The sequence below is a fragment of the Macaca fascicularis genome, chromosome 3 (genome assembly GCF_037993035.2).
Source record: "Macaca fascicularis isolate 582-1 chromosome 3, T2T-MFA8v1.1".
Taxonomy (NCBI): domain Eukaryota; kingdom Metazoa; phylum Chordata; class Mammalia; order Primates; family Cercopithecidae; genus Macaca; species Macaca fascicularis.
In genome coordinates, this window is record NC_088377.1 from 2,887,634 (window position 1) to 3,173,432 (window position 285,799).

General features: G+C 52.3%; 4 protein-coding genes, 1 long non-coding RNA gene and 2 other non-coding genes across 33 annotated transcripts in view; 2 read left to right on the forward strand and 5 right to left on the reverse strand.

Moving 5' to 3' along the window:
* Positions 1–27,134: 27,134 nt before the first annotated feature.
* Positions 27,135–52,906, reverse strand: GATD3 (glutamine amidotransferase class 1 domain containing 3). Of its 9 annotated transcripts, XR_006697003.2 has the most exons (8): positions 52,709–52,906; positions 52,393–52,445; positions 50,397–50,510; positions 49,282–49,401; positions 44,615–44,707; positions 41,140–41,296; positions 39,494–39,679; positions 27,135–28,400 (listed from the first exon to the last, which is right to left on the reverse strand). XR_006697003.2 is itself a non-coding variant. In XM_005548565.4 (7 exons), the coding sequence occupies exons 1-7, from the start codon at positions 52,847–52,849 to the stop codon at positions 39,551–39,553; spliced, it is 807 nt and encodes a 268-aa protein (XP_005548622.1). In that variant the 5' UTR covers positions 52,850–52,906; the 3' UTR covers positions 38,786–39,550. The 9 variants fall into 9 exon arrangements, 6 of the variants coding, with proteins under 6 accessions (XP_073890033.1, XP_005548622.1, XP_045245308.1 ...); XR_012431938.1 differs by lacking the exon at positions 27,135–28,400 and having other exon boundaries at positions 38,786–39,679; positions 49,551–50,510; XM_005548565.4 differs by lacking the exon at positions 27,135–28,400 and having other exon boundaries at positions 38,786–39,679.
* A 2,396-nt stretch (positions 52,907–55,302) lies between these two features.
* PWP2 (PWP2 small subunit processome component) lies at positions 55,303–80,427 on the reverse strand. 3 transcript variants are annotated; one of them, XR_012431934.1, is made up of 21 exons: positions 80,311–80,427; positions 78,647–78,759; positions 74,012–74,106; positions 73,587–73,686; positions 73,092–73,235; positions 72,502–72,637; positions 71,981–72,210; positions 69,982–70,125; positions 69,109–69,179; positions 68,414–68,550; positions 66,362–66,510; positions 66,082–66,229; positions 65,762–65,912; positions 64,511–64,691; positions 62,194–62,341; positions 60,841–60,949; positions 59,292–60,083; positions 58,841–59,059; positions 58,593–58,743; positions 58,359–58,433; positions 55,303–55,881 (listed from the first exon to the last, which is right to left on the reverse strand). XR_012431934.1 is itself a non-coding variant. In XM_005548567.5 (21 exons), the coding sequence occupies exons 1-21, from the start codon at positions 80,326–80,328 to the stop codon at positions 55,707–55,709; spliced, it is 2,760 nt and encodes a 919-aa protein (XP_005548624.2). In that variant the 5' UTR covers positions 80,329–80,427; the 3' UTR covers positions 55,303–55,706. The 3 variants fall into 3 exon arrangements, 2 of the variants coding, with proteins under 2 accessions (XP_005548624.2, XP_073890030.1); XM_005548567.5 differs by having other exon boundaries at positions 60,018–60,083; XM_074033929.1 differs by lacking the exon at positions 69,109–69,179 and having other exon boundaries at positions 60,018–60,083.
* A 740-nt stretch (positions 80,428–81,167) lies between these two features.
* On the reverse strand, positions 81,168–180,793 carry TRAPPC10 (trafficking protein particle complex subunit 10). 10 transcript variants are annotated; one of them, XR_012431933.1, is made up of 23 exons: positions 180,554–180,793; positions 160,313–160,394; positions 153,859–153,994; positions 139,710–139,906; positions 135,014–135,209; positions 131,703–131,814; positions 126,868–127,115; positions 115,209–115,355; positions 114,514–114,628; positions 113,113–113,189; positions 111,968–112,059; positions 110,071–110,211; positions 109,645–109,757; positions 104,803–105,317; positions 103,520–103,661; positions 100,828–100,986; positions 99,865–100,089; positions 98,251–98,351; positions 96,172–96,298; positions 93,969–94,139; positions 89,726–89,903; positions 84,819–85,013; positions 81,168–84,449 (listed from the first exon to the last, which is right to left on the reverse strand). XR_012431933.1 is itself a non-coding variant. In XM_074033925.1 (23 exons), exons 4-23 carry the CDS (start codon positions 139,735–139,737, stop codon positions 84,211–84,213), a joined length of 3,213 nt encoding a protein of 1,070 aa, XP_073890026.1. In that variant the 5' UTR covers positions 139,738–139,906; positions 153,859–153,994; positions 160,313–160,394; positions 180,554–180,793; the 3' UTR covers positions 81,168–84,210. The 10 variants fall into 10 exon arrangements, 8 of the variants coding, with proteins under 8 accessions (XP_073890026.1, XP_045245302.2, XP_045245303.2 ...); XR_012431932.1 differs by having other exon boundaries at positions 100,762–100,986; XM_074033925.1 differs by having other exon boundaries at positions 99,865–100,094; positions 135,014–135,096.
* Positions 180,794–199,081: 18,288 nt separating this feature from the next.
* On the forward strand, positions 199,082–199,184 carry LOC123572555 (U6 spliceosomal RNA). Its single transcript, XR_006697127.1, has one exon. It is a non-coding gene; the product is annotated as a U6 spliceosomal RNA (small nuclear RNA).
* A 9,217-nt stretch (positions 199,185–208,401) lies between these two features.
* AGPAT3 (1-acylglycerol-3-phosphate O-acyltransferase 3) overlaps positions 208,402–285,799 on the reverse strand; it is a 122,348-nt gene continuing 44,950 nt past the window's right edge. For 4 of the 8 annotated variants that reach the window (XM_045389363.3, XM_074033934.1, XM_015446802.4 and 1 more), the window contains 8 exons: positions 237,567–237,792; positions 228,446–228,615; positions 227,035–227,196; positions 225,226–225,379; positions 224,336–224,438; positions 217,646–217,721; positions 214,354–214,552; positions 208,402–213,251 (listed from right to left, as the gene is read on the reverse strand). In XM_045389363.3, the coding sequence (XP_045245298.1) occupies positions 213,163–213,251; positions 214,354–214,552; positions 217,646–217,721; positions 224,336–224,438; positions 225,226–225,379; positions 227,035–227,196; positions 228,446–228,615; positions 237,567–237,744 (1,131 nt within the window). In that variant the 5' untranslated portion in view covers positions 237,745–237,792 and the 3' untranslated portion in view covers positions 208,402–213,162. Of the gene's footprint in view, positions 213,252–214,353; positions 214,553–217,645; positions 217,722–224,335; positions 224,439–225,225; positions 225,380–227,034; positions 227,197–228,445; positions 228,616–237,566; positions 237,793–250,112; positions 250,241–257,518; positions 257,915–274,488; positions 275,456–285,799 lie in introns of those variants that run through there. The other 4 variants (XM_065541330.2, XM_065541333.2, XM_045389365.3 and 1 more) reach the window with 4 other exon arrangements.
* On the reverse strand, positions 230,134–237,560 carry LOC135969991 (uncharacterized). The gene is made up of 2 exons (XR_010585325.2): positions 235,858–237,560; positions 230,134–235,780 (listed from the first exon to the last, which is right to left on the reverse strand). It is a non-coding gene; the product is annotated as an uncharacterized lncRNA (long non-coding RNA).
* Positions 282,499–282,601, forward strand: LOC123572606 (U6 spliceosomal RNA). The gene has a single exon (XR_006697171.2). It is a non-coding gene; the product is annotated as a U6 spliceosomal RNA (small nuclear RNA).

A 285,799-nucleotide genomic window follows, 5' to 3' on the forward strand; every position in this document is an offset into this window, starting at 1 on the left:
GCAGTGGCATGATCTCGGCTCACTGCAACCTCCACCTCCTGGTTCAAGCAATTCTCCAGCCTCAGCCTCCCAAGTAGCTTGGATTACAGGGGCATGCCACCATACCAGCTAATTTTTTAATAGTTTTTGGTAGAGATGGGGGTTTCACCATATTGGCCAGGCTGGTCTCAAACTCCTGACCTCAATTGATCCACCTGCCTCAGCCTCCCGAAGTGCTGGGATTACAGGTATGAGCCACCGAGCCCAGCCTGGGTAATCTATTTCTATTTAACAAACCAGCCCAACAATGCATGGCTTTAAACACTAATAGCTGTTTCTTTAACTCATGCATGCGCAGTTTGGGCAGGGCTCAGCAGGGCCGGTTCATCTCCTCTCCATGGAGGCCTGGGTCTGGGAGCCCTGCAGGCTCAGCTTGGATTCATGGGGATGCAGGATCCACCAGGAACCTTAACCTTATCAGTGAAGACTGAGTTCACCTCTGAAAAGAGGGAGCCACATGACTGGAGTTTGACCACCAGACATTCCCGGGCAGAGCTTTGGGTCTGGAGCAAGTGACCCAGAAGCAGGGACAGTCTGGGCTGTATCAGCAGCAGCCTCACAGCCAGGCTGCCCTCTTGGCCTCCCTGGACCTGCCTACACCTAGCCCTCATTCTCCAGCCTTTTGGCTGGTTCCCAGAGCCCCAAGAGCCCTCTGAGAAAGTTGTTTAGCATTGGTTTCCATTCACTGCAACCAAGATCCTAAGTGCTTGTATGATACAGCAGATATGGTTAAAGAAAAAAAAGAAAAAAGAAAAAAGCAGAGAGAGGTGTTTGTGCAACAGGACCGTGCTGCAGAAAAGTTGCATGGAGCAGCTCTGGCACAGTGGGCAGGCAGGAGCTGCTGGGAGGGGCCTCCAGCTCTGTGGCTGAGCAGACCATGAAGAGTCTGGCTCCCCCGGGGCTGGCCAGCAGGCCGTTCTCAGCTCCTCTGCCTCCACTCAGGGGAGGGTGGGCAGGCAAATGGGCAGATGGGGAACCACGGCTCCACTGGCTCCTTGGGGCAGCCCCTGCTGGGTCCTGTCCTTACCCTCAGAGAACACACTGCCTGCACCACCCCATGAAGGGGGGTCCACAAGGTTAGAACTACAATGCACTTGGTGACATCAGGACCATGGTGAGGCATGGAGGGGGTGGACTCTGATCTGAATGCCATCGAGCTCATCCCAGGGCCCCAGCCTCAGGGAGGGGCTGGAGAACGTCTACTGGGGCATGGTGTGGACCTGGACGGTAGCTTGGGCACTGGAATCCTGGCCCTTCCCAGACCTGCTGAGCCAGCGTCAGCATCCTAACCCCAGGGACCCCAGGGACGCCTGTGTGCAGTCGCTCGGAGAAGCCCCAAGCAAACTCAACTCTATAGAAACGACTGTTGTAAGCAGACCTTGCAGATCACCCGTGGTCTCTGTCTCTAGTGTTACTCCCAAGATGGCTGCGTTGTGTGGCAGAGGGATTCTGAAGGCATGGTGAAGTTCACCAACCCACTGACCTTAAAACAGGGAGGTGCCCTGGGCCTGACCTCATCACACCAACGCTTTAGAAGCGGAGCTTCCTCTGGCGGGTACAGAAGGGATGGCCAGAGAGAGCCACTCATGGGAGGACTCCACCAGCCCCTGCAGCTTGAAGATGGAGGGGCCACCCGGGACCACCAGGCAGGGACTTGAGAGCAAGCCCTAGGAGCTGAGGGCAGTCCCTGACCAACAGCTGCAAGAAAACGGGGACCCCAGTACCACACCCACAAGGACCTGGATTCTGAACCAGCCCGGGAGGAGTCCTGAGCCCCAGGTGAGGCCCCAGCAGGGGACCCAGGCCAGCTCCTGACCTGCAAATGTGAGCTACAAGATGGTGCAGGCCTGTCTACTTGCTTATTTATATGGTAGTAAAACACGCATAACATAACATTGTCCATCTGAACTGTTTTAAAGAGTCAAATTCAGCAGCATTCATGCATTCACACTGTTGTGCAAACACCACCTCAAGCAAGCTCCAGAACTCGTTCATCTTCCCAGATGGAGACCCATCAGCACCAGTCCATTCCCTCCACCTTCAGACCCTGGAAACCACCAATCCACTTCATCTCCTGGATTTCCCTGCTCTAGACACTTTACACCAGTGCAAGCTTTTTATATATATGCAGTCACTTAGCGCCATGTTTCTGAGGCTCACCCATGCCGTAATGTGTAAGGGAGCTCCACCCTTTTTCCGGCTGCACAGTATTCCATCGCACCGGCACCGCGGCCTGTCGACCTATTCCTCGGTCCAAGGACACTTGGGTTTTTCCACCTTCTAGCTCCTGTGAATAACGCTGCCGTGAACACTCATGTCCGAGTTTTTGCTCGGACGCCTGACTTCATTTCTGGCGGTGCATCCTCAGGTGTGGAACGACACAGTGCTATGGCAACCATTTAGCTTTGCAAGGAATCACCAGACCATTTCCCACAGCAGCTGCACCACTTCACACTCCCACCAGAAATGCGTGCCGAGCGGGTGCTGCTTCAAGCTGCTAAGTTTCTGGTAAGTAGAAAACAGAAAACGAACACAGAGACTGGCCAGAGGCCTGCAAACAGGAGGCAGGGTGGCGGCAGGGGAGCGGTGTGGGGGTGGCACGAGGGCGGCAAGCTGGCGGCAGGGCTCTCCTCCCTGGCCTCTCAGCCCAGCTCCCAAACTCTAGGTAGCCTCAACCCCTCCTCCCAGCCTCAGCCCCAACTCCTGGCCTCAGTACCAGCTCCTGGCCTCAGCTCCCAGCCTCAGCCCCAGCTCCCTGCTTTAGCTCGAGTGGCCTCAGCCCTACCTCCTGACCTCAGCTCCAGTGGCCTCAGTCCCAGCTCCTGGCCTCAGCTCCAGCTCCTGGCCTCAGCTCCCAGCCTCAGCTCCAGCTCCTGGCCTCAGCTCCCAGCCTCAGCTCCAGCTCCTGGCCTCAGCTCCAGTGGCCTCAGCCTCAGCTCCCAACCTTAGCTCCTGCTCCCAGCTCCAGCTCCAGTAGCCTCAGCTCTTGCTCTCAGCCTCAGCTCCCAACCTCAGCTCCAGCTTGCAGATGGATTCAGAAAGGCCCCAGGGCCCAACAGCAATGCCCCAAAACCATGCAGCTGTAGGGGGTCTGATTGGCAGGCCCCAGGAGGACTACAGGTGGGGTGGAGGCCTAAGCCCCCCACTCAGCTAAGTGGGGTATACCCCAGGGCAGGAAGGACACCTGGACGCCCACATCCGGGCACTGAGAAGGGCAGAAGCCTGGAAAATGTGAGCGAGAGGGTGCGCAGGCACCAGACGTCTGATGAAGCCAAGGGCCTGCTGTGCCCCTGTGCTGGGGGAACAGCGCCTCCCAAATTCAGGTCCCCTGGAACCCAGGAAGGCAACTTTATTTGGAAATAAGTCTTTGCAGCTGTGATTAGTGAAGAATGAGATGAAGTCATCCCGGAGTAGAGGCCCTCGCCCTAGCAGGTGTCCTTCGAGAAGAGAAGGGGTGACAGCCTAATGACAGAGGCAGGGCTGGCACAATGCACCCACAAGCCAAGGAACCCCAAGGAGTGCCCATGACACCAGCAGCCAGGGAGGGCTTAGGACCAAGAGCGACCACAGCCCTCACAGGCTGACCTGACTTCCAGCCCCCAGCACTCCTGCAGCTTTAAGCCCCCTCGCCTGTGGGACACTCATCCCCCTCTAAAGGCCCGGCCGTGATGGGAGGGGAGTGTGAGGCTATAGCCCTGGGGAAAGCTGTCCTTGTTCTTCCAGAGACGAGGAGCCGGGGACCCCCTCGCGGGACACTCAGCTCCGCCTAGACCACCTGGGCTTGTCCATTTCCTCTTGGCAAGTCCCTCGGTGTTTACTTTCTCCTAGTCCAGGGAAACTCCACACTCAGAACCTTGGGACTCAGGTCAGGAGAATATTCCCCCTGCGGCCAACCGCGGGCACGGGGAGGAAGTGAGCCTGACCTTTCTCAGATCCAAGGGTCCCTGAGCTCATGCAGCCCGGCAGGGGAAGGGAGGAAGGTGGCTCTGCCTTGCTCCTGACCTGAGACACCAAGGCCACAGATCACCTGCCCCGGGGCAGCCTCGTGGTCCTGGGCTTCAGGGCTGCCCTTGGTTTGTACTTGGCCGGTCTTTGGTTGGGTTGGGCATATTGGTAGGAGGTGTGCAGGGGTCCCAGGCAGAAACCTACAAGAAACCTGTGGTCACCAGACCTTGGCACCTGTCATCAGGTCACATCTGATTTGCTCGGCCCCATGGCAGAGTCCAGATGAAAATGTCGGCTGAGCATGGTGGCTCATGCCTGTAATCCCAGCACTTTGGGAGAATGAGGCAGGAGTATCACTTAAGGCCAGGAGTTCGAAATCAGCCTGGCCATCATGGTGAAACCCCATCTCTACTGAAAATACAAAGATTAGCTGGGCATGGTGGTGCGTACCTGTAGTCCCAGGTACTCAGGAGGCTGAGGCACGAGAATTGCTTGAACCTGGGAGGTGGAGGTTGCAGCGAGCCGAGATTGCGCAACTGCACTCCAGCCTGGGCGATAGAGCAAGACTCTGTCTCAAAAAACAGAAAGAAAAGGAAGAGAAGAGAAGAGAAGAGGAGAAAAGAAAATGCCTCCCTCCTGGGACAGTCTCTGAAATGCAGCCTCTTCCCTAAACTACACACACGCACGCGTGCACAGACACACACATACACACGCACAGCAATGGCCGCCCTGCAGACAGCCAGGCCTCGGAAGTCTGGACGTCCGCGGGGCAGAGAGGCGGGGGCGGGCCAGTGCCCATGCACAGCCCCCACCTGTATTTCCCCTTTCCCAGAACCAGATGGGGCAGGGGAAGTGGGGTGGGGGTTTCAGTTCCTCTTGACCTCATCAAGACACTGTTGTCTAGAACCTTCTTTCTGCCCATCATGGTAATCGGAGATGCCGCTAACCAGCTCCCACCTCTGCCTGCCCGCTTCATGCCTGCCATCCTTGGCATCCTTACTTTAAAAAAAAGCTCTCCATTTTTGCAGGAAACCCGAATGAAGCCTGAGTCCCCCATGAGGGACCTGGGGTCTGACACAGAGAGACTGTTCTGGTTGGAGTCCAGCTCCTGGACTGCCTGGGTCTCCCTGTTCTGCGTTGGTTCGCATGGTGAGACGGCGCCGATCAGAACCCCGAAACACCTGACCCTGAACACCATCATCCCAAATCCTGAACTCCTGAAAGATCAAAATCTAACACTTTGGTGTCCTGACCAGTTTCTCTGCGAACGGTTCATCTGCGTGTAACTCATATCCACGTGACTAAGTGAGCACACCTGTGTCTTTGTGCCGGAGAAAATGTTAGGATTGACGACTTTATTGGGTAAAGTGGCCTATGAAGAGTTCTGCCGTGTTTTTCATTTTCTCAAATAAATCTCCCTTAAAAATGTAAATAAATAAATGCCTTTTATTTATTTATTTATTGAGATGGAGTCTCACTCTGTCACCCAGGCTGGAGTGCAGTGGCGTGATCTCAGCTTACTGCAACCTCCACCTCCCAGGTTCAAGCGATTCTCCTGCCTCAGCTTCCCTAGTAACTGGGACTACAGGCGCCCGCCACCACTCCCAGCTGATTTTTTGTATTTTTAGTAGAGACGGGGTTTCACCATGTTAGCCAGCATGGTCTCGATCTCCTGACCTCGTGATCCGCCCGCCTCGGCTGGGATTACAGGCGTGAGCCACCACACCCAGCCAAATAAATGTTTTTTACAGAATGTTTTCGAATTACTTTTTCCAGAATTACAGTTTTGGGATTTTGATGTTTCAGGACGTCAGCAGTCAGAACTGTGTCCTGGGATCGTGGCCCAGACCCACAGGGCGGGGGGCGTGCACTTTCCAGGGTTCTGAAGATGACCCAACGGGGTGCCCGACCTGCTGGTAAGGACTCAGGAGACCTTGCCTGTCCTCATCACACTCGTGGAAGGGGACTCTGGATCCCTGGTGTAGCCGGTCTGGGAACTGGGGAGGGATGGCAGTGCCCAGTGTAGGGTGCAAGCTCCAGCGCCCACATTAGCACGTCTGTTGCTGTGAGATTTTATCCTGTGGACATCTGTGCTGTGACACACACCTTCCCACTACTGTCACAGGAGTGATATCCTTCTGATTCCAACATCAGTGTGCGCACATTTTGGGAAAACCAGCAAGTACAGAAGAAGAATTTAGGCCGGGCCCAGTGGCTCCCACCTGTAATCCCAGCACTTTGGGAAGTCAAGGCAGGAGGATCGCTTGAGACCAGGAGTTTGAGGTCAGCCCGGGCAACACAGTGAGACCTCATCTCTATTTAAGAAAGAAGAAGACCACTGGTCCTCCCAGTGTTTAAAAGATTTTTCCATTAGAACAGGAGGGATCATAATGAGCGGCCTAACAAAGACATTTAAAAGCACGCCAAGGCCGGGCGCAGTGGCTCAAGCCTGTAATCCCAGCACTTCGGGAGGCCGAGGCGGGTGGATCACGAGGTCAGGAGATCGAGACTATCCTGGCTAACATGGTGAAACCCCGTCTCTACTAAAAATACAAAAAACTAGCTGGGCGTGGTGGCGGGCGCCTGTAGTCTCAGCTACTTGGGAGGCTGAGGCGGGAGAATGGTGTGAACCCGGGAGGCGGAGCTTGCAGTGAGCCGAGATCACGCCACTGCACTCCAGCCTGGGAGACACAGCGAGACTCCGTCTCAAAAAAAAAAAGCACGCCAAGAAGGGGCTCAGTCTGGAGTCCTGAGATGTGGTAAAATAGGAACCCGTGCTTGTTTTCCCGCCCTGGGCACCCCGCGTGGACAGGCTGGCCGGTGCCAGGGTGAGCAGGGCAGGCTGAGGTCTCTGGTGGGTAGGGACAGGTGGGGGGGTAGCAATTCAGTGACCTTGTCCAGGACTGGGTCCCTGGCAGAAGGTGGGGTCAGCCAGGGCTGGGGGTGGTGGCTGTGGATTCCATTGTCCGGTCTATAGGGGGTCCCCCTACCGAAGCCCTAACCCTCCCCCCTTCACCACCCCTGCAATGATCTCCTGGCCCAGGCTGCTGCCTCCAGCAGCTCCCCAGCCCCCAGGACGGTCCTTCAGGACCTTAGGGGGAGTCCCGTCTACAAGGACGGCTCACCAGTCTCCTGCCACAGCCGGTGAGGATGGGGTCCTGCATCCGAAGTGGTGTGTGCCCAGTGTGGTATCCCTGGCAGGCTGGGAGGGTGCCCCTGGCTGCCAGTTAGTGAGGCTGGGTTAGCACAAGGGCGACGTGCTTGGATTCCGGGGCTGATAGCCTGAGCCTAACCCCAGCGTCCCATCTTGTGGGGGCTCTTCCACCTGGAGGCAGCTCCTCCACCTGGCTCTGCCTCCGTCTCTGCAGCCCTGAGGCGGGGGCCACGGCTGACCCAGCTGGAGAACGCCCCGCTGGCCCAGTCAGTGCGGTGTCCTCTGCCTGATAGCTTCTCTCGTCAGGGAGGGCTCCCCCGCCCCCGGGCTCTGTGCCAGCCAGAGGTTCTGCGGGAGCTGCTCACTTCCTCCTGCCGGCGGAGGCAGCCTGGGGGCAGCTCCGACCTGGAGAAACCAAAATCAGGGCAAGTCCCCGGCTGCTTCCCTGGAAAGCCCCAACGGAGTCCCCGCTCCTTCCCGCCGCTTCTCAGGGTGCTTTAGTTCAGAAGGGGATTTCTTCCTCCTGAGAATCTGATGGCCACACGGTGTCTGTCACATGTCCACGTCGGGCCCTCCTGGCTGTCACCAACTTGTCCAACTGTCAGAGGGTGTCTGAACCAGAGCGACTCTGTCTTGAATAGGCGCTGGGTGGAATGAGGCTGGGGCCTGCTGGGCTGTGTTCCCAGAAGGTTAAGGCATCCTTAGTCACAGGACAGGAGGTCGGCATAAGATACAAGTCACAAAGACCTTACTGATAAAGCAGGTTGCAGGAAAGAAGCTGGTCAAATTCCACCAAAACCAAGATGGTGACTAGAGCGACCTCTGGTCATCCTTTCTACTCATTATACACGAATTCTGATGCATTCGCCGCTAAGAGACACTCCCACCAGCACCATGACCGTCCAAAAATGCCATGGCAACGTCCAAAAGTTACCCTACGTGGTCTAAAAAGGAGAGGAAGCCTCAGTTCCGGGAACTGACCAACCCTCTCCCAGAAAACTCGTAAATAATCCACTCTGTGTTTACCACATAATCAAGAAATGACCAAAATAAGCATAAGGATACTCCGCTGAGCAGCCCAGGCCTCCGCGCCGCCTGGGGAGTAGCCATTCTTTATGCCTTTACTTTATTAATAAACTTCTCACTTGACTTTCCAGACTCGCCCTGAACTCCTTCCTGTGCGAGGTCCAAGAACCCTCTCTTGGCATCTGGATCAGGACTCCTTTCTGGTAACACAACCATACAGAGACGTCTCCAGGGAGTGGGCGGGTCCACTGAGCAGGATGTACATGCAGAGGCCAAGTCCCACGCCACACACTCACCACCAGGGGCCGGGCCACCCACACCACCCTGGCAGCTCCCTCACACCCCCATGCTCCAGCACAGAAGGCTGCCCTGGGCCAGCTCTCTATGCTGCCTCGATTTCCGCCTTTCTAGGTCTTGCTTGGGATGAAGGTCACGGCATACCAGATGTCTGCACACACCAGAGCAGAGCGGGGCCGCCTGGAGCCACTTCCCACCAACCAGGGCTGCAGCCAGGCAGGGTGGGAATGCAGGCTGTGGGGAGACGGAGGTCAAGTCCCAGAACATGGCCGTGTCCCGGGCTCCTGGCTGGTGGGGCCTGGTTCCTGGCTGGGAGAGGCAGGACCCAGGGCTGTCTGCAGGGAACAGCTGGGTGGCCTTGGGGGCCACAGGGTCCCCCAGGCCTCAGCTGTGGTCTCTGCTCTGTCTTCCTCAGAAGAAGCCTGCTGTTGGCCACTTCGCTTTCATTCCACGAGCACAGAAGGAACACCCGCTCTCGGGCAGTCCCTGCCCCCTGGAGCTAAGGTTCTGGAGAGAGACGAGACCGGCAGGCAGGCAGTGCCCGTGTGTGCGGGGGCAGGAAGCCTCAGCGAGCATATGGCCGAGCAGATCTCGGGAAGAGCTTTCCAGGCAGAACTGTCCGTGCAAAGGCCCTGGGGCAGAAGTGCTCAGACACACCAGGGGGCTGAGGGCAGAGGTCTGGGGTCAAGCTGGGGCTGGAGGGTGGGAGGGGCCCCTGGGAGGGGGTGTCCTGGCTCCTGGCGGCTCTTCCAGGGCAGGGACCTGGGCCGCTCCACTTTCACACGCCCGGGGTTTCCCCAGGAACCTTCTCTGTGGCAAGAAGCCTGTCCTGGAAAGTCCCGGACCACAGGTCAACGAGGAAAAGTCAGCTCCGGGCTACGGCCGGGCCAGGCCTGTGCCCTGTGGTGCTCCCAAGGCTGGGACCAGCGACCCTGCGTCCTGCTCCAGCCCCTCTGTGGTGCGGGAGGTTGGGGGCTGCCCTCCCAGGAAGCACCACTGAGGCCTGAGCTCTCAGGCTGCCCACAGGGCCTCTCCCACTGAGGCAGCGGGGACAGCAGCACCACAGCCGCAGCCCCCGTTCACCCCCTACCCAAGCCCTCTGCCCTTAGGTGTGCAGCCACCCCCAAGAGTGCCAGGCCTGGGTCCTGGGTGTGGAGCCGAGGGGCCCGGGCAGGGCAGACGTGGGAAACTGGAGTCCAGGGAGGAGCAGGCCGGGAGGGTGAGAGGTGGCCTGGGCACTAGTGGCCCTCTGGGAAGTGACCTTTACTCTGAGGGTGAGAGGAGAGGCTGGGAACAGACAGGGCAGTGAGCAGGGAGGCAGAGGCGGCAGAGACGCGCAGGAGCAGAACTGGGCAGAGCACCTGACCCGCTCCATTCCCTCCAGGCACAGCCTGCCTTCCTCCTCCAGGCACAGCCTGCCTTCCTCCTCCAGGCACAGCCTGCCTTCCTCCTCCAGGCACAGCCTGCCTTCCTCCTCCAGGCACAAGACAGTTGACCAACGCCTCCTGGGGCAAAGTCCCCAGGTGAAGAGCGGCTGCTCTAAGCTTTAACCTCCAGGTTATCACAAACCCAGGGAGGGGAAGGAGGGACAAGCGGTTATAAAAGACGCTGGGGCCGTGGGATCGGACAAACCTCACTGGCAGGACACCCTCCCAGCAGTCAGTGCCACTCGAACAAGCTGGGGCACGATTCCAGAAAGGCGAGGCGGGAACTGAGTGAGGGCACCTGGGACATCCAAACGCGAGAGGGAGGCTAGATGCCGTGTGGAATTTTCCGAAGGCGTTGATGTTATTGCAGCTACGCGGGGAGCGTCCGCGGTCCCAGAAGGTCCCAGCCGGGCTGATTGATGTTTTTAGGGCCAGTGTTCAAATGTCTGCAACTTGTGTTCAAAAATGGTGCATGAAAAAATAATGCAAATGGAACATGGATCCTGAAAGAGGTTGGGTGACTTTCATGTGTCTCCTGAGGGGACGGGCTGGGCATCCACACTCTTATTCTTTATACTTTTCTACGTACGTCACAGTTTTCACAACACACACACATCGGGATGGCTATTATCAAAATACAGAAAATCACAAGTGCTGGCAAGGATGTGGAGAAACCAGACCCCTCGTGTACTGCTGGCAGGAATGTAGAACAGTGCTGCCACCGTGGGAAGCAGGAAGGCAGTCCCTAAAACGATTAAAGTAGAATTGCCAGGCCAGGGGCAGTGGCTGACACCTGTTATCCCAGCACTTTGGGGGGCTGAGGCAGGAGGATCACTTGAAGTCAGGGGTTCACAACCAGCCAGGGCAAAATGGCAAGACTCTGTCTCTACGAAAAAATGAAAAACGTAACCAGCCATGGTGATGGCCACCGGTAGTCCCAGCTACTTGGGAGGCTGAGCTGGGGGGCTTGCTTGAGCCCAGGAGACGGAGATTCCCATGAGCTATGATAATGCCGCCACATTTTAGCTGAATTCTTCAGTAGAAATAAAAACTTCGGTCACATTGGTGTATACTGTCTTATCCTGTGCCCCTTAAGAAAGGTTTGATTCCCTAATTCCTTTTTATACACTAGGGTTTTTTCAAAAGTGTTTGCAGGGTTAGATCCCCTCCCTCATCTCCACACCGTGGGTAACTGGGTACAATTCTGCCCTCATGCATCAGACACACTCCAGGTTCTCTGGAATCAGATCTGTCACTACGGACAGACCAAGCTTCCCGGATGCCAGTGGTGGTGGCAGAGCTGACAGCACTCCCCGCAGCATGACGACCGAGGAGACAGCCTGCTCCATAACGTCAAAGTGGCCTCTGGGTCCTCGTCCCAGGGCAGAAACAGACTCTTAGGTGTGAACGGAAAACAGAGGGTTATTAAAATTGTCACCTAATGCAGAAGCTCTGCTATACCCTTAGGTGGCCAAGGCTGATTTCTCACCCATCCACGACCGCAAAGGGAATCATTCTTTGTTGGGGTCAAAGAGCATGAACCCTCTTTACAATGGATAGTGTTGGCCAGGCACAGTGGCTCATGCCTATAATCCCAGCACTTTGGGAGGCCGAGGCAGGCAGATCACCTGAGGTCAGGGGTTCAAGATCAGCCTGGCCAATATAGTGAAACTCCGTCTCTACTACAAATACAAAAATTAGCCAGGCGTGGTGGCATGTGACTGTAGTCCCAGCTACTCAGGAGGCTGAGACAGGAGAATTGCTTGAACCTGGGAGGAGGAGCTTGCAGTGAGCCAAGATCGCGCCACTGAACTCCAGCCTGGGTGTCAAAGCGAGACATCGTCTCAAAAACAAAACAAAACAAACAAAACAAGATGAATTGTGTCCACGTCTGCACCACCACACATCCATCAATCAAACAGGTGGAACTGTGCAGACTTCCCCACGCTCAACGTCCTCTTTCCAATGTCGCCGTTCGCTATCTGTGGATGTCCCTAAATGGCCTGAGAAGTTTCCATTAGAAGAAATTAGAGATACTGTAGTTTTAAGTCATTGAGCAATCACTTACTTATTATTACTAATTACAAGTCACTGATTTCTTAGACAGAAATGAACATTTTACGTGCACAAAGATAGTATCATAAGGGGTGTGGCGTCTTGCCATTGGAAACTGGGCATAAGGTCATTTGTCCTACAGTTTCTCGTGTACTGAAAGGCGGTGTGGATCCTAGTTTCTCGTTTACTGAAAGGCGGTGTGGATCCTAGTTTCTCGTGTACTGAAAGGCGGTGTGGATCCTAGTTTCTCGTGTACTGAAAGGCGGTGTGGATCCTAGTTTCTCTTTTACTGAAAGGCGGTGTGGATCCTAGTTTCTCTTTTACTGAAAGGCGGTGTGGATCCTAGTTTCTCTTTTACTGAAAGGCGGTGTGAATCCTAGTTTCTCGTGTACTGAAAGGCGGTGTGGATCCTAGTTTCTCGTGTACTGAAAGGCGGTGTGGATCCTAGTTTCTCGTGCACTGAAAGGCGGTGTGGATCCTAGTTTCTCGTGTACTGAAAGGCGGTGTGGATCCTAGTTTCTCGTTTACTGAAAGGCGGTGTGGAGCAGCACAAGGAGCTTGCACATTGCAATGAGAAGACATGACTGTGAATCCCAACCCCGTCGCATTTTGAATGTTGGGCAAATTAATTAATCGTTTTATCCACTTACTAGGCAATTTATAGTTTGTATACTTCATGCCAGTCATTGTTGTAGACTCTTAGGATGCAGAGATAAATAAGACAGTTGCTCTGGGCAAAGAGTGAGATCTTGTTTCTTAAAAAAAAAAAAAAAAATTGCTACATGATGAGCACTTCCGCTTCTGGGCGCCCACCCGGTGCTCTGAGGCACAGCGCCTAGCGCTCGAGCCAGCTTCTCAGTCGGGCCTAGTGTTCGAGCCAGCTTCTCAGTCGGGCCTGGTGCCCGAGCCAGCTTCTCAGTCGGGCCTGGTGTCCGAGCCAGCTTCTCAGTCAGGCCTAGCGTTCGAGCCAGCTTCTCAGTCGGACCCCAGGATCCTTTCTAAGGAGAAAGCCCGTCCACATCGCCCTCCTAACTTGCACAGCTGCAGGCGCGGGTGTTGTGGCAGCGGGAAGGCGAGGACGGGCTTGGTGAAAGGGGACTGGAGCCCTCCTCGCTCCTGGGCTGCCAGCTTCCTTGTCCTGAAACCAGACCCGTGTCCGCCCCGTACTTCCCGAGTGTTTCCTGAGACCGAGGGATCAGAGCTTCGGCTGTGAGGGGCGGTGCTGTGGCCTGGGACACGCAGAGCCACCGCCTCCGCTTCCAGGGTGCCCTGGGGCCTCTTTCCACATCTCCCTGGGGGCAGCCGCCGCACCTACTCTGCGTCTGTGTCCTGTGCCCTCCGTCCAACCCCTCTGCCTCACAGCTCGTCCCAAGCCTGGGGGGCTCTGGGGGCCAGGGCAGGTGGGGGCCATGTGACCAGGAGAACCTGCTGGTGTCTCCGGCCACCACGGGGTGCCCCAGGACTGTGGTCAGCAGGGTGGAGCCCCTGATGCAGCTTCACTGCCTGCTGCAGCCAAAGGGAGCCTCGAAGATGGGCCTCACCCACGGCCCCTCCTCCAGAGCCCCCAGCTCCCACCTCCTAATCTCTCCACCCACCGCTCCCCTGAGCGTGAGGGCACTGGGGTCTCCTCCTAGAAGTGTGGGTCCCGCCTGGCCCCTGAGGCCCTAGGGAAGGGTTTCCATGGAGCCGCTCTTTGTCCCTGCCTGTCCTGCCCCTCGGCCCAGGGCCTGGCTCCGCTGCCCCCGCATGCCATTCCTGGGGGTGGGGGCGGCACCAGGGAGGAGTCAGACTCTGGCTGGGCTGGCAACAAGGGTCGGACCAGAGGAGCCCTGAGGTGCTGTTGAGGGTGAGCGGGTGCCAGGGGCCCGCGAGCTGCAGGGTTTGGGGCTGAGGCGTAGGATGAGGCCAACGCAGGGGTCCTGGGCATGGGCGGTCTGAGCCATCCCCTCACCGCCCAGCCTCTAGGGGCCTGCTGTGGGCCGGCGGCAGCAGGGGCTGGGGACGCGGCATCTCACACCTGCCTCCTGCTGAGTCTCTGGGGCCCAGGGACAGGCATCCTCACTCAGGACACACAGCGCTGGTCTGGCCGTGGGGTCAGGGCAGGAGGCATCCCCTTTGCAACTCCTCACACCCCCGCGGGGAGGGGAGGACCCTGGGAACCCACAGACGCCTGCCCCACAGCAGCTGAGGTCCCTCAGCCGCCGGCAGGGCTGGGCCAGTTGAGGCCTCTGGCTCTGATAGCCAGGAGGGCGCACGGGGTTTGGTGCAGCCTCTGATGGGCACAAGGCAGCTGCACCGGATGAGCGCAGTGGGCGTCCCTTCCCCATGGCCAGGACTTCAGGCCGGAATGTGGAAGTTCCCGAAACCCACACTTGAAGGGACCCCATGGATATGCTGGGGGCTGGGGCCGAGGAGAGGGCACTGCAGGCACACGGTGGGGTGGCCTCCCAACGCCCAACTCTCCTGCACACCCCAGCCCCTCCCACAGGCCTGGGTATGGAAGTGAGCCTTGGGCGGGTTCAGGCAGCAGGGCCCTTGTTTCAGTGCTGTACGCCGGCCAAGTTCAACACCCAGGGGCATAAACAAAGGTCCTGCACACGGCCTGCACTGGGGGAGCAGCTCCGGAGAACCTGCCTGGGCCAGGGCTGCCCACAGCGCGGGGACAGCATCTGTGGGCACACCTGGACTCTGGGTGACCAGCGTGGGGGCCTCTCCTCATGCTCAGGCAGGCTCAGACAAGGCTGTGGCCTGGGCAGTCATCTGCCTGTCACTGCGTCTCAATGACTTGTGCCACAATTCTGTGCTGACAACAAACAATCTCCAGTCTCCGGCCACCGCCTGCCCCACAGGCCCCTCAGGCTCCAGCCACCCGCCCGCCCCACAGGCCCCTCCACCTAAGGCCAGCAAAGGAGGCTGAGATGAGAAAGCTCCAGGCTGGCTTTCTGGCTGCCGCTTCCTCTATGCCAGTTGAACTCCTGAGGTTTCAGGGTCCCGCCTCTCTACAACCTGGGCTGCACCCTGCCTTCCCTCTGCCTTCAGATTCCTCCACCTGCTCTGGATGGGGTGGGGAGAGGGCCCCTCCCTCTGCAGCTCAACAGCCATGTGAAGCCCTCGCAGCTCCAGGAAACTGGGCACGGGAGGCTGGCCCATGGAGATGGAGGCAGGCGCCCGCCATCCTCAGTGCCAGGACCATGGGTTCCATCCTGGCTGCACACCGCGCACCCTGGGGAGCTGTAATGTGTCCAGATGCCCAGGCCACCGCCTCGCCAGTCCACCCTGGACGGTGGGGAGGGGGTCGCCCGGGCCACGGCCTCGCCGGTCCACCCTGGACGGTGGGGAGGGGGTCGCCCGGGCCACGGCCTCGCCGGTCCACCCTGGACGGTGGGGAGGGGGTCGCCCGGGCCACGGCCTCGCCGGTCCACCCTGGACGGTGGGGAGGGGGTCGCCCGGGCCACGGCCTCGCCGGTCCACCCTGGACGGTGGGGAGGGGGGGTGTCTGCATCAGCACTTCCGAAGGTTCCTGGGTGACCTCAAGGTGCAGCGAGAGAGACACTCACCACTCATGGGTGGTCCTCGGCCCAGTGCTCCCTGGAGCTGGGGAGGGGCTCCGTCTCAGCCACCCAGACCGAGGGACCCGCGTCTGCACCCACAGGACCCCAGGAGCTCCCTGTGCTTGCCAGGTGCAGCCACACTGTGTGGCGAGGACTCAGCGAGGGACGGGTGGTGGTGTAGCAGGACGAGCCACAGACAAAACCCCTCAGACAGCGGATTAAAGAGGGAAGTGGTTTATTTGGCCGGGAGCCTCGGCAGATTCGCGTCTTAAGAGCCGAGCTCCCTGAAAAAGAAATTCTTGACCTTTTTAAAGGCTTACAAATTTAAGGGGTCCACGTGAAAAGGTCGTGATAATCGAGCGAGCCTGGGAAATGTGACTGGGGGCTACATGCATCAGCTAATAGAACACAAAGTTTTACAATGCTGTTTTCCTCCAGTGTCTGGAATGTACAGGTAACACAAGTAGTTCAGGTCAGGGGTTGATGTTATTATTACTTTTTTTTAACTCCTAGGGCCAGGTGGCGGTGCCAAGATTGCCTGGCTATTTATCTTACTTTTGTTTTTTTCCAACTTTTTGCTTTTTCTCTCCTCCTGTCTTGTGAACTAGGCAAGGTGGGGGAGGAGGGCAGCAGGAGTAGTAGTGGTCTCCCTCCTTATCCCCTGCTTTGAGAATTTTCAGTAATTAGTGGGAGTTCTTTTGTTTTTACTTTTTGAGTGTTTTTGTGAGACAGAGTGATAGTGTTTTACGTATTACACTTGTGTTGAAGTTTTCTGAGGAACCATGGTAGCTACAAAACCTTTCATCATTTGAAGGAGCAAGCGTAACACACAGGGGAGCAGCAAGCAAGTTTCTATTAGTAGTAACACACTCACCGTGAGGGTTTTACATTTTCTTATAGCTGGAAACTATTTTCTAAATGGAGACCTAGGATCGAACCTGAGTTAAACCTGCACAGGCACGTGTGCCAACTTTGTCATGTCTTAAGCAGGTTAGTTTTGTTACTGGGTCTTAAAAGCTTTTTCTTAGTGAGTAACACAGTATTTTTTAATAATAGAAGTTTTTAAGAGCCAGACGCTTGCACTTGGGGCGTCTGTTTGGGGAAAGAGTTAAAGTTATCATGAGGCATTAACTCTTTTGCTTCTCAAGGCCGTCGGTCTCCTATGTGAGCCTTTTTATAAACATAACGTGAAGAAACATCCAAGCTGCCAGCAGTGTGTTCAGCCAGCTGAGCAAATAGGTTTTTTCTGTTTTTGCTGAAGGAAGAGGTTCTGGTAACTTCTGGTTTCTATGTTTAAAGAACGACTGCAAGACTTGGAATTGTTGCTGGGCTGGACAGGTCTGGGTTTCCTAGCAGTTTGTGTGCAGTGGGGACACCTTACATAGGTGTTTCTTCTAGCACGGTAATGGGGGGGTAACAATAGCAAAACAATGTACAGTATATTCATATCCAGCAAGGACAAAAGAGGTCCTTACCTGGGAAAAAGGTTGAATACAGCAACAGAACAACAGGAAAACAGCTAGTATTACAGGAAAACTATTAGTCCTAAGATTTTAAACTACATTTACTTGCTTGACGAGTCCTCAAGCTTCGGCCGTGCGTAGACTGGTCAGCTGCCGGTGTGTGACTAGAGCAGGGCTTGTTGTCTCCTCAAGCTGCAGCCATGTGTAGACGGGTCAGTCTCCGAAGTGACCAGAGCAGGGCTGTCGTCCTCAGCAGCAGCTTGCTCTCGTCTCAGGATCAGCCGGGTTGGATGATCTGCTTTTCGATTTTTTTTTTTTTTTTATAGTTACTCTTTCTTTTTCTTTTGCTCTTCCTTAGTTTTGTTCCTTGGTCACAGTTAACATACACCTTGGTGGCCACTTTTATAGGCTAGGTGGTATTCATGCTTGCTTTGCAAATAAGGTATTTACTATATACTGATTTTCAGCAGCCTCAGGGTTAAATGGGGTGTAAAACCAGAATTCTTTATAGAAGCTCTTTTAAAACTGACTCAGGCTCTTGTCAGCTCCTTGAAGCATTCCTGAAATCTTTTCTTATATTACTTGCTTTTTTCTACCAACTCTCAGCCTCTGCAGAAGTGCTTCTCAGTACCTCTGCAAACACTGAAGCTGAGTTGCATTCTCTGGGTGTTTTTTTCCCCTTTTCCTAGAGTTTAACAGGCTCTTTTCTTTATATAATTCTCCATGCACTTGGAGGGTGAAACAGGCATACTGAGAGTCAGTGTCAGTGTTTACAGTCCTACCTTCACTGAGTTCTAAGGCCCGAATTAAAGCAATGAGCTCAGCTTAACGACAGTGTCCAGGGTTACCACCGCACACTCTGCACATCTCTCTCCTTGTGGGTTCATGAAGCTGTTCCCGCCCACATATAGCTCCTGGTCTACTGATGCCCAAGGCTGGTCCCGGAGGTCAGGTCTGCTGGAGTAAACTGGAGTCCAACACCTCTACACAGTCATGTCCACAGGGCTCTAGCTGCCGGGAGCAAGGCGGCGGGTTCAGGGTGTTTCCAGTTTAGTAGATCAATGGTTGAAAAGGGCTGATAGATGAAAGTCTGTTGCCCCCATGGATGTAGGCCTGGTCATTATAATAGACAGGTCCTTGTGTCTCCCTGAGAGGCATTTGCATAGCTCGAGCAAGACCAGATCCTAGACGGCCCACTTGACTATCTTGACTTCCTTCCTTGGCCTCTCGAGGCTCTGATCCTCCCCTTCGAGGGGAGACCTGGGGTTGTGTTAGCTCCTGAATCTTGTTTCTGAGAGGGCTGTTGGCCTCGGTAAAGCGGGGTAGGCTGGGACATATGGAGAAAGAATTTTTGTTCTCTCTGGCAGCTCCTGCAAAACTGGCTTCTCTTGCTGTTTCTGGGACTCCTTTTTTAACTCTGTGTTTGCTGGCAAAGCTGCTCTTACTTTTCCTTTTGGCTTTTTTGCAATAAGCTGTTAAACAGGGCTAAATTTATGCCGGTTTTGTCTATATTATATTTAACCACAAGTCAATATAAAGGAATTGATCTAGGTACACTGGCTGTCCCCCGACCTGTCACCACCTTAAATACATGGCTAATTGTTCTCGGTCTATAGTTCCTTCGGTGGGCCATCCAACACCAAAAGAGGGCAGTTCTAATTCACACAGAGATCTTAACCTCTAAGGGGTTAACTTAACTCTATAATCTCTTGCAAAACCTTTCTTAAGGCTCTGTAACATGCATTTTAATAGAGTAAGTCTTGATGATTTGATGACTTTCCTTTTATTTTTCTTTTTGAAACTTTTTTAAACACACTTCCTAGCGGAGTGGGCTTACTTTGTGTCTGACCTATTTTTCTCTCGAGACAAAACAACATTCACACTACAAGAAGGAGAGGCTAAAAGATCACTCACTCATCTAACTTACACTAAATCAGAATCAAAACTAAAACCAAAGTGCTGTTAAAGGCACACCTGTTTGTCAAGCAATTTAAGCCAAGTCAAAATCAGAACCAAAACCAAAGTGTCAATAAAGGCACACCTGTTTATCAAGCAATTCAAGTCAAGTCAAAATCGAAACTAAAACCAAAGTATCAAGCAATTAATTCAAGTCAAGTCAAAAACAAAAACCAAAGTGCAGGTACAGGCACGCTGTGAGTGATCAGGCCACGCTTCCACTCAAATGCAGTGGGCAAGTTCCCAAGACCAGTCTTACCAAGTTTCAGATGTCCAGACTTAAAGTGCCAGTTCCTTCCCAGTGTTCAGCCCCTGTGTGGATCCTCCGCGAGGGCCTGCTGTGCAGTGCTCTGACGAGACGTTCCACCAGGGCAAATGCCTACCCGGGAGCGCTCTCAGGATCCGCGTGGCTCAAGCTGGCCAGAGGTCCCCGCAGGGATGTTCTACAGGGCAGGCATAAACTGCCTAAGGGGCTGCCTCGACCATCCATTAACCACCTCGATTCCCGGTCAGGGAACCAAGAAATGTAGCAGGACGAGATGCAGACAAAACTCCTCAGACACCGGATTAAAGAAGGAAGTGGTTTATTTGGCCGGGAGCCTCGGCAGATTCGTGTCTTAAGAGCCGAGCTCCCTGAAAAAGAAATTCTTGGCCTTTTAAAAGGCTTTCAACTTCAAGGGGTCCACGTGAAAAGGTCGTGATAAATCGAGCAAGCGTGGGAAACGTGACTGGGGGCTACATGCATCAGCTAACAGAATAGAAAGTTTTACAATGCTGTTTTCCTCCAGTGTCTGGAATGTACAGATAACACAAGTAGTTTAGGTCAGGGGTTGATGTTATGATTACTTTTTTTAACTCCTCGGGCTGGGTGGCGGTGCCAAGATTGCCTGGCTTTTTATCTTACTTTTGTTTTTTTCCAACTTTTTGCTTTTTCTCTCTGCCTGTCTTGTGAACTAGGCAAGGCTGGGGGAGGAGGGCAGCAGGAGGAGTAGTGGTCTCCTTCCTTAGCGGCAGGGCCAGCTTTAACCCAAAGGGGCCTGGCCCAAGCTGCCAGGTGTCTGGGTCCCCGATCAGGGCCTGTATCAGCTCCCATTGCTGGCGCTGCCAATCATCACACAGCAGGGGCTTAAAAGGACAGTTTGTTCCCTCATAGTTCCGGGGCCAGGAGCCTGAGGTCAAGTGTGGGGAGGCGGTGGCTCCAGGGAGCAGCCCCGCGCCTCCCTCCAGTCATAGTCCTGCCCCTTAGCCCATAGAACGCGCCCTCCACCTCTGCTGGTCTCCTGCCAGGACACGCCATTGGACTCAGGGTCCACACAGGCAACTTGGAGTGACCTTACCTTGAATCTTGAGATCCTTAACTCGATCACATCTGCAAAGGCCTTCCCGAGGTTCCAGGCAGGCGCGCCCCTTCCCGAGGTTCCAGGCGGACGTGTTCCTTCCCGAGGTTCCAGGCGGCCGCGCCCCTTCCCGAGGTTCCAGGCGGGCGCGGCCCTTCCCGAGGTTCCAGGCGGCCGCGCCCCTTCCCGAGGTTCCAGGCGGCCGCGCCCCTTCCCGAGGTTCCAGGCGGGAATGCCCCTTCCCGAGGTTCCAGGCGGGAATGCCCCTTCCCGAGGTTCCAGGCGGCCGCGCCCCTTCCCGAGGCTCCAGGCCGACGCGCCCCTTCCCGAAGTTCCAGGCGGGCGCGGCCCTTCCCGAGGTTCCAGGCGGGCGCGGCCCTTCCCGAGGTTCCAGGCGGGAATGCCCCTTCCGGAGGTTCCAGGCCGACGCGCCCCTTCCCGAGGTTCCAGACGGGCGCGGCCCTTCCCGAAGTTCCAGGCGGGCGCGGCCCTTCCCGAGGTTCCAGGCGGCCGCGCCCCTTCCCGAGGTTCCAGGCGGGAATGCCCCTTCCCGAGGTTCCAGGCGGCCGCGCCCCTTCCCGAGGTTCCAGGCGGGAATGCCCCTTCCCGAGGTTCCAGGCCGATGCGCCCCTTCCCGAGGTTCCAGGCGGGCGCGGCCCTTCCCGAGGTTCCAGGCGGCCGCGCCCCTTCCCGAGGTTCCAGGCGGGAATGCCCCTTCCGGAGGTTCCAGGCGGGCGCGGCCCTTCCCGAGGTTCCAGGCGGGCGCGCCCCTTCCCGAGGTTCCAGGCGGGCGTGGCCCTTCCCGAGGTTCCAGGCGGACGCGCCCCTTCCCGAGGTTCCCGGTGGGCGTGTCTTTCGAGAGGGCCTCAGGTGAACCCACTACTGTGTCTGAATCTGTCCCTTCCCCAAGCAGCAGCTCTGTGTCCCGGCATGGCCACTGTGGGGCAGACACACAGAAGGTCCCACATCCCTGTGCCCTGCAGACCGGATGCTGGTCTGGGACGGACCCCTAGGCATCACACAGCCGAGAGGGAGGTCAGCTTTAAGACGCTGATACCGCTAGTTCAGCTCCTGGAGCAGCATTCTCAGAGTGGGTTTCCAGGAACGTCTTCTGGGAGGATCAGCGGGGGCTGGGGTCAGTGGGGTGGGCTCCGGGAGGTTTGCCTGTGTCAGGCTTGTGCTGCTTCTGGCGGAGGTGCTTGTCCAGCCTCGTCCAGTCTGGTGTCTCCAGTGCCACGTGCCAACACGTTCAGTGCACTCTCGGGAACATGCCTGGAAGGCCCTGCCCTGCCCCAGGCTCCAGCCAGATTCTGCCAGCACCCGGGCCCCAGGCTGTGCCAGCCCCACAGGACTTGGGTGAAACTGAGTCCCAGAGGCAAGGCAGAGGGGGCCCCTGTCTGGGGGTACATGCTGGGTACCTGATCGATGCCCGGAAGCCCATGGGGAGCAGGGTCCACAGGGCCTGTGACGACTCTCCCAGGAAGCCTCTGTGGGCTCCGACACGGACCCAGCAGCCCTGCCGCCGCAGCACGTGGGGCCAGACCCCCCCAGATCCTTCTGTGGGGTGAGACTGCAGGTCAGGCCGAGGGGTGTCAACCAGGGTGGCGTGACGGCACCTCCAGAGCCAGCAGCAACGGCCAGGCTCAGATAGAACATTTAGAAAGAACTCTGGCAGGCAACCGTGGGTGGCAGGGTCACAGCTAATTCACAATTTATAGCCTCGACTGTCCCTGATCCAGTCTAGAGAAAACCTGTTAAAGAAGAATTATCCTGGTGCTTATTACAATGGCAAGGAAAACTTCATTCCGGACTCCTGCAGCGGGGGAGAGACGGGCTCTGTGTTGGGTGCAGCAGGACAAGGAGGGTTCACAGCTGAGGAGCGACGGGGTCCGTGGCTAGAAAATCGCCAGGAGGGTGCGGCGGGGCCAGGATGTTCTGTTGAGGGCACCGAGGACTGAGGTCTGATCAGCTCCTGGTGCTCAGACATCGGGGTGGGGTTCATGCTCCGCTGGACTTGGTGGGGTTGAACATGGAAGCTCCGTTGGACTCGGCGGGGTTGCACGTGGAAGCTCCGTTGGACTCGGCGGGGTTGCACGTGGATGCTCCATTGGACTCGGCAGGGTTGCACGTTGAAGCCCGAGGTTGAGGCCCCCTCGAGAAGAGGCTCCAGGAGTCTCTGCCACGCCCATACCATTTGGCCGCAAGCACAGCCGTGTGGGCCAGTGCTGGGGAGATCCACCCCTGCTCAAAGAGCGGGCAGGGGCGGAAGCCAGGAGGTGGGCCCTGCGAAGGGGTAGTGCCCACGAAAATAGAGCGAGGAGGCACACGTAGGCTGAAGCATCCAGGAGCCAGGGCCTCAGGAGGGGGCAACACAGGGAGCCAGGGTGGACAGCGGCCACCTGGACCCCAGAGAGCCACCATGAAGTGTCCCAAAGCTTTAGGCATTGAAGAAGCCTGATCAAGGAAACCCGAGAGAACCGGACATCGTCAGAAGCAGGCTGGCTGGGCTGGCAGTGGTTGAGGGTCTGGGAGTAGGGCCCCTGCCGTGTGGCCACCACAGGCTGAGCAGAGCCCCGCGGGGAAGGGCCCACCAGCTCCCCCTGGAGATCCTTTCCGCCTCTGGCTCTCCGGACCAACCCTACAACCAAAGTGCTGCCCTCCCCAGGGGCCAGGCCACCTCCCTGTCCCTCCTCCCCAGGGGCCAGGCCACCTCCCTGTCCCTCCCTCCCCAGGGGTCCAGGCCACCTCCCTGTCCCTCCCTCCCCAGGGGTCCAGGCCACTTCCCTGTCCCTGGGCCCTAGGAGTGGAGAAAACGGCTTCCTTTTTCTCCCCCAGCCCAAGATCCAGAAAAGTGGGGCTCAGCCGGGCGTGGTGGCTCACACCTGTAATCCCAGCACTTTGGGAGGCCGAGACAGGTGGATCTCTTGAGGTTAGGAGTTCAAGACCAGCCTGGCCAACATGGTGAAACCTCGTCTATACTAAAAATACAAAAATTAGCTGGGTGTGGGAGCAGGCACCTGTAATCCCAGCTACTTGGGAGGCTGAGGCAGGAGAATCGCTTGAACCCAGGAGGCGGAGGTTGCAGTGAGCCAAGATCGCATCATTGCACTCCAGTCTGGGCAGCGAGAGCAAAACTCTGTCTCAAAAAAAAAAAAAAAAGAAAAAAAGAAAAGCAGGGCTCATACCATATGCCATAGGCACCTGACACACAGGCCCCCTGCCTGCCCAGACCCGCCACATGTATCCAGGCCCCCTGAGTGTCCAGCCCGTCGCCACGTGTCCAGCCCCACCACCGTGTGTCCAGCTCCCCGCCGCGTGTCCAGCCCCCCCAGCCGCGTGTCCAGTCTGAAGAATCCCACAGAAGGGCAGCCCACACGTGGGAACCCACATGCCTTTCTCTAATGCAACATGGCTACAAAATGTTCCCAGCCCTTGAATCCATGTCATTTCTCAGAAAATACCCGAGGGAAAAGGCCTCAGAGGCCAAAATGTTCTTCTCAACATTATTTTAATCAGGAAATACTGCAAACTATCCTGAAGCCAACTAACATGGTGGGGCGGAGGGAAGTTTTCTGTAAATGCCACTGGAGAAAGCATCACGCGGCCCTCGGCAGTCCTGGGGCTAGGACAGGGCAGGCCGTGGCCTCCCGGGGAGTTTCACAGATGCTGGATCACAGGGGTGGGCCCATGAGAAGCGAGCAGCGGGCTCCTCCGCCCTCAGACTTGTATGCATGGACCGCGGCCGCCTAGGCTGGCAAGACCGCGATCATGCTTTTTCATGTCTCAGGGTTCGGTAATCTGCCTGCGTCTCTTCTCCAGCAGCAGCTGCACGTTACACCGCAGGGCACCAGCTCCGAGGAGCGCTTGGCACACACCTTCCTGCTCCCAGCCTGGAACCATTGCCCGGGCCCTTCCCTCTCAGGGCGGGGACCTCTCTAGGGCAAGGAAGGGCTTTCCAGGGCAGCCCCTCCAACCTGCATCCCCTGGGAGGGCCCCAGAGAGGGCACTGGACAGTTTCACTTCAAATCAGGTGCATCGGGGCTGAGCCCGAAGCAGGAGGGCAGCGAGGGTCCTGATGTTGTGGACTTGGCCAGGGAGGGGCCGGGTCTCTCTCAGCCACCCACAGCCATCTGTCCCAAGAGTGTGAGGATTTGGGTCTTTGGTGGGCTCTGGGGAAGGGGCTGCAAGGAAGCGGGCCCAGAACCTGGTGCTGAGGCCCAGGACACATGCAGGGACGTGGGGCAGGACAGAGAGAGGGGCAGGGCAGGGATGTGGGGCAGGGCAGGGGCAGGGACAGGGACAGGACACGGGGCAGGGCAGGGATGTGGGGCAGGGCAGGGGCAGGGGCAGGGATGCGGGACAGGGCAGGGGCAGGGGCAGGGATGGGGCAGGGATGCGGGGCAGGACAGGGGCAGGGACAGGGACAGGACACGGGGCAGGACAGGCACAGAGGCAGGGCAGGGATGCGGGGCGGGACAGGGACAGGGCAGGGATGTGGGGCAGGGCAGGGAGAGGGGCAGGACAGGTGCAGGGGCAGGACAGGGACGTGTAGCCTCCACTGCTGCCCTCTCAGGGAGCCTGGCTCCCACCCTCCACCAACTGAAGGGGAACTGGAGGCTGCAGCGTTCCTCTCTCTGTCCCCCTCTCTGGTGACTCATGTGATAAAGAACCGACCTTTCGGAGACATTCTGTGCCCTCAATAAAAACGGTCCCTGTCTGGAAACCCCCCTGAGGAGACGGACTTCCTCCCCTGCTGTCTGGGCTGCACCTGCTCTTTGGGCACCTGCCCTGTGCTGGCCCCTCCTGCAGGAACCGCCGGGTGGGCAAGGGGACCCAGGATCACAGAGGCTCCAGGGAGTCCTGTGGGCGCCTCCAGCAGCCGCTGGGGGTCTCTGTCGCCCACACCTCATCTGTGAGGATCCCTTGGCAAGGCAGCCCCTCCCGCTTCCCCAGGGTGGCAGGCCGGCTGCCCGCATGCAGAGGCTGCTGGGAGGGTCCCCTCATGTTCTCCCCTCCCTGTCCCCTGCCTGCCCAGCCAGGGGTCTGGCTCCTAGCAGCCAACAGTACAGCCCACCTGGGCCTCTGGGCTGCTAGATACACTCTGCCTGGAGCCCAGGTACTGGAAGCTCTGTGCCAGGACCATGGGGGGCGGGTTAAGGGAGGCCCTGCCCCGCCTCTTACCTGGCCCCTCACCTGCACACTGCACATCCCTCCTCCGTGTCATCTGCACAGGAGCTCTCATCTCAGTCGGCGCTGCAGAACCAGCCCAGGAAGGCAGCTGGCCTGTCGTCTGCTGAGGAGTGGAGGCGCACAGGGACCCGGAGGGGAAGGGGGTCTGGAGTGCTCCCGGGAAGGCCCTTAGGGACTGCCCTGCCGCTGGCAGCGCCTGGGCCCAGAGCGGACGGCGGCGTCTCCTGGCCCCCAGGGCTGTACCCAGGAATGCAATGGCCCCCACACTACCTCACTACCCTGGTCCGAGCTTGCTGACAGATGAAGAAACTGAGGTATGGGCCCCGGTCTCACGGCCATTGGTGCAGAGCTGAGATCCAAGACTGGGTGGGCTCTTTGTCATTACTTCTTCCTCTGAGGACAAGCCCAGGTTCTCCAGGGTGCGGAGTCCATGTGCGGCCACAGCGGGCCTTAGAGACAGACAGGCCTGGGCTGGGGGGGCGGGGGCCAGGCCTGTTCGCTGGCGGTGGTGGCACCTCGGGGCTCTTGGGGACACCAAGTGAGCTCTTTAAAGTGGCTGAAGTGGTAAACCTTGTGTTCCCTGTAGATTCTACCAATTAAAACAAAGAAATACAGGCTGGTGTGGTGGCTCACGCCTGTGATCCCAGCACTCTGGGAGGCCGAGGTCAGGAGTTAGAGACCAGCCTGGCCAACATCGTGAAATTCCATCTCTACCAAAACAAAACAAAAAAAATGAAAGAATTCACCAGGCAGGGTGGTGGGCACCTGTAGTCCCATCTACTTGGAGGCTGAGGCAGAAGAATCACATAAACCCAGGAGGTGGAGGTTCCAATGAGCTGGGATCGGCCACTGCACTCCAGCCTGGGCGACAGAGTGAGACTCGGTCTCAAAAAAAAAGGAAAAGAAAAACAGTGACCATTCACATATACCCCTGAAAACCTCCGGGCTTGGGGACAGCAAGAGCCTTCCTGGGGGGCATCCTGGACCATGTGAGGGCCCGAAAGGCCTCTGGATGTCATCCTTGCTCAGCTTCCTCGCTGTCCTTCTGCCCGAGAACAAGCTCTGTTCTGCCCCACAGCGCTGTCTACACAACACAGCTAATGGCTTTGCTGTCAGCCCACACACACACACACACACACACACACACACACACACACACACACACACGATAAGGTTATGGGCTGCACTGCGTCCCCCAAATTCACAGGGTGAAGTCCCAACTTCAGGATCTGCCTGTCTTTATAGAGGTGACGAAGGTGAAACAAGGTCACCAGGGTAGGCTCTGACCCGAGCTGCCGGTGTCCTTAAACGAGGAGGACACGGACACGCAGGAGGGATGGCCACGCAAGGACACGGGGAGGTGGCGCCGCCTGCCTGCTGAGAAGCGGCCTCGTAACCGCCACGCTGAACCTCGACCGGGGACTGGAGAGAACCTGCACCTGCTGTGGAGTGCCTGGCCGTGGTGTGTGCGACGCGGCCCCAGCAAAGTCACGCAGACGGAGCCCAGCTCCCCAAGGTTGTCTTTCAATGGGAGGGGGTGACCCAGTGTTTTCCCAAAACCCAGCACGGTCCCCGGGATGCGTTCTCCACTAGGGTGGGCTGGGCAGGATCGCAGCCCAGGCTCCCAGAGACTTCCGGTGACACATCTCACAGAGCTTCCTGTTTCGGCCCAGATCAGAAACACCACGAGACGCTCGAGGAGGAATATTTTAATACTTCTGCTATTTGGCCTCACCCAAAACCAGGAAGTGCAGGGAGTCGTGAAAATGAAGAAAATGATCAGAAGCTGAGGACCAGGCCGTGCCATCCGAAGACAATCCTGAAATCTCGCTCCAGGCCCTGCCCTGTCCCTCCCTCTCTGCCCCTAGCAGGAGCCCCCTTTTCCCTTGGGGCCAAGAACCCAGGCCACCCAGGGTGCACGAGACCCACCAGGGAGGCTGCAGCAGGGGACAGAAAAGGCTGGCATGAGGGGTGGTTTCCATGTAGGGAAACTGAGTCAGCAGCCATTCCAGATCAGAGGTCCTAAGTGGGTCAGGTGTGTGGGTGTTGCACCGTCAGCCAAGACCACGGCCCACCTCCTCAACAGCTGGGCCCACGCCGTCGGGGGGCGTTCCACGAGACTTAAAAAACCGTAACCCAACCCCGAGGAGGTGCCCTCTGAGGTGGGGTATCCCACGCTAGAGTCAGGGTGACCTGAGGACGGGCCGGGCACATGGGGCCACCCTGAGTAAAGACGGGGGGACCCAGGAGGGGCTGGGACTGGCTAGGATGGTGGCTGCTGTGTGAGAGGGCATCTGGGACCCCAGCCTGCAGCCCCTCCTTGTCTCCTTGTGAGCCATGGGGCCTCAGGAAGTGCACCCCATTCTGTGCCTCAGTTTCCCTCCTGGGCTGAACTGTGTCCCCCACAGCCATGTGTCGAGGTCCTGACCCCCGGACCTGTGAGTATGACCTTAGTTGACCCCAGTATCTGTGAGTGTGACCTTATTTGACCCCAGGACCTGTGAACGTGACCTTATTTGGAGGCAGGGTCTGCACAGAGGTAATGAGGTTAAAGCGAGGTCAGCCGGGTGGGCCCTGACCCACCCAGACACACAGAGCGAGAGCAGGCCACACGACATGGGGCCGAGGCCGCGGCAGCACTTCCACCAGCCAGGGAGCACCGAAGACCTCAGGCCACAAGGCCAGGAGCGGCCTGGGACAGACCCCTCTCACGGCCTCGGGGGGCCAGCCCTGCCCACACCTTGATCTTGGGCTTCTGGCACCAGAGCCGGGGAGGGCGACTCTCTGCTGGTTTGGGTGTCTGGTGATTTGCCACAGCAGCGCTGAGTTGCCGATACGGCTACGATGCACGTCTGCAGCGACGGCTAAATGAGGTAAAACGGGTACAGAGTCAGCACGTGGTGGGCACGCCCTCAGAAGAAGTGGTGGGAGTAACAGGGCCCTGGAAGGTTCCAGAAAGCCTAAAAGATGGGAGAAGAACGTGAGTTGAGCTCTGGGATGGACCAAAGAATTCCAGAAGGGGTTGGGGCACCAAGCCTGACCCGGGGGCTCCTCTGAGCAACCCAAAACCTCCCAGACACCCACGAGCCGCCCTGGCTCTGGGCCAGCACTGAGCCCCGACTGCTGACGAATCGAGGGCCCGCCAGCCCTGTGCACTCACTTGGAGCTGCACAAGTTTACAGCGCGGTCCTGTGTGTGACTGCACTTGGTCCTCAGGAAAATTCAGTGTGTGTGTCCCAGCCACAGCCTGAGGACCGGCAGTGTGGGCCCCCCACAAGCCAGATGCCACATGGCAGGAGCAAACTGCCAATCCTCCCCTCTGCCCACCAGGCCGAGGCGGGAACCGGGACAGCCAGAGTGCCTGGTGGCCCTGGACTACCACCACCACAGGAGCGGGAGCGCCCGGCCAGCTCCAGGCTTAGAGACGATGCCCTCCCAGCTCCTGCCAGCCACAGGCTCTGCATTTGCCACCGAAAGGCTCTGCTGCACTCAGCACCCAGCCTGTGTCTCTAAATGACTGGCTGCTGTTTGTTTTTCTTGTGGCTGCGGTGGTTTCTAAGAAGGTAACTCACACTGCAAGGCAATAAAAATAGTTACTAGTCATGCCACACCTGCAGGCTGGGACCTACCGGACCTGGTCCCAGTGGCTTACACATGTGCGTAGAAACACACATCACACATGCCTATGTGCACACGCGTGCACACACACCTGCCTGCCCACAGGTGCGCTGTGCACCTGCACACACGCATGCACGGATACACACATCATACATGCCTATGTGCACATATGTACAAACACACCTGCCTGCCCACAGGTGCGCTGCACACATGTGCACGGACACACACATCACACATGCCTATGTGCACACACGTGCATACACACCTGCCTGCCCACAGGTGCGCTGCACAGCTGCACACACATGTGCACGGACACACATCTCACATGCCTGTGCACATCTCACATGCCTGTGCGCACACACCTGCCTGCCCACAGGTGTGCTGCACAGCTGCACACACATGTGCACGGACACACATCTCACATGCCTGTGCACATCTCACATGCCTGTGCACAAACACACCTGCCTGCCCACAGGTGCGCTGCACACACGTGCACGGACACACACATCACACATGCCTATGTGCACACGTGTGCACACACACCTGCCTGCCCACAGGTGCGCTGCACAGCTGCACACACATGTGCACGGACACACATCTCACATGCCTGTGCACAAACACACCTGCCTGCCCACAGGTGCGCTGCACAGCTGCACACACACGTGCACGGACACACACATCACACATGCCTATGTGCACACCTGCGCACACACGCAGTTCAAGTCCTCGCAAGCCCCATGAGCAGGAGTCACAGTGGGCACGTGATTTGTCTGAGGTCCCACCGCAGGAGAGGCAGCTGCTGAGCTGGAATCAGATACTGGGCCTGGCTGGTCAACACTGCTTGTCTGGGCAGTGAAACTCCTTCCTCATGAGGCCCTCCAGGCAACTCGGTGGCCGTGGGAAGAAGGCCCTGCCCCGCCTTCCCCTTGCCCCTCCCGCAGCACCAGCTGCTGCACTCCTCTCGCTGGAGGCCTGCCAAGTCGTCATCAGAGATGGAATCTGCCCTGTCAGACGTCAAACCACGCCCTCAGGGCCCTGAGATCAGGTCCCCAGGAGGGGCGGGGCAGGGACTGGCTGGAGTCCTGGTAGCTCTGAGCTCCGGGAGAGCAGGGTCTGCCCGCTCTGGGATGTCTGTCCTTTCAAGGCCAGGCACCTAGTCCTGGTCGTCTGGGTCCACCCGGGATGACCCTGCTCTGTTCCTGCTTCTCCCAAGCACCCGGGACCCTGGGAAGCCCGTCACAATCACCTCCCTGGACAACCCACACTGCAGAGGGCACCGCCCCGTTCCCACCACAGCCTCAGGCAGCACTGGCACCCACAGCAGGGGCCGCCCTCACAATCTCACACCGCAGGAGCCTGGGTGTGACGCTAGCCAGGCTCCCCAGAGGCGGCTGTGCTGGCCCAGGCAGCCCCATCTCTCCAGGACCCCACTGCTCCCCGGGTCCAGCCCAGGCCCTGCATTCAGCAGCTGCTCCATGAAGTAGTAAAATGAGAATATGCACAGGGCCCACACTTAGGGGACTCCTGTCATGTGGTGTCCAGCATGGCTCGTGGGTGAGGACAGCAAAACCACCAAGAAATGACCCAAGAGGCCAACAGCAGCTCCCTGGGAAGGCCCAGCAAGAAATCCCCACAACCACCTCACATCCATTATGATGCAGCCACAAGAAAAAGTGTTGGCAAGGATGTGGGGAAACCGGAACCCTTGTGTAGCGCTGCTGGGATGGAAGATGGTGCAGCTGCGGGGAGGACAGGAAGGCAGTTCCTCAAGTCAGAACGACCGCATGACGCGGCAATTCCACTTCCAGGCAGGTACCCAGAAGAACCGAAAGTGAGTCTCGGAGACACACCTGGCACCCACGTTCACGGCAGCATTATTCATACCGGCTACAACATGGAACCAGCCCCGGTGTCCATCGCCAGAGGAAGGAACACACAAAACGTGGCCCACACACACAGTGGAATATTTTTCAGCCACAAGAAGGGAATTCTGACACATGCTACAACATGGACGGGCCCCGAGGACATGACGCTGAGTGAAATGGAGACATTTTGTTAGTGGCTTGAAACAACCACCACTGTATTTGCTCACAATCCTGTGAGTCAGCCGTTTGGTTTGGGCTGGTCTCCTGGCCTGGTCTACCCAGGCTGCCCCCGCCCCTGAAGCCACTTGGTGGTTGGTGCCGGCCAATGACCCCGTGGTGCACACCTGACCGACTTCCTAGGTTCCAGCTCCTCCCCTCTAGGGCAGCCTCTGGGCCTCAGCGTCGGGGTGACTGAGGCTGACGGAGACGGCACCGTCTCCTCCACGGCACCGTCTCCTCCACGGCTGTGCCCAAGGAAGCTGCCAGGCACCCATCTACACGGCAGCACAGTCCGAATCCAGCCAGCCCCTCCCTCAGCCCCCACCCACGCCTTTCTCACCATGGCTGGAGGCCCCAGGAAAACAACACAGACACAGGGGTGGGGGGCACTTCCAGACCCAGCAGCAGCCTGGAAGGATTTCCGCAGCCACACCGCATTCCTGCAGGGAAACGCTCGCAGCAGCCAGGGTGAGTCCTGGAACCGTCTGCCCTGCTGGGTGCCTGTTCCGGCACCAAGTCCTCCTTGTGTTTTAGAGCAGGTTAAAAGTGATATCATGCCCAATCCACACCTAGGCATTTGGTATTCCAACTGCAGCAAGTTGAAGAAACAATCTTGAAAGAAGCCAGCAGAGGGTTGGGGTGGGGTGGGGAGGAACACCTAAGCTACAGAATAAGAATACATTTGGGCTGGCACGGTGGCTCGTGCCTGTAGCACTTTGAGAGGCTGAGGCGGGCGGATCACAAGGTCAGAAGATTGAGACCATCCTGGCTAACAGGGTGAAACCCCATCTCTACTAAAAATACAAAAACTAGCCGGGCGTGGTGGCGGGCGCCTGTAGTCCCAGCTACTCGGGAGGCTGAAGCAGGAGAATGGCGTGAACCTGGGAGGCGGAGCTTGCAGTGAGCCAAGATCACACCACTGCACTCCAGCCTGGGCGACTGAGCAAGACCCTGTCTCAAAAAACAACAAAACAAAAAGATACTTGTGCTACCCATTAGCAAGCAGTTCAGTGTTATTTGAAAGTGGGCTTGAAATAGTTGGAAATGTGTATCACAAAATCTAGGGTCACCACTGAAAACGTGAAAAAGTATGTCTAAGAATAGAAAACAAAATCATAAAATGGTTAATTAAAACCACAAAAGGCAGAAAAAATAAAAAACAAAAACAAAAAATAGAAAATAGGAACAAATACGGTAGATATTAATCCAACTATATCAATAGTGACTTTGAATGTCAGTGGTATAAATGCACCAATTAAAAGATAGAGATTGTCAGAATGGATCAAAAAATAAGACCTAACTATATATTATCTACACAAAACCCACTTTAAAAATAAAAACAGTGGTTGGGCACAGTGGCTCACGCCTGTAACCCCAGCACTTCGGGAGGCAGAGGTGGGCAGATCACTTGAGGTCAGGAGTTCGAGACCAGCCTGGCCAACATGGCAAAACCCCATCTCTACCAAAAATACAAAAATTAGCAGAGTGTGGTGGCGTGTGCCTGTAGTACCAGCTACTCAGGAGGCTGAGGCAGGAGAATTGCTTGAACTCAGGAGGTGAAGGCTGCAGTGAGCCAAGATCTCATCACTGTAGAGATGGGTGGCAGAGCAAGACTCTGTCTCTAAATAAATAAATAAAAAGACACATGTAGATTAAAAGTAAATGAACAGAGGAAGAAATACCATACCACATTAATCACAAGAAAGCTGGAATAGCTATATTAATTTCAGAGCAGACTTCAGAGCAAAGAAGCTTATCAGGGATAAAGGGGGGTATGCATAATAAGGGGTGTGGAGTATCTTTCCATTTTACTTCTTTGACTTATTAAAGTTTTATAATTTTCCTCATAGATCTTGTACATACCTTGTTAGATTTCTACCTAAGTTGTGTATTTCAGAGTTGCTATGTCCTCCTGGAGAGTGTGGTCTTCCCAGGGAGCTGCTGTTGGCCTCTCGGGTCATTTCTTGGTGGTTTTGCTGTCCTCACCTGTGAGCCATGTTGGACACCATGGGACAGGAGTCCCTTAAGTGTGGGCCTCGTGCATATTCTCATTTTACTTCTTTATGGAGTCGCTGCTGAATCAGGGCCTGGGCTGGACCCGGGGAGCAGTGGGGTCCTGGAGAGATGCAGCTGCCTGGGCCGGCAAAGCCTCCTCTGGGGAGCCTGGCTAGCATCACACCTGGGCTCCTGCGATGTGAGATTGTGAGGGTGGCCCCTGCTGTGGGTGCCAGTGCTGCCTGAGGCTGTGGTGGGAACGGAGTGGTGCACTCTACAGCATGGGTCCAGGGAGGTGATTGTGATGGGCTTCCCAGGGTCACGGGTGCTTGGGAGAAGCAGGAACAGGGCAGGGTCATACCAGGTGGACCAGGACAACCAGGGCTGGGTGTCCAGCCTCGCGAGGACAGACCTCCCAGAGTGGGCAGACCCTGCTCTCCTGGCGCTCAGGGCTATAGGGACTCCAGCCAGGCCCTCCTGGGGACCTGGGGACACGGTTTGGACATCTGAGAGGGGCAGATTCCAACTCTGATGACTTGGCAGGCTCCGGACTTACTATAAAGCTACATTACTCATGACAGGTGCTGGCAAAACAGACCAATGAAAGCAGAGAGAGAGCCCAGAAACAAACCTGCATGGAGAGTGAACTGGTCTGTGACAAAGCAGCAAAAGCAATGCAATGGGGCACAGTCTCCACCAAATGGAGCCAAACAATGGGGCGTTCACATTCCAAAAATGAATCCCAACACATGCGTTCCACCCCTACAACAATTCACTCAGAATGATCACAGACCTAAATGTGAAATGCAAAACTATCAAACTCCTAGAAGATAACACAGGAGAAATTCTAGATGACCGAGGGTTTGGTGATGAGTTTTAAAAACACAAGACTGAACCCAGTGGCTCCCACCTGGAATCCCAGCATTTTGGAAGACTGAGGCAGGAGGATCAGTTGAGCTCAGGAGTTTGGGATCAGCCTGGGCAACACAGTGAGACCCCGTTTCGTTTCTTTTCTTTTCTCCCTCCCTCCCTCCCTCTCTCTCTCTCTCTCTTTCATAAGGGGAGAAAAATAACAATCCAAGAAGAAACCAGTGATAAACTTGATTTCATTAAAATTAAAAACTGCTCTGTGAAGGCACTGTCAAGAGAATAAGAAGACAAGCCCCAAACCTGGAGAAAATAACTAGAAACGAGATATCATTAAAGGATTACGATCCAAAATTTACAAAGAACTCTTACAACTCAGCAAAAAGAAAATGAACAACCAATTTAAAAATGGGCAAAAATTCTGAGCCAATACCTCACCAAAGAAGATATGCAGATAGTAAATAAGCCATGAAAAGGGGCTCAGCATCATATGTTACTAGGAAATAGCAAATTAAAACAATATATCACTACACACCTATCAGCTGGCCAAAATCCAAAACACAAACACCACCAAATGCTGGTGAGGACGTGGAGCAACAGGAACGCCCATTCATTGCTGGTGGGAATGCAAAATGGTGCAGCCACTTGGGAAGACAGTTTGGCAGCTTCTTGTAAAACTTTCACCATATGATCCAGCAATCACAAAGGAGCTGATAATGTATGTCCACACAAAAACCTCCACACAGGTGTTTATAGCAACTTTATTCATAAATGCCCCAAACTGGGACAAACCTAAGATGCTCTTGAGAGGGTAAATGGATAAACTGTGGTACAGTCAGACAATGGGATATGATTCAGCACTAAAAAGAAAGAAGCTGTCAAGCCATGAAGACACATGAGGAAATTTAAATGCCTATTACCAGGCGAAAGGAGACAATCAGAAAAGGCCACATAGTGCATGAGTCCAACCACGTGACATTGTGGAAAAGGCAAAACTGTGGGGACAGTAAAAACCATCAGTGGTTATGGGGGTGGAGGGTGGGGGAGGAATGGGCAGAGCCGAGGGTTTTCAGGGCAATGAAACCATTTTGCATTCTCTGTAAATGGCGGATCCATGTCCTATATTTGTCCGAATCTACAGAATGGCTAACACCGACAGTGAATCCTAACGGATGCCACAGACTCGGGGTGATGACGCGTTCGCGTGGGTTGGTTGCCTATAATTAATGTGTGCTCTGCCAGGGTGGGGCGGGGGTGATGGTGAGGAAGGCTGTGCATGCGCGGGGGCAGGGAGTGTGTGGGACTCTCTGTACCTTCCGCTTCATTTTGCCATGAACCTAAGACTGTGCTAGAAAATAAAGTCTATTTAAAACAAAACAGAAAAGGTGATGTTAAGGGAGCCCTAGAGGAAGACGCTGGCCAGCAGTAGGTGGAAGGGGCCTGGGGGCGGGCGGGCGCCAAGGTGGCATGTCAGGTCCGTGAGCCTTGAGCCTCACAGCACGCGCCGGCCGGCTCATGCCAAGAGCCCACCACCCTCAGGGCCCAGGCCTGGCCAGGGAAGATGGAGGGGCACCCATGAGGCCCCCATCCTCTCTCCTGACGCTCCCAGTGCAGTGGGGAGATAGATGGTAAAACTGTGCTACGTGTGTACTCACAGACCTCGAGATCTGCGAGATGAGTGGCCCAGGGGCCCCTCCTCAGCCAGGGCATGCGGGGAAGTCCTCTCTGCAGAGTGACACTGAGAGCTGAGAGACAAGGGGAGCCAGTAATACAAAGAGGGGGGCTGGTCGTCCCAGGAGGGAGGGATGGAGGGTGTCAGGACCAGACATGGGGAGGAGGCATGAACCTGGTCTAGGCACAGGAGAGGAAGGGGGTGGCTTGGACAATGTTTGGAGGCAAAACCCATAGCTGGGTAGAGGGAGGGGCAGGGAGACATAGGCGGCTGGGACCAGTTTCCTGTGGGGAGCTGGGCACACAATGGCCCCCAAGACAGAGACAGGAAGAAGCGTGTGTGGGGGGCCTGGTCTGGACATGCTGAGTGGGCGGTGCTCCACTCCAAGTGTAGTGCACAGAGAAGGGCTGGAGTTCGAGGCCTCCTTGGGCAGGGGTCTGGGACAGTGAGGAGCTCGGGGGGAGGAAAGGGAAGGAGCAACATCCAAGAGAGCCTGGAGATCAGGGTGGAAGACAACCATCCCCAGGTAGATGAGGGACTGGGAGGGACAGTCAGACCAGGTCTGGGGAGAAGACCAGGAAGGAAGAACAGGTGGGAATGGAGAAGCAGCTGGGAGTGGTGGGGGAGTTGGGGTTTGAGTGTCGAAAAACTGGGAGTGGTGGGGGAGCTGGGGACTGAGTGTGGAGGAGCTGGGAGTGGTGGGGGAGCTGGGGACTGAGTGTGGAGGAGCTGGGAGTGGTGGGGGAGCTGGGGACTGAGTGTGGAGCAGCTGGGAGTGGTGGGGGAGCTGGGGACTGAGTGTGGAGCAGCTGGGAGTGGTGGGGGAGCTGAGGGCTGAGTGTGGAGGAGCTGGGAGTGGTGGGGGAGCTGGGGACTGAGTGTGGAGCAGCTGGGAGTGGTGGGGGAGCTGGGGGCTGAGTGTGGAGGAGCTGGGAGTGGTGGGGGAGCTGGGGACTGAGTGTGGAGCAGCTGGGAGTGGTGGGGGAGCTGGGGACTGAGTGTGGAGCAGCTGGGAGTGGTGGGGGAGCTGGGGACTGAGTGTGGAGGAGCTGGGAGTGGTGGGGGAGCTGGGGACTGAGTGTGGAGGAGCTGGGAGTGGTGGGGGAGCTGGGGACTGAGTGTGGAGCAGCTGGGAGTGGTGGGGGAGCTGGGGGCTGAGTGTGGAGGAGCTGGGAGTGGTGGGGGAACTGGGAGTGGTGGAGAAACAGAGAATGAAGACAAGATTATTGGGGAATGGGACATGTCCACAGCTTGAGCTCTGGTGAACCTGGACAGGAGGTAACGAGGTACCCTGGAAAGAAACCAGAGGGACAGAGCAAAGGGACGGGGTATGTGGAGACCAGGGGGGGCTTCAGGAGAGGATAGCCCAGACTCTGATGGCGCCAACAGGAAGCAGCTTGGTGGGGGGCCGCCCCCCCGGGGTCAGCCCCAAAGACAGTTCTGCCACGCCCCCTGGTGGCAGCATCTGAAGTCACAACCATGTTCCAGGGCGCACAGGCCGTGGGAGAGGCCTCTGGGATGGCAGGAGGGCCTGGTCCCTGGAACCATGCATGTCACCAGCACCCCTCCCTCCCCATGGCCTGACCTTGAACCCCTGGTTAGCTCCTGTTCCCACTGGGCCTCTTGTCCCCTTCCTTGATCACTTTATGCATGCTTGGCACTGCCATCCTCCTTCCCAGCATGTCCACACCCCCACCACTGCTGGGGGACTCCACGGCTCACCGGGCCACGTACTGGCTGCCTCCACTCCACCTGAGCTCCAGGACGAGGGCATGCTCATGACAATGCCCTTGGTACCTGAAGGTGCCTGGCACGCAGCAGCCACGGAGTCACTGTCCAGTGAACCCAGGACCGAGCTCTCCTCCAGTGAACCTGGGACCAAGCTCTCCGGTTCTGTCACGGCCCCTCTGTGGGCTTCCCAACGTACCAAGATCTATTTCTAGGGCTCGGGTTCTGGTGCTACACTGCTCAGAGCTGAGTTCCAGTCAAGCCCTACAAGCTGCAGGGCCCTGGGTGGAGCAAAGCCTCATCTGCAAGTGGGGACACTGAGGACTCCCAGGACCGCCTGGGCTAAGGGCAGACGCAGGTGGGGACAGGCCTGGCCCAGCAGAAGCACCTGAGTGTGGGGTGCCACACTGGATCACCTCAGAGAGAGAGAGAGAGAGAGAGAGCACGTGCGCGTGAAGGCGAGTACACAGGTGTGCAGCCGGGGCCTGCACGGGGCTGGGAGGTTCTGGGGACAGTGCCGCGTTCCAAGCCCAAGGGATGGTTTTGCACGTTTTCTTGGTGGAAACCCCAAAGTGCATGCTTGTAATTGTGCACGTTTCATGCACTCACGCACACGTGAATACACGTGTGGTATATGGTGCACGTTTCACGCAGTCACGCACACGTGAATATACACGTGTGGTATATGGGTACCCCCACCACACAAAATGTGTCCACACCAGCCTATGAGAAAGGGGAGGAGCCTCACCTTACCCAGGACGTGGGAGGCTCCTCTGCTGCCCGGGCCAGGGTAATCCTGGCCCCACGGCAAGTGCTGTGGGCGTGGACACCTGTGAGGCCTTCCTGAGGCCTGGCCTCGGTGGGAGGAAGGCCACTGGTGAACCCAGCTCCCACGGAGGAAGAACCAGAAGCATCAGGCCAAGACCTGATGTGGGGTGCACCGGGGCCTTCCTGCCTTACCCATGGGTCCCCCGCGCCCTCTCAAGGTGGTGGAATGAATCTGCTGATTCCACGTGGTGGGTGGGGAGGCCAAGGGGGTGTGGTGGGTAGAGTGCAATTGAGAGTTCGAGTCTTGCGGGACCAGGGGCCCCGTTCCAGGCCCAGCAGCCAACACACAGGGAGGTGCAAACCAGACCACACAGAACAGCCGTGCCAGCAGCCAGAACGGGCGTTTCCCACACCCCCACCCCAACGCTGGGCAGTTCCTGCCACTCACCCAGCGTGGGGCCTCTCAGGCTGGCCTGGCCCTGGCTGCTCAGGCAGAGACAGATCCAAAAGGCAACAGATATGTGACACTGAGTGAAGTGTGCAGACACCTGACTCCCATCCCAAGTGCTTTCTCCCCCAAACCATCCTGCATACACAGATGAACGCAGCACAGTCAAACGCCAACACACTTTATTTCCCTTCGGATGCGTCTGCAAGCTTCTGCCACACCTGAACCCACGGCCTGGCACCAACGCTACCATCACTCCCCAGAGGTCAATCTCGGAGGCTGACGTGCTGCAATTTCCCTTTCTTCCTGAAAATTAAGAGAACTGAGACTAATTGAAGAAACCTCACTGCCATTCCTCACCCAGCAGTCTCAGCAGGCCTGAAACGTGGCTCTGGGAAGTTGCCACTTTGGGAAGGCATTTATTCTCTGTGGCTACAGGGATTGCCTGCTTTAGAAACCCCCTTACGCCGATTAACTCAAAAGTCCCTTCAGAGTAGAGAACCAACCTTTCACGGTCCATAAATGTGGTATTTCTGGTTTCCTCATCAGGAGGCTTGCAAACCTAAAAATGTTCTTCCTTCCAAAAACTAATCTGAAGTATAAAACCTCGGACGGCAGAATTTTCTGTTTCTGGAAAAGCTGGTTGCGATTTGTTTTTGGGACACAGTGAGGCAAGTCCCTGTGGCAGAGAACGAATTGGCCCCTTGGCCTCTGTATGTGAGAGCAGCCCAGCAAAGCCCAGGAAGAAACACCCACCCAGGCCCTGCAGCCACCCTCCCTACAGAGAACGCCTGCAGGGTTCAGCAAAAAAAAAAAAAAAAAAAAAAAAGGGCCTGCCAGACCCCCAGCTGGACGGAAAGCAGCTGACAGCACCTCAGCCAGAGCGTGAGGCCAAGTCCTGGCACCGAGCTGGGACCCCGTCCGTGCGCGTCACTTTCCAGTGAGTTCCAGCACCTTCTGCACCATGGCCCCGATCCCGTCGTGGATGTGGTGGAGTGCCGCCTGGCACATGAAAGCTGGGGTCGTGACCACCTTGTTTTTCTGGTCCACGTGAGCTTCGTGTGCAGAGTTATGGAAAAGCCACCGTGCAGGGACCCGAGGGACTTTCAGGTGTGCAGCCCCGGCCCCTGCCCCACCCTCACCGCACGTCCTAACTTTGTTCTCAGGTAACTTGGAACAGGAGAACTTGCTCCTGGTGCAGTCTGTGCTGGCAGGACCCCGCTTTCTGTATGATTGATGCTGCTGAACAACATAGGAAGGTACCTGTTCCCAACTGACATGCATTCTAGAGGAAGGAAGCAGCGGGGAAATTCCAGGGAACGGGGCAATGCCCTCAGGGCACCTTTCATGCCAGCATCACACAGGCCCAACACCCACACATGGCCACGAGCTGCCCCGCCATGGGGGCGCACACATGCCTGGGTCCTCACAACCACCACCGGAGGCAGTAGCAGCGCCTCCACTTTTCAGAGGAAGAACTGGCAGTGAGGGAGCCGGTCCTCATGCTGCGGGGAAACAGGCAACAGGGCAGCAGGCGCACAACCGGAGCCGGCCGGCCAGACCTGAGCCTCCCCAACGCCACGCACCAGTGGCCAGGCCTCCACACCAACCAAGACATGTGCCCCCACCTTCCTGCAAGCAGTCAGCGACGTCGGGCCAGCCTTGCCCCGTGCTCCTGCCCGGCAGGAAAGCCGCAGTGGGAGACGGGCCTGACGTCGGAAGCTGCCTGTGAGTAAAAAGCTGCCCCACTGAGAGGAACTGCACCCTCCAGAACAACAGCTGCAGGGAACCGGGTCCATGCTGTACTCATTCTAGCACCTTCCGGCACCCCGGACTGTTCTGTTCTCTCAACTGGGCCCACATGGACATTATTCCAGATCCAGGCAGCGCCTCCCAGGAGCCTTCCTCCAAATCTCCCTGGGAACAGCCCCACTGGTGCTCTCGGTCCATCGTCTCAGAATCCAGGGTACACACCTCAACAGGAGGGGCCGGGGGCTGTGAGGCTGGCTAGAATCACCTGGCTATTCAAACTGGCCTGAGAACTTCCACCCAAATAAAGCCAGGAAGCGCCTGCCTCCTGCATGCCCAGATGCTCTCCCCCATTATCTCAGGAAGCCCCTCCCTCCTGCACACCTGGCCGCTCTCCCTCCACACTTCGCACACACTCTTTCCTCACCCTCCCCTGGGCTGGAGCATCCTGAGATCCCACAGCTTCCCCTGCAGGGTGCTGCCCCCTCCCCCGAGGCAGGCCCCGAGTGTGGCTGTCTGGGGGTTGCTGAGCAGACTCAACAGTCAGGCTAGGGACCTGGACCACCTGCCAACCACGCACCAGCTGGGCCGTCACAGCCATCTGCTTAACACCCGCAGACATATGGCCACGGTGCCCACCAGGGGAGGCCCCACAGGGAGAGCAGCAGGTGCAGCTCCCAGTGAAGAGGCCGCCCAGAGGCGGGGCGTCCTTATGCACGGCTCAGGGACAAGCGCAACTGCGGGCCGGGCCTGGCTACCAGGAAGGATATGGCCACTTCCTTCACGAAGTGCTTGGCACCTAAGGCCTTGATGGCTTCCGCGGTCCCAGCGTAAGGCCACTTGCCACCTTCCTCCTGCTCATGGCCCACGGTGACCTCGACTCCTCTGAGCACCTTGGCTGCGAGGACAGGCGCGATGCAGCACAAGCTGAAAGGCGAGAAGAACACGGGTCAGACGGGTGCGGGACCCCAGGCTGCACGGCCTGCAGAACAGAAATGACCCTCGCCATGACCCCAGGCTGCCCTGCCATGGGGGCCCTGCTGTCCCTGCCCGCTGTGAGCCTGGGCTGCCCGGAGGCTGTGGCCCATGGGATGTGGTGGAGGCCGCACCAGGTGACTCAAGGCTGAGTGAGGTGTCCTCAGCCCCACTCCCCACCCAGCACTCCCTGCAGGCACTCAGGCACCAGGCCACGGAACCCCGAGGTGAGCCCCCAACAGTCACGGATGAGCCCCAAGCCCCAGGACACCCCAGACTGGCGGGAGTCCCGGGCTGCCGAAGTCCACTCACAGAGCAGGTAAAGGCGTGCGGCTGCCCCAGCCCTGAGTTGTGGGATGCTCTGTGACCCCAGGAACAGGTATCACAGCTGCACTGACCAGCCACACCAGACCCCCTTCACAGTGGAGGCACAGCGGGCCAGGAGCAGCCTCACCAGCCTCCGACCTGCAGCGCAAGTCTCAGCAAGTGCAGGCTGGTGGCGCATGCCCGACCCTGACACGCAGGCCACAACAGCTCCACCCGGGCCCTAAAGCTGAGGGTCCCGCCATGCCCACCCCTGGGTCCTACTTCTGCTTCACCAGGAACCCCTTCCTGCCCAGCCAACAGAGGCCCCTCTGTGTGCTAGGCACTGTGCTCACAGCAGCGCCTTCAGCGACCTGTGTTGTCCACACCTCACGGCCACCCAGGGGCAACAGTGGAAAGGGCACGGCCTCATCAAACAGCAGCCCCATTCCCTGGCAACCTGTGGTGTGGCCCACAGCTGTCAGGCCCCATCCTGCCCCCAACACCCCACACCTTGGCCTGTCTTCCTTCATCCCTCCTCCCGCCGTCTATAGTCCTACCCACTCCCAACAGGCCCAGGTGGAAACTGCTACCATGGGCTATAACAAAACACTGTTAACAACACATGTCACAGTCAGGCACAGTGGCTCATGCCTGTAATCCCAGCACTCTGGGCAGCTGAGGCAGGCAGATCACCTGAGGTCGGGAGTTCGAGACCAGCATAACACGGCGAAAACTCATCTCTATTAAAATTACAAAAATTAGGCCTGATGGCAGGTGCCTGCAATCCCAGCTACTTGGGAGGCTGAGGCAGGAGAATGGCTTGACCGAGGCGGGGGGGGCTGCAGTGAGCCGAGATCACTCCAGCCTGGGCAACAGAGAGACTCTCTCAAAACAAACCCACCCCTCAAAACTGCATGTCCTAAAGCTGAAGCAACTTCCGGCTGCCTATGAGACGAAGGCCCCCTGCCGCCCTCCGAGCAGACAGGAAGTCTGGGAAGCAGGGTCTCAGGGACTCCTGATGCTGTGTGCAGCCGCCTGGCCATCAAGTGCCAGCTACAGATACCACAGCATCTCCTGGCACAGCCGAGCACCCACCTCGACTACTGCATTCAAGGAAAGGGTCCCAGCACTAAGTAGCCGGGCCGCCTAACAGCCCCTGGCCCGCCACGCAGGCCTCTGGCACCAGGTTGAGGGGTGGGTGGGGCCGGCTGCAGGAGGGACCTCAAGGCAGGCTGACATGGAAACTGTGTGCCCAGCCACAGAACCACTGCCACGCCCCTCTCCGCTTAAGAAGGGAACGCTGCAGCGGGAAAGGATTTAGGTTTCCTCAGGCAAGAGAAAAAGCCTGTGGGTCACCGTGCACGGGAGCCCCATGGCCAGACCAGGGAGCAGACGGGCTTGCGCCCCACGCTGTTTCCAGGGGAGCCTCGTGGCTGGACCGGGGAGGAGACGGGCTTGCGCCCCATGCTGTTTCTAGGGGAGCCTCATGGCCGGACCGGGGAGGAGATGGGCTTGCACCCCACGCTGTTTTCAGGGGAGCCCCGTGGCTGGACCGGGGAGCAGACGGGCTTGCGCCCCGTGCTGTTTCCGGGGGAGCCTCATGGCCGGACCGGGGAGGAGACGGGCTTGCGCCCTGTGCTGTTTCTAGGGGAGCCTCATGGCCGGACCGGGGAGGAGATGGGCTTGCACCCCACGCCGTTTTCAGGGGAGCCCCGTGGCCGGACCAGGGAGGAGACGGGCTTGCGCCCTGTGCTGTTTCTAGGGGAGCCTCATGGCTGGACGGGGGAGGAGATGGGCTTGCACCCCACACTGTTTTCAGGGGAGGCATGTTCACCTGCCGGAGGGCTATCTTGTTTCACCGAGATTTTGAACCAGCCACAAAAGAAAGGGCCATGGGCTCCTCCCTCTGGGCGCTCATCCCAGGAACGTTTCTCTGACAAGGACGGGATCCCAAGGTGGGGACCGTCGGCGGTATCTTCACCTGGGCTGTGTGCGCCTGTAGCAGGGACCTCCTTCGGGAGCTCTGAGCCTGCACCTCTTCCTGTGGCTCCGCCATGTCACCCGGGACGGTGACCAGGCGGGTCCTTAAGTGATTGACTGTGGGTGGGGAGGGTTTTTTTCCCCAGCCCTGCTCAGACAGAGGATTCTGGTAGAGCCTTATCCTTGTTTGGTTAACAGAACCTGGTAGTGAGCGGCCATTGCACGTGCCTCACAGATGTTCATCAACACAATTGCGGCTCTCGCCCTGCTCCAGGGATTTCTCCAACTGGGGACAGATGCCAGCACCAGATGCAGCTGAGACCCGGACAGCGCAGCACCGGGTTCCGGGACCACCAAGGAGCCGGTGCGGGGAGGCTCGTGGAAGCATCACACCTGCCACGGTGGAACCCGGCCTTGCTGGGTCACCGTCACTCATCTGAGGGTGACTTCCCGGCTGCACACGGCGAAGAGCACACAATCCCTGCAGGGCCGTGACCCGCCACGGAAGCCAAGGCGCTGATGGAGTGGGCACCCACCTCGTGCTGTCAGCCTCAGGATCCAGGCTTTGTCTGAGCAGGGGCAAAGGGGCATGGTCGGCTGTGGTTCCCCAGGAGGGAGGCTGCTGGGAGTGGACGGCATCAGGGACGGTGCACGTGCTGTAGTGACTGACCAGAAGTCAGCGGGGTTGGGGATACTGTGGCTAAGGAGCTTGGGAGAAGGGGTCTGGTAAAGGCTAGGGGTCCTGAGAGACTGCCTACGGATGCCTCTGGGAGCTGAGAGAATTCCAAGTGTCCGCTAGGGAAGTGGAGCGTACCCTTTCCTTCCTGTTAAGTTACCAGTGACATCGCGTGAAATCCCCTCAGCTAAAACAAGAAAACCAGCTGTGAGTTTTCAGGATCAGTGGCAGCTCCTGGCTGGGTATGGAGGCCACAGGCCCATGCACCCTCCTCCCTCACTGCCCGAGGCCTGAGCGGCGGTACATACCCGATGGGCTTCCCGGCCTGGTGGAACTCCTTCAGGACACGCTCCACTTCTTTATTAACTTTGCAATCTTTTCCGTCCACGGCAAACGTGCTCCTACCGGGAGAGAAAAGGCCTCCTCAGACAGCCTCACAACCAGGGTCTACTCCTGGAGGGCTTCCTAGGCACAGCTCCAGACCCTCAGTCAGCTGCAGCAAGAGACATGGGCATGGCTGCACATACGCGCGTTTGATGTGAACACCTTTTCCTGTTTTTTAAACAGAAAGCAGCACAGAAAGCAGGAGGATCAGGAAGGGTGGAGCAGGAGGCCACCAGGCCGAGAGGGCTCACGCCCTGGAACCTTCTGGAGCAGCTGGCGGAACCCAGGCTGCGGTGCTGAGACTCAGACACCGGTATCCGGCTCCTGACTCCCATGGCGCTTGTCAGCTTTCTGTTATGATGTTGGCTGTGTTGGGCCTCGGGCAGCCTCTGACCTCCTGCCTGCCTTTCACCTGCCCCAAAGCAGGACTGTAATGTTCCCCGCCTTTCTCCTGAGAGGGTCCCCCACTCCCTGGGGGAGAATGCTGACGTCATGTTTCCCTGAGCACTGTAAGCCACTCCAGCAAACGCGGTTGTGGGAACCCCAACTTCAGTGAAGTTAATCGGTCAGTTCCAGAAGCTCAAGGCTGGTCACCGGTGTGTGTCGGAGGGCAGTCTTGGGGACGGAGCCCTCAACCCGTGGGGTTGGACGCTGCCCCGGGTCCATACTATCGGAACTGAATTAGAAGGCAGCAGCGACCCCTGCGTGGTGCCTGGGGAAGACCCTTCAAAGCCGCTCACAGGAGCCTTCTGTGTAGACGGCTGTTGTGGCGGGAGGAGGAGAAACACGGTGTGTGAGTTCTTCCTCAAAACAAAGGGGCCGCAAGAAACTCCAGAGCTTCTGGAAAAAGAAACGCAATCGGCCCCCAGGCATAACAAGCACTCTCGCTCCAGTGACCATGAAACAAACGCAGGTTTACCCAAGACACCAGCATCCACACCTAGGCCGAGGAGCAGGAGCTGTGGAGGGCACGTGGGGCGGGGAAGGTCTCTCCACCCTGCCCATGGGGCGTGTGTTTGGCAATGCCACCAAATCTACAAGTGGACACACCTTCCCACGAACGCCACCCCCGGGCTCTACGCCACCGCTCACGCACCCCAGTCCTCCGCCCCAGCATTTTCCACACGGCTTTGCTGGCAGAGTACTGGGAATCTTCTGGAGGCAGCGGGTGTTCACCGTCCCCACGGGTGACTGTCTCAGAGGGTGGGGAGCGGCCACGGCTGCAGCTCGTCAGAGCGCACTGCACTGTGAACACGCAGGGCAGGCTCTCCCAGAACGCGCTGGACAGGTCAGTGAAAATGGGAGCTTCGCCCAGGAGATGTGGGCTCAGACCCACGGGCACATCGGTCCCAGGGTCCATCAACACCTTGAAAGCCAAAAGCAAGACCCACAGACCCCCGAGAACCGCTGCGCGCCTCACGCCGCCTCACTGCGCGCATCTCACTTCTCCGCGCATCTCACTTCTCCACGCATCTCACTTCTCCGCGCATCTCACTTCTCCGCGCATCTCACTTCTCCGCGCAACTCCACCTCAGGCCGCGCATCTCACTTCTCCGCGCACCGCCACCTTACGCCGCGCACCCCCACCTCACTCCGCGCACCGTCACCTCACTCCACACACCGCCACCTCACTCCACACACCCCCACCTCACTCCGCGCACCTCACTTCACACACCCTCACCTCACTCCGCGCACCTCCACCTCACTCCGCGCACCTCCACCTCACTCCGCGCACCTCACTCCGCGCACCGCCACCTCACGCCGCGCACCCCCACCTCACGCCGCGCACCCCCACCTCACGCCGCGCACCCCCACCTCACGCCGCGCACCTCCACCTCACTCCGCGCACCTCACTCCGTGCACCGCCACCTCACTCCGCGCACCGCCACCTCACTCCGCGCACCCCCACCTCACTCCGCGCACCCCCACCTCACTCCGCGCACCTCCACCTCACTCCGCGCACCTCCACCTCACTCCGCGCACCTCACTCTGCGCACCCCCACCTCACGCCGCGCACCCCCACCTCACGCCGCGCACCGCCACCTCACGCCGCGCACCGCCACCTCACGCCGCGCACCCCCACCTCACGCCGCGCACCCCCACCTCACGCCGCGCACCTCACTCCGCGCACCGTCACCTCACTCCGCGCACCGCCACCTCACGCCGCGCACCGCCACCTCACGCCGCGCACCGCCACCTCACGCCGCGCACCTCCACCTCACTCCGCGCACCCCCACCTCACTCCGCGCACCTCACTCCGCGCACCGCCACCTCACTCCGCGCACCGCCACCTCACGCCGCGCACCGCCACCTCACGCCGCGCACCTCCACCTCACGCCGCGCACCTCCACCTCACGCCGCGCACCTCCACCTCACGCCGCGCACCGCCACCTCACGCCGCGCACCGCCACCTCACGCCGCGCACCGCCACCTCACTCCGCGCACCTCACTCCGCGCACCTCACTCCGCGCACCGCCACCTCACGCCGCGCACCCCCACCTCACTCCGCGCACCTCCACCTCACTCCGCGCACCTCACTCCGCGCACCGCCACCTCACGCCGCGCACCCCCACCTCACTCCGCGCACCCCCACCTCACTCCGCGCACCTCACTCCGCACACCCCCACCTCACTCCGCGCACCTCACTCCGCGCACCTCACTCCGCACACCTCCACCTCACGCCGCGCACCCCCACCTCACTCCGCGCACCTCACTCCTCCGCGCACCTCACTCCTCCGCGCACCCGCACCTCACTCCGCGCACCCGCACCTCACTCCGCGCACCCGCACCTCACTCCGCGCACCCGCACCTCACTCCGCGCACGCGCACCTCACTCCGCGCACCTCACTCCTCCGCGCACCTCACTCCGCGCACCGCACCTCACTCCGCGCACCTCCACCTCACTCCGCGCACCCCACTCCGCGCACCCCCACCTCAGTCCACGCATCTCAGTCCGCGCACCTCAGTCCGCGCACCGGCACCTCACTCCGCGCACCTCACTCCTCCGCGCACCTCACTCCTCCGCGCACCTCACTCCGCGCGCCTCACGCCGGTGCCTCCGGGCTGGCAAAACGTGGAGGAGCCACGCCAGGGCACACAGCCACCAGCACACCCTCCAGTTGCCCCCGGGCCCTGCCACACACGGTGTCAGCAGTCAGAGCCTCGTGGAGATGGCGGCGACGTGGGGACAACTGGACAAAACATGGAGCCTGACGTGGGACTGCGTGAGGCAGCACCAACGAGGCTTGCTGGCTTTCAGGAGAAGGGGTTGACAGGCTGGGGCGGGGCTTCCGGTGGGAGAGGGGTGAGGGCACGGCCAAGGGCGCAGAGAAAACGGCTGGCATCTGAGGAAGGAGACCTCCGAGGTTTCGGGATAGGAAGGGCGCATTCTTCAGATGGAGACTGCCTGCCCCTCGACTCTGGATGCAGGCTGCTCAGGGCGGGGCGAGCGGCCAGTCAGGCTCCAGCCTGCCCTCGAAACAGGAGCCGCCAACCGGGGCCGGCCCTGCTGGGGCTGCCACCCACACCGTGGCACAGAAGCCACCTGCACGCTCAGACGCACTGTGGCCAGTGCTCCTGCAGGTGACAGAGCTGTCCCTGGAGGGTCAGCCCGGCACCACCTCCACCTCGCAGGCAGGGCCATGGGGGTGGTGCCAAGAGAATCTCCACAAATGTGCGATGAGAGAGAGGAGACACAGAGAATGGAAAGAGGATCTGGAACTCAAGGAGGCCACCATGTGGGAGCCGGCCACGCCTCCACAGTTCACGATCCAGCTACCATGGAACCAACCCAAGCAGCCACGCGGAGGCGGCCGCCTTCTTCCTGGTCAGGACCTCCACCTAAAACACCACGAAGAAAACCAATTCCTGACGCTGCAAGGTTCCATAAGAGAACTGGGGCCGGGCACAGTGGCTCAGGCCTGGAATCCCAGCACTTTGGGAGGCCCAGGCGGGAGGGAGACTTGAGCCCAGAAGTTCCAGACCAATTTGGGCTACATGTAAGGCTACAAAAAAACAAACACAAAAACAAAACACATGGGCGTGGTGGCATGCACCTATAGTCCCAGCTATTCAGGAGGATGAGGCTGGAAGATGGCTTGAGCCCAGATCATGGCTGTAGTGAGCTACGATCGTGCCATTGCATCCCTGCCTGGGCAACAGACCAAGACCTCATCTCTACAGACAAAAAGAAAAAAAAAGAAAAAATAAAATAAAAGGAGGAAAAAGTGGGATCTCCAACGAGTAAATAGAGACTGATTTCAATGTGACGAGATCTACCAGCACAGTGATTAGATAAGAGGGAGCCCCAAACCCACTCTGACCGCTGCTGGGTCCCAGGAATGCTCAGAGACAAGACAGCAGAGAAGCAGAAAAAAAAGCACGTCTTGCTAAAATCCTAAGACCCAACCCTAAGAACGGCTCCCAAATCAGAGAGCAGTCACGTGCCCTGCCCAGACCCCTAAACCCAGAGGCTGCTCCCATCACTACCCCCTCCCATCACCACTCCATTGCCCACATCGGACAGCAGGCAGGGGCACCCCCTTCCCATCTCCACATGGAAAGTGGAAGACCTCAAAGCTCAAATACGCACAGGTTTTTAGCCGCTCCAAAGCCTCCTGGAAAGATGGCGGCATCATGGTTGGCTGCACTGAGCTTGGCCAGGTCTGTGATCTTGCCACGGGCAATCCTTGCAGACTCGGTCAAAACATTCCTGGGAAAGAGCACAGGGCAAAAAGCCTCAGCATGCTGGTGGAGGACTGCGGAGCGGGGCAGGGGCACAGCCCACAGGCGACACGCTCCACACACATGGCTCTCAGCCACACAGGGACTTACTTCCAGGTCGGCATGTTTGGTCACTACCTGGAAAGGCAACATGGTTCTAGCAACGCTAAGTCTATGCTGGACTCTTCAGATCAGCACCTCCGAACCTGCACCAAATCACGCTGAATCTCCTGCACCGTCAGTCAAGGCCCACGGGAAATGAAGTCTCTCCGAGTGTCTAAAGCAGACAGAATTCTGTGCACTCATCAGGACGGTGGGACTCAGTGGGGAAGGTAAGAAGCCAGGACTCAGGACCAGAGTGAGGCAACATGAAGGCCAGTCACCACAGGAAGCCGCTAGCCTCCAGGTGTGGGGGCCGAAGGTGCAGGTCCAGGTACAGAAGCCAGGGTCCAAGGCAGGAAAAGAAACCCCCCACTGGTGAGAAGCACAGCCCCAGGAGGCAGCGGCGGCTTCTTCCTCCAGTCTCCAGCCCCGACCTCTCACGGTCCAAAGCCAGCTGGAAGGCACCTGGGAATGGCCTGCCCAGGGCTGTCGGGCAGGACGGGCAAGGGAAGTGGATCTTGGGCCACGCAGGCCAGAACCACACACACCGCAGTAATAGACATGTTGCTGGGAACCAACAAAACAGATCTGGAGGCCAGACAGGGGAAGAAGGTGGGCAGCCAAACTGAGAAACACCACCTCTGCTCAAGACAAAGGTATGAGGAGCTTTACTCAGTGGGAAGCGATACGGTCGATATTTTCACTCCTGTGAGTACTGGAAGGAAGGCACTACTGAACCTCAGCAGCATTACTTCCAGAACAGCCTGAGCACAACTGCTCAGAGGACATTCACTTGCACCCACGACTTGGTTTAAGCTAAGCCAGCAAAAAAAGCTGCACCGTGGGAGGTGGACAAGAAGCAAGTTCCAATCCCACCCCCACCTGCTCTCGCTTTCAGACGGCTGCCCCTTGGTGTGGTCAATCACGTGCATCTGAGGGACGTCAGGAGCAAAGATCTGGACTTCGGCCCCTCCACGGCTCAGGTGCACCAGGATCCTGCACCGGGGAAAACCAGAGACAAGTCTTCAAAATCTGCCCCATCCAGATTTGTGTTAACACATTTTTAAAAACAGGATTTTAGCTAAGTGCCAGGAATAAATTCCTAATGTACATTAATATCTTACTTGCTCTGCAAAAAGTTACGGTTGGTTCCATACCAAGCCAAATGTCCCCCACAGCCCCATTCCAATTCACTGTCGGTTGGTGGGTTACGACTATGACAGACCCTCAAAAGTAGGCTATGGAGATTAGCTGGTCCCAACAGCTCCCTTTGCAAGCTGGGGTATGGGGGCCGGGTGACTCCACTGAGGGCACAGCCTGAAGGCCTGCGGGTCCCCGGCTGCTGAGTGCTCTGCCTACACCCAGGGCCTGGCTGCCCTCCTCCAGTTGATTGCTGCGAGCACCAAGAGTGAGAAGCAGCAGTGTGCTCAGAGGGCCACATGCACAGAAGGGTATGAGGGGGCTTTCAGTCGCTACTTAGTTCAATTTCTAGTCTCCCTCAACTTTCCCATCACAGATGGTGGGAGAGACACAGAGACCCCAGGACAACACTACAGGCCAGGCAGCTCCATCTCGCCAAGGGCAAGGGCAACAGAAGCTCCTCCTGGAGACAACAGCTGACATTACGTGGGCTCACGCTGGCATCCGCAATTCCCGGTGCCAACAGGAGATAGCTCGCTAAGCCCACCCACACACTAAGTCCTCACTATCCCTTATGTGGAGGAGGAAACCGTATCACTGACTTGCCAGAGGGAGAGGTCAGGACCTGGCCCTGGCACTTGGGTTCCGCTATCCATAAGAAATCCACTCAGACACCCCAGACACAAGACCCTGTCGTTCTGCCTGGGAGGGCTCAAGCTATTCTAAGGCTATCTGCTATCCCACCAAGGCCGAAATGAAACACATCCTGGCCCTTTCCCCCAGCTCACTCTGCCTAGTGCCAACTCTAACCAGCCGGGTCGGGCCTCCTACAAAGCCACCAGCCTCAGGCCCTTCTTCATGGCCTGACACCCCTTTGCCACCACCCAGCTCTCCCCTCTCCAGTTCACCCTGAACCACATGGGAACTGCAGGCACCTGGCACTTGCGGAGGCCTCCTGCCCTACCAGTTCGGCCTGCAGTCATTTCCAGTAACATAGGCAATCAGACCACCAACCACTCAGCAATAGCTGACCAGTTACATAAACGGTAACCTGTCTAGGACCCAGAAATAACAAGCAACTGTTAACGTTGAGAACTGGATGAATGGGAATTAGTTCCCATGTGTCAGAAACATCTACAAAACACGGGTGAGCATGATCTCAGTGTTTTCAAAATGTGTGTGTCCTGAAAACAGGCAAGTGAAAAGCTGAGTGATCACCTCTAGGTGACAGTATGACACTTAAAAACTGTGCTTCCTTAGTGTCTCCCTGGGTTTTGCAAGTCGTTTTTGCTTTTTTTAGCCAATAGGGTATTTAAAATACAAGCTCTCTAGGCCGGGTGCGGTGGCTCATGCCTGTAATCCCAGCACTTTGGGAAGCTGAAGCGGGAGGATCACTCGAGGTCAGGAGTTTGAGACCAGCCTGGCCAACATGGTGAAACTCCGTTATCTACTAAAAATACACAAATTAGTTGGGTGTGGTGGTGTACGCTTGTAGTCCCAGCTACTCGGAAGGCTAAGGCAGGAGAATCGCTTGAACCCAGGAGGCGGAGGCTGTAGTGAGCCAAGATCGCGCCACTGCACTCCAGACTGGGCGCTGTTTCAAAAGATAAAAAATAAAAATAAAATAAGATACATGCTTTCTCTAAACTGTTCAAAAAAGAGTAAGTTGCACTGGTAGACAAGCCTTCTTGAGGCCCCCGGGGTGAAGGTGGAGGACCAGCTGCCCCTGAGGACTTACGCCGAGGCCTCATGGATCTCGGTCCCATCGTAGACTCCGCATCCAGACAGCACCTGCGAGAGGAGCGGGAGCTGACCCGGGGGAAAGGGGCCGACCTGGGCGGCGGGAGCTGATTCCGGGGAAAGGGGCCGATCTGGGCGGCGGGAGCTGACCCGGGAAAAAGGGGCCGACTTGGGCCGCAGGAGTTGACTCCGGGTGAAGGGGCCGACCTGGGGCGGCGGGAGCAGACCTAGGAAGAGGGGCCGACCTTGGGCGGGGAACAGCGAAGGCTGATCTCTGGAGGCGGGAGCTGACCTCACCCGCTCCGTCCACTCACCAGCGCGACCTTGGCCGCGGGCTGCGGCGCGGAGAGGTGAATGGCTGCGCGCTGGGAAGGCGTCCGACCGCCGGGGGACAGGGACGCGAAGGCAGATGCCGCAGCGAGCCTCGAGCCCACCAGGGCCCTCACAGCCGCCATTGCGGTGAGGACAGCGGGGTCGGAAGGTCACGCCGGGTCAGAGCGTGCGCACCTAACCGCCCACAAACGCGTTGCTTGTGGGGACCGCGCCTGCGCAGTCTTCGGGGCGGAGACAAGACCCGCCCCCGTCTCAGCCCAATCACGAGAGTGAGCCGGTGGGCGGGGCCGCGCCTGCGCAGAGCCTCCGGGTAGAGTTCCGGGAACCCTGTTCTCCCTCCGGTGGTGGCTGAGGGCGCGGGCTCCAGGCTGAGGGATGCTGGTGACTCCCGGGGTCTCCAGCGCCGCCCCCATCGGACGCCTCCACAGGCGGCGCGCCCTTCCTGTCATCCGCGGAGCAGCCTGGCCTCGGGGCGGCGCGCCCTTCCTGCCATCCGCGAAGTAGCCTTGCCTCGGGGCGGCTCAGCCCGGCGCTTCTTACCTTACCTCCGTCTCATCCTTAACTCACCAGCACGAGCACCCAGGGTCCACATCCTCCTAAATGGCCACTCATTTTAATCTCGGCGTCAGGACCCACGCGGGGTCAGGACCACCCCTCCGCTTCCCTGTCTCCTCGCGGCTCCCGCTCCCGCGGAGCGACCCTTTCGGGTTTTACTGACCCCGGGATGTCGTACCCTGGAAACTGCCGTTCCACCCAGGGGCTTGATCTGGGTTAGTCTCGGGGCAAGTGGCCGCTTTTTTTTTTTTTTTTTTTTTTGAGGTAGAGTTTCCCTCTTGTTGCCCAGGTTGGATCTCGGCTCAACGCAACCTCTGCATCCCAGATTCAAGCGATTCTCCTGCCTCAGCCTCCCCAGTAGCTGAGATTACAGGCATGCGCCTCCACGCCAGGCTAATTTTGTATTTTTAGTAGAGACGGAGTTTCTCCAAGTTGGTCAGGCTGGTCTTGAACTCCCGACCTAGGGTGATCTGCCCGCCTTGGGCTCCCCAAGTGCTGGGATTACAGGCGTGAGCCACCACTACCGGGCAGTTTTTGTTTCTTTCCGTTCACAGCATGGATGGTCAGCGTGAAGATCCCACCTGTTCAGATCCTAGCTGGAATTCTTCCATTAAAAAAATCTATTTGTTATGCATGGGTTGGTTCACAGAGGAATGGCTGTATAAGTGCTGGCCTTTTCTCCCCAATTTACCCATTTTCAACCCAATAATGCAGGTTTTTGAAATAATGTGAATGGTCACTGCTGGAGGATGTTCACAGGGACACACTGGATTCTGCAGACACATCTGATGATCCAGCCCACAGCTGTCACTTTCCCCACTGTCGCATCGTCCATCACTAGGACTTTACTGCCAATCTCTGAAAGATAGTGCGGAACTAGAATAACAGACATGGGACATTACCAGTTACAAGCAAAGATGAGCTTGGCACATTTGACCATCCTCGTTCCTGCTCCTCTGTGCCTGGCCCTCTTCAGGCTTCTCAGCTCCTGGGGAACGGCCAGCCAGGGAGCATCAGCTGGTGGGAGTGATGGGGTTGTGGGATGGCGCAAAAAAACTCCAAGGGCCACCCAGAAAGGAAACGCGGAATGCAGACTCTCAGTCAGTGCGGCAGCCAGAACCCTGTCTCTACCAAGTGTGCAGGAGCTGCCCCTGGCCTGGAGCTCACGGACCCCACTGCAGAGCACAGCTCCAGTTGTCCCAGGGGCGACTACTCAGGTGTCCATTACCATGCACAAGTGATACAGAAAAGGGTGAGGTGAGGAGGGGGAAACCTGGAAATTGTGCTTTGGGCAGGTGATAGCTAAGGATTCTCTCCAGTCTAGGTCACACAGAGATTGTATAGCCACAGAACACCCAGTGGCACCAGGGCCTGAGCTCCTCCCTTCTACAAAGATCTCTGGTCTGCAGGCCTCCAAGCACAGCACTGTGGGCCACAAGGCACCGCCTGTCATATTCATCTCCGCTCTCTAGCCCGTGGCCTCACCACCCCCGGAAGGCCGGCAGGCAGATACCAGCTCCACTTCCCAGATAAGCCAAGGAGCCAGGTACCACCCAGGGTCTCGTGGGCCACACCTCTGGCAAGGGACAGGCTGGGCCTGGCAGACAGCACTGGCAGTCGGTGAAGCGCCCGCCACACTGGGTCGGCCTCAGGTCCTGACCCTGGAGGCTGCTGTTACTGAGCTGTGGGGATGATGACGCCCTGCCATGATGGAGGCCCAAGCCACTCTCATGATGACCGTTCCCAAGGGCACTGCAGAGGGGAGGAGCTGTCCCCTCCTCCGTGTGGCTCACGGAGAGCGGGTGCAGGTCTGAGCGAGCTCACCAAGACAGGCCAGTCCCAGCCCCAGACTCCAAAGTGACCCCGAGAGGTCAGGGAGCGGCTCTATGCCCGACCCCAAGGATACAGGTCACAGGGCAGGGCCCCCGCTGGACGGCAGGACCACCCTGCTTCCCCAGGACAGAAGCCCTGGTGGGCAGGCAGGCAGGCAGGTCTCGAGCCCCCACAAGACACCAGGATACAACATAACCCTTTTTAATCTGAAGTGTAGACTTCATCCTCACGTTAGAAAACCCCCTCTTTTTTATCCCTAAGTTGTTTATCAAACCTTTATATTAAAGATATAAATAAGTCTCACACAAAGTCCATGTGAATCCCTCTCTGAGAGGCATTTTCAATGTTCATCACTGTTCACATGGCCCCGCTCCTGGCGCCGGGTACCAGTGTGTGCTGGCCCCTGGCGTGACCCGTCGGCTCGCTGTCCCGCTGGGCTACACGTTTGCATAGGAAAAGCAAGTCACTACCACCAGCGACAGAATTTCAGCTGCTCTCTGGACCCTCCTCTTTGCTGGCCCAGGTGGCACAAGGGTCCCATCTCCCTGGCAGGTCTTAGCCAGCACAATCCAACGCTGCAACCGGCTGGCTCTAGGCCAGCATCCCTTCTTCTGAGTCTCTGCCTCCTCCTCCGAGCAGATGCAGGCTGTCGTCTTCAGATGCTTCTTCCTCCTCCTCACTTCCCAGCGGCTCTAGGGAGCGTTTCGTGCCCCGCTGCTTGGAAACTGCTAGTGCGTACTGCATGTTATAGCGGTTCCAGCTGCAGCTGTCAATCACACACAGGGACAGGTCAGCTGCAGCTGTCAATCACACACAGGGACGGGTCAGCTGCAGCTGTCAATCACACACAGGGACAAGTCAGCTGCAGCTGTCAATCACACACAGGGACGGGTCAGCTGCAGCTGTCAATCACACACAGGGACAGGTCAGCTGCAGCTGTCAATCACACACAGGGACGGGTCAGCTGCAGCTGTCAATCACACACAGGGACGGGTCAGTGCCAGCAACACCCAGGCCCTGGCCTGGCCTGCACCCAACCACCTCCTCTGCGACCCCTGAGAAAAGCAGCAGGGGCTGGACATGCCAGTCCCTCCACCCCAGCAGCCGTTTGCTTCCTCCTTTCCCTGCCCCAACAATCTGGTTCTGACCCATCCAGCCCTAGGGCAGCAAAGGCCTTCAAGGACCCAAGGACCCAACTGTAACATCCCATCCCTTTGGGCCCATCCTGGCAGCTCAGCCCTTCCACTGGGCCCAATCTAGACAGCTTCACCAGCAAGTTCCACCAAGCACTTAGGAAGAGACCGCTCTGCAGAGCTATGCGTGTTCTGGAGGGAGAGGGGAGGAGGGCATGCTCTCAATCAGTTAATTTCCTGAGTTAACAGAATAAAGGAGAAAAGTGACGCCACCATCACTTTACATAGAAAAGCACCTTGTAAAGGAGAACTGAAAGGTAAATGGATGAGAAAGGAAGGCAGGCAGCGCCCCGCCGCATCTGCAGGTCACAGGATCCTCTATGCAGGACTCTTGCCGACAGCCAATGGCAGCCCTACAGATTGGCAGTTAACACCTAGACACGAGGTCCAAGGAACAATGTGCTCACATGAACTCTAAAACCTCCCATAAGAGGGAATAAACCTAAAGGAGCTTGGCCGGGTGTGGTGGCTCACACCTATAATCCCAGCACTTTGTTTGAGAAGCAGAAGCAGGTAAATCACCTGAGGTCAGGAGTTTAAGACCAGCCTGGTCAACATGGTGAAACCCCGTCTCTACTAAAAATACAAAAATTAGGTAGGCATGGTGGCGCGCGCCTGTAATCATAGCTACGTGGGAGGCTGAGGCAGAATTGCTTGAACCTGGGAGGTGGAGGCTGCAATATGCCGAGATCATGCTACTGCACTCCAGCCTGGGCAACGGAGAGAGACTTTGTCTCAAAAAAAAAAAGAAAGAAAAAAAAAGAATGAATTTTAGGCCGGGCGCGGTGGCTCACGCCTGAAATCCTAGCACTTTGGGAGGCCGAGGCGGGCGGATCACAAGGTCAGGAGATTGAGACCACGGTGAAACCCCGTCTCTACTAAAAATACAAAAAAAATTAGCCGGGCGTGGTAGTGGGTGCCTGTAGTCCCAGCTACTCAGGAGGCTGAGGCAGGAGAATGGCGTGAACCCAGGAGGCAGAGCTTGCAGTGAGCCGAGATTGCGCCACTGCATTCCAGCCTGGGTGACAGAGTGAGACTCCGTCTCAAAAAAAAAAAAAAAGAATGAATTTTAAAAATAAATAAAGGAGCTAGACAGCCCTCCTCCTCCTCCTCTAGAGAGCTCTGTGCAAAGTCCAGGACATCTCAGCCGAGGGAAGGCCTGGCACCAAAATCGTGGATCAGGGCGCATCCCAGCCTTCTGTAGGGCACCCAGAACACGAGGGGAGGAAAGGCTCGACCTAGACTCTGGGACACATTCCAAAGACTGAGAGACACGTCAAGCACAGATGGGAGGACCACATGAACCCACAAGGCCCAAGCTCAGGCCTCAACCCCTGAACCCTGGACAGAGCAACTCGCAGACACAGCAGAGAACAGACCTTTCAGAAATACAGCTGGGAAACCTGGCAACTGACTGGCAACAGAGGGAGCTATCCCTCACATGGCTACTCTGAGGCCTGCCTAGTTCAGGCTCTGCTGGACCTTTAGGGAGGGTGAATTGCTAGGGACAAAAAAGGCACAAACCACAAAGAAATGACAGGAGAAGAGGCGGGCACCCCTGCAGAGTGAGCACGGCGGAGGGCGGGGCCCTGTCCTAGGCCCGTGGATGAATCCTTGCAGCAGCAGCACCCTTTTCCAGGGGAGCCATGGCTCAGGGCAGCCATACCTCCAGGACTCCAGGCCGCCCAGCCTCACAGTCCTGTGACCACCCCCACTGCTTGTGCAGGTGACCTGCAAATCCAGGAAAGGCTGCCCGGTCCTACGAATGTGGCAATCCCTCCAAGAGCCTGGAGGATTCCGGCCGCACCTGGAGCATACCACCTGTCTGCCTGTCTGCCTGCCACAGTGCTCGCTGCTTTCCATTCAGTGCCAGGCCATTTCCCAAGCAGGGTGGCCGGGCAGGTGCAGTTCACCCGCCAGTGAGAAGACAAGCCTCCAGCACTGGTTCCTTTTGTCCTCAAATCAGATGACATAAGGAGCACTCCACCAGCGTGAACCAGCAGGGGACCGTGCACCCCTGCCCACCCCCAGGCCCTGCACCCGCACGTACAGTTTCGACAGGTCGTCCAGGTGCCGCTGGATGCTCTTCTGGAGGAACTGAATGACAGGCAGCAGCGTCCCGGCTCTGAAAGGGAGACTCCCTAAGCATGCGGAGCTCACCCATGCTGTGGGTACAGTGGGCTCACTTCATGCTGCATTTGCATGTCAAGGTTCCCTTTTATCCAGCAGGACAAGCTGGTCCAGTGACCTGAGCCACAGAGGAACTGCAGGGGAGACCCTCTACCTGGACTTCAGCTTCTGTCCATGCAACATGAGCAGTTTGTGAGTCCAGACGAGGTAGAATTCCAGGTGGCGAGACACTTCAAAGGAGGAAGCTAAAAACTCCAGCACTTTCTCCACATACAGTTCAGGAAGGGAGGAGGTGACCACTTCAACTGCAAAAGGAGAAAAAAACATGCTTATTCTGCCAACAACTCAAACCAGGGCAAAAGAGGACGACCCCTGGTGCCTGACATCAAAGCCCTGACTCACTCTCGCCCCTGGGCACCGCCTCCAGAGCCTCCTGCACCAGTTTGCTCTCGTTGAGCCGGAGGGCCATGAGGATGGCCCTGGTGAAGTCCTCCTGGCGCAGTGCCTCGCGCACCCTCCCAGGGGTGACGCTGGTGTCCAGCTCAAATGGGTCAAAAAGCACACGGGTGTCCAGGGAGTAGATGAGGAGTCCCTCCGTGGTGGTGGCTGCCCAGCAGCGCCCTGGGAAATTACACAGTGCTTTCTTAAAAATTTAAGTTCATTCCTCCCAACTTTTTTTTAAAAGAAAGAGTATTAAGTACATTCTCCTGGGACAAAGTACAAAAGTCAACAGGAACCGGGATGTCTGCCTTTAGCCCCCACCCCCCAACTCCCCTGGGAAGGACTAAATGGATCATCCCAGAAGTTACTCTCCCAGGGACTTGATGCACATATAACAAATATGTACACGCACGCGCCCTCCTCTCCCGACACCGGGGGCCAGCTAAGTCTTCTGTCAAGCTCAGGCGTCTTCCGCTCCGCAGGCCCTGTGGTCTCTGCTGCACCTACTCAGTGCTGCATGGTGCACTCGAGATAGCCAGACAGGATCCGCCAACGAAGAAAACGCCCAGTAAAATGTCCAAGTAAAACATCAATGACCAAAGCTGGTGGCCAGCCAGATTTGGCCCTTGGGCCCCAGGGCACAGACCCCTGGCTCACGTAGGCCTCTCTACCCCTGGCTCTGACACTCAGTCTAGGCTGGAGCACGCTTGCCAATAACCTTGCTCCTGGCTCCTCTGTGTGGAGACCACGTGTACCGCCAGGCTCCACAGGCCTGTGGCACAGACCCTCCTCCCCACCGTGAGAGGATGGGGGCAGTGTGGAAGAGACGGGCTTTCCATGACGGCAGAGCCACCCCAGCCAGGCAGCACGTCCAGGGCACTCGGGGAGCTGCTAGAGCAAGGGCATGCCAGGCCTGCCATGTTTCAAAGCTCAAGGCATCTGAGGTTGGAGCCATCATAGCTGTCTATCTTCAGGGGCAGCAGCCATCTTGTGGCCTGCAGGGTTTGCAGGGCCATGTTCTTACCCAGGGGCATAGGACACACACCAGAGCCTGCAGGCAGCACCATGGTGGCCAGCCTCGCCCCGGCCAGATGCCCCAGTGCCCACCGGCACCCACAGCCCATGGCTCGGTGCTCACCAGTGGGAGAGAAGCGGAGTGAGGTCACCCTGATCTCAGGTTTGAAGTGCCGAGAACTCATGTCACCTGGGGAAAAAGAACCAAAAGCAGTCACTGAGCAGCACATCCAGGTTGCTCTCCCCACGACACAGGTCATCCTGTGGCCCCTGGCTGGCTGGGGGTGCCGTGGGAAACCCATCAAGAGGAGCAGCCTCTGCTCACTGGGCCCTGCACAAAGCAGAGCCATAAGCAGCCCTTCCCTGGCTGCAGCTGCGGCAGGTGGGCCTGTGCTGGGGCCGCAGAGGCTGTTCCAGGTGAGCTGCCAAACAGATGGCCCAGCCCCTGCTCCCGGAAAAGCTGGCCCACCCAGAAAAGGGCCCGGCCCAGCCCAGGAGTGGGTCTGCTGTGCTCAACATGGTACCCTGGGCCTGCATATGGAAGCACTCAGGGTTTGTGGCTGGTGAGTGTCCCATCAGGATGGTCCACCTGGGACTCAGGCAGTCCAAGGTCTTCTAGAGCACCTGGCTCTGTGTGTGGCACACACGGCCTCACGCCAGAATGCTCCGTGTGCTGTGTAGCAGACGGGGCACCCAGTCCCAAGAGCAAATGCATGGGTCCTGCCAGGGCAGGGAGGCCACGTGCAGCAACACGTGGGCAGCTTCTCCTGCCACAGGGGCCGACGGCACCAACACCAACCCACTGGGCCTTCGACACCCTCAATGTCCAGCAAACGTCACCATGAGGTGACCGTTATTTCTCACACACTGCAGCCCCAACCAGGGGCACGAGTGCGCAGTCACCCAGGCATGTGTGCCGGGCAGATGCGGGAGGAACCTCTGCTTACCTTTCCTGACGCCTGGCAGTGGTATCGCGACTCCATCCTCCTGCCCAGCGTCCTGATCAATTAGTGCCAGGTTGCCAAACTCTGTCATTTTTCTTCGGTTCAAAAATTCCTAGAACAGAAAAGCAGTGGACGCCTTGCTTCTGACGGCCCGGCCGCCTGGCCCTCCTCTCCCTCCCTTGCTCTTTGACCCCAACACCAGACCGGCCTCAGCCCCGTCTAGCAGGAGGACGGGGAGAGAGCCCTGCAGCGTCCCAGGGACCTTCCTGCAGAGCTAGCTGCAGACAGGGTGGGCGTGGAGGCTGTGGAGGGGGATGGACCGAGGTCTACATGCCAACATTGCTGCCACCACAAGGGCTGGGGCTCACAGCGAGGGTGGCCGTCTGCTCCCTCATGAAAATGCCAAGGACACTCTCCCCCAGAAACACTTAGGGGGGCAGTGGGCTTCTGCCCCGATGGGGCGTTGGCAGGTGAACCCAGCAGCCACACCCCTGCTTAGAGGCTTCCAGGGCTCCCTCACATCCTGAGGTCCTGCGGGAGCCAGCATGTGAATGGGACCTGGGCCGAGGGCTGTGCTGAGGGGGGAGGGCAGGCACCAGCGGGGACAGTGAGGGCAGAGCCCTCTACGCGGGATCCCAGGCAGGAAGCCAGCGGGCAGGGCCTGCCAGCACCCTCTTCATTCACTCCTTCCCTGACAGGTGTCCGTGTCTCCCGAGCCAGTGTGTGCTGGGCACTGCCCCCCACAGTCCCAGCCTCACAGCAACCGGCCCCGGCAGGGTCATCCACAACAGGGGTCCCCAACCCCTGGTTCCAGCCCATGGCCTGTTAGGAAAGGGGCTGCACAGCAGGAGGTGAGTGGTTGGCAGGTGGGTGAAGCTTCCTCTGAAGTTACAGCTGTTCCCCACCGCTCACGTTACCACCCGAGCTCCACCTCCAACAGATCAGCGGCAGCATCAGAATCTCATTGGAGCGCAAACCCTACTGTGAACCACGCATGTGAGGGATCTAGGTTGTGCCCTCCTTCTGAGATCTAATGCCTATGACCTTGATCTGAGGTGAAACAGTTTCATCCCAAAACCAATCCACCCAACCCTGTCTGTGGAAAAACTGCCTTCCACAGAACTGGTCCCAAATGCCAAAAGGGTTGGGGACCACGGCTCCACACACAGCTGAGGGAGGCACTGGGCTCCACGGCAGGGCTCTGCTGGGGCAGGTGAGGGGCCTGTGCAGAGATATAGGACAAGCGTCACGACTGTGCCCAAGGCCCCGAGGAGCCAGGAGTGCAGAAGGCAGGAGCCCGACGCATTCCACCTGCATTGGAAGCAACGTCCATCCAGCCCTGTGCTGCCAGCTCACCTCCATGGCGTCCAGAGACAGGTTGCAAGAGATCTCGAACCTCTTCATGAGAATCTGCTCGCGGACGTGGTAGATGCACACAAACTTGGACATGCCTCCCGCCAGGATGCTCTGGCCGTCTGCAGAGTAGCACAGGGTGGTGAAGGCCCTGGGTGGAGAGGAGACATGGACTTAGGGTGGCCACCACAGAAACCTCAGCACATGGCTTCTAAAAACCAACTTTAGGCCGGCATGGTGGCTCCCGCCTGTTACACTTCAGTACTTTGAGAGGCTGAGTTGGGACGACTGCTTGAGTCCAGGAGTTCGAGACAAGCCTGGGCAATATAGCGAGATCCTGTTTCTACAAAAAATAAAATTAGCTGGGTGTGGTGGCACATGCCTATAGTCCCAGCTACTCAGGAGGCTGATGTGGGAGGATCACTTGAGCCCAGGAGATGGAGGCTGCAGTGAGCCATGATCACACTCCAGAGCAAGACCCTGTCTCAAAAATCAAAAATCAAAATAAATAAAACAAAAACTAACCCTAGGAAATAGAGAAGATCCTACACCAGTGCTTCAGGAAGCAAACAGCCTCAGCAACTTGCGCCAAGGCTCGCTGCCTCAACTCACGCGAGACTTTAAAAACCCACGATGTCCAATGGCACCGTCACCTGGTTCCACTCTGAGCCAGCACCACCCTTAAATGCTTCGGTTTCCCAAGAGTCAATGTCTTTTTCACAAAAGGAACAAGTGGCTCAAGGAACGGTGTTCCCTGCTGAGGTCAGCACACAACGGCAGCCAGTCGGCCTCCGCCCTGGGCAGCCTACTCTCAATCACGTCTGCTCAGTCCTGCAGAAACCAGAAACCAGCCCTTACCGCCTCGCTCAGCAGGCACCTAGGGGTGGGCAAGGCCCCTTAGCTATGACAGTAGAGAACAAAGAACAACAGAAAAAATGAGCAAACTGTGCGTCATCAGAACTAAGAGTGCCACCAAAACGGTAGAAACACAGTTCTCAAAGCAGAACAAGTATCTGCACATCAGACATCACAGAAACCCCTAAAATCAACAAACAAAAAACCAAACAACTCAATTCAAAAACAGGCAAGAGACCTGAACAGATATTCCTCCAAACAAGACTTACAAATGGCCAAGCCACAGGTGAAAAATGCTGAATGTCATTAGAGAAACTACAATCAGAACTGCGACGAGATACGAATTCACATCCACCAGAACAGCTCTCGTTAAAAACAAAAATAAAGCAACAAGTGCTGGCGAGGAGGTGGAGAAGCCAGAAGCCAACAGCGTCCTCATGAGAACGGCAACCATGTAGCTCCTCCAAGCCGGAAACACCACCAGCACCCAGCAGTTCCACACTCAGGCCGAACCCACGAGGACTGCACACAGGCGTTCGTACCACTTCCAAGATAGGGTTGCTACTTCTTTCTGGAGGAAGACCCTCTGCTGAACAGGCTTCCCAGCCCCTGCGACACAGGTCCAGGCCCCAAGGCTACACCCACCCCGGGTGCACCCCACAGATCCTCCCCCTTCTCCTAAGCCTGACCACCACCCAGGTGAGCCTCACAGCCCAGCCAGGACCCCAAGCAGGCAATTCGGTCAGTGCTGTGCTGGCCCGACTCCTCGAGACAAGGGGACACCACGTCTTCACCATCCATGTAGCACTCTCCAGCCAGGTGAGGTGACTGAGGACCTGCATTTTTACTTTTAGGGGGGTGCTTTCGTTTGTTTTGTTTTTGAGACAGGGTCTTGCTCTAGCACCCAGGCTGCAGTGCAATGGCATGACACCATCCTCACTACAGCCTTGACCTCCCGCGTTCAAGCAATCCTCCTGCCTCAGCTTCCCGACTAGCTAGGACCACAGACATGTGCCACCACACCTGGCTAATTTTTGTATTTTTTGTAGAGATGGCGTTTTGCCATGTAGCCCAGGCTGGTCTCAAACTCCTGGGCTCAAGCAATCTACCTGCCTCCGTCTCCCAAAGTGCTGGGTCTCCGGCCTGAGCTCAGGCACCCAGCTACTCTCCCCTCTGCACACGAGAACGATGTTGTAATTCAGGATCAAGGTTTGGAAGTGGATGTAGGCTCTCAGCTGAACAAGTTTATGTTCAGCAAATCCAGACGTCCTCCTGTGCTGGAGGCTGAGCGAGCCCAGGGGTTAAGGAGGACATGGCCTCTCCCCAGAGGGCTCAGGACCACCTGCCTCCATCCACAGGGACTCAGCCGTCTCAGGAACGAAGGACAAGGACAAAAATGGAGAAGCTGCAGGAGCCTGGTGGCTGGCTGGGGTCTCAAATCAGGAGGCCCGACGCCGACACTCACTTCCCCTTGGCCGCGTGCTTGGCTGTGATCTTGTCCAGCTCCTTCCTGCCGGTCTTGAGGTCATGCCTGCCCTCAATGGAGCCCGTCTGCACCGCGTTCTCGGGGTCCCAGAAGGTGATCTGTGAGTTCAGCGTAGCCACAGCCAGCTCCGCACCATCAGGGCGAAAAGTCACAGCCAGAGCTAAACAGAGATGTAAAGTAAGGCCCAACGAAGACCCCGGTCTCCCGCAGGCAGGCCATCAACCACCCTCGGCTGGAGACCAGGCCATTCCCTGGCACCCCTAAGAGACCAGCGCCTGTTGGGTCTGGTACACAAGAATCTCCTCCCAGGAGAAGCTCCAACCCAGGTGGGTGAGGGAACAGCTCAGCACCAGTGAAGAGCACCAGGCGGTCCAGCTGGGGCTGCAGGACCCACGAAGGCTGATGGACGGGGCGCTGGGGAGGCGAGGCTGACGGGGGAGTGATGGTGGTTACTGAGTGTGGCTGGACAGACTAGAATACAGAGCCTCTGCAAAGAAGCCACATGTGACACCAAAAGCCTGGCCAGTGCCAGGCCGGGGGGTGGGGTGAGGCAGCCGGAAGCAGGGAGAGCCAGGCTCCTGGGATGGCAGACTCTGTCCACACCCGAACATGGATGGGCTGGGTCTTTGTGAGCCATGTGGTCTTTCAACGCCGCTGCTGAGGCGTTGACAGCAACAGACCATATGAACACAGGAGACCATGGGGGCCTCTAGTACAGCCTCGTCAGAAAGACAGGCAGTGGCCTGAGGCCAGTATGCAGATCCCTGGGCGGTCACATCTGGCTTCTAGGCCCACCTACGGCCCCTCATTCTTCTCCCAGTCTGCAGATCCCAGGACTGGCCCCATCCAGCGTCCGGGCCCCCCCATGGTCCCTGTGTCCTTCTCGCAGTGACACAACCCTGGCAGAGCTCCAAAGCAACTCAGAAAATCAGGAAGCAGCTGTGGCAGCAGCCCGTCACACTCGGGGAGCTGTTCTCTCCTGCCTGGCGCCCAGGGAGCGGGAGCACCACGAGGACTCGTGGAAGCCACGCTGGCCCTACCCGCCAATCTGCTGTCTCCTAGGTACTGCCAACCTCAAGGGCTGCCACACCAGCAGGTCTGGGTTAAGAACCACCCCCTGCTTCCCACCAGAAGGTTCACACCAAACCCACAACCAGGAACAAGGCAGCGGGTGTGAGAGCATGCCGCTGGTCCCCAGGCCACTGCTCCTGCTTGCTGCCTCGTGCTCACCATCAGAGGTCAGGGCCAGTGTCTCCTTGGTCCTCCAGCTGTCAAACATGTCCCACAGGCGCACCGTCTTGTCCCAGGAGGCACTGGCCAGGATGGACTTCATTGGGTTAAAACACAGACCACTGATGGGCCCTTCATGTCCGGACAAAACCTACCGTAGAGCAAGGAGGCGGAAAAGTGGAGCTGGGGGCTGAGGCGGCTCTCTGGGCAGGTCTGGGCCGGGGCATGGCCCTCGGAGTGTAACCTCAGCTCCCTGAGCTCGTCTCCCAGGAGACAGGAGGCCCCTCCCAGGCCCCAGCCCGGCCCCTCAGGGTGCTTACGTCAAGGAGCCTGCCTGTCTGCATGGACCACACGAAAATCTCAAATGAGTCCTGCGCCCCTGCAGAGACGATCTCGCCGCTCGCATCCACCGCCACGCAGGAGAACTGGGTGGGGCGTGGAGAGGTGAAGGTGCGGAAGTTTCGGTACCTGCAGAGAAGAGGCAAGGTCAGCGTCACATGCCGGGTCCCCTGCCCCAGCAGCTGCCCTGCAGCCTCGCCCTCCACCTTCACCTCTGCGCGGGGAAGCCCGCCCCGAGCCAACCCGGAGCAACGACATCACCTGTGAAGGTCAAAGGCTCGCACAGTCCCGTCCATGGACGAGGTCACCACAACGTAGCCGGTGGCAGTAAAGGTCACACCGGTCACCCCACTGGAGTGCTCCGTGAAAGTGACGAAGCAGAAGCCGCTGAGGGTGTTCCACACCTTGACCTGCGGCAGGACAGGAGGGGCAGGGGCAGACCACAGCCCTGTGTGCCACAGCTTCGGCCAGGATCCCTGTCCCCATGCCACCCCATCTAAGACGCTCGCCCCTGTACTGCCCATCCCTGAGATCCTACCCGTGAGTAATACCCCATCCCTGAGATCCCCAGCTGTGACTGACACCCCATCCCTGAGACCCCCGCACATGACTGACACCCCATCCGAGGCCCCTGCACATGACTGACACCCCATCTGAGGCCCCCGCACATGACTGACACCCCATCCGAGGCCCCTGCACATGACTGACACCCCATCTGAGGCCCCCGCACATGACTGACACCCCATCCCTGAGACCCCCACACATGACTGACACCCCATCCCTGAGACCCCCGCACATGACTGACACCCCATCTGAGGCCCCCACACATGACTGATACCCCATCCCTGAGACCCCCCCACATGACTGACACCCCATCTGAGGCCCCCACACGACTGATACCCCATCCCTGAGACCCCCGCACATGACTGACACCCCATCCCTGAGACCCCCGCACATGACTGACACCCCATCTGAGGCCCCCACACATGACTGATACCCCATCTGAGGCCCCCGCACATGACTGATACCCCATCCCTGAGACCCCCGCACATGACTGACACCCCATCTGAGGCCCCCGCACATGACTGACACCCCATCCCTGAGACCCCCCCACATGACTGACACCCCATCCCTGAGACCCCCCCACATGACTGACACCCCATCCCTGAGACCCCCCCACATGACTGACACCCCATTCCTGAGACCCCCGCACATGACTGACACCCCATCCCTGAGACCCCCGCACATGACTGATACCCCATCCCTGAGACCCCCGCACATGACTGATACCCCATCCCTGAGACCCCCACACATGACTGACACCCCATCCCTGAGACCCCCACACATGACTGACACCCCATCCCTGAGACCCCCACACATGACTGACACCCCATCCCTGAGACCCCCGCACATGACTGACACCCCATCCCTGAGACCCCCGCACATGACTGACACCCCATCCCTGAGACCCCCGCACATGACTGATACCCCATCCCTGAGACCCCCGCACATGACTGACACCCCATCCCTGAGACCCCCGCACATGACTGATACCCCATCCCTGAGACCCCCCCACATGACTGACACCCCATCCCTGAGACCCCCGCACATGACTGACACCCCATCTGAGGCCCCCGCACATGACTGATACCCCATCCCTGAGACCCCCACACATGACTGACACCCCATCTGAGGCCCCCACACATGACTGACACCCCATCCCTGAGACCCCTGCCTGCGACTCATACCCCATCTCTCAGACCCCTGCATGTGACGCCGTATCCTGAGAGCCTTGCCCCTGTGCCCCCAGCTGCCCTGGCTCACCCAGCCTCCCCCACAGGCCCAAGGCTGTGCTGAGTGGGTGGTGAGTGAGCCATCTACCCCAGTCTCTTCCTGTCACCTCCAGGAGGAGCCCATTTAAGGCCCAGATGGCCCTCGGTGGCACTGCACACACCAGAACCCTGTGGATGCTGGCCAGATGCCAGCTGCCGGTACCATGGACCCACCCTCGGCCACGTACTGGAGCCCCTTGGATGCTGGCTGGATGCTAGCTGCTGGCACCACAGACCCACTCTTGGCCATGCAGCTACCACCGTGCAGGAGACCAAGTCAGAAAGGGGAGAGAAAGACACCCAACCGTCTCCATTCACATTTTTGCATGTTTTTAAACGCCTAGTGAGCTGATGAGCCTAGGTGAACCTGTCAATTCCAACCCCACAGTCGGGGCCCAGCCACAGGGGCACAGCCCCACAGACCACTGCATCCTCAGAACCCCCAGGCACAGAGGCCAACAGGACGGGGACAGGAGCCTACCTTGCCGTCATCCCCACCGGTCACGATGTACTGTCCATCGGGCGAGTAGGCCAGGGTCACCATGCTGTTGAAGTGGCCCTGCTGCTTGAGCACGTAGGACTCACTCTGCCACTCCCACACCAGCAGCTGGCCCAGGCCTGTATTCATGGGGGAAGCTGGGGTACCCGGCTCAGGCCCATCCCAGGTCAGACTGGCTCGGCCCACCTTCCCACTTGGCACAGGCCTGAGAAAGCTGCCAGGCAGGGGGCGAAACGCACAGACCCCCAAGAATAGACTGGGACCACTGCCCGATGCTGCAGCTCTACCAGCCAGTGATAGGCCCCACCTGTGCAACTCAGTGGCTGCATGTCACAACTGAGACAGGGCTATGACGCCCACACCCTTGAGCAAGAGGGCTTAAGACAGAGAGATGTTTGATGAGGACCAAGGCAGGGAGGGCACCCCCGGGAGGCAGCTGGAGGAGAAGAGGGCACTCCCTGAAACGCAGCTGGGGGAGGGGAGGGCTCCTTTGGAAAGGTGGCTGAGGGAGGGGAGGGCACCCCATGGCAGATAGCTGGGGGAGGGGAGGGCCCCTTAGGAAAGGCGGCTGGGGAGGGCAGGGCACCCCCAGTGGGCGGCTGTTGAGCAGGCCTGTAGCTGGGCAGCAGCAGTCCCTAATGGGGAGTCCATCTCTACCACCCGGGCTGGGGACAAACCTGAACAGCCAAAAGCAATCCAGTCCCCCGAGCTATTGATGGCCACTGAGGCGATGCTCTGATCTGAGATGCTGCAGAGAATGGGCCTGTAAGTGGGAGGCCAGCCTGCCTGGGCTGAAACCCCAGTGCCCACTCAGGGCAGCCCCACACACCAGACTCTATCCCTGTGTGTCGAGCTTACCCCACCCACTCACCAGATTCCAACAATTCACTTCAGTTCAAGTATCAGAGGGCTGGGTGCAGAGGCTCATGCCTGTCATTCCAGCACGTCGGGAGGCAGAGGCAAGGACTGCTTGAACCCACGAGTTCAAGACCCGCCTGGGAAAACCCAGCAAGACCCCATCTCTACAAAAAATGTAAAAACTAACCGGGTGTGGTGGCGCACACCTGTGGTCCCACCTCCTCAGGAGGCTGAAATGGGAGGATCATTTGAGCCCGGGAGGCGGAGGTTGCAGTGAACCGAGTTCGCACCACTGCACTCCAGCCTGGGTGACAGAGCAAGACTCTATCTCAAAGAAAAGAATCAGAGAAGGCCCAGAGAGGTGGCCAGGGTTCAAAAACTTGCAACTTCACAATTTTATGAGCATAGTATTTTTGTTTTCTGTGTCTCACAGACGAAGAAAAGCAGACGCAAAAACTCCAAAGGCCATGACTGACCCGAGACCAATGCTGCTGACTGCCGGGGTGGGGTGGCAACACTGTCGCACCGACCAGCCCAGCGGCCGGGCAGGTTTCAGGCTGGCATCCTGTGGCCTGAGCTGGCACTCCAAGTGGCTCTGCAGCCCCCACCTCTAAGGGCAGGCTTGGCTGGGCCCTCAGATTCAGGGCCAGTGAGTGCATGAAAACCACACCCTACCGTGAGCAAAGGCTTACCTCAGGGAGTGGATGAGGTTAAATTCTGGCAGCTCATGAAGATGGAAGATTCCAGAAGCAAAGCCAGTGACCAAGAGGTGAGACTTCTTGTGAAATGCTGCAGCTGTCAGGTTGTTAAAATCTCCTTCTTTATTGAAGAAGTACCTGAATTGACGAGAGAGAAGAGTTGTGAGGAGGGGTGCAGAGCCAAGTTGCCACCCCAGCTCGCTCTGGGCTCCAGGACACAGGCCACAGATCCAGGCAGGAGGTCCCAGACCTGCCCTCGCCCTCTCCACCCCAGGCCCTGAAGGTGCCTGCCTCCATCCCAAGCTCGGGACCCCAAGGGAACCTCATACAGCGTCTCCACTGTTGCCAGCTGGCCTGGGGCAGAGCTGGCGGTGCATCCAGAGGCAGCAGTGCCCACGGGAGGCAGAGGAGGTGTGGGAGGTGCGGCATGGCCACTGGGCACACCCGAATCCCATCACCCCCTGCTGCTTCCTCCTCTAAGGAACCCTCGGTCCCCATCAACAGACGAAGGTGACCCTGATGGCGCCTCCGCCCTCAAAACCTCCCCGAGTCACAGTGTAGCTCAGCCCTGGTCCTTCCCTCTTCGTTCTGGCTCCCGTCCCTCCTGAACAAGTGACAGGGACCACTGGCTGCCAATGCAGGAGGCCCTGTCTTCTCATCCTTTGCGCTGACAGCCCGCAGTCCCTGCCCAGCACGCACACTGTCTTCCTGGAGCTGCCTGGAACCTCCCTTCCTCAGGGCGGTGTTGGGGGGCCCACTGTCCCTTCCTCTTCCTCCAGTCCCCGCTCAAGTCTTGACTCCAGCACAACACCCCCAAGTCCCTGCAGGCACTGACCCACCCGTGGACACTGACCCACTTGGACCTGTTCTGGCTGCCCTCCAACTCTGCTGCCCTTGGCAAAGCACCCTCCTCCCACTGGAGTCCAGCCGGCCCTCCCCGCTCCTCAGACCCAGGACTCTCATGGCCACAACTCCCACCTACCCATCGGACCCCAACACACTCCAAACGCAGCCTGCTCTGGCCGCCTGGCTCCCTCCACAGGCAGGGCCTCGTGTGGGAGCCTTCCCCGCCCAGGGACCCCAACTGCCGCCCACCTCTGCACGCAGCCACCTCATCACTGCACCTCTCCTCCCCGGCGGAGAGGAGGCCTCACAAGGGCAAGGAGTGTGTCTCAGTGCCAAGTTCAGAGCCCTGCACACAGCAGGTGCTAAGTAACTGCAGCAAGGAGGGGCCCAGGCTGGGACACCCGGGTGACAGACACACCATAGCTGCGGGCAACTCTGCCTTCATGGGATCCCAACCAGCCTCCCCCACAGCCCAGATGCAGGACACCCCGAATCAGGGCAGCATCTCTGCCAGGGCTCCGGGCATAGCTAAGGCCGTCCCACGGGAAGGCTGCGGGGCCACGCTCAGTCTCCTCTCGTCTGGGGGACTGAGTTCAGATGTGGGGCTGCACAGCCCAGCTCAGTGCCCGAAAAAGCACCAAGCACCACCCACCAGCAGGCCCCGAAGCAGGACTCAGACCACCCACTGCACCCACTTACAGCCTGGCCTCTCCCTCCAGCCTTGCCAAATGCTCTCCCAGTGTCTCCCTGCATGAGGCCAAGGGACTATCGCCCACACCGAAGTCCGCAGGAGCTGGTGGGGCCACAGACAACTCCCAACCCCCTTGGGGCCCAAGGTGCTGCTATTCCCATCACAGAGGGCCCACACACCTCCCTGCCCCCATGTACCCCACCCACTGCCCTCTGCCCTGCCCTGGGCACACAGGCAGCTCAGACAGCTGAAGCAGGGACCCTGACTAAGGGGCAGGGTCAACACCCAAGCACTCGAGGGTGCTCAAACCAGGGCCCTGAGATGTGGGCCTGCTCTCTGTACCTCCCACTCCTCAGCCCTGAGGACCCCACATCCAGATCCCTATGAGGGCAACAGATTCCCACAGGAGTGCCCCACCGCAGCCCACTGCAGCACACCACACCCTTGGAGACCTACTTGGCCAGCCGTGAGTACTTCACTTTTCCTGTCTTCTCCTCCTCGGCCGGAGTGGCTTTTCCCCGGATGGTGGTCTCTCTGTCCCCCTCCTGGTCTTCCTCCTCCTCCTCTTCCTCCTCCCGCTGCAACAGGTCTGCTTTCCAGCCCGCAGGGGGCTTCAGCCGCAGGCCCTCGGGGGGCGTGTCACACTGCCACATGCACAGCACTCCGTCCTGGCTGAGTGAGTACAGCTGCAAGCGAAAGCACAGGCTCACCCCAGCCCCAGCCACACTGGCCCAGTTGCCACAACCTGACACCTCCCTCCAGCTCAGATCCAGGGATCAGCGGCACCGAAGGCCCCTCTGAACTCTGAGAACAATTTTCAATGGGCTGCAACAGCTGCCGCTGGTCCCTAGATGCCCCCAGGCCACATGGGAATAGCCTGGAGGAATCGAAGGAAGAGGCCACCTGCAGCCTGGGGTCTCCCTGAACTAGCCGCTTTTGACCACCGTCAGGCTAGGGAACTTGGCAAAGGGACGTACGTCCAGGCTGTTGGATTCAAAGAAGCAGGCCACGATGGCATCCTTATGTCCCCCCAGTGCATAGTAGATGAGGTTGTCCCAGCGCTCAGCTCCAAACACCCAGGTGGACATGTCTTTGCTCCCAACCACAAAGCACCTGGAAAAGAGGGAGATGGCACCTCCTCAGGGCGTGGCCACCACAAAGCAGCCCGGTGCACGCTCCAGAGGGCCTCACGGAGACCGCTGCAGCCCCACGTGGTCTCAGAGTGAGCCGTGAAGCCTCCAGGCACAGGAAGACACCCCGGCACAGCCCCTGCCCTGTGTGCCTTCCTCACGCCTCCCAGACGCTGCCCGAGCCAACCGCAGCATTCCCTGTTTCCGGGACAAACAGGTGAAAGGGCGGTGCAGGGGCAGGAGGCTCGGCCACAGCACGTACTTCAGAGCCACGAAGACTCGACCAGTCACCCAGCCAGTCCCGGTGGTGCAGGCAGAGCCCAGCCCCCAAAGAGGCCAAGATGCCACTGCAGAATGAAGCTGCAGGGCCCAAGCAGGGGGACCCATCCAAAGGGCCTCTCTCAGGCCTCGCTCCCCCAACACCTCCGAGGCCGCACCTGGAGTCATCCGTCCAGTCGATGCAGGTGGTCTCATCGTAGGGCCCAAAATAGGTTTTGTCCAGAACGAAGGCGTTGAACTCCCGCTTCTTCCCAGGCGCATGATACATCTGGGCAATGTTACCCTTCGTGACAACAAACTTCCTATGGAAGGAATGCGGACACAGTTGATATTCAAGACCAGCAATGGCCCTAAGACCCCTGTGGAGTCTCAGTCTCTGCCCACCTGTGCCTTCCAGAGTCCCGCCTCCTGCAGGATGGAGGCCCAGGAGCAGCGGAAGTGGAATTCAGGGAAGAAATAGCCCTGGAGGGAGGGCAGCCTGGCTGCACCAAGTCTTCTGCTCCAGAAAAGGGGGTCACTGATGACAGAGATTGCGCCGTGTGCCCAACATCACAACCCGGGGCCCAGGGAAAAGAGCTGGGCAGTGGGCCTCACCACTGGCACACACAGCTGACCCTCTCCCACCCCCTCCTGCCCCCAGCCGCCCCCCTTACCTGCCATTGGGGGAGAAGGACACGCTGTGCACAGAGCCCTTGAAGTGGAAGTGGTGCAGCACAGACCTGCAGACCAGGCTGACCAGCAGCGCATCGCCCCCTGCAGGACGCCAGAGGTGACCACCGTGCAGCTACCCCAGGGCCACCCCAGATACACAGCACAGGAAAAACCGAAAGGTCTTTCTCATGTCCACTGTGAGGCATCAGGACTAAGAATGCCCAAGGCCATGAGGCCCTGCACTGCCACAGGTGATGCCACAGACACAGCCTGCGGCAGGGACACGGCCTCACTCATGACACCCTCATCCCTGACCCCCACCAGGCCCCGACACGGAAGCCACTGGGGACTGGATCATTTCAGACCCACACAGCCCTGAGTCCTCCTCACTGGCCCCTCAGTCCCCGCCCACATCAAGGGCGAATACCTTCATCGACGATGATAGCCAGGCGGCCATCCGGGGACAGCCCCACGCACTTGACGTTGTACCGAGTGGCCAGGGGCAGCGTGTCAGATTTGTTGCTGATAAAGACAAAAACCACGGTGTGCTGTTGATCCTCAAGTCCCACGAGGGAGACAGGCCAAGCCTGGCCCAGGACCAGCGGCCCACTCTCCCCAAGCAGCACCTCCCATCTCACTGCATCCTGCGTGCCAGAGCTCATCTGTGGATACCCCCCACTCCTCAAAAAGAAAAGACACTGTCGGCCAGGCGCATTGGCTCACGCCTAGAATCCCAGTGCTTTGGGACCAGCATGGCCAACATGGTGAAACCCTGTCTCTACTGAAAAAACAAAAAAATCAGCCGAGCGTGGTGGCTCATGCCTGTAATCCCAGCACTTTGGGAGGCCAAGGCGGGCAGATCATGAGGTCAGGAGATCAAGACCATCCTGGCCAACACGGTGAAACCCCATCTCTACTAAAAATACAAAAAATTAGCCAGGCGTGGTGGCGGGCGCCTCGAGTCCCAGCTACTCGGGAGGCTGAGGCAGGAGAATGGTGTAAACCCGGGAGGCAGAGCTTGCAGTGAGCCGAGGTTACGCCACTGCACTCCAGCCTGGGCGACAGAGAGAGACTCCATCTCCAAAAAAAAAAAAAAAAAAAAAACCCCAAAAAATTAGCTAGGTGTGGTGGCGGGTGCCTGTAATACCAGCTACTCAGGGGGCTGAGGCAGGAGAATCGCTCGAACCTGGGAGGCGGAGTTTGCAGTGAGCCGGGACTGCACCACTGCACTCCAGCCTAGGCGACAGAGCAAGACTCTGTCTCAAAAAAAAAAAAAAAAAAAAGGAAAAGAAATGACATTGTCCCTGGAGGAACTCTGGTGAAATGCATTAAAAGCCTTAAAAATGGGCTTTGGATACATCAATTCTGTTTCCAGGATGGTACGATGAGAGGATTATTCCGCCTCAGTGTGACATCAGAATACCAGAAGCAAGCTACATGCCCAACAGGAATTAACTGCCATGACAGCGCACCCATGTAACACTGTTGCTGGAAAAATGGAAAATAAGTGGGTACAGGAACTCCTCGGAGATGCTGCAGATAAAGCTTATACTGCAATCGAGCGAGGCACACACATTCTGGCTTCCCCATACATAGCCGAGCTGTGTTTACACCATACCGTAAACAGTACGGCGCACTCTACTAGTGTGTGCTGTCGTCTGTGAGTGTGCGCTGTGCTCTATTCGTGTGCGTTGTAGTCTGTTCGTGTGTACTGTCGTCTAAGTGTGTACTTTAGTCTATTGGTGTGCGCTGCAGTCTACTCATGTGTGCTGTAATCTGTCAGTGTTAGCATTCTGTCTAAAGCAACAACGTGCATCCCTTAATTTAAAAACACTTTACTGCTAAAAAATGCTAATGATCATCTGAGCCTTCAGTGAGTCTTCATCTTTTTGCTGGTAGACGGCCGGCCTCGATGTGGATGGCTGCTGACCAGGCACGGTGGTGGCTGCCGAAAATGGGGTGGCCATTGCCAATTCCTAAAACAAGACGACGATGAAGTGTGCCGTACTGATGGACTCTTCCTTTCACAAGATGTTTCTGTAGCACATGATGCTGTTTTACAGCATTTTACCCACAACAGACCTTCTTTCAAAACTGGAGTCAATCCTCACAAATGCTCCCAGCATTTTATCAACCAAGTCGATGTCATATTCTAAATCCTTTGTTGTCATTTCAACAGTCTTTACAGCATCCTCACCAGGAGTAGATTCCATCTCAAGAAACCACTTGCTGGCCGGGTGTGGTGGCTCACGGCTGTAATCTCGGCACTTTGGGAGGCCAAGGAGGGTGGATCGCCTGAGGTCAGGAGTTCTAGACCAGCCTGGCCAACAATGGTGAAACCCCATCTCTACTAAAAATACAAAAATTAGCCGGGCATGGTGGCAAGCGCCCATAATCCCAGCTGTTTTGGTGAGGGGAAGTCTGAGGCAGGAGCATCGCTTGAACCTGGGAGGTGGAGGTTACAGTGAGCCAAGGTCGCGCCATCGCACTCCAGCCTAGGGGACAAGAGTGAGACTTCCTCAAAAAGAAAAAAAATAAAGAAACCACTTGCTTTGCTCATCCATAAGAAGCAGCTCCTCATCCATTCAATATCTATTGTGACACTGTGGCAATTCAGTCCCATCTTCAGGCTCTGCTTCCGTTTCTAATCTTCTTGCTATTTTTACCGCATCTGCAGTAACTTCTTCCACCAAAGTCTCGAACCCCTCAGTCATCCATGAGGCTTGGACTCAACTTCTTTCAAACTCCTGTTAATGTCGACACTTCGCCCTCATTGAATGACATCGAGAATGGCGATTCCTTTCCAGAAGGCTTTTTATTGGCTTTTCCCACATCCGTTATAGGAATCACTATCTATGGCAGCTACAGCCTTACAAAATATATTTCTTAAATGGTAAGACTTGAAAGTTAAAGTCACTCCTGTAGGCTGAAGAAGAGATGCGGTGGTAGCAGGCACGAAGACAGCGTCTCCATTGGAGCTCAGGGGTGACCAGGTACGTTGTCCATCAGCAGGAATATTTTGAAAGGAACCTTAGTGGGTTCAACAATGGGCTAGAAAGATTCAGTAAACCATGCTGTAAACAGATGTGCTGTCATCCAGGCTTTGCTGTTCCACTTATAAAGCACAGGCAGAGTAGCTTGAGCATCACTGTGAAGGACATTAGGATTTTCCCAACAGTGAATTAGCACTGGCTTCAACTTAATGGCCCCAGCTGCATTAGCCCCTAATAAGAGAGTCAGCCTGTTGCTTGAAGCCAGACATTGACTTCTCCTCTCTAGCTATGTAAGTCCCCGATGGCATCTTTTTCTTTTTTAAAAAATTTATTTATTTTTTGATAGAGTCTTGCTCCGTTGCCCAGGCTGGAGTGTACTGGCACCATCTCAGCTCTGCTTCCCGGGTTCCAGCAATTCTTGAACCTCAGCCTCCTGAGTAGCTCGGATTTACAGGACTGTGCCACCATGCCTAGCTAATTTTTGTACTTTTAGTAGAGACGGGGTTTCACTATATTGGCCAGGCTGGTCTCAAGCTCCTGGCCTCAAGTGATCTGCCTACCTCAGCTTCCCAAAGTGTTGGGATTACAGGCGTGGGCCACTGCGCCTGGCCATCTTTTTCCAATAGAAGGATGGTTTGTCTTCACTGAAACTTTGCAGTTTAGTGTAGTCAGCTTCATCAACGACCTCAGCTGGATCTTCTGGATAACGTGCTGCAGCTTCTCCATCAGCACTTGCTGCTTCACTTTGCACTTCTGTGTTGTGGAGATGGCTTCTTTCCTTAAACTTCATGAACCAACCTCTGCTAGTTCCAACCTTTTTCCTGCAGCTTCCTCACCTCAGCCCTCACGGAACAGACTAGAGGTAAGGCCTTGCTGTGCATTAGGCTTTGACTTGCTTAAGGGGATGTTGTGGCTGGTTTGATCTTCTATCTGGATCACTCAAACTTTTATCCGTATCTGAAATAAGGCTGTTTTGCTTTCTTGTAACTCATATGTTCACTGGAGTAGCACTTTTAATTTCTTTCAAAATCTTTTTCTTTGCATTCACAACTTGCCTGTTTGGTGGCAGAGACCTGGCTTTCGGCCTATTTCAGGTTTTGACACACACGCCTTCCTCACTAAGCCGAGTCACTTCCAGCTTCTGATTTCAGGTGAGAGTTGTGTGACTCTTCCTTTCACATGAACACGCAGTGGCCACTGTAGGCCATTATTAAATGGCCTAATTTCAATATCGTTTGTGTCAGGGAATAGGGAGACCCAAGTAGAGGAAGAGAAACGGGGGGTGGGAACAGCCGGTCGGTGGAGCAGTCACAGCACACACAGCGCTTACCGATTAAGCTCGCCGTCTTACATGGGCACAGATCACGGCACCCCAGAACAATTACGATAGTAATAACAAAGATGATCACAGAACACCCTCACAGGTATAATAAACTCTGAAATATTGCAAAAATTACCAAAATGTGACACAGAGACATGCAGTGAGCCCCCGCTCCTGGAAAAACGGCACCGACCGACTTGCTCCAAGCAGCATTTCGACACACCTTCACAGCGTTCACACAGAGCCATGAAGCAAAGTGCAACAGCACACAGGAACTGATCTCCGGCTGCAGAGCTGGAAGCTTTGGGCCTGCCCGTCCGACTGGTGAGGCTCAGTGGCAGCAGGGCTCCCGAGCAGGAGTCCAAGGCACCTTCAACTCCCCCAGCAGCCCTGGCCTCTCGGCCCTCAGGGGCCTTCCCTGATGGGGGAAGGGCTAACCCTGAGCTACACCTTTTCCCCACCCACCCTTTACAGCGCAGAGACAGGGTCCCTTCCCAGGTAATGGAGCCAAGCGACATACGGGGCCTGGCTAAGGCACTAGAATGAAGAACTGGATCTGGCTGCCAATTTCCACAACTGATCTGCTGACCCTAACCCGTCCTGTAGTCCTGTCCTGGGCTCCCTTAATTAACGGGTGTGCCATTAAAAAGAAGGCACAGAAGACACTGTCAGCTTTCGTCTACTACTTAAAAAATAGTGATAATAGTAATCAGTATCACCATTATCAATAGCACTTTCACATACTTACTTTTTAAGGTCAAATACAGTGACTCTATTGCCCACGGGACTGATAACTGAATTTCCATCGCAGGTAAAATTTAGGTTCCCACGCCGGTACACCGTACCCAGCAAATTTGAAAACTGAAAAAACAAACAAACTTGTCTTAGCACAAAGAAAACAGTTGACTCCTAGAAAAGTACTAAGTGAGGAATCTGGGCAGAGAGATGGCATAGAGGACCTCACCTTGGGGGCCCGTTCACATTTCCTGGGTAAGAAAGGAAGAAGGGAGCCTGATCCTCAGGAGACCAGAGGAGCTGGGGGGGGGGGCAAGCTCCCACAGAGATGAGTAAGATGCCCCCGGGGAGCTCTGAGGAAGCCTCCCAAGACAGGAGGCGCCTGCCAGGTGAAGAGGGGCATGGAGCCCTCATTCCACCAAGAAAAAAGCTGCAACAATGGAACAGCGCCCTGAAAGTGCTTAGAGCTCAGGGCATCCAGAAGTGTTGCAAGCCAGCACACTACTTACTTATTTACTAATTCAAGAGAACGAGCGTTCACTGGAGACTGCCATGTGCACAGACACGCACATTTATGCTCTATCCCTAGCAGGACGGGGATGAGAAGTGTGGGAGGAAGGGCTACTTTAGAGGGTGGTCACGGAGAGTCACCTGGAAGTGTCACCTGAGCTGGAATCTAAATGGGAAGGCACCAGTCAGACTCCGAAGCCGTGGGTGGGCAGCGCCCTCAGGACCTCAGGGAGGAGCCTGATCAGCAGAATGACTTTAAGCGGCCAGGCAGGCTTCAAGGGACATTTTTTGCCACTTTGCAATAAGAATATGGAGCGGAAGAAGTCCTGGCCTGTGAGGCCGTGGATATGTCTTCTGGTTTGGTGCTGGGCACACAGCGGTGCCTCCACCACCACAGGGGACACAGGAGCAGCACTCTGAGGGACCAGTACCATGCTCAGTTTCGGACAGGACAAGTGTAGTACACGGTGGGCTCAGCAGCAGGCGGCCCGCGCAACCCTGGAGGCCCAACGGTCAGGGCTACTGTGGGAAACACGGACGTCCCCATAACCAGCCAGCTGTAGCAAACGCCTCAGAGACCCCCAGGCTGGCTCCGCGGTCCCCTCTTATTACCTGTCCCACCCGCCTCCTGCACTTCACGTCTGGGACAAGTCTTCCCCGGCTCTCAAGACTGAGGGTGTCCGACTCAGGAATTCCTCAGGAATTCTCCGGCCTCGGGAAACAGAGCTCACACATGGGTTCCCTGCCCTTCCGCTCACCTGGACGCTTGCTCGTCAGCGAGCAGCCCCGGGCCCGGGGTCCCTCCTGTTCTCACCCCTCCTGCCCGCGCCCCCGCCCCGTCCCACCTCCTCATCCCTCCCGAGGGTGCTCTGCCCTCCCCGACGGCACCAACTCCAGCTTTTGGGCGGGGCCATACTCAGGTTAAAAATACCCCGGGACCCCGACAAATGTCCCTGGTCCCCCCGAGGAGCCGTCGGCGCCTCCGTCCCAGCTCTCCCAGGAGCCCCACCACAGCAGGGCGTCCCCGAGGCCATGGGCGCGCAGACCGCCGCGCGGCCAGACGCCGCGAAAGCAGACCACGCGCCCCAGCCCTCCCGGCGCCACCTCAGGCGCCGTCCACCGGAACAGCCGCGCCGATCGAACAGACCGCCCGCCGCCCGCGCTCACCCGGTAGGCGAACTTCATCACTGCCGCCCCACGTGCACCGCAGCTCAAGCCGACTGCCTGCCGCCCACAGAGACTCTTCCCGGGGTCCGCGCGGCCCCGCCCACAGCACGCACTTCCGGGAAGAGACGGCGCGCACCGCCCACAGCGCGCGCTTCCGGGGCGGGGCCGCGCACCACAGGCCGCAGCGCCCCAGGAGGCCGGAGGAGCCTCCTCGCCCTCGCCCGGCTCCGAAGCGGAGTTTGAACGCAAGCGGCCCAACCCCTCCCGAGGCGGGGCCTTCTCCGGGCCCCGCCCACACCCCGCAGACACGCTGCAGGGCGCTCTCCGCACGGAGGCCCAGCCTGGCACAGCAGCGTCCACAACATCCCAGAGCCCTGCACACCCAAATGTCTTCGTTCTTGTGAGCTACCGGGTAAGGAATTATGAATAAAGTCCCGAATGCTGGCCGGTGCGGTGGCTCACGCCTGAGAGACTGAGGAGGGTGGATGACCTGAGGTCGGCAGTTCCAGACTAGCCTGGCCAACATGGTGAAACACGGTCTCTACTAAAGTACAAAAATGAGGCGCATGCATGTCTGTAGTCCCAGCTACTCGGGAGGCTGAGGCAGGAGAATGGCTTGAACCTGGGAGGTGGAGTTTGCAGTGAGCAGAGATCGCGCCATGGCACTCCAGCCTGGGCAACACAGCAAGACTGTCTCAGAAAGAAAAAAAAAAAAAAAAATCCGAATGCTTCCCAAAAAGCAAATAATCTATGTCAAGAGTCAGGAACAAGAACTAGAGAGGTAAAACAAGAAAATCTTCACATTACATACTGTTGTCACACCGTGTCGCAGCAAAAGATCCAGTGCAAAACAGCAGTTTCTTCTTAAAATGTGTATTTTCAGAATTACAATGCTTACATTTTAAACAGTCTTAATACAATGGTTTTAATCTAACAATATATTACATAATATGAAAAATGACTTTTCATAGTAAACCATGAAAATGGAATTAATACCTGCAGTGTCAAAGTCACCAACTTGTCACCTTTTCCAGTCACAAAATCCCAACACATTGTATTAATGCTTGGGGGTCTTACAGCCTGATGTATCAAGGATGAATAAATGTAGAGAAAGGAGTATTTTCATGAAAAATAAAATTTAAAAACCAGGTAGGATTTAAAGAACACAGTTGAGAGTAAAACATTTAGATCAGCCCAGTTTGCCCTTTTATAAAAAGTAGTATAGCTTTTCATTTTATATACAAACCTGGAGTGTCTGACTTCATTTTAAAACTTAATTTTAAGCACTAAAGAAAATTTGAATAGAAGCCTGTATTTTTTCTGCTAATTCTGTATGGGATATCTAGCGTCTCCACTAAGAGTAATTAATACAGGAATCTGACCCTCCTGGGCTGTGCTGACAATGGAACTGTTGTAGGTAAAATCATTTTCTGATTAAATACAACAATTTCCACATTAGAATCAGAAGAGTTATAATTTTTCCAATCATAGGACATCCCATGAAATTCACAAAAATTATAACTTATTTTATTTTCCATTTGACAGTATTTACATGTTCCACAGATATTTGTAAAACAGCTGCAAATTCCTTGCTTTTTAGATACACATTGTATATCTGGCTTCACAATTATTTAACATCTCTTGTCTTTATCAACAAAACCAGCTTGTCTCAAATACATAGAGCTTACTTTACATAAAACAATAAAAATCCAATTACAGTTACTCTTTTAGGACTTTTATGATAAACATTAAGAAAAAAATGACAATTTTGGGTAACATTCTTCTTTGTCTTAAAGAGGCAGAAGCATTCATGTAACATAGTTTGCAAAAGATCTTTTGGGTAATTAGGGGGAAAAACTGATAAATTTGATTTCATTCCATCTTCAGGCAATAAGAAAGCGCTGTAAACATTTTAAATTTCCCCTTCACTTTCTTCCTCTAAATATATACGAAGTTGGATAATTTCATCCTGGGAGTAGAACTAGATACAAGAAAATCAGAGAGTAATAAATAAAACATTTAATCACATTCCCTCTTCCAGAAGGTAAGAGAGAAAGGGTAAGAAGGAAAGCTACATTATAGACTAGGGAAGGCTCCCAGGCTGACAACACGGATTACAGGCTCTTCTGACAGAATCAAATCTCCCATCTCTTTATTCACAGGACTTGGTAGAAATGCAGGGCAATCGTCAATTTTTATGATAAAAAATCCTTATTTTAGAAACCCTAAACTATCATTAGATTCTGAAGTTCTAATTTGCTAACTAGTTTGACCAAGTTTGTTAAACTGCACATGAAGAAGATAAATTTCTGGGAAGTTTAAATACACAATTATTTATCTTCTTTACACGTCTCCAATTTCTACAAATGAAAAAGACGTAGAAGGGAAAAAAAATCACGTCACCTTTATTTATTCAATGAGCTAAAAGACAACACAGAGAATACTGGAAATGACAGCTGTCGCGTTTCCCCAGTCTGTGCCTCCTTCCTCCCACGCCCCACTGCCTCCCGCAAGCACCGTGCTGGGCAGGAACCCGGTGCTCCTTCTCTCCACGACTTGCACATCCACGGGGATTCACACGAGGGCCACCCGCTGCTGGACCCAATTCTATCTGCTTGCGCTAATCTTGTCAAATTCAATTCCAAGCACGCTTGCCCAGGAAATTAAGAGTACTATTTCATATGTACAAAAATACATCGCTTTGGAGAGCTGGAAAAGGTTTAATACGTACAACACTTATTTACAAGCTGTGACTTTCACACCTGTAAAAACAAACACACTTATTTTTGTCCTTGATTTTTGGTGCAACTTACACATAAACATTACATCAGTTAGTCTGTATTTTTAAAAATAATAAATCAACCATATGTACAATAAAATTTACAACCGAAAGCAAATAATCCATTGGAACAGTGTGACTGCAACTCAGTAGACCAGTGGAGGACATTCCAGGACTTGAGTCCTTCCCTACAACCAGACTAAAAACACTGAGGACCTCTCTCATCCTCACGATGGAACATCTTAATTTCTAAGACTTAAGGTGCAAAAGAAAAATAATGATTATACAGCTACAATTACATGTAAAGACTTTAAAGGGACAGAAAAACGTATTAACCCCCACATATATAATGATCATTAAATTAAATACATATTTAACTCCCAGTGCATATGATATTCTATCAACATTTTGGGGGACCACAGGGTTCCAGAAACATTTATCCCTAAACCACCTCACCGCCGAGGAGTTCCTCACAGCCGGGTCTCAGCTTTCTTCAGTACCTTTCACGTGGCTCCGGCTGATGGGCCTCCAGGTCCCCCAGCTCCGGCATCCCAAGGCACAGAAGGGGTTATGATCCCTCCCTCCCCCCACCCACCTCCCCTAGAAGGGTGTTACTCTAGAAAAGCACAACGAGAGGATCTGCGGTAAACGGCTGTTTTACCCCTTAGGGGACACAAATCCACTCCGATCAGGAACCTGGGCAGCTGTGTGACCAGAAAGGCACACACATGTCACTAAGAATGCAAGGCCTGCTGAGTGTCTACCTGAAAGACAAACGGCCTTCCACGAAGAGCCAGCAGACAGAGGCTGCTTCGTGCAGACAGCATGGGCGGAGACTTTCATGAGCAGCGTGTGAGGTAGGGGAGGGAGGCTGGAGCTCTGAGTAAGTGGCGTGGGACACCAGCATGGGGACGGGGTGAGAAAAGCAAGAATCTGAGATCACAGGCGGCATGAAAACAACAGAACTCGGCTGGCCAGCTGCATGATGACGCTCTCTGATGTCCCCACAGCCAGGCAGGACCACTGAAGGTCTGGCTGGAGCCAGAACGGAGAAGAGTCCAGTCACAGTCCCATAAAGTGCACTCCTAGCTGGGCCGTGGCATGTGTTCACCCCAGCGCTGTCATGTTACACTGACTTCCAGGACGTGGTCATCTTGGCTGGGGATGACCAGGACTTGCGTGCCTGAGCTGGAGTTGAAGACCTGGCCGGCCGGCAGTGCCTGCAGCCGGGGCATGGGCAGGCCTTTGTGCTCGCTGCTGCAGGCCGAGTGCACACTGCCCCTGCTCTTGAGGCTGCTGCTGTCTGGCTGGTCGTCCCCATGCTTGTCTACTGACAGGCTGTCGTTTTCTATCCAGCTGTCTGCAAAACACACAGGAAGTTAGACCCAAGCTGGGTCCACACTCACCTGGGGACTGGCAAAGCCACATGGAGCCAGGCTGAACATGCAGAATGCCACCCGACGCTGCCCCTTTACAGAGCACTCTGCGCACAGAGGCTTGGTTTCAGAGCCGGTGCCTGAGATTCTAACAGCAGACGAGGCTTCTGGTACCAGTTTCTACTGGCACTGAAAACATGCCGCTAGTTCTCAAACCCGCTCACTCACAAGCTTTGGCACTGAAAACATGCCGCTAGTTCTCAAACCTGCTCACTCACAAGCTTATCAGCTCTCGCACAAAGTAATCACCTGCTCGAATACTGAAGGTAAACTTTTTCTTAAAAAGTCCTTACCAGCGTCCAGTTGGGAGGAGTGCGCAGAATGATGGGGGAGGTACTTAAACAGCCTGACGTCGGGCAGAGGGAGATACCCCGCGAAGAGTGGCATTACTTCCATGTGGACCCTGTGAGTGGCCCGAGCAGCCACTGGCATGGAGATGACACCGCAGCTTTTCCCACACACTGCCCAATTGCTACTGTTGTCGACAACTGAAACGAGAGGAAGCGCTGTGTCACCCAGGATGGGCCTTCAAGTACTCGGGCGAGAGTCTCAGCCATCGTTACCCAATCTTCTCACCCAACGGTGTCTGACAAAACACCACAGACACAGAGCCCAGTGCCTTGTAGCTGCACCTGAAGATACAACCATGCACTTTCACGGTGACAACACCTATTTCACTGAGTCCAACTTCAATTCGTTCTGGATTAGAATGAATTATGCTGGACGTGTACAGAAAACGGCATTTTTCCTGTGAGGTTAATAAATGAATTAATTTTGATTTCAAATTTTTGTGTCATCTTCCAAAGTATGGTTACTTTGGCAGTTAAATGAGTTCTGTCTGGTAAGTGACAGTCTCCAAGACCACTGGGTCTGAAGCCAACTCTGCCACTCAGAAGAGCATCCCAAGGCCTCCAGGCTCAATGACCTCTGTATACTGGTGAGACCACCACCAGCCTCACAGAGCTGCTTTTTAAGGATGGAAAGAGAATATGTATGAGGGAACTACAAAAAGTTCACGCAAAAAGGGAATCCAGGCCGGGCGCAGTGGCTCACGCCTGTAATCCCAGCACTTTGGGAGGCCGAGACAGGAGGATCACGAGGTCAGGAGATCGAGACCATCCTGGCGAACACGGTGAAATCCCATCTCTAATAAAAATACAAAAAAATAGCCGGGTGCGGTGGCGGGCGCCTGTAGTCCCAGCTACACGGGAGGCTGAGGCAAGAGAATGGCGTGAACCTGGGAGGCAGAGCTTACAGTAAGCAAGATTGCGCCACTGCACTCCAGCCTGGACGACTGAGCAAGACTCCGTCTCAAAAAAAAAAAAAGAATCCAAAGATGCAAATAGAAAATATAAGCTTTATGTCTCAACATAAGCCCCACTCAAGTCAAGACATGTTTGTAAGCAATGATGCCACTGCTTACAATGCCATTTAGTCCATCCCTGAAGAACTGGGAGGCCTGAGAATTTAGCCATGTCAAGGCAGTCTTTTTCTACATTATTAGCCGAATAAAAATGGGTGCCTTTTAAAGACTTTTTAAGATCAGGAAACAAAAATAAGTCAGAAGGAGCCAAATCAGGCCCATAAGGTGGATGCCTCATGATTTCCAATAGAAACCCTCGCAAAGTTGGGCTCGTTGGAGGAATGAGCAGGAACTTTGTCGTGGTGGAGGAGGACTCTCTGGTGAAGCTTCCCCAGGGGTTTTTCTACCAAAGCTCTTGCTATCTTCCTCAAAACACTCTCATAATACACAGATGCTGTTGTCCTTTGACTCTCCAGAAAGTCAATAAGCACAAGGCCTTGAGTATCCCAAAAACCTATTGCTGTGGCCTCTGCTCTTGACCGGTCTGCTTCTGCTCTGGCTGGGCCACCCCACCTCTTGGTAGCCATTGCCGTGTCTGCTTTGTCTTCAGAATGGTACTGGGAAGGCCACACTGCATCTCCTGTTAAAGTTCTTTGAGTAAATGCTTCAGGATCTTGATCCCATGTGTTTGAAGTTTCCATGGGAAGCTCTGCTCTGGTCGGCCGCGGACCTGGGTGTTAGGGTTTTGGCACCCACTGAGTGGAACGTTTGCTCACCTTTCTGTCCTAATTGCGTAAGCTGAACCAGTTGAGATGTCTGCGGTGTTGGCTCTCATTTCTGCTGTTGTCAGTTCTCTCCAATTAGAGCATGAACAAGGTGAATTTTTTCCTTGACAATGGATGTGGATGGTCTGCTTGCTGTGGCCTTAATCTTCAGCATCATCTCGTCCCTTCTTAAAACAAGATATCCATTTGCAAACTACTTAACTCTTTGGGGCATTATCCAAAGAATTTCATACTTTTCATAAAGCATCAATGATTTCACCATTCTTCCACCCAAGCTTCACCATAAATTTGATGGGTTTTTTTTTTTTTTTTTTTTTTTTTTTAAGGCAAAGTTTCTCTCTTGTTGCCCAGGCTGGAATGCAATGGCGCAATCTCGGTTGGCTGCAACCTCCACCTCCTGGGTTCAGGCGATTCTCCTGCCTCAGCCTCCCAAGTAGCTGGGATTACAGGTGCACGCCACCACACCCGGCTAGTTTTTTGTATTTTTAGTAGAGACGGAGTTTCACCATATTGGCCAGGCTGGTCTCAAACTCCTGACCTCAGGTGATCCGCCCACCTCGGCTGCCCAAAGTGCTGGGATTATAGGTGTGAGCCACCGTGCCCAGCCAGTGTTGGTTCCTGATTTAATTTTAGCAGAATTCATGTTGCTCTGATAGGGGCTATTTTAAACTGATGTCTCATCCTTCTTAGTGCCTCAAACTAGATCCTGCTCCAGTGAGGAGGAGCTTATTTTGGTGCAAAAAGTGTTGAAATCCATGCATAGTTTTTTCATAATGTATCTTCCGTGATTTGTTTGAAGAACCCTTGTATGTAAAGCATTTAGTCCCACTCCTCGGACATGGTAGTGTCTTAATATATGGCAGGTGTTATTATTAACATTCATTATTAAAACAACCTTCATGTAATTCAATGCAATTCAAACACCTAAGTGATCATTCACTGGGACCAGCCCTGGAGATATGAAAGTAAGCAAGACAGGATCCTTGCCATCCAGTAGTAGTTGGCCTGGCAAAGAGGTCACAGCTTCCCATCATGAGGACACTGAGCAACCGCCCAGGGGGAGTGAGTGACCAGAAGGCCATGAGCAGCAGAGAAGGGCTCAGGGAGATGGACATTCTGTAGGTGGGAATGGCGGACCTTTGAGGACAGGGGCTACTACAGGACACACAGAGGACCTAGGAGTGTCCGGAGGAAGGCAATGGAGTGACGGTTCTCAGAGTGTGGCTCTCAGGGCACCCGCAAGCTCATAGCTTTCACACTGCTGCCTTTCCACGCTGCTGACCTCGGTGCTGCTGGGGCAACCACAATGGCGTGAACTCAGGAGCCAGATCACTGCCATGAACTCACAGCAGAAAACCAAAACAAAATGCCACGCTTCACAAAGTAGTCATAAGTGTTCATTTTATTAAATTCAGCTCCTGAGTACACTTTTTTGGTTTTTTAATTGTGAAATGTTTATAGACTCACAAGAAGTTGTAAAAATAGTAGAGGGGTCACCTACCTTCATCACCAGCTTCACCCAACTATGCCATCTCATGTAACACAGGAAGCTGACATTGGTACCATACAGTGACCCAGGCTGCAGACCCCACTGGATTTCACTACAGAGTGAACCGGGCTGTAAACCCCACTGGATTTCACTACAGAATGAACCAGGCTGCAGACCTCACTGGATTTCACTACAGAATGAACCAGGCTGCAGACCTCACTGGATTTCACTACTGAGTGAACCGGGCTGTAAACCTCACTGGATTTCACTACAGAGTGAACCGGGCTGTAAACCTCACTGGATTTCACTACAGAATGAACCAGGCTGCAGACCTCACTGGGTTTCACTACTGAGTGAACCAGGCTGTAGACCCCACTGGATTTCACTAGAGCGAACCAGGCTGCAGACCCCACTGGATTTCACTAGAGTGAACCAGGCTGCAGACCCCACTGGATTTCACTACTGAGTGAACCAGGCTGCAGACCCCACTGGATTTCACTACTGAGTGAACCAGGCTGCAGACCCCACTGGATTTCACTAGACTGAACCAGGCTGCAGACCCCACTGGATTTCAATATGGAGTGAACCAGAATGTAGACCTCACTAGATTTCACTACAGAATGAATCAGGCTGCAAACCCCACTGGATTTCAGCACCTTTCACAGGCATTCTTTGGGTCTAATTCTATGGCATTTGTCACATGTGTAGATTCTTGTACCACCACAGCGGCCCTGGCCAAGTACTCTCCATTACCACAGAGGACGGCCTCCTGCTGCCTCCTGCTGCTCTGTGCAACACTGACGCGCCCTCCTTCTGCGGCTGGCATTTTGAGGGTGTCATTTAGAAATGGAATCACACAGTACACCTCCTTATAGGATTGGCTTTTTCTTAGTACAATGCCCTTGAGATCCAACCACAGCACTGTGTGAGTCAACAGTCCCTTCTGTTTCACTGCTGAGGAGGAATCAGATGTGCCAGTTTGTTTAACCACTCTCAAGCTGAAGGACGTTTGAATTATTTCCATTCTTGAGTGCTTGTGTTCTTGACATTCTCCCGGTCTCTGCTGCAGAATGACAGCTGGCTCAGGGAAAGCACGTGGGGAGCGCTCGGTGCTGTGAGCCGAAATAGCTGCTGTTTTCACAGAACACCCTTTCCACTTGCAAGAGTGCTGGGGAAGCTAGTTATTCAGTGTTGGGTATTTGGCAGACGTTTGATGAAAAATGAATGATGTAAGCCTGTCACTTCGAAGAAAACAACATGAGTATTTGCTGCCAATGATGCCATCTAAGACTGAGCAAAAATCAGAATTTTGGAAAACTTACACTTGCCGCTGTGAGCTTAAAAGAGTCCTGATGCTCCAAGCTCTCCCTGAGAGATCACAAATGCAGATTTTAAAAAAATATTGTCAAACGAAAGGTGCCCCCATTTGGAAGATCTGCACAACTCAGGAAGCTATGCTTCTCACGTGACTAATGGCACAGGGTGTCATGCTATGATGCCTGGGTAAAAGAACCACTCAACATGCAAGAGAGGCTGGGTGCAGTGCCTCACACCTGTAATCCCAATACTCTGGGAGGCCAAGGCGGGAGGACTGCTTCAGCCCATGGGTTTGAGACCACCTACCTTCATACATAAGCTTTGTCGAAAAATGCTCATCAGATTCGGTCAGTGCTTCATCCTTATCCACCTCCAAGAGGTCTGAGAGCCTCGTGATCAATACCTCCAGGGAGCAGAGGGAGCCTGTTCTGCAGTACTCCATTCCCGAAGGGGGAAAGATCTCAGCCTTCACATTGTATAATGTCTGGGCAGGAAAGGGAAAGAAAAGAAAGGAAATGTATCTAATAGTTCTCAAGAAATGCAACTAGAGGCAAAAGAAGAGCTGCCCGCAGACCCTGGAGAGCTGAGGAAAGACACTTATCTGCTCGGCTGGCCTTAGAGCAACTGTGGCCACTCACTCTCAATAATTCTCATGGGAGATGCAATGTTTTCGGAAGTCCTACACCCCCAACCTTAACATCCTTCTTCAAATTATGAATATTTCCAACTGCAGGAAGAAAGGCTAGCACAGCGACCCTCCTGCTGCCTATCACCCGGATCCCAAGATCTCAGCATGTTGATGCCTCAGCATCACCGATGGAGCCATGTACATTTCTGTATTTGCCTGAGGTAATTTAAAGCGAATTTCAGGCCAGGCATGGTGGCTCACACCTGTAATACCAGCACTTTGGGAGGCCGAGGTGGGCAGATTAATTGAGGCCAGGAGTTTGAGACCAGCCTGCCCAACGTGGTGAAATCCCATCTCTACTAAAAATACAAAAATTAGCCGGGTACAGTGGTAGGTGCCTGTAATCCCAGCTACTTGGATTACTTAGCAGGAGACTCCCTTGAACCCAGGAGGCAAAGGTTGCAGTGAGCTGAGATCACGCCACTGCACTGCAACCTGGGTGACGGAGCAAGACTGTCTCAAAAAAAAATAATAATCAGATAAAAAAATAAAGCAAATTTCAGACAACCTGTTATTTTGCCCCTGTTATTTGTTGTTTAGTATGCATTACTAAACACTAAGGCCTTTTTCTTACCAAAACACAAAGCTATTATTACAACTAGCAAAAGCAACAGGAATTCCTTGGTATAACCCAATTCAGTCCATAATCTGCTTTGTCCATGTTTTCTTTCCATAATCAACCTATTCTCAGTGGTTATTCAAATATGCTTAACATTCTACCACCACCCATGGCGAACAATCACAACTCATCCGCCACCGCAAAGATGAAAAATGGCTCGCGCAGCTCCACTTCTGAAGGGAAGCGGGTGTGTGCACATGTGTGCATGTGTGTAATACAGTATAACTTGACTTAAAAGTGTTCTATTGGCATTGTAAAACGTTCAAAGAAGATATTTCAGTATATTAAGAAGTGTCTGTCTGGAGTCTGAAGCCAAGATGAAGTCGTCTGCTGGGAGTTCACAGCCTAAACAGCAGTCCTGAGCGTGGCCTTTCTAGGTGATCTCCTACCAAATCCCCAATTACCTCTGTTTGGACATGGGACAAACTCCCACCAGTCTCAACAGGGGCCATGCTGGGACTTCCTGATGTTCTCGAGCCACAGGGCAGAAAAGATCCCAAATACACAGATGCAAAAATGCCAGCCGTGGGCCCGGATACCCGTAGGTCCTGGGAACTGAAGCAGTGGAATGCTGTGCTAGAGGCCCCTGAAATACCTCCTCCTGAGAAGCTTCTGGCTGGAGCACAGTGTGAATATTTCTGAATCCAGCAAAGAATGCAGACTTGCCTAAGGGCTTGAAGGACACCCAGAGTTGCAGTAGGACAAAGTGGGGTGTGCTGAGACCTGCGTGTGCCTGAACATTGCTCTCAGCTGCATCTGGGAAGGAGAGTGGCTGGGGGAAAGCACAGCGCAGGGTGAGTAGCAGGGGCCTCACCTGGCAGCACCTGGAGCTCAGGCACAGTGACCAGAACTGCGGAGCCTCTTCAGAGCGACATGCGAGCACTTACGGCCAGCTGGTCTCTGACAGCGAGGCCAGGGTCACCCCACAGGGAGGAAAGCATCATTATGACAGATGGGATAGGGACACCTGATGGGTCACTTGAAAAGAACAAATTTGGACCCTACCTCTTACCATACACAAAAATTAAGTCAAAGTAGATCACAGACCTAAATATAAGTGCTGAAATTACGAACATCTTGGAAGAAAATGCAGGAGAAAATCTTTTTGACCAAAGGCAATGATTTTCTAGGTTCAAAGCAAAAAATTCAAGCAATAAAACAGAGAGTTGAATTGGATTTCATCAAAATTTAAAACTTTTGTGCTTCAAAGGACAACAAATGGAAGAAAATATTTGCAAATCATACGTAAGGACCTGGTACCTAGGATATATAAAGAATTTACAATTCAATAATAAAAAACAAATAACCCTATTTAAACATGGGGAAAGGAGTTGAACAGACATCCTTCCAAAGGCGGCAGAAAAATGGACCACATGCCCACGAGAAGCAGCACAACATCACTAGCCACTGGGAAAACGCCTGCCAACTGGAACGGCCACAACCAAAAACACAGTGAGACAAGTGCTGGCAGGACACACAGAAGCTGGGACTCTCTGGGTCCCAGCTGGAATCCACTATGTTGCTGGTGGGAATGTAGAGCCCTCTGGAAAAAGTTTGGCAGTTGCTCAAAAAGCTAACCATAGAGTTACCCATATGACCCAGAAATTCCACTCAGGTCTTTACCAGGAGAATTGAATAGATATGGTCCCATAAAAACCCATACTTTGGGCCGAGCATGGTGGCTCACGCCTGTAATCCGAGCACTTTGGGAGGCCGAGGTGGGTGGATCACGAGGTCAGGAGTTCAAGACCAGCCTGGCCAAGATGGTGAAACCTCGTCTCTACTAAAAATACAAAAAATTAGCCAGGCATGGTGGCACGCGCCTGTAATCCCAGCTACTCCGGAGGCTGAGGCAGAGAACTGCTTAAACCTAGAGGGGTGGAGGGTGCAGTGAGCCAAGATTACACCACTGCACTCCAGCCTGGGAGACAGAGCAAGACTCTGTCTCAAAAAAACAAAAACAAAAACAGAAAAAACCTGTACTTTGGCTGGGCGCAGTGGCTCACATCTATAATCCCAGCACTTTGGGAGGCCAAGGCAGGTGGATCACCTCAGGTTGGGAGTTTGAGACCAGCCTGACCAACATGGAGAAAGCCCGTCTCTACTAAAAATGCAAAAAATTAGCTGGGTGTGGTGGTGCATGCCTGTAATCCAGCTACTCGGGAGGCTGAGGCAGGAGAATTGCTTGCACCTGGGAGGCAGAGGTTGCAGTGAGCTGAGATCGTGCCATTGCACTCAAGCCTGGCAACAAGAGCAAAACTCTGTCTCAGAAAAATAAATAAATAAAAAGAAAAATCATGAGCCAGGTGTGGTGACACATGCCTGTGGTCGCAGCTGCTCGGCAGGCTGAGGTGGGAAGATCATGAGCCCAGAAGGTCCAGGCTGCAGTGAGCTATGATTGTGCCACTGCACTGCAGCCTGGGGGACAGAGTAAGACCCTGTCTCATAAATAAATAAATTATTTATATATAAATTATTATTATATATTATTATTTAATAATTTGTGATTTTATTTATTCATTTAAATGTATTAAATAAGGCATTATATAAAACATGAAGGTCAAAACAATTTGTCTTGTTTGGAAGAAGATAGAAAAAAACTGCTAATATCAAAACTATAAAGACAAACACTTCAAATCAACATGGTTTGACAATTTCAAACAGTAAAGAGAAGAAAAGGAAGTATCACAAAATTGTAAAACATTAAGTCGAATAATCTCCCTAAAGGAACACAGCACACACCTCTATCTACTCACCTAGCTCAAGGCTACACTTCATTCCACACTCAAATTGGCTTCTAAAACATGATGCACAAGTTCTAAGAAAATCTTCACAATATTCAGCTAGCAAGTTTACAGCTTTTCTTTGAAAAACTAGAGATACGCCTTAGAAAGCAATGCCCCCGAAGATGAAATGACTCCAAGAAATATTTCCAGGGAGTTACTAAGTCAACATGAGAAAGGGAAAAAGAAGAAAAAAGGAGTCTTTGGGCCTTCCAAATGACAAACACTCCTCTCAGAGATGCCCCCAGGAGTGTGGGCATCTCAGATGTGTCACTTGAGAAGGACCTGGGGTTCTAAAATAAAGATAGTCGATGATTCAACTACCCCAGCAACTGTTTTTCTCCAGCTGCTCCTTCATTATGTTGGCAGAAGCTGTCTATTCAGTTCTTCAGATTATAAAGAACATAATGCCATCTTTCATTTTTCCACCCCACCCTCCCAAAATAATACATCACTTACAAAAAAATTTTCCACTTTAAATTCATAAGTATACGGCTTTAAGGAGATAGACAGCTGTTCCTCAGAAGCTGGGGAAAATCCAACAGAGAACCGGCAATGCAGAGAAGGGGGAGGCTCTTCTGTCCACTTGAGTTCCCAGACGAAGAACACCGACTGCTTGCTGTAGATAGGCTGGAAAGAGAGTCGGGGGTCACTGTTCACACAGCACCATAACCGCAAAGACAACACAGACACTGCAGCGAAACACATGCCATGCGAAGGGTGCTGAGCAGACACCATGGGCAGGCCTCTGCCTCACAGCACGCCTGTGCACGCTGCTTTAGGCCCCACAGCACCTGTCCCTGCCCTAACTCCCTTTGCCTGGCCTTGTCCCAGCAGAAGATTGTACAAAATTGGTAAATCTTTAATTTTTTATGATTCCATAAGTTTTACATCATATGAGATCATTAAAAAGTAGCCTAATTTTTTTTTTTTTTCTTTTTGAAACGGAGTCTCCCTCTGTCGCCCAGGCTGGAGTGCAGTGACATGATCTCGGCTCACTGCAACTTCTGCCTCCTGGGTTCAAGTGATTCTCCTGTGTCGGCCTCCCGAGTAGCTGGGATTACAGAAGCATGCCACCATGCCCAGCTAACTTTTTTTTTTATTTTAGTAGGGATGGGGTTTCCCCGTGTTGCCCAAGAGGGTCTTGAATTCCTGAGCTCAGGCAATCCACCTGCCTCGGCCTCCCAAAGTGCTTGGATTACAGGTGTGAGCCACCGCGCCCCATCAATTTTTTTTTCCCCTTTTTTTAGAGACAGGGTCTCACTCTGTCACCCAGGCTGGAGTGCCATGGCGTGATCACAGCTCACTGCAGCCCAACCTCCCAGGTTCAAGAGATCTTCTCACTTCAGCTTCCTGGGTAGCTGGGAATACAAGTGTGTGCCACCATGCCTGACTAATTTTTGTATTTGTAGAGATGGGGTTTGCTATGTTGCTCAGCCTGATCTCAAACTCCTGAGCTCAAGTGATCCACCCACCTGGGCCTTCCAAAATGTTGGAATCACAGGTGTGAGTCACCATGCCCAAAGGATATTAATGGATATTAATTAATATATAGCATATCCCATGCAGCTCCAAAACAGGGGAATATATCATCAATTAATTAAAAAGTACATCTTGGCTAGAGGTGGTGGCTCATGGCTGTAATCCCAACACTTTAGGAGGCCAAGGTGGGTGGTTCACCTGAGGTCAGCAGTTCAAGACCAGCCTGACCAACATGGTGAAACCACGGCTCTATTAAAAATACAAAATTAGCTGGGTGTGTTGGCAGGCGCCTGTAATCACAGCTAGTCGGGAGGCTGAGACAGAAGAATTGCTTGAACCCAGGAGGCAGAGGTTGCAGTGAGGCAAGATCACACGATTGCATTCCAGGCTGGGTGACAAGAGCGAAACTCCATCTCAAAAAAAGATAAATAAAAATTTAAAAAACAAAATAAAAAGTAAGTCTTTACATTCAGCCAATTATTTTATATTTAAATTATTTTAGGAACCAGCACAACCTGATGTATGGGTTGAACACCGCTATTACATGTAGAGTCCACACCTAAAAGCACAGTGTCAAGCTCCAGGACTATCTGAAAGAGCTAACGGATTAGTGGGGGAGAATCCTTTGAAAATGCTGAAGATTCAGACATACATTAAGAAAGCCTTCGAGCTCTAAACACTCAGCATTTACTGCCTAAAAACATATGTGAAAAATCAACAGAAAAAGCAAGGTCAAGATTCAGCCAGGCAGGGAGGCATAAACAGAAAAAGCAAGGTCCAGATGCAGGCACGAGCATGGCTCTTTTACAAAGGCACCGACGTGTCGGGCACCATCGCTCTGGCACTGGCAGGCATCACGCTCCAGGCAGAGTGGAGCAGTGCCCATGCAATCAACAGTGCGTTCAAACAGAAGCTTGTACCTGCACACATCTATGCATACAGTGGGACCAGTTTCAGATTTAATTCTTCTAAAAAGAAGAATTCATCCATCCAGCCACCCACTTACTCAGCAGCAAGCCCCGATCCAGCCTCAGGGCAGCCGGAGGAGCTGCACAGGAGCCTTTACTCATCAGCAGTGCAGCTGTTCTATCTAAAGGCTCGATCGCAACACATACTACATCATTTCCGTACACTCCGGTTCTCTGTTGAGAAGTTATGCTCAGGTCTACACAATGTTTACCTGCTGGGACTGCGTGTTCAGTGGTACTAGTTGCAGGTCGGTACTATCACTGGTATCTACAAGATAACTATCTGACAGCTGAAAGTCAAGTTCTGACAAATTCTGGACACAAACTTGAACATATTTCCTAAAGCGGAAAAACAAGAAGTATTATTTTGATATGTAAGAACTTTATTAAATATATCTTAGCTTTGTTAAGGAGACCCTCTCTGTCTAGGGAATCAAAAAAGCAGCAAAGCAAAGTAAGCTACGTTGTTGCATATGTTTCTCCTTCAGATTTCACACCAAAAAGTGTCAGAAAAAAATAAACCTTTTTGGCTAGGCACGGTGGCCCACGCCTGTAATCCCAGCACTTTGGGAGGCCAAGGTGGGCAGATTATGAGGTCAGATCGAGACCATCCTGGCCAACATGGTGAAACCCCATCTCTATTAAAAATACAAAAATTAGCCAGACATGGTGGCACGTGTCTGTAATTCTGTAATCCCAGCTACTGAGGAGGCTGAGGTATGAGAATCGCTTGAACCCAGGAGGCAGAGGTTGCAGTGAGCTGAAATCGTGCCACTGCACTCTAGCCTGGTGACAGGGCGAGACTCCGTCTCAAAAAAATAACAAATAATAATAAACAAACATTTTTAAAGAGGCGATTTCTGTGAGGAAATGGAAGAAAGAATATAGTTTCTGACCAGCCTTATCATAAAGTGATCATGGCTGGTCACCCTCACTGGCCTATGGGGAGCCACAGGGAGAGAGCAAAGGCGGGGCTTATCTCCATTTCCATTACATGCAAAGCTTTGAAAAATAATAATAATAGTTACTATTTTTTGAGACAGAGTATTGCTCTTGTCGCCCAGGCTGGAGTGCAATGGCACGATCTTGGCTCAATGCAACCTCCACCTCCCAGGTTCAAGCAATTCTCCTGCCTCAGTCTCCAGAGTAGCTGGGATTACAGGTGCGTACCACCATGCCCAGCTCATTTTTGTATTTTTAGTAGAGATGGGGTTTTGCTATGTTGGTCAGGCTGGTGTTGAACTCCTGACCTCGTGATCCGCCTGCCTCGGCCTCCCAAAGTACTAGGATTACAGGCGTGAGCCACCGTGCCCGGATGAAAAATTTTTTAATAAGGTTCTTTTAGAGATTATTGATGTTTTTAACCATTAATATCTACAGCTCCCTTTGCTGTGATTTGAAGGGGAAGAAAAGCTGCTAGTATAATGTTCCATTCTAAACATGGTTCTGACATTTTTGTTTCCAAATTATCCAAACATCGTCAATGGATAAAAAGTTGCGGGCAGAGGCCAGGCCAGCATCCCGAGCGCAGTGATCAATGCTAGCACCGTCACTAAGGTGGGGCACCTGGACACCGTGGGCCCCCCATGCAGTCAACAGGAAGCACACAGCCCCGCCTGCCTCAAAGCAGAATCGGAGTCTACTCAAGCCTTTAGGGCGGCTGTTTTCCACTGAGGCAAGTCCGCCCCACCCAGAGGACACTGGGCAGTGTCTACAGACATCTGTGGCTGCCACACCTGGGGGTGGGGAGTGCTACTGGCATCTCGTGGGAGAGCCTGGGGTGCTGCTCAACACCCTACAGCACACAGGACAGCCCCTACAACAGAGTTATCTGGCCTAAAATGTCACTCATGCTGAGCTTAAAAGTTCCTGTTCTAGAGGTTGCAGGCAACTGACAAGAGATACAGGGACAGGGGAATTAGTTAAACAAATCCAGCCAGATCCAGAAAGGTGGGCCTCCAGAGGAAACCCGGCCTGCGTGTGAATAAGTCGATGGCTTGAAAACAGGGAAGAAAGGATGAACAGAGATCTAGTGGTCTGATGGAGATTTTGGATCCCAAGTCACACAAACCAACTATAAAAGGTCATTTTCAGACAGTTGGGAAAATCTGAATATGAACTGGGTGTCATAGGACACCAGGGAACTGTAATTTTAAGAGACGAACAATGGCCTTGTGGTCACATAAGAAGACATCCTTTGTCATCACGAAGGCCAGCTTTGAACATTAGGAACCTCCGCTTAGAAGAGTCCTGGGAAACCAGCCAGGGCCTGCACACCACGTCTCTGTTACCGTGTTCCTGAAGACAGCAGGGCGTGCGTGGTCCTGAAGGGCACACTGAAGGTCAGTGCGATGACCGTGGAGTAGATGGACCACGGGCAGTCAATTGACACCTGAGGAGGAAGCACAAAGACACTCTCTGACCACTCGCCCGACGGACAGCACAGCCACCACCACTGCTGCCCAGATACACCTGCAGTGCCTGCCCACACCCTAGTCATTTTATTATGGCTTCCACCACTCGTTATCCAGGAAGCAAAGCCTTACCTAACACATACACAAACCAACGAGAAATAGGACACTAAGTCTAGAGACAAGAGAAACGAACACAGAACTGGCAAGACGTGCACCTGTCACCAGAATCATCTCAATGGCGGAAGAGCACAGCCGTCCCCTAAGCAACAGACCCACCTGCTGCTCCCATAAACGCAGGACCACAGAGCCATGTTTCAATGTGCACAGGGTTTTGACACAGTGCTTTCAGTCATATATTTCCAGATGACATTAGTCAATGAGTACTCCATATTTAATGAGTTATCTAAGCATTTAATCCATGTGAGGCTGAATATGTAACTGAAAACCAAATCAGTTTAGGGGCACAGGGAGGACAAAGATATTACATCCCTTAAGGGCAGGAATGAAGCAAGTCTCAAGCCTTATTCCCCACAGGGAAGAGGTGAATACCCCAGCACGCACCGTGCGTGCCACCAATGCCAGGGAAAAGCAGGATAACACGGCACACGGCACAGGTGCCGCCAGCGCCAGGGAACAGCGGGATACTCGGGCACCCGGTACAGGTGCCGCCAGTGCTAGGGAAGAGCGGGATACTCGGGCACACAGCACAGGTGCCACCAGCGCTGCACGTTCCTGCTGAGCTGAGCGCTACCTTCGCGAATGGTGAACGTCTGTGTGAGTTAAGGGAAAGACACTTCCTCAGGTATCTTCAAAAACTGAACATTACAACATTCTTCTTCAGGTGTGGACTTGTCTGGTAACTTCGTGCTTTGGAAAGATGGCATTCCTTGCCCTTTTTCCCCCACTGCTCTTGGGCATCTACTGCGACCCTCGGCCTGTTTTAGAGCCCTCAGGATTGATTTCTGGGCTACAAGACTTGGGCACACCCTGAGTAACATGATGTAGTGACACATTCCATGAGCTGATTTCCTATGGATCTGGGACCGAAATCACATCTTTCTCAAGTAACTGTCAGTGAGTACCAGCACCAAAGCCTAAAACGAGACAGCTCCTCCCCGGATGAGCTTATGATGTTTCAGTGGACAGACACCGAGGCACACATGACACAGTCCTCCTCTGGCCTCGTCACTGGTCAAATAGACATGACCCAAGTCTGATGCCCCTCATGCCTAGGCCGGCCCTAACCTCTTACAGGGAACTCCCTGGCCCCTGGAACTGAGAGGGAAAGGTAGAGCTGGCTTGCCTCTGTCCTTGCAAAAAATGCACCCCTTATCTAAGAAAGGGTGATTCACAGAACTGCTAACCACACGGCCAGGGCGTCAGGAATCGGAAGGAGCCAGGCTACCAGCAGGCATCACTACATCGCCTTTCCCAGCAGGTGGGCGGGTGGGGAGGCCCCACAAGCTAAGCTCCTCCACTGCCCCGACTCACTTTGTGGTCTGTGGTAACCATGCAGTGGCCAGTTTTCTGTTTGTCCTTATGCTTCCTGTGGGGCTCTGCCATCCCCAGCATGTCACTCTCCCCTCCGAGTGCTGGGGCTGAAGGTAAAGAGAGAACTTCCAGTTCAAATTCGATCACATGGTATGCAGGCGCAACAGGCAGACTGATGCTCGTGACCTTGTCGGAGGACTGAATCCGGAGCGCAGCATCAGAAGACTGTTCTGCGAAAGACAGAAAAAGTCACTTCAAAGCTGTTCTCTCGGTTTCACTTGTCCTTTTCCTTACAGCAGGTGATGGCCCAGCAGTGAGGCCACCGCTCAACCTCTCCCGCTCCTGCGCACCTGGCAGGCAAACCCAAGAACAAAGCCCCTAGGACAGAGCGGCCCAGTGTAAAAGCCGGCAGGCAGGAGCCCAGACCCATCATTGCTCACAAGCTGAAGACAGGAAAAGGACATTTCCCACAGGGCCCACCCAAGCCCTACGTTATGTCCCTGCATGACCTTCTCCCATTCTGTCTCATCTGCAGATCCACCCCCACCCCCAGGGGATCACGGTCCTCCCCTTCCCCTTCTTCATGGCTGGGGCTGGGAGGATGGAGTGCTCAGGGCTCTCAGCAGCACCGACGAGGGCTGCTCTGCTTTTGCTTCTCGGGAGCAGGGCCAGCCTGGGGTGGACAGGGTCTGGCAGGCATCGCCGTGCAACGTGATGCCACATCTCCTATCCTCCGTCAGGCAAGCACTGCTTGGCCACTCAGCGTGTGAACCACTGTCGGTTTACCACCTCAAATGGGACCCCAGCACAGGCACCAGGCTATTGTGCTCCTATGGAACACTGACTCCAGACACTGTTGAGGGGCACTCAGCAGGACGGCAGCAAGGCCAGGCTCACCCTCACACCCACACAGCGCAGGGCAAGGTGGACGTCCTCCTCGGGCCTGGGTGGTCGGCACCTCACCTCTCGTGTTGGAGTAGACCATGGCCCTGCTCTCCGCCTGGCACAGAATAAGCATGGCTTCTGCATTGCTCAGCTGCAGGCTGTCTCCATTCTTTATTGTATAATGGCCGGTAGTGACAGTGAACTTGACTTTCTGAGGAATGCCTGCCAGAAGGCTATCTAAAGGAAAAGAGATCACGGCTCAGCACCACTGCCAACCAGAAGACAGCAAGTCAGGGCCTACAATGGGGTGAAAGGGGGCTCTGTTTCTTTTATTTACTATGAAAGATTTGCTCCTTTGGGATCTCCATGAATTCCCTCTATTTCCATTCCCTTCTGCCCTAACTTTTCATCTCAATGATGTGGACCACAGGGCTGCAGGAGAACCTTGCTGGGGAAAAAAGAATTCTGTGAGTCAAGGAGTCTTATCCCCATCTGGGTTTAGCAAGTCAGGGATTATGATCATGACTATGTCTCCGAGGGTCACAAAATTTGCCTGCCAATAAGCAGTAGGAGAGAATCAGATAATGAAGCTTAAGAAAAGACTGTAAACAAAACTTGACTGTGTTGGTGTTGTTCAAATATTCAAGACATTCTCTGGCTTTTTCAGCTTCAGGCCACAGGCTTTTGGGTTAAGAACAGTCAGCAGTCAGGTGGCCCCCCTCACTCCCAGACAGCAGTGAGGGGCAGGAGTGAGCTGAGGCCTCTGAGAATCCTGTCGCAGGGAAGGCAGAAGGCAGGCAAGATACCAGGACTCGGGGTAGAGTGGACAGAGACAGCGGACACTAGGCGGGAAGCAGGAGCCAGGCCATGAGCCTGGCACTGCAGACACTGGGCCATGGGGAGGGCAGGGCCTGCTGGCTGGTGCTTCAGCTCCCCTGCAGGAATCAAGTTCAGCTTCTCTACACAACGTTCCGATGGAAGAATCACTGGAGAGACCGACTGCTGTGTCCCACATCTGACAGCTTTTGCTGGTGGCCATGCAAGAGGCACGAATGTGGAAAAATAGGGAGAATGGGGGAATAACAGAAAAATGCTCTTTGTGATTTTTTCTTCCAAATAGAAGAAACAGGCAAATAAATAAATTGTTCCTAGCCTGAACAAAGGAGACATTCACTCACTCTTGTTCAGTTGCCACATGTTCTGCAATCATTTGTTTACAGCAACTCCTTCCAATTTTAGAACTTATCAGAAAGGACAATAGCTTTGAATTTCTCAAATGCCATGCCAGATGGACAAGTTTAATCATCCCTTTCAAAGGAAAACTTTTTTTTTTTTTTAAGAGATGGAGTTTTGTTCTGTTACCCAGGGTGGAGAGCAGTGGCGCAATCACAGCTCCCTGCAGCCTCAAACTCCTGGGTCAGGAAGCTGAGGCTCCAGCCTGCAGCTGGGACTAGAGGCCATGGCGCATCACTACACCCGGCTAATTTACTTCATTTTTTAACTTTGTAGAGACGGGGTTTTGTCATCCTGCCCCGACTGGCTTGCCCATGCTGGTCTCAAAGTCTTGGCCTCCCAATGTGCTGGGATCTGAGTATAGATCATAACTAAATCTAGTGTTTAGCATTTGAGACGTACTTCTAAGCAGGAAATTATATACACCTTATGAAACCGTGGTAGACATGAGCTGCTACTTGGCTAATGTAACCCTGTGAAATACACGTGTGGTCTTCAGCCCATTTCCAGGCGCACTAGCTCCCAAATTCCTCACAATCTCCAAAGTGATGTCTTTTTGTAGGCTAATGAGATGACTGGAGGCTGGCAGCTCCAAGGTAGCTTCAAGATGGGGACTGGTCACCAGAGTGACCAGGGCAGGATTAGAGGGTTGGGCCTTTCAGCAGTGCCACCCAACCTCCAGGGAGGAAAGAGGGGCTGAAGGTCGACTTGCTCATCAGTGGCCAGTGGTGAAATTGATCATGCCTGTGTAATGTTGCTTCCATAAAAACCAAAGGACAGGGTCTGGAGAGCTTTCGGGCAGCTGAACACATGGAGATTCCTGGAGGGTGGCACCCAGGGAGGGCGTGGAAGCTCTGCATCCCTTTCCCCATACCTCATCCTCTGCACTTCTTCATCTATATCCTTTATAATAATCCAGTCAACGTGTTTCCCTGAGTTCTGTGAGCCGTTCTAACAAATTCTTCAACCCCTGAAAGGAGGCTGTGGGAGCCCTGATTTCTAGCTAGTCGGTCAGAAGCACAAGTAAAAGAACCCTGGGCTGGCAGCTGGCATGGGAAGTGGGGGACTGTCTTGGGGACTGAGCCCTCACCCTGTGACGTCTGACGCCAGCTCCAGTAGACAGGGTCAGAACAGAATTGCAGGACCCCGCTGCAGGGCTGACTGCTTGCTTGCTGGCAGGGGGAAATCCCTGCACATTTAGGTCCAGAAGTCCTCTGCACTGATTATTAGGTTGAGGGAGCCAATAGAAAAAACACCTTGAGTTTCTTTTTTCCACTCTCAGAGTTAATTCTTCTATGTTTCTTATTTTCAGATACACCATGTTTATTAAATATGAAAAAGTAATTATAGGAAAGCAAATATTCAGATAAACAAAAGAGGCAGTCGGCTAGTTCCCAGGCAAATTTCCCATTATGTTACCCAAAATACCTCTTAAAGGCAGACACGGCTAAAAACTACGAGAAGCCTGGCATCTCAGCAGGTCTCCTCAGAATCGCCCCTGCAGCGCACCTCCTGAAGGGCTGGGGACCCCACTCACCAGCCAGCGGCTCCACGTGCAGCTGGGGCTCCTGCGAGTACACGTCGTACTGCACAATGGGGTAGATGTGAGGGAGGACGAACCACACGGAGCCCACCGAGGCGCACAGCTGCCTGAGTGTATATGTTCCAGGTTCCTTGGCCTAGAGTCAAAACATCAGGCATCTGAAACCACGTCAGCCCAGTTTTGTAGTTAGGAGCTCCCTGCGGTAGTGCTGTGCTGTGTTCTCTCTCAACTACAGAAAGGCCTGTACTTCCTTCTCTCTTGTACCCCCTGCTCTTGTGCCCAAACCTCTGAGGGCCTCTTCAGAAGGCCCTCAGAATCTCTCAATTCATGATTTTCTGAGTAACTGATGCTTAAATTTAACTTTAATAAGGTATTTTCAACTTTATAAACTGTATTTGTGGCATTCTTTTTTTTTTTTGTGAGACAGAGTCTCGCTCTGTCGCCCAGGCTGGAGTGCAGCGGTGCCATCTCGGCTCACCGCAAGCTCCGCCTCCCGGGTTCACTCTCTTCTCCTGCCTCAGCCTCCCGAGTAGCTGGGACTACAGGCGCCCGCCACCACACCCGGCTAGTTTTTTGTATTTTTAGTAGAGACGGGGTTTCACCGTGTTAGCCAGGATGGTCTCGATCTCCTGACCTCGTGATCCGCCCGCCTCGGCCTCCCAAAGTGCTGGGATTGCAGGCGTGAGCCACCGTGCCGGCCTGTGGCATTTTCTTTGACGGGTGTATTTAGTAGAGACATTCAGCAGAGATTTAAGCCCTGCTCTAGACTAAAAGCGTGACAAACAGCTGTACTTTCCACAGGCCAAATCCTGTTAGGTTAGTGCAACTTACAGGACATCCTGTGTCAGAGAAAACTTCATGTTAGAGTGGGTGAGAAACACCAGTTTTGACACCCAGCCAGCCACAAAGGGAAAATAAGGTTGAGCGGGAAAGTGTACCACCTTCTTGAAACCTCATTTTAACAAATGAGGGTGTATATTTTCATACGCAGGGGGAAAAGCTAACTGAATCCAATAATCCAATGAGTTAAAAAGCTAACTTAATCTAAGAACAAATATCTACGTTAAGAACTTCACTCAAAATGTATCGACTGTCAGAAAATTGTATAGATACGAAAGAAAACATCAGTGTATTTTTGTATAAGGATAGAGACAAAAACAGGGTTAGGAGAACAAAGGACTCTACTCAGTTCTCACCACACTCCAGACAGTTCCTGCAAGCTCCATGGCCCTTTTCTTTACAAACTTGAAAGTCAAGTTCCCACCCTGAACGCATACCTGAGTCCTGAAGGTTATCTGGTTGGCCCCTGGTTCCAGGGTCACGTGGCTGCACCTCAGCAGGTGGGCCCCCTCCTCCAGAGCCACCCCCGAGGGCATCTCTAGAGAGGAGCTGCTCTCCTGCCTTCTCAGGAGCATGTGGACGTTTCTGCAGATAATCCCGGTCGTGTTCAAGGAGTTATCAGATGGGCTTCTCTCAAACATCTCATACAGCTCCAGGGCGGGCAAACTGTTTTGGGATACAGGGAAAGGTGCGGTCTCGGGTGGAAAGTTAATGATCCCGTTGGACGTCTTGTGCTTCGTAAGCCACTCCGCAGTCTTCCGGTAGCTGTTTTTCTCAATGCTGAAGTGGACATTGACCACAATCTGCTCCACATGAACGGGCACAGGCATCTGGCTGTACATGGTTATCTCAATGCACAGAACACCGCCCACGTGGACCACGGCATTGGAGGGATCAAAATGGAGATCTCGCAGTTGTGCAAAGGACTGCATGGGTAGCACTATCTTATGACCTGTAAACAGACATTATCGTAACTTACTCCCCAGGTCACACTTCCTGGCAGTAAGCAGCAGCAGGCCGTGGACACAGTAAGATTACTGAGAGCGTACTGGAGCAAGCAGCAGTGACGTGCAGAACAGCCAAGCCCAGCCTCCTGCCATCTTCACACCCCCCAAAAGTTATTGTGTCAAAAGCAAAATATTAACAAATACCTACGTAATGCCTAGAAATCATAAAATGTACAGAAGTTAACCTTCTCAAGTCTGCTTTGACAAACCTAAGAGAAATACAGGTCAACTACCTCTCAATTCCAAACTAAAATTTGTAAACAGTCTAATTTCTAGAGCTATTTTCAAGAGATTCCAATATTTTCTCACCTACTTAAAAACATGCTCAGTGGAGATGCCCAAGTGCCCTGCTGTAATGTGGAAATAAACCCCAGGTGTTTGCCAGTCTACCAAGTCAGCCGATTAAACAAGGACCCCTTTGTGCCCCCAGGCTCAGGACGGTAGCTACCAGCCAGGTCAGTCACTGCTGAAGTGAGAGCCTAATGCTCTCTCTGGGCCCATCTCACTCTGACCAAACTGTAAGTACCCTAGTTTTGTCTAGAAAATCCACAAGGCTGCAGAACTGACCAGTTAAGTATTTATTAAATATTCATCAACTAAAGGACTTGCCAAGACTGATGCCACAGATCATGAAAAACAGTAAACAATTGTGGAATATTTTATTCATATAGAAATACCAAGGAACGTTGGCAGGAAAATCACAACTCAAATAGTCTCAAATACAAAGCAGCAGATGTGGTCATGGCTCTAGCAACAATCAGTTTGGGCATGTTAAGACTCTACACAGCCAAACTAATGTCATGATGCTTCTGAGAAATCCATCCAGATGGATCTCGTTTCCCCCTTTCTTTGAGACAGGGTCTCGCTCTGTCGCCCAGGCAACAGTACAGTAGCACCATCCTGGCTCACTACAGCCCAGTCCTCCTGGGCTCAAGTGATCCTCCCACTTCAGCCTCCTGGGTAGCTGGGACTACAGGTACCTGCCACCACACCTGGCTAACTTTTTGTAGAGACAGGGTTTCGCCATGTTGCCCAGGCTAGTCTCAAACTTCTGACCTCAAGTGATCTGCCTGCCCCGGCCTCCCAAAGTGCTGGGATTACAGGTGTGAGCCACCACACCAGGCCGCAGATGCCGATACATGAATACACGCCAGCAGTCAATAACCACATCAACCTGACCCTGAAACTTCTAGGAAAACTGGTTTTCAAGCAGTTAGTCATGGCTATGACTGAACTACTGTGTTCCCCAACTTGCATGTGCTGAAACGCTAACCCCCAACCTGATGGTATTTGGAACCGGGCTCTGCGAGGTGCCTGGGGTTAGATGAGATTGTGAGGGTGGGGCACGCATGATGAGATTACTGTCCTTTAAGAAGAGTCATCAGACAGCTTGCTCTCTCTTCTTTCCCACCATGTGAGGACAAGGCGAGAAAGCAGCTGTCTCCAAGCAGGGAAGGGAGCCCTCACCAGAAACCGACCCTGCGGCACCCTGATAGCAGACTTCCAGCCTCCAGAACTGTGAGAAAGTAAACACCTGTTGTTTGTGTTAGCCCGAGTAGAGTAACACAGTAACCACCTTAAATAAGCACACTTCAAAACTAAGGTGAGGAGCTCAGCTTCGCAATAAATTTAATCTTACCACACAGCATGATCTACAAGTATATTTTCCAAAACAATTAACATGACTCTAACTTCCATTTAGATGCTCCTATGAGGAAACACTGAGACAAATTCCAGAAGGCAGGCCAGCCTGTAGGACAACTGGCTTGGAGGATTCAGCAATGAAAGGACATGAAGCACTGACACAGGCCACAACACAGATGAGCCTTGAAAACATGACGGTCAGTCAAGAACTCAGCCACAAACCACCACACATTGGACCACGTGTGAAAGTTGTCAGAATCAAAAGGGAGTCACTTGTGCTAAAAAACAACAACAAAACCTTGACTAATAGAGCCAGAGAAGGCTATGAAGGGAGGACTCTCATGCATGAATGCATGATAAAAAACTTCACAAAGAGTCTGCAAACACCACAGCCTTGCAGAAAGGTCACTGCAACCTTATACAAAACACTCTTCCACCAAGACATCTGCTCAGCAACTGCTGTCCAACCCTGACTGGCGTCACCCCGCTGATCCTTGCAGCTGAGAACCACCACCCCAAACCAGTGATGTAATCCTCATTTTCCCTTTAAAGCCCCTTCCTGAATATGCACATAGTTTACTATGGCCCGTATATGGCATTGCAATGCCCTATTTCCAAATAAATACCATTTTGTAGAGAGACTCCCTATGTGTACTATTTAGGTTGACAGATTCTACAGGTTGAGTATCCCTTATCCAAAATGACTGGGACCAGAAGCGTTCTAGATTTCTGATGGTTGTGAATCTGGGAATGTTTGCATGACATGCTGTTGAGCAGCCCTAATCTAAAACTCCAAAATGTTCCAATAAGCATTTCCTCTGAGAGTCATGCTGGTCCTCAAAATGTCTTGAATTTTAAAACACTGCAGATTTCCAGATTAGGGACACTCCACCTATATTTGTATGAAACATCCAGAATAGGAATCGAGAGAGAGAGAGTAGATTCGTGGCTGCAGGAAGCGGGTGGCGGAGTTAAGTACGGCGTTTCTTTTTAGGGTGATAAATATGTTTCAAAATTGACTGTGGTGGCCAGGCACAGTGGCTCACACTTGTAATTCCAGCACTTTGGGAGACCGAGGTGTATAGATTCCTTGAGCTCAGGAGTTAAAGACCAGCCTGGGCGATATGGCAAAACCCTGTCTCTACTAAAAATACAAAAATTAGCCAGGCGTGGTGGCGTGCTCCTGTAGTCCAAGCTACACGGGAGGTGGAAGCGGGAGGAGCAACTGAGCTCAAAAAGCAGAGGTTGCAGTGGGCTACAATAATGCCACTGCATGATTCTCTGGGTGACAGAGAAGACAAAAAATAGCTGGGTGTGGTTGCCACACCTGTGGTCCCTGCCACTTGGGAAGCCAAAGTAAGAAGATCTCTTGACTCCGCGAGGTTGAGGCTACAGTGAGCTGGGATCGCACCACTGCACTCCAGCCCAGGCAACAGAGCAAGATTGTCAAAAAGAAAAAAACAAAACAATACTGACTGTGGTAACAGTTGCACACATTTCTGAAACAGACTAAAAGCCATTGAATTATAAACTTCAAATGAGTGAATTATGTAGTTTGTGAATATCACAATAATGCTGTTATATTAAAAAAAAAAAAAAAAAAGGCTCTGTCTTAAAAAGTGAAGGAAAAGATCAGGTGTGGTGGCTCATACCTGTAATCCCAGCCCTTTGGGAGGTTGAGGTGGATGGATCACCTGAGGTCAGAAGTTTGAGACCAGCCTGGCCAACAGAGCGAAACACTGTCTCTACTAAAAATACAAAAAATTAGCAGGGATGGTGGCAGGTGCCCACAATCCCAACTACTTGGGAGGCTGAGGCAGGAGAATTGCTTGAACCCGGAAGATGATTGAGGTGAGCCAAGATCACACAATTGCACTCCAGCTTGAACGACAGAGCGAGACTCTGTCTTAAAAAAAAAAAAAAAAGAAGAAGAAGAAGAAAAAGAAAAAGAGATGGGAAGAACTTTTTTTTTTTTGAGATGGAGTCTCGCTCTGTTGCCCAGGCTGGAGTGCAGTGGCATGACCTCGATTCACTGCAAGCTCCGCCTCCCGGGCTCACACCATTCTCCTGCCTCAGCCTCCTAAGTAGCTGGGACTACAGGCGCCCGCCACCACGCCCGGCTAATTTCTTTTTGTATTTTTAGTAGAGATGGGGTTTCACCGTGTTAGCCAGGATGGCTACAATCTCCTGACCTTGTGATCCGCCTGCCTCGGCCTCCCAAAGTGCTGGGATTACAGGCAGAACTTTTTTTAAAATTAAAAGAGAACTGAGATCTAACAACCACATGTATTATGTGATATCCTGTTGGACTCTATTAAAAATGATTTATAAAAATATTTTAAGACAATTAGGGAAATGTGAATATGGCCTACTTAGTAGATATCAGAACCTTATTAATTCTTTGGGTGTGGTTAAGAGACTGTCCTTATATTTAGAAGATACAATGTGGTCTAGAGTTTGGCTTTAAGCAAAAAGAAAAAAAGTCAAGTGAAAGACATAGATACATGTTAGCTACACAGCAAAATGTTAGCAATTGTTTACTCTCAAGTGGCTGGTATATCTTGTACATCCTTTTTACTTCCTAATGTTTGAAAATATTCCTAGTAAAGTTTTAAGAACTGGTCTTACCTGGGTTGTCTGATGGCTGGCTGGCAAAGTCAAGTATCTCCTGGCAGAAGTGCTTGCGCTCCTCTTCAGTGAGGTGGTGGTCACTGGCTAAGAGGCTGCTGGTCTGCAGGTAGCTGGAGTGGAGAGGTAAGGAGCGTGGAGAGGCTCATACTGAGGAGTGTGGGGCAAAGTGGATGCAAAGCCTCCTACAGCCTTCACAGAGCTTCAAAAGCCAAAGGGCTTTTTTTTTTTTTTTAAGTTACTAGGACTCAAAATTAGATTATAAAAATTGACTAGATATTTCATTAATTCTCTATACAATACATATGTATAAGGTAGGACTTTTCTCTCCTTAATAATAGATGAGAATGAAACATTTGATTGTGGGCAATGTTGCTGTATAAATAGAAAATAATTTTCCTGCTTCATGGAGACATTAAAGGATACTTTTCAATTTGTCCAAGGTGCTTTTGACATTCAGCCAGCTGCTTCCTTGTGTGTGTGATGGGGAGTGCCCAGCCCTCAGCCAGGTAATTTTTCAATGCTCCTTGAAGATAGATTTCTGCCTTTTGTGGAGCCTTTTTCCTCCTTGCAAAATCAACAAACAGTAGCTTTCATTACAGCTAGGGATAATCAACACACTGAGACCCCACCTCTCCCGCCTTGGCCTCCATCCTCCAGACTCCATGCCAGGACGGACTCAGCATCTCCAGAGAGCCCTTTTCCACCCACCCCGCTCCGTGAGAAAGAGCACCTACTCAGGACGAATAATTAGACTCCCAGGCAAAGATCTGAGAAATGAGCGTGTGGTGATAAAAGCACAACACATTGTTGGTCTGGCTTTACACACACGTCGACGAACTTCCATAGCTGAATCTCAGGATAAGAAAGTGAGTGTATCATTAATGATCTTGAGCTGACAGGCAAGAGAGTCAAGGTTAAGAGAAGGTGAAGGAAGGGCTTGTCCACAAGTACAGTGCTAGTCAGCAATGAAGCCAGGAAGTCCAGGTATGGGTCTACACTATCTACTATAAAGGCACAGAAACACAGAAGCAGTCTACAGGGCGCAAGCGGAAGGGAGCACAGAGTCACTTGGAAACTCAGGCAAAGAGCACTCCACAGGCTCCGGCTTCCAGAGAACACCAGAGAATTAAAATAGCAACACTTGGCCCCCGCAAAGCAAAGTTTAAAGCACAACTATTTTGTAAGAGATGGGGTCTTGCTCTGTCACTCAGGCTGGGATACAGTGGCGTGATCATAGCTCACTGCAGCCTCAAACTCCTCAGCTCAAGTGATCCTCCCGCCTCAGCCTCCTCCACAGTAGCTGGGACTATTGGTGTGTGCGGCCTTGCCTGCTTTTAAAATGCAAATTAATCAGGGCTTGTCAAAGCCTCAGGAGTAACAAGGATCCTCTCCCCTTCCCGAAGAAGCCTCTTTGCTTCATTAAGGAGCACCTTCCTCTTTAGATACACTACATGGAAATTCAAGAGAACTATATTCTAGCTGTAACTCTGCTGTTAATTAGTGGGTAATTGGCTAAGCTGCTCCAACCACATCTGGAAAGCTAGAAAGTTCACTTAGCTGATCTAAGAATCCCTTTCCAGCCAATTCACGTCAGTTCAAATCAATTCTCATTTCTTGCTTCACCTATGAAATTACTTGAGTACAGATTTCAAGATCTCATTTCAATCACACTTTTTTAAGAAAATGAAAACAAGCATCGTTTTCCTTACACTTGTATCTCCTTTCAGTACTTTGAAATAGTAACCACATGACCCACTGGGGTTTCTTCTCTTTTATAGTCTGATTTTATGAAACACACTAGAAATATGCTAAATTTTGAGTTTTTCTGGAATCAAACTTCAAAGCTGGAGCTGGAATGGAAATCCTCCAGTATCTGTACACACCTTCTTCCAGTTATCCCGAGACCATCCCTCTTTCACGAACCTGACACATGCAGTAGCTTTACATCAATGGCTTTGAGGTTTTTCAATTCTCTTAATACTTGATAAAACGCTATATAACAAAATACGTAAGATCTATATGCCTATTTACTCACCATTATGCTTTCTTACAATTATTTAATTAAACTTAGTTACAAAAATTTATATATTTAATTAAATTAAATAATCTCCAAGACCAATAACAGTTTTTAAGAGTAACAAGCAGAAAAGCTCTCCATCTGGTTTTCAGAAAAAACTAAAAAACAAAATTATGAGGACTGGGTAAGAGAATCTACACTTTTCAATCTACACATTTACGTGCACTTTATATTAACTCCATATATAACAAATCTTCTCATGTGTATGTTTAGAATTCAAAGAAAAAGTACAAAATCAATTACATGTAAAACTCTGCCAGATCTTTTCCAACAAACTTGGCAGATCGAATCCTCCCAATGCTCGTATACATTTCAATGGTAGCGTGGGACAAATCCTGTGGGGAAGTAAAAAAACAATTACGGACTTGAACTTTTCATGACAGACAAATACTACATTTATTTACCTAAAGCTGACGCAAAAGACGTTGTTGGGTTTTTTGTTTTGAGACAGACTCTTGCTCCATCACTCAGGCTGGAGCACAGTGGCAAGATCTCTACTCACTGCAACCTCCGCCTCACAGGTTTAAGTGATTCTTGTGCCTCAGCCTCCCAAGCAGCTGCGACTACAGGTGCCACCACGCCTGGCTAACTTTTTGTATTTTTAGCAGAGATGGGGTTTCGCCATGTTGGCTAGACTGGTCTCAAACTCCTGACCTCAAGTGATCCACCCGCCTCAGTCTCCCAAAGTGCTGAATTACAGGCGTGAGCCACCAGGCCCAGCCTGCAGAAGACATGTTATTAATATAACATTATTTTTTCCTTTGCATCTATTTTTGTGTTGAGCTTTTCTGTTATAATCAAAATTGGTAACCTGTGTAAAAATTATGAAGCATAATAATAAAAGAAACCCACAAACTCATCCAAAACATCTAACTTTTCCAAGGACTTTCTGCATGTGGGTGACGTGCTGGATATTTTTCATACCTGTGTGTGTAAGAGGTACGGCCATTATGGGCAGTCCAAACGCTTGAGTTGCCCATGACCCCGGGGATGATGCTGACCCACCACACTTCTACCTACACCGTTTTTTAAAGTTTCGCTAATTTAAATCGTTCAAAATCAAATACAATAGCTCTGCCCAAGTCCAAATTACTCCTTTTTACAAAGAAAAGTATTCATTATCCTCTCTTATAATTTCTGTGTGAGAAAACCCAATTTGAACAAAACTGTAAATATTCAAAGATGATTCCATGCCTAATATGGTACCATGGGTACTAATACGCATTTGATGAACAACTATTCCATGTTTTGTCCACAACTCCCCAGGTACCAAAGAAACTAAAAAAACTAACAAGAAAGGGCCCCCAATACCAGCTCCTTCCCAACTCAACAGGCCTTCTAGAGACAGGTATTCATGGAACAGACATTGAACACTTGTTAATACTTACTAAGTAGTGTTTTTCAAAAGCTTCCACTGATGATAATGCTTCTTTCAGTTTCTTATAAGGACTCTGAGCTGTGTTGGCTTAAACAGAAAGAAACGAGAGTCCCTCTTCATCTTCATCATGTCCAGTCACATGACTTTACATTCACCTTCACATACTGCAGGTGGATGACCCCACCAGACTCTTGTGAAATTATAAACATGGCCAATGCCAACTGAAACTACATGATTATGTATATTCTCTTTCAATTCACATATTCATAAAATAGTCAAAACACTTTTGTGTCATGCTTTTCTCTGATCTTTAGAACTAGACTTTTTAGGAACATATTTTACAAATACTCTAATGAATTAAAATTACTTTTGAAATGATCTGAAATGGTCTCAAGTTGAAACAGTGAAATATAAATACTAAGTATTTTTTCCCTTAAACACTTAAAACAATGAGTAATGCTCCTTTCAAAGAGCCTTATTAATCAGGAGAATTTTTTTCTTTTTTTCGTTTTTGAATGGAGTTTCACTCTTGTTGCCCAGGCTGGAGTGCAATGGAGCAATCTTGGCTCACTGCAACCTCCACCTCCCAGGTTCAAGCAATTCTCCTGCCTCAGCCTCCAGAGCAGTTGGGATTACAGGCATGCGCCACCACGCCCGGATAATTTTGCATTTTTAGTAGAGACGGGGTTTCTCCATGTTGGTCAGGCTGGTCTCGAATTCCCAACCTCAGGTGATCTGCCCACCTCGGCCTCCCAAAGTGCCGGGATTACAGGCGTGAGCCACTGTGCCCAGCCAATTTATTTTAAAAAGTTTGCTGGGAGGCCAGGGCAGGAGGATCGCTTGAGGCCAGGAGTTTGAGACCAGCCTGGGCAATACAGCAATACTCCATCTCTACAAAAAATAAAAAAAAAAATTAGCCAAGTGTGGTAGCACACACCTGTAGTCCCAGCTACTTGGCAGGATGAGGCAAGAGGATCCCTTGAGCCCAGGAGGTCAAAGCTGCAATGAGCCAAGATTGCACCACTGCACTCCAGTCTGGGCAAGACAGTGAGACCCTGTCTCTTTAAAAAAAAAAAAAACCATCAGGCTGTATTGTTAGAAAAACAGATCATCTGTAATTCGGAGAGAGTGGTGCATTTGAACATGAGCTATAAAGTCCCTTAAGCCCAGGAGAAACTCAGCTACATTTCTCAAACTCCTTCCAATTCCTTCAACTATTTCTAATATTGCATTATGCTGTTAAAAGGTAAAATAGCAGGTGCTTCAATCCAGTCAGCTAATAATGGGTATAATTTTCCAAATGGTGAGTAATATGATTACTATTAGAACCTGGGTTAAATGTGCCAACTTGCAAAGGACATTTTCATTATTGTCCACCTCACCACTAACATAGGTACACACAAAAAAGTACCTGTTTCTGGTCGCTCAGCTCCCAAACCTGCCAAAAGGTCAACTGTCCTGTTGAGATCCTCTGAGTTAGGTCCTTTCTCTGACACAAGTCCACACAGATAGCCCAAGGACTTTAACTGTTAAGATAAATTCACAATTTCAATTAATTTGCCATAAGAGTCAGCAGGGAATTCAAGAATTTAAATATAACAATTCAAATCCAGCTAACTTCTAGAAGAAATTTAGCTTTCCTACCCAGATGACTCAAATCTGGATAAAACTACATCCTACACAACAGCTCCCAGTAAGACCTGGATAGCGGGAATCCTCTGCTTCTGCCCTTCAGCTCCCTGAGTTCCCCAGACTCCGCCTGCACCTGCAGAAGCCACGCCCGGGCAGCCTACCTGCTGCACACACCAGCACAGCTCTGCCTGCTGAGGTGACATTTCCGCACCACCCTCTGTGTCCCCCGACTCAGGGTACAGAGTCACTCTCACGGGAGCACAGCGAGTGCTTGCTGTCCGCTGACTACATCGACATGTGGTAGGGAACTATGACTTCTTTGGCTGCACCTAGACACCTCCTACGGCCACTAAAGTGGATGCATCATGATCTAAATAAGCAGCAGGAAAGCAGCTCCAAACAGCAGACTTCCTCCGCCACCCAGGCATGGCTGCAGAGACAACACGAGCGTTCCACACTTGGGCAGGTAGGCACCTTTTCTGTGGCATAGCTCCACAGCCCCACAGTGTGGGCAATGTTTGAGTCGATCTGCGCCCGGTCACAGCAGCCTTCTATCCTCTGCAACACCTCCAGACAGCTCAGAAACACCCAGCAGTCCAGAGCACCAGGCGGGACGGAGACCTGTGGGGGTGCAAGTGTGAACGTGTGAGGGGCGCTTCAGGAGAGCTGTAGCTTGAACAAACCCACATGCTCTAGCTTGAATGTGCGAAACCCTCCCCCCTCAAGCAGCCACCTCATCTCACAGTGCTGTGATCTGCAGAGCTCCAGGAGAGAGAAACTAATCACCTACACTCACATGGGAAGAGAAAAGCAGTGTGACCTATATTCAAATGTGTTACCAGGTTTTAGGTATAACTTTCAATTATTGTATTTTTGAAAACCTTATTAAGAAAAAGCCTCCGCAGGTCTAGATCTGAAAAATATATAGAGAATTTTTTTTTTTTTTTTTTAAAAAGGAAAAGCCTAGAAAAAGACCAAATATGATCATTTACTTTAGGAGTGAGGATTGGCCACACATCAGTGTCACGTGGGGAGGGAAAACTAAGACTTCAGATGACTGTTTGCTCACATTTAAGAAAGATCACATTCAACAGCAGAAACTGAATATTGAGTAGAAATATCACAGGAAGACTTACAGTTCACTCTTCAGGCGTGATAAAGACAGTACAATTATGTCTGGGAAGAAGAGCTCCCTACTGCTCCCGATACACTGCAGTATTTACAGGAGAAACCCAATGTCTGTATTTGAAAAACGTCCCAGGGCAAGTGAACAAGGACGCAGACGAATCAGAGCTGGCCAGGTGCCGCGCCTACTCTGACTGCTCCTGGGTCCCACGCACGCATTACGCTACCCTCTCTGCTTCTGTATTTCCTTGAGCCTTTCCACTTAAAAACAAAAAAGAAACACCATCGGAAAAGCAAAAGCGCCTGCTCTGTAAGATGCAGCGTCCCCCACATTCTAGCACCTCTGAAATAGAAACGTTTCTCTTAATCAAGTGGCACCTCACACTCTTCAGTGGCAATGCTGGCTTTTTCTCTGGTGGCACTAACTTCATGACGTGTCTTAGTTTTGGTGAAATGTGTTCACCGGTGCTCTTCAAATCACCAGTCAACAGGTGATGAGCTGCCACTACCGGGGAAACTGACTCCCATAACAACTCTTGCAAGGCACCCTGAGCACAAATAAAGGACCTAGAACCAACAAGGAAGGAACACACTGCCATCAAATGTTCCCATAAAAGCTAAAATGCCCAACTTTTTAAAAATAAGATAAGCTACTTAAATCCTGTGGGGAAAAAAATCAGCATAGGACAAAAACTGCGTAATCGGAAGCCACTTTCAGAAAGCTGCACAACTCTCTCACCCAAACACACCCCACTGAGGGAAGGCACAGAAAAGCGGGGCAGCCGGACGCAGCTTTGAGATCCTGGACAGAGCGTGTCCCTCTGACTGATAAGCGTCCTCATCAGTCAAACCAGAGCAGACCTGGAGCAGGCTGACTGCACCTTGCAGGCCCGCCTGGTTCCCAGGTGCCAGGAGATCTGGGATACTTTTCATCTCCCAAGATGATACCACCACCAGTACCCACTGCACAAAAGCTTCTGTAAACATGTGCCTCCCCTGGGCACACACTGGTGACAGAAAGACCTCCTAGGAGAGGCCAGGTGTGGTGGCTCACGCCTGTAATCCCAGCACTTTGGAAGGCCGAGGTGGGTGGATCATCTGAGGTCAGGAGTTTGAGACCAGCCTGACCAATATGATGAAACCTCGTCTCTACTAAAAATACAAAAATTAGCAGAGTGTGGTGGCATGTGCCTGTAATCCCAGCTACTCGAGACGCTGAGACAGGAGAATCATTTGAATCGGAGAGGCGGAGGTTACTGTGAGCCAAGATCATGCCATTGCACTCCAGCCTGAGCAACAATAGCGAAACTCCGTCTCAAAACAAAACAAAACAAAACAAAACAAAACACCTCCTAGGAGACCACGAGAGACTCCTACAAAGCAGGAAGGCGTACAGGGCTTGTGGTCAAGATGCATCCACAGAGAAGGGAGATAAAGCCCAAGGGCCGCGGCAGGGGAGCCACGGCAGAGGAGCCACGGCAGAGGGCGCTGGATGCAGAAGCAGGAGCAGCCGAGGCACCAGGCGCTGACTGAGTCAGCAGGGAAGAGCAGCAGCCGAGAGCTGAGGAGTCGCCTGACAGCACAGGTGCACCTCAGAAAGGCTCCCAAATGATACACCAAAATGCCAACGGTGGCATTAATTACTGCGTGGCATGATTATAGAACAGTTCTTGGTATATTTTTTTCCTGCAAAGAGCAAGTCCCGCTTTGGTAAGCTTGAACGACAGTATTAAAAAAGTAGCAGCATCAGGTAACAGCAGCTTTTCTGGGGTAAAAACAACAAAATCCAGTGGCAGCCATTGGCCACTGACTGCTGAGACTTCACCTTCAACTTCCACCCCGGAAGAGGAGGGAGAGAGCAGGCAGGTCCTGCACACACCCACGCCAAGGTACAGGGCAGGCTGTCACTGAATAACAGAAACCTGAAGGTGAGCTCGGCCACCCCTCCCTCTGGAGCTCACACCTCCCACAGTGCGAAGCCTCCCCGGGGCCTGCTCTGGTCTTGGCTGCGAGTTCTGCCTGGCTTCGTGCTCTAAGTGCCTCTGTTTCCCAGGAGAATCGCAGCTCCCTACATTTCCTATCACACATCATTTTAAAACTTCAGTTTTTATGGAAAAGAAAGACATGCATATGAATTGGGCATGTGATGTGGCATACACAAGCCTTTCTGCAGTGCCGCCTTGAGGAGCCGCCTGTCTCCTATGTTACTACTTACTGTGTGTGTCTCTTAGCTCCCACCCAAACCCCAGGTAACACCCCAAAAGGGGCCGGGCACTCTGCTTCTTCTCTATACTTTCCAGGGCCTGACAGAGGTGGGCTCTGCAGCAGCGAGACCTTCCACAGTGGGACATGGAAGACTTCCAGACATGTTAACAAAACAATTTATTTATAACTTCATTGCAGCGATACTTTTTCATTGCTTTGAAAAAACAAGTGGCAAAATACATACAACAAGGTATGTGAGGGGCTCAAACCCTAAATTTAGAGGTCCATGATTTTTACAAATGTAACCACCCCCTAATCAAGCAACAACATTATTCTAGAAGGTTCTCTCAAGTCCCTTTTCCTAGTCAAGACCCACCCCAAAGAGGCACCCCCTATCCTGACTTCGGCCACCATCAATTCCTTCTGGCTGATTTGTGAACTTCACATAATGAAATCACGCACGTCCTCTTTTGTACATGGGGCTTCTTTAATTCAACACAGTCTCTTTAAGATTCAACCTTGCAGAGTCTGTCAGCCTGTTCTTTTTCACTGCTGCTTATTAAACCTTTCTACAAGTTGGCCACAGTTTATTTATCCACTCCTTTTAAGTGTCTGGGTTGTTTCCAGTGTTTGGCTACTATGGGTAAAACTATTTGCAATGTTACCCCTGCCTCAACTGAGGGACGCCTTCTCAGACTCCGAAGACGGCCCCAGCCCCGAGTGCGCCAGGCTACTCACAGCAGAACACAGGCAGCGCCAGCACTCCTTCTCCCACCAGCATCCCTGCAGCAGAGACGCAAGAGCGCGGGGGAAGGGAAGAGAGAGTGCCAGAGCCATCCGGGCTCATTTTACCCACTATAGTGCAGCTTGAGAATAAAACACAAAAGTCTCACAAACTCTGGAAGAGAGCGACTGTTCTGCAGCCATGGCTTCACGGCTTTGAGTCGTCCAAACCAGTGCCAGCCCCTTGCTCCTAAACAGCGGTCGACACAGAAAATGGGCACTTCAGCCAACATTACGAAAGCCGTGTCTCTGTGGTGGCATCTGCCACCCAGCACGCCACAGCACCCAACACAACAAAGACCAAGCCTCCGCTCTGCCCCGAGAGCCTGAGACTGAATGGCAGAGCGTGCAGCTTGGACACCTCACTCTGGAACCAGGTGGTGGCTTCACCGTCTCCAGAAAACTCACATTTCCCTAATGGGCCGCCAGACACTTCTTGGCCATTTGGATATCATCTTTTGTGAATAACAGACTTTTTAAACTAATTCTTAATTTATATTAATTTTCCTTAAAGCCCCTCCTCCTCTCCTGATCGCTGTATTAGCAATGGCAAGTGCCATTTTGCCACTTCCAAGTATAAAAGTAAAGGCACTCTTGTTCTTTCTTTAGATACCCCTACCATCTGAGTGCAGCCCACACACTGGCAGGTGCACGAGTCCCAGATGAACGTCTGATATGCCTCCCATGAAAGCAGAATCAGAGCCGTAGCTCCTGCAGGAACTCCCTGCCAGTCACCAGCCCTCCACCTGCCAGAGAGCTCACAGCAGACTGGTGTGGCTTCAGTGCGAACTTTAGATACAAGGAATCAAAAAGTATGCCTTCTCTTATTGCTTGAATCCGGGAGGTGGAGGTTGCAGTGAGCCAAGATCACGCCACTGCACTGCAGCCTGGGCGACAGAGCAAGACTCCATCTAGGAAAAAAAAAAAAGGTATGCCCTCAACTTCTTTAGCCCAACCTGAGGTTGGTTAGAGTCATCCACTACGACCCAGTCACGTTCACCACCGTACCCTAGCGCACTGCAGGGCCACGGTGCCGTGTCGTCATCGCTTGGACGAGATGAACATTTGGGTTCTTCCCCGTTTCTAGCTCTGATGACTCACAGGGCCACAAATATCTCTGTACTTGCCTTTTGATGCGTGTGTGTGTGCATGTGTCTGCACATACCAGGGCTGATCTGCTGGGTCATGGGGCATGTGTCGCGATGGCGACACCCGCTAGATACCGCAAACAGCCTTCCAAAGCACTTCCAGTGGTGCACACCATCATCAGTGAACGATCGCCAGTGTCTCCACCCTCCCACCAATACCCGAGGAAAGCCTTTCCATCCTGGCCATTCTGCTGGTGTGTGCTGGTACTTCATCAACAATGGTTTCAGTTTGCATTTCGCTATGATTCATGAGACTGAGCCCCTTTTCATATGTTTATTGGCCATTTGGATTTCCTCTCTTGCCTGTTTCTCTATTGGTTGGTCAGTCTTTCTGCATTGATGTATGTGAGTTCTTCACAGTGCATGCTGGATAAGGGCCCTTTCTTGTCTGCATATACTGTTCGTACTTCCACGCTGTGGAAGGCCTTCTTGCTCCTTCAGAGTACCTTTCGGGGAAGAGAGGCGCTGATGTTTATGTGGTCTAATGTAGGGCCGGCTTCCTTCACGGCTGGTGCATAACCATAAGGGTTTCATGTTCTATTTAAGAAATACTTGCCAACCTTAAGGTCCCCAAGATATTTTCCCATGTTATCTTCTAGAGTTTTCTTATTTTATTTTTCATGTTTACACCAAAACTACACCTGGAATTAATCTTGTTTATGGGTGAGACCAAGATTTGTTTTTATATATGGATATCCAGTGGACCTAGAACCACCAATTCACTAAATTTTTCTTGAACCCATTTATTTAAAATCTACCGGCTGGGTGCTAATCCTAGCCCTTTGGGAGGCCGAGGAGGGTAGATCGCTTGAGCTCAGGAGTTCAAGACCAGCCTGGACAACATAGTGAAACCCCATCTCTACCAAAAAATACAAAAATTAGCTGGGCATGGTGGTGCGTGCCTGTAATCCCGGCTACTCTAGTGGCTGAGGCAGGAGAATTGCTTGAACCCTGGAGGCAGAGGCTACAGTGAGCCGAGATCACACCACTGCACTCCAGCCTGGGCGACAGAGTGTCTCAAATAATAATAATGATAAACAACAAAATCTACCTCAACTGCTTTTTGGAACTCCACCTTCTCCCTTGGACTATGGCAGAAGTTTCCAAATTCTTCACCTCTCTCTGTCCTCTGCCTCCTCACTAGGTCCTAACCTTTCATGGCTCGCTACTGGCTACAGGACAAAGGGCAACCTTCAAGGTGACACACAAAGAACTTCAGAATCTCCCTTCATTGTCACCAAAGCCTGCCTCGCCCCTGAAGTTCCAGTGACACCAGACTCCTTCAGAGCACCTTCGGTAACACCACCTTCTCTGCCTGAAACGCACTCTCCCGTGCCACCAGCAGTCACATCTACCTGGTGAATTCTTACTCCCCCACTCATTCCCTAGCATGTAAGCTTCGTAAAGGCAGGAATTCTACTTCACTCTGCTGAAAATACAGTGCCGACCACAATGGTTGGCACAAAACAGATGCTCAGTGAAGATATGCTGAGTGAATGAACCCTTTTTTTTTTTCCTTTTGAGACGGCGTCTCGCTCTTTCACCCAGGCTGGAGTGCAGTGGCGTGATCTCGGCTCACTGCAAGCTCTGCCTCCCGGGCTCAAGCAATTCTCCTGCCTCAGCCTCCCAAGTAGCTGGGATTACAGGTGCCCGCCATCATGCCCAGCTAATTTTTGTATTTTTAGTAGAGACGGGGATTCACCATACTGGCCAGGCTGGTCTCGAACTCCTGACCTCGTGATCCGCCCACCTCAGCCTCCCAAAGTGCTGGGATTACAGGCGTGGGCCACTGCGCCCAGCCTGAATGAATCTTTTTAACGGAGTTCACACAGGGCCTCCTCTAGAAAGCTTCCCTAGCACCTATCGGGCACCTGCAAATGTTTACCAAGCTGACCTGAGGCACCCGGCAAAGCTGCCTTTCCCTCCCTTACGGTCCCCTGTGCACAGACAACACTTCGTCACTACTTGGACACTGTGCTGATGACCCGTGGCAGCCTCATGCCGGTAGGTGAGGCCCTTTCCTCTTCATTTATGTGCACCCCCTATCTATCCCTGTCTCCCACAGTGCCTGGCAGGCAAGGAAATGTGTCTTGAATGATTCTTGACAGTCCTCTCTTTCCTTTTGTCCAGGGAGCCATCAGTTCTTCAGCAACAGCTCTCACAACCAACTCTCCTCCAGCTCAGGTCCTCATGGCTCAGGGGCACACAAGATCCTCCACCTCCCCATGAAAGCACCCACCCAGCAGGGTGTCGGGTACACTGTAAGCCCTCAGTAAACACAACCTACATCCCTCCACTACATCTCTGCCTTTGTCCTCTGCCAGGCCTGCCCCTCAGAATACTGATCCCAACCGGCCAGCTTTGACTGTAAACCTTCTTCCTCTGGTTCAACCTGCAGGTTGGCCACACACAGCCTCTGTTCACAAACCGGCCAGCTAACTCTGATGGCGTGCCATGCGCGGTTCCTCCATGCCACAGGCTAGGCTGGGTGACCTTCCTGGGGTCAGGAGGAGTCCTGACCCTGCTAGGCCTACACAGTTACCAAACCAGATTCTACGCTGATAAAAGGTCAAATAGTGCTGAATGAAACACATTCCAAACCCCCTAAAAATTCACTCGGGCAATCACTGTAACAAACACATTATGGCCTTCCAGAAAGTATCTTCCTCATTCTTCTAATTTGGCAACAAAATGTATACGTATCATACTTTTTTCTTACCAAAGGTGCAGGAAAACAGGCATCACCAGCATGACTGGAAATGGGAAGACCTTTCTGGTGGACGAATTGACAACACATATTAACAGCTTTAAAACCATGTCTATCTTCGACCTTCCAATTCTACTTGTATGAATTTACACACAAAGATGTATGTATAAGGATACAAACTACTGCAATGGCAAAGAATTTTGAAGAATTCAAATGCCCAAATAGGAGCAAGGAAATCATTGCAGTTCATCTATACATAAGGCGGCCACGGACACAAAAAAAAGGGAACCTCTTCCCGCTAGCAAAAGCAACGACATTTTCTTCTGTGTATTTGTCTGTATTTTCCAAATTTACATAGAGAAAACATTCAACTTTTGTAAATGGAGGGAAAATTAGAAATTGTTACGGAAAAAAAAGAGGAAATATTCTGTGAAGGAGGATCCTGAACTCATGTGCAACTGGCCTCACTTCACGGGTGTTACCGCTCACCCCAGCAGGTAGGCACAATCTCCATTCTTAACACATTTTCCATAACGGGAGTGGGCCAAGGCTAGTAAGCGGCACCCACAGGGTAGACGCCTCTATCCGGCCATCTTGCTCTCTTTCTCAGCCCCCGTCGCCCCTGGAGTGTGGATCGAGCCCTACTATAGAGGCAGTGCTGCTTTCCATCACAGTTGGCCACTTCGGTGCCCCCTGTTCTCTTTAAATAAATGAGGTACTTCAAATCAACTGATAAAGGAAGCAGGATGTTAGCAGGACATGTTTTATAAGCCACCCACTCAAAACTGGGACGTGGGATCTGCAGCTGACCGTGGTGCACCTACCCCCTGGCCTCTGCTCAATTGTGGCCCTAAAACCCGACTCTCACCACTAGACTGGAATAAAAACTACTGCACGAGAGAGAAAACCACAGCCAGGGGCGGTTCAGACCTGTAATCCCAGCACTTTGGGAGGTGAGCAGGGAGGATCACTTGAGCCCAGGAGCTCCAGACCAGCCTGGGCAACACGGTGAGACTCATCTCTACCAAAAAATTCAAAAATTTAGAAAAAGGGAGAGAAGGCCGGGTGCAGTGGCTCATGCCCGTAATCCCAGCACTCTGGGAGGCCGACGCAGGCGGATCACGAGGTCAGGAGACGGAGACCATCCTGGCTAACACGGTGAAACCCTGTCTCTACTAAAAACAAAATTAGCCAGGCGCAGTGGTGGGCACCTGTAGTCCCAGCTACTTAGGAGGCTGAGGCAGGAGAATAGCGTGAACCTGGGAGGCGGAGTCTGCAGTGAGCCGAGATCGCGCCACTGCACTCCAGTCTGGGCAGCAGAGTGAGACTCCATCTCAAAAAAAAAAAAAAAGAAAAGAAAAAGGGAGAGGAAGAGAAACACTTCTGATGTGAAGTTACTGGTGAAGCCCTCTAAGTAAACAGTGTGAATCTCAGTGTTGATCAAACTCAGGAGCAAAGTGTGCAAAAAGGACTGTGTGCGCTTCAACACAAGTGACAAGGGAGGCTGTCCTCTCTGGCCTGGGAGTCTGACAGGCACAGCGCATGTAAGGAGGCGCAGCCAGTTGTGTGCATCAGAAGGAGGTGAGGAAACAGGAAGTGGGTTCTTAGAAGGAAAGAGACTGAGAGACTGTGAAAAAGTCATCAGTGGGTGGCATGTCCTTGCCTCAAATCCAGCATTCAGTTTTGGCCACCTCCTCTCACTGGAGACACAGAACTCAACAGTGCAAAGAAGTGCAATAGCTATGACTAAAAGCAATGGGGACAGCTTCCACTCAAGGAAAGGCCAAGGAGACAACTTCATTCAGTAAAGCAAAGGGTTCAGAAAATACACCACAGATAAGAGGCTCCTCACACAATACAAAGCCTTGAAAATACCTCAGTGACTTCCCGGCCCTGCAGACGAGCGCCCAGAGGAGCCAACAGACCCCGTGTGGCTCCTGTGAACCCCGACGCTCCAAGGAACTCCAGAACCCACACCCTCTATTACTTACACATTTCTCCTTCCAGCCACAAGGTAATAACAGACCTACTTCCACCTCCTTCTACAATGGCCATAGGCATTCCAGAACCCAGGAGAACCGCTAGGAAGTCCCTAAGAACCTGCTTCACAGGAGGACAGCCCACAGGACGAGGTGAGCATGCAGCTCTGTGGGGAGTGAGTGCAGCGCTACGCACCATGCCGCTGCTCCTCCAGGCCTCCATGGCACCTGCGCACGCCCACAGGAGGGCAGCCGTGGTGGGGCAAGCACACTAGTGAGCAGCGCCAGAAGAGGAAAAGGGATCGCCATCTCCACGCAGTACCGGACCTCTCTGCTTGGCCTCTCAGATCCACTTTCCATACCCTGCCGCCCTGTTCTCTGCTGGGGGAGCTGTATGTAACACATCAGTGGGCTCCCTGGCCTCTAGCTTCCAGAGTGCCCGGAGGAGTTCAGAGGGAAGGGTGGGGGGGTGGAGGTGCCCGCTTCCCTCCTGGTGGAGCTGCTTTGGGCCAGTGGCCTCCTCAGTTGCAGGGCACAGTCCCCCCCGCCGCCACCCCAGGTCAGCCTACTCTGCACTGGCCCCGCCTGGCTGCGGGGATTTTTCTCCTCCCTCTACAGGCTAGTAGTCACGCTATTCCCAGGCAACCTTCTGAAGCTGGAAAAACAACTTGAGATTCTTAAATCCTGGTGTTCATGAATTGGCGGAGACCAGCAATAAAGGGACTGGGTCTGTGCCATCCTCCGAGGTTTCCTACGCCTGTCCCAAAATGGGCAACAGCTCTTTCCAATCAGCCCTCCTGGGGTCGTCTCACTCAGAAGACGTCACGTCTGAATCATTTGGACTTGAATACTTCAATTTTTTCCCCAATCGGCTAGTAAGACAAAAATCTCAACATCAGGCGAAAGCCCGAGGCACACGTGAACAGAGCGCCCGGCTCCAGGAGTGCATGGTCCCCCGCAGCCCCGTCCCCAGCCTGCAGTAGGGCTGAGCAGCCCAAGCAGAGTCTCTCGATCCAGGGGATTACAGGCAGCCCAGAGTGCCATTTCGAGGTGGAAAATGTTGCCTTTCCTCATTTGCTTCGTTAGGTGAAGAAAAATCATTTGATAAAAATTCCTAAGTTTCTGAGTTTGTGACTTGGGCTAGGTACTAATGAGCTGGGCTCTGAAATAAGAATTTCTCCTTTTGAAATTAACTAAAATACATTTATCTTCATTAATTAAATTTAAATCTCTTAAAATTATTTCAAACCAAGTACACAAAAATAAGTTCCTATATTATGAAACACCATCCCCATCAATGGCTTATACTCTTCAGACCTAATCACTTCCAGACTCTGTTTTCTTGTTTACAAAACAGCATCAGACCACTCACTCAGGAGATCTTAACCAGGGGATGGGTGGCAGGGGCGTACACGAATCCTCAAGTCATAAGTATCATTTCGTTTGTGTGTGTGAATTATTCTGGATAAAGAGGACCCTGAAACAAGAATCACCAGACTAGATACAGTCTCTACAGTCCTTCCACCTCACTAGAATGTCCATGGTTATACAGACAGTAAGAGTTTAGTGCTTGGGTGAATTTATCTCTAAAGGCAAATGTTTTACTAACTACATTCACACACCCAATAAGTGAGCACGCGCCCGCACACACACACACACACACACACACACACAATTTATGACATATCTTCCACGAAGCTTCGTACTACTAATCAATGGGGCACAGCCTGCTGTGTGTCACTCACATTGCTACCTGCATGGCCATGTGCAAAACTATTTATCTGAAAAGAAAAATAACATAAATGTCTACATGAAATAAATGTCTGAGATAAAATAAATGTCTACCTGCAAAACCTAGCTCTGCGGGTCTCTCAGGTGAGTGACACTTCTTCGTGGAGACGGCTCACGCAGTAGCGCAGGCCACAGTCAGCCAGTGAGCTCCACTGAGCTCATCTAAGAGGCTTGCTCTGGACCGGCACAAACTTCATGTTGAGAACAGAGTTCTATTTTTGAGCAATTAATCAATGTAAAAAGTAACTAAGCAAATAATATATTGAAAATAAAAGACATTCAGAAAAGAAAACTCTTTCTTAAGCACAAACAGTTCAATGCCTGGAACCTCAAGGTTCAGAGATTTCTCCTGGAACAATCAAGAAACGGGTAAATTGGGAAAAGAGCCAACTCACTTCTAGGAGCTTCAGTTCCTGCACACAGTTGTGCAGCAGCTCTAGGGCGCGCTGGGCCACCTCCCACGGCCTCTGCAGGAAGAGCAGCAAGGTGCACTGGCGAGAGAACAGGTAACTGCGCAGATCTAACAGCGTGGCTTCTCGCCTCTGGATCGATTCCCGCTTCTCCATATCTATGGGCTTTCGGAGGATCAATCCGTTCCAGCTCTTCACTGGCTGGCAGAAAAAAGTCAGCCAGTTGGCACCATCTAAACAAACACACATCATGAAAGGTGCTGATTGCAGGTACTTCACCTTCCTGAGCTTCCTGCTCAGGCTGAGGATGGTGAGCAAACAGGCAGCTTCAGAACCAGTTGTTCTAAGAACACTGCCCACCCGCTGTGGTCTAGTGATGCGCACCATTCGGCTCTCGGCATTGACAGCCGAGATGAGGCTAACGTGACTCAGGCAACAAGGCACTCCACCCTACCATGCCCAGAAAGCCATAGGCGGGAGCTGAACAGGTCGCGAAGCCGCCCAGAGACCACAGGCTACATGGTTAGGGGAGCGCAGGCTCTGTCTCAGACCGAGGGAGGGCTCTAGTCTTGGGCTGCAGCGGGGCTGGGCTTCCTTATCTTTACCTGTGGGCTGGAGTGCTGCCTGCTCTGACCATCCTGGTGCTTTTGGTCTTCCTTAGACTACATATTCTTTACTTATTTCCCTAACTCAACCACGTCACCTCCCTGAGTCAAGCTCCTAGAGGAAGGGACAGGGAGGACTTGGTAGCAGCGCACAGAAGAAAAAAGAATGACTGCTTGTCACAAATTTCAGCAAGGCTCCCAGAGGTTTACTTATACCCCTAAGACTCAAATATGATCTTAAAATAAGCGTAACAATGTATAATAACAAGTCCATCAATCATTATGAAAAAACTTTTGAATCTATTTTTCTCACTCCAACAGAGAGGTGTCATAACCAGTTCGTTCCTACGTGGCATCCTGACATGGTTAAATGCTGCACAACTGTGTGCAGGAACTGAAGCTCCCTTCACTGACGGGAGCTTCTCCTCAGAGCCGAGGAACACACAGCAGTGTGGCGCGGACCTGCCAGCCCAGCCCTGTACCAGCATCCTCAGAGCTGCTGGAGCACACAGCAGTGTGGTGCTAGCCCACCCCGGCCCCTGCACCAGCATCCTCAGGGATATTGGAGCACATGGCAGGGTGATGCGGACCCGCCCCAGCCCCTGCACCAGCATCCTCAGAGCTGCTAGAGCACATGGCAGTGTGATGCGGATCCGCCAGCCCCTGCACCAGCATCCTCAGAGCTGCTAGAGCACATGGCAGTGTGATGCGGACCCGCCAGCCCCTGCACCAGCATCCTCAGGGCTGCTGGAGCACACAGCAGTGTGATGCGGACCCGCCAGCCCAGCCCTGTACCAGCATCCTCAGAGCTGCTGGAGCACACAGCAGTGTGGTGCTGGCCCGCCCCGGCCCCTGCACCAGCATCCTCAGGGCTATTGGAGCACAGCAGAGTGATGCGGACCTGCCCCAGCCCCTGCACCAGCATCCTCAGGGCTACTGGAGCACACGGCAGTGTGCTGCGGACCCGCCAGCCCAGCCCTGCACCAGCATCCTCAGGGCTATTGGAGCACACGGCAGTGTGGTGCGGACCCGCCAGCCCAGCCCTGCACCAGCATCCTCAGGGCTATTGGAGCACACGGCAGTGTGGTGCAGACCCGCCAGCCCAGCCCTGCACCAGCATCCTCAGGGCTATTGGAGCACACGGCAGTGTGGTGCGGACCCGCCAGCTCAGCCCTGCACCAGCATCCTCAGGGCTATTGGAGCACACGGCAGTGTGGTGCAGACCCGCCAGCTCAGCCCTGCACCAGCATCCTCAGGGCTACTGGAGCACACGGCAGTGTGGTGCGGACCCGCCAGCCCAGCCCTGCACCAGCATCCTCAGGGCTACTGGAGCACACGGCAGTGTGGTGCGGACCCGCCAGCCCAGCCCTGCACCAGCATCCTCAGGGCTACTGGAGCACACGGCAGTGTGGTGCGGACCCGCCAGCCAAGCCCTGCACCAGCAGTTCCCTTGGTTAGGCTCCCCTCCCACCAGGATTCTCATGGGGCACGCCCACATTTCAGTCAGGCCTCTGGTGCCAGTGCCACCCCCCCCAGAGAGGCCACTCCAGTGCCCTATCCAAGCTCCAACGGCACATACTGCCCCACCCCTCACGGGAGCCCCTTTCTACAGCCCAAACTTACTACTACGGACGGCAAGTGACAGATTTACTTTTCGGCGCCTGTTTCCCCTTCATGTAAGCACCATAAAAAAAAGGGATTTTGTTTTATTCCTCCCTGTATTTAGAACAGTGCCTGGCACACGGTGGTCCCTCAGTAAGTACTTGTTGAATGAAAGAACAAAAACGAATCGTCTTATTCAGCAGCAAAACTTCGTCCAGGCTTACTTTTGGATTTTAAATTGCCCCAAATTTTAAAACTGATAGAAAAAATAAATAAATTAGGTGAAATATAAGAAGTATGTCAGATATTTCAGCCTTGAAGGCCCCTCCCCTCCCACAGGCACTGACATCCATTCAGATGCCTGGTCCCTGAAGCTGCCCAGCCCCTATTCTGCTGCCAGGGACCATATGGTCTTTATCTTATAAATGACACCTTATTACTCAATGCTGTGTATATGGTATCACAGGCACATGGACCTGTGATTACCAGCCTGCCTGAGGCTAACAAATGCCCTCAGTTAGAATATATAGCTTCAACACAGCTTTTACAAGCTCATATGATATGACCTCAAGGTTGTTAACTTGGTCATCTCATGGTAATTTGAAACTGTGATTGGCAGTTTTAGATTTCTTGATTAAAAACCTAAATAAACAGATTAAGTTCTAGGCATTCTTTCAAAGGAGTTCTCCACGAAAACACTGAGAACTATTTGGTGCTCAGTGAAAATATTTTAATTTTTTCAACTAATGGATGTACCAGTTATTGCCATTTCTTTATTAAATTCAAACATTTTTTGCTAAATAAATCTATTTTTCAAAAAAAAAAACATGTAAGATATTTAAAAAATATAGGCTGGGTGCGGTGGTTCACACCTGTAATCCCAGCACTTTGGGAGGCCGAGGCAGGCGAATCATGAGATAAGGAGATACCATCCTGGCCAACATGGTGAAACCCTGTCTCTACTACAAATAAAAAAATTAGCTGGCCATGGTGGTGCGTGCCTGTAGTCCCAGCTACTCGGGAGGCTGAGCCAAGAGAATCGCCTGAACCCAGGAGGAGGATGTTGCAGTGAGCTGAGATCACACCACTGCACTCCAGCCTGGCAACAAAGTGAAACTCTGTCTAAAAAAAAAAAAAAAAAAAAAATTGTGTGTGTGTGTGTGTGTAGGTAGGTAGGTATGTATGTATGTAGACTGGACATGGTGGCTCACAACTGTAATCCCAGCACTTTGGGAGGCCGAGGCAAGAGGATCACTTGAGGCCAGGAGTTCGAGACTGGCCTGGCCAACACGGTGAAACCCCGTTTCTACTAAAAATATAAAAATTAGCCAGGCATGGTGGCGTGTGCCTGTAATCCCAGCTACTCCGGAGGCTGAGGCACGAAAATCGCTTGAACCTGGGAGGCAGAGGTTGCAGTGAGCAAAGATTGCACCACTGCCCTCCACCCTGGGGACAGAGTGAGATACTGTCTCAAAACTAAATAATAGATATATATGTATAATATGGACACCTAAGACCAGGCATGGTGGCTCACACCTGCATAAAATATAAGAAATAGAGTTTTACCTCTTCTGTTTTTTTTACTGAGTAAACACTTCGCTTTGGTTCTACGTCTACACTGGCATCTCAGGAGACTGAGATCAGACCCAATCTTCACTATGAGCCAGTAGCCATTGGCGCCACTGTTGATTTCCAGAGTGAGGACCAGTGCCCACAGCTAGAGCTGACCATCCCCACACTTCACCTCCCTCCAGGTTCTCCAGCTGACACCAGGGCTCCTTGAAATTACCCCTTCCTTCACACATGGTGACAAGGGTTCTCAAAAAGGAACCTGGCAAAGATGCCCACGACAGCCCTGCTTGTGGTGGCAAGAAGCAGGAAAGAACCCAATGTCCAACACCAGGGAGTAGAATCGAGCCAGGAATATACCAACTCTAAAAACACAGCTCCAAACCCCACCTGTTAACCTGGAGACTCCAAACCCCACCTGTTAATCTGGAGAGACGCTCACGACGGGCTGTGAGTAAGAAAAAGGAGCGACAGAGAAACAGCTACATAACATGATATCACTTTCATCAAAATAAGCATCAGCGAAAAACACTGAGGACAGTAACCAATGTTTCTCTTTGTATATGGTTTCACTGTGCTAATTCTTTAATTGTAAAAGAGCTTAAGATACTGCTTAAAAGTGCAAAAGAAAGATGAACACCCAAGGGTGTTACATAGGCTCACAGCAACGAGCACGCGAGCATTCCAAAGACAACCCCCGGATGGAAGGGAAAGGAACGTCCACTCTGACTCTAACGAGGGACAGCATCGAAGCACCACCAGCAGGCCACTGAGTTGTGGAAAGGACATTTTATACTTGGAAAACAGTTTGTTTGTTTTTATTACTTCTGTTACTTAAGATTCTTCCAAAAGTGAAAATGACTAATTCTTAATTCTCATTTCATTTCCTCTAGGAATCATGAGAATATATCTGATACAATGCGTATAAAGACAACAGCAAAACATGCATACTCATGAGGTAAATAAATGGCTGCTTCAAGACCATCTGCAAGTGGAGAAAGCCACACTAAGAAAAGCATGCGTTACTGAAGTGCCACTACTCACCCCCGGCCCCGAAGTTGACCACATACTGAGAGAAGAGGGCGTCCAGCTCGTCGTACTGCACCAGGGCATCCTCAAACTGCTGCAGCATCTCGAAAACAAAGGCAAGCTCCTCCTATTCGCCCAAGATACGTTTTTAAAAAAACAAAAACATAAATCAACATATTGAAAAAACAGTATGTAGCCATTAAAAATTACAACAGAGAAAGGCATGCAGCACTATGAACAACGCCTACACTCCGCTGAGTAAAAACCAGTGTCCTGAGGACCACACGCGTCAACACTCACACACGCACGAGAAGCTAGAAGAGGCCAAGGTCACTCCTGAACCCTCCCTGACCTATTGGCAGCACCGGATATAACCAGCCACCCCTTGTCCTTGGGATGTTTCCTGCTGTCCAGGACCCAGCCACCTGCTCCCCTCATCCCTCACTCTGGCTCCCTCTGGTCAGACGGCTGGTTCCTCTAGTTCCCCCAGGATCTCTGCTGGAGGCCCCAGGGCTCAGCCCTTGGACTCCCCTGTCTACACTCACTATTCCCTCTCCGAGATTGAGCCTATCTACACAGCAAAACCACACACATTTAGGACTCCAGCTCAGACCTGACTCTGGCTCCAATGGCAAGCACAGCACGCTTGCGTGGACACCTAACAGACAGCTCAAGCTTACACATGGAAACCTGAACCCCAAACCTTTCCCACAAAGTGCTCCACCTACCGTCTTCCCCATTTCAGTCAGCGACTGCTCATCACATTCAAGAGACTCCTAAGTCCTTCCAAGGCATCTCCAAGCCCTGCAAAATCTATGTCCCCCAGCACCACCCCTTTGGCCTCAGCTCCACCACCAAGGCCTCCTCACTGCTGCTCACATGTGCATGGCAAGGAGCTGCCTCGGGGCCTGTGCACTGTCCCATTCCGTGGCCTGGAACACTTTCTCTTCCTCTAAACATCCACATGGCTTGCTCTCCAACCTCCTTCAGCTCTGGCTAAGTCCCCAGCCCAGTGAGGCCCTTCCTCCTCCTGCCCCTGCGCAGCGCCCCACACCATCTCTGCCTCGTGTCTCTCTCTCGCCCTAGCATCTGCGTCATTTCCTTTCCTGTGTCTCCTCCACTGTCACACAAGCTCACAAGAACTGTATAGTGACGGCGTCCCAGCATCAAGGAGGGCCTGGCCCTGTTCGTGCTCGGTAACCTTTATCCAATCAGAAAATGAAAAGAGACGGCGACAGGTGATTGCTTTCCGATCTCCATTACTGTACATTAAAAAGTAAAGACCAGAAGAATGTGCACGCACATAAACCTCCCCACATGGTCAGGTCTTGGGAATCCAATTCCACCCCACGTATTTGTGGACATTATTCCCAGACCCCAACAGGCCCACCCAGGTCCCACTCACTAGGTGAGACTGAGGGCGCTCCTTTGTATCCTGTTTCCCCTGAAAACAGTGGTGGGCTGTGTTTTGCAAGAGAAACTGCGAAGTTACACTGAACTTCATTTTCTTTGTGAAGTATTTTCAAGACTGAACACTATAATGTTTTTCTTTTAAATTGTGATTAAAATGTATGTAATAGAAAACTGACCATCTTAACCATTTTTAAGAGTACAGCTCAGGCCAGGCGCAGTGGCTCACACTTGTAATTCCAGCAGTTTGGGAGGCCGAGGCGGGCAGATGACTTGAGGCCAGGAGTTTGAGACCAGCCTGGGCAATACGGCAAAACCCCATCTCTACTAAAAATACAAAAATTTGCTGGACATGGTGGTGCGGACCTAGAATCCCAGCTACTCAGGAGGCTGAGGCAGGAGAATCGCTTAAACCTGGGAGGTGGAGGTTGCAGTGAGCTGAGATCGCGCTATTACACGCCAGCCCTTGGTGACAGAGCAAGACTCCATCATAAAAAAAAAGAGAGAGAGAGAGAGACGAGTACAGCTCAGTAGTGTTAAATGCACTCACACCGTTGTGCAATCAATATCCCAAACTTTCTCACCTTCCCAAACGGAACCTCTGTCCTATTAAACACTCACTCCCACTCTCCCTCTGCCAGCCCCTGGCACCCCCCATTCCACCTTGTCTGTGAACCTGAGCACTCGAGGACCTCACAGAAGCAGACACAGTCTGTTCCTATGTGTCTTTGTGTTATTTCACTCAGCATCATGTCCTCTAGGTCCTTCCATGTTGCAGTGTGTGTCAGAATTTCCTTCCTTACTCATTTTAAATTCTGAACTTAGACTTACAGAAATATTGAGAAAAAAAAAAAAAGGATCTAGTTTCCATATAGCCCTCACTCAGCTTCCTGAACACTGCCGTCTTACATGACCGTGGTATAACTGTCACAACCAGAAAATTAACCTAAGTATAATACTATTAACTAAATAGCCCTCATTGGAATTTCAGTGGTTTTTCCACTGATGTAGTTGTTTCTGCTCCAAGACCCCACCCTTGACCCCCAACTAGGCTGGAGTTGCTGCTTCCTTCAGCTCCTGCAGTCTGTCAGTTTCTCAGTCTGTCTTTCACTGCCGTGGCACCCTTGAAGAGTGCTACGTTGTCTAATGTCCCTCTACTTGGGTTCATTTGATATGTTCCATGACTGCCGTGAGATGATCATTTTTTACAGAGAAAAGATGCTAAGTATTCCTCGGCACATCTTACCAAGGATTTCATGAGATGGACACAACTTCTCACGGGCGGAAGCAGCCTTATCATTTCCTTCAGGCGGTATGTACCTGGTTCCCCCACGGTGGAGTGGCTACTGCTCCCTCGGTAGCTGACAGACATCTTGGGGGGCCACCGTGAGACTGTGCAAGCCCACCTCTTCTCAGCCCTTTGCCCACCACCCTGGACATCCATCGTTAATCCTGCCTCCAACAGTTCTTGCTGGGACATTGGCTTAAAAGTGATTTTCTGTTTTTCTTTCCTTCTGCGTTTAAGCAGAATTCTTCTGTGTGGAAGAGTTGACCCTTCTCCGCCATTTATTTATTTAACCGATGATTTCTTTCTACCGATACAGACTCAAGGATATTAATTTTATTCCATGGGTTAAACCCTGACTCTATCCTTATTTATTCTGTTGCTGAAACTGCTCCAGCTTTGACCCCCGGATGCTCCTCGGGGCAGTGTGTGTCCTATACATGCCCCATCTGCTTCCATGCACTTCCTGACTTTCTAGTCCTAAAGATATTCCAGGTTTTTTGTTTTTAAAAACTCTGCCAATGAGATTACCACGAGAGGTGCCTTACTTAGAAAGAAAGGAGGAAAGAGGGAGGGCACAAGGGAGGGAGGGAGAGAAGGGAACTGTCTAATTCTGTAATGAGTCAAGTACCTGAACCATGAAATATTCACAAAAGCTCCAGCCTGGCTCAGTCCTCTTCTCCCTCAAGGTTCTCATGTCATCCTCAAACTTGCCTAGGTTTTTGGTAAAAGACATAAGAAGCAATGTCCTGAGTTTGGTCAGGAAGGCATTCCAGGATTCCTGAGTTCGAGAAGAGTCCTTCAAGGGGTCGGAGAGCACAACACACCTGCAAAGACATGAACAGACTATCTGGGAAAGACCCTCCATGCACAGCGCCACGGCTCAGCAGCTGCCATTGTCTTGGGCGGCAATTTCGTTCCGTCCTTCTCCCTCTTTTTTTTTTTTTTTGAGACAGAGTTTTGCCCTGTGGCCCAGGCTGGAGTGCAGTGGCACAATCTTGGCTCATTGCAACGTCCACCTCCCGGACTCCAGTGATCCTCCCCAGTAGCTGGGATCACAGGCACACACCACCATGCCTGGCTAATTTTTATATTTTTTTGTAAAGATGAGGTCTTGCTATGTTGCCCAGGTTGGTCTCGAACTCCTGGGCTTAAACAATCCTCCTGCCTCGGCCTCTCAAAGTGCTGGATTATAGGCATGAGCCACTGCATCTGGCTTCTTCCTTCTTTAAACAGTCAAAAACATGAGGCAGGCGGTAAGAAACCAGGTTAGGAAAAGGCTTCATCATAAACTGGTCATGAACATGAGCAGTAAGTTCTACAGAAATTCAAAGGAGAGTTTGCTATAGAATCAACTGGAAAGGGGGAAAGGGATTTACATGAGCCCTGAGCCAAAGACCCAGCTCTGAGTTCTCTGTAAAATAATGTGATCACGCCTCACTCAGTTCCCTGCCTCCTTCAAAATCCATTTTGGTTCCTTGGGATCGACAAGATAAATTTAGATTTCTCAGCACGGCACACGAGCACCATGATGTCTCACTTTACTTCCTCTGCTTCCCAGCTCAAGCCTGCTGACCTTCTCCCGCTCTCCTCTCTTCATGAGCACGTTCCTTCCACCCAGGCGTGGCATCTTCACGACCTCCCCCCATCACCATCCCAACTGCTCTGCCCACACTGCTGCTAGGCTGCGGGCCTCACAGGAAAACACTCCCCTTCTCTGTACCTCTATCCCTCCCACTAGCCTGTGAGCTCTTCAAGGGGAGGGTTAATAAACAATTTAACAAATAAAGGCTTAGAACATGGCTTAACACATAGGCCAGAAGAGTTTAATTACAAAGAGCCTGAACCCATGATGTAAAAAGGTCAAACACACAAAATTATACAAAGTTCCCAACAGATTTGGACAAGGCAATGTATTTGATAGGCTGGAAATGGTAAATTTCTTTAGCCTTGGTAATAGTAATTAATCTAGGAAGATAATGCATAAATCTGAACTCAGAAATAATTTTAAAACATCGATTCTGTGAGCTTCACCAGTTCTCCTTAGTAAATGTTTTACTTGAATTACCAAAAAGTAGCAAAATGAACTGACTCTAAGTTCCTTTTCTCCGTGCCCCAGCATATCCTTTGGAGGCATGGCTAAATTCATGGAATTATACCTCAGTGAAGCAGCACACACTCTACATGTTCCACCATGTGAACAACCAGAACCAAGAAGAAAACTTAAAACTTGGTGGCTGGCTACAAATCCATTGAACCCACCCCCCTGCACACTTCCCTCCCTCAAAGACAAAGAGGCCAGAGCCGCTCCCTCCAAAGGTCCCCCAGAGGACTAACATGTATTTATCCACAGTAGGAGCTTGCTGGAACCTATGAGCTTGGTAGTTTATCCTTCAGGCATTCTCAAGGATTATAATTACCCACATTTATTCCCGACCCGACGTGAATTCTCCTGTGCACCTACAGGGGTGAATGGAAACAGAAACTAAACAAGTGCCAACCACCAAAACAGTAACCGTTTCCAGAGATCAATCAGATACACAGTCATGATATGTCCCATCTCTAGTAGATCCTGTTCTACATCACCATCCATTTTTTTTAAGTAAAAAAGAACTATGCTTCAGAAGTTCACATCAAGCCTAAGTTGTTAACTCAGAAAAGGAGAGCCCAAAACAAACGAATGAAGTCAGGGATGGTGGGGCCAAGTTGGAGAGAGGCGCAATCCCCCAAGGCACACAGACTGCAGGGGCTGGAGGCACATGTAGAACAAGGGGCTCCCGGCTGCAGCCTCAGCAAGTCACCACGACGGCTACGGCCATCACAAGTCACACTGCTGATCACAAGTCAACCCTTGTCTCTACCAGCCTCGTAGCAAAAGCCCGAAAAATGCGCAAAATCTGTTGCCAAGCTATTTTCCTTCAGGAAGGTATCCTGAAATAATTAAGGATGTTCACAACATTTGAGCTAGAAAAGGTGTTCACAATATTGCTGTTTATAACAATAAGCAATAACCTAAGCCCAGCAGCAGAATGTATAAATAACTTATGGCACATTAATACTACGGAATATTATCCACTCACTAACACCGAGAGTCTGGAAATACATTTGTTTGTGGAAAATCTTTACCATATATTGAGTGAAAAAAGCAAGTATAAACAACACACAACGTTATATTAACTTAAAATACACACACGTATTATGCATGCATAAAGAAAAAAAGTCTGAGAAGATACATACCAAAATGCTAAGAGTTAATATGCATTTTCTTTTTGCTCATTACCTTTTTCTAATAATTCTACAATGAGCATGTAGTGTGCATAATCAAAATTAAACACCAGTCTAATGTTAAAAAAACAGTAAGCCACTTAAGGGTCAAGTGTTACAATATTTTCAAAGGCCAGAAATTATACTGGGTGATAAAACAATTGTCAAAAAAAAAGTAAAAAAACAAAACAATTGTCAATACAGACTCTATTAAATTCAAATTTATGAAAATCTCACCAAACTCTTTACATTTTAAAAAAAATAGATTTGTTAAGAAGTGGCTTTGCAAATTAATAAAAACCAAATGGTAGAAGGTATATTTAAACCTACTGAAGACGAAATGTTGAAAATTTTAGTAAATTACATTTAATGTACAAAAAACAGTCATTAAAAAGCAAGTTAGTTTTAAATAGGCTCAGTAAAAAACATATTATTGGAAATTAAAGATTATAAATGCAGACTTAAAAGTAATCAATAGGTACTTTGAAAAATTATACAATTTGAACATTTCACAAGGTAAGACTAATAGACCTCATTAACACTAACATGTTTACTTAATATAATCCCAAATAAATGTGATTTCTTTTGTGATATTAAGAAAAACCTCCAAGGCCACTTGGTTTTGATTCCTAGCGCTGCCTCAGTGGTCTCCCCGTCAGCGTGACCCACACTCCCGTTAGGCTACAGAACACACTGCTCCTCCTGCCAGGCTTCATAGCTGTCTACTCTCTTTTTCAGAACAAAAAATGTCAGTACTTGAACCACATAGAGGGCACGGACATTCAATCACGTAGCATCTTCTTAAATGCTAAGCTGATTCCTTTTGATTAACTAATTTATAAGTAACACACGTTACAAAGAAGTTTCCGTAAGCCCAAATTGAATGAAACTTCTCTAAGATAAACCATAAGCTCAACTACCTAATTACTTAATTCAAACCATTAAAAAAGCAAGTCTGAACATTACTGTGTATCCAGTATTGTGTGGAACATGAAAAAGGCACCCACCCTAGTTCCTCCCGCTGAAGAACTACCACGGAGGCCTGGAGAGTCACATGACAGAATAGTGCGGGGCCCCGTCTGTTTGGGGCTACAGGCTGCACTCGCACCACCTGCCCCTGCTCCTCCTCCCTTACCCCCCGCACCGCGCATCCTTTATTTCTCAGCCCATACCCCCGTGCATCCTTTATTTCTCAGCCCATACCCCCCGCGCATCCTTTATTTCTCAGTCCATACCCCCCGCGCATCCTTTATTTCTCAGCCCATCTCTGCTTTCTCAGTGAGCCTCCGTTGGCCCCAGAGAAGGCCAGGTGCCCGGCTGTAGGCTCTCGTAGTAGTCTGGAGTCCTCCATCTGAACCCTTGCCACCATAAGCATGGTGACCATGGCTATAACGACCTGCTGGACCAGGGCAGGGTCCAGGTTCGCTGCTGAATCCCCAGGCCCTGGTGAGTTCTAGTGTAAACTATGAGATAAAGACCATCAATTACAGAGGAGTTAACATGCTGACTGGCTCAGCTGGCTACGGCATCACTGAAGAGAAAGGGAGCGACCTACCCCAGGAGAGAGAGCAGGGCAAGGCGGAGAAAGCCCATAAAATCTATTAACCGCCAAAGTTTCAGGATTCCCTTTCACAGTTTCTGAAGGGGTTAGGTCAGCATTTTACAACTTAGGAACGTTCTTAGGAACTTCTCAGTAGGTGTTAAGGTAAAGAAAGAAACACAGGTGCCATCATTTCAAAAAAAAAAACCTTTAAGGACCTCTGTTCTAGAGAAGAACTGCAAGAGTTACTGCTGTCAGTCTTCAGAAAGGACCCACCAAGAGGCCTCCCAGGACCATGGGTCCAAGACCCGCTCTCCCAGGCGGCACACTCGGAGATGGCTGCTTAGAGTTCTTTGCCTGCCTGAACAGGAACTCCACAAGGACAGGCACCAGGTCTCCTTGACAGCACCCCATGGACGCTCACTCGAGATTGCTGAGTAAATAGTTATTACTACCCAGGAAGCCAGCAATCCGTATCATGTCAAGTATTAACCAAATGAGGTAAAATTAAAGATACACTTACCTGTCACTCTGTTTATTACAAAAATCATTTCTTATTTTGTCCACAATAGAGGTTCGGGGAAGGATGTTGGTTTTATTTTTTTTCTTGGCATCATTTTCAACTATCACTATTAACCAGTCCACAGAGCTATGAGCCTTCAGAACATTCTGCCACTTGGTGAGGTCATCTTTCACTGTAGCTTTATACACTTCAGTATCCTAAAAACAAACAAGTCACTGTGAAAGCAGGTTAACTAATGCCCTTTAGTTTATACAGCAAAATATGCCTCATAACAGCCTGCAATGGCCGCAATGTTTTGAAGCGTCGGGACAGGCTCAGGACTTAAATGGAATAAAAAGCCCAGTGGCCCAGCAAGCCTGCAGGCGAGCTCTGTCGGACTCAGTGCCACACACGGCCACGCACGATCCCCACTTCTCACAACCCCAAGGGCTGTGAGCGTCCCAATGATCCAGATGAAGAGACTGAGAGTCAGAGGGGTGAGTGAGCTGCCCACAGCAATACCATCTGTTAGGCAAGCTAGGGCTTTAAAACTCAGGTCCACTGTGGCCACCAGCTCTGGACCCAAGCACTACATGACTGCCATCCTGCTGTGGGCCACGCCTTGGTCTCACGGCAAGAGTCATGGCACAGCCCAGACTGCCCACGGGAACCCCAGGCCAGCCTCCCGCCAGCTTCTAACACAGCCTCTGAGCTCTGTACCCCAGGAACCACCCCAACCGGAAGTCTGCGAAGGCCATGTCAGAGGCAAGCAGCTACAGCTGTGAGGTCCCAGACAGAAGGCGACCCGCAGCTTCCGCAATGTTGCTCTACTCCCCGACAGGCAGCAGGGAGCCGCGCCACCCCAGAAATCAATCCTGCTTCTCAAGCAGATGCCCAAGCACGAGCCTGCCAGAGAAAGGGCCCTTCCCACATACATGCCAAGGCCTTCAGCTTGGTTCTCTTCCATAAAGAACCACGAAAACCCTTTGCCTGGTATCCCTTCTCCTTGCCCTTCTATTCCATAAATCTGCTCACAAGAGTCCAATTGCATTTAGATTTAGAAAATCTAAAACCAAGATACTTAATTCATTTCCAAGTTAGGCACTGAAAATATCTGCAAACAGTAACTCACAGCTACCATCTAAATCGCTACTTCCTCCTCTTTTGCTAGTTCCTCACTGTCCTGCCATAATTCCTCTGGACTTTCAAGTCACTCTTGAATAACACGCAGAGAGAAGCCAATCAGAGTATCCACAAGTGAGTTAAATCTTAAATCCTGGCTGGGCACAGTGGCTCACACCTGTAATCCTAGCACTTTGGGAGGCCAAGGTGGGCGGACTGCCTGAGCTCAGGAGTTCAAGACCAGCCTGGGCAACACGGTGAAACCCTGTCTCTACTAAAAATGGGAAGATTAGCAGGGCGTGGCAGTGTGCACCTGTAGTCCCAGCTACTCAGGAGGCTGAGGCAGGGGTATCGCTTGAATGGGGAGGCAAAGGTTGTAGTGAGCTGAGATTGCACCACTGCACTGCAGCCTGGGCGACAAAGAGAGACTCCATCTCCAAAAAAAATCTTAAATCCTAAATTCTGTATCCAGCCTCTCTTTTGGTTTAATTAACTAAATAGAAAGTTAAAAAGGCAGTACTTCTCATTTGTATCCTGATTTTAAAACCTGCTACGTCCTGATTTAAATTACAAATATTGTACAATCTGAAAAGATCTTTTACTTTGAAAACTGAGGTTAAAACCATCTGGTAAACTCAATTTTCTGCAAATAAATATCCGACAGTAACTTAATTATCTAGTGCACATTTTACATAGCACGGCAGCTCCTGGGACTTGAAGCACAGATTTTACAGCACTGGTGAACTGCTCTGCTGGAAGCCCCAAAGCGCCATGCCTGGAGAAAAACCAAAGGCTAGGAGGGACCAGAGCCCGTGACTGCCAAGAAGAGACACACAGCACCTGGCTGCCCCCATCCACACGTCACAGGTGAGCCATCCACTCTCTGCCCCTCACAAGGCCACCAGGAGCCCTTTACCTGGACTCCTCCCCACCCCCACCCAAGAAGGAGTCCTGGCTCCAGGTTGTTCACACCGGGCAGGGGCTGCCACATCCCGAGGGGACACTAGAGCAGATCTGCTCAGTCAATTTGCAGGAACTCTCCAGAAGAAAGCTCACAGAGCACGAGGCAGGACAGAGAGAGTACAGAGAAGTTCCACATAATTCTGGGGCAAATGGGTTGGCAAGATCCAGCCTATCACTCATCCCAGTGAGCAAATAAAACGACGCGATAAAAACAACTCTGTGACTCTGAAGAGGACCAGTGGAGCCAGTGAAGCTAAGGGTCTTTAAAGAAAACAAAGTCCAAGTATGGCCAAATAGTGAAACCCCGTCTCTACTAAAAATACAAAAACAGCCATGCGTGGTGGCGGGCACCTACGGTTCCAGCTACCCAGGAGGCTGAGGCAGGAGAACTGTTTGAAAATGGGAGGTGGAGGTTGCAGTGAGCCCAGATCATGCCACTGCACTCCAGCCTGGGCAACAGGGCGAGACTCTATCTCAAAAAAAAAAAAAAAAGAAGAAAACAAAGTCACTACAGGAAAACCCATGAGCAGTGCAGGGGACACATGCAGGACCCAAGAGCCAAGCCAGAGGGGAAGGCTCCAGCTCCACGACAGAGGCAGCAGCCAGGGGCAGGGCATCAGGGCCACGGGGGGCAAGCACAGCAGGCCGCCCCAGGTACCAGAGCTCAGCAGTGAGGAGGGCGTCCAGGTGGCAGAAGAGGGAAGTACAGAACAAGATGTGAGCCCCAAGTGAGATGATGAAGGATTCTGGGGCTGGCACAGGGGAATAAGGGTATAAGGGTACAAGGGGCCAAGCAGGGCACAAAGGGCATCCCCCAGACAGGGATGCCCTCACAAGGGTACTGCAGATCAAGTGAGGTGAGGAGGAAGTCTGTGCCAGGCAAGTGCGGGAACGGGCATCCACCTGCTGGGAGTAGAGCAGCAGTGACAGAAGGATGGTCATTCACAGAGGGATTACTCCCATCAGAAACACAGAGGAGAACCAGCACCCAGCTCCTCCATGTGAAAAAGGGAGTTACAAACACAGATGGGAGGAAACCAGTATCACCCTTGCAGTGCTGGACTCGAATGGGCTCACGTGTGTACACGTATGTATGTACATACACAAGCAGCTACCCACGAAATACAAATGTAAACGTGTGCGCGTACACGTGTGGGCATACACACGTGTTCTCTAGCCATGCCGAGAGCTCACCAGCAAAGCTCTCCCCTAGCTCCAGGTCCTGACTTCTTTTTTTTTTTTTTTTTTTTTTTTTTTTTTGAGACGGAGTCTGTCTCGCTCTGTCGCCCAGGCTGGAGTGCAGTGGCCGGATCTCAGCTCACTGCAAGCTCCGCCTCCCGGGTTCACGCCATTCTCCTGCCTCAGCCTCCCGAGTAGCTGGGACTACAGGCGCCCGCCACCTCGCCCGGCTAGTTTTTTGTAGTTTTAGTAGAGACGGGGTTTCACTGTGTTCACCAGGATGGTCTCGATCTCCTGACCTCGTGATCCACCCGTCTCGGCCTCCCAAAGTGCTGGGATTACAGGCTTGAGCCACCGCGCCCGGCCGGTCCTGACTTCTAAATACAATTTCCCACTGGAAGGAGCCAGGGCTGAGCCCTGAGATGAAGCAAAAGGAGGGGATGAGCCCAAAGAGTACTCCAAGAATCAGTACATTCTCAGTACATCAGTACAGAAGCCAAATTCAGAACAATCTGCACATCAATGATATTAATTATTAATACGATAGTAATAGATTACACTCCATCAAAAACTAGAAATCAATGAGTGAACTACTTCTAGCCAAGATGAAGTGACAGGGACTGGATTTACACCACTGCCTAAACCAACCGGAAAAAAAAAAAAAAAAAAACAAGGTGGGCATGGTGGCTCACGCCTGTAATCCCAGCACTTTGGGAGGCTGAGGCAGGCAGATCACTTGAGATCAGGAGTTCGAGACCAGCTTGGCCAACATGGTGAAACCCCGTCTCTACTAAAAATGCAAAAATTAGCTGGGCATGGTAGTGTGCACCTGTAATCCCAGCTACTTGGGAGGCTGAGGCAGGAGAATTGCTTGAACCCAGGAGGTGGAGGCTGCCGTGAGCTGAGATCTCACTACTGCACTCCAGCCTGGGTGATAGAGCAAGATTCTGTCTCAAAAAACAAACAAACAAAAAAACACCAAAAACCAAGAAACATGAATCAATGGTTTTCAAGACCATGGACCCCAAGGAACAAAGGACAATGATTTCTCCCCTCAACCCCTGGAGATGGGAAACAAGCCCAGCAAGCCCCCCGGGTGCCGACCAGAGTGGGGGAGGGCAGGGGGTTACAGAGGGGAAGCTGGCAGACTCCCTGAGCTGAGGACACAGAGCCAAGGCCAGGGAGATCAAGACAGCTAGACTTCCTAGGACTGTGTTGGGAGAGGAGAGGGACACAATGAGTCCTGTAGATCGGCACAGGGCCCTCGAGTATTCCACAGGGAACTAACGAGTAAGTGCGTGCAGGAACCACCCATTGCCGGAACAGAACCCGCAGACACGATCAGAGGCACCCATGCTTGGCCGTCACACAGGGCAGGGAACAGGGCTGTCCCCATAGGCCAGTCTGGAAAACCAGAGGAACTCAAGACCATCTTGCCTCGGCTGTAAGGAATAATTTGTCCCGGACTGATCACTGCTCCAGACCTATCATATCATAAAGCTATATTCGAAAGAAAAAATCAATCAATAGAAATAGCCCCAGTAATGACACAGAAAGCAATTAAAAGAGTTACAGTAACTACTGTCACTTAGTTATTTCATATGTTGAAGAAGGTAGTGGACTGAAGTGAAGCAGACACATGGAAGATACTTAATTAAGAAAAAGACCCATATGGAACTTTTAGAGATGAAAACCTCAACATCTAAAATGAAAAATACACTAAGTGGAACAAGAGCCGATTAGACACTGCGGAAGAAAAGGTTAACATGAAGACAGAGCAGCAGCAATTACCCAAATGAAACACCAAGAAAAAGGGCTACTAAAAAATATCAACGGATTATCAGTGAGTTATGGTACTTCATGTAGCATTTATACACATATATATACATACGTACAAACATACATACATAGAATCCCCAGAAGAGGGAGCAACAGAAAAACAATCTGAGGAAACAATGACGAAAAATGTTCTACATCAGGCCACATGCGGTGGCTGATGCCTGTAATCCCAATTAGGCCACATGCAGTGGCTCATGCCTGTAATCCCAGCACTTTGGGATCACTTGAGGCCAGGAGTTCGAGAACAGCCTGGCCAACACAGCGAAACCCCATTTTTACTAAAAATACAAAAATCAGCCAGGTATGGTGGCACACACCCATACTTTGAGCTACATGGGAGGATGAGGCACAAGAATCGCTTGAACCCAGGAGGCAGAGGTTGTGGTGAGACAAGATGGAGTCACTGCACTCCAGCCTGGGTGACAGGGTAACACCCTATCTCAAAAAAAAAAAAAAAAAAAGAAAAGAAAAATGTTCTAAATTAGATCAAAACTATAAACCCCAGGCAGTCTGAATCACAGTGCGACGAAGGAGTAGGTGGTGGGATCTTGCCGTGGGTCTGATCAGTCCTTTCTCTGCCTTGCTTGCTTGAGCTTCAGCAGAATTCGAAATGGCTGGCAGCAAGGCGGGGAAGGACTCCAGAAAGGCCACGACAAAGGCGGTTTCCCGCTCGCAGAGCCGTCTTGCAGTTCCCAGTGGGCCGTATTCATCGACACCTGAAATCTAGGATGGCCGGTCATGGACGTGTGGGCACGACTGCCGCTGTGTACGATGCCGTCATGCTGGAGTACCTCGCCACAGAGGGGCCTGAACTGGCAGGAAATGCATCAAAAGACTTAAAGGTGGCTGGGCACGGTGGCTCATGCCTGTAATCCCAGCGCTTTGGGAGGCTAAGGCGGGAGGATCACCTGAGGTTGGGAGTTCAAGACCAGCCTGACCAATATGGAGAAACCCTGTGTCTACTAAAAATACAAAGTTAACCGGATGTGGTGGCACATGCCTATAATCCTAGCTACTCAGGAGGCTGAAGAAGGAGAATCGCTTGAACCTGGGAGGCGGAGGTTGCAGTGAGCCAAGATCGCAGCACTGCACTACAGCCTGGGCAACAAGAGGGAAACTCAATCTCAAAAAAAAAAAAAAACAGACTTAAAGGTAAAGTGTATTACCCCTCGTCACTTGCAAATTGCTATTCATGGAGATGAGGAATTGGATTCTCTTGTCAAGGCTACAATTGCTGGTGGTGGTCACTCACACACCCACAAATCTCTGACTGGGAAGAAAGGACAACAGCAGACTGTCTAAAGGATGCCTGGATTCCTTGTTTCTCAGGACTCTAAATACCAGCTGTCCAGTGTTGGTGATTCCAGTGGACTGTATCTCTGTGAAAAACACAATTTTACCTTTCTGCAATTCTATCTGAGAAAGTTAGAAGTTTAATCAGCTTTCTAACTAACCAAATTTCTGCATTCAAGTCTTAACCATATTTAAGTGTTACTGTGGCTTCAAACAAGCTATTGATTCTGAAGCAGTGGGTTTTGACTGAGTTGACTGTTTTTAAAAAACTGCTCGGATTTTAATTGTGATGCAGAAGTTATAGTAACAAACATCTAGTTTTGTACAGACATTATTTCCACTCTGGCAGATAAGCTCAATAAAGGTCATATCCACCCCCACAAAAAAGAAAAAATAAATAAATAAACCCTCAAACCCCAAGCACAAGAAATACAAAGAAATCTACACCAAAGCATACCGTAATCAAACTGTTAAAAACCAATATAAAGAAAAAAATCTTGGCCAGGCGTGGTGGCTCACGCCTGTAATCTCAGCACTTTGGGAGGCCGAGTTGGGTGAATCACGAGGTCAGGAGTTTGAGACCAGCCTGGCCAACACGGCTAAACCCCATCTCTACTGAAAATACAAAAAAAATTAGCTGGGCATGGGGGTGGGCACCTATAATCCCAGCTACTCAGGAGGCTGAGGCAGAAGAATCGCTTGAACCCAGGAGGCGGAGCTTGCAGTGAGCCGAGATCACGCCATTGCACTGCAGCCTGGGCAAGAGAATGAGATTCAGTCTCAAAAGAAAAAAAAAAAAGATTTTAAAGAAAAGGAAGAGACAGCGATGGAAATGGAAACTGGGTGGGTAAATATGCACAGTGGCTCACACCTGTAATCGCAGCATTTTAGGGAGTCCCAGGCTGGCGGCTCGCCTGTGGGTCAGGAGTTCGAGAACGGCCTGGCCAACGTGGCAGAAACCCCATCTCTACTAAAAATACAAAAAATTAGAGGGGCGTGGTGGCGGATGCCTGTAATCCCAGCCACTTGGGAGGCTGAGGCAGGAGAATCAATTGAACCCAAGAGGCAGAGGTTGCAGTGAGCTGAGATGGCACCACTGCACTCCAGCCTGGGCAACACAGCGAAACTCCGTCTCAAAAAAAAAAAAAAAAGACATTTTTCTATTTTAATCTCTCCAAGGCATAACTGACTGTTTAAGGCAAAAACAGTAACAATGTACTATGGGGTTTTAACACATATAGAAAATGTATGACAACAATAACAAAGGCTGGGAGGGAGAAAACAGAAGTCAATGATACAAAGCTCTTATACATCAAGTAATATAATTAATATTACTTGAAGGAAGAATTATGGTAAGTTACAGATGTACTCTATAAATCCTAAAGCACCTACTCAACATAACAAAGAGTTTTACTTTTAAATCTAAAATCCTAACTATTATCAACTTACTCCTTTTTTTAAATAGATGATAATCAAGATTTAGAATAAAGGCTCTCTATTAGAAAGTGATTTTAAGGAAAAAAAGTCTCATTCAAAATGGCCACAAAAGCTAAAGCTAACAATAAAAATGTAAAACTTTTATGAAAAATAAGGGCAGAAAAAAGTCATAAAGAATGGAGAAACATACATACCACATTCCCTGATTCAAGAAGACTCATGATTAAAATTATTCTCAAATGAGTAACTTATTCAAGGCAATCCCAATCAAAATGCCACCACCCTTCTCTTTTTCGACTGATATTCCAGTTATCTACTGCTATGTAACAGGCCACCCCAAGCTGTAGTGGTATAAAGCTTTCTTTTGCTCATGGACCTACAACCTCGAGAGGATTTGCTGGGGACCAAGGTCTCTGCTCCACCTGGTGTCAGCGGCATGTCGAGGCTGGAGCTAAAACACACAGCGGGACTCAGCTGGGGCAGGCTGAACACCTGGGGCAGGCAGAACACCTGCGAGTGGCCTTCCCACGGGGGCTGCTTGGTTTCCTCACAGCATGGCGGCTGGGATCTAAGAATAAGCATCCCGAGAGAATCCAGCAGAAGGCACGTTCTCTTTTATGACTTCCTCTTGAGTATCACAGTGTTGCTTCTGCCACAGTCAGAGGCCCACCCAGATTCAACTGGAGGAAACACAGGCCCAGCCTTTCAACAGAGGAAAGTCACTGTCACACAGAGAGGAGCATGCGGGATGGGTATGCTGCTGCAGCCATCTTCAGAAAATACATTTGGACACTCAACATGTGGAAGGGAAAATGTAGACAGCCACAAGGTTTATTTTAAAAGAAAGATATTGATACATATTATAAAAGTATAATAGGCCTGGAGTGGTGGCTTGGGCCTACAATCCCAGCACTTTGGGATGCCGAGGCGGGTGGATCACGAGGTCAGGAGTTTGAGACCAGCCTGGCCAATATGGTGAAATGCCGTCTCCACTAATAATATAAAAATTAGCTGGGGGTGGTGGGGGGCGCCTATAGTCCCAGCTACTCGGAAGACTGGGGCAGAAGAATCGCTTGAACCCCGGAGGTAAAGGCTGCAGTGAGCCAAGATCGAGCCACTGCACTCCAGCCTGGGAACAGGGCAAGACTCCATCTCAAAAAAAAAAAAAGCATAATAATTAAAAGTCTGATTCTAGCACAGGATAGACAATCATCAATAGAACCGAAGTGTCTAGAATATTGTGCATACAGGATGTGGGTGTAAAATAAAGGTGACATTCCCAGTAAGCGGAGAAAAGACACACTATTAGGAAATGGTGTTAGGCCAATCTGCTATGCATTCAGACAGAAAAATTAGACCCTCAACCCCCACAGCTCCTAACTATACACAAGTAATTTGAAGTTATACAGGTCTCAGTATAAGACATAAATTACAAAATTATTAAAAGAAAATACAGAAAATCAGTTCTCTTCAGACACACAAGGCCTCCCTAAGCAAGATACACTACCCAGAAGCCATTCTGTAAATGACATATGTCACTCCATAAAAATTGTAAGTTTTAAACACCTAAGCACCAAATAATACATCAACCACCTATACAAAACAGAAACTACAGGAGATGCAAGAGAAACAGAAACACACCACTAACAGAAGACTTTACCATACCACTGTCAGTTAAAGATAGGTCAAATGGACAAAATTTAACACTAACAGAAGACTTAACCAAACCACTGTCAGTTAAAGATAGGTCAAATGGACAAAATTTAAAATATAAATGACCTAAACAACACAAGCAGTAAGATAGGTCTTACGGACATTTAACATTACAATCTGGAAACAGAAAATACATTCTCAAACACACATGAAATGTCCAAAAACACTGATCATTCATTAGGTCACACAATAGTCAAATTCATAAAATTTTTAAAATAAGTTTTATAAAGCAAAAATATAAACACTTTCTGACCACAATGCAATAAAGCTAGAAATTTCTAAACAAAAAATTTTTTATCTCTTTTTTTTTCTGTAAACTAAAAAGCTTTCTGTTAAACAACTATTTAATGAAAGGGGAAATTCAAATCAAAAATAGAGAATTTCTGAAAAATAATGATAAAACAATAGGATATATTTAAAGTAGTAACCAGAGAAAAATTCCTAACTTTAAAGACCTATATCAATAAAAATTTAAGAATGAAAATAAGTGCATTTCAAACTCCCAAAAACTAGAAAATGAACAATGTAAACCATGAGAAAACAAAAAGAAGGAAATAATAAAAATGAAAGTAGAAACTGAGTAGAAAACAGACTAACGGTAAATCAGATGAATACGTTAAAATCCTGGTTCTCTGGAGGGGGTAAAAAAAAATAGAACTAGCTAATTTAATCAAGGAAGAAAGAGAGAAAGCACAAACATACAAAATAAGAAATAATGATGGGAGCCGGGCGCCGTGGTTCACGCCTGTAATCCCAGCACTTTGGGAGATCGCCTGAGGTCAGGAGTTGGAGACCAGCCTGGCCAACATGCTGAAACCACATCCCTACTAAAAATACAAAAATGAGCCGGGCGTGGTGGCGGGCACCTGTAACCTCAGCTACTGGGAGGCTGAGGTAGAAGAATCACTTGGACCTGGGAGGCAGAGGTTGCAGTGAGTCAAGAATACGCCACTGCACTCCAGCCTGGGTGACAGAGCGAGAGTCCGTCTCATAAAAATAATAATAAATAAATAATGATGGGAAAATAACTGCTGACAGCACGTTTTTAAAGTCTAAAAAGCTGGGCGTGATGGCTCACACCTATAATCCCAGAACTTTGAGAGGCTGAGGCAGGCAGATCACCTGAGGTCAGGAGTTTGAGACCAGCCTGACCAACACGGAGAAGCCCCGTCTCTAAACTACAAAATTAGCGGGGCGCGGTGGCGCGCCTGTAGTCCCAGCTGCTCGGGAGGCGAAGGCAGCAGAACCGCTTGAACCCAAAGGGCGGAGGTTGCCGTGAGCCAGGATCACACCACTGCACTCCAGCCTGAGCAAGCGGAGCGAAACTCCATCTCGGGGGAAAAAAAAAAAGTAAAGAAAGACCACTTCATACACCTCAATGAAAATAAATTTTACAACCTAATTGAAATACATAATTTCCAAGAAAATATAGTTTATCAAAATTAGCAAATGGCTGAAACAGACCAATTTTCATCAAAGATACAAAAACGTACCTGGCCCAGCTAGTTTCCCAAAATTCCATCAAACCTTACAGACCAAGCAGCTCCAGTGCTACATAAATTACTTCAGAAACAGAAAGTAAGTAAAAACTTCCAAATTCTTTTAATGAATTACGTAGAACATCAATACCTAAACCTCATAAAAAGAGCATAAAACAAAAGTTACCGACCAACCACTTGTGAATTATAGATGCAAAAACTCCTAAATAAAATTGAAGCAATAGACTCCAATACCACATTAAGAAAATAATACTATGACTAAGTGAGATTTATACCAGGAATGCAAATACAGTTCAGTATTGAACTACAGTGGCCAGGCGCAGTGGCTCACATCTGTAGTCCCATCACTTCAGGGGACTGAGGCTGGAGGATCACTTGGGGCCAGGAGTTTGAGATCAGCCTGGGCAATATGGTAAGATCCCACCTCTACTAAAAATACCAAAAAATAAAAAAATAAAAAAAGCCAGGCGTGGTCCCAGCTACTTGGGAGGCTGAGGTGGGAGGATGGCGTCAGCCTAGAGGGGCAGAGGTTGCAGTGAACCAAGATCACACCACTGCACTCCAGCCTGGGTGACACAGCAAGACCCTGCAAGGCACCATGGCTCACATCTGCAATCCCAGAGCTTTGGGAGGTGGAGGCAGGTGGATCCCTTGAACCTAGGAATTCAAGACCAGCCTGTCCAACATGGCAAAACCCTATCTCTACAAAAAATACAAAAAAATTAGCTGGGCATGGTGGCACATGCCTGTAATCTCAACTACTCAAGAGGCTGAGGTAGGAGAATCACTTGAGCCCAGGAGGTTGAGGCTGCAGTGACCTGAGTGACAGAACAAGACCCTGTCTTAAAAGAAGAGAGAGAATTTTTAAACATCTCTAATAAAGTGTAACACAGAAGTAGACTTGCACAAACGGAAAGGCAGCCCTTGCTCTTGAGTATGTCTCAACATGATCAAGATGTTAGTTCTGCATATGGGAATTTATAAACTTACTTTGATCACAACAAAAATGCCTAAATTAAACATGCAAGAGTAACTACGAAAACCCTGAAAAGGATGAAGCTGAGGGAGACGTTCATAAACACTATGATACATACTGTCCAAAAGGAAAAGTTTAGTTGCAAGCAAATTTGGAGCTGTTCTCAGTAGGCTTGTTCCTAGTTGTGGCGTGGGTGTAGCAATTCTGAAACTATCTTATGCACGTTGTAGCACTGAGCAAATACAGAAATGTGTTGATGTTGGTGAGAGTAGAAATAAATGAGAGGCAAGAAAGAGCCCTCCAGGTTATAAAATTGGACGCATCAGTATCAGTTCATGATTTCTTCTTTTTTTCTTTTGAGACAGTCTTACTACTCTCCCAGGCTACAGTGAAGTGGCGCGATCTCGGCTCACTGCAACCTCTACCTCCCGGGTTCAAGCAATTCTCCTGCTTCAGCCTCCTGAGTAGCTGGGACTACAGGCATGTGCCACCACACCCGGCTAATTTTTGTATTTTTAGTAGAGATGGGGTTTCACCATCTTGGCCAGGCTGGTCTCAAACTCCTGACCTTGTGATCCACCTGCCTTGGCCTCCCAAAGTGTGGGGATTACAAGCGTGAGCCACCGCGCCCGGCCCAGTTCATGATTTCTAAGGCACATCCCCATCAGCTCTGTCTGCTGAAAGGGTGGAGAAGCAGCAACGCCCCCACAGCAGCAAGCACACCTGCTGCCAGAGGAACCAGGGCTCTGTGGAGATGCGGCTGGTTCCAGCACAAGGGCGACGAGCTCCCAGAACCTAAAACATCTTGGTATGCCACAAATGATTAGAAAGTGCTCAAAAGAACACAGGTGCCAGTCTGAAGTGACTCTTGATGGCTAAATCTGGGACAACCTGAGCATCAGTAAAGGTGACTGACTCTTAACCACTGCCTGAATGGAAGGCCCTGCGGACGCTCCCCAGCCTAGGGGATGGGCTGACAGAGGTGGGTAGAAAGGTCAGCACCCTTAGTCAAGACTGGCTCAGGAAAGAACTGCCACTGGGTAAGGGCGGGACACTCAGGTGGTCTCACAGCGGCTCCCCAGAGGTAGATCACTGATGGCAAAGGGACAACAGCCCCACGCCAGGGAGACACCAGACAACTCCTGGAAGGAGTGATCAAATCCAACATTACAAGCAGGGGCTATGGAGAGAAGAGCTGGCACAGCAGGCCAGGGACAGCGTCCTTCTCGGGCACGCCAGGCAGAGGGGGCCTGTGGAGCAGCCTGGTGAAAACCACGGGCAGGCTTCCCTGGTGGAAAACACCTCACGTGTGTCCTCACTCACTGCTGGGGAACAAAGCCCCGTCCATGTGGAGCCCCTGGGAAAGGAGGCAGAGCAAAGTCAGCAGAGAAAGGGTACATGAGGTGAAGTCTGAGGAAAACCAGGTGCAGACTTACAGTTCCTGGCTCATTAACCTCTGTGCCTCAGATTTAGGCTACGATGTCACAGTGTGTAATCATCTATGTACTTTCTATGCTGCTGAATCTTGCTTTACTTGAGTCAAAATACACAGGAAGAAATGGCTCACAGAATTTTCTATTAGTTCACAACAGAAGAAGTGTATCAAGAATGAGAAGGTTCTTTCTGGATTCATGAATACACAACTAGACAACACAAGTGAAAGCTGTGGCGGCCACAGGGCTGAGGCCCACTTGTTCCACGGAGAGTCACAGGGCGCCTCCTGCCCAGGCATGGCAACAGGGAGGAAGATCATGGTCCTGGCCTCAGTGGGGTCACAAACAAGCAGAAGAAACAATAGATGACCAAGGACAACGGAGCCATGATGGGAACACGGGGATCATGAAAACAAAGCTGAAAGTCATGATCAAACACAGCTCAGACTAAGGCTGGCAGCCATGGGGCACAGTGAGACAGCTCACAAGACTGGAGACACGGGCACACAACCGCGCTTGGGGCCACGGTGAGCACAGCACGCCAGACGAGGGCGCAAACACGCAACAGCAAGCCCCACACTTGGCCAAGGAATGAAGGGACAACAGAGTATGTTAAAAGGTAAATTTGAAAAATTACAGCTGCCTCAACAAAGCCTAGACTCATACATTTTCAACCCTATCCCACCGCGCGTCCTCTTCCCCTCACTGGTACTCACACAGCACTCTGTCCAGTAAATATGGAGGAAGGGAAACGTGAGCAGAGCTTTGTTTCCTTCTTTGGGCAGCAGCTCCTCTTTGAATTGAACAAAGTTAGACTCTAGGTGAATCATCTTCGGAGCCCGGCCATAGGACCTGTAAACAATTGTTTGAAGTCACTGAGAAAACAACTAAACAGCATTCATCAGAAGAGGGGAAACAGAACAACAAACAATGTAATCATAGCCATGAGTTCAGAGCACATATATAAACCGCAAATCATAACTATACTATTCTGCTCAAAAACATTCTATGAATTATTTTAAACACAGTTCGCATGTACAGGTCAAAGTTCCATTTCCACAAAATCTTTCATTTTCCTCAAGGATAAAGGCACAGTAATACATTCTTCCAAGTATTGCATTTAACCAGGGCCACTACAGACTCAACAGCCAGTTTCAGTGTAACGGAATCTATAATTATGTCACCATAAAAGAAGAAAAGTGTGTCCCAAATGTCCAAAGTGCAGTTTTAACTTACGAAAGCTTTAGGGTTGCATTCGTATTTTTGGAACAACTTGTGTTTTATCCAAGAAACAAAGTTATTTGGTGAAAAGATAAGAGATTCTTGTTTGCAGAGCAAAAATAAAATAGCAGTACAAACCTCTATTTTATTCTCAACCCAAGAAGAAGGAACCCATCAAGAAATCCCACACGCCCCCTGCATCTCATCCAAGGCTCTCGGTGACGGCCCAACAATGCTTCTAACAGTGAACCACACCGCATGGATCTCTGTGCCATGCCTGTACTTCTCGCTTCTAGCAGCTGCATCTCTTCTGAATGTTACAGCTGAATTTTGTTTTTCATCCAATCTAAGGATGCTGTGTTTAATAACTTAAAACCAACCATCATTAATGTGACTATGCTGATGCTCAAGTATGTGCATTTTCTATTTGCCGGCTCTATTTTTCCCTGTCCTTTGGGAGATTAATCAAGTTTTCTTTTTCCATCTTTTCTCTCTGCTGCTTTGAAAGTCTTATCATCTATTTCTATTCTACCTTTGGTTACATTTTAATTCTTAGTATGTAACTTAAGGTTTTACTACAAAGACTAAAGTTAAAGTCGATCTCCCCTTCTCTCTGTTTTCCTTCACACACATCTGAAATTTTAGATTTTTAATTTTTTTAAAAAGTGACACCTTAACTTCAGCAAAACATGTCATGTTGCTGGCAGACGCTGCTATCACCCTGGATCCCTGGGTTCACTTGCCTTCATATTGGGATGCATTCTTTAATCACTCAGAGGGTGGCAAGGCTTCTGATCTTATAGATGTCTGAAAATATTTTTATTCACTTCAGTGCACCTATCTCCATAGCATGACAAGCAATAAACACGTTATCTGAATGGGACTCTGGGGTAGACACGAATGGTTTTCTGCACACAGAAGTGGTGGAGCAGAACTCCTGGCCATCCTGGGCCCCACACGGCCACCTGGAGGCCTAGAGGAAAAACCGCTCAGCACCTGTGGCTCACGCAAGGCCCTCAGGGTGGGAAGCTGTGACACGGTCTTCCATCTTGACGACACTGTGAATGATAAAGAATTCTAGGGTCTGGGGTACTTTCCCTCAGGACTGTGGGGAGGCTGCTCGTAAACGTTGTTGTTGTTTTTTTTTTTTTTTTTTGAGACGGAGTCTCGCTCAGTCGCCCAGGCTGGAGTGCAGTGGCGCGATCTCGGCTCACTGCAAGCTCCGCGTCCCGGGTTCCCGCCATTCTCCTGCCTCAAATTCCCGAGTAGCTGGGACTACAGGCGCCCACTGTCGTAAATGTATTTTATGTTGCATTGTAAGTGGTTCTGTTAGAAACTGCATACTTGGTTCTTCTTCCGTTTCTCTCTGATGCCCTGGCATGATTTTCTGTTTGCTTTGTTTTCTTCATTCTGCTTGACATTCACTAGGCTCCTGCAGTATCCCGACTCCCTTCTGGGAGAATCTTGACAGCCTTTCTTCAAATGTCAGCTGTCCTCTGTTCCCTCCACTTTCCTTCTGAAAAGCCCCTCAGGTGGATCCTGGAGCTCCTGGATTTATCCTCTGGAGCCAGCTTTTTCTCCGTGCTCTCCTGCTCCTGCTTTTAGCAATGGTATCCGGAGTCTCTAAGCTCGGTTATTGCAGCACACTGATTTGATTTTCAGCTACACAGCTGTTCAGTGCATCTGGGAAACTCTGTTTCAATTGTTTTCATTTCCTAGATCCAATCAATTAATTTCAAATTTCTACTTTTTATCAAAGTAATTATTTTATTTTGTTTTATTTTATTTTTTGAGCCAGAGTTTCGCTCTTGTCACCCAGGCTGGAGTGCAATGGCGCGATCTCGGCTCACTGCAATCTCCTCATCCCACGATCAAGCAATTCTCCTGCCTCAGCCTCCGGGTAGTTGGGATTACAGATGTGTGCCACCATGCCCGGCTAATTTTGTATTTTTAGAAGAGACAGGGTTTCACCATGTTGGCCAGGCTGGTCTCAAACTCCTAACCTCAGATGATCTAACCGCCTTGGCCTCCCAAAGTGCTGGGATTACAGGTATAAGCCACTGTGCTGGGCTGAGATAAGTACTTCAATACGAAGAGTACTGAAAAGCTTTTCTCTCTCTCCCTCTCTTCCCCCTCACCGCCCACCAATACACACACATCCATGTCTTGGTCTGTTTCCCGCTGCTATAATAGAATATCACAGGCTGGGTAAATTATAAGCAACAGAAGGTTATTGCGCTCACAGTTCTGGAGGCTGCGAAGTCCAAGATCAAGGTGCCAATATCTGGTGAGGGCCTTCTTGCTATGTCAAAACATGGCAGAGGGTATCACATGGTGACAGGGCCAGAGCCAGAGAGCCAAAGAGAGCTCACTTTGATAACAAAGCCACCCACATGATAAGGAGCCACTCCCGTGACAGCAACATTAATCCACTCACGAGGGCAGAAATTAAGTTTCCATGGCAAGAATCTTTGGGGGACACATTCAAACTATAGCAAGTACCTACCCCCTCCTTCTCAACCTGCCCTCCTGCATGAGTTTCAGGGCTGCTGTCACAAACTACCACAAACCTGGAGGCTTAGCTTACTCTTGCATATTTCATGAGGCCCGAAAGTTGAAATCAAGGTGTAGGTGAGCTTAGTTCCTTCTGGCTGCAGTGGGAGGTTGCTTGCCTTTCTCCCAGCTTCTGGAGGCTGCTGGCATCCTCAGCATTCTTTGGCTCATGGCCTCATCACTCTAATCTCTACCTCCATCTTCACAAGGTCTTCTCCCCCTGTGTCTTCTCTTCTGCCTCTTATAAGGACACTTGTCATTGGATTTAGGGTCTACCCTAATTGAAAATGATCTCACATTGAGGTCCTTATCTTAACTATATCTGCGAAGACCCTTATTCCAATAAAGCCACATCCTGAGGTTTCAGGTGGACGTATCTTCCCTAAGGTAACACATTTCTTTCCTAAATTTCAAGGTCGTTTCTGAAAAATGTAGTCTTTTCCCTGGGCCGTACAATTTTCCTGAGATAAGTTCTCCATTCTCTTGCCCAGGAAGCATGGATCTGGCTGCAGGGTTCCCAGAGCAGAGCTGTGCCCTGTTCAGAACCTAGGCCAGCTGGTTTTACAACGGCCCTTCTCCCTTGCCTTCTGCAGTGCCTCAGATCCAACGGTCTGGAGCTCTTCTGTTCACAGAAAGACTTTCCTGCTTCCTAAGGGGTGGAGGGGTGGGTAATGACAGCAATCACTTCACTACAGACAGGAGTGGGGACCCTGAGTCTAACTGCCCCTGTCCACACCTCTGCCAACTCCCATCCCCAGCCCTGCTTTCACCCAGGCCTTTCAAGATCTGGCACTTTGTCCCTTGTCAGAAATTCCCCTCCTCTCACGGAGCCACAAGACACAAACTTCCTCAGCTTTCTCTCCCAATTCCTCCACCTGTTTCTCTTTCTCCCAAAAACATAGCCACATCCCCCTGCCTCCACTGCCTCCTCCTTTCTCTGTCTTTATGCACGTCCGCCTTTTTAAGTTCTTTATGTAGGGTTATTTGTTTAGCTTTTGTTTGGTCAATTTTTTTCAGTCCATTTATTTGTTTAGTATTTACATAGTCCATTTAGTGGAGCTTCAGAAAGCGGAAGCGATGAATACAAATATTAAATCTACACAGTTTCTTTTTATTTGTTTATTTTTGAGCCAGAGTCTTGCTCTGTCACCCAGGCTGGAGTGCAGTGGTGCAATCTTAGCTCACTGTAGTCTCCAGCTCCTGGGCTCAAGTGATCCTCTCACCTCAGCCTCCCAAGTGGCTAGGACTACAGGCGTGCACCACCACGTCCAGCTAATCTTGTTTCTCCTTTATAGAGACAAGGTTTCACTATGTTGCTCAGGCTGGTCTTGAACTCCTGGGCTCAAGCGATCCTCCCACCTGATCCTCCTAAAGTGTTTGGATGACAGGCGTGAGCCACCACTGGGCCTACATAATTTCTCTATTTAACTTTTCTCTCAAAATTATCTTGTTTCATGGACACACTTTTTTTTCCCTTTATCTATCAGAATGCCCTTACAGATTACTTACAGATTACTCCATTTGCTAAACTGTTTTCTCTCTTTCACAGCACTGGGCCTCCTCACATGTTAAGCAGTTTTTCTTTTACACTCTGTACACTCTTTCTATTAAATATTAGCAACTAAATGCATATCTTGTGAGACACTATAATCAGCACAGAAATTAGACTGTATTCACCTGGTAAGTCATCTCCAGAAAGCCACCTTAATCCCTCATGTTACTAAGGCACAAACTGGTGGTCAGAAAGGAATAATGCTGTGAGAATCCGAATTACATAAACACAAATAACAGGAAATTCTGTATACCCTGGTTAAAATTAGATTACCTATGTTACAAGATAAAATCCAACCATTTTTTACAAATAACATCTGGTCTTACCAGAAATAAGTTTTCCAAAAAGAGGATTCCCAGCCCATGATTTCCTATGAGTATGTCACCAGACGACTAACTATAAACATGCGACAGAGCCTGTGATGGCCGATCTAACCTCGCTCCTAAGTTTTAAACACCATCTTTCTGTTTACCTTCTTGTCCTTAAGGAAAACACACAAGAGCCAGGGTGGAGGGAGGGTCTTGTAAGATGGCTGATACAGCCCAGTTCTTCTTTTTTTTTTTTGAGACAGAGTTTCGCTCTATCACCCAGGCTGGAGAGCAGTGGCGCAATCTCAGCTCACTGCAAGCTCCGCCTCCTGGGTTCCCGCCATTCTCCTGCCTCAGCCTCCCGAGTAGCTGGGACTACAGGCGCCTGCCACCTCGCCCGGCTAGTTTTTTGTATTTTTTTTTTTTAGTAGAGACGGGGTTTCACCGTGTTAGCCAGGATGGTCTCGATCTCCTGACCCTGTGATCCCCCCACCTCGGCCTCCCAAAGTGCTGGGATTACAGGCATGAGCCACCGTGCCCGGCCTCTTCTGCTTTAAAGTCGAGTCTGAGTGAGGACATGTCGCCTTTGCAAAATGCCTGTGCCTTTAAGACGTTCTGGTTAACCACGAAGAATCACAGATCATTCCTATAAAAGTGAGTCTTGGGCCGGGCGCGGTGGCTCAAGCCTGTAATCCCAGCACTTTGGGAGGCCGAGACGGGCGGATCACAAGGTCAGGAGATCGAGACCATCCTGGCTAACACGGTGAAACCCCGTCTCTACTAAAAAATACAAAAACCTAGCCGGGCGCGGTGGCGGGCGTCTGTAGTCCCAGCTACTCGGGAGGCTGAGGCAGGAGAATGGCGTGAACCCGGGAGGCGGAGCTTGCAGTGAGCTGAGATCCGGCCACTGCACTCCAGTCTGGGCGACAAAGCGAGACTCTGTCTCAACAACAACAACAAAAAAAAGTGAGTCTTTAACTCAAATTAATTGTCTTGTTTCTACTTGCCAATGTCTCGTTAAGAAAACCATTGTAGTCTGGGCACAGTGGCTCACGCCTATAATCCCAGCACCTTGGCAGGCTGAGGAGGGCGGGTCAGTTGAGGTCTGGAGTTCGACACCACTCCGGCCAACATGGCAAAACCTGTCTCTACTAAAAATACAACAACTAGCCAGGTACGGTAGCGCACACCTGTAATCCTAGCTACTCGGGAGGCTGAGGCAAGAGAATTGCTTGAGCCCGGGAGGTGGAGGTTGCAGTGAGCCAAGATCGCGCTACTGCACTCCAGCCTGGGCCTGTCGACAGAACAAGACTCTGTCTCAAAAAAAAAAAAAAAAAAAAAAAGAAAACCATCGCTTTCCATAAAGAATAAGACCCATAGATTATATGAGGTCACTGTTTCTTTAGAACTGAGGCTTTTAACTTGTGCTACTTCACTTGTTCACATAAATGTTTAAACAACATACACTTATTTAAAAACATGTACTTCATTTTAAACAATGAAGAGAGGGATACAGTCAAAAAATACACAACATACCTTCTCCATTCCATCGGTTCTCTTGGAAGCTGCTGAGAGAGCGTTGGATAAACAGAGGTAAATAAATTCTGATCTCCAGCACCTATGAAGGGAAGAAAAAAATTCAGTTACCATATTTTTAGGTGAATACATGCAAAATGGGCTCTAGAGCTTAATAAATTGGTGTTTTTAGGTAATTTTATGTTTAATAAAACAATATCGCAAGACTCTTCTGTACCTGTGCCTCTACATAACGAGTCTCAGGGAAACCCAGCACGGGACAGATGTGATGAAGCTGAACCCTCATGACACCTCCATGGGGTGGGTGTGATTTTCCCCATGAGGAAAATGGGGATCAGAGAAGGTGACGAACTTGCCCCAAGGACACAAAGCTAAGGAGAGAGGGAGCCGGCTCCACCTCACCCAGTTTTGCTGTGTTCTACAGCCCCCACTTTCTCCCAGACAGCCAAAATCCATGGAGAAAAAGAAACCAAAACTTCACCAAAATCAACTCGCTGTTCAACCAAATGCCAGGAGAAGCTAAAATTTATAGGTGGCTCCCCATGTGCGAGTATTACACAAGGCACTTGCCAGCCACCCTCTCATTCTGTCCTCCCCATAACTCCTCGGAGGAAAGGCACAAACATGACCCACATTCATGGACGAGGAAAGTCAGCTTTGAGGGTCAACGTGTTCAGAGCACAGAGCTGACAGTGGCAGACGCGAGTCAGGAATCTGGCTGCGGCCGACTTTACACTGCACGCTCAGTGTTAATTCAGCTCTTTTATCTTCGCTTTAATGTAAATGAAAAATCCATTTTGTTCTCATAAAATGATGAGACAACTGAATTACACTTAAGCGAAAAAAGAACCTTTTAATACAGATGACTAAAATTCTTATACTCAGAGGATCCTCTTTACTTTAGCAAACTATTTTCCAAATTGCTTTTATATTGATCTTTAAGAAATCATTGGGAATTGATGTGTGCCATTAACACATCTGCTTATTTTGCTATCAAAAGCCTAAAAATAAAAAACCTCCTGAAACTCATATAATAATGTCAAGTCACTAAGGAAGGGTAATGACATTTCTGAGCAGATGGCACGGTGAGTGGGCAGGGTGCTGGGAACCTCACTGCCCGGTCCCCATCTCAGTTTCATCACTGACCAGCTGACTACACCTGGGGAGACGATTTAACCTTCCTGTGCCGCGGGGACATGGGCAATGGGAAAATGGGAAGAGCTCGGCCAGAGGAGCTCTGCTGAGAATTAAATGAGACCACGCGTCAGTCACCTCAAACAAGGCACGGCACACAGTGGTTAAAAAGGGACTACTACTACATTTTGATAACACAAAAACAATGTTCGTTTGAAGTTATCACTTTTCATCTTGTTCATTTATTTGGTAGTCATCTCGGAAATCAATAAAAGAGGCCGGGCGCGATGGCTCACACCTGTAATCCCAGCATTTTGCGAGGCCGGGGCAGGCAGATCAACTGAGGTCGGGAGTGTGAGACCAGCGTGACCAACATGGAGAAACCTTGTCTCCACTAAAAAAATACAAAATTAGCCAGGCGTGGTGGCACATGCCTGTAATCCCAGCTACTTGGGAGGCTGAGGCAGGAGAATCACTTGAACCAGGAGGCAGAGGTTGCGGTGGGCCAAGACTGCACCATTGCACTCCAGCCTGGGCAGCGAGAGCGAAACTCCATCTCAAAAATAAATAAATAAATAAAAGAAATCAATAAAAGAAGAAAATCTTTAGCCTCTGGTTTCTTAACTTTACCAATTTCTGTTGTCTTGTTAAACAGTTCCAAGATTAGTATATAAAAATCATTACTCTTTGCTAAGTGGAAAGTAAGCCAACTAAATGGAAGCTTTCTTCTCTTCCACTTGGTTTTCTATATAAAACTACACACACACACAATCACTCTCTCCTCTCTCACACTCTGTCCTTGCAATACAGTAACTTCACATAATTATACAAACAACATCCACACAGAGTAAAAGAGGAACTGCCTCCAACACCTGCTCCAAGCTCTTCTCCCGGGGAACCTGCGGTACAGTAAGACTCGTCTAAATGGAGACTGCCAAGTAGCAATGTCTCTCGCATTCCGTCACGGACTAACTCTCTAACCTGTGTTCACCTGGAAGATGACCGGTCAATCAGCACATCCAACAGTGGCAAAAGTGTCACCTGACGTAAGTAGGGATCTGACCTGTGACCATCTGACCTCAGTACCTGTTATGGGCTGAACTGTGTCCCACAAAAATCTACCTGTTGAAGTCCTAAAATCCAGTACCTTAGAATATAACCATGTGAGGATAAGGTCTTCAAAGTTCGTAAGGTAGTTCAGTTAAAATGAGGTCTTCAGGATGGGCCCTAATCCAACTGACTGGTGTCTTTATAAGAGAAGATTTGGTCACAGACAGGAGGAATGCAGGAAGGCCCCATAAGGACACAGAGGCCCACGCTGTGGATGCCTGGACCTGGTCTCCTGAGCTGTGACGCAATGCATTTCTGCTAAGCCACCCAGACTGTGTGACTCTGCGGCAGCAGCCCGAGCACACTAAGACAGTACCCCTGATGCAGATGTGAAGGCCAAATTCTAACCCACTGAAGCGCTGCATTAAGAATGTGAAGAAAAATCACAATTTCATCAGCATATACAACCATTATTTTAACACACTCTTAAATCTTCACATCAAGTCTTATGAAATTAGAGATGCCTTTGAAAATGAGGTATAGAGAACGAGCACATGAAAGATGGTGAAGAGAGGCTGGGCGTGGTGGCTCATGCCTGTAATCCCAGCACATTTGGAGGCCGAGGTGGGTGGATCACGAGGTCAAGAGATCGAGATCATCCTGGACAACACGGTGAAACCCTGTCTCTACCAAAAATACAAAAATTAGCTGGGCAAGGTTGTGCGGGCCTGTAGTACCAGCTACTCGAGAGGCAGAGGCCAGGGAATCGCTTGAACCCGGGAGGCGGAGGTTGCAGTGAGCCAAAATCGCACCACTGCACTCCAGCCTGTAGACACAGCAAGACTCTGTCTCAAAAAACAAACAAACAAACAAACAAACAAAGATGGTGAACAGCTTAAGTGTAAGAGCCCAAAAGAATTCAATTGTGGCTCACACGGTAGGTAATTAAATTAACAACACAGACTTTGTAGTTTCCTGAACTAATCCAAACATTAAGCAGAAAAGTCACTACAGCTCTGAGGGCTGAACTGCAAGGCAGAGCACCTTCCAGGCTGATTTTTCATTTTAATCCCACAGGCAACAGAGGCATGAGCAAAACCCAGTAAGAACTCAGCTGTTGGCCGGGCGCCGTGGCTCAAGCCTGTAATCCCAGCACTTTGGGAGGCCGAGGCGGGCGGATCACGAGGTCAGGAGATCGAGACCATCCTGGCTGACACGGTGAAACCCCGTCTCTACTAAAAAATACAAAAAACTAGCCGGGCGTGGTGGCGGGCGCCTGTAGTCCCAGCTACTGGGGAGGCTGAGGCAGGAGAATGGTGTGAACCCGGGAGGCGGAACTTGCAGTGAGCTGAGATCCGGCCACTGCACTCCAGCCTGGGTGGCAGAGCGAGACTCTGTCTCAAAAAAAAAAAAAAAAAAAAAGAACTCAGCTGTTAATAAGGTAGTTCCTAAGAGCCAAAACGGGACTTGAGATTGATGTGGCCATGTTCAGAAAACTCTGTTCACAAAGTCACCAAGTTTACTGTTCTGACTCAAGAGGCTATTTATTAAGAGTCAACTCAGGCCGTTTACTCCAATAACTAAGGTCTCCTTTTTTTGGTGACAGAGGAGACCTACCAAAATAATTTATAAGAGCAATTCAAAACACAATTTCATTACATACACCCCTCTCCCTGTGTGCCTCCACATCCACCATCGGCTCTCATGCCAACTGGGGAGACAGGGAGAGAAGAGGGTGCAGCAGGTCAGGGAGCTGGGGCGCCATGGATCCCCAGAGCCCATGGGAGCACAGCATCACCCTGGATGAACAGCAGGCACTGGAGCCCCCAAATGGGAAGAGACATGTAGAGGGAATGGCAAGCAGCAGCCACCCGGGGGACATGGGCACTCTTTTTAGGGTGCTGCCTGTGCCCGCTGCATGGGCCCCCAGGCTCAGAGAATCCCCAGGAAAGGGGGAGCAGGGCTCTGGGGTCCGATTACATGGACCAGTCAGTTTTCTGATTATTTATGCAGTTGCAATTGGATTTTCTGTTACATGCAATCAGATTACTAACATAGGCTTGGCTATTTCCTGAATTATTACCGTATTCCCTGAGATTTTTACAAGCACGTATTCACGCATTACTTGTGTAATTTAAAACCTTTTATGTTCACAGCAAATAAGAATTAAACACAGTGGGGGAAAGAATTCAAAAAGATGACTTCAGGCCAGGCGTGGTGGCTCACGCCTGTAATCTCAGCACTTTGGGAGGCCAATGAGGGCGGATCACGAGGTCAGGAGATCGAGACCATCCTGGCTAACACGGTGAAACCCCGTCTCTACTAAAAGTACAAAAAAATTAGCCAGGCGTAGTGGCGGGCGCCCGTGGTCCCAGCTACTCAGGAGGCTGAGGCAGGAGAATGGCGTGAACCTGGGAGGCAGAGCTTGCAGTGAGCCGAGATCACACCACTGCACTCCAGCCTGGGCAACAGAACGAGACTTTGTCTCAAAAAAAAAAAAAAAAAAGACGACTTCAGTGATTTAGTGTAACAGGTAGCGTTTCAATAAATTCAATGTCTTAGTCTCTTCAGGCTGCCATAACAACATACAATAAACTAGGATGGCTTATAAACAGTAGAAATTTATTCATCATTTCTGGAGGCTGTAAGTCTGAGCTCAAGGCTTCAGCACATTGAGTACCTTGCTGTGCCTTCACGTGGGGGATCTCTGGGGCCCTTTTTTTTCACAAGGGCACTAATCCCTTTTGTGGGGACTCCACTCACATGACCTAACCACCTCCCAAAGGCCCCACTTCCTAATACCATCACATTAGGGTCCCAGAAAAATTGCTAGGTAACAGAGTCAAGAGAAGGGCCGCCTGTTCACTGTCCCTCCAGACAGCACGGTGGGCATGGTATGCCCCAGCCACCTCACGTGTACTCACTCTCTGAACCTTCATGTGGAAACCAAGGCATCAAGAACTGCCCTAACTGGTTCAGCATCAAGCAAATGAACACCAAGGCTGGGATTCGAACCCAGGGAGCTTAGCTTGGGACTCAATACTGCCCTGTGCTCCTTCCTAACTTCTTAATTCTAACCAGTTTACTACTTACTCTGCAGCAGTTGTTTTAACAATGGTTGGCTGAAAATACGGGTTCCAAAAGGACTTCTGCAGACAGAGTGAACATTTCTGTCATCTGTTTTTTACTGAACCAATTCTTGAACGCGCAAAGCCGTGATGGTCTTACCTATACAAAAGTATAAAAGGATCCCGAAGTTGCAACCAAGAGAGAGTGGCAAAGAAAAACAATGTTCAATCAGTTTGTGGCTTTCCTAAATACCTGACAGGATATATTTTCAAAGCTAATACTTTTATTTGGAGATTTATGTTGGGAAAAAAAAAATTGACATAAAGAGTCTGAATATTTGCTGATACTCTGATACAGGACAACTTTTCTTCAAATTCTTTAGTATAATCTTGGTAAAAGGAACAGTAGGTTTTCTAATAAAATACATCTCACTTTATCTTAAATTGTTGGAGACATTTAGAGTGTTCCAACCTGTTAACAAGACACTGTCCTCAGCCATCTAAGAGGCTGTCTTATTTTAAAAGGCTGGCTTTATTCTGTAGGGCTTCGTAGGTCTCAGAGCACTAATGAGTGGGAAAGACAGAGAAATGGATTTAACTCAACCCAAGAAGCGCTATGGCCTAAGAGAGAAGAACCTGAAGGTGGAGGTGGGTGAACAATGACAGAAAGCGTCCCACAGCTAGGGGCCTCAACCAGGGGCTGGGTCATATCCCAGTTGCGACTAAAAGCAGTGGAGTGGCTGGACTACGACAAGAGATGAACTCATTTTAAGGCCCTTCCAAGCAAGTTTCTACGTTTCTATTTTTTAACAAAAAAGTCAAAGGAAATGTATAATTTATCTAAGATTTGCTTTACAGAAAATTTTGCAGAAATAATGATTCTTTAAGCCTATTAACAAAAGAAAGCTGCAATCCACTATTATGCAGTCCATTTTTGAACACAACGGATCAGAGAGGGCACTATCTTCAAGCCTAAGAATGCATGTGCTTGTCCATAGACCATACACTAATTTCTCCTCAATGGCTTTCGGTAAAACGGGCTTTCAAATGGACGATAAAAATATCCAAGGTTACAAACTGGAAAGTCATCTCAGCCTGTTCAATAATGCATAAAGTAGATTTGCTATAATTCGTGTATAATGTCAAGGCAGTAATGAAAATTAATGCTTCAGATTGGGAGCTCTTTCATGGCGAAAACTAACATCAAATTCATAATCATAGGTATGGAAGCCTCCCCAGTGCTCCTCCCAAAGTATCTGTCTGTGAAAGGCCTTCGCAGTCCGGGGTGGGGGCAGGGAGTGAAGGTCAACGAGAAAGCAGGAAAAAGGATCCAGATGTTATCCAGATTCTCTAAGTAGAAAGCAAGGTTGAGTTATCCCCTAAGATGACTAGGCCACTGACTCCACATTTCTAGCATAGACACGGTCCTCCCTTCATTAGAAGACACATATTTGAGAAGTAGAGCAAATGAACCCTCCCACAATTCTGCACCTCCAAGTTTAAAGGCCAAGTTTAAAGAAGTACTCAGTACACCCCGTCATTTCATCGCTGGCTTAACGTTACACCCATTTGGCCTGGCTCTCCTCCGGGTCCTTCCTGTGGTCTCTACCTTCCCTCTGACACACACACACACACACACACACACACACACACACACACACACCCCTGCCCTCTGCTGCTCTCTCCCAGCACCCAGTCATATGAAAATACTACCCACTGTAGGTGGGATCAAAAGAAAACCCATACATTAGTGTTCATCAAGTTTCCTACCGTGGAAATTTGCAGAAAAGGAACTACTACACATACAGACTAGTCAAAAGACAGAAAATCCCAAAGTCTTTTTAACTTAAAAGACAAGAACACACAGGCCAAGAATGTTAAGTTGAATGAACTCTTCTAATCAAGGAAACAAGTTGCTTTCTCTGGCCCTTGGAGAGCAAACTTAAAGTTCAAGAGTTTAAAAACAAAAAGATTGGATAAATGCACATGAATATAAGAATACTGAGGAATCAGCCTTTAACAGTGTGTACTTTTCTAAAATAAACACAGCGTTCCTGTAGCAGTTTGAACCACAGAACTGTACTTACAAGTCAGAAAGAAACACTCCTGTTCCTGGCACCCCAATGCCTTAAGGCTTCAGACAGAAGGGCTCCCAAATTGGTCTTCCCCCGGACCTCCCCTTCCCCACAGCTTTTGTTCAAGGGCTGGCTTCTCCGTGAGGCTACAGGCAGCTTCCCAATGGTGCAAGCATTCAGGAGGGAACTGAGGCAGCATCAGCACAGTGACATAACCATCGACCTCAGCCCAGCAACCCGCCCTGCAGGGCTCCGTCCCAGCAGGCCCATTGGAAAGGCCACAGACAGGCTACCTGTGCACAACGACTGGAAACAGCAAAAGACAAAACAACTCAAATTCCACCAAGAGGCGACTGGCGGAGTAAACCACAGAACATCTACACCATGGACTCTACACGGCCAGAAGGAATGAGAACGATCTCAACACACTCCCAGCGTGAGTGAAGTCCGGGGGAAAGTGACGTGGGACAGTGTGCGCAGCTGTCAATGTCTAAGCTAAGAAAGGGAAATACAAATATGTTTTTCATGTGGAAGGAAAACCATGAAAACTGTGATGGAGTACTTAGGAAGGGAGGAGTTAGCATGGAGAGGACAGAATGTACACAAGACTTCTTTAAACAGATCTCATTTTGTAGATTTAATTTTGGAAGTAAATATTTTATATAATTATAAAGCGATTAGATTTTTTAAAGGTTTTCACTCAAAATAATCAGGAAAAATAAAACAAGTGAACTTAAATGTATACATATACATTTAGTGGTATAATCTCAGAGAGGAGCTATGACAAGTAACTTTACAACTTCAGTAATTTGACAGTTCATTCCTTGTGGGATACGTCCAGATGCCAATAAGAACCGTCAAAAACACTCCTAGCCCTAGTCCATCACTAGTCCTGTTGTTGATGGTGGAGTTAATAGTGTTACTCAAGAGACTGTGTAGTGAGGGATAAAGCAACTGAAGGCAACTGAGCAATCACGTGATGCTCTATTCAGGGGCCCCTGGCCCTGCAGCATCAGCACCACCCACGCATTTGTTAGAAATGCTCATTCTCAGGCCCCACCCAGGCACTTGTTAGAAATGCTCATTCTCAGGCCCCACCCAGACCTGTTCATTCAGAAATGGGGAATGGACCCAGCCATCTGTGGGTCCACAAGCTCTCCAGGTGACTGAAACAGCATGAGCTAGGGAACCTCTAACTCTAGCCTCCTCAAGTACCCATGAGAATTAGGATTTTCAATGTGGAAAACAGAAAACACAGAGGACGGAGCTGTTAATTAAAACCCTGCAGCCCTGAGTTTTCATCAAAAAGGTGAACTTACGATGTATTTTATCTTAAAAATACAAAAAACAAAGAACAATTCCTAGGCCAGTGCAGTGTGGTTCACACCTGTAATCCCAATGCTTTGGGAGGCCAAGGTGGGTGGATCACCTGAGGTCGGGAATTTGACACCAGCTTGGCCAACACAGTAAGATCCTGTCTCTACTAAAAATACAAAAATTAGCCAGATATGGTGGCATGCACCTGTAATCCCAGCTACTCACTACTCGGGAGGCTGAGGCACAAGAATCTCTTGAACCCGGGAGGCAGAGGTTGAAGTGAGCCGAGAACGTGCCATTGCACTACAGCATGGGCAACAGAGTAAGAGCCTGTCTCAAAACAAAAACAAAAAACAAACAAACAAAAATTCCTATACCTATTCCTAGCTCTGTCCATTGAAAAGGCCTCACAGCAACTAGGAGCCCAAGCTTGCAGACTATGGTCTTGAAATACTATTTTTCACTAAAAGGAATCAGGACTCCCTGACGATTGCTAAGTGCAGATCAGGGCATTAAATGTTCAAAATGAGCCCGGAACATCTTGTCATGCTAGATAAGAAAGAATCTGACAAAGACGCCTCCATCTTAGACCCCAACATGAAATGAGACTCTCCCTGGCCAAAGGGAGAACAACCTGCTGGCCAACGAGGCAACAATGCAATGGACTGAAACACACCAAGTATGTTCGTAATGATTAAGTTCACAGTCACAATAAACAAACAACAAAAACACGCCAACTGATCACCTCTGAAGGATGCCAGTGAACCAACTCACTTTGAAAATGGTTACATAAAGGGAAAGAATCGAGTATATAATGCCTCTCTGTACCACTGGGTAACCAATGACTGTAAATGTATGCATGTACATGCATGCACATATGTGTACACACACGCATTTTTCACAGAAATAGTTCAGCTAATAAGTGAAAAAGAGCCGGGAGCGGTGGCTCAAGCCTGTAATCCCAGCACTTTGGGAGGCCAAGATGGGCGGATCACGAGGTCAGGAGATCGAGACCATCCTGGCTAACATGGTGAAACCCCGTTTCTACTAAAAAATACAAAACACTAGCCGGGCGAGGTGGCGGGCGCCTGTAGTCCCAGCTACACGGGAGGCTGAGGCAAGAGAATGGCGTAAACCTGGGAGGCGGAGCTTGCAGTGAGCTGAGATCCGGCCACTGCACTCCAGCCTGGGTGACAGAGCGAGACTCCGTCTCAAAAAAAAAAAAAAAAAAACAAACAGAAATAAGTGAAAAAGAAATAGGGAAATGAGAATATCACCATTTTGCAACCTTTAGGGAATCAGTGATGTGAAAATAAATGGCTGCCAACTTCCAAAAGGAGAGGCAATCAGACACCACGTACCTGCTGGAAGAACAGCACCACCCATGAAACAGACCTGTCAACAAAAAATCCAGCCTGAAGCCGACCCAGCCTCCAGCTCCAACTACCAAAGTCTAGGCAGTGGGTCCTCTTCAGGACAAACGAGCCAGGTTCATCAAGTCATAAAGAAAAAACAAGAGACAGGGCGAACATGAAGATTTTAGGAGACGTAAAGGATTTATCTAAAAACTACATTTGGATACTAATTCAAACAGTTTTAAAAACAGACATTTAAGACGCATTTGAAACTTAAACACTGAATATTTGGTATTAAGAAACATTTTAGGGCCGGGCGTGGTGGCTCACACCTGTAACCCCAGCACTACGGGAGGCAAAGGTGGATCACCTGGTTCGAGACGAGCCTGACCAACATGGAGAAACCCCATCTCTACTAACAAACCCCATCTTTGTAAAAAAATAAAAAATTAGCTGGGCATGGTGGCACGTGCCTGTAATCCCAGCTACTCGGGAGGCTGAGGCAGGAGAATCGCTTGAACCTGGGAGGCGGATGCTGCGGTGAGCCGAGATCGCGCCACTGCACTCCAGCCTGGGCAACAAGAGTGAAACTCCATCTAAAAAAAAAAAAAAAAAAAAAAATTAGCCAGGCGTGGTGGCGTGTGCCTGTAATCCCAGCTACTTGGGAAGCTGAGGCAGGAGAGTTGCTTGAACCCAAGAGGCGGAGGTTGCAGTGAGCCAAGATTGTGCCACTGCACTCCAGCCTGGGCAACAAGAGCGAAACTCCATCTCAAAAACAAAAACAAAAAAAAGAAAGAAACGTTTTAGGTGTAATTAAAAAATACCATGAAAGAGAAAAAAAAGAAATAAAAAAATTTTTAAAAACAAAAAAAAATGCCATAGACTGGGTGGCTCAGAAAACAGATTTTTTTTTCTCTGAAAGACCCTATGAAAGAAAAAAAAAATTGCAATGTATTTTCTCATAGCTCAGTAGGCCAAGAAGCCCAAGATCAAGATGTCAGTAGATTCAGTTTCTGGTGAGGCCTGTGTCACAGACTGCAGACAGCCACTTCCTCGCTGTTATCCTCAGACGGTCTTTCCCTGTTTCAAGGGGGAGGTGTCCTCTCACTCTTCCTCATCTAATCCCATAATAAAGGGCCCACCCTCCTGAACCTCATCTAACCCTGGTACTTCTCAAAGGCCCAACTCCTATTCTTAGCACACTGGGAGTCAGGGCTTCGGTGTGTAGGAAGGGACATAAATGTTCAGTCCATAACATCCATTTGTGGATAAATTATATGTCTGAGACTTGCTTCAAAATAATATAAGACTGCGGAGAATGAGGGGTATAGAGAAGCAAGACTGGGCAATTCACCTAACTATTCAAGTTAGGTGAAAGGTTTGTAGGGTCTGTTCATAATATTCTGTCTACTTTTATACATATTGCAAACTTTTATAATAAAATATGTGAAATGTTATAGTTCTTCCATTTCCCTTATCCTTCTCTTTTTCTTTTTCCCATAGCACTTGTCACCTAACATAATTTGTCTATCGTCCATCTCTTCTTGCTAGAACGTAAACTCTCAAAGGGTTGGGATCTTTGCTCTCTGACATAACCCAAGCCCCTTCAGCAGTAACTGGCATGTAATAGGTGCTCTGTAAATGTTTGCTCACCGATGAAAACAGCCCAACTCCTCCATACTCCACGCTAGACAACCCAGGATCCCCAAAGGACAGAACAGACTACAGGAGAAGCAGAGACAGTGCTGGGTATCAAGTTCTCAGAATAGGAATTTAATTTTGGAATGAGTAAGACTATGCTAAAAATTTCTAGTGTATAGTTGACTTACTCAATTCTTAGAATGCTAAAGTAACATTTTTATTTAATTATATGGCAAAGGCTTTCTCAGAGGCATAATTTTAGGGACAAACCTCCCTGCTTCCATGTGAACAGATGGTGTCTGCCTTCCCTAAGTACTCGGTAAAGCAGCAGTCATCAGACATGCTAATACTGGTCCGAGCTGTGCTACTAAACAGTTACACTGATCATGGCCAGTCACAGCAAAACTAGCCCTCAGCAACTCAATTTCAAAATGACTTCTGTCGGCCCTTCTCATCAACCTGGATGTTTAGAGCTTGCTGACTGGTCTAGGTGAACTGACAGTGCCGACAAATGGCACTGTCATTTCAACCCACTGACAAATTTCAACCCTGAAATTATTTATTTTATTTATTTATTTATTTTTGAGACAGGGTCTCACTCTGTTGCCCAGACTGGAGTGAAGTGGCACAAACATTGCTCACCACACCCTCAAATTGGGCTCAAGCGATCCTCTGGCCTATCTCCCAAGCAGCTAGGACTAGAGGTATGCACTGCCACACCCAGCTAACTCTGAAATGTATACAATGGCTTCAAACTGCTAACAGATCTCAGTTAAAAAAAAGAAAAATGTCCAAACATACAATAGTCCCCCGTCACTGTTTAAAAAAAAAAAAAATTTGCAAACAGGGGCCTAAAATAACATTCAGAAATGAAACACCAGGTAAAAACGTCGAAAAAGCCACATGAGAGAGAGAGAGTACAGAAGAGGTTGGACTTTTTCTAAGGGGTCACCCCACCTTGTATCCACATCTAGAACTCCAAAGCCCAAATGTCAAGATAACATTCCCTTGGTCAGGAGTACAGGAAGGACAAACCTCCACAGACAGACGCAGCTATCTAAAACCACAGACGCTTGGTGGATGCCGGCCACTGCGCGCTTGGTAGCTAACACAGACTGGTGCGGCAGGTGGCATGGCGCCCCACGACGTCCTAACCCTCAAAACCTGTGAATGTCATCTTATTCGGGAAAGGGGTCTTTATAGACTTAATTAAGTTCAGGAGCTCAAGATGTGATTATCCCAGATTATCCAGGCAGGCCCTATATATAGCTGGATTCTAGATATATTTCAAAGAAAATGTCAGTTGTGAGAGAAAAAAGGAGTCACAAATGACTCCAAGGTTATCGATTTTTAATTTAAAAACAAATATTCTCTAAGGCCAAAATACTGTGACTATATTTGAAATTGATGTTAAGAGCAGGTAGAGGAAAGATTTGAGGAAGAAAGAAGGTGAGACACAGGAGAGGAAGCCACAGGGGGCTCTGAGGCAAACTCAACCACAGAGGCAGGCACTGAGGCGGGAATGTTTTGACTGTTTTAAGACCCTGCAGCAGTCCGGGCACAGTGGCTTATGCCTGTAATCCCAGCACTTTGGGAGGCCAAGGAGGGCGGATCACTTGAGTCCAGGAGTTCAAGACCTGCCTGGGCAACACGGCGAAACCCCATCTCTACTAAAAATACAAACAATTAACTGGGAATGGTGGTGCACAAGCAGCTACTCAGGAGGTTGAGGCGGGAGAATCACCTCACCCCAGGAAGTCAAGGCTGTTGTGAGCCAAGATCATGCCACTGCACTCCAGCCTGGGTGACAGAGTGAGACCGTGTCTTAAAAAAAAAAAAAAAAGACCCTGCAGTCTTCTGCCATTGCTGGTCTGTAACTCTAGATCTAAAGCCACTGGATCCAGAGATGGAGCATGGGGGTGGGAGGTTCAGTGCCTGGAGATCAGTGTGCGACCTTCTGAAACCACACACTTACACGCTAAAGCATGCGACTCCAGTGAAGACACTCTGTCAACTGGCAACACACTTTTCTATGACAAAAAATCCTCAAGTCAGTTACTTGTATTTCCACTAAGACAACCAGCTTTCAGCAGGGGTGAGCCACACAATCACACTGTCAGCTGGCAGGCCTCTGGCGGAAGCACACAGTAAAAACTCTCTAAGTAAAGACTGGCTCGTGGCCGGGCGCGGTGGCTCAAGCCTGTAATCCCAGCACTTTGGGAGGCCGAGACGGGCGGATCACGAGGTCAGGAGATCGAGACCATCCTGGCTAACACAATGAAACCCCGTCTCCACTAAAAATACAAAAAAAAAATTAGCCGGGCGTGGTGGCGACGCCTGTAGTCCCAGCTACTCGGGAGGCTGAGGCAGGAGAATGGCGGGAACCCGGGAGGCAGAGCTTGCAGTGAGCCGAGATCGCGCCACTGCACTCCAGCCTGGGCGACAGAGCGAGACTCCGCCTCAAAAAAAAAAAAAAAAAAAAAAAAACACTGGCTCGTATGTTATGCCTGTCATACTTTTTTTTTTTTTGAGATGGAGTCTCATTCCGTCGCCAGGCTGGAGTGCGGTGGCATGATCTCGGCTCACTGCAACCTCCACCTCCCAGGTTCAAGCGATTCTCCTGCCTCAACCTCCCAAGGACCTGGGACTATAGGCACCCGCCACCACACCCAGCTAATTTTTGTATTTTTAGTATAGACGGGGTTTCACCATGTTGGCCAGGATGATCTCAATCTCTTGACCTCGCAACGCAATCCGCCCATCTTGGCCTCCCAAAGTGCTGGGATTACAGGCGTGAGTCACTGCGCCCAGCCTTTTTTTTTTGAGACCAGATCTTGCTCTGTCACCCAGGTTGCAGTGTGAGGTACAATCACAGATCACTGCAGCCTCGACTTCCCAGGTCCAAGTGATCCTCCCACCTCAGCCTCCCAAGTAGTTGGAAGTACAGGCGCACACCACCACACCTGGTTAACTTTTTTATTTTTGTTTTTGTAGACATAGGAATCCTCTATGTTGCCTAAGCTGCATCATACTTCATTATTTCAGAGATTCATCAGCACTTAAGAAAAAAAAAAGAAAAAGAAAAATCAGACCTTTCCATTTCATTTGCATAAGCCAGAACTTACTAGAAACTCTTCAGAAACACATCTTGTAGAAAACTAGGTATGTGAGCTGAAAAGAAAGGAAGCTTTTCACTTCTAAAGTATCAGTTCAAATCCACCCTGGAGTTGGGCTAGTAACACTAACAGCACGGGCTACCAAACCGTGTATCTAGACTTCCCACACACTACGCAGTCACAGAGGCACCAAGAGATGTTTTAGATTCACGAGGAAACAGCAATGTTTGTGGTGTAGGAATCCCACATAAGGGATTCACAGTGTCAACATCAGATCAGAGCTCCACTCTTTCAATGGCATCATTATCATTGCAAAACAGGGTGGCTGCTCTGATGAAAAGCAAGTACCACCAAAAAGCAAAAAAAAAAAAAAAAAAAAAAATCTAAGGGAGCAGCAGCATCCAATCAGAACCCCAGGTGAGAGGCGCCACTGAGCTGCTGCCAGGCCTGACCTCCCGCAGCACACTGCTGTGGTTAGGAAGAATGATGAAAATATTTTTTTCTTCCAACTAATGTATATGTTTTTTTCAAATAGCTCCTGTTAGTACATAATATTTAATAAATTACTGGAACCTAACTACTTAATAAATGGAATTTTTAAGTATTCCTTTTAGTCTAGAGGTGCCATGAAAAAAATTACTGAGACACTAAAAGCATTGTGAACAGAGAAAACTGAGGAATCTCTCCTTAGTAACTTTTTTTGCACACTGACTATAATCCTGACATTCTCCTGAGTGCTTTACACACCCCTTCTCAACCCAATGAGGTTAGTACTCTACCCGTTTCACAGCCGAGGGTCTGTGAAAGTATGCAAGAACCGAGGTCATGCGCACAAAATGGAATGGTTTTTAACCATGCTCGGGTAGAAATGACACAGTAAGCACATTTGTTAGTGCCGTTAGTCCCTGCCTCCAAATATATACTCTATGTGACAACTGAGGTTTCCTAAGGAGAATGTTCCTCCTACTTTTTCAAGCTTTGGTTCAACATCACCTTGAGAATTCAATATGGAACAAGATCTGCATTTATTATATGTTCACCCATTTAAACAGACATTTCAAGTGACTTTTATGGTAGTAAAACTGGTGGTGGTTAAATCACAAGCACCACACTTTCAGGTTTAGTAGAAAGTTTCAATGTGCAAATTTTAAAACTTTAACCTGCAGAGGAAAATCCCAAAGCCCAACCAGATACGAAGCTCTACAAATCTGCTCATTTCTGTTGCCTGTTTTCCCCTTTAAAAGTTTCTAATATCGGACCTGGAACCCCAAATACAGAGACTCAGAAAAATGAAACAGGCAATAGATGTGACTAGTGAAAACAGATTATCTAGAGGGAGGGCACTATTATTGTTCAGATACTATTCAATTCCAAGGTAATAACAGGTATGTGCTATTGTAGCTATGATGACAGTCAACAAAGAAAAGCCACAAATCACTGGAATTACATTAACTTTGTCACTAACTGAATGAGATAGCTGGAAAAGGAACATGTCTTTCCTAATACACCCTTGGGCCAGAAACCCAAGTTCTTATTTCAAAACAGAAAACTGACCCTGTGGCTGAAAAAAAATCTACGCTAAAATTTAAATTTAGACCAAATGGATCTGCTGGATTTGTTTCAGTTTTGCCAGGCATTTTTCATGATTAATAAATTATACTACAGGTTTTCCCATTGCTATGATTCAGTCAAAGCATTAATTCCACTAACTGTTCAGCTCCCATCCCTGCACATTTCACATACACACTTCCATATTTACAAGCTTTAACTAGTTCTGAGTTTAAGAAGGCCTCTGCTGAGGTAGTCCCTCTTCACAGGAGCCCATTAGGCAGGAGGTTTAATCAGGACTAAAGTCTACTAAAATATTTAAGGCCAGGTGCAGTGGCGCATGCCTGTAATCCCAGCACTTTGGGAGGACAAGGCGGGCAGATCACCTGAGGTCAGGAGTTCGAGACCTGCCTGGTGAAACCGCATCTCTATTAAAATACAAAAATTAGCTGGGCTTGATGGTGTGCCCCTGTAGTCCCAGCTAATCAGGAGGCCAAGGCAAGAGAACTGACTGAACCCGGGAGGAAGAGGCTGCAGTGAGCCAAGATCGCAACACTGCTCTCCAGTCTGGGCAACAGAACAAGACTCTGTCCCAGGAAGAAAAAAAAAAGCCATTTGGAGAGCTTCAAAATATTATTAAAATAATTCAGGCCGTTGAGGTGGGTCCTACCTGTAGTGCTACCTACTGGCAGGCTAAGGGACGGTACCACTTGAGCCCAGCAAGGCTGCAGTTGGCTATGACCATGCCACTCCATTCCAGCCTATAGGTGAAAGAGCGAGACCTCATCTCTAAAAACAGTAATAATAAAATGAAGCAAAATAATCAGCTAGGTTTTAAAGTAATAATCTAGTCACCCTTAATCTTTGGGAACTTTTCATTCTTCTATCCCTACCTATAAACAGTTTTTAAATTCACCTGAACCAGTTACATTCTATATTCTTCCCAGAAAGGTCTAAGCAGAATGCATTTTCACTGAAGTAAAATATTAGACATTCTATTAAAAAAAAAATTCAACAACATGCATAAACTCTACTTTCATTTTAAAATGAACAGATCTGAGGTAATAACATTTCAAGTGAGAATTAAAAAGATTTTTGGCCGGGCACAGTGGCTCACACCTGTAATCCCAGCACTTTGGGAGGCCGAGGCGGGAGGATCACGAGTTCAGGAGATCAAGACCATCCTGGCTAACACGGTGAAACCCCGTCTCTACGAAAAATACAAAAAATTAGCCGGGCTGGTGGCGGGCGATCGTAGTTCCGGCTACTTGGGAGGCTGAGGCAGGAGAATGGCATGAACCCCAGAGGCGGAGCTTGCAGGAACTGAGATCACGCCACTGCACTCCAGCCTCGGCAACAAGACTTCGTCTCAAAAAAAAAAAAAAAAAAAATTAAAAAGGTTTTTGAAAACAAAAATGTTGCTGACTAAGAGAACTATGTATATAATAGTAAAAAGTTAAGAGTTAATTAGCCTCTGGGTGGATTTTTTGAAAGCAACTGTTCATACTACCTTCTTTCAAAACATGTATAGCTGAAAGAGGGGAGCAAGATGAAGGTATGAAGTGAAACCAGGCCAAGTGCTTCCTAAAGCTTCAGTCCCAGATATACCACAACATAATTTCAAGTGTGAAATATGAAGTCAGCTTTTTTAAAAAAAACCTTCACTTGTAAACTGATCATTTTTCAAGTTAACTAGTTAACTTTGAAAGTCTACCGAAGCCCCTTTCTCTTCTGAGACTCCAATGAATGACAGTTTGCACCTTCTAAGACAGTGTAGTATCAGTGCAGAGATTAACACTCACTATGCTGCTGGAGGCCGAGGGTGGTGGCTCACACCTGTAATCCCAGCACTTTGGGAGGCTGAGCAGGTGGATAACCCAAGGCCAGGAGTTCGAGACCAGCCTGACCAACATGGTGAAACTCTGTCTCTACTGGGGAAAAAAAAAAATCAGTCGGGCGTGGCCACGTGCGCCTGTAATCCCAGCTACTCGGGAACCCGAGACAGGAGAATCGCTTGAACGCGGGAGGCAGAGGTTGCAGTGAGCCAAGATCATGCCACTGCACTCCAGCCTGGGTGACAGAGCAAGACTCCAACTCAAAGAAGAAGAAGAAGAAGAAGAAAAAAAACAAAAAACCATTCACTCTGCTGCTCAAAACACAGGAAAAAACCTCCACCAAGATGACAATCCAATAAATCTGTAAGAAAGAAAACTGCATCCTTCAGCTGTCCGTGATGCACGCATGTACAAAACTAAACATTAAATATCTCCAACACTGACTATCGAGATAATAAATTCTACCCCTTTAGTTACAGTTGAATCCAACAGAACTTAGGAACTTTCTCCTCAGAAATGTATTTACATAATGCCTATAAATACATATTGCTATTGAAATGTAAGCAAGCTAGGAGGTAGAAGATATAATTAGATGTGTGGATGTCCACACAGGCAATTAATATGTATCCAGCACTCACAATGTGCACAGCACTTCAGGAGAAAAACGTTCAACATTTGGAAGACAGTGAAACTTAGTATGAACTGCACATGGCTTCATCTTTCCCCAGCACTGGGAAAGCACTCGGGAAATTGCAGGGCTTCCAGACCAGCTCTATCCACATCTGCCCTCTGGGGCTGCAAGTGCAGGGTAGGGAAAGACCTCCAGTTCACAAACACTCTGGGAAGGAAAAAAGACGGCTACTGCTTAACTATGCAAGTCTCCAATTTTAAAGGAGACACAGTCCACTTCCCTAAGAAAAGTCTATTATCTCGTCCAGGTCTCTGTAGAAAAAAAAGAGGGAGCGAGGAAGAGAAAAAAATAAAGCAAAAGGAAGGAAAGAAAGAAGTCTATCATCTAAAGCTGAAGCAACAAAATTCAACCTTAAATATACAGTTTCTCAGGGATCTAACAGGAAGGAACAGAGCAGGTGCATCCCCACTGACAGAGCGAGAAGGAAACAGGAGTTCTCAAGACATACTCTACTGTGGCCTTGGCACCCAGATTTTGCAATAGGGAGTGCTTCCTTTCAAAGCATGAAAGGCAATTAGAAAAAACTAACTGCATACATGCATGAAAATACAGAATACTGTCAAAGGTCAAAAATCGTAATAGTTTGAAACACCTCTCTGAAAGTCATCAAAAAGCCAACCAACATTTCATAAGCTCACTGTTCCTAACCGTATTTAACTCCGGAGAGTCACACTTGTAAAATTTAGGGAATATTTTTCCCCTAACAGAAAAATAGTTCCTTTGTGTATGCATTAAAAGAGGGGTGGGGGGAGGACACGACACCCAAGAGGCACCGGGTGTCCCTAGTGTAGACTCGAGCGGGACGCCGTTCACGGGGAGCAGCTTGCATAAGCGCCCGAGCCTCGGCTTTCTCATCCGTAAAATGGTTTGAGTGCGCGGTAGGGAAGCGTCAAGGAGGCAAAGCAGTCCCGGCGGCTCTGCCTGACGCTTCACCCCGCAACAAACTGTTCCTACTTCACCAACGCTTGCAACTCTGCGAGCACCGAAGGACTTCCCCGGAGTCAGGGAAAGGGGGCCCGCAAGGAAACCGCCCGGCGGAAAAGCCCGGGGCCCCCAGGTCCCGGGTGCGCGGCTCAACGGGGGCGGGACGGGGCGGCGGCAGCCCCCTCTCCTCACCCTCGACGCCGAAGCGCGCCCAGTCCCGGGCAGAGTCCGCCGGGTTCCACCGGCTCCAACTGCAGCCGGCTCGCAGGGCGCCCCCAGGGGTCAGAGGTCGCCCGGCGGGAAGGTCAGAGGGCGTCACCGAAAAGTCGGAGGGCCCCGCCTCAGCCGCAGCCCCGGTCACACCTCCAGGAAGCGGCCCAGCCCGAAGCGCGCCGGGAACTGAAGGTCTGGGGGCGCCGGGTGCATGACGGCCGGGGCCCGTGCCAGCCCAACGACCGCCGCGCCCTCCCCGCCTCCGGGCACTCACAGGTGACGATGGGCTTGTTCTCCATGGTGTAGATCACCGGCGGCAGCGGCTCCTCAGAGGCGTCCATGGGCGTCCGGCGTCACCGGCCCGGCCCCCCGCGCCCCATGGGCAGCCCCGAGGCCGCGCCGGGCCCAGCCCGAGCCCGAGCCTGAGCGGCGCCGCCCGCCCGGCCGCGCTAGGCAGCTCCAGAGCCGGTCGCACCTCCTCTGCCGCCCGCTGCCGCCGGCCGCAGCCACTTCCGGCCTCGGCGCCGCGGCATGACCACTTCCGGGGCGCGCGAGGCCTCACGGGGCGGGCCTTCGCGGCGCCTGGCCTCCGACGGAAGGGCGCCCGGGCAGGCCGCGCGGGGACCGGGAGGCGGGAAGTGGGAGGCGGGGCGGGGCTCCCGGGACGCGTCCTTCCTCCTCCCTCGGCAGTGGGCGCCCCGCGGGGCCCTGCGCCAGAGCTGCGCCCAGGACTCGGCAGGCGGGCCTCGCGCACGGTGAGGGAGCCTGGATGCTCCCGGACTGGAGACGCCGGTCTCGCGGCCCTCGCTCTCCCGGCAGCTCGGGCGTCCCGCGGCGCGGTCGCTGCCCTGCGATCGGGCCCCTTCTCGCGCTGGAGGCTCCCGCAGGCCCTCGCCGCTGAGTGTCCCCGGCGCGTGCCTTCCGCCTACCGCTGGGCTCTTCCTGTCTCCCTCACTCCGCACAGGTTTTTGTGGGGACCTGGCCCCCGGCCGTGTCTGCACGGGCAGGCGGCGGGGCAGCTTTCGGAATACCACAAAATAAACCTTACACTTAACTGCACATGGACTTCTTGTGCACGTAAATGGCGGGGGCGGGTGTTTCTTTTTCTTTTTCTTTGGAGCAGGGTCTCGCTCAGTTGCTCAGGCTGGAGTGCAGTGGCGGGATCACGGCTCACTGCAGCCTCGACCTTCCAGGCTCAAGCGATCCTCCCCCTTCCCCCCGCCCCCCGGTAACTGGGACCACGGGGGCAGCCAGCCACCACGCCCAGCTTTTTCTTTTCTTTTGTCGGGGTCTCACTATGTTTCCCAGGCTGATCTCAAACTCCCAAAGTGTTGAGATTACAGGCGTGAGCCATCATGCCCAGCCATAAACTGGGTTTGAGGTAACATGTACGAATAAAATGACAAAAATTGTCCACCAAAAATCATCAAAAGTGTCAGAATCTAGAGTTTAGTCAAATGCGCAGCTTGATGTGCCGCCCAGGAAACATTACAAAGAATGGAAGTCAGTGTTCTCAAACGTAGAAATTTGGGGTCGTTTCTATAGCCAACGTTTCGGGAAGCCTAACAATTTCAACATCTTTCTGTATAAGGCCTAATGCATAGTTACAACGGTCTGATTAGTCGAGGTGGTCTTTTTCTTTTGGGGTCCACCGAAGATGAAACAGTCATGGGGTCTCTGTACTATCAGGTCTGAGTTGGGTACAGGAAATGAAGCAGACAGCTAATCTGTAACAAAAATCAGCAAATGGAAAGGGGGAGGCCTGGTCTCTCTTAGTCATTTACAGCAGCAGTCCCCAGCCTTTTTGGCACCAGGGACCTGTTTCATAGAAGGCAGTTTTTCCAGACATAGTTGGGGTGGTTTCAGGATGATTCACACACATTTCATTTATTGTGCACTTTATTATTTTTATGTTGTAATATAGAGTAAAATACAACTTCCCATAGTGTGGAATCAGTGGGAGCCCTGAGCTTGTTTTCCTGCAACTAGATGGTCACATCTGGGGATGATGGAAGCCAGGGGCACATCATGAGGCATTAGATTCTCATAAGGAGCATGCAACCTAGTTCCTCCAATGTGCAGTTCACGATGGGATTCACCCTCCTAGGAGAATCCTGTGCTGCTGCTGACCTGACAGGAGGCAGAGCTCAGGCGATAATGCGAGCAATGGGGAGCGGCTGATAATACAGATGAAGCTTTGCTCACTGGCCCGAGGCTCACCTCCTGCTTGTGTGGCCTGACCAGTAGCTGTCTGTGGCCCTAGGGGTTGGAGAACCCTAATTTACAGAACAAGAACAATGGGGAAGACAATTCCGCTCAAGAACAAGGAGGAAGAGCATGAAACTGTAATCGAAGAAGCAGAATTGCAAACTTGCTACTGACTCAGTCTCCAGGGCTTAACTTCACCCTTGGCATCATAAGTTTAGAGAGTCCTGAAGTTTTTTTTAACAAAATGTATATATGAGATAGTTTGAGTGTGAACACAGCTGCTAAATGCGTGAACATAGTGTAGTGTGGTGCGCTGTAATGGTGTGAGAGGCAAGAGACCAGACTTCCGGGCAGCTCAAGTGGCAGGCCAGCAAAGCAGGGCACTGGAGGGGAAGAAACTTAGCAGAAGTGGGGAGCCAGAAGTCAGTGTAGGGTTCCCTGAAAGTCCTTGGCCTAGGCTGGACTACACATGTGGGATGACTCCATGGGGTTTACCAGGAAGCAGCTGTTACAGTTGAGGACGGCACAAAGACTGGAAGTCCAGCAGTGCTGCAGGAAAGGCCTTTCTGTTTTGTTTTGTTTTATTTTCAGACTCTCTGTCACCCAGGCTGGGGTGCAGTGGTTTGATCATATCTCAGTGCAGCCTAGAATTCCTGGGCTCAAGTGATCCTCCCACCTCAGCCTCCCAAGTAGTTGGGACCACAGGTGAGTGCCCCCACGCCCGGCTAATTTTTCCTTTTTTTGTAGAGAGAGGGACCCACTCTGTTGCTGGTAAGGTAAGGACAGCGTGAAGGATGGGTGGAGAGAGGTCATCCACTGATAAGCTCTGCACACTGGTGAAGTGTGGAACTCCAGGTGTGAGGTGCAAGATGCGAAGGGTTATGTATGAAGAGGGAAGACTGAAGTGATACAATACTGACCCTACATTAAATTTGGTGTGTGAGGCATACATAGTCAGTGCCCTAGAGAAAAAGCACTAGGGAAAAAATGAACAAAAGAGGTTTGGCTAAGAAGCCAACAAAGAAAAGAGAATGAAATAATAGAAAATATCTGACTAATCCAAAAGAAGGCAGGGAAAGAACAACAGAAGAATCAAAGACAGAAAGGACCAGTTATGTCAGGAAAAGACACTCAGCGCTCAACAGACATCAGGGAAATGCAAGTTAAAATGAAAATGAGATGCCACTTCACGTGTACTCAAATCGCTAAAATTGAAGTTTATAATTAAAAACCCTGACGAGGCCGGGCGCGGTGGCTCATGCCTGTAATCCCAGTGCTTTGGGAGGCCGAGGTGGGCAGATCACGAGGTCAGGAGTTCGAGACCAGCCTGGCCAACATGGTAAAACCCCGTCTCTACTAAAAACACAAAAAATTAGCCAGGCGTGGTGGCGGGCGTCTGTAATCCCAGCTACTCAGGAGGCTGAAGCAGGAGAATCGCTTGAACCCAGAAGGCGGAGGTTGCAGTGAACCGAGATTGCCCCACTGCGCTCCAGCCTGGGGAACAGAGCAAGATTCTGTCTCAAAAAATAAAAAAATAAAAACCCGGACAATACCAAGTGTAGATTCCAAGCCAAGGAATACCTATGTCTTTGCTCTGTTCTCACAGACAACTGGGTCCACCTGCTCTGAGAAGACAGACACTAGCCCTTCCCCTTCCCGAAGACGTGGACACAGTGTTGTGTGGCTGGACGGGCTCCCACATTAGGGAGTGTTCTTTCTGGAGGGAGGGAGGCAAAGGCAGAGTCCCCGCCTCCAACCCCACCGGCTCGGGTCCAGGCAGCCCTTGGTGCGTGGGCAGTAAGTGGACTGCTAGGCTGTTTTCCCTCTGAGCAGACCTATAAGAGATTTTTATTTTGTTTTTCCACTTGGGAATTTAGAAAATGCTTGAATTCAGCACAAACACTGGTTTGGCACTTTATTTTAATGAATCATGGTGAAATGATGCTATTCCTGTGAATCGATGTTCATTCTTTTTTTTTTAGTACCCTTTTTCATGAGACAGCATTTGGGGTGTTTTTTGTTTTGTTTCGTTATTTTTGAAAAGTTGCTGGAACTTGAACTCAAATGGTTTTTCCTGGTAACCCGTTACATCATCTCCAGGCTGCAAAGAGCCTGTTAAATTATGTATTGGGACATTGTGTCTGCCTTATCTAACCAGAGGGACTACTCGGGTCCTCTGCACAGAAGGCAAAAGGAAGGGCCAGTCAGTGAATGTTCACAGCAAGCTGCCCAGAACCAGACACAATCCAGATGTCCCTCAACCCCTGAATTGTCAAACAGTGTGGTCCATCCACACCCAGAATACTACTCAGCAGCAGAAAGGAACAAACGATCCCCTCCAAGGCCTGGAGGAACCTCCAGAGAAAGGTGCTGAGTGAAAACCTTCCAGGCTAGGCGCGGGGGCTCATGCTTGGAATCCCAGCACTGTGGGAGGCTGAGGCAGGAGGGTCGCTTGAACCCGGAGTTCAAGAACAGCCTGAGCAACATAGGGAGATCCTCGTCTCTACAAAAAATACAAAAACTAGCTGGGCCTGGTGGCGTGTGCCTGTAGTCCCAACTACTTGGGAGGCTGAGGTGGGAGGATTGTTTGAGCCAGGTTGGCTGAGGTTGCAGTGAGCTGTGATTGTGCCACTGCACTCCAGCCTGGGCAACAGAGAGAGACCTTGTCTCAAAAACAAACAAAAGAAAAGACCCTTCAATCCCAAAAGGTTACACGCCGTGCAGTTGCATTTATACAACATTCTTGAAATAACAAAATTATAGAAATGGAGAACAGACAAGTGTTTGCCAGGGGACACCGGGGCGTGGGGTAAGGAGGGAGGGGAGTGTGGCTAGAAAAGGGCAACAGGCCGGGCGCGGTGGCTCACGCCTGTAATCCCAGCACTTTGGGAGGTGGAGGCCGGCGGATCACGAGGTCAGGAGATCGAGACCATCCTGGCTAACATGGTGAAACCCCGTCTCTACTAAAAATACAAAAAAATAGCCGGGCGTGGTGGCAGGCCCCTGTAGTCCCAGCTACTCGGGAGGCTGAGGCAGGGGAATGGCATGAACCCGGGAGGCGGAGCTTGCAGTGAGCCGAGATCGCGCCACTGCACTCCAGCCTGGGCGACAGAGCGAGACTCTATCTCAGAAAAAAGAAAAGAAAAGAAAAGGACAACAGAACAGCTCCTGCGTAAACAGAATGTTCTGGATCTGGACTGTGTCCATGTCAATACCTGGCTGTGACACTGTGATCCAGTGTTAAGAAACATCACCACTGGGGAAACTCAGTAAAGGTGCCCAGGACCTCCCTGGATTATTTCTTACACTGCATGTCAATCCATTATCATCTCAAAATTTTTCTTTTTTGAGACACAGTCTCTCGCCCTGCTGCCCAGGCTAGAGTGCAGTGGCATGATCTCGGCTCACTGCAACCTCTGCCTCCTGGGTTCAAGCAATTCTCCTGCCTCACCCTCCTGAGTAGCTGGGATTACAGGTGCCCACCACCATGCCCGGATAATTTTTTGTATTTTTAGTAGAGATGGGGTTTCACCATGTTGGCTAGGCTAATCTTGAACTCCTAACCTCAGGTGATCTGCCCACCTCGGCCTCCCAAAGTGCAGAGATTACAGGCGTGAGCCACTACGCCTAGCCTCACATTTTAAATAGAAAGCCAAGTGACTTCAAAGTAATCACATGTGAGTTTTCACATTGTGTGTGGCTTTCAGTGTTTCACAGAGCACTTCCTCCTCTTGCACTCACCACGTATTCTAGAAGCTGCTCCAGGTGCAGGGAGAGCCAGGCCTGAACCTGGTACAGTTTTTGGTTTTTGGGTTTTTTTTGAGACAGGTTCTCACTGTTGCCCAGGCTGAACTGCAGTGGCGCGATCTCAGCTCACTGCAACCTCTGCTTCCTGGGTTCAAGAGACTCTCCTACCTCATCCTCCTGAGTAGCTGGGATTACAGGCACAACAACCACACTCGGCTAATTTTTTTATTTTTTTGTAGAGATGGGGTCTCACCATGTTGCCCAGGCTGGTCTTGAACTCCTGAGCTCAAGCAGTCCTTGCACCTCAGCCCAAAGTGCTGGGATGACAGGTGTGAGCCCAACACCTTGGTGCGGATATTTTTTGATGTGCATTTTCATCCGTCCATTTAACCAATCTCTCCATAAATAATATCCCGGGTGAGCAAATAGTCCAAAAAAGGGAAAATACTGCCTCTGGGGCTTGGTGGGAGATTCTCTAAGATGCCACCTTTGTTTGTTTGTTTGTTTGTTTGTTTGTTTGTTTGTTTGTTTTTGAGACAGAGTCTCCCTCTGTCGCCAGGCTGGACTGCAGTGGCATGATCTCTGCTCGCTGCACCCTCCGCCTCCCGGGTTGAAGCGATTCTCCTGCCTCAGCCTCCCAAGTAGCTGGGATTACAGGCATGCACCACCACACCTGGCTAATTTTTGTGTTTTCAGTAGACAGGGATTCCCCATGTCGGCCAGGCTGGTCTCGAACTCCTGGTCTGAAGTGATCTGCCTGCCTCGGCCTTTCAGAGTGCTGGGATTACAGGCGTGAACCACTGCTCCCGGCCAGGCATCGGTTTTTTAAAAAGCAGTTCCAACCTTTCATCCTTTGAGCCAGCAGTTCTACATCTAGAGCTCTTTGAAGAAGCAGAATCTCTCCCAAACCTTTATGGATAAAAACACACGTTGCAGCATTTCAACAACTGGACACAACCTGCATGTCGACAACTGTTAGCTGGGACCACAGGCGCGGTCTGTGTCACATAAACCAGGCTTCGTCCATTTGATGAGCTGTCGTGTCACTGTCAACACGGTGTTTAGAACGGGCTTCTGAATGTTTGTAGAATTGCTTGTTGAGCACGATGTTCGCTATGTGGGTGACAGGTGCACTAGAAGCCCAGACCTCAGCACTACACAGTATATCCACGTAACAGAACTGCACTTGGACCTTCTCCATCTATAAACACTTTTTTTTTTTTTTTTTTTTTGAGACGGAGTCTCGCTCTGTCACCCAGGCTGGAGTGCAGTGGCTGGATCTCAGCTCACTGCAAGCTCTGCCTCCCGGGTTTACGCCATTCTCCTGCCTCAGCCTCCCGAGTAGCTGGGACTACAGGTGCCCGCCACCTCGCCCGGCTAGTTTTTTTGTATTTTTTTTTTAGTAGAGATGGGGTTTCACCGTGTTAGCCAGGATGGTCTCAATCTCCTGACCTCGTGATCCGCCCGTCTCGGCCTCCCAGAGTGCTGGGATTACAGGCTTGAGCCACCGCGCCCGGCCTATAAACACTTTTTAAAGGGGCTTACAATAATCTGGGAAATACTTAAAACGTGAATTAATAAAAATCTTGAAAGTGAAGGCTAGGCCTGGTAGCTCACACCTGTAATCCCAGCACTTTGGGAGGCCAAGGTGGGAGGATCACTTGAGCCCAGGAGTTTGAGACCAGCCTGGGCTACATAGCAAGACCCTGTCTCTACAAAAAATACAAAAATTAGCCAGGTGTGGTGGCTACAGCTGTGGTCCCAGCTACTCGGGAGGCTGAGGTGGGAGGATCCTGAGCCTGGAAGGTAGAGGCTGCAGTGAGCCTAGATTGTACCAATGAACTCCATCCTGGGCAACAGAGCAAGACCCTGTCTCAAAAAAAAAAAAGTGATGTGATATAATAACAGCTACATAAAAGCAAAAATCTCCACCCCATTATCATTACAAAAGAGACTGGAGGGAAATTCATCAAAACGTTGTCAGTGACAGTGTCTGGGTCACAGACTCAGCAGCTCCTTCCCCCTTTTACCACACATCTGCATTTTCCACTGTTTTTTGTTTTGTTTTATTTTCATTTTGTTTTGTTCTGTTTTTAGACAGAGTTGCTCTGTCACCGACTCTGGAGTGCAGTGGTGCATTCATAGCTCACTGCAGCCTCCATCTCCTGGGCTCAAGTGATCCTCCCACCTTGGCCTCCCACAGTGCTGGGATAACAGGCGCATGCCACCACACCCAGCCCACTCGGTCCATAAGGAGCTTACCGGTTTGCAAAAAGTGAGGCCGCACTGTGGTTATGCAGCAGATCCTGGCACAGGGCCGCATGGATTCTCAGTTACTCTTCATGTCTCCTGCGTCTGTTATCTCATCTGAAAGCAGGGATTATGATAGAATTTCCCCCCTTTAAAACATGTATTCTATGCAATCAACACACCTGGATTTGTTTTTTTTTTTTGAGACAGAGTCTGGCTCTGTTGCCCAGGCTGGAGTGCAATGGTGCAATCTCAGCTCACTGCAACCTCTGCCTCCCGGGTTCAAGCAATTTCCCTGCCTCAGCCTCCCGAGTAGCTGGGATTACAGGCGCCCGCCATCAATGCCTGGCTAATTTTTGTATTTTTAGTAGAGATGGGGTTTCAGCATGTTGGCCAGGCTGGTCTCGAACTCCTGATCTCAGGCGATCCTCCCACCTCAGCCTCCCAAAATGCTGGGATTACAGGCGTGAGCCACCGTCACCCAGCCTTGGATTATTTTAATGCCTACAAAAAGCCTGGGAGGAGGTATCCTAGCTCCATGTCACAGATGAGAGGAGAGACAGACAGAGGCCCAGGGCTCGCCCCATAGCTGTTTAGGGGTCAGGCCCACTGGGGCTTGGCAACGCCCAGAACACAGTTGCCAGGACTGCAGCTATCAAGCCATTTTATACAAGAGGAAATGGCAGGTTCCCGGCACGGTGAGGGTGTGCCCAGCCTTCAGCCTGGCCCCTCTCCTCTTGCTGAGTCTCAGGCTTGTGTGTGGCACACTGTCAACTGCTGCCGTCACTGTGTGGTGTCTTCAGAAAGAACCTGCTGCCATGTGAGCTTGTGCAGAAACAATACGCTCTTCCCAGGTTTTAGGCTGCATAGTGTGATGTAAATAAGTAGCGCTGATGGAATCAAGCCTGGCGCTGTGGACGGCTGCTCCAAACACTCTGCCTCGTGCTCCTATTTTTAACTCAGTTGCATCTTTCTTGGCTTCCTGACAGCCTGGATTCTCATGCTCCCTCTCCAAGCAGAGGTCACTCCCCAAGAGGCCTGTGTGTGCCTTGGCCTCATGTCCCCCAGTTGTGTCCCTACACGGTGGGTTTCGGGACTGGGGTAGGAGCAGCCACTCTGCTGGAGGCCCTCGTCTGTGCCCCACCTTTTCCTTGATGTTCTCAGGGATCAGGGAGCCGCCCTCTGCCCAGGTGGCAGAAGCCAGTGCCTCTCATGCCAACCCCTGGCACACCTAACATCGAGTAACATGCACAGAAGAGGCCGGGCGCGGTGGCTCACGCCTGTAATCCCAGCACTTTGGGAGGCCGAGACGGGCGGATCACAAGGTCAGGAGATCGAGACCATCATGGCTAACACTGTGAAACCCCATCTCTACTAAAAATGCAAAAAATTAGCCGGGCGAGGCGGCGGGCGCCTGTAGTCCCAGCTACTCGGGAGGCTGAGGCAGGAGAATGGCGTGAACCCGGGAGGCGGAGCTTGCAGTGAGCCGAGATCGCGCCACTGCACTCCAGCCTGGGCGACTAAGCGAGACTCTGTCTCAAAAAAAAAAAAAAAAAAAACATGCACAGAAGAAGGTGGCAAGAGCTGGTTGAGGGCTGAGCTGCCAGTAAGCAAACCTCCAAAACATCACTCGAATAAAGGTGCTGTCAGCTAGCCCAATGTCTACATCTCTTCCTACATAACTGGTACAATGGGAAATTGTCCAACCACAGTGGCCTGAGTGGTGACAAGAGAACTGCCCTCCCTGGTGCACTCAGACCCTAACAGACGCATCAGGTACCCCAGGCCACATGCCTTCAGCTCACTCCGATTTCAGCTGCAGCTGGGTGGCACCAGACACTGTTAGGGTCCCTCCTCTGAGACTAGTTGGGGCCCCTACTTTTCTGCCCCAGGCCTAGAACCTTCTCCGTGGGCTCAGAAACAGGCTCAGCCAGGAAGTGTTGGAAAATGGACACCAGCAGGCCCTCTCTCCACGATGGCCACCCTGGGGTAGGTGGGTGGTCATGCAAACCTCCCTCTGCTCAGAGGAGCTTCGTTCACAGCCCTGGCCAGGTCAAACCCATGGCAGGAACCAGCTCAGTGACAGTCCCTGTCTCACCCCCTGTCCTCTCCACCCCACCATCCCCACTCCCTTCCCCCTCTCTCTAGGCCCAAATAAACCACCTGCACCCCAGTCCCTGCACACTCTCTGCCTCGAAGGCAGACTGCTCGGTGATGGACGCGTCTCTCCTGCACCCCTGTCGTCCAGCCCCCAGCCCTTAGAGGGGTCCCGACGGCTGCTGGAATTCTAGGAGAGAAGTACCCACAGCCTGGTACTGAAATCAAGAGTTCATCTCATTACCTAAAGGTTACATGTTTAATACACTGGCTGGAAGCTTAGCTGGCTCAGAAAATTGCAAGTAATAAGTGTTCTGTTTTGAACATGAAGAGTACTTAATTGTTATTAATAGAAAACCAGCTCCTCCCTGCATCCTTTAAATAAATGTGGAAACAAGTCTGAGGACGAAGGGTCTGCAGGGCATCCCGTGGCCTCAGCCCAGCTTTGTTGGGAACCAAAGGCCTCCCTCCAGGCAGTCTTCCAACTGTCCCTGGCAGGATGGGCTGTGAGCTGCAGACCTAAGGTGGCTGACTCCTGTTGCGTGAGGCTGGCGTGGTGTCGGTGGGAGGCTTGCCAAGGCCCATCTGTCCTGTCCTGACCCAGGCTGGTGGAGGGACAGCAGTGGGTTTTCTGAGTAAAGGGACTTGCTTTTTTCCACATGGCTCTTGCCACTGCCTGGACCCAAGGGAGGCTCCCCAAGGCCCAGCTCCCACCTCTGCCCTGGGCTCAGTCCCGGCTTCCCTCCCCTCCTCCCTTTGCAGAGATCACTACAGAGGTTTGCACAGACACATTCAACCAGAGGCCATGGGGAGGCGCAATCCGCAGAAGGCAGGGGAAAGGAAGAGGTGCTGATCTCCTGGCAACTGCAGCCGGAGCGTTTTGGCCCTTTGCAGGCATGGGAGAGGGAGGTACGTCTTTATTTAAGATGCATTCTCATGTCAGGAGAGGGAGAGGCCAACACCTGCTAGTAATAGGAGGTTTTTCCCTCTCTTAGTCCAACCCAGCATGAGCAGAAAAAGTAAACCCTTCAAGACGCCAACAGCATCAGCAAAAAGGTGGATGAAGGACGCGCTCCTGACCCAGCAGTGGGGGTGCAGCGCCACATGGCAGTGGAACATTTCTAAACACTGACATACACTAAGATGCCAAGGAAGCTTCCAGAGAGCCACCCAGCCAAGCATGTCCAGTTTTCAAAAAGAAAGACTAAGGCCAGGTGCAGTGGCTCACACCTGTAGTCTCAGCACTTTAGGAAGCCAAGGCAGGAGGATCATTTGAGGCTAGGAGTTTGAGACCAGCCTGGACAACACAGAGAGACCCCAAGTCTGCCAAAAAATAAGTTAGCCAGTGTGGTGGCACACATCTGTGATCCCAGTCACTGGGGAGGCTGAGATGGGAGGACTGCTTGAGCCCAACAAGTTGAGGCTGCAGTGAGCAAAGGTTGACCACTGCACTTCAGCCTGGGCAACAGAGTAAGACCCTTTCTCAGAAAAAAAAAAAAAATTACTGGAAACATACACTAATATAAATATTTATCTACAAGCAGGGGTAAGACTTACAATACTTGCTGGCCAGTATAGCACAGCAATTGACCAACTGAGACAGACCGCCTGCCACTCAGAGTAGGCATCATAGGCACCACACCAGCCAAGCTACAGGGAGGAAGGGGTGGAGGACACAGGCAGACAGGGCTGGGGGAGACTGAGGCCTCTCCTTGTGCACTGGACTGGATGGCTACAATGTCTGAATGATGGGAGTGTGTTCACTAAGAAAAAGAACAGTATCTCTAACAGTTAGTGCCAGGGAACCTGGATATCCACATGCAGAATGAAATTGGACCCTTATCTCATACCATATACAAAATTCAACTCAAAATGGATTAAAGCCTCAACACAAGACCCGAACATGTGAAACCACTAGAAGAAAACACAGGGAAAGAGTCCATGACAGTGTTCTGGACAAGGATTTATTTTTGGATATGACCCAAAAGCATAGGAAACAAAAGCAAAAATAGACAAATGGGATTACATCAAACTAAAAGGCTTCTGCATAGCAAAGGAGACAATCGACAGAGTGAAGAGAAAACCTGCAAAATAGGAGAAAATATTTGCAAACCATGCATCTGATAAGGAGTTAATATCCAAAATATATAAGAGGCCGGGTACAGTGGCTCACGCCTATAGTCCCAGCACTTTGGGAGGCCAAGGCAGGTGGATCACCTGAGGTCAGGAGTTCGAGACCAGCCTGGCCAACATAGTGAAACCCTGTCTCTACCAAAAATCCAAAAAAATTAGCCTGGCATGGTGACAGGCGCCTGTAGTCCCAGCTACTTGGGAGGCTGAGGCAGGAGAATCGCTTGAGCCCGGGAGGCGGAGGTTGCAGTGAGCCGAGATGGTGTTGCTGCCCTCCAGCCTGGGTGACAGAGTGAGGCTCTGTCTCAAAAAAGAAATATATATATATATTATTTATATATTCATATATATTATCATATATGTATATGTGTATATATGTATAAATATGTTATATACATATATACATATATTTATTTATATGGAACTAAACTCAACAGCAAGAAGCCAGGCACGGTGGCTCACACCTGTAATCCCAGCACTTTGGGAGGCCAAGGCAGGCAGATCACAAGGTCAGGAGATCAAGACCATCCTGGCTAACACGGTGAAACCCCATCTCTACTAAAAAAATTAGCCGGGCATGGTGGCCGGCGCCTGTAGTCCCAGCTACTCGGGAGGCTGAGGCAGGAGAATGACGTGAACCCAGGAGGCAGAGCTTATGGTGAGCCGAGATCGTGCCACTGCACTGCAGCCTGGGCGACAGAGTGAGAGTCCATCTCAAAAAAAAAAAAAAAAAAAGAACTCAACAGCAAGAAAACAACCCAGTCTTACAAATGGGCAAAAGGAATAGCCATTTCTCAAAAGAAGACATGCAGATGACCAACAGGTATATAAAAAAACACTCAACACCAAGCATCACTAATTATTTGCATTGCAGGAAAATTCAAATTAAAACCACAGAGCATAATGTCATCAAGGTGGCTGACTAGAGACCCCTGGCACTTGTCCTCCACAAGAAAGGACCAAGACAACAAATAAATAGCTGAGATTTGACTGGAATGTCAGAGGGAGAGTGCTGTAGTGCAGCAGGGAGAAGAGACACACCTTTGGTGATTGGAAGCCCATCAAATTGGAGGGCAGTGTTGAGGCACCTGGCCCTGCAGCCCCATCTCCTCCACCTAGATTGAATCTGCTGGGAGTCAGGAGGGCACCCCCTTGTGGGGCAAAGTTAAGCAGAAGATCCTCATCAGCCCCCATTGCCACCGCCAATACCTACAGTCCTTACAACAGGAGAATCCCACGGTCCTTGCAAGCCCCGAGCCCAGCTTGGAGAGCTGCCGGGAAGTCACACAGCAGCACTGCCCTGGTCTAGGAACACAAGGTGCACACTTCCCACCTCCCACCCACGCCCCCCCCGACACACACCCCGTGAGCTAAACTGCTGCAGCTCAGAGCCATGTGAGACTGGAGCCGCCTCTGCAGTGCACCTGCTCTGTGTGCCAGAAGCCACTGCCCCTCTCCAGCCCTGGGGCTCCATCTCCATTCCACCATGCCTGCACCGGGGGCTGAATGTCACAACCCCAGCTCTGTGGAGCCCAGGCCAAGGCTCGGCGGTGACTCTGCTCCTACACAGAAGAGAAACCAGCTCCTGGCCGGGCGCGGTGGCTCACGCCTGTAATCCCAGCACTTTGGGAGGCTGAGGCAGACGGATCACAAGGTCAGAAGATCGAGACCATCCTGGCTAACATGGTGAAACCCCGTCTCTACTAAAAATACAAAAAACTAGCCCAGCGAGGTGGCGGCATCTGTAGTCCCAGCTACTCGGGAGGCTGAGGCAGGAGAATGGCGGGAACCCAGGAGGCGGAGCTTGCAGTGAGCTGAGATCGCGCCACTGCACTCCAGACTGGACGACAGAGCAAGACTCCATCTCAAAAAAAAAAAAAAGAGAGAGAAACCAGCTCCCATCGCCCTCTCTTCCAGCTGGAGGAACAATCTGGCAAACCCACCCAGGACGAACCCACCCTTGGGCCAGCCAGACTGCTGCATGCCCTCCCTCAAGCAGGAGAGGCCCCTGAGCTTCTGAGCAGCCTGACATACTCCTGGGCCAGTGGAGAGGCCATGTGCCCTGGCCCAAGTCCTGGGTGCCCCCGCCCCTACAGATAAGCCCCTGGCCTGCCCAATAGCTCTGTGCCCACAACAAGGGCCTGAGAAACAGCTGAGGGCCGCCCCTGGCAGACATATCCCCAGGTTGACTGAGGAGCTGCGCGCCCATGTCCCAGGCCAAGAAACAGCCCCATGGGCTGCCCCCAGCAGACATGTCCCTAGACCAGCCAAATAGCGTTGTCCTCTCATCCCAGGCCTGAGAAGCAGCTGCGTGGGCCACCCCCAGAAGACACACACTAGTGCCAGCCAAGAAGCTCTGCAGTGACATCCTAGGCCTGAGAAACAGCCCCGTGAGTGGCCCCCAGAAGACACACACCTAGGCCAGGCCACTGAGAAGCTGTGTAACCACATCCTGGACCTAAGAACCAGCCCCATGGTTCCCGTCTGGCAAATGCACCCCTTCCCCCAGGCTGGCCAGACAGCTGTGTGCCTGAGTCCTGGGCCTGGGAACCAGCCCCACCAACCACTGCTGGCAGGCATGCCCCAGGCCAGCGGAGCAACTGTGTGCACAGGCTCCCAGCCAGAGTAACAGTCCCACAGCCCCTACCCCAGCCCCAAGTTGGTTGACCCCTGATGCACACACGTACCCAAGACCTGAGAAACCGTCCAGCAATGGCAAAGCCATGACACTGCCTCCACCACGTCTCTTAGCCTAGGCCACTGAGACACTCACAGGTGTCATTAGCCTGGATTACAGCTGAAGAAACTACGTGGAGACTACGTTGTGTCCACCTAGAACCAAGGCGAATATACCCCTACCATAGTGACACCCCAAAACCCATTCATAGAAATTAGTCTTTCCCTATGAAACCTACTCCATAAAACCAGAAAAGGCTAGTTTTTCACCAGATGCATAGAAATCAATGCAGGGACACATCAAACATGAAAAAGAAAGAAAAAATTAGCCCAGCTAATTTTTTTAGTAGAGACAGGGTTTCACCGTGTTAGCCAGGATGTTCTCGATATCCTGACCTTGTGATCCGCCTGCCTCAGCCTCCCAAAGTGCTGGGATTACAGGTGTGAGCCACCGTGCCCGGCTCCTTGCTATTGAGTTCTTTTAGTTCCATATAAATAAATATGTGTGTGTGTGTGTGTGTGTGTGTGTGTGTGTATAGATATATATATATATATATATATATATTTTTTTTTTTTTTTTTTTTTTTTTTTTTTTTGAGACAGAGCCTCACTCTGTCACCCGGGCTGGAGGGCAGCAACACCATCTCAGCTCACTGCAACCTCCGCCTCCCAGGTTCAAAGGAACACAGGTAATTCTCCAGTATCAGAGTCCAATCATAAAGAAATATTTGAAGTGCTGGAAAAAGAATTCAAAATAATAAGCTTAAGGAAACTCTGCAAGACACAAGAGAATACACATAGGCAATTCAATAAAATATGGAAAATAGTTCATGCTCTGAATGAGAAATGCAATGAAGATATAGATATCACAAAAAGAACCAAACAGAAATCTTACAGCTGAAGAATTCAATGAATGATATTTGAAAAGCAATTGAGAGCTCTGACAATAGGCTAGAACAAGCAAAAGAAAGAATTTCTGACCTTGAAGATAGATCATTTGAAATAACACAGGCAGATAAAAAAAAAAACAAAATAAACCCTACGGAGTTTATGGGACACCATTAAATGAACAAATATTTGCATTATGGGCATTCTAAAAGGTGAAGAGAAGGGAAACTATTTAGAAAACATATTTAATGAAATAAAGTTGAAAACTCCCCAAGTCTTGGGAGAGAGATGGACATTCAGGTCCAAGAAGCTGGAAAAAAAAAAAAAAATCCCAAATAGATTAAACTAAAACACCTTCTTTCTGAGACACATTACAGTGAGAGTATCAAAAGTCAAAAACAAAGAATTATAAGAGCAGCAAGAGAAAAGCAGCAAGTCACATATAAGGGGACTCCCCCTTAAACTAACAACACATTTCTTAGCAGAAAGCTTACAGGCCAGGAAAGAATGGGATGATATGCTCAAAGTACTAAAAGAAAAAAAAAAAAAACTGTCAGCTAAGAAAATATACTCAGCAAAATAATTCTTCAGAAATGAAGGAGAAATCAACTATTTCACAGACAAGCACAAACTAAGAAAATTCATCACCACTAGACCAGCCTTACAAGAAATGCTCCAGATCTTACATATCTGGAAGTGAAAAAAATGACAACTGTTGGGAAAACATGAAACTATTAAAGTCACTGGTAGAAAGGATAAAGAAAAAGGAGTAGAAACTTATCTCTACAGAAAACCAGCCAATCACAAAGATAAACAAAAAGAGAGGAAGTAAAGAATAAAGGATATAGAAAATAATCCAAAAACATCAAAAACATGATAGGAGTAAATCCTTACCTATCAATAACAACCCTAAATGTAAATGGATTAAATTCCCCCATTTGAAAGATATAGACTGGCTGAATATATTTACTCATTTATTCATTCATTCATTCCTTCATTCATTCAAGATAGGATCTCACTCTTTCACCCAGGCTGGAGTGCAATGGCATGATCACAGCTCACTGCACCCTCAACCTCCCAGGCCCAAGTGATGCTCCCTCCTCAGCCTCCCAATTAGCTGTGATCACAGGCATGCACCACCACACCTAGCTAATTTCTTAAGTGTTTTTGTAGAGATGGGGGTCTCCCTATGTTGTCCAGGCTGGTCTTGAACTCCTGAGCTCAAGCAATCATCCCTCCTCAGCCCCCCAAAGTGCTGGAATTATAGGCATGAACCACTGCACCTGGCATGAATGGATCTTTAAAAAGACCCAACTATACACTGCCTACAAGAAACTCACCTCGCATGTAAAGAAACACAGAGGCTAAAAGTGAAGGGATGGAAAAAGTATTCCACAAAAACGGAAACCAAAAGTGAGCAGGAGTAACGGTACTTATATTAGACAAAACAGACTTCAAGTAAAAAGCTGTAAAAAGAGACAAAGACTCTGTATAATAATAAGGGGGTTAATTTGGCAAGGGAATATAACACTTATATATGCACCCAACACCAGGGTACCCAGATATATAAAGCAAATATTATTATTATTATTTTTTTTTTTTTGAGACGGAGTCTCGCTCTGTCGCCCAGACTGGAGTGCAGTGGCCGGATCTCAGCTCACTGCAAGCTCCGCCTCCCGGGTTCACGCCATTCTCCTGCCTCAGCCTCCCGAGTAGCTGGGACTACAGGCGCCAGCCACCTCGCCCGGCTAGTTTTTTGTGTTTTTTAATAGAGACGGGGTTTCACCGTGTTAGCCAGGATGGTCTCGATCTCCTGACCTCGTGATCCGCCCGTCTCAGCCTCCCAAAGTGCTGGGATTACAGGCTTGAGCCACCGCGCCCGGCCAAAGCAAATATTATTAATAGATCTAAAGGGAGAGATAGACCCCAATAGAATAATAGTTGGACTTTAACACCCCTCTTTCAGCATTAAAAAGATCATCTAGACAGAAGATTAACAAAGAAACACTGGAATGAAACTACACCATAGACGAAATGGACCTGACAGACCTTTACAGAACATTTCACTCAACAGCTGAAAAATACATTCTTTTCATCAGCACATGGAACATTCTCCAGGATTGACAATATGTTAAGACACAAAACATGTCTCTACAATGTTTTAAAAATCAAAATCATACCAGGTATCTTATCTGACCACAGTGCAACAAAACTAGAAAGTGATAACAAGAGGAACATTTGAAACTCTACAAATACATGGAAATTAAACAACATGCTCCTAAATGACCAGTGGATGAAGGAAGAGATTAAGAATGAAAATTTAAAATTCCATACTCACTTTGGCAACACAGATGCTGTTGCAGGCCGAAAGAGTGAGGGTCGTGATCAACTCAGTATACCACTGGAGGCTATGTGAGTAGACAGCAAACTGTTTTCATAAAAGCAGAATGTTGGCAAACTGGTAAACTGACAAACTGCTTCTGCCACCCCCAAGGAATACTGAGGGGAGTCACGATCCAGGCACAAGTGTTTCTTGTGATTATCTACAGGACACATCTGAAGCCAGTTAGTAATAATATGAACCTGTGATCAATTAAGCAGCTGGCCAATCGTTACTTCCTCCTCCCTGCTCATTCTACTCGATAACTAAGAAGGGCTGTGGAAGCTCGGGGGCTGCCCTTGCTCACCAGAAGCTGGGAGTGCTCATCTTCTTCCCCGGCCCCTTCCTTTCAAATAGTTACTTTTGTTTTAAGTTTTCATTTCTGCATGTTGGTCCCCTTCATTCAGTCCAGTCCCTTAGTAACTGTGGCAAACCGTGGCAATATACTAAAGTTGAAATGATACAGAGAAGATTAGCATGACCCCTGCACAAGGGTGATGTGCAAACTCATGAAGTGATCCATATTTTTAAAAATGAAAAAAGTTTTAAAAATGTTAAATTCCAGCCGGGCGCGGTGGCTCAAGCCTGTAATCCCAGCACTTTGGGAGGCCGAGACGGGCGGATCACGAGGTCAGGAGATCGAGACCATCCTGGCTAACACGGTGAAACCCCGTCTCTACTAAAAAAAGTACAAAAAAACTAGCCGGGCGAGGTGGCGAGCGCCTGTAGTCCCAGCTACTCGGGAGGCTGAGGCAGGAGAATGGCGTAAACTCGGTAGGCGGAGCTTGCAGTGAGCAGAGATCCGGCCACTGCACTCCAGCCTGGGTGACAGAGCGAGACTCCGTCTCAAAAAAAAATGTTAAATTCCTTGAAACAAATGAAAATAGAAACATAATGTGCCAAAACCTATGGGACACAGTAGAAGCATTAAGAGGTAAGTTAGGGCTGGGTGCAGTGGCTCACGCCTGTAATCCCAGCACTTTGGGAGGTCAAGGTGGGCGGATCACAAGGTCAGGAGATTGAGACCATCCTGGTTAACATAGTGTAAACCCCGTCTCTACTAAAATTACAAAAAATTACCCGGGCATGGTGGCGGGTGCCTGTAATCCCAGCTACTCAGGAGGCTGAGGCAGGAGAATGGCGTGAACCCAGGAGCCGGAGCTCGCAGTGAGCCGAGATTGCACCACTGCACTCTAGCCTGGGTGACAAAGGGAGACTCCGTCTCAAAAAAAAAAAAAAGAGGTAAGTTAACAAACGCCTACATCAAAAAACTGGAAACCTGCTGAGTGTGGTGGCTCACGCCTGTAATCCCAACATTTTAGAAGGCAGAGGCGAGTGGATCACTTGAGGTCAGGAGGGAGCACTTACAGGGTTCTGAGGATGGCACATGAGGATGGCACGCCCAGCTCACTGTCTCCACACCTTAACTTGGGCTGGGGGCTGCTCCTTGCTGCCCAGGGGTCTCTACCCACGTGAATCCTGTGGCCTACGTGACAATCCGCTTTTACCCCAGGCACTCACATTCCTTCCATCCATCAAAGTCAAGATCAAGTTCTGAGCTCAGCCGCAAAGCCCTGTGAACGAACAGCAGTCCCCAAAGCACCCAGCTGTCCCACACCAGGATCTGGTGCCACTGGGATGTGGCTCTCTGTGCTCCCGCCCTGGTTATTTCCACTTGACTCTGAACTAGCTGGACGGCTTGTGCGTGGTCAGTGTCGTGGGTCTGGTCCCCGGCTTCCTCATCGTGTAGCCTGTGGGCTGCTGTTGGGAGTTTCGAAGATCACTCACAGTTATGTACGTAGTCCTGGGACGCGGCAGTCAGAGAGCACCGTGTGGCTTTGTCTCTGTTCCTTTTTATTATTGTTGTTCTTCTTATTTTAAGACAGAGTCTCACTCCATTGTCTGGGCTGGGGTGCAGTGGCACATTTGTGGCTCACTGCAGCCTTGAACTCCTGGGCTCAAGCAATCCTCCCACTTCATCTTCCCGAGTAGCTGGGACTACAGGTATGCACAACCATGCCAGACTTTTTGTTTGTTTTTTTTTTTTGAGATGGAGTTTCGCTCTTGTTGCCCAGGCTGAAGTGCAGTGGTACAATCTCGGCTCACCGCAACCTCCGCCTCCCGGGTTGCAGCGATTCTTCTGCCTCAGCCTGCCGAGTAGCTGGAATTACAGGCATGTGCCACCATGCCCAGCTAATTTTGTATTTTTAGTAGAGACAGGGTTTCTCCATGTTGGTCAGGCTGGTCTTGAACTCCCAACCTCAGGTGATCCACCCGCCTCGGCCTCCCAAAGTGCTGGGATTACAGGCATGAGACACCACGCCCAGCCAATTTTTAAATTTTTATTTATTTATTTTTTAATTTTTTTTTTTGAGACGGGGTCTCGCTCTGTCGCCCAGGCTGGAGTGCAGTGGCTGGATCTCAGCTCACTGCAAGCTCCGCCTCCCAGGTTTACGCTATTCTCCCGCCTCAGCCTCCCAAGTAGCTGGGACTACCGGCGCCCGCCACCTCGCCTGGCTAGTTTTTTGTATTTTTTAGTACAGACGGAGTTTCACCATGTTAGCCAGGATGGTCTCGATCTCCTGACCTCGTGATCCGCCCATCTCGGCCTCCCAAAGTGCTGGGATTACAGGCTTGAGCCACCGTGCCCGACCTAATTTTTTTATTTTTATAGAGACAGGGTTTCACCATGTTGCCCAGGCTGGTCTTGAACTCCTGGCCTAAGGAGATCCTCCTGCCTCAGAAGTGCTGGGATTACAGGTGTGAGCCGCTGCGCCCGGTCCCTCTGCTCCTTTCTTAGTGGTTGCTGCAGAAAGGGAGGGACAAGCTCCCGTCCAAGGTCTCCTCGTGAACCGCTGCCCAGGCCTTCGTACCCCGGGCCCCCACTGCGGGCTTCCGGCCCAGGTACCCCGGAGACCCCCAGGGCAGGGCAGTGGCTTTTCCCCACACCCCAGGTTGTGCTTATGGCCCAGTGAGCTGTCGGATGGGAGCCCGGCTCCTTTCCCTCAGCCTCCTGGGGAGCTCTTAGTTTGCGTTTCATTTTCTGACGAGGCTGAGAAATGACTTCGGAGTCAGGATTTTCCCCCAGGTCTGACTCTGCAGCCTGCAGGTCCCATCTGCACGGGTGGGAGAGATGGAAGAGCCACCTCAGGGGGGTGTGGACGGGCCCACCCTGAAGAGGGAAAAGGCCTCGGACCAGAAGATGGAGTGAGATTGCTTCCTTCCCCCACTAAGGGCAAAGCCTCTGATGGATATTCCTTCCTGCTCCTTTCGTGTGCTGGTGGGCAGGGGAGGCGCCACGGCAAGGCTCTGTGGCCTGACAGGTGCTGGGCACACAGGACCAGAAACCGCTGGTCACCTCCCCACGCCCCACTTCCCACAGCCCCAGGGAGCCCAGCTGTCTTGGAGGGGATGGGAGGCCTGACTCTGCCAGCTGTGGCCGTTCTCTGAAGAAGGCGCTGCCTTTGACCTCAGACCAGTCTCCAGCGCCGGCTGGGTCTGGGAGGGGACATGCAGGAGGAACGACCCAGGCGGCTCACAGCAGGTTCCCTCCTTCTTCTCAGGAATCTCCTGGGGGGACCTTCAGGACGACCTATTTCTACATGATTGCGCCCTGAGGACAGAGTCCTCTCATGCCAAGGACAAGGGAAGGGTTATTTCGGGCAAGTTGCCCCAAATTCTAAGCAGAAACAGAGTTTAGGATAATAACAGTGAGTTTCTGTCACTGAGGGCAGGGAATGTGAAGGGCCACCCCCCAACCCCACCCCGGCTCGTGCTCACCGGGGTGCAGCTTCACTGTCAACAGAACTTAGAGGCGCCAGGAATCCACACCGCGGGGCCAGGAAGGCACGCTTCTTCTCTGTGCATGGTCACCGCTGAGACCCCATGCAAACCTACCCGGGAACACCTCAGGCTTCGTTCTCCGACCGGTCACTGCCCAGGCCTCCGCGGCCATCTGCTGACCTCGCGTCACTGTGGCCACTTCCGCTCCGGGAGCACTCCTCCCTTGCTCCGAGGATGCTGGAGATGTTCACGGGTGTCCTGGAGAAAGCGGCCAGTGGGGGCGAGGCAGGTACAGACCCCACACACTCAGAGGCAGGGCGTGGCAGGGCCGCTGGTGACACGGCAGGGACAATGAAGTCCAAAGGGGGTGGCATGCCCCAGAGAGATGGGCACCAGCATCGTCATGCCCGCCTCCCTGGCCCCCAGAGACCCCACGCCTCCCCTCCAGATCTTTCACTGGCAAAGGAGGGGTGCAGGCTGTCTCCACCCTTATTTTCTGGTTAGGAGCAGCAGAAAAGGGTTTGAGCAGGAGACATGGCGTAGACCGTTCACAGCTGCCCTGCTCTCTTCAGCCACCCAAGGCTGCATCCTGCGATTGCACAAGTTCTGCCGTGAAGCCACTGGAGGTGTCAGCCACCTCCCTGTTTGTTCTGGGGAGAGGGCAGATCCAATGGCTTTGGGCCAGCCTGAGGGGTCAGGTTTCTTACAAAGTCCTGGGCAGGTGGAACTGACCATGTAATCATAGCTGTGTGAGTTGGAATTTTGGGGGGCGGAAAGTGATGCATTTAAAAGCTGCTTGAGCCAGGCACGGTGACCACGCCTGTAATCCCAACAATTTGGGAGGCCAAGGCGGGTGGATCACCTGAGGGGTCAGGAGTTCGAGACCAGCCTGGCCAACATGGTGAAACTCTGTCTCTACTAAAAATAAAAAAACTACCTGGGCATGGTGGTGAGTGCCTGTAATCCTAGCTACTTGGGAGGCTGAGGCAGAAGAATCGCTTGAACCCAAGAGGTGGAGGTTGCAGGGAGCTGAGATCATGGCACTGCACTCCAGCCTGGGAGACAGAGTGAGACTCTGTCTCCAAAAAACAAACAAACAACTGCTTGAGGAGAAATTATGCTCTAGAATTCCTTCTGGTCCTGATGGGCGACTGAGAATCGCAGAGAAGCTGAAGGGAAGCCATGGGGACAGGTGTATAGCCCCTTCCCAGATACACTGTGGGCAAGGCCCACCCAGCTCTGCAGGCGCCCAGGACAGACAAGATGTGGGTCCTTCTAGATCCTCTGACCTCTAGCATAGGTCAGGGCTTCAAGTCCCTCCATGACAAGTGGCACATGGGAGCTGAACCCCACGCTCATGATGTCTGTCCCCTGGATGTCCTTAGATCTTACAGGGGTTTTGCAAACAGGCTGGACATGCCTGTCTAGAGCCGACTCTCCCCTGCCCTATCTCCAATCCCAGTTTCAGATCATTTAGCATTTGCTTGTCTCCAAGGACCTCCCTTGCCGCTGCTCACACTCCCTGGCTCCAAGCGCCCGGGAAGCTCCACCAGCCCTCGCTCTGCACGCCACAAGCCGAGCCTGGCCAAGGCCTGTGGGCGTCCCAGGCATCCCGGGTGCAGAATCTACTGCCTGCTGCGTGGGCAGGGGAGCACAAGCTGGCACAGCCCTGGGGCTTGCTCCCCTGGCACAGAGCAGCTCGTCTGCTTACGCACCCTGCCCTGCATGACAATCCTTCCGGAAGGCAGCTCAAGGTCTTTGTGGGCCCCACACATGGCTGGGTCCCGGGTCCCTCCCACCACACGCGGACTCTCCCAGGGAGAGCTCTGCAGCTGCCATGTTCCCAGCCTCCTGCCTCTCCGGCCAGCTCTGAACACCTTGGACTTGTCCGCCTTTGCTCATCTGCTTTTCTGGCAGCACAGTCCCATCCCACTTCCTGGAGACACGTGCTGCTCCTGTGGGTCGAATGACCTCCCACTGGTCTGAGGAGCTGCAGCCAGAGGCTTTGGGTGTGTTGCTCTGGTGGGCACAGTCCTGCCGAGGTCAGTCAGGAGCCCACCCTCCTTGTGTGCCCTGACGGAGGGGGATGACGTCGGTTCACATGCCCTGTGCTATCAACTGCACAAAAGCAGCATTATCACAGCAGTGTGGATGGACACGGGGGCGGCGTACGCACCTCAGAGGTGCTAAGGGATGAACTGCACCGCACCCGCAAGGGAGGCCCAGTCCAGCAAGAACGGGTGTTTTTGTGTTTTTTTGAGAGAGAATTTCACTGTGTTGCCCAGGCTGGAGTGCAGTGGCACAATCATGGCTCACTGCAGCCTCAGCCTTCTGAGCTCAAGTGATCCTGCCATCTCAGCCTCTCAAGTAGATGGGACTACAGGTGCACGCCACCACACCTGGCTGATTTTTTGTTTTTGAGACAGGATCTTGCTCTGTCACCCAGGTTGAAGTGCAGTGGCACAATCTTGGCTCACTGCAAATTCCGCCCGCTGGGTTCAAGTAATCCTCCTACCTCAGTCTCCCAAGTAGCTGGGACCATAGGCGTGCACCATTATGCCCGGCTATTTTATATATATATAATATTTAATTTTTATTTATTTATTTTTGAGATGGTGTATCATTCTGAGGTCCAGGCTGGAGTGCAGTAGCACAATCTCAACTCACTGCAACCTCCACCTCCCAGGTTCAAGTGATTCTCCTGCCTCAGCCTCCCAAAGTAGCTGGAATTACAGGCTCCCGCCACCATGCCTGGCTAATTTTTGTACTTTGAGTAGAGATAGGGGGTCTCACCATGTTGCCCGAGTTGGTCTCGAACTCCTGAGCTCAAGTGATCCTCCCACCTCCGCCTCCCAAACTGCTGGGATTACAGGTGTGAGCCACTGTGCCCTACCAAAATATATATATATTTTTAATTGGCCGGGCACCATGGCTCATGCCTGTAATCCCAGCACTTTGCGAGGCCGAGGCGGGCAGATCACGAGGTCAGGAGATCGAGACCATCCTGGCTAACACGGTGAAACCCCGTCTCTACTAAAAATACAAAAAATTAGCCGGGCATGGTGGCGGGCACCTGTAGTCCCAGCTGCTCAGGAGGCTGAGGCGGGAGAATGGTGGGAACCCGGGAGGTGGAGCTTGCAGTGAGCCGAGATCGCGCCACTGCACTCCAGCCTGGGTGACAGAGTGAGACCCTGTCTCAAAAAAAAAAAAAAAAAAAAAAATTTTGAACTCCTAGGTTCAAGTGATCCTCCTGCCTTGGCCTCCCAAAGTGCTGGGATTACAGTTGTGAACCACCACGCCCAGACGCAAAGGGTTTAAGAAGTGACAGGAAAAGATGAATCTTGGGGAGGAGGAGCCCCTGGGGGCTCATGAAAGGTTCCAAGGGGAGAGGAAGCAAAGGCTACTGCCACAGCCCCTCCCTTCCAGGCTGGCACAGGCAGGGCTCAAGACAGACACAGGCCAGGGATGCCCCTGGGTCTGCCAGGACAGCAGCCACTTGCTCAGCACCTGTCACGGCCTAAGCTCAGGATGTACGCTGATCGTCCCGATGACCGTCCCCATCTTACAGGCGAGAACACGGAAGGGCATGGAGGCTAAGAACCTTCTTGGCCTGGGCCACACAGGTCCTAAGGAGTGAGTTTTGGGTTTTCATCTAGAGGCCTCCAGGCCCCCAAATCCAAGCCTCCCCCGTAACACACTGTCCCACGGAAACACACTTCTCCCCATCTGTGATCAACAGAATGCGCCGATTGAGACGGTAGAGGCATGCTGGGATCTAGCTGGGTTTAAGCAGAGGCTGCGCCAGCAGCTGTGAAGTGAGCTCTCACATGTGATGGGCGTTTGGACGGCACGACCTTGCTGGCATTACCCATCCCTGGATCCTAAGACTTCGGCGTGGCTCCACCTGGCAAGTGCTGGGAGGCTGGGACCGACTGCAGAGCAGCAGCTGAAGCCACCCGGAGCCCTCCGTGGCCTTGTCCTCTGGTGCCTTCCCCTGTGACTGGGCTTGTCCCTCCCCCAGGGGTTCAGCGGCAGGGCAAGCACCTGCTGGTGTACCTGCACGTGTATGTCTATGTGTGCATGTGTGTGTGCACGTGCACCCTCAGAGGCCGCCTGGCCACATGTGGGATGGTCGAGGCTCACGTCCAGAGTACCTGCGGTTGGACTTGTTCCTGCCCAGCCCAGGTGCAGGCCGCCTGCAGCGGAAGAGCTCACGTCCAACAGCAAAGCAAAGCTCGGGCCACGTTGCCAACTTGCTAAGACTTCACAGGACTGTTTGATTTCTTCATCAGGTTCCTCAGCCCTGGGGGCACTTTCTTCCAGAGGGGTTTTCTCTCCATGAACCCTGCTGCTGTGTGAGCCACCTGGACGATTCCGGGTTCTCAGGCATCATGCTCAGAAGAGTCATGAAGAGGGCCGGTGCGGGGGCTCACACTTGTAATCCCAGCACTTGGGGAGGCCGAGGCAGGTGGATCATCTGAGGTCGGGAGTTCAAGGCCAGCCTGACCAACATGGAGAAACCTTGTCTCTACTAAAAATACATAATTAGCCGGGCCTGGTGGTGGTGGGCGCCTGTAATCCCAGCTACTTGGGAGGCTGAGGCAGCAGAATCGCTTGAACCTGGGAGGCGGAGGTTGTGGTGAGCCAAGATCGCACCATTGCACTCCACAGCCTGGGTGACAGAGTGAAACTCCATCTCAAAAACAAACAAACAAACAAGAAGAGACATGAAGAGGAGGGTTCCCCAAGCCCACTTCCTAATGCTTCCCCTTACTCTTCAGGTGTGCCCGTGTGTGTGCTGGGACGTGCACACGTGTGCATGTGTATGGCTATGAATGTCCCCACACACACAGTGTGTGCATGTGCATCTATACACACTCACATGTCCCAGAATGTCAGGTGGCAGGGTCTGACTCCTACGTACTGAGCTTCTGGGTGAAGCGGAGGTGGGATCTGGGCCAACAAAGGCAGGCAACGGGCCTCACGGTTAACCTTGGCCCCTCTCCTGGGTGAGCCGGATGCCTGTGATGCTCAGGGTGATGAAGTCCGCAGGGGTCTGCATGGCTGCCCCCCAATGCCCCTGAGCACTTGTGTTCAAATAGGCGAAGTGGGGTTCAGGCAAGTCAGTCCCTCTTGTTAGAGGGCCAGGCCTGACCTGCCCACGACATCCCCATACCAAGTGGCACCAGGCACTTCGCTTTCATCTCCCAAGAAAACAACAGAACGTCATGCCAAATTCTGTGTGCTCTGAATTCAGGATATATTTTTAAAAAATAAATGGCATCTGGACGCGGGACTTTGAGCCAGGCCTTCCCAGCTTCTCAGGAACTGGGCTAAGCACCAGCACGGACCGGTCACCCTCACCGACGCCATCGGGGAAGGAGGCAGCCCCGGAGAAGACAGCATGTCACCAAGGTTGCCAGGGCCATTCCCAGGAGCACGTGGACACCCAGACTCTTCAGCTTAGCTTATTTTTAGAAGACACGAAACGAGAACCTGGAATATCTTTTGGTCCTAACGAGAGTTTTTGTTTTGCTTTTTAATAAAGAAGAGAAAGAGGTTCCTTGGTTTTCTCCACAGACGAGTCTGTTTTTACAAAAAAAAAAAAAAAAAGGTTGTTTTGGATGTGTATATGCCACTTAGGAAAACCTTTTGTCCTTGATGGCTTTTAAAACCCTTTTTTGGACATCATCGGATCATTTCGCATGTGGACTGCCTGATTTTCCCCTGTGTTTTTGCTAGGTGACCTCTCTCCTTTTCAATTTTCCCTTCCAGAAAGCAACTCGTAGGGAATGGAGGGCCTTGAAAAGTGCCATCGGCAGGATGGCCTCCAAGGAAACAGAGCCCGTGGGAGTGGGCTGTGCAGGTGGGTGGCCCCATGGGACAGGAGTGCCTGGTGGCCCTGGTTTCCCCTTGGAGACATCTATGCAGACTGGAAACAAAGAAACAGAAGGAGGCACGGAGTCGCTTTCTCTTATATTGTGGTTTTTTATCCCTCTCTTTCACAGCAGCAAATTTAATAAACAGATGCCTGCAGCATTTCACCAGTACACAAGAGCTACTCGCGCTTGGGCAGGCGCACACCTGCCTGTGTACACAGGTCCTCGCACAGCACGGCAAACGCAGCCAGGCCTTCGGGACACAGGCCTTCGAAGAGTAAGTTAGCAGCCCTCACCCCAACAAGCTTCTAAAGACCAAAAATACCTCTATCCTCCACTACATAAAGCTTGTGAGTAGCAAAACTTGTAAAAATGAAGCGTACAAAAGGAAACATCCATATAATACATTTGCACCCTGTATACAATGGGTCCCTTTGAAACTGGCCAACAGTCAGCGATGGCAGATTTTCAATTATAGAAAAAGAAGCCAGTGGCTGTCATGTGCACTCAGGTCAATGGTTTGTGTGAGTTTTCCAGAGAGATTTTCATTTACAGTTACAGTACTTGCTGGCGATCTTGGTGATTAAGAAGCCAGTTGAATTTCCTGGCATTTAGGCAAGTAACATTTGATTGTCACAACGTACAATTCTGAGACAATAAATACAAGTAGATCAGATGCATTTCTTCATTGTATCAAGTAACTCCAGTTTAATTTAATACAATTTAGTGCATTTCAGTATCTCATTCACAGTTCGACTTCTGTCCAAATACTTGTGCAACAAAAAGTTAAGAAATGGAAAAGAACTCCAGGTGACATTGTCATTACACAGCTTCAGATTCTAAGACAACTCAATGATGTTTGAAAAGCGTACGCTGCTGTTGCCTAGGCCGACTGACACCAGTGTCTCTGGTAACTTCCTGGGCTCCCTGAAAGCGTTCCTGTCATTCTATTTCCCGAGCACTTTGTAAGAATGCCACCGTTATCCCTGAATTAACAAGCAGCGAGTGTTCATGATAAAACTTAACTCATGTGTCCACCCCACTCGAGCAGATCAGTGTGACATCTTTTACGCAAAAACTGTTTTTGCATCCTGGCCCCGAAAGGCAGGAATACGGAGCTGGATGTCTGCATCCCCCGGGTCGGCCCCACGGCAGGGGTATGGGGCAGAGCCAGGACGGAGTCAGGGGTGTGGCCGGCCCCATCCCCCCAGGCCCGAGAGGGCTTGCCTTTGGTTTGGGGACTAGTTCAGTAGAGAAAGGGGCAGGCACACGGCCGGGACGTGCTGTTTCCAGAAAGAAGGCAGGCAGGCGTTTCGGGCTGGCCGTTGGAACCCTGAGCCTAGGTGCAGTGCAGAAGGGCTAGAAGCACATCGCGCTGTGGGGCACTAGTGTTGTATGCCAGGGGCTACATGCAGTGAGCCTCAGGCCAGAGGCCTGCAGCGGGGGTCTACGCGTGGGGTTAACAAGTCAGGTGAAAATCTCCAGGGCTGGAGAGATTATACTCAGCTTGTTGTAGAAGTGTCTCAGAGAGAGACAAAGCATGCAGAAAGTTACTTATTCTTCACCCCAAATCTGACCCCAATCGGTAGTCACAACAGGCGTGGACAGCCCGGCAACGGCTACTGAATCGCACGTGAGTGCCACACACGGCTGGGTCCAACCACTGCTTTTCCTTGAGGTCAGTGTCAATGCTCAGCAATACCTTAACAGCGTGAGGGAAGATTCTCATGCCGTGGTGCACGAAAGGGAGTCAGGGGACAGACGAGGCAGAGAGACTCAAAATTGATCGACAGGACCTGTTTTTTTTTTTTTTTTTTTTTTTTAAATAAGTGCTGCTTACATTGTTGTTTTGTGTATTTAGTGATTTATTCAGCACTCATCTCTTCCACCGGACTCTGCGCTTCCTGAGGACAGGGACCTGAAAGCACCTCACATAGAGTGTGCGTCTGGCACGCTGTCACTGAGTACCGGACAACCAGTGTCTCACACGGGGGAAGATGATGAAGACAGCAATGGCATCCTTGGGAAGACGGGCAGGACACCCCCTGACACCTGGGCCTAAGCTGAGAGTCAGGCCAGCGGCATCCCCAGGAGACCACGGCCCGGGCTGGGAGCTTGGCCTGCCAGACGCCCATGGGTGGGCCTGGGTCCTCTCGGCTGGGAGCCTCCAGTGGGGAGCCTGGCTCCGGGTGGGCAACAGGAGCTACAGGCCAGCAACGCCCTTCCTGTCCTCAGCCTGGCTCGAGGACCAGGTGTGGAGGGCATCAGCGACGCCAGGCCCAGCAGCTGCCTCACCCCGACAGCGGCCAGCACGGACTGTGGGCTACAGAGTTGCTTCAGCCTGAACATTCAGCCTGAATTTGGACATAACATTAACTGAATTCAGCTCAGAAGTAGAGTGTAAAGGAAAAAGAAAAAAAAAATACTACTCTGGGATTTATGAATTTAATTTAAAAATGTAAAGGAGCTCTCCTCCCCTTTTCCTTCTGAAGTGGATGAAAAGCAAAATCCACCCTCCTCCAAAAAAAAAAAAAAAAAAAAAAAAAACCCCAAACATTCATGGTGTAGTTTTTATTGCTCTTAAAGGCTTGGTGTTGAGAAGCACAAGCTAAGCTGTGAGATGGGAAGGAAACCAGATGAGGTGTGACCCCTGGGCCTGGGCCTCCATCTCCACTCTAACCGAGGGGCTGCCCCGCTCCGCCACGACTCAGTGCAGAATTTATACATTATATATTACTTTCAAAGGGAGGGAACTTCTATGGGAAACAATAACTATTAATTAAATCATAAAAGATCTAAATTTGCATTTTCCAGGTCACATATGTGCATGGTCGTGCCCTTCAGCTTTCCTCCTTTAAGATTCTGCGGGTGTTAGTGAGTCAGTGAATGGCGTGGATCTAAACACACACGGAGACGGATGAGCAGTGTGCAGCGTGAGGAAGGTGCAGGAGAATCTCCGGGGTGCTCAGCCAGGGGAGTGCACGCCCTGCTCACAGCACAGCTGCCCGAGTGGGCAGGTGGATGGATGAGATTTCAGATGGAGGGAAGCACATTTCCAAAACAACAGTGTCTGCAAGCGTGTCTCGTCTGGTTTCCTTGGTCTCGTCTGGTTTCGTTGGTCTGCCCCTTCACCCCCGTGAGGAGCCGTGCTCTGAGCAGGTGTGCGCAGCTGGCATCCCACACACGCCCCGAGAGCACAGCCCCCACAGACCCGGGGCCCGGCAGTGCCTCTGTCATGCAGAACGCTGCCATCCCCATCCAATCTCCCCAGGACACTTAGGCCTGATGCCTAATTATGTTCTCGGTTTACTTTTCTTCATGCCTCTTTTCTCCATTTGTTTTCCCCTAGAAAACTCAACCTACCTCTGTTCAGAATGCTGGTTACAATATATCAGAGATAACACCCATTTTTTTTCTTCCCTTGCTAAAAAGATGAGGGGGGTGTGACTTAGAACAAGCAAGATGAAAGCCAAATGCAGGTGGGCTGATGGTACCAAAACCGAGTTGAGCTTTCTACCACTGCCACTGCTCCAGGGGCTCCACCCGGCCGCGCTGGGGGAGTGGACATGCTGTAGGGAGAAGCATCCCTCGCTTGGCGTGGGCCAGGGGCTCGCTGCGAGGCTGAGGGAGCCAGCATGTCCAGCCGAGCGCTGCCCTCGGCTCTGCCTGGACTCTCAGAGACGTCCAGGAGGCAGGGAGCTGGGCGCTCAGGGGTGGCCGGGCCACAGTGACACCAGCCAGGATGGGGGCAGGTCCTCCCCAAGGACACAGTGTGAGGCTGGGGGGTGGGGGCCCCACCTCTAGTTTCCAGCAGTAAGTTAAAAACTACCAAGAGATCAACCAGTAAAAATAAAATCTCTAGAAGCCAATGAGCTCAGTGTTAACAGTCTCCAACTACCTTTAAAAAACAGAGGGTTGACGGTGCCCTCGCTTCTTCTGAAGCACCCTAGAGTCCCACAGGCCGCCCCGTCCTCCCTCCTTGGCTCCTGATCTGTGGGATGGGCGGGCGCGCGGCAGCCCCGAGGGTCCTCCCTCCCCAGCACCCAGTGTGGAGGGACCAGGGTCTGACAGCCATGAGAGGGACAGAGGAGCTTTAGGTGCATGGAGAACTCTGCATTTCACTGAGTTCTCAGGGGTCCATCCACTTTAAAAACAGATGTACGTATTTACACACAGGGTCAAATAGGAGCTAGGGCAGACAGGGCTCTGGAAAGTAAGGTGGGGCGTTCGCCCTCAGCCAGCCCCAGGACAGGGCAGAGTGAGGGCTCCGACTTGGAGGAATCGACCTGATGTTCGTGCCGGTGTGCTTATCGCTACGGGCGCTCTCCACGGGGCCCCCACTGGGAGCCAAGGTGCTGAGCCAGGCGAGCTCCCCGGGGGACGGACCCGGCCGTCCGCTCCCAGGAGGACAGCAGAAATTCATTATGAGACAGTTTCTGGGGGGGCGGGAGGTGCAGAAGAGGTGAAGGGCCAGGTTAAGTTCCCAAAATAACTGATTAAAAAACAAAACATTTGATCTAAGTTTAAGGAGAGAAAGCAGCCAAAGGCTCCCTCTTGGAAGCGGAGTTCTGGAGAGAGGCGTCCGCGGGAGGCCTCTCCGCCGGGACCCACCTCCCACGGGCGCGCTCGGAGATGCGGGACCCTGCGCTGCGGGAGGCTGAAGACTCCATCTGGCAGGCCTTCTGAATTCTTTCCTCTTGGCTCAAGTTTTGTTAATATTAGTCACCAGTTAATAAGAAAAATAGTTTCTAACTGTCTTTTCCTCCACTCTGTGTGTTGCTCTGGTTTTAATTGAGTTAACTGGATACCACCGTCAGGCCACATGTGTTCAGTCACAGCCATTAATTATTCCTTTTTCTTAAACTCTTGGTTTCCGTAGCTGGAGCCTTTTTCTATCTCAGTTACTCCTATCAGTCTGCGAACTCCAAAGGAAGCTTTCGAGACAGGAGAGAGAGAGAAGAGGTGAGTCAGATGACTTTGCCTTTTTGCTGTAAAACATGTTACGGGGGCTTCCTTCCTCTGCCCCAGACCCTCTCCCTCTGCCCCACACCCAGTGGCGTCTGCTGTCAGAGAGTAGGTGTGGCCTGCGGGGAGAGAGCCCTCAGGCCATGGCCTGCTCAGGCAGGGGTGACGGGCACATCTTCTGACCGGCTGGGTCCGAGGCAGGTGGACACGTGGACCTCACCCTGCCTGCCCCTCTGGGTCTTTGGCTGGTGGGAGTAGAAGGGTTTCAGGGCATTCTAACAGCTCAGCCTCGCAAACCCAACAGGTGGCAGAAGCGGACGAGCAGGACCCTCAGATGTAACCATGTCACATCCTGTCCTCTGTGGGTGACCTCAAGTCATCATGTAGTCCCATGGGAGAGGCTGATGGCAGTCACTGCCTCTGGGGATCCCTCCCCGCAAGGCCCCTGGCAGGGGGCAAAGGCAGGAGCAGGGGAGGAGCTGACCCGGGGCCGGGCCTGGGGAGTCGGCTCACGGGGCGATGCACACGGACTGCGTCTCCCTGGACAGAGACCCCTCGATTACAGGGAGCGGGTGGGCTCCCGAGTTCACTCCGGAGACAGGCTGGGTGTGTGTTCGGCCCCAGGCTAGCCGACAGGTTGTGGTGGGTGCAGCATCGTGCTCGGGGTGGGCACGCAGTGGGGAAGTCGCTGGGGGTCAACGGGGAGGAGCTGAATGCTGATGTCCTGCTTAAACCTCCTGAATGGCCGTCCCAGCCTGACCCCCTAAGAGCCCAAAAGCAGACAGGGGGACTGGGGACCCTCTCGTCAGCATCCTCAAGGGCACCAGCCAGTGGGGCTGCAGTGGGGATGGTGCCAGGGTGGCGGCCGTTCGGCTCTCTGAGGCGACCCTCAGCTCGGTGCAAGAATTCAGGCTCTGAAGCCTGCAGGCTGTGGGGGATCCTGGGTCCAGGGTCCATAACAGCCAGGTCCCCGCCTCCCATGGCCACTGTGATGAGTCACCGGGTCCCGGACCCGTGGCCAATACTGTGAGGCCCGCCAGAGTGTGAGCCGTTAGCGACAGTGTCCATTACCTGCTCCCACAAACCCTAAGAACGTCAGGATGAGGAGAGGTGATCCGCTGGCAAAGACACCCAAGACGAAACTGAAGAGGGGAGACAGGAGAATGGTGGCCCAGGACAGGAAGTTCAGGAGGGTCCACGGCCTCCGGGCAGGCTTGAACTGCTCCCCTGGAAACATCCCCTTCTGATTGTACATCTCCTGGAGCGCGTCCTGGAAGAGCCAACAGAGAAAAAGGAGGCGTGAGGCTTCTTTACAAGCTATTATTTCAGTGCAGGAGAAAATTATTGGCAACGAAAAACGACTCCATCTAAAAAAAGCGCCACATCAATTAAGAGGACAAATCAGAAGCTGCAGGTGGGAGGCGAAGCTGGCTTTACATTTTTGGAGAATCTGATAACGTGCATCAAGAGCTCGCAAGTGTATCAACCCTTTGATTGAGGAAGTCTCCCAGGAGCATAGTCGGTCAAGAAAGCAACGTTGTGAATAGCAGGGGCTGCCTGCCCGGCACAGCCCAGGCCACCCACCACATCCCACACCTCGCATGAGGCAGAGTCCGTGGGGATGGCAAGTGTGGCCTGTGTGTCCTGCAGCCTGGACGCAAATCCCTGCATCCCGCAATCTCAGCTGCACGGCCCACAGAAAGTTCCTTAACCTCCCGTAACTCGGTTTCCTGGCCTGGCGAAGGAGGCTAATGAAGAGCTGGGAGGAGAGAGGAGCCTGGCCAGGGCCACCTGCAGAAGGTTCTGGCCCTGGTGGAAATCACCACGCCTGATAGAGCAGACACTGCAGCCACTGCCATGGGCGGGGCAGCCTGTGGGATTCTAGGATGCTTGGGAAGTAGGGAAGGGGACCATCGACCCTCTCTCTTTTTTCTTTTTTTTTGAGACGGAGTCTCACTCTGTTGCCCATGCTGGAGTGTAGTGGTGTGATCTCGGCTCCCTGCAACCTCTGCCTCCCAGGTTCAAGTGATTCTCCTGCCTCAGCCTCCTGAGTAGCTGGGATTACAGGTGCCCACTACCACGCCCGGCTAATTTTTGTATTTTTAGTGGAGACAGGGTTTCACCATGTTGGCCAGGCTTGTCTCGAACTCCTGACCTCGTGATCCACCCACTTCGGCCTCCCAAAGTGCTGGGATTACAGGCTTGAGCCACCGCACCTGGCCGACCCTCTCTCTTTTAAAGGTGGTTGGAGACTGTTTAACGCTGAGCTCACTGGCTTCAAGAGATTTTATTTTTACTAGTTGATCTCTTCATGGTTCTCAGCTTCCTGCTGGAAACTGGGGTTGGGGTGCCCCCTGGCAGCCACATACTGTGTCTGTGCGGAGGCAGGTGTCATCGTGTCCTGGCCACCCCTGAGCACCCAGCTCCCTGCCTCTGGAATGTCTCCGAGTGTCCTGGCACACACATTCTGGCTGTGTGCTTCCTGAACTATGTTGTTTGTATAAATTCAAACCTCAAGCCTGCTGGAGGGCAGGCCTGTAATTATGAATTCTCAGGGCAGACTTTCTTGAGCCCAAGAGGAGAAAGGCAAGTTTCAAGGCCACTTCTCTGTGCTGGGAGGTAATTTTCCTTTTCAGTTTAACCTTTCTGAGGGCCTGATTCTCAGAGCGTCCCAGCATAATGTGGGGTTTTCGGTTCTAACGTCCTGCCTTGAACGAGGGGAAATCTTTATCTTCTGTTTCCATGTAGGCATCACAGCTCGAGACTTCAGGGGATGGGGCAGGCAGAAAGCACTAGCCGGACATGGCGCTGCTGGCCCCCAGGCCCAGGGCCCTGTTTCAGCCCCACATCCCTTTTCAGTCCCAGGAGATTTCCCTTATTTTCTTTTTCGTTTTTTTTTTTTTTTTTTTAAAACGGAGTCTCGCTCTGTTGACTAGGCTGGAGTGCGATGGGGCGATCCTGGCTCCTGCAACCTCCGCCTCCCAGGTTCAAGCGATTCTCCTGCCTCAGCCTCTCAAGTAACTGGGATTAGAGGCACGTGCCACCATGCCTGGCTAATTTGGTGTTTTTAGTGGAGACGGGGTTTCACCATGTTGGTCAGACTGGTCTTGAACTCCTGACCTCAGGTGATCTGCCTGCCTCGGCCTCCCAAAGTGCTGTGATTACAGGCATGAGCTATAGCACCCGGCCGATTTCCCTTACTTTGAGAGCCCATCAATGCATTTACAGTATTTTTTACATCCTGGGAGGATTTCCTGGTTATCTCCTCTCCCACAGGGCCAACAGTGGAAAGCGAATGCCCCACGCATTTGTGTGTATAAAACAAAGGGAAAGTTGGGCTGAGCAAGCCGTGGGGGAAAGAAATAAGGACTGAGTGTGGTTTTCAAAATAATCTTCTAACATCCCTAATTTGTTTCTATTACACAAGGAGTCTAGTGACCATCTATGTTTGTTACATACCTGTAATTTCTTTTATATAAGAAAATGAGGCCGGGCACGGTGGCTCAAGCCTGTAATCCCAGCACTTTGGGAGGCCGAGACGGGCGGATCACGAGGTCAGGAGATCGAGACCATCCTGGCTAACACGGTGAAACCCCGTCTCTACTAAAAAAAATACAAAAAACTAGCCGGGCGAGGTGGTGGGCGCCTGTAGTCCCAGCTACTCAGGAGGCTGAGGCAGGAGAATGGCGTGAACCCGGGAGGCGGAGCTTGCAGTGAGCTGAGATCCGGCCACTGCACTCCAGCACAGGCGACAGAGCGAGACTCTGTCTCAAAAAAAAGAAAAAAAAAATGAAACAAATGTGACCAAATGTCACCAGCCCTAGTTATACAGGCATCATGTTACCCTTCATACTTGTCTGTAGTTTGTTAATTTCTCAAACATTAAGAAAAGGGGCCCAGGTGTGGTGGCTCATGCCTGTAACCCCAGTACTTTGGGAGGCTGAGGCGGAAAGATTGCTTGAGCCCAGGAGTTCGGTACCAACCTGGAAACATAGCGGGACCTCATTTCTACAAAAAGAAATTGTTTGAATCATTCGCTGAACATGGTGGCTCGCACCTGTAGCTCCAGCTACCCAGGAGGCTGAGGCAAGAGAATTGCTTGAGCCCAGGAGGTCAAGGCAGCAGTGAGCCAGGATCGCACCACTGTACTCCAGCCTGGGTGACAAAGTGATACCCTGTCTCAGGAAAAAAAAAAAAAAAAAACAGAAGAAGAAGAAATGAAAGAAGGATCAGGAGTATTTGGGACCTGGGTGTCACTCCTGTCCTCCAAGGAGCTCCCACGTATCACCTGCCTGCTCGCCAGCGCCCCTTCCACAGCCTCTTCAGGAGACCAGGACGCTGAGCGGGAGCAGAGCCTGCTTACCTTCTCCTGGTACAGTTTATGAAGCCACTGAGCTGCCTCCTTTTCATCCAGCGGGATCTCTTCCAGAGGAAATCTCCTGTTTTATGAAGAAGATTCAAGGTAGGGTGAATCATCACGAGTTCACACTAAAAAGAGGGCACAGGGGAACATGGCGTGCGCCAGGGTGGCCTGTGGGCCCCACTCGTTCTATCACATCTCACTCTCAATTTCTTTCTTTTTTTTTTTTTTGATGAAGTCTCACTCTGTCGCCAGGCTGGAGTGCAGTGGCGCTCTCTGCTCACTGCAACCTCTGCCTCCCGGGTTCAAGTGACTCTCCTGCCTCAGCCTCCCGAGCAGCTGGGACTACAGGCGCGTGCCACCACGCCCAGCTAATTTTTTTTTTTAATATATATTTTTTAGTAGAGACGGGGTTTCACCATGTTGACCAGGATGGTCTCGATCTCTTGACCTCGTGATCCGCCCACCTCGGCCTTCCAAAGTGTTGGGATTACAGGCGTGAGCCACCGCGCCCGCCCTCACATTCTCAATTTCCAAAAACAGACATCAAATGAGCCTCTCTTCAGGCATTCGCCCTCAGTACACGGTCAGCCTGGCATGGCGGCGAGAGGCCACAAGGTGGCCTTCTGTGCAGAGATGATGGCAGCGTTAACCCCAGGGTGCCTATGAGTGATTTAACCGGGCAGGCCCCGCCTCTGGTCCCATGAGAAGGGCGGTCATGTGTGAGCTTCTGAGAGTTCTGGTCCTTTGTAGCATGTTCAGTCTTTGGAGTCAGTCATGACTCAGAGTGTCTTTCATAAGGCAAAGAAGATTTATTTCACAAATGAAATCCACTTGCTTCAAATATGAAAAGTATTAAAAATGTAGACATTTTAATCTCAATAAAGAAAGAGCTGATTTCAGGTTGGACGCTAATTTATTTACCTACGTAATCTACCAAGTGGATTAGCAGCCCACAAGTTGACATGTCTACTTGGTAAGATAAGCAGGGTCATTACCTGACAAATCTAATTGGAAAATTTTAAATAAGTAACATGTCACGGCTCTTATTTTGAAAGTCAGTTGGAATTTGAGTAAGTAGATGGGGTAAGCCACTCACATATGATATATTAAAATCTTTTAAAATTGAATAAGAACACCAAGTTCGCCAGCTAGGATTACAGCAGTGATTCTTTTTTTTTTTTTTTTTTTTGAGACGGAGTCTCGCTCTGTTGCCCAGGCTGGAGTGCAGTGGCCGGATCTCAGCTCACTGCAAGCTCCGCCTCCCAGGTTCACGCCATTCTCCTGCCTCAGCCTCCCGAGTAGCTGGGACTACAGGCACCCGCCACCTCGCCCAGCTAGTTTTTTGTATTTTTTAGTAGAGACGGGGTTTCACCGGGTTAGCCAGGATGGTCTCGATCTCCTGACCTCATTATCCGCCCGTCTCGGCCTCCCAAAGTGCTGGGATTACAGGCGTGAGCCACAGCGCCGGCCTACAGCAGTGATGCTAAGGAAACAGCAATACTGTGTGTATGGGAGCCGGGACTCAGGGGCTGCCACGTCCACGGCACCCGTCACTGAGCCACACAGCAAGACTTTAGGTAGGCGTGACCTGTTTTCACTGGTGCCCAGTTCTCCCTTCCCTCTGAGCAGTTAAGAAAAACACACATCCGAACAAGTTGGCTACCATTCAAAACAGGCTATTCAGGCTATTAATTTATATAAACAGGCTGTTTATATAAATTAAGCAATAAAATTTAAGACACACTGATATGAGAACACAATTTGGCTCACGTGTCTGAAGAGTCGAGTTTTCTTAGAACATGAATGTACTCTTTCATTCAAAACAATTATGAAAGTTATAAGAAATTCAGAAAATCTTGCCTTATAGTCAAACTGATTAAAATTAAATTCATTTTCGGCCGGGCGCGGTGGCTCACTCCTGTAATCCCAGCACTTTGGGAGGCCGAGGCAGGCAGATAACAAGGTCAGGAATTCGAGACCAGCCTGACCAACATGGTGAAACCCCATCTCTACTAAGACTACAAAAAGTAGTCAGAGGTGGTGGAATGCGCCTGTAATCCCAGCTCCTTGAGCAGCTGAGGCAGGAGAATTGCTTGGACCAGGAGGCGGAGGTTGCAGTAGACGAAACTGTACCACTGCACTCCAGCCTGGGTGAGAGAGCGAGACTCCATCTCAAAAAAAAAAAAAAAAAAATCATTTTCTATATAAAATTTTATTGAAAATTAACTTTAACATTAACAAAAATAAAATGTGGTTTTCTCTTAAAAAAAAAAAAAAAGGAGAAGAAAAACACATATCCCTGCTCCCACAAGTCGCTTGCGTTAGGGAGCATCTTAGCGGGTGCCCAGCGCTGCCTCTTCCCCGCGGGCTGCCAGAGTCACCTTGCTAAGCAAGGGCGGCCCGACGCCATCACGCGGGGACAGCGGGGCTGCCCTGAGCACCGTCTGGGCTTATTGTGGACCTTTATGAGGGAGAAGCAAATCGCTGCGTTGTAAGCCAAAAAAATAAATAAATAAAAATAAACAAAAATAAAAAGACAAACAGGCAGGAACCTGCCGTCCACAGGCAACCGCAGTGCTCCCCAGCGCCCAGGAGGGGGCGACGGCGCACCTCAGAGCGGCAAAGACGCGGCTCCAGCTGCCGGGTCCACCCGCGAGGGTTCCACAGCCGGGCAGGTCTCCACGCTCGAGGGTCACGCGCCTCACACTTCAGTCTAGAAACCGAGGAACCCGAAGCTTCGGTGTCTGGGGATTCCACCTATGGATCCTCAGCCCATCAGAAGTGAAAGCTGAGTCTCGTTACGACACAAGCACACGCCAGCACCCGCCACACACCAGCACCCGCCACACACCAGCACCCGCCACACACCAGCACCCGCCACACACTACCCCTCAACACACACCACCTGCCAGCACACACTACACACCAGTGCACACACTGGCACACACCAGCACATGCCAGCACATACCCCACACGCCACATGCGAGCACACACCACACACCACCCCTCAACACACACCACCTGCCAGCACACACTACACACCGGTGCACACACCGGCAGCACATGCCAGCACATACCACACACACCACATGCGAGCACACACCACACGCATCAGCAAATGCCAGTATACAACAGCACACACTACACACCAGCACACATGCAGGGTTCACAAGGCTCGGCTGCCCACTGGTGAGCAGATGGCCGTGAAGACAACATCACGTCCCGGTGAACCAAAACAGCTTAACGTTGGCCCCACGTTCAACTGGCGTGGGGAGGATTTGCCACAGACGCCATTTCAGGAACAACCAAGGCGCAGAGGCTCCTGTCTACAGTGAGGGGAGGGGCCTGCCCAGAGGCCCACGCTGGCTGACTGGTCCCTGACACACACAGTCCCACGTCATACACACCACACCACACACATCAAACATATCTAATTTATACACACCACACCACACACACACACACCACTCCCACATATGATTCGTATATACACACCACACACACACGCACATTTGTAATTTATGCACACCACCCCCACATATATGATTCATATACACGTACCACACACCACACACCTTTACATACATGATTTATATACACACACCACACATATATACTTTATACACACATATAATTTATACATGTGTATAAATGACACATTATACCACACATACCCCACACCAAACCCACATTTTGCACACACATGCATTTATAATTTATACACACATACCACACACATAGTTCAACACACACACACCACACACACATAATTTACACACACCATACCCCACACACCACACACATTTATGCACACCACACACATCACACACGCCATACACATATGTAATTTATACACACACCACGCTATACACACACTCCCACACTACCCCACATGAATATACAAATTTTTACACATACTACACACATATAATTTATACACACTTATATACACACTATACTGCACGTACCACACCCACACACAACACACACAACACATAATTTACACATAATGCACACACATACACCATCCATGCACACATAACACACCATGTGCACATCACATGTACCACATACATAATACACACCACACATACACACCCCACATGAACACACACACACATACCCCACATACGGGTTTTATTATATGTCTGTTATATACATTATGAAATATATAAACATAAGAATTAAAAATGATAAGATAAAAAGTAAAGATAAATAAAAATTCTACTTTTTTCTGCACCCCAGGGTGTCACCCTGAGCATCTGCCTCCTGGAGCTGACTCAAGTCACTTGAAGGCCCTCAGCCCAGAGGCCAGCCCTGGGGACAGAAGAGCCCTGCAGCCATCCTGCACACACTGGCCCTGCTTCCCTGAGGCCCCAGGCATCACCACCCATGCAGGAGGAAGGAGGACCAGTCCCATGTGGTGCAGAGCCTGGCGTTATGATGGCATGGCCACAGGGGCGCGCGGGGACACTGCTGCTCCTCCAACAGCAAAGCGGTCAGTGACCTGAATAGCTGAAGCCTTAGAAGTTCAAAGCGAGTATTTATTAAAATACGATTGGGCAAAATAAAGGCAGCGGCAGGGAGGATGGCTGATGAGAAATCTCTCCGTGGGGAGCTGCATGGCACCCGAGGTGGAGGCGCTGTGCGGCTTGGCAGGCGGCCCAGCTCCTCCACGGCCAGTGCTGACCTTGGGCAGCTACTCTGACCGCCCAGTCTTGGGCCACCACTAACCACCCAAGGATGAGAGCGAGATGTGCCTCAAGGGCTCCTCTCGTGAAGATGACTGAGGCCAGCTGTGGCCAGGATCCAGCACAAGGCCACCAGCTGCTATTATCCCACCTCATGTCCTGTCCCAGCCTGCCATCTGGACCGTCCAGGGTCTCGGTCAGTCACCGCAGTCTCCACGGTCCACAGTGGCTCAGAGCTCCCTCCCAGGGGTTTTAGGCACATAAGGGAGAGAACTCTCCGCTCGCAGTCCCACTCACACCAGGTCAGGAGAAGAGCGCCTCCACCTCTAATCAGCCAGTCCTTGAACTTCAGAAGGGAGTGTGACCTAGCTTGTGTTTATGTTCACAAACCCTTCCTGGAAACCTTCTAGAGTGTGGCCAGAAGAACTGGGTGGTGGTGTGTTTTGCTTTGTTTAATTTGTATGTGCTCAGGTTCTCGCGATTAGAATGTAGAGGGCCTGTAGCCACCATGGGCAGGCTAGGCTGACCAGGACACACGCCCAGTAAGCTGTGGTTGGACTGCAAATATGGAAACGCATATAGTGACAGCTCTGTGAAGCTTTACCAGGCAAGGAGGGCCTTGCCTTTCTGCACACACTTGAATGAAACCAGAGACTGACAAGCTCAACAAGGGCCATCCAGCGCAGTTTCTTCGTGCCTCAAAAGTCTGCCTGAAATGATGATTTATGCTGGAATTAAGGTCACAACCTCAACCTGGGCTTTAAGTCAATAGGATTTCTGGGTGGATTTTCTCTTCTATGTAAGCCAGAGAAGCCTGGAGAGTCCAAGGGCAGCAATGGCTCAGTGGCGGCACCCACAGCCCTGACTGTGGGGAAAGAGACATGCTGCCCGGGGGAAAGCCGCTAGTACCCTTCAGAGCAAGCCCCAGGCTCCTCCTGGGGTCTGGACACACCACTCCTGTTTTATTTCATTGGGACAGGACTGGCGCCCCATAGCACGGAAGCCCCAACTCTCAAGACGGGGTTTAAAAAAGGCTCTTTGGCCCAATGTGGTGGCTCACGCCTGTAATCCCAGCACTTTGGGAGGCCGAGGTGGGCAGATCACCGGAGGTCAGGAGTTCAAGTCCAGCCTGGACAATATGGTAAAACCCCGTCTCTACTAAAAAAAATACGAAATTAGCCAGGCGTGGTGGTGGGCACCTGTAACCCCAGCTACTCAGGAGGCTGAGGCAGGAGAATCGCTTGAACCGGGGAGGCGGAGGTTGCAGTGAGCCAAGATTGAGCCACTGCACTCCAGCCTGGCTGACAGGGTGAAACTCCGTCTCCAAGGAAAAAAAAAAAAATCAAACAGGTTCTTCCTCTCCCTTCACCACTGTCTCCTTCAGACACTATGGTCCCTCGCGTGCTGGGGCTGCCATCGCCAGGGCCGGCAGAAAGCCACTCCCATCACCAGTGCTGCTTCAGGCCAGAGGCTCTGCAGGGGGTCCCGTCCTGCCCACCAAGAGACCTGCCTGGGTTTCACCCCTGGGTGAGAAGTCAGCACCGCATGCCCCCCAGGTCGTGTGACTGCGGGACCCAGGAGACTTATGGAGCCCAGTGGGGTTTGAGACCAGGCCCGGGAAGGGACAGAGCGTCTTACAGAGGGAACTGCAGGGGCTTCCCAAGAAGGCAGAAGGAGAGGACGGAGGTGGCCCCCAATGCCAGGTCAACGATGTCCCCAAAGGAACAAAACACACTGTGGGCAACGGTGAGTCTCCCCACGCATCCCCCGTGTCTCCGTGTCCTCTCTGTGGCCTGCATCCCGAGCCCCGGACGAGTCCTGCAGGGCCTCTCCCGTGTCTGTTTAGTGGGGCAGGGCTGCAGACGGGCCTTCCGTGTGGGTTCCACCCCGTGGGACTGTGGGACATGGTGCCTGGACCCAGCCGCCCTCCTGGCCTCTGCCCAGTGCAAACTCAGGAAGGTATGGGGGGTGGCCCAAGAGTCGCAGGGTCTGGCCTCACCTCACGCACATGTCCGCCTCGTACTTCTTCCCGTAGAGGATCCCCAGCAGGGACGGGTTCTTGTTTCCTCTGAAGTTCAGGGTTACGTCATAGACAGCTGCGACTGTGGGAGGAGACGGGAGGGTGGGTGACCCAGCCCGGGCGGCTGCACGGTCACTGCCAGAGGGAAATGCAGGTTCCACCTGGGACCCGGCCCATCCTGGAGAGAATATGCCAGGGGCCTGGCCCCGTCCTAGGGAGAACACGCCGGGACCTCTTCTCCGAGTTTTCTTTCCCTCTTTTTGCCTCGTTCTCCTCTGCTGGGGAAGGCACTTAGTGGCTGACGTTTCCCACGGGTACTGACGCTGTGAGCGGGACCCTGCTGTCTGGCCTCTGCTGTCTGACCTCTGCTGTCTGACCCCTGCTGTCTGACCCCTGCTGTCTGGACCCTGCTGTCTGACCTCTGCTGTCTGACCTCTGCTGTCTGACCCCTGCTGTCTGGACCCTGCTGTCTGACCTCTGCTGTCTGACCTCTGCTGTCTGGACCCTGCTGTCTGGACCCTGCTATCTGACCCCTGCTGTCTGGCTGTTTTCTGTTCTTTGTCCTTTTCTTTTATTTCGACTCCTTTTGGATTAATAGGATATAATAATGATTATTTCCCCTTCATAAGGTTTTACATTATGTATTTTTTATTATTTTAATTGTTTCTCATGAATTAGCATTTTATCACCTCAAAACCTGACGTGGGAACCTTGTGGTGCCAACCCCCTCACTTGATTCCTTTCTCACTTTCGCTCTCCTGTGTTTCACATGGAATGCACTATTCTTTTTTTTTTTTTTTTTTTTTTTAAGAAATCACTATTTTCCGTGAGCACAGCGGTGGCCCCGGCTCGGGCAGTCTGGGGCCTACCTGTCCCCCGGAGGCACTTGACCGCGGTGGTGAAGCCCTTGGTCCGCGGCAGCAGGTGGTACTTGAGGACGGGAAGCCCCTTAGCAGCCGCCACCTCCATGCTGACACGGTGCTTGGTCTCTGTGAAGCGCGTCCCCTCGCAGTACAGGAGAAACTAGGATCGACACGGAGACAGAGGGTCACCCTGCAGAGCAGCTGGGGCAGGCGCATGTCCAGGCCACACCTGCCTCTCTGACAGGTAGCAAAGGTTGTGGCTGAATTTGTGGAAATCTTGCTTTAGCGAGCAGCATGGGTTAGGACTGAAAGGTTCTTTTATTCTAGGGCCAGAGTCTGCACTCCAATCACACATGTTCACTCACACAGGAGAGATCTCCAGAAAGAACTTTCCAGAAAGAAGTGAGACATGAAGGTGTGTCGGGGCAGCAGCCTCTGATCAGTGTGAAAACAGAGAGGGTTTCATCCACTTGCCACAGCGTGAGTTAGAAATGTTAACAGCAGGCCAGGCATGGTGGCTCAACCCTATAATCCCAGCACTTTGGGAGGCCAAGGCAGGTGGATCATGAGGTCAGGCGTTCGAGACCAGCCTGGCCAACATGGTGAAACCCCATCTCTACTAAAATACAAAAATTAGCTGGTCGTGGTGGTGTGCGCCTGTAATCCCGGTGCGGGGGCTGAGGGAGGAGAACTGCTGGAACCCGTGAGGCAGAGGTTGTGGTGAGCTGAGATCATGCCACTGCACTCTAGCCTGGACGACAGAGTAAGACTCCATATCAAAATAAAAAAAAAGAAATGCTAACAGCAGGCTGGCAAGGTGGCTCATGCCCATAATCCCAGCACTTTGGGAGGTTGAAGTGGGTGGATCACCTAAGGTCAGGAGTTTGAGACCAGCCTGGCCAACATGGTGAAACCCCATCTCTAGTAAAAATACAAAAACTTAGCCAGGTGTGGTGGTGTGCACCTGTAATCTCAGGTATTTGGAAGGCTGAGACAGGAGAATTGCTTGAACCTGGGAGGTGGAGGTTGCAGTGACCCGAGATTGCGCCATAGAATTCCAACCTGGGTGACAGAGCAAGACTCCATCTTAAAACAAAACAAACCAAAAAACCAAAAAAAAAAAAAACAACCCAGAAATGCTAACAGCACAGGCAGCCCATTTTCCAATACAGACCAGGAAGAAGGGACAGAAAAAGGGATGGGGACGCATACTGAGCAGGGCAGGCACAGCCAGGGCTCGCTGGGGGCACCCTGCCCTGCCCCTCCCCCGCCAGGTCCCCTTAGGATGGCCTGGTCAGAGCTGGGATTTCGGTGAACAGCAGGGAGGTGGCCCAAGAGAAGCCTCCACGCGGCGGGGCGCGGTGGCTCACGCCTGTAATCCCAGCACTTTGGGAGGCCGAGGCGGGCGGATCACAAGGTCAGGAGATCGAGACCACGGTGAAACCCCGTCTCTACTAAAAATACAAAAAATTAGCCGGGCGCGGTGGCGGGCGCCTGTAGTCCCAGCTACTCAGGAGGCTGAGGCAGGAGAATGGCGTAAACCCAGGAGGCGGAGCTTGCAGTGAGCCGAGATCGCGCCACTGCACTCCAGCCTGGGCGACAGAGCGAGACTCCGTCTCAAAAAACAAAAAACAAAAAAACAGAGAAGCCTCCACGCCTGCAGCTCAGATGGGGAGCTCTGGCCCCATGGAAACAGTGCCCCGTGTGCAGAGGCTCTCCTGGGGTTTCCCAGCCTGGGACGCGGGCAGCGGTGCGTCAGGAGTGGGCGTGGCCGCCTCCCAGCACGCAGGGTGTCAGGCCGCTCTGTGCACTCACCCACATGTACTCAGGGTAGTCGGACAGGCGCTTCAGCCCTTCGATGACTGTGTCCCGGTCCTCCTCCCACTTCCGCTTGCAGAACACGATCTCCAGAAAGTACCACGTCCAGCCGATGAGGGGCACGTAGAGCAGCTCCTTCTTAGCGAGGACCTTGGAGCTCTGGAGGGAGGAGAAGGAGGGGCACCGGGCACTTCAGCATCAGACAGAGGCCAGGGGCTTGGCCAGGCTCCCGGCACACCCAGCTCCTGCGTGGTGTTGCTCTGGGAGTCACGGCTTTGTGGCTCAGGGGGTCTGTTGTGAATGAGGACTTGGCTTCTGAGAGTGAGTGGGCCGCCGCAGAAAAGAGGAAACTGAGGCTCAGGCTTGGCTGAGGGGGCCTCAGGGAGGGTGGGTGAGCCCGATGCAGAGGGTACCAGGCTTCCTGGGGGTGGCCTGGGGGTGCTGCCTCACACAGGGGCTCTGACTGCAACGAAATTCCTCTGCCAGCATCGGGGAGTCGTTTAGGCTTCATCCGAGGCAGCTTAGCTAATGGAAGTGGTTCTGCGGGGATGCAGGTGGGGTCATCTCAAAGGCAAAGGCCATGATGAGAAAGGAGGGCACAGCTCGGGGACAGCTGAGGCCCTGCGGGCCAGAGCCTCTCAAGCAGCCAGGCACCACTGCCCAGCTCAAAGAGACTCCCCAGGAGGAACACTCAGGGACTCGGACCCCAGGGGCCTCTCCAGCACCTCCCCAGGGACTCCCCTGCTCCCCCAGCCCTTTCCCTGGGAACCCCAAGTCTCCCCCAGCTCTTCTGATGGGACCCCCACTGCTCCACCCAGTACCTCCCCCTGCAGGGCCCTCCTGCTCACCCCTGGCACCCCCCTACTCCCCTAGCTCCTCCCTGGGACCCCTGCCACTCTCAGCAACTCCCCTGAGACCCCCATGGCTCACCCTAGCCTCTCCCTGGGACACCCCCCGCTCACCCCCAGCCCTCCCTGGGACTCCCTACCCCGCTCACCCCCAGCCCTCCTGGGTCCCCCCTGTTCACCCCCAGCCCTCCCCAGGACCCTTGCTCAACCCCAGTCCTCCCCAGGACCCCTGCTCACCCCCAGCCCTCCCTGGGACCCCCCGCCACTCACCCTTAGCCCTACCCTGGGACCACCCCACCCCGCTCACCCCCAGCCCTCCCAGGACCCCCTACCCCACTCACCCCCAGCCCTCCCAGGACCCCCCCTCGCTCACCCTTAGCCCTACCCCAAGACCACCCCACCCCACTCAGCCCCAGCCGTCCCGGGACTCCCCCTTGCTCACCCCCAGCCTTCCAGGGACCCCTCCCCCCGCTCACCCCTGGCCCTCCCCGGGCCCCCGCTCACCCCCAGCCCTCCCCGGGTCCCTGCTCACCCCCGGCCCTCCCCGGGCCCCCGCTCACCCCCAGCACTCCGAAGCGCTCACACATGGTCCACCCACAGAGGAAGTCGATCTCGAAGTTGTGGTTGAGGATGATGACCGCGTGCTCCTTCCCGAAGCGCTCCACCGTGGCCTGGTCCGTGAACAGCGTGCACTCCGTGCAGGACCACCACTCCAGCAGCATGACCAGCTCTGTGGACAGAGGGAGGGCGTCGGCACCGGTGGGACCCCTCCTCCTGGGATGGTCGGGGAGCGCCCGCAGGAGACACCTACGCTATTTTCATCCAGAGCGGAAGTCTCTGCTAAACATGAGTTTTGATGACTTACATTGAGTATGTTTTACGAAATTACAACGACCTTCTCTAAGCAACTGTTGGGAGGAGACAGACAGAAGGTAGCAGCAGAAAGGGGGAGAACTGCCACTCTGCACGGAGACACTGATCTTTACGCCCAATTACGATGCTCACGTGCGCCTTGGTGTGGCTGAGTACTGCACAGCCACACCCCCGAGACGCGCGGGAAGATGAAAAATGTTGCTAGATGATTAGGAAGCAGAATACAACCACTCACGTCCGCAGAACAGACGTGGGAGAAAACGCAAAGCGCTGGGTGGAATGGAATTATAGATGATCGAGTAATAGGAATTACACTTTCTCCTAAAACTTGCTTTGGGGTTACACTGGTTTTCCATATTTTAAAAAAGGTCATGTGAGGTCTAGCCCACCCCCAGGAAGGCTGACTGGGAGTGCCCTACGGGGCTTGCTGCTGGGCAGGCGGCCAGAGGCCTGCAGGGCCCCCAGAGACAGCAGGGCGCACCTGACCCCGTGGGTGCTGGTATGTGAGGGGTGCCAGTCCCTGCTTTGGGTGCTTGTCCCCCGCCCACCCACGGGGTCTTGGAGCCTCCTCCCTCGGTCCCTTCCCCTGGCTCCGGCCCCGTGGGCTTCCCAGGAGTGCTGGGGGGGGCCCGTGGCTGGGAACTCTGTTTGCAGGCAGGAGACCTGCACGCCTGTGGGGACTCTGGGGACGCTGGGAACACGGCATTGTCTGTCTCCTGATGGGGACTCCGGGACGCCCTCATTCACCTTCAGGAGAACTGCAGGGCTGAAGGGTTCCATGGTGAGAACCACACATCTTTGTCACACGCAGGCCTCAGAGGGAGACAGTCCCGTTCAGAGGGCCGTGTAGGGAAGGACAAGAGGGAGGCCAAGCAGGTGGGCGTGTTGTCGGCTGCCGGAGTCTCGTGCCCCCCAGCCAGTCGTCCGGGAAGGACGGCCTCACAGAACCAGGATGCGGCTTCCTGCTCAGGACGGCCGCAGGTTTCTTGTGCTGGACACCAGCCCAGCTCTGAAGTGTGGGCTCTCTGCAAGGCCATCGCCCTGGGCTTCTTTTATACCAGTTATTTATAAAGGACACTAGAGACCAATTCCAAAGACATCCTGTACGGGTGAACAAGGGGCCGCTACCCGAGATCACGCAGCTCAGCCCAGGATGGCCAGAGACGCCTGCAGACAGTGTGCAGATGCAGGGAAGTGCCTTCCCAGAGGTCACGGTGCTGTGTGCACACGCAGGCAAGCAGAAAGGACGCAGAAAGGAGAGAGGGAACTCAGGGTTTGTGGGGGCACCAAGGTACCCCAATTCCTTTAAAAGAGAAAGGTCGCCTGTGGGCAGAGGCAGTGGGCGGGAGGAAGTCCTGCGTGTGGGGAGAAGACCTGCTAACCAAGCCCCACAGCAGGCCTGGCCTGGCAGGGGCGCCCCCATCACTGGCTTGCCCCTGGCAAGTGCTCGAGACCTCTGCCTTTAGGGTCAAGCCCGGTGAGGGCTGGAGAGGAGGAATGAACTGAACGAGAGCCCACACAGCCAGCCAGACACAGGCACACTCCCCATGAGTGTTCCGGAGGGACAAGCTGTGCTGTCTGGACAATGGTCCCATCCAAAGGTCACCTGTGGCAAGCCCAGGGGCAGGCAGCCCTTTTCCCTTGCCGTTGGCATGCGAGGGCAGCCTGCAGCAGATCTCAGGACCCCTCGGCCGACGCTGGCTAACTGCAGACAGCTGTCAGAGTGGGCATCTGTAAACTGTCTTGCAGGGTGGGCGGCTCCTGGGCCCGACATGAAATTCCTTTCATCATTTCCTTCACTCAAATATATGCTTCCCTAAAGCACAATGAGTAAGCCAGCCGTAGCCTATTTTTCAACCGCTGATTTTTAAAAATCTAAAATTCTGGCCAGGTGCAGTGGCTCAAACCTGTAATCCCAGCACTTTGGGAGGCCAAGACAGAAGGATCACTTGAGGCCAGGAATTTAAGACCAGCTGCGGCAGCATGGCAAAAGCCCATCTCTACTTACAAATACAAAAAGGAGCTGGGTGTGGTGGCAGGCACCTGTAATCCCAGCTACTCGGGGGACTGGGGCATGAGAATCACCTGAACCTCAGAAGATGGAGGTTGCAGTGAGCCAAGATCACACCACTGCACTCCAGCCAGGGCAACAGAGAGACTCTGTCTCAAAACAAACAAACAAAAAAAACAACAAAAAAAAAACCAGACAACAACAAACAAACCAAAAAAACCCTAAAATTCACCCAATAATAGTAACAATTTATCACGCATTGCTGTGCACCTGCTGTGCGTGCTGATTTAGGCTTTATAATACAGCTCAAAGGCAGGTGGTTTTGTCTGTGCTCTGCAGATGAGAAAGTTGAGGTTTAGACACTGAAGCCCTGACCGAGGTCCGCAGGGAGGGAGGAGCCTGGGCCAGGCTCTTTAAACGGCTCCAAACCTGCACCCTTCGCCCCAGCACCTATAGCTCTGCAGGTCAGATGACAGCAGAGACACACTGGCAGTGAGTTCAAAATGGGCAGCAAGAAAGTACCCGGCATTAAAGAACGAGAATAGGAATGAAGAAAATAAAACAGTGGTTCAGAGTCATTAAAAACCACTGTGGCTGGTGCGGTGGCTCACGCCTGTAATCCCAGCAGCCCAGCAGGCTGAGGCAGGAGGATCACAGGAGCCTAGGAGGTCGAGACCAGCCTGCGCAACATGGCAAAACCCTGTCTCTACAAAAAGTACAAAATTAGCTGGGCATGGTGGTGCGCACCTGTGGTCTCAGCTCCTCAGGAGGCTGAGGTGGGAGGACTGCTTGAGCCCAGGAGGTGGAGGTTGCAGGGAGCCAAGATCACACCACTGCACGCCAGCCTGAGCAACAGAGCAAGACCCTGTCTCAAAAACAAACAGCGACAAAGCCACTGTGATGTCTGCTCTCACCATACACCACTGAACTGGAAAAAGCTTCCACATAGCTCTGACTGGAGAAGGGCTCCCACAAACGTATTCATGGAAATACATCTAAGTGGAGAAAATCCCAAATCCAACGAGTCATAGAGGGAATTCACACACCCACGCAAGCCCAGCAGATGGAGAGGCTGATTACTTTTGTTTTTACTGAGGTGCTTTTCTTGTGTATTTGTGGTCATTCCAAATATCTGGGAATTTTATATTGATCTTCTTAATGTATACCTCAATATTCCTTATTTTAACGCTCTTTTTCTATTTTCTATTTTCTTGCATTAAAAACAAAAGAGATTTGCCTTTTCTTTCTTCATCTTTTTCTAATACTTTGGAAGTTATGTTTGATCTCTCTTTTTTCCTATCCTATACTTAACAAAGTTACCATTAAAATCTGAACCTGGGCTGGGCGCTCACGCCTGTAATCTCAGCACTTTGGGAGGCCGAGGCGGGTGGATCACCCGAGGTCAGGAGTTTGAGACCAGCCTGGGCAACATGGTGAAACACCATCTCTTATAAAAATAAAAATTAAAAAAAAATTAGCTAAGTGTGGTGGTGGGCACCTGTAATATCAGCTACTCAGGAGGCTGAGGCAAGAGAATTTCTAGAACTTGGGAAGTGGAGGTTGCAGTGAGCTGAGATTGCACCGCTGCACTCTAGCCTGGGCAACAGATCAAGATTCCACCTCACAAAAAAAAAAAAAAAATCTGAATGCGCTTCCTGACAAACACAGAACATGAATCCCCACCTTGGATACTCTGGTCCTGATACCTGGGCTATGCTGCCCACCGTTTCAGACCTGCCTTTCTCCAACCTCACAATTTGGGCATTGTTGTTTATTTATTTATTTATTTATTTATTTATTTATTTATTTATTTTTTATTTTTTTTGAGACGGAGTCTCTCTCCGTCGCCCAGGCTGGAGTGCAGTGCCCGGATCTCAGCTCACTGCAAGCTCCGCTTCCCGGGTTCATGCCATTCTCCTGCCTCAGCTTCCCGAGTAGCTGGGACTACAGGTGCCCACCACCACGCCCAGCTAATTTTTTGTATTTGTTGTTGTTGTTGTTGTTGTTGTATTTTTAATAGAGACAGGGTTTCACCATGTCAGCCAGGATGGTCTTGATCTCCTGACCTCATGATCCGCCTGCCTCAGCCTCCCAAAGCGCTGGGATTACAGATGTGAGCCACCGCGCCCGGCCTGTTTATTTATTTATTTATTTATTTTCTTTTTTTGAGACAGAGTCTCGCTCTGTCACCCAAGGTGGAGTGCAGTGGTGCAATCTCAGCTCACTGCAACCTCCACCTCCCAGGTTCAAGTGATTCTCCTGCCTCTGCCTCCCGAGTAGCTGGGATCATAGGTGCCCCCCACCATGCCAGGCTAATTTTCATATTTTTAATAGAGATGGGGTTTCACCGTGTTGACCAGGCTGGTCTTGAACTCCTGACCTCAGGTGATCCACCTGCCTCGGCCTCCCAAAGTACTGGGATTAGAGGCGTGAGCCACCACACCCGGCCAGGCATAGTTTTTATTTTACATAGGGTTTAGATTCATCCACCTCCTAATTTCTTTGGCTACTATTCTTTCTTGAAAATTAAACCCTACTTTTATAATTTTTGTTCTTACTGAAACACATCCTTAAAAAATATTTAAGTGAAGATCTATGGGCAGTAAAAGCTCTCATTTTTTTGGAGTGCACCACTTTTTATTTCATTTGCACTCTTGAACGACACAGAGTGCTAGGTTGGCCATTTTCCAGCACATTGAGGACCTTCCACCGTCTCCCACCACTGCTGCCTGCCATGAGAAATCTGCTGTCGGCCTCACTGCTGACCATCTAGCGTGGTTCTCCAGCTTTCCTCTCTGGGGATTTGAGGACCTCCTCATCTTTTTTTGAGACAGAGTCTCACTGTCACCCAGGCTGGAGTGCAGTGATGCAATCTTGGCTCACTGCAACCTCCACCACTCATGTTCAAACGATTTTACTGCCTCAGCTGCCCAAGTAGCTGGGATTAGACATGTGCCACCAGGCTCAGCTAATTTTTGTATTTTTAGTAGAGACAGGTTTTCACCATGTTGGCCAGGCTGGTCTCAAACTCCTGACCTCAAGTGATCCTCCTGCCTCAGCTTCCCAGATTGCTGGGATTAGAGGCGTGAGCCACTGTGCCGGGCTCCTCCTTGTCTCTGATGGTCTGTGATGCCCCAGGGCCTGCCTAGGTGTGGATTTCTGTGCATTTGCCCTGGTTGGTGTACATGGGCTCCCTGTAACTGCAGAATCGTACCTTCCTTAGTTCAGGAGGTCCTCAGGCATCCTCTCTTCCTACGTGGCTTCTCCTGTTCTCTCCTTTGGGGGCGGGGGCCAAAGCCCTATTTTATGAAGCTGCTCATTCTGTCCTTACATCTTTTCAGTCCTATTTCACATTTTTCATCTCCTTTGTGGTCAATGGATGATTTCTTCACATTGATGTCTGGTGTACCCATTCTTCTCTCATTAACTGTGTCTAATCTGATACAAAATCCATCTGTAAGTTTTTGCTTTAAAATATCTACAGTTTTCATTGATAGCAGTTCTACTTGGTTCTTTTTCAAGTCGGGGCACTTTTGGTGGTCTTTGGTCTACATCTGCTGTTTACATTGTCATTCTCGATTATGAACTCCTATTTAATTTTTCTTAATCTGTGGGATTCTTCAGGCCTAAATGAGAGACTTTCCCCAGAGTGTACTTTTGTTTGCCTCTGCTGAGACCCATGGTGTTAACCTAGCTTGTCTCATGCCCTCGCTCAAGAGTCCTGGTTTAGCTTCAGCTCCCTCTGTTACAGCTGCCCAAGGGTTAGGCTCCTCAAAGGCAGTGCTGACGTTCCATTTTCGCACACACACCCTGTTTTTTGCTAAAGGGATTTGGTGGAAGGGTGGAGCTAAGAGGTTTTTCTTTCCTTACTGCGAGCCCAGAAATGCATTAAAAAGCCAGTTTCATCCAGGATTTAGCTGTTTTGTAGTATTTTAGCTTCAGAATATTGCTAGAAAGTAAGAGTCTGTAATTTAGTTTTCATTAGTTAATATTTGCCCTTTTTGTATGTATTCATCTTATCCAGTTATACTTATGAATAACTCATTTGTATATTTTATATTATAGCATTTCCAATTCTTCCTTCCCACAAAAAAAGCAGTCTTTTATTTAAAAAAACAAACAAACAAAAAAAATCAGGAACTGAAGCTATAACACATTTGTTTTTATTTTTATTTTTTATTATTTCTTTTTTTGAGACAGGGTCTCGCTCCGTTGCCCAGGCTGGAGTGCAGTGGTGCAGTCTCGGCTCACTGCAAGCTCCTCCTCGTGGGTTCACGCCATTCTCCTGCCTCAGCCTCCCGAGTAGCTGGGACCACAGGCACCTGCTACCATGCCTGGCTAGTTTTTTGTATTTTTAGTAGAGACGGGGTTTCACCATGTTAGCCAGGATGGTCTCGATCTCCTGAACTCATGATCCACCCACCTCGGCCTCCCAAAGTGCTGGGATTACAGGCTTGAGCCACCGCGCCCAGCCGGTATAACACATGTAAGACAAGCTGGTCTAAAGACTCCACTAGTCTTTCTGCAGACGGTGGAGTGTCCTAGGCATAGAAAGTTAGCTGACATAGGCCGGGCGCAGAGGCTCATGCCTGTAATCCCAGCACTTTGGGAGGCCGAGGTGGGTGGATCACGAGGTCAGGAGATCGAGACCATCCTGACTAACATGGTGAAACCCCGTCTCTACTAAAAATACAAAAAAAATTAGCCGGGCGTGGTGGCAGGTGCCTGTAGTCCCACCTACTCAGGAGGCTGAGGCAGGAGAATGGCATGAACCCAGGAGGCAGAGCTTGTAGTGAGCTGAGATCGCACCACTGCACTTCAGCCTGGGTGACAGAGCGAGACTCCATCTCAAAAAAAAAAAAAAAAGTTAGCTGACATAAACAGCCTTTTCAGCAGTACTACCGGCTCCAGAATTGGAAGGAGATCGTGGAGACAAGGTTACAGGCCTACCATTTCCCATATGAGACAAAGTGCGTATGTGCTCACTGTTTCCCATAGAAACAAAGTGTATCTGGGACCCAGGGTTTCCCATATGAGACAAAGTGTTTATAGCTGGGCTCACCGTTTCCCATATGAAACAAAGTGTACAGGCACTCATGCAAAAACATGGAAACAGCATGAGAGTGTGAAATAAAATGTAAGAATCCCCTCCTTTCCCCACTCCCTGGATATCAGCACCACGCAGTTTTCTCGGGCATCCTTCTGAGATTTTTCTTTTTTTCTTTTTAAGACAGAGCCCTGCTCTGTTGCCCAGGCTGGTGTGATCTCGGCTCACTGCAACCTCTACCTCCCAGGTTCAAGCAGTTCTCCTGCCTCAGCCTCTCGAGTAGCTGGGATTACAGGCGTGTGCCACCATGCTCAGCTAATTTTTAAAAATTAATTAATTAATTAATTATTATTATTTTTTGAGACAGAGTCTCGCTCTGTCGCCCAGGCTGGAGTGCAGTGGCATGATCTCGGCTCACTGCAAGTGCCGCTTCCCGGGTTCACGCCATTCTTCTGCCTCAGCCTCCCGAGTAGCTGGGACTACAGGCACCCACCACCGTGCCTGACTCATTTTTTTTTTTATTTTTAGTACAGATGGGGTTTCACCATGTTAGCCAGGATGGTCTCGAGCTCCTGACCTTGTGATCCACCATCTCAGCCTCTCAAAGTGCTGGGATTAATTTTTTGTATTTTTAGTAGAGATGGGGTTTCACCATGTTGCCCAGGCTGGTCTTGAACTCCTGACCTCAGGAGATCCACCTGCCTCAGCCTCTCAAAGTGCTGGGATTACAGGCATGAGCCACCGTGCCCAGCCCCTTCTGGGATTTTTCTACACATGTACACACCACACACACAGTGTCCTTTCTTAAGAAACAAAATGAATCATAGCATACTATGGACTTTGTTGTATACTTTCTTTTTCACTTAAAACTGTACGTGTAAGATGAAGGCTCTCCATGATGGCCGCAGTGGGTCCCTGTATGGGTGCGGCATAATTAGTCTCCAGTGACAGGTGCTTAGGTTGCTGCCAGTTTTGTACTAATATAAAAATAATACAATAATGAGGATACCTGTGATAAAATGAGAACACCTGTCCCGTTGCACACTTTTGCACATGTCTCTGTAGGTTGCATGTCTGTGGAATTGCTGAGTTGAAGATTGCAACCACTTAAACTGTTGACAGCCACTGCCAAACCACCCTCCAGAGATGTGGCTGTTCACATCCCCACCACACCTGGCGTGAGCAGTTACCCGTCCACGGTGGGTGTTGTCACCAAGCCTCTGAGTCTCTGTCCACGTGACAGGTAAAGACTGGTTTCTCTATGTATAAATACACACACACCCACAGAAGCACATACGGACAGACACACAGCTACACATGTGTTTGATGTGCAGGGAGGTAGGACGCCTTTTCTTTCAGGGATGCATGCTGAAATACACTTCAGCATGCCCCGGTGTTGGTGCAGTGTGAGCAGGACACACGAGGGGCCGTGTAGGGAGCTGCTGGAGCTTGGTAATGGGTGAACAGAACTCAACTCTCTCTTTACTTTTGTTTGTTTAAAGATTCCCATATGCTCTGGTAAACCGTGGGAAGCTGCCATTGCTGTGGGTCAGAATGGTCAGACTGGCACATCACACAGCTCAAGCTAAGGAAAAGAGGTGGCCTTTCTACAGCCTGCCAGCCAGATGGCCTCAGCGCCTCCCGCACAGCCCTCACTTCCGGCCTGAGAGCCCACGACTGCCCCGTCCATGGTCCCGCGCCACCCCTACGGGAGCCCCAGGTGGCGGGGACTGGCCCAGCAGACACTCACGGCTCCAGAGCGAGTAGGCGAGGCGGCAGTTGAGGCGGCGGTAGAGCTGCTTGCTGACCGGCCAGAGCGCCAGTGTGCACAGTTGGACGAAGTTGATGACCAGACCGCTCACCACGAAGACGAAGCCAACCAGCAGGTGCAGCACGAACTGGGTCTTCAGGAAGGCCAGCAGGCCCATGGCGCTGCTCAGGAGCGGGTGCACGGCCCCTCACTGAGGACAGCCGTCCTGCAAAGACAGGGACAGGGACAGCGTCAGGGTGGCCACGCCTACACCCCCACGGGAACACCGGGGTACTGCTCACTGCACACCCTTCACATGCCTCACGCTCAAACACACATGCTGCACAGCACACTGCAAACCCCACACACCACACAACACAACATACCGCAAACCACACACACACCACACACCACAGCGCACCACAAACCACACACACACCACACACCACAGCACACCACAAACCACACACACCACACACAGCGCACCGCAAACCCCACACACACCACACACCACAGCGCACCGTAAACCACACACACACACACACGACATACCACAGCGCACCCAAACCCCACACACACCACACAACACAGGACACCGCAAACCCCACACACACCACACACCACAGCGCACCGCAAACCACACACACCACACACCACAGCACACCACAAACCACACACACCACAGCGCACCACAAACCACACACATGCCACACACCACACACATGCCACACACAGCACACCACAAACCCCACATACACCACAAACCACACTGCACCACAAACCCCACACACCACACACCACACCACAAACCCCACACACGCCACACAACGCAGCGCACCGCAAACCCCACACACGCCACACACCGCAAACATGCCACACACACCACACACACACTATATATACCACACCACACCATAAACCACATACACCACAAACCACACACACGCCACAAACACAGCACACTGCAAACCACACACATGCCACACACACACACTTTGTACCACACACCACACACTGCAACACATCCCCCCACCCCAAGCACACTCATATGCACCACAGTCTCACACAACACACACCACAGGCATAAACATGCCACGCTCACACACACACACTCTTCCATGCAAACCAGAAAGAAAAACGAAAAGACTAGAAGAAATATACCCAAATATTGAGAGTGATTAACTCAAGGTGAAGGCACCATAATTTTTATTTGATTTAGTATCTCATTTAAAAGATCCAAATTGCACAATAAATCTCTGCAAACAGAGCCAGGAGGCCTCACGAACCCCTCAGTGTGGGAATCAATGCTTTTCACTCCCACGCTCGTGTGCGTATTTTAAGCTTGAAAGATTTCTGTTCTGGTTTCCCGCACAAAAGGAGCGACTCCCCAGGGGCTCCACGGGCTCCCCCTTTCCTTCTACGCAAGTCTCAGTTTCGGCGGGGAAGCTGGCAGACCCCCACCCTCAGCAGCACTGCTACTGAGCGGCCCTGTGACCCCCATGTGGAAGAGGAAACCTGCGACCCCCGCGTGGAGGGGGAACCCGCGGCCCCCGGGTGGAGGGGGAACCCGCGGCCCCCGGGTGGAGGGGGAAACCCGTGACCCCCGCGTGGATGGGGAAACCGGCGACCCCCGTGTGGAGGGGGAAACCGGCGACCCCCGCTTGAAGGGGGAACCTGCGGCCCCCGGGTGGAGGGGGAACCCGCGGCGCCCCCGTGGAGGTGGGAAACTGTAGCCCCCGGGTGGAGGGGGGAACCTGTAGCCCCCGGGTGGAGGGGGGAACCTGTAGCCCGCGGGTGGAGGGGAAACCCTGGCAGTCAGGCTGGCGGTGCTGCCAGCCCCTGGCTTGGCCCTCTGGAAGGGCACCGAGTGCACTCCCATGGCCGGCACAGGGGCAGGCTCTGGAGTGGTGCCAGCTGGCCCTCTACATTCCCAGGGCGGCCCCTGTTCCACGCCGCCGGCTGCCCCCACTGCGGCCATTCTTACACCCAGAGCAAGGCTCTCCATGGACGCCCACCCTAACCTCCTGGGAAACCCACTGTCCCGACTCCATGGAGCGCCCTCCATGGAGACCCCCGCCCTCCGCCTCTCAGGGATTTGCGGGCACTGCCTGAACGGCACTCAGGGGCCACCGATGCCAGTGTCGCTCCCACCACCCTTGGACGTTCTCAATCTGGAGCATTAAAAGTCACCTTTCCCGGACACTGGGCCCTTGGCTCCCCAGACACCGTGGGGACAAGAGCTCTGGTCGTGGTTTAGAAATGGGCCCAAAACAGTTCCGCCCCTCCCCACAAAAGGTGGAGGGGTCCTCCTTCCCTTTCTGACTGTGGCCTGGACTTGGTCGCTGCATCTGATGAACAGCCTTGCAGAAATGTGCTATGTGATTGTCAAGGTTGGGTCACAGAGAGGGCGGCTTCTGCCTGGCTCTGCTCCCAGGATGGCCACATCACAAGGACGTGTGAGCGGCAGGTCCTGCCTGTGTGGAAGGGGCTGACCTCATGCCCCTGAGGGGGCCACCCTGGAGGCAGGCCCTCTGGCCCTGGTCAAACCTTCAGATGAGCCCAGCCCTGGCATCAGCTCACCTGCAACCCCAGGGCACCCAGCTAAGTCGCTTCTGAATTGCTGACTCCACGAACTGTGGGGTGGAGGAGTTCTACTGTTTTATGCCACCACACTGTGGGCTCGTTCATCAAAGCGGCAACAGGAAATTATTACCCCACAGAGAAAGGACAGAAAAGATAAGGGGGCAACAAAAACACTTTTTAGGGGCTTAACTTGTTCCACGGTCTGCGTCGAACACCGCTCACGCATTCCCACACTCAGACAACCCCAGCGGGACGCCATCACTGCCCCAGTTGACAGGTGAGCAAACAGAAGCACAGAGAGGCTTAGTGCATCATATGAGGCCACACAGGGAGTCAGTAGTAGAGCCAGTGCCAGTCCAGGCAGCAAGGCTCAGAAGTCAGTGCTCACCCAGACACACTGCAGCCCCCCAGGGTAGGCAGGGGCCCCTTAGAGCAGAGCCTCAGACACGTGGGACGGACCAGGCTTGCTGTCTCAGAACGCCTTTCTTGAGCTAGAGATGATGTATTCAACCAGACCTTGGGTTTCACAGGGTGGGGGCCGCCCTGCAGTCCATCACCTGCCCCACCTGGCACACAGCAGAGCCCCAGGAGACCAGGTAGTTCTCACCCAGGGGCACACATCACTTCACACTGGCCCAGAAGAACCGGGGTCCCGAGAAGCCCGCTTGAGGGCCAGCACATCAGCTGTGATGCTCTAAGAAGCAGATGCCCGGGCTCCACAGCAGACCTGCGCTGATTCCATTGCTAGGGCGCAAAGTAGAAGAATCTGACTTTTCTTTTTTTTTTTTTTTTTTGAGACAGATTCTCACACTGTTGCCCAGGTTAGAGTGCTGTGGCACCATCTCGGCTCACTGCCGCCTCCTGGGTTCAGGCAATTCTCGTGCCTCAGCCTCCCGAGTGGCTGGGACCACAGGTATGCACCGCCATGTCCAGCAAATTTTTGTATATTTAGTAGAGACGAGGTTTTGCCATGTTGGCCAGGCTGGTCTCAAACTCCTGACCTGAGGTGATCCGCCCAACTTGACCTCCCAAAGCACTGGGATTACAGGCGTGAGCCACCACGCCCAGTCACGAAGTTTATTTTTAAAAATCAGATTCTCAGCCGGGTGCGGTGGCTCACACCTGTAATCCCAGCACTTTGGGAGGCTGAGGCAGGCGGATCACTCGAGGTCAGGAGTTGGAGACCAGCATGGCCAACACGGTGAAACCCCCTCTCTACTAAACATACAAAAATTCGCCAGGTGTGATGGTGGGTGCCTGTAATCCCACCTACTCAGGAGTCTGAGGCAGGAAAATCGCTTGGACCTGGGAGGTGGAGGTTGCAGTGAGCTGAGATCACACCACTGCACTCCAGCCTGGGTGACAAGAGTGAAACTCCGTCTCAAAAAAAGAGAACTTCGCCCAGGGACAATTCACACAGGACTCAGACGGGCTTGCTACTCCGCGCACAGCATGATGGGTGTTGACAAGCTGAGCCACCTGTGACCCCACCACACTGCAACAGGGAACATTTCCATCCACGTCCTTCCCCACCCAGCACTACAACGCGGATCAGCTTTCCACCTCTATCAGTTAATTTACCTTTTCTAGAGGTTCACAAACACAGAATCCCACGGCATCTGGCCCAGCCGGTCCAGCGCAGTGCTTCTGAGACGGCCCGGGACAGCACCCAGGGGCGCATCCGTGGCTGCCGAGTGACCTCCAAGGCATGGACGTGCCACGGTGATATGCTCCCTGCTGACAGGCAGCCAGCACCCAGCCTTTGGGGGCCAGACAGAGCCATGACACACATGCATGTCCCAGCCTCTACGTGGATGCAGCATCCCCTCGAGAATCCACTTTATCAACCATCCTCGGTGTCACAAAGCGGCCAGTCCCTGGTCCATCACCTGAACCTCTGGGCTAGAAAGTCTACACAGACTCCCTGGAGAGCCCACGCCTGCCCTCTGGCACACGTTTCTCCTGGCCCAGGTGCCACACAGCACTCACTGCCCCCGGAACTCTGGCGTCTCGGGTCCAGCTCCACTCACGGAAGTCTCTGCAGCAGGAAGTCTCAAAAAGGGTGAATGGAGCCGGCCAAGGCCACATCAGAGGGGCTGGCTTCAGCCCAGGAGCCCAATTCTAGCAGCAAGTCCACCACCCTGCTCTGTGGCCCATGGTCACACCTGGGACAGTGTCCCCCAGCGGTCTGCATGGCCCACAGCTTTCTGACGTGCTCCCTCGCTGACGGCCACCTGGCTGGATCATCAACCTCTACCTCCTGGAGGTCCTAGATACGGAGTCAAAACACATGTCTTCATCACTTACTGTGGACCAGGCTCCATTCCAAGAAACACCTGCTGTTCACCTGCTTAATTCCAGCCAGCAGAACTCAGGGGGCTCTCCCGCCTGCCTGCCCCAGCAAGAATGCCCAGCACAGTTTCCCTGGGCCATCGCCCCATGTCTGTCCAGCCAGCAGTGTAGTCGCACTCACAGACCTCGCAGGTACCCTATTCCGCCTCCCTGCACGCAGCCCACCTGGACCTCCTTGATAAACGTGACTGCGCAAACCTCCAATGGCAGTGGGCAGAGGCCGCCTCCCTCCCTGCAGAAGGGTGATGGTGAGGAAGGTGCCCTGCTCGGCCACACGGGTCCCCGTCTCCAGCTTCAAAGTCCTTCGGGCTGGCAGAGCAGGAGAGCATTGGGAGGGGCCTGGACGCAGTGGCCCCCAAAAGCTCGTGAGCCCATTAAGGTGATTTTTAGAAAATTATATATCCCCAGGCAATGTGAAGTTGACATCTAGATTTTTTAAATTTATTTATTTATAGAGACAGGATATCGCTCCGTCACCTAGGCTGTAGTGAGGGCAGCGATGCCATCATGACTCATGCAGCCTTGATCTCCTAGGTTCAAGTGATCCTCCAGCCTCAGCCTCCCAGAGCACTGGGATTACAGGCATGAGCCACTGCACCTGGACAACTTCTACTTTTTTTTTTTTTTTTTTGAGACGGAGTCTCGCTCTGCCGCCTGGGCTGGAGTGCAGTGGCCAGATCTCAGCTCACTGCAAGCTCCGCCTCCCGGGTTCACGCCATTCTCCTGCCTCAGCCTCCGGAGTAGCTGGGACTACAGGTGCCGCCACCTCGCCCGGCTAGTTTTTTGTATTTTTAGTAGAGACGGGGTTTCACCGTGTTAGCCAGGAATGTCTCGATCTCCTGACCTCGTGATCCGCCCGTCTCGGCCTCCCAAAGTGCTAGGATTACAGGCGTGAGCCACCGCGCCCGGCCAACTTCTACATTTTTAAGCCCAAGTTTAAATATGCAAGGGGTGTAAAGTCTGACATATTGTAGATTTTGACTTTGTAAAGCGTAGCTTTTTTCTTTCTCTCCAATGTAGCTAGTAGAACCTAAACGCCATCATGATTTCACAGCCACCACTGGCACCGATTTTCAAACCCCACAAAAAAAGCTCTTCTGAACAGCTGGCTTCATTCCATTTGCTCCTGGAATCTGCATTCCCACTGCCCTTCTTCCACGGGGTTTTATCATTGTGGAATATATTAAAAGTCTCTTTTGCTTGACATTAGGGTTGAAAGTCTTTTATCGATCACCCTAAACTAATATTCTGCAATGAAATATGTATGAACATCTAAATTCACTTGCATATTTCTTATGCACAGGCTTTAAGCTAAAAAGGTCTCCCGGGCTACGTCACGACACTTCCTCCCATGTCCGTCCACATCGCCTACGAATCAGGACAGCCTGCTCACTAGGACACCATCAGCACACCCAAGAAACCAACGCCGACAGAACACTGCCAAACATCCCCGTCCCTGTTCCCATTTCACCAACTGTCCCCAGACGACCTTCCTAGCTTTGGGGACGCAGGGCCCCACGGGGACACACATACATTTGGATGGCGTGTCTCTCTGCCCCCTTTCCCCGAGACACTCCCCGCCTATTCTGGCCTGACGGTGTTGAAGAGGCTGAGGCAGCTCTCTGCAGCGTGCCCCACACCCTGCATTTGTCCGTTTCCTCATAATTAACTCGGATTCAACATTTCTGGTCAAGAATGCACGGCAGAGCCACTGGGTGCTTCCTGCCACATCCCATCGGAGGCACATAAAGCTACTTGGCAAGCGACGCGGAACCTCCTCTCACTTGGTGATGGTGGCACCACTGACACCCTGACTGCAGCAGGCAGCCCAGGCAGGCCCCCAGCACCCCAGGGCCCTTGGAGAACGCCTGGGAGAGAAGAACCACACAGGGTGGGACCTCCAGGGGCCCGTGGACCTCTGGGGCTCCATCTGATTTCTGGGGTTGGATGCCTTAGCCAGGAGGTGGGACAGTGGGCCTCTCCAGTCCCCATGGCACTTTCCACGGCTGCTCAGACACCACCAAGATGCCGAGGACACTGAGCTGCTTCTGAGTCCCTTCATTAAACAACAGGTTTGGGTCGCCCGGAAGCCTGGCGTCAGCGCATCTCAGTCCTGGGGTGTGATGGCTGCTTCTTGGGTTTCGTCATGGCCCCCGCACAAGCTACCAGGGTCTGCACCTTCTTAGATCAGGGGAGCAAAGGTGAGGGACGAGGCCGCCTCTGTCTGGGCAGGGGCAGAACACTGCTTGCCAATCAGAGCCCAGCCCCACACGCCCACACCCAACTCTGTCACCTTTTGTTAGGGTGAACTGGGTTCCTTCCACAAAGGTAACACCCAGGTCCTTGAGATGTGACCTTATTTGGAGAAAGGGCTCTTAAAATGGTAATTAAGTTAAATGATATCATTAGGATGGGCCCTGATTCCACGTGACCAGTATCCTTATGAAAAGGGGAGACTGTGTGCAGTCAGAGCCCAGGTGAGAAGCCTCGGGAGGAATCCTTGACCTCTCCAGGACCTCCAGGACCGCAGGACGACCACAGGCCTGCAGCTGCAGCCCAGCCTCTGGTGCCGTCACACAGCCCAAGCGCACTCACAGGCTGCCTCATCCCAGATCCGTAGCTGGAGAGGTACCGGCCCATCCCCGTGTTCCGCCATCCAGCCCACCCCACCCCCAATCCCAGGTCCTTCGCCGCAGCATGTGACCCTCCTCCCGTCGCTGGTCCCTGCGACCCTCTTCCTCCAGAACCGGCCAGGCAGAGGCTCTCACCCACACGCAGTCTCCCCAGGGACCCCCCTTCTTTGCCAAAAACCCCAACCTTTCCGACGACACCTTTTTATGGAATGGAAACTACAGTTCCAAGCCCACCACCTCCACGCCGCTGCCAGGCCCACCAGGCCCCGCCATTTCTTCCTTCTGAACAGAGGAGTCCCTGGTTTTCTCTGCACACATGGGATGGTGACTTCGTTTCTATGAGGGGTCAACACCAGTTCCTCTATCCGTGAGCCTTTCATGCCTCTGCCACCAGCACCGAAATCCCCCAGAGGAGATGGCACTGCCTCCGAAATACAGCACCATCTTCCCAAAATGCCACAGAATGCCCACCCCAACCGGCGTCCTGCTCTGTGCAGGGGCAGGAGCTGGGCAGAGCTGGGGTGGGACCTGCTATCCTTGGGTCCTGGGGTCCAGGGAGAAGGTGTCGCTACTAACAACTATTCTGGGATCAGCAGACGCTCCCAAACCCTGGAAGCCTCCCTTTGCCCTGCCCGAGCCGCCCTTCCGAAAGAAAGGCTAGCTCTCAGCAGACAGCAGTTGGTGGAGGAGAAAGACATTTCAGGATGCCAAAAGTACATCATTTCTGATGCTCTAGACGGGAGTTTTGAATTGTGGGATAAAGATAACTTTTTAGTTCCATATGGATTTCAGTGATCCAAATCCAAGTCCATAATGGCAAACTGAGAAACGGCTGTCAGCTCCCTCCTTCCCCCCTTCTCCTTCTCTGTCCCACCCACCCTGCACCTAAGTGCTCTGGTGTAGTGGGCTGAGCAGACCTGGCCCCTGGGAGGTGGTGGCATGGGAGGGCCTTGTGTGCCGGCTGCACAGGAGGGGACCGCAGTGAGCCCTGGCTCTCAGCGTGCTGGGGAAAGCTCCGCTGTATTGTCAGGAGACGCTGGAGGAGAAAGTCCACCATCAGGAACAGTAGAGACACGGCGATATCTCAAAGGGTCTTCATTTAGGTGGCAATGCTTACTATTCAGAACACTGCCAAGAACCCGGAAATAAACCAGACACACTTTCTGAGCAGCTAGCCTAGGTGTCCCATAAGGAAAGAGACTTCACTCACGGTGGACTTTTCGGGCCCCGCATTGGGTCCTCCTTCCTCCCACTTTAAATGCAGCGTGGACAAGTGTGACGGGCTGGTTTCCTGGCCCACGGCTCATTGGAAGTGTGGGCTGGGGAATGGGGATGAGGGGCTTGCAGAAGGCAGTCATGCTGCTGACAGCACCACCTGGGGCAGAAACGAGCCCAGGACGTGAGGCCCCTTGGAGGCCACTGAGCACCGGGGGCATGGTTGTAGGCTCTCAACGACATCACGTGTGAGGGCACAATGCGGCCACCGTGGCCCGCATTGACCTCGCTGGAATGCTGAGAGACAGCGGTGTCATAGTCACCACATTATCTGAGAAGTCTGGTGAGCAGCAAAGGTACTACTAAGCATTCAAGTAAAATTTTAGATGAAATAAACACAATCCTATTTTGAGGTTTAAAGGGCAAACTTCAGTTCTTGGGTAAATTCACTTAGAGAGACCACCTTATCTTTTCATAAGCCTGAAAAATATGAAATCGTTGCCAGCCCAACCTCATCAGCATTTGGAATTAGCAGGATCCTAAAAGTCTGGTAGGAAAAGGTGAAACTGTCAGTCTGTGCAGACAATTGTGTGGCCTCAATACCCAGGAGAATCCAAATCCACTGCAACAGGAACAAGAGTTGATAGTGATGCTGATGGGAATAACGTACAACATGCAGACTGCAGTGGCCTCTAAATCAGTCAGAAGAGACCAAGATGATCACAGAGTTTATCTCTTGCTCCCTTAATGGTTCCAGGTCACTGGTGGCTCTGTCCCACGTGGTCATCTGGGCCCAGGCTCTGGGGGCTCCACCACCTTCATTCAACACATGGCTTCCGAGACTGCCTGGCTGGTGCCTTTCAGGCAGGCGGGAGAGGAGGGAACTGGAAGTTTAGGGGCGGGGCTGCCTTCTACAGCAAGTGGGATGCAAGTTCGCAGCCCAGTGCAAGTGCTTACAGCTTGGGAGGACACGGATATATCATCTCCTTGTGTGTTCAGGAGCCAAGGAGAGGGACCCAGCAGACCACACCTCCACAGGAACACACAAAAGCAGGAGGTATCTTGAAGGAGAGTGCAGATCGCAAAAACAAAGAAAAAATACCTAAACACAAGCTTCAGAGGAAATAAAGCCTCTATGAGGAACACAGAACATCTTGAAAGATACAAAAGCAGAGCTGAACACATGGAAAAACCCCGTGTGACCAGGCTGCAACCATCCCTTCCCTGCACACATGCCCTTGGCAATGTGCAGCTCTTCCTGTCAAGACACAGAGTCTACTCCCCACCCTTCTGAACCCAGGCTGGCTTCAGAGCTCACCCCATCAATAGAATGTGGTACGAGTGGTGTCACAGGATTTCCAAGCCAGTCTTTAGAGCCTTGCCACTCTCTTAGACCCTTGTGGCCATCAGAGGTGGTGGCTTAGGCCAGCCTGCCAGAAGGTGGGCCCACATGGAGCAGAAATGAACCAGAAATTGACCATTCCACCTGAGGTTCTCCAGGCAGCATTAGCTGACGGCAGCTACTCCAGTGACCCCAGGGGTAACCAGCAGAAGAACCACGTTGCTGAGCCCAACCCAAATTGCTGACCCACAGAATTGAGGGCCCCCCACATGGCGGTTGTTTCAAATTGATACATTTTGAGGTGGTTTGTTAGATAGTAATACATAAATGATAAATTTAAATATATAATTGAATCCTAATTAAAATAGCAAAAGCTTCCCCTCAGCCCCAGAACTAGACATGCTGATTCTGTAGTTCATATGGAAAACTAAACAGGAAAGAAAAGCCAAGAAAATCATGAAAAAGAACAAGAAAATAGCCTTAAAATGTATTACAACATCTAGAAAGCCTCAATAATTAAAATAGCACAGTAATGGCTTATCAGCAGACATGCAGACCAACAATTGAGACTAAAGAGTCGATGCTCCACTGACTAGGAGCAGCTGTCTAGAGCACCTTGGCACCTGGAGCAGGGTGTGGATCTGCAGCCACTGTATGGGGACTTGGATCCCATGTGCACTAAGCACTGACTACAGGTTAGTCAACAACACACATCTCACATGATCCATTCCATTTCTATTGTATTTATATTTCTACTGTATTTAGATACTGATAAAATAAATAAAACACAAAATTAACTTAAAACCACTGCTAGATTCATGAGAATCTTTTAGCATTGCCTATTTTCTCAACCAATGGATTTAAAGGCACAATTATATGACATACTTAAAACCACTCCTCCAATTCTGGATAACAGAACCCTGCCTTTTGCAAATCACTGTGGGTCACCTACCTGCCACCACCCCCTTTGCTGGTAACAGAACCTCCTGCTATTATGGCAGTGCACACACTTGAATATGGGAGGGAAGCCCAGCCCCAGATCGAAGCCATAAAGGTAATCCCATCCCCTCTTTGAGCAAGTGATCCAGGGATGGGATGGGCATGTGCCCTGGGTCCAGCCAGGGAGAAGTCTGCAGGGGTTTTAAGGGAGGCTTTTGCTTTCCTAAGACAATAAACAAATACCTCTGGTCATCCCCTTTGTTGTTCTTCCCTCCCTCAGTAAGGAGATGGCGTCTGAAGGTACAGGAGCCACTATGGGAGCGTGAAGCCCATAGGCGTGAGGACGGAAGACCAACGCTGTTGGTAGAAGGTGGAAGGTCCCAGGTCCCCTTAGGGTCTGGGGAGCAGCTGAGGTCACACCAGCAGCTGCCCTCTTCAAGAGGTGGGGAGGACAAGAGGTAACAGTGTTTAAATCACTATCTCTGTTACCTTTGGCCAAAAACACACCTTACATCATCGACAGCTATGACTCTTACTCACGTGGGCCTGGCATAGAACACAGATGCTTGATCAATGCTTTCTAAGTGAATGGCTCATATTCAACATACATACATTTGTGAGAAACAGCCAGCACAGGCCAGGCACAGTGGCTGACGCCTGTAATCCCAGCACTTTGGGAGGCCAAGGTGGGCAGATCACTCGAGGTCAGGAGCTTGAGACCAGCCTGGCCAACAGGGTGAAATCCCATCTCTACTAAAAACACAAAAAATTAGCCAGGTGTGGTAGCAGGCGCCTATAATCCCAGCCACACGGGAGGCTGAGGCAAGAGAATTGCTTGAACCCGGGAGGTGGTTTTTGTTGAAACTCCGTCTCAAAAAAAAACACAAAGCAACAGCAGCATATGGCTTCTTAGTCCACACGCGTTACGTGCCACCTCCGTTTAAAGTTCCTGAGAGAACAATGGCACCCCTGAAAGACAGTCCATGCAGCACTTCAGCAAACAGTGTCGTCTCAGAATCAAGGCCCCGACAGACGCTGGATGGGCCCGAGGTGGACGTGACTCTGGACTCAGTGAAGAGGAAACTGCGATGTTTCCAGCAGGCAAAGGCCAAACAGAAGCTCCGCCTGGCAGCCCTGGTAGGTCTCTCTTATGAGACCCACACAGTCGCACGTTCTCCTGGCTGCAGCTCTGGGCTGGATCAGCAGCCCTAGACCCCCAGGCCACTTCCGAAGAGGGGGAGAAGCTCCCCCCCAGGTACTGTCTCACCGGGAATGGGAACTAAAGACCAGGGTCCTAGAGTTATTTCCCCGAGTCGTGCTTGCCACTGCATCACTGCCAGTGTAAACTGCAAACCCTGGCAGGAAGAGGGCAGGGAGGAGGGTGGAGCTGGGCAGGATGAGGGGAGGATGGGGGTGCCGGTGGCCCGGGGTGGGAAGGCTGCTGGCTAAGGACCTCCAGCCTCCCACCCTGCCATCACTTACCCCAGCTCTCTGAGCCCCAGAATTTGTCTCCTCTGGGGTGCTGTGACGGTCTCACTGGCCTGAGAGTGGTGATGTTGGTGGGAGGTGGAGGGATGTGGAAAGCTCCCAGGGCCTGATGACTACACAATAGACTTGTGACAAGTCTGCGGGCCTGCAGGGCACAGCAGGCGCTTCCCACATCAGGGCACGGCCATGCGCCAGGGCAGAAGAGCATTTTCCAAGGGTAGGGGCAGATTTGTGGGGACCACACTCCAAAACACACACACACACCCATGTACACACACACACGCACATGCACGCACACATAAAACAGTCACAACTAAGTTGACCTGGACATAATTTTCTTACAATGAACTATGCATTATAATAACAACTTTTACTCTATAGAAACAGACGGACATTTGCTGCATACTTGCTCATTAAACTGGTCATCAATGTCTCATGCACCTTTTTTTTTAAGACTGAGTCTTGCTCTGTCCCCAGGCTGGAGTGCAGTGGCGTGATCTCAGCTCACTGCAACCTCTGCCTCCTGGATTCAAGTGATTCTCCTGCCTCAGCCTCCCGAGTAGCTGGGATTACAGGCGCAGGCTACCACTCCTGGCTAACTTTTGTATCTTTAGTAGAGAAGGGTTTTTGCCATGTTGGCCAGGCTGGTCTCAAACTCCTGACCTCAGGTGACCCACCCACCTCGGCCTCCCAAAGTGCTGGGATTATAGGTGTGAGCCACCGCGCCCGGCCTCATGCACTTTTCATTATATTTTGTAATTTACCAAGCTTTGTAGGAGGTGAAATTCTGGTTTCTGCTGGGGATGTAGCGAGCTTGTCACTCCCACTCTCACAAGAATAAAGCCAGACAGGCCGGGCGCGGTGGCTTAAGCCTGTAATCCCAGCACTTTGGGAGGCCGAGACGGGTGGATCACGAGGTCAGGAGATCGAGACCATCCTGGCTAACACGGTGAAACCCCGTCTCTACTAAACATACAAAAAACTAGCCGGGCGAGGTGGCGGGCGCCTGTACTCCCAGCTACTCGGGAGGCTGAGGCAGGAGAATGGCGTAAACCCGGGAGGCGGAGCTTGCAGTGAGCTGAGATCCGGCCACCGCACTCCAGCCTGGGTGACAGAGCGAGACTCCGTCTCAAAAAAAAAAAAAAAAAGAATAAAGCCAGACAAACCATAAGTTCTCGACTTTGCTTCATCCCATCAGAGACCTGAGGTTGCAGGACAGCCAACTGGAAGCTGGGGAGAGACGGGGCCTGCAGGCGGATGGGACTGAGCTGGGGAGAGACGGGGCCTGCAGGCGGATGGGACTGAGCTGGGGAGAGACGGGGCCTGCAGGCGGATGGGACTGAGCTGGGGAGAGACGGGGCCTGCAGGGGGATGGGATGGAGCCTTTCTGTCCCTGAGGCAGTCACGGGGCACGGTTGGTAAGAGAAGCTCGGCTGGAACCCCTGAGTCCCGGTGGAGGCTGAGTGTATCTGGGGAGAGCAGGGAGTCCTGCGGGGACGAGGTGGAGGGCCCACCCTCCTGCTGGCTTCTCCTCGTGACCCCCGTCCAGCCCCTACCAGGTGCCCACAGGGATGCCTGGGGATGAGCCCTGACAAAGCCTTGCTTCTGTGCAAACCTGAGATGATGTAGGCATTCCACAAGGTTTTAAACAAAGAGTGTATGGACCTTAAAGGTGTACTCGTTATTTACAGATTCAAATGCCACATTGGTCATTCAACAGGCACCCTGAGCCACAGATTTGAAAAAATGCATTGATTCAAGATGGAATAAACTGAGTATGTTTCAGAACAGCCACCTTGGCCTGCACAGCGCAAGAGCTGCGGAGTGTCACCTCAAAGGGCCAGCGGCGACCCGAGACACGGGTGCCTGGAAGGGGGCTCTCTTTGGGTACGGGGCTCAGAAAGGCCAGACCTGTCCTGAGCCACAGAACCAGGGTTCCCTGCACCTCGGCCGTCGTCTATCATTACGGCGCCCTGTCCGGATATAAACTCAGAAAATCTCAGCGGCACAAACATTTTGAAGTAAAAGATAGTTTCTAAACCATTACTCAGACCAATAAAACGTGAAGTGAAATGAAATGTGTAATGAAGACAGTCTCCAGTGCACAGAGTTCAGCCGAATTTTCTTTAGGGTGACAGCTGTCAGGTGTGCGATGGGCTGTGGGTCTCCCCTGGAATCGTACACAGAACCCCCAAGCCCGGTAGCTGAGGTGCGACCCCAGGGATGACCCCAGCACCCCGTAGGCCAAACCGCAGGCTTTTTACTTCCTGTCACCATAGTCCCCAGACTGGAAAACAGAGCTGGCTGGACGTGCACATACGCAAACCGCCACCCGCAGGGCCACCCACGCTGCCCCACCTTATCACAGGTGCTGTTAAAACTTGCGCTAGCCCAGCAGATGCCTCCAAACTGTGGCTGCGGCTCTGCCTGCCCTCTGGGCTTCCGAGAAAGGGCCTGATTTGGCGTCAATCCCAGTGGTGGACCCTGAGAGACCCTTGCCTGCCGGAGCTGAGTCAGTGACGATGCCTCCAGGCGGGCTGGGGAGGGGAGCCCTTGAGGGCATGTGGACGCACCTGGACGCCTCCTGCATTCACTGTTCTAGAGGTAAGAGGTGATTCATGGAAAAGCGCTGACACTGCACATCTGAGCTTTTCCTCATTTCCTGGCACCGTGTACTGACCTCCTCCTGGGCTTCCTCTTTTCTTCTGCTTTCCCCAAATCCCCAGAAAGCTTAGATGAAACCCAAGTTTTGTTCTGGAATTTGTCACTAATAATCCCACTGCACAGAGGCCGAGCGCAGACGTCCCCCTGCCTGCCTCCTGGCACATCCGTCTCCTGTCTGAGGAACAAGCCTGGTTTTCTGTGCTTTTCTGGGGAACAAGCCTCCATCTTTCTCGCCTGTCAATCAGTGCCACTAGGAGGAGGGACGGCCTTGCCGGCTGCCCGGATCTGCCCGCGCCTACTCCCGCGGCCTCCTCTCCAGGAAAGAGGGCCCTAGAGTCCACAGGCAGCGTCCGGGGACAGCAAGGCCAGTGCCCGCAGGCAGGAATGTACAGGCCACGCTGTTACCTTCCCTCTCTCTCTCTGCTCCAGATTCCAGGCAACCGGGGCCCAGGGGGAGGGACGTGTGGCCCCTGCCCAGCCGCAATGCAGGGCCAGCCCGAGAACCACTCTGCAGCCTCCTGGAGCCTGAAATAGCCATCGCTCCAGAGCGGCAAGGGCCGGGGCCTCCACTCAGCCTGCATTTCCGAGGGGGGAGGCTGTGACATTCGGAGCAGATTCTGCCACGTGGGTGAAATGCTGGGGCCCTGGCACACGTGATGCTGCGGCTCGTTTTCATACTTGACCCGAGAGGGAGGTGTGGCTCCTTAGAGAGGCAGCGCCTGAAGTGGATGCTGCTGTCCTCAGGGCGCCCAGGAGAACGCCCAGCTCCGCCAGGACCCCTGCTTCCTGAGGCAGCCTCACAGAACCCTCCTGAAGCTGCCACCACTGGGCCCAGGCACTCGCCCCTCCACTCCAGGTGAAAGACGCACGTGGCGGGAAAGTGGTTCAGGCAGTGGAACGCTCCCTCCCTGTCTCCCTCTCACCCTGATCTTAAACACGGCGCAGGCTTCTGGCCTTGCTGTAAACGCGCTGGCCTCTCCTGATGTGGCAATAAGCTGCCTCTACTGCTATCGCCCATCCTGCACCAACAGCACGAGGCCTGCCCCACCCCGACTCCAACCTCCTGGGGTGCAGCTGCAGCCCCCTTCCTCCAGGATGCAGGCGGTGGCAGCTGAGGCCTGGCAGGACGGGCGCAGGGAACCAAGGCGCCCCAGCAGACTCTCAGCGTGGCCTGGAGGCAGGAATGGCTGAAAGCCGAAGCCAGCAGACTCTCAGCGTGGCCTGGAGGCAGGAATGGCTGAAAGCCGAAGCCGAACGTGAAACTTGCTGACACCTGAGGACTGGCTTTCTCTTGAGGGTTCTGGGAAATTGGGCCCCAGGAGGGTGGGGACTGCCTGCTCACCACTGTGTGTGCAGGGCTTAGCCAGTGCCTGGTATACAGTAGGCGATCAATAAAATCCTATAGGAGGGCAGGAGGGAGGAAGGAGGTTTCTGGTTTACAAGTAGAAAATGATGTCCCGGCCGGGTGCAGTGGCTCACGCCTGTAATCCCAGCACTTCAGGAGGCTGAGGTGGGCGAATCACGAGGTCAGGAGATTGAGACTATCCTGGCCAACACAGTGAAACCCTGTTTCTATTAAAAATAATGTTGTCTATTAAAAATACAAAAAATTAGCCGGGTGTGATGGTGGGTGCCTGTAGTCCCAGCTACTCAGGAGGCTGAGGCAGGAGAATGGCCTGAACCAAGGAGGCAGAGCTTGCAGTGAGCTGAGATCGTGCCACTGCACTCCAGCCTGGGCAACAGAGCGAGACTCCATCCCACAAATAAAGAAAAAAAGAAAATGATGTCCCAGGGTGACCACGCACCCTGGCCACCTGGCCCTGGGGAGCGGGCCTCCCTCCCTCCACTGTGGAAATGCCAGATGAACGGGGCCCCGCGGCCTGTCTTCCACCATCTCCAACAGGCAAGGGGCTCTGAGGGCTGCCAGGATGGCTGTTTCTCTTTATAAAACGCAGGTGATGGGAGACAGAACAGAGGTCCTGCCAGGTCTCCCTGAGCCCAGACGAGGCAATGGCACCACCCCACCACCCTTCTCCTGCCAAGTGAGCCGCCGAAGGGGGCTACAGAGAAGACCCCACCTGACCCCAGCAGCCCAGGGTGACTGCTGCACCCTGGGGCGACCGCTGGCAGGCGTGGCTGCAGGGCCGGGCACCCAGCCGCCGCCTGTGGGGTTTTCTCAGCATTCGGAGCCCCTGCTGCCCATTAAGAGCAGGTCTCAGAAGATGGACGAGAAGCCGTTCGCCATTCTTCTCACCGTGCACCGAGCACATAGGGCTCCTGGTCTAGAACCCCATGCTCAGAGAGTTCTTCTCACCGTGCACCGAGCACAGAGGGCTCCTGGTCCAGAACCCCATGCTCAGGGAGTTCTTCTCACCGTGCACCAAGCACAGAGGGCTCCTGGTCCAGAACCCCATGCTCAGGGAGTTCTTCTCACCGTGCACCGAGCACAGAGGGCTCCTGGTCCAGAACCCCATGCTCAGGGAGTTCTTCTCACCGTGCACCGAGCACAGAGGGCTCCTGGTCCAGAACCCCATGCTCAGAGAGTCACACACTGGACACCAATGGCCACCGCGGGGGCAGGCGTCTCCAGGAAGAGCTGGCATCACGGGCTCCCTGCTGTCCGTCGCCTGGTGCCTGGGCACGTGTGGCGAATGTAGGGTGGGCAGCCAGACTCCCAGGCTCCTGGCGAGTGGAGACCACATGGTGGCCAGCCCTCCTTCCTGCTCTGGGAGGGCCTGGCGAGGCCTCCCCGGACCCGTGGTGCCACCTATGCAGAATCGCCCCTATTATAGGCCCAGCACCCACCGCGAGGCGCAACATCTCTGTCCCCACAAAAAAGCCAAGCCACCTCTGTGGCCCTCCAGGTCAAACGGGATCAACAGGGACCTCACAAGCCCATAGGTTCCGGAAGCTCCCAGGTCGCACTGCAAGTGCAACTAAATGGCACCTGTGGGTACGCTGCCACGGCGCAGGCCACCACGCCTCGAATTCCACAGGTGACTTACCGAAGACCTGACGGCAAATGAGAAATGCGCGTCCTTGGAAACGCCGTGGGCGAGGAGGTGGCCCAGCCAGTCCCCTGCCACCTGGTCAGCAGGCTGAAGCTGAGAGGCTTGGCATAAGCCAATTACTAGCAGCTGCTCAGGTGCAAGGCCGCACTTTTCCCAGACAGAGGCGCTCTTTTCCCAGCATGTAACAGGTCTTCCATCATTTTGAGCATTTGCAAAACTGCACAGCTCAGCCATGAATCCCAAGAAAGGACTTGATACCATGCCTCTGCCCAGGTGCCGGGAACAGCCCGTGGAAGCCGCCAGAGTCACCCGCTCACCGGGGCCAGCCTGCCCTGTGTACGTGGCCCCCGTCACACTCGCGGTGGCCCCAGGTTGAGGATGAGTGAGTGGTTGCTCCTGGGGCTTGGGAACCCTCAACAATGACCGCCCCCTCGCTCAGACTCTCAGACGCCCCAGTTCCCGGGCTAATCCGTCTCCTAAATTCCACCCTTAGGTTCTGTTTGTTTTTTAGAGATGGGGTCTCGCTCTGTTGCCCAGGCTGGAGTACAGTGGTGCAATCACAGCTCACTGTGGCCTCGACCTCCTGAGCTCAAGGGATCCTCCTGCTTCAGCCTTAGGATTTTGTCTTTTGGCTCTGGGTAAACCTCTTTGTAAATAGTATCAATCGTTTTCACATAAACTGAGTAGTGGGGAAGACTGGGCAGCCTCCTGCCTGAGCCACCTGCAGTGACCCTCCCCGCCGTCAGCAATGGAAGTGCATTAATCGGATCTATAGAAGAGAAAGCTTCCAGGTCAGAGAGAAGCAGCTCCTGGCCAAGTGTGCACCAAGAAAAACAAACACAGTCTAGAGTGGAACCTCCAGGGGAGCTGTGGTCTCTTCCTAGGAAATCACCCCTGTTCTCTGGCTCTGGAAAATAAAGTCGGCACCCAGACTTGGGGTTTTGGGTCCCTCCAACTGCCCCCTGCACCACATGGCACCATCATCACACATCCCACAGACAGAGACTGACATTCATCCTGTGCCCTTTGACCCTCTGCAGAAACAGGGCAGGTGGCATCAGTGTCCCGTTTTACCAATGAGCACTGGAGGCCCGGAGCACAAACACCCCGTCTAATCCCAGCCTGGAGACACAGCGGGGCTGGGACGGAGGCTCTGAAACCCTAGGCCAGCGTGATCTGTGATCTGTGACGCCTGCTGATTCTCAGCTTCTGCAGTTAGAGCCGGGAGGGACTCTGGTCAAGGGCAGCCGGGAAATCGCCCGCGATCACCATAAACCAGCCCATCAGGCGATGGGTGTGACACAGCAGTGCCACTTTGATGGGAACGACGCATTTTCTGCTCAGGGTGCAGATCACCATGTAAATCAGCCACCGCTACAGCACCTGCCTCGGGAGGCAACGGGAGTCAGTGCCCATGCATCAGGCACTCGTCCTTCCCAGGCATCTACCAACACCGCCCAGATGGTATGAAACCTCTGAGCTCCTTCAAGAATGTTCCAAACAAAAAACCCTTTGCAGAAGTATGGGAAAGCCGCCCAAGGACCCCAGGCGGGATCAGAATGAGCTCCTGCCATCCCCTGCTTCCCTACCTCCCAGGAGTTCCCCTGCAAAGGGCTAGGCAGGGTTTGTTGACACGTGGAGAATGGTCCAGAGCTGGAAGAGGAGGGGAGCACACAGTAAAAGCCCCCAGGACGGTCCAGGCCCCCAGGCCCCAGCCTCGCTCACCAGTAGAAGTAATAGGCCAAAGCCACCGCCAGCAGGGCCACACAGATCCCTGAGAAGAGGCAGGCCGGGTAGCTGCTCAGCATCTTCAGCCCTTGGTCCTGTGCTGCCTGAGGCCGGCGAGAAGGGCCTGTGGGGAGCAGGTGTCAGCCTGGCCAAAGGGTGAGGAGCCGAGTTCAAGCGGAGGGATTAGGAGCTGGCCTGAGCTGCCCAGGCTTGGCAGGGGCCGTGGCCACCCAAAGCATCTGCTCAGCAGGAAGTGGGTGCCGGGCACTCCCGGGTGCCCCCTGTGTGGTGAGCACTGTCAGCCACAGGGACCAACTCAAGGGACCCCAGGAGCACGCGGAAGCGGGACATACACACGGGTCCCTCCTCCTGTGCACGGCCGCGGGCTCTGCCGTTGGGGCACCGGCTAATCCAATAAGCAGCTTTCAGCCCGGAGCTGCTCGCTGTAAACAGGCAGAGTCAGGGGCCAGCCAGGATGCAGGTCAGCGAGCCCCGCCCAGCACGGAGCCCTGGGACCGGGGACCTGAGAACGCCCACATCTTCCTCCCCACAACACCAGTGTGCCCAGGAGCCAGGTTGGGGGCGAGTCGGTGAGGCTGACCCTGTGCTCAGCCGTGGGCTAGAAAGATCCCGAAAAGGTCTCCAAGAGAGAGGCAAACGCCCTGCATGTGGGGCTCAACAGGGAACAGCCACCCAGCCTGCCGCACAGGCCAGGCGCCCGCGAAACTCGCTCCAAACTGCAGCAAGGTTTGCTACACGGTGGTGCTCCCGGTCCCACCCATGGCGGTGCTCCGGGTGTTTGGGGCCCCCATGCTGGAAGAGCTGTGGGGTGGGCCAGTCTCATCCTCCAGGAAGTCAGGCACGTCCCTCCACATCTCTCCAGCCTGAAACCCACCCATCTGAAATGAAGGAGTTCAAAGGCGAAACTAGGCAGATGAGATCAAAGGACCCAGGGACAAGAGCGTCGCCCTAGGAAACCTCCGGGGGGCAGGAGGCCCCGACAACACACGTCACCCTGGGAAACCTCCGGGGGGCAGGAGGCCCCGACAGCACACGTCACCCTGGGAAACTTCCGGGGGGCAGGAGGCCCCGACAGCACACGTCGCCCTGGGAAACCTCCGGGGGGCAGGAGGCCCCGACAGCACACGTCGCCCTGGGAAACCTCCGGGGGGCAGGAGGCCCCGACAGCACACGTCAAACCTCCAGGGGGGCAGGAGACCCTGACAACACACGTCACCCTGGGAAACCTCTGGGGGGCAGGGGGCCCCGACAGCACACGTCGCCCTGGGAAACCTCCGGGGGGCAGGAGACCCCGACAACACACGTCACCCTGGGAAACCTCTGGGGGGCAGGGGGCCCCGACAACACACGTCAAACCTCCAGGGGGGCAGGAGACCCCGACAACACACGTCACCCTGGGAAACCTCTGGGGGGCAGGGGGCCCCGACAACACACGTCAAACCTCCAGGGGGGCAGGAGACCCCGACAACACACGTCACCCTGGGAAACCTCCGGGGGGCAGGAGGCCCTGACAGCACACGGGGACAGGGGTGGAGTGTTACTAAGGGGGGGCCCCTGGAGACCCTCGACAGCACATGGGGATGGCGGTGGGGTGTTACTAAGGGGGGCCCCTGGGGACCCTCGACAGCACATGGGGATGGCGGTGGAGTGTTACTAAGGGGGGGCCCCTGGGGACCCTCGACAGCACATGGGGACGGGGTGGGGTGTTACTAAGGGAGAGCCCCTGGGGACCCTCGACAGCACATGGGGACGGGGGTGGAGTGTTACTAAGGGGGGCCCCTGGGGACCCTCGACAGCACACGGGGACTGGGGTGGGGTGTTACTAAGGGGGGGCCCCTGGAGACCCTCGACAGCACACGGGGACTGGGGTGGGGTGTTACTAAGGGGGGGCCCCTGGAGACCCTCGACAGCACATGGGGATGGCGGTGGGGTGTTACTAAGGGGGGGCCCCTGGGGACCCTCGACAGCACATAGGGACTGGGGTGGAGTGTTACTAAGGGGGGGCCCCTGGAGACCCTCGACAGCACATGGGGATGGTGGTGGGGTGTTACTAAGGGGGGCCCCTGGAGACCCTCGACAGCACATGGGGATGGCGGTGGGGTGTTACTAAGGGGGGGCCCCTGGGGACCCTCGACAGCACATAGGGACTGGGGTGGAGTGTTACTAAGGGGGGGCCCCTGGAGACCCTCGACAGCACATGGGGATGGTGGTGGGGTGTTACTAAGGGGGGCCCCTGGGGACCCTCGACAGCACATGGGGATGGCGGTGGAGTGTTACTAAGGGGGGGCCCCTGGAGACCCTCGACAGCACACGGGGACGGGGGTGGGGTGTTACTAAGGGGGGGCCCCTGGGGACCCTCGACAGCACACGGGGACGGGGGTGGGGTGTTACTAAGGGAGAGCCCCAGGAGTCCCGACCAATGCACTCTCACTCAGGGTCACGAGGCCTCAGTGGGATGAAGTGAAAGTCACTGCTCATGCGTCTCCCATGGTACCAGACGCAAAGAACGTGTCACCAGCAGTTTGCCCAGGACGCTCCCCCAGCCTGGTCGCAGCCCCGTCCCAGACCTGGTGCGGCCCCTTCGTGCTCTGTGGGAAGCTGTGGACTGAGAGGCGGGAATCATTCGCCCAGCTCAGTCCTGACATGCTCAGCCTTTACTTCTGTGAACCTGGTGGAGGAGAGAGCGCAATGGGGCAGCCACACCCTTCCCAGGCCTGGGGGAGCCCTCCTTCCCCCTCACAAGGCTTCAGGTGACTGCACCCCCGGCCAACACATTGACCCCATGTGACTCCATGTGACACCCAGAATCGCCCGTTAAGCCACTCCTGGATTCCTGACCCTCAGCAGCTGTGTGACATAATAGATGTCTGTTGTTTTCACTGCTAAGTTTGTGGGTAACTCTACACAGCAACATAACAAACACGGTAAGGCAACCAGGCAGATCAATATGAGACGCACCATTTACTGGAAATATTGGAAATATTGGATGACTATTTATAGGACTGGAGTTAGTGTCTAAACAAAATAGAAGATTTGCAGGCTGGGTGCGGGGGCTCATGCCTGCAGTCCCAGCAGTTTGGGAGGCTGAGGCGGGTGGATCACCTGAGGTCAGGTGTTAGAGACCAGCCTGGCCAACACGGTGAAACTCCGTCTCTATTAAACATACAAAAAAAATTAGCATGCCTGTAATCTCAGCTACTCAGGAGGCTGAGGCAGGAGAATCGCTTGAACCGGGGAGACCGAGGTTACAGTGAGCACTCCAGCCTGGGCAACAAGAGCAAGACTCTGTCTCAAAAAAAAAAAAAAGATTTGCAGATTCAAGAATTCTGACTTCTAACCCTCAGTACGTTCCTCAGTACGTTCCTTCTATCCCAGTGAGCAATGTTAACCAACTTAGCTCTCTAGTGTGAATGCACACCATGGAACCAAGACATTCATTTAATCCTGTCAGCAGGCCAAGAAACCCAAGAGAACGTGTGTGTGTGTGTGTGTGTGTGTGTGTGTGTGTGTGTGTGTGTGTGTGTGTGTGAGAGACAGAGAGAGAGAGAGAGAGACAGAAAGTCGGGGAGGGAGGAGAATCGCAGCCCTCCCACCAGGCAACAGCAAAAGGAGAGCTGCTTCCTCCTCCCTCTGCAGTGACGACCCACACAACTTCCTTAGTCCAGCACTGTCTGCACAGTCACCCCAAAATATGCAAAAACGACCGGCTGCCCACACAATCTCTGCCTGGCACTTTGTTGCGGGAAGTCAGGGACCCTGAACGGAGGGACTGGCTGAAGCCGCGGCAGAAGAACATAAATTGTGAAGATTTCATGGACATTTATTAGTTCCCCAAATTAATACTTTTATGATTTCTTACGCCTGTCTTTACTGCAATCTCTGAACATAAATTGTGAAGATTTCACGGACACATCACTTCCCCAATCAATACTCTTGTGATTTCCTATGCCTGTCTTTACTTTAATCTCTTAATCCCGTCATCTTCATAAGCTGGGGAGGATGAATGTCGCCTCGGGACCCTGTGATGATTGCGTTAACTGCACAAATTGTTTGTAGAGCATGTGTGTTTGAACAATATGAAATCTGGCACCTTAAGAACAGGATAACAGTGATTTTCAGGGAACAAGGGAGATAACTTTAAAGCCTGACTGTCTGTGGGCCAGGCGGAACAGAGTCATATTTCTCTTATTACCGAAAACGGGTAAGATAAATATCCCTGAATTCTTTCCCCAGTAAGGAATATTAATAATTAACAGCCCTGGGAAAAGAATGCACTCCCAGGGGAGGCCTCTGAGTGGCCGCTCGGGGAGTATCTGCCTTTATGCAGATGTAGATAGGGATGAAACTCGCCCCAGTCTCCTGCAGTGCCCCCAGGCTTGCTAGGATTAGGAAATTCCAGCCTGGCAAATCCTAGTCAGACCGGTTCTCTGCTCTTGAACCTGTTTATCAATGACAGTGCGTGCACAGCTGGACGTGGAAGTTAACTAGCGATTCTACTTTCGCCCTGACCTTGTGATCTCCTGACCTCCTGTCTTGTGATCTTTTGTCGCCCTTGAAGCATGTGATCTCCGTGACCCACACCCGATCCGTACACTCCCTCCCTTTTGAAAATTGCTAATAAAAACTTGCTGGTTTTATGGCTCAGGGGGCATCACGGAACCTGAGGACATGTGATGTCTCCCCTGGACGCTCAGCTTTAAAATTTCTCTTTTGTACTCTTTCCCTTTATTTCTCAGACCAGCTGACACATGGGGAAACAGAAAAGAACCCATGTTAAATATCAGGGGTGGGTTTCCCTGATAGCACTTCTTCTAACAAGACCCTGCCTGAGGTACAGAAGGCAACGGCTATGCAGAAGTCATCGGTTTCATGGGATGCATCCTAATGACTGCCTTAGAGATAGTTAATGAGAGAGAGAGGAGTCTATCGGAGCTTCAGAAAGGTTTCAGTCCCTGACAAAAGGCTGCAAAAAGAAATTTCCCTTTTCCTGTCCAGGCACGGTGGCTCACGCCTGTCATCTCAACACTTTCGGAGGCAGGAGGATCACTTGAACACAGGAGTTCAAGGCTGCAGTAAGCCACAATTGCACCACTGCACTTAAGCCTTCGTGACAGAGGGAGACCTTGTCTCCAGAAAAACAAAACAAAACAGCCGGGCGCGGTGACTCACGCCTGTAATCCCAGCACTTTGGGAGGCCGAGACAGGCGGATCACGAGGTCAGGAGATCGAGACCATCCTGGCTAACACGGTGAAACCCCGTCTCTACTAAAAATACAAAAAATTAGCCGGGTGCGGTGGGTGGGCGCCTGTAGTCCCAGCTACACGGGAGGCTGAGGCAGGAGAATGGCATGAACCCAGGAGGTGGAGCTTGCAGTGAGCCAAGATTGCACCACTGCACTCCAGCCTGGGTGACAGAGCAAGACTCCGTCTCAAAAACAAAACAAAACAAAACAAAACAAAAAAACTCCCTTTTCCTGACATCAGACTTCACTGTATCAAGATGTGATGGCTGGTGCAGAGGCAGCCACGATGTCACCTCAAGGAGACAGGCCTACAGTGGAAAGCAACCCGGAGGGTGGCCCAGAGGAGGAACGGAGATAGCCGGGGCCTCGCGTGCCTCCGCCAAGCCAAGTAAAGGCCAGCACGGAGGAGCTGACCTCTGGGGCTTCCCACCTAGGTCAGCTCAAGGCAGATTCTGCTCCTTTCAGCTCATCCATCAGCGCCCCATCGAGTGGGCCTTTGGGACTCACACATATCTAGGGGCCAACTTCTTATCTACATGCTTTGCATTTCCCCAAATCTGAAAGTCACCCATGGGTACCCCTGTGATAACAGCAAGCCTCAGTTTTCTCCAGGGCCACGGGAAGCCACAGGGTCAACGTTCCCCCACCCAGGAGGGCCAGCCTCACTCAGGTTTGCAGGTGGGGGTGTTCTTTTATCTTAAAGCAGACATGGCTACCATTCAGAACAGTACGTGAATGGAGAACTCCTTTTAAAAACAAAACCAAAGATTTCTATTAGAGAAAAATGCTTGGGGGAACCAGCATCCCAGGGACCCACAGCCTATTTTAATATGTTTTTTTTTTTTTTTTTTTTTTTTTTAGAAAGAGGAAAAAAGCGTGTTCACATCATGAAGATTTTAGCTCATTTTAGGGCAAGGAAACAGGCCGTGCAGTTGCAGATACACACGGAAGCCCTTTTTGCTGAGGCACAGAGGCCTGAGAGCCACCCCAGGCGGAGCTGACGCTGGACAGCCAGGCTGGCGCCAGGCATGGCTCCACTCAGAAGCACTAGGCCTCCGCGCCTCCATCCAAGAGCTGCGGTCAAGGAAAGGAAAAGATGTCTTGTTTTTGCCAAGGTGTCTGAAGTCTTTGTGGGCAGCAGTCGGGTGAGCGTTTCAGCTGTGATAGAACAGAACTGTTACGGGGCAGAGCTCATTCACAAGCAGGTCTTTGAACACAGACGTTACCAGCATGCCACCTGATTCTCTCACTGTGTCTTCCTCTGCTGGAGAAAATCCTTGTACATGAGGAGACAACTAAAACTTACAGCTCTGATTCCCAGGCCATTCTTCTGGAGGGAGGCACTGCGGCCGTGTGCCAGGAGGGCAGAGGCACTGGCCCCACGGAAGACAGGAGTCCACTCTCAGACAGATGAACACTGCAGGTGTGCCCACAGAAAAGTCCACAGCCCTCGGTAGACAATGCCGCGCTTGCCACTGCTAGGGGAGGCTCAGGAGCCCGGCTGGGGTTGCAGGCCTGGTGCCAGGCGGCACGACGTCAGGCACAATGGGCTGGGGCCGCACTGTCCTCCCCTCTCTCTGCTTTTGCTTCAGTCCTGGCCTGTTTGGGCTGCAGAGCTGGGGTCCCAGCAGGTCACCTGACCTCCCTGGCCTTGGCTCCCCCTCTTTGAAGTGAGCGGATTGACCCCACCGGCTGTCCCAGGGGCGCCCGAGCTGCAGGTGTGGGAGCCAGGGCCAGGGCCGCAGCATGTGAGCATTCCGTGTGACCCTGCAGTGGGGCCTAGACCTGGCTTAGGAACAGCTGGGCGGGCTCTGCTACCGTTCAACACCCTGGCTTCCAACTCGAGCCGCCATCAGGGAAAAAGCCTGGCATGATCCGTGTGCTTAACGCACTTGGAGAGCCGGGGCATTGCCCCAAGCCCCGAGCCGTGGCTGAGGCTTCTCCACTCCTTAATTTCCAGAGTAGGAGAGGTGCTGTGGGCCCGAGGCCGAGCTCCTCCGTGGCGGCCTGCGACGATGAAGCCAGGTTGTCGGAGCCTGAGAAGCAAGGCTGTCCTTCCTGCCCCACGCCTGGGTCACTGTCTTTCTCATCATAAAGAAAAAAAAAATGCCTTCCTGGGAGAGTCATTCCCTTTCCATGTCTGAATAACAGATTCCCCAGATGTCAGGCGGACCCAGCCTGAGGCCCCAGAACACCCCTACCGAGCGGTGAGCATCTGTGGGCCCGGCCTCAGGTCTCTCCAAGCTCCACGGAGGCGCCAGTGCCCAGTACCGAGCGGTGAGCATCTGTGGGCCCGGCCTCAGGTCTCTCCAAGCTCCACGGAGGCGCCGGTGCCCAGTACTGAGCGCAGAGGCCGCCCTGCAGGCCGCTCCGGGATGTCAACTGACCTCTAAGGCCACTTCTCACTGTAAAAACTGCAGGGTCATTGTGGGCTATGCTGGCCCTGCCCTCCTCCTGAACGGCTTCATGCCTGCCAGGGCCAGGCGCTTGGGTGCACTCCCAGCTGGGGACCCTGGCTCAGCCTCCCTGGGGCTGGAGGGAGGCGGGATCTGGGTGCTGCTACTGGGGGGCGCTGCCCCTGGGAATCCCAGCTCTTACACTTGCTTTTGTGGTGTGTCCCGAGCCTGCCTCCTGCTCCCTCACCACTCAAGGCCACCACATGGCCCAGTGTGTGACATCAACCAGTGCCCACACAGCAAAGCGTGCTAGCATAGCACAGCACTTTCGTGACTTTGCTGAGCTCTCCAGAATTGGCAGGTGCTCCCCACTGCTTCCTCATGCTCTCAGCTGAGAAGTCCCTCTGTCCAGCCTCCACACTGGTTCTGTGCATGGCATGTGATTGGCATGTGAGTGGCATGTGTGGCATGAGTGGCGAGGTGGTGTGGGTGGCATGTGAGTAGCGTGGGTGGCGTGTGAGTGGCATGTGAGTGGTGTGGGTGGCATGTGAGTGGTGTGGGTGGCGTGTGAGTGGCTTGGGTGGCGTGTGGCTGGCGTGGGTGGCATGTGAGTGGCATGGGTGGTGTGGGTGGCATGTGAGTAGCGTGGGTGGCATGTGAATGGCATGTGAGTGGCATGTGAGTAGTGTGGGTGACATGTGAGTGGCATGTGAGTGGTGTGGGTGGCGTGTGAGTGGCGTGGGTGGTGTGTGAGTGGCTTGGGTGGCGTGTGGCTGGCGTGGGTGGCATGTGAGTGGCATGGGTGGCGTGTGAGTGGCGTGGGTGGCATGTGAGAGGCATGTGGTATGATATGGCAGCACGTGGGTGGCACGGTGTGGCTTGCTCTGTGCTGTGGCTCCTCCACCACAGACATGTGGCCTCCTCATGCTCCCAACTACCTGAATGTCGTCCTGCTCACGACCAGGGCTTGACCCCGCCCATCCGCAGGTTTCCGCTGTCCCCTCCTCCGCCCCACCATTGCCGCACACCTCCTAGTCTTACCTTCCGGTTACCCTGCAGGGTCTAAAGGAAACAGTTCTTTTCTTCCAGGTCCTTTCCTCTCTCTGACACCTAAGCCATGCTGACTGCATAACCTCCTAGTGGAGGCCCAGCCTCCTGACTCTACCAATGAGGTTGCGCTGCCACGCAGGCCAGGGCCAGGCAGCCGACGGCCTGGGGACTTGCGGAGTCTCTATGGCCTCTTATGAAGTCACCATCCCTGAGCATGGGCACAGCAAAGGAAGGCAAGGCCTGGAGGCCCCTCCTTCCGCCCTTGGGAGGTGGGGACGGGCACACTGCGGCGAGAGGGCTGGCATGTGGGAGCTGGTGCTTGGGGGGCTGGCACGCTTGAGGAGCTGGTTCTCAAGGGGCTGGCATGTGGGAGCTGGTGCTTGGGGGGCTGGCACGCTTGAGGAGCTGGTTCTTAGGGGGCTGGCATATGGGAGCTGGTGCTCAGCGGGGGCGGCTGGTGCTCGGGGTTGGGGAGGAGCTGGTGCTAAGGGGAGCTGGTGCTCAGGGCCTGGTGCTGGGATGGGGAGCTGGTGCTTGGGGGGCTGGCATGCCGTGCGCCTATGTGTGCCTGTTCTCCAGCATCCAGGTCTCAAAACCTCATCACCCAAACCACCAAGGATGAGCGATGTGGGGCAGACACCTGCTCCATTGCCCCTGCCCCGGTACAGCAGCCGGTCACGACTGAGAAAGGAAGCAGCACACCAGGCGCGGCCGGCCCACACCAGGCCAGCGCATGGGGCCCCCAGGCTGTTCCAGACCAAGGGCCTCCTGCCTTGCACCCACAGACCCTGCCCAGCTACTTAGTTCTAACCCTCTGGCATTTCGATGCCACCATCCACTCTCCACGTGAGGCTTGCAGCAGGCGTGGGAGCGCCGTCCTCTGGCTCTTGCAGCTGGTGCTTGGGCCTGTGCTTGGATGGAGGCCGCCGGGGCCTCTGGGTATCTGGTATGCGGCGTCCTTCTCTCCTGACTCTCCCCTCACCCTTCCCATGTGCTGCCCCTCCCTCACTCGCTGCTACATGCCGAGACTACTGGAGTCTAACACCAGCGCCCAACTGCTTCCAAGCTGTGCCTCAGTTTCCTCAACCATAAAGAATAACAACACACGGACGCCAGCAGGCTGTGGAGAGCCAAAGACCCCCGGGGTGCACTGAGAACAATGCTGGGCATGGAAAATGCCAAGAAGCAGCCAGGAGTGTGATGACATCATCGATACTCCCAAACCTTTCCCCACGGAGGAAACAGATGGCAGAGCTTTAAAAACTACATGACGAAAGCAAACACAGACCACTGGGATTGCGGCAGACTAAATAGCTTCTGCATGACAAAGGGAGCGACAGGGTAAAGAGACGACCCTCCAGCGAGAGAAGACCCTGCAGACCACATGCCCGATGAAGGCCCAGCATCCACGGGATAAAGGGGCTCAGACTCACTAGCAAGAAAGCAAATGACAAAGGACCCAAACGGCTGTGCCTCGGAAGGAGCCACGCCGATGGCCAGCAGGTTAACGAAGAGCTGTTGGGCATCACTAACCATCAGGGAGAAGCAAATCAAAGCCACAGGGAGGGGTCGTCTCATGCCGTTCAGATGGCTATTATCAAAAAGACGAATGTAACAGGTGTTGATGAGAACACAGAGAAAGGGGACCTGGCACACTGTGGGGGAGAGAGAGGGTCCATCAGTGGGCCACTACACAAACTGTCTGGAGGGACCTCCAAAAGTCAAAAATGGAACTACCGGCCAGGCGTGGTGGCTCACGTCTGTAATCCCAGCACTTTGGGAGGTCGAGGTGGGCGGGATCACTTGAGGTCAGGAGTTCGAGACCAGCCTGGCCAACATGGTGAAACCCGATATCTACTAAAAATACAAAATCAGCCAGACATGGTGGCGGGCAAATGTAATCCCAGCTACTCGGGAGGCCGAAGCAAGAGAATCGCTTGAACCCAAGAGGCGGAGGTTGCAGTGAGCCAAGATTGCGCCATTGCACTCCAGGCTGGGCGACAGAGCGAGACTCTGTCTCAGAAAACAAAAGGAACTACCGTAAGGTCCAGCAATTCCCCTTCTGGGTATGTATCTAAAGGAACTGAATCCAGTGTGCCGAAGAGACACCTGCACACCCTCGTTCACTGCAGCACCACCTGCAACAGCCGCACGATGGAGGCAGCCCAGGTGCCCACCAACAGACGAATGGATAGCAAGCGTGTGGTGGTAACAGTGTTATTATTCGGCCATAAGGAAGAAGGAAGTCCTGTCACTGGCAACATCACAGACGAACCAGGCAGACTTGACACTAAGTGGGTAATCAGCCAGTCACAGAACGACAAACCCTGCATGGCCTCACTCACACGAGGAGTCGGAAACAGAGATCTGGCTGGAACTGAGAGGAGCACGGCGGTTACCAGGGGCTGGGGGCTTGTGCAAGGATGGGCAAGGGAGGTGCTGATCAAAGGGAACAGTTTCAGTTAGACCGGAGGGACGTGTTCGTGATCAGCCGTGCTGTGTGGCGACCAGTTAACAATAACGTATTGTATTTCAAAATCGGGAAAAGAATAGATTTTTAACATCCACACCACAAAAAATGATGTTGGTGAGCTGATCGACACGTTAATTAGCTTAATTAATCTTTCTACGATGTACACATAGATCACACGGTACTCCATAAATATACGCAATTATATTTTGTCAATTATAGATAGATGACAGGTAGGTAGGTAGGTAGACGGACAGACAGACAGACAGACACACACACACACACACACACACGAGATCCTCTTCAGGTAAAAAGCAGAACCTGTATGGAACACTGAGATAGTTGGAGCTTTTCACCATGCTCTTTACAGCAAACCTAGAATGTTTAGAATTATGGTTTTACTTATTTTGAAATAACGGATTTTGGTATAAGACCTTTGCCAAAATCCCCTTCCAGTGGTGTTTCTGATGAATGGGAGCTGCCCTGTCTGACTCCTGACAACCATGCTGGTGGCTGCGGACGCTCAACGTCAATCAAAGCCGAAGCACGTGGCAGTTCTCTGCCTGGGAGTCCCGCTAACGTGGCCGATGTGGTGTCCTACTTCCATGTGGCTCTTCAGTTTTTACCTCCACATCTCTTTTTTAAGGTTAAGAAGAATAAAGCTCATGTGAACATATTACACCCAAGCAAATGTCACAGGAATACAAAATCTCCAGATTATTTCCCTGGACCTGAAAACTGAATGATTTATACAAAACTATTACAAGAGAAGAACCGAGTGTCTGTTGATGCAATTTCCTGGAGGCCTCCTCTGAGCCGCAACATAAAATAGCATGTTTTTAGGATGTCAATGAAATCTTTCTTCAGATAAACCCCATGAAGATTCCTCATTCCCTTTCTCACACAAGTGACTGAACGAAACTCCAGGTGTGATTAACCTCCCCTCACCCCAGCAGTGGGAGGTCACTAGCACCAGACGCGGGGAACATGGGAGGACCAGCACGCAGGTGTCCCTGACACCATTTCTAAAAGGTCACTGTTTCCCTCGCTGACACTCCGCCTCGTCCAGCATCCGCCCGGACCCCGGGTCTGGACGGAAAACCAACCTGCAGAGCAGCTGGGCTGTCCAGTCATGGGGCCGTCGAGAAAAGGCAACGGCAAATCCACCCAGGGCCCCACGCTGAGTCCCTGACGAGCCTCAGACGTGCGTTCACCCGAACTCTAGAGCCCTCACAGCCCCTGCCCCAGGATCTTACGTAGGGGGGGCCATAAAAACAACCTGTAATGCGGAACAGGAACATGCAGGAAGGAGGTGGCATCCACCCGAGGGGAGAGGGCAGCAGGCCCCTTGCATCTGTCACCAGCAGCTTGAGCACGCCAGCCTGCCGTGGGCCACCGCGGCGACCATGAGGAGACGCCTCCTGCCGCCCCAGGGTGGGGAAGCTGGACCCTGGAGCGGCCCCCTGGGAATGTACCAGCAAGCCCTGCTTCCCTCTGCCCCCTCAGCCCAGGTGTGCACCCCCACCTCATCCCCGCCTTCCCCTCATCCCAGCAGAAACACCCACCCACCCTCACCCCCCCAGGCCTGCCCACTGTGGACACCCACAATCGGGGGCTGCAGCCTCTGAGTTCACTGGGCAGAGCTTGGTGCCCCCAAGGTCTGAGAGAGGCCCAGAGAACAGGGACAGTAAGAAAGATGATGTTGCTGAGACACCACGGCGAGGTCCCATGGGCCACGCTGAGGTCGCACGGGCAACCCTGAGGTCACACTCAGTGGCAGGTGCTTTACACAAATGATCCCTCAGCACTCAGCACAGCTCTGTCCCGCTAGCTCCACTGCCTCTGAAAATAATCCTGCCCAGGACCACAAAGTCACTGGCAGGCCCAGGACGGGGAACCGGGCTGCACTGGTGTTGGTACCTGAGCCTCCCACCCCACTGCACGGCGGCTCTGCCCCAAGACCTCCCATGACTGCGTCCCCAGAGGCAGGGTACCCTGGAAGGGGAACCTGACTTCTCTCTGCCTCAGACTCTCTGTGGAGTGATGGTTGACAACTATTCCCCACTTTCTTCAAAAACACTGTGATTCGTGACTTCCTGAACCTGAAAACATGGCTGGACGACGCACATAGAACCACCAGGACAAGGCACCCTGGGTTCCAGGAGGACAGACACTCAAGTCCTCTCTCTCCGGCACGCCTGGGCTGTCGCCTGGGCTGTCAGTGCTCCAGAGAACGCGTCTGTCACCTGCAGCCCAGACAGCGTCCGTTGCATTTATGAGGTTAATGAGACGCTGGGAGCCCGCTGGGAGCGCCATCTCACCAACCCGTTTATCTGGATTTAGCTCACGCTCAGCCAGGCGGGAGCCGTCTCCAGGCCAGTGACAGGGGCGGGACCTCAACACGGAGAGTCAAGGCCCAGCATTCGCGGGCCCCACAGCCCCTGCTGCCCATCCTGCCCACCCTCTCAACTGAGGAATGCAGGCCGCACCTTCTCCCTCCATCCCAGGGAGGAGCAGCGTCCACAGGCCAAGCCCCTGCGGGTGTCCCCTGTCCTGCCACGCACACTGGCTCTGGCAGGCCACGTCCAGTTCCGCAGGGACCAGGCCTTGCCCAGGACAGTGGCGCCCGGGGGGAGGCGGCTTTGCCGTGGCCAGCAGGCAGCACCGTCTTGTTCTGTGTGCCAACCCCACTTGCCCTTCACATCTTTCAATAAACAAATAAGGACACAAATAAAAATAGAAGTCCCACCATGGGAAGGCTCCTGGCTTTGACTCGCTCTGGGGTCAGCGCGGGCTGCGGTGGCAGAGGCTCCAGGAGTGTGTGGTGACGGCAGGGAGTGGCTGACAGGGTGTCCTTCCAATCCACACAGGGACAGGGCGCAGGTTACTATGCAAACCAAACAAAGCACACACAGCCCGCGTGTGACCCGGAGCCAGGCCCGTCTCCTGTGCTCTGGAGCCCGTCGGAACCGTCTCATGCTGCCACTGCCGCACGGTACATGCCCTGCTTCCATGAAAGGTGGGCACACAAAGCCCCCCGCCCACATGAGGCACCCGCTACAGGAGCAGCGGCCTCCTTCTGAGGTCACGGGGGACTGGCCATCGGGGCCCTTCCACTCAGGCACCTCACACTGAAATAACGAGAACGCACGTACTTTTCAAAATGTGGTATGTCTGGCCAGGGTGGCACGCTCTGCTTCCTGAATTGTGTGGCCTCCTAAAGACAGTCACAGTCACGTGCAGACAAGGTGGGGGTGGTGGGTACACACAGCTGAGGAACCTGCCGGAGCCACCCAGGGCGGGACCAAGGCACAAGCTCCGTAGGGCAAAAAAGAGGATTGGCGTGGGGATACAGTTCAGCTCATTGTGAAACAAAATTAGACAGCGTCGTATCTGTAGTATCCGTAGGTGGCCAAACACACGCAAACACACCCTCCTCAGTCAATCTGATGACGTTTCCAGTAACGAGTGCCCCAGCTTGAAATGCATCCCAGAAGGAAAACTCCTACATGGAAAGTGATTTCTAAACAAGATGTAGTTTCAGACGTGAAATCTGTTGGAACAATTATCACAATTCTTAAAATGCACATGTATCAGCTTGCTCTGAGTAAAAACACTTAAAACCTAAGTCAAACCTTAAGACAGAGCAGTGAACTGCACGGATCACTGCAGCCTACAGTCGGGAGAAGCAGAGGCCTCTGTCCCGAGGCGGGAGGCACTGACCCCTCCAGAGTGCTGCCCACGCTGGTTTGCAGAATCTCTTGATGAACCTTACCCTATTTCACTCCCTCCCTCGGGGTGAGGGGAGTGGGGAAACAGAACTCGGCTGCTCCCCTGAAATGACGGGGCTTGCCACCTTGCCTGTGTGTATATTCCTTAACGCTGTGTCAGCGTTTCTCAGCAGGCATTTTCAAAACAGTGACCGTGTCAAACTCAGGGCAGGGGTACGCCTGGAGGCCCCGGAGAAGACGGCCCCTGGGGCTGGAGTTGAAAGCATCGTGCCCTTGGCCTGCCCCAAATCGTTCCTTCTTATTGTGCAGAGGAGCCTTCCGCATCCGGCAAGGATCACAGCTTCCGGTGGGCCGAGTGGTTATTCTATTTCTGCTGCGTCCGGGAGCCGTGTCCAGCTGGTTCAGCTTCCCAGGGCACCGGGCAGCAGGCGCCACATCAGCCCTGCCAGGACGCAACAGGCCCAGCTCCTTGGAGAGGGAGCGTGCGAGACCAACAGGAAGAGTTCCACAATGTGGGGCAAGGCGTTCTAACTTGAGCTGGGGTGCCTGCTCCCAGGGACGTCAGTCACCCTCACCAGGACCCTCTGCAGGCCAGGCCCAACCTGGCAGCTCTGTGGCCCCGCACATTCACTCCTCACGTCAGCTTACAGATGAGGAGACCGAGGCACAGAGAGGTTCAGCAACTTGCCCAAAGCCACACAGCAAATCCGTAGCAGAATCAGGACTCAAATCCAGGCCATCTCACCATGAAGTCACTGCTTCTATAGATAGGAGCCAAGGATCACAACCCAACCAAAGTGCTTATCTCGCATCTTCACTGGAAAGGAGGTTTCCCATCAGCTGAGAGCACTTGAGCCTCTAGCTGGAAAGAAGCCTACAGCGATTTAAGACAGGAAAAGCAGAGAGGCGCCGGGCATGTGACACACGTGAGGCGGAGCTTCCTTTTGCTAACTTCTAAAATCAGATCTCAATGGATTGGGAAGAAACAAAAACTCAGTCCTCCAATCCACCTGGAGCCCCAGCCCTGACAGCCTCACGGCCGGGGAAGACAGACCCACCTACCCCTTCAGCTGCAGTAAAACATTTCAAGCAAAGAAACACTCCAACTTTTGAACTCTGTGGGTTTTTTTAAAAAAGATTTTGTAAATTTAGAAATATATATACCTACTATGTACATACCACAAAAATTAAAAATACAAGATTTTGTAAATTAATGGTATTTTATAAAACAGAGTAATACACCTTGCTGTAGAAATTTTAAACCAAGACGAGGTACATGGTCAGAAGGGAACGCTCAGCCCTCACCCCATCTCCATCCCCAGGACTGACCACTGTTAAAATCTGGTATTGGCTGGTGGCTCATGCCTGTAATCCCGGCACTTTGGGAGGCTGAGGCAGGCAGATCAGGAGTTTGAGATTAGCCTGGGCAACATGGCAAAACCTGTCTTTTTTTTTTTTTTTTTTTTTGAGACACAGTCTTCCTCTGTCACCTAGACTGGAGTGCAGTGGCGCGATCTCAGCTCACTGCAACCTCCACCTCCTGGGTTCAAGCGATTCTCCTGCCTCAGCCTCCCACGTAGCTGGGATCACAGGTATGCGCCACCACGCCCAGCTAATTTTTTTGTATTTTTAGTAGAGACGGGGTTTTGCCAGGTTGGCCAGGCTGGTCTTCTTGAACTCCTGACCTCGTGATCCGCCCACCTCGGCCTCCCAAAGTGTTGGGATTGATGGCATGAGCCACTGTGCCTGGCCCTCATTTTTGTTTAAAAAATAAATAAATAAGTAAAGCCTGCATAGCTCACAGAAGCCGCCCCAGCAGCACGACGCAGAGCGCTTTTCTTAAATGCTGCAGCGTCAAAACCTAGGAATGCACAGCGGGGCCGGGTTCCTCTCGTGCACACGTGGCCCCTGAAGCTGCCTGTTCTCCGGGAGAATGAAACACCCGAGCCAACCCTGGGCCACCCCAGGGGATCCCAGATAAAATCACCCCCAGTCCTGCCACACAGACGCGCACACACCCTCCCTGCTGGACCGCCCCTGCTGTCCTACACGTTACCTGACGTGGTCCCCAGAGAAACAGCTTGTGCAGCCAAGGACAGGGGAGTGAAGGCTCAGTACCCCCTCGCCGCCAGTGCGTTACTCAAGAATGCTCCAGACTTCACTGCTGCCGGAGGACAGGGCTGCAGGGCTGGAGTCCATGTCCCAAGCAGGCATCTGTGTCTCAGGCAAAAGGCTACAGATGACCTCTACCATGGTGCTGACCCAGCAGGGGAAGGCAAAGCTGCAGCCACCGTGCCACTGAATGTTCCAGTGGCCACAGTAAAACACAGAGAAAGGTGGAATTAACTTTAATGATGTGTTTTACCTAACCCAACATATCCAAAATATCACGGACTTCTCCATTGGACACTGAAATCCAGTACATATTTTCAGCTCCCAGGGCCTCACACGTGGGCCTTGCCACTTCTCCCGGGCAGGCAGCTACATGGAGCCGGCGGCCACCACACCAGAGAGGCCAGCTCTGGGTTTGTTACTCCCAGGACATTTGCAGCGGACAAGGCTTGGCCTGCCCTGACGGAGGAGGCGGAGAGGACTCTGGAGTCCTGCTGTGGCACGCCCTGACAGAGCTCTGTGTGGGAATGTGGGCGCTGGAGACAGGCGCAGGTCAGATGCACGAATGTCAGAGGTGCTCGAGTTGACCCAGGGTTACGGGGTGCAGGGGCAACAAGCCACAGGGCTACAAGGGTCAATGCCCCCTGAGGGGACAGAGCGGAGCTGGAGGCGCTGGGGCTGGGGCTGAGGAAGAGTCCAGCCCAGAGGGCACGGACTTGGAGACAATATGGGGTCTGAGACCAGGACCCCAAGCTCCCGTTCTCCCTCCCCCTGTTGTCTACCCACAATGACTCGGGTGCCTCAAAGTCAACCGGAGAAGACAGAGTTCTGCTCAGAGGCAGCCCTGCTGGCCTTACCTTGTTGGACCCAGGGGGCAGGTCGCTGGCTGGAGTGTGTGAACGGCACAAGGTGGCAGAAGTATGGGGCCCTAGTTTTTATCTGCCTGCCCAGGCTGGGAGGGGCAGGGCAGGGTGGGGAGGAAGGAATCTTGCTGGATCCTCTGTTGCCCGAGGAGGGGGGAGGACTCTGCCCTCCTCCCCGCATGACCCAGAGTCTCTGCAAGCCAGGACGGCGGAAGCAGCCAGCAGCGTGGCTGGGAGCAACCACAGGAGGGCCCAGGACTGTGCCTACAGCCGCCCACAGCAGCTGGACCAGTGCCAGCAAGGGGAGAGAGTCCTGCTAGGGTGGGCGCCGTGGCCGTCTTCCCATTCTCATCATCACAGGGAGACTGACCACGAGGACATGATCGGGCCCCACACCTACAGAAGAGACCAAGTCAGAAGTCGAATGGCCACTTGCTGGCTGCCTGGCTGAAGTGCAGTGAGGAAAGACTTACAAAGAAACAAAAAACGCCTCTTCTTATGCAGCTCAGGTAAAGGGTCAAAGACACACAGGACTTGAAATCCTGACCACTCTGCCAAGCCGCAGGAGGCTCTGGCTGCCATCCCAAAACGCACCCTCTCACACACCTCTCCGACATGTCAGCCCTGGACTCAGCCCACAGGGTGACAGCCCAGGCCCCCTGCGGTGGGGTGGGGCTCAGGGAGAGTCTTCAAAAGGAAAAGCCCAGGTATGGCCTTCTCAACTTTCCTGCCTGGAATGCAGATGAAACAGCCGGGGCAAGGCAGCCATCTTGAGACCGGCGAGCAGCAGCTAGGACAGAAGCCGGGGCCTGAGCACGCAGTCGGAGGAGGCCAGGGTCTCTGGGACACGGCGGGGCGGCGGCCCCCACCCTGACAGCCTGACTGTTAGCAGGAGGAAGACAGATCTGCTACTCCTGAAAGTGCTTGCAAAGGCAGTACCTGCTCCTCACGGGTGCGGGCCTGGGGAGCTGTGTGAGAAGCAGCAGGTATTTGTTGGTCTTAGTCCCTGGTTCCCGACACAAAGCTTGTAAATTCCTTGTCATTTCCTCAGTGGGAAGGGTGGCAGGAGCATCTTTTGTTCTATTTGGTTCTTTTTTTTTTTTTTTCTTTGTTTTTTTTGAGGCGGAGTCTTCACTCTGTCGCCCAGGCTGGAGTGCAGTGGCACCATCTCGGCTCACTGCAAGCTCCGCCTCCCGGGTTCGCGCCATTCTCCTGCCTCAGCCTCCGGAGTAGCTGGGACTACAGGCGCCCGCCACCGCGCCCGGCTAATTTTTTTGTATTTTAGTAGAGACGGGGTTTCACGGTGTTAGCCAGGATGGTCTCGATCTACTGACCTCGTGATCCGCCCGCCTCGGCCTCCCAAAGTGCAGGGATTACAGGCGTGAGCCACCGCGCCCGGCCCTATTTGGTTCTTGTACAAAGTTCTTAAAACCTTACATTTCCTACGGAATGGGAGCGTCTACTGTTACTCCTAACAAGCCCTTCCAATCCCACCTGAGTGACAGGTGACTTGCAGGGCCCTCGACAGCACTCGCTGTCTCCCTGCCATCCTCCAGGAAGGACAGGGGCTGGAGACCAGGCTCCCTCAAAACTCTTGTACAGTGGGCTTCAGGGTTGGTGAACTCACCCACATGCTGGGAGGCCTGTGGACCCCAGCTCCCCAGGGACAGAAGCCCTGGCACCCAGGACCCCCCAGGCCTCACTCGGCACCCGTTTCCCCTTGGCTGTCCATCGGATCCTTCGTAACACCCTCTACAAGAAACCAGCAGACACAGCCAGTGTTTCCCTGAGTTCTGCAAGCCATCCTGGCAAGTGATCAAACTCGAGGGCATCATGGGAACCCCAGCCTCCAGCCATGGGTCATGGGTCACAACCTGGGATTGGCATCTGACAGTGGGGCAGTCTCATGGGACTGAGCCCTGGCCCTGGGGGATCTGACGCATCGGAACTCAGTGGAACTGGGGGCGCCCAGCCGGGTGCCCTGGAGAACTGCTTGGGGTGGGGGAAACACCCACGCATCTCACTGAGGAAGTGTTCTGTGTTGAGCACGAGAGTGGAGTAGGGAGAAAATCTTTCTGTCCTTTTCACAGGGGACAAACTAACGAGTATTAAACTATGGATCCTGACATCCGCGCAGGCTGCTTCCTGAGGTGTTACCCCGTCCCCGAGTGCATGGATCTGGAGGTACATGGAGTGCCCTGCCGAGAGCGGCTCCCCTACCCCCTATTTCATGCCAGTGTACCCTCCTGCAGCACAAGGAGCCCTGCACTGGTGGTGTGCTGGTGGGCACAGGTCCCCGAGGCTGCGAGCCTCAAGGTGCGCCTGGCCTGGATTCCATCCCCTCTGGGAATGAACCCAGTGCTGTCTGGGTTTGTTCTCCTTGTGCCAGCGCAGACACCTGCAGCTGGTTTTCTTTGGGAAGCACACTCTTCACAAAGTCTAAAACCCCTGTGTGAGTGTGGGGAGAAAGAAACAGGGACCCCTGACACAGAACAGACGTTCACACTCCAGAGCCTGCCCCGCTGGGGACAGGCGCCCCATGCCCAGACCCCACGCCAGCTCTGCCACCACCACTGGGCAGCCGGTCACATCACACAGGGAACAAATGCAGCCAGTCCTCACGGCAGCCCCAACGCTGACAGAGTGTCCTGCCTGGCACATGGCTCCAGAGCCGCAGCCCCTGAGCTGGGAGACCCCACACCGACGGAGTGCCCTGCCTGGCACGTGGCTCCAGAGCTGCAGCCCCTGAGCTGGGAGACCCCATTGAAGCCCAGGGCACACTGTTGTTCCCCTCAGAGCAGGTAGCTCCAGCCCAGCCTTCAGCCTTTGGTCACGGGTCACAGCCTATGCCAGGGGGGAACCTATGCCCAGCGTCTCTGTGCCCCTGCCATGCAGGTCTCTCTTCCAGGGACACTCTCCTCTATGCACTGCCTGCCTTGAGGGTGGGGTTAAGGAGGATCCCAGGCCAGCAGCCTCCTTCGAGGAACGAAGCAGGTCCCCGCCTGGCTCGGCCCAGGGTCTTGGGTGCCGCACTCCTTCGCACGCTTCCCCTCGTGCTTCCTGTTTACTGATGTGTTCACCACCCTCGCCTCGCCACCCCCACAAGAACAGGGGCCTCCTCCGTCACATCCACTCATTGTCCCCAGGCTGAGAAGGGCCCTGATAAACGTATCACACATGTGCTCTGTGCGACTCCCCCACGAGCCTGGGCCTCCACACGCACCAAGGCCCTCGGGTGACTCATCCTGTCCCCAAGTGCAGGATGGGGGTCCAGCCTGTGACAGGCCCTGGATGGTGTGTGCAGCTCATTAAACCCCCCTCTGTGACCCCACCACGGCAGAAGCTAGTGCTGCCCGCCCTATGCCACTGGGCCTGGCTGCGGGAGCAGAGCAGAGGAGAGGAGGAGCCCCTTCCTGGAGGAGCCCTGAGGAGTCTCCAGCATCCAGCTCCAGAGACTCACACCACAGAGGAGGGCAGCACCAAGTCCAGGCCCAGAGACCCAGCAGGCCGCAGGAGGCCACGGAAACCCCGGCCCAGAGACCCAGCGGGCCGCAGGAGGCCACGGAAACCCCGGCCCAGAGACCCAGCGGGCCGCAGGAGGCCACGGAAACCCCGGCCCAGAGACCCAGCGGGCCGCAGGAGGCCACGGAAACCCTGGCCCAGAGACCCAGCGGGCCGCAGGAGGCCACGGAAACCCCGGCCCAGAAACCCAGAGACCCAGCGGGCCGCAGGGGGCCACAGAAATCCTGGCCCAGAGACCCAGCGGGCCGCAGGAGGCCACAGAAATCCTGGCCCAGAGACCCAGCGGGCCACAAGCGGCCACAGAAACCCCGGCCCAAGCACATCTGTACTCGAGAGAATTTTCTTTCTCGAAGCACAAAATGGCAGAGTTCCTTGCAAGCAACCTGACTTTTGAAAAAAGCCAAGACACTGCTATTTTGGCGTTTTCTTGCATGGACAACAGTGAGTGGCTGCCCCAGAGCAGAAGCAGTCCCGCTCCTCCCACGAGCATCTCCTGTCCACACATCTGACTGGCAACAGCCTCAAACCCTCCTCCTTATACCAGCCTCATCTCTTTCCACCTCGGTGATGCGATCAAGGATTTCAACTTCCAAAAAAGGAAACCTTTTCCATTATAAAAAATCTCCCCCAAATAAGGAAGCCTGCATTCTCACAATAATCTATCGAGTATTTGCTAAACCTTCACAAAGATTTAGCATCAAGAGACAGAGAAATCAGGAAAAGAATGTCCCAACACTCACACTGACGGTGACCCCTGGGGAGCTGTGAAACGTCCTCTCCACACTCACCCCACGTCCTCTCCACACTCACCCCACGTCCTCTCCACACTCACCCCACGTCCTCTCCACACTCACCCCACGTCCTCTCCACACTCACCCCACGTCCTCTCCACACTCACCCCACGTCCTCTCCACACTCACCCCACGTCCTCTCCACACTCACCCCACGCCTTGGTGGGGGAGACAGGCCCGCCCTCCCCAGACACCCAGCTTGGGGTGGGAGGCTGTCAGGAGGTTAGAATCTTGTTAACAAAGTAATTAATGCTTTATCCCCAGGAAAAAAAAAAAAGAGAGCTCATAGAATCAGCAATGTGGAGCTCATTACTGATTAACAAAAGAACCACCACGAACCCCGGCTTTTTATCGTGGACCGAGGGAAGTGACTGGGAAGTGACCGTCAAAGGCACCGACTGCACAACTAACAAGCGCTCCAGAGTGCTCATTACCTGGTGCAGCCCAGAGTCTCACCCGCGGGAAACAAACTCTTCTTTCCTTCTGTCCCCACATCCAACACTCAACACAGAACGCTCTGCTCTCCTCAACAGGTAGGGATTTCAGCATTAGAAAATCCCACGGTGCCGGGGCTCGCCCTCGAGACTGCCCCACTTGTGACCTGTGCTCCTGACCACCTGGCCGGAAGCTGGGGTTCCCACGGTGCCCTCCTTGAGTCTGACCATTTGCTAGGACGGCTCACAGAACTCTGGGAAACTGTCTGCTGGTTTATTATAAAGGGTGTGACGAAGGATCCGGATGGACAGCCGGGCGGAGAGGGGCACAGGGCGAGGCCTGGGGTGACCAGAGCACAGGGGCATCCAGTGCTTCTGACCGACCAGCTACAGGGTGGGTTTCCAATGACCCCTCCTCGGGTTCAATTAATTTGCCAGAGCAGCTCACAGGACTCAGGGAGACATATTTACTGGTTTATTATAAGGATGTTAGAAAGATACACACAGATGAAGAGATGCACAGGGCGAGGTATGGGGCAGGGAGCTCAGAGCAGGTGTGCCCTCCCCAGGACTCCACCCTCCAGGAACCTCCCCGTGCTCAGCAGCCTGCAAGCCCCCTACACCCTGTCCTTTAGGGAGCCTGTAGAGGCCTCATGACACAGGCACGATTGAGCAGATCACCAGCCACTGGTGATCCACTCCACCTCTGCGGGCTCCCTCCCCTCCCCAGAGGTCCACCGTGGAGTTCCAAACTCTAATCATGTGGTCGGTTGCCCTGGCAACCCGTCCCCCATGAGGCGGTCCTGGAGCCTCAGCTGCAGTCACCTCAGTAGCAAACAAAAAGACACTCAGCAGTAAAGGCTGTAGGAGCTTCGTGCCCGGAGCCAGGCCCAGAGACCAAACGTATGTTTCTGATTACATCACATTATCACACTCACCAAGCATCACATGCCCAGCGCGCTGTCTCCTCTCAGCCCTGAGTCACACACACTCACATTCAACACTCACACCCTCTCACACACACACACTCTCACACTGACACATTCACACTTTACACACACCCTCACACACACACTCACAATCTGTCACACACACACTCACATTCAACACTCACACCCTCTCACACACACACACTCTCACGCTGACACATTCACGCTTTACACACACCCTCACACACACACTCACAATCTGTCACACACACACTCACATTCAACACTCACACCCTCTCACACACACACACTCTCACACTGACACATTCACGCTTTACACACACCCTCACACACACACTCACAATCTGTCACACACACTCTCACACTGACACATTCACGCTCTACACACACACACACTCCCACATTCTCACACTGCCATGTTCATGCTTTACACACACCCTCACACACACACTCACAATCTCTCTCACACACGCTCTCACGCTGACACATTCACGCTCTACACACACACACTCCCACATTCTCACACTGCCACGTTCATGCTTTACACACACCCTCACACACACACTCACAATCTCTCTCACACACACTCTCACACTGACACATTCACGCTCTACACACACCCTCACACACACACTCACAATCTGTCACACACACTCTCACGCTGACACATTCACGCTTTACACACACACACACTCCCACATTCTCACACTGCCACGTTCATGCTTTACACACACCCTCACACACACACTCACAATCTCTCTCACACACACTCTCACGCTGACACATTCACGCTCTACACACACACACTCCCACATTCTCACACTGCCACGTTCATGCTTTACACATAGCCTCACACACACACACACACACACACACACACACACACTCCCACATTCTCACACTGCCATGTTCATGCTTTACACACACCCTCACACACACACTCACAATCTCTCTCACACACACTCTCACGCTGACACATTCACGCTCTACACACACACACACTCCCACATTCTCACACTGCCACGTTCATGCTTTACACATAGCCTCACACACACACACACACACACACACACACACACACTCAGGGCTGGAGACAAGATGAATGCCCCAGCATGCAGTGGGGGAAGAAATGGACTAAAAAGACGCAGCCGCGCGCTCTGGGAGGGATGCAGATGTGGTCACACCCCTGCCTGCAGCGCACTCCTGTCCCTTCTCCAAGTTTCAGGTGACAACCAGGATCCTGTCTGGAGACGCCCCGGGGACTCCGAGCACGGAGATGCAGATGCCCGCACAGCACCCACGCACCAGGAAAGCTGGTTTGAAAACACCACGGAACCAAAGTCCGGGCTCCAAGATCTTTACGCTATTTGGGAAGAAAACAGAGACGCCCATGCTTGCGTCAGCCGTACATGCACTAAAACCGGAGTGAGGCAGAGGAGATGAGTGTGGCCCCTGCAGAAGGGCGACAAGCAAATTCGTGAAGCATTCCATATTTTTTGTTGGCATGGATGTGGGGAAGAGGGAACACCTCTACAATTGTAAATTAGTACAACCACTATGGAAACAGCGTGGAGGTTCCTTAAAGAACTAAAAGTAGATCCACCATTCGATCCAGCAATCCCACTCCTGGGTATCTACCCAGAGGAAAAGAAGCCATGAGAGGAAGAAGACACAGGCATGTTTGTAGCAAGACGATTTGCAATTGCAAGGATACAGAACCAACCTGAGTGGCCATGGACTGGAGAGTGAATAAAGAACACGTGGTCCATACACACCACGGAACACTACTCAGCCATCAAAAGGGACAAATGGACTGGAGAGTGAATAAAGAACACGTGGTCCATACACACCATGGAACACTACTCAGCCATCAAAAGGGACAAATGGACTGGAGAGTGAATAAAGAACACGTGGTCCATACACACCACGGAACACTACTCAGCCATCAAAAGGGACAAATGGACTGGAGAGTGAATAAAGAACACGTGGTCCATACACACCACGGAATACTACTCAGCCATCAAAAGGGACAAATGGACTGGAGAGTGAATAAAGAACACGTGGTCCATACACACCACGGAATACTACTCAGCCATCAAAAGGGACAAAATAATGTCTCGCAGCAACTTGGATGGAGCTGGAGGCCGTTATTCTAAGTGAAGTGACTCAGGAACGGAAAACCAAAAACTCTGTTCTCACTTATAAGTGGGAGCTAAAACATAATGGGCAGGGAAATTGGGAAGGGGGTGAGGGATAAAGACTCTATATTGGGTCTAGTGTACACTGCTCGGGTGACAGGTGCGCTAAAATCTCAGAATTCACCACTAAAGAACTCGTCCGCATAACCAAAATTCACCTGTACCCCATACACTATTGAAATTTTTAAAAAAAGAAAATAGAGACACCGGTGAACTTTTGTGACGTCAAGCATGCATCCTAACATTTAAGGACAATGCTCCAAGAATGTAAATGATTGACAGATGTGTGACTTCTGCAACAGGAGGAACGGAAAATAAAAAAAAAACTTCACCCAGTCCCACAGCAGGCAGGAAAATGAAGGAAAAGAATGTTAAATAATAATGATGGTGATGGTAAAGTAGAAAGTTAACTCAAGACAAAAAAAGGAAAAAAAAAAAAAGAAAGTTAAACACATCAAGAATCACAAGTATAAACGGCATTTAAAAATTTAGCTGTCAGCCGGGTGGGATGGCTCACATCTGTAATCCCAGCACTTTGGGAGGCTGAGGTGTGCAGATGGCTTGAGGTCAGGAGTTCAAGACCAGCCTGGCTAACAGGGTGAAACCCTGTCTCTACTAAAAATACAAAAATTAGCTGGGCATGGTGGCACACACGTGTAATTCCAGCTACTCAGGAGCCTCAGGCAGGAGAATCACTGGAACCTGGGAGACGGACGTTGCAGTGAGCCAAGATCGTACCACTGCACTCCAGCCTGGGTGACAACCCCGACAACACCCACAACACCCACAACCCCTACAACACCTACAACCCCTACAAACCCTACAATCCTCACAACCCCTACAACCCCACACCCACAACCCCCACAACCCCTACAATACCAACACCCACAACACCCACAACTCCAACACCCACAACCCCTACAACAACCACAACCCCAACACCCACAACACCCACAACCCCAACTCCCGCAACCCCCACAACCCCCACAACACCCACCACCCACAACCCCCACAACCCCAAACCCACAACCCCTACAACTCCAACACCCACAACCCCTACAACACCCACAACCCCAACTCCCACAACACCCACAACCCCCACAACCCCAACTCCCACAACCCCTACAACCCCAACACCCACAACCCCCACAACCCCAACACCCACAACCCCTACAACACACACAACCCCAACTCCCACAACACCCACAACACCCACAACCCCAACCCCCACAACCCCAACACCCACAACCCCCACAACCCCAACACCCACAACCCCTACAACACCCACAACCCCAACTCCCACAACACCCACAACCCCCACAACCCCAACTCCCACAACCCCTACAACCCCCAACACCCACAACCCCTACAACACCCACAACCCCTACAACCCCCACAACCCCTACAACCCCCACAACCCCAACTCCCACAACCCCCACAAGCCCTACAACACCCACAACACTCACAACACAGTTCTGCCTGTGAAGACGCCAACTCACCCACCCTGTAGATAAGGCAGCGAAAGGAGTTATGTGGACCCCCACCTGCCTGCCTCCTCCCCTGTGTGCCACACATGCCCACCCTTACTTTAAATGTGCCCACTTTCTGCTCCAAAAGCAAAGTGCCTGCAGGTCACCAGGTGCCGGGAGTGGGGAGAGAGAACAGCTTGGCTCTGGGACAGGAGTGAGGGGCCACATGCTCTGCCACTGTCACTCTTCCTAGAGAAGCAACAGACGTTACCCAAAAAGGAGCCGCCTGAGGATCTTAGACACGGACATGAGCATGAGGCAGCCACAAACAAGACTCCAACTCTCCCAACTATCAGCTCAACAACACCAAAAACTCGACCGAAGTGAAACAAAAACCCAGAAAGGCCAAGAGCAGAAACCACACATGGGACGATGCAGGCATCTGTGATGTGTGTGCGCGAATGTGCATGTCTTTTAACTGCAACTCCCTAAAATACACAAAATGACCATAGCCCTGGTCCAAACACACCAATCATACCTACCGATACAAAGAGACTCCAATCACCTACTAAAAGGACAACATTCACACTAGTTTAAAACAAACCCCAACTCTGCAGATAGAAGAGAAAGACCTAACAGAGAAATTCAGCAGAGGCTGAGCGCGGTGGCTCAAGCCTGTAATCCCAGCACTTTGGGAGGCCGAGGCGGGTGGATCACGAGGTCAGGAGATCGAGACTATCCTGGCTAACATGGTGAAACCCCGTCTCTACTAAAAATACAAAAAAAAAAAAAAACTAGCAGGGCGTGTTGGCGGGCGCCTGTAGTCCCAGCTACTTGGGAGGCTGAGGCGGGAGAATGGCGTGAACCCGGGAGACGGAGCTTGCAGTGAGCCGAGATCAGGCCACTGCACTCCAGCCTGGGAGACACAGCGAGACTCCGTCTCAAAAAAAAAAAAAGAAATTCAGCAGAGTTAAAAATACATGAAATAAATATATATATATACTGGAAAAATGCAAAAAAAATAGGGT

Coding starts and splice junctions, on each gene's coding strand:
- GATD3 (XM_015446796.4), bottom strand. CDS start 52,849: ATGGCGGCTGTGAGGGCCCTGGTGGGCTCGAGGCTCGCTGCGGCATCT. Junction 49,402..50,396: donor CCGTCTGAAAGCGAGAGCAG/GTGGGGGTGGGA, acceptor GCTCTTTCCCAG/GAATGTTTTGACCGAGTCTG. Junction 44,296..44,614: donor CAGGCCGGGAAGCCCATCGG/GTATGTACCGCC, acceptor ACTTCTGGTCAG/TCACTACAGCACGTGCACCG.
- PWP2 (XM_005548567.5), bottom strand. Junction 66,230..66,361: donor CGAGCCTTTGACCTTCACAG/GTGATGTCGTTG, acceptor TCTTCTCTGCAG/GTACCGAAACTTCCGCACCT. Junction 65,913..66,081: donor AGACAGGCAGGCTCCTTGAC/GTAAGCACCCTG, acceptor GCTCTACGGTAG/GTTTTGTCCGGACATGAAGG.
- TRAPPC10 (XM_045389367.2), bottom strand. CDS start 180,620: ATGGACGCCTCTGAGGAGCCGCTGCCGCCGGTGATCTACACCATGGAG. Junction 94,140..96,171: donor TGAACACGCAGTCCCAGCAG/GTAAACATTGTG, acceptor CTCTCTTTCCAG/CCTATCTACAGCAAGCAGTC. Junction 84,450..84,818: donor CTCCTCCCAACTGGACGCTG/GTAAGGACTTTT, acceptor TGTGTTTTGCAG/ACAGCTGGATAGAAAACGAC.